Source organism: Mauremys mutica, chromosome 6, assembly GCF_020497125.1.
Source record: "Mauremys mutica isolate MM-2020 ecotype Southern chromosome 6, ASM2049712v1, whole genome shotgun sequence".
In the NCBI taxonomy this organism is placed as follows: domain Eukaryota; kingdom Metazoa; phylum Chordata; order Testudines; family Geoemydidae; genus Mauremys; species Mauremys mutica.
The window spans coordinates 48,514,102-48,723,001 of NC_059077.1; the positions used below are offsets into that span (position 1 = coordinate 48,514,102).

Genomic DNA, 208,900 nt, shown 5'->3' on the forward strand with positions numbered 1-208,900 from the left:
ATTTGTTGCTGGATCTTTTACCTGGGTTTATCACTAATAATAATGGAGATAAATGTAGTACACGCTGTTATGGCAAGTGTCACCAGTCTTCATGTTCCTTTTTCTAGGGTGACAGCAAATATTCACTCTTTGGAGACATGCTGGGTGGCAGTGTTAGTTTTGTTATGCAAGTTTCTGTGCAGAGTGAGTTGTGTGACCAGCAGGAGAATTTGGTATCTGCCTTAGTCTCGAATTAGAGTCAATTCTTGAGACAGAGTTGCTTCATGGGAACTGGCCATTGGTGTTGAACTGAAATTGCTGAATGACAGGAATATCCGCATGCTGTTTGGCCATCTCTGTTCCAGTACTGGTATATATATACGTGTGTAGTATTTACACTTAAAATATACCCAGACTCTGCATCGCTGATTTTCCTCCACTGGGAAGCCGAATTACAAGGCTCTGGACATCTGCTTCCAGTTGGCAAAGGGGCAGCAATACCATGAACAATGGAATATGAATTAAAACAGCATGTTTTGCACAGTGCCTTAAAACAGTTTATCCATGAATTCGTAGGCAATCACAAAAATGTAAATTAAATAACTAGTGCAAAAGAAGGGTGGATCTCCTCAATTGATATTAGTAGCCAGGTACAGTCAAGCAAAAAATCTGTTTATATATACAAAGGGGAAATTATAGAACAAGGTGTCTGAACATTTGAGTTTATCAGGTTATTTTCAAGGGGATACAGCTTATAATACATGTAGTACATAATGTTGCATGGTTCCAAATCCATCCGCATTATAAGGTACCACAAAATATTAGCTGAATGCTATGAATCCGTTACACATGGGCCAAAACCTGATCATCTTGCTCACCTGAGTAGGCCCACTAATGTCAGTGGAATGACTCGTGTAAGTAAAATCAGCAGGCTTTGGTCCAATATTCTACTTCTGAGACAGATATTAAGAATGTTTTTATAATAGACATTTAATTTTTACCAAATAAAGAATTGCATCTGTTAACCAACAGTCTGAGATCATTTGTACTATCTATATTATTTTGACTTTCAGAGGTGAAGAATGATTTTCTGCAACCACACAACATGAGAAATTAACAGAAACCACTCCAAATGTACAACTTGATGTGACAATAACTATATAAAACCATGCATAAAAATGACAGCATGTCCCACTCTCTTCTGTCATTTTAATAACCAATGATTTGATGACGTTTCATTAATCACAACTTTCTCCTCTTCCAGTGCAGCCTATCAATAACCTGAGACCAAAATCCTGTGCTCCCTCAGAAAGAAACTCATAATACAAAGGTTTACTTCATTTTTTGTATTGTCTTTCATTCAGAAGAATCATAAAGCATGTTATATGCTATATATGTGTATCATTTTCCCAATTGCTAGAATGCAGCTATTTCTGGTTTGGAATGCAGCAGCTCTTTCGCAGTGTCATTTACACTATTATAACATTTTAAGAACGAAAATGAAGAAGAATTTATTTACACCGTTGAAATTACAATGTGAATTTAGGCAGGTGGAGTGTAATTATCCTAATTGGAATTTGACCAGGACGCCAAGGCTAATAACTCTGGGTGTTGCAAAAAGTGCCATGGGTCCTTTAATGACCACAAGGGTCAGGGACCCTGTCAGCATAATGGCTTTGTGGCTAATCACAAGAACACACTACTGATCTATCCTCTGGAATGAAAAGTTATTGGCAGCCTCATCCTTAAACCTGAGCAAGCAGACTGAAAAGTCTGTAAACAACTTGAAGGATCCAACTAGGAATAGAAACACCCAGAAGCAAGAACCACATAACTCTACAGGCTAAACAACACTCCACCAGACACATATTAGGGTCCAAAATATTCAGCTGCTCTATTGCCAGTTCTGTCATTTATAAAGCTGGTCTCTTCAGTAGTAGTACACTTGCCCCTCCCCTCTCTCTGTCTCTCCTTTAAAAAAAATTTAAATTGCCAGGGTACAATTAAATCTACTCAAAATGGACTCAGTTGTTCAGTAATGTAAGAGCTGTTGCAGGTGAGATTTATTACTGGCTGATTTATTTTGTGTCCAATAAGAACTGTTCTTGTTCCAGGTTAGCATTTCAGAACTATACATAAAGAGAGAGCGAAGGAGGCAGGAGGACGCATGATAGCTGATGCTGTCTTTAAAAGATGAAAGATGAAGGTACTTCTGGTAAAAGTGTGTTTTGCTTGCATTATGTGCAATGCTCAGGCAAGTCACTTCACTTCTGTTTCCCCCTTCTCACCCTCTGTCTGTCTTGTCTACTTAAATGGTGTGACAGTCTGTGCTCTTATGTTCACTCTTTTTACAAGTCTATGATAAATTTTGTACAAAGCTCTTTGGGACAGAGATTGTATTACTATTTGTTTGTGATGTGCTTAGTGCAATGGGGCCATGATCTCAGTTGGGGCTTCTAGGCGTCACTATAACATGACTATTCAAAATCAAATTTTAAAAGAATCAGAGAAAGTTCAGCCAGTCATTATGTTCACTTAATTGGAAAACTTTCTGACACCACATTTAGGAAATATAGGGGGCTAAACTAGAGATGATGTGTAAAGTGATGTAGATTATGTCAGTGAGTCCAAAAGTATAAATTGGTGGAATTTACTCCCTGAGAGGCCAGCAAAGAGCAGTGTAGCAGGAAAAGCTAACGAAAGTTAAAATAGAGCCACTACTTCCTAATTTAATGTGCACTTTATTCTGGCTCTTCAGCATGTAAGCCACGCAGACCGACCACCTTTGAACTCATTTGCATCTTCTTTTGGATCTGTAACTTACCCTTACACACTTCTGAATGTGGCCCATGGTTTGTCAGCAAAGAACCACTTATTTATAATTGGTAAAAGAGAAGTTTTAAAAAAAATTTATTAGATACAAAAAAGATAAAAATTTGGGTTTTCTTTTATAAGAACGATGATACCACAGAAATAAACAAAGTGGAATTATTCAGAGGAATTATTCATATTTAATATAATAAAATAGAAATTTGGAACAGTATAACCATCACTTATTGTTATACACTGTCAATTTGATGAACAGCATCATATATTCCTTATTGCAACTCCCGTTGATTGCTATATGGACAATAAAGTGTCCAACTTTTCTAGTCTAGGAAAATGTATGTGTACCTATATCACAATCATGTAGTAATTCAAACTATCAACTATTCTCTAGATTTGGTAGTTAAAATAACTGCTGAATGGGTATAATTTTGGCACTATATACCTACAGTCTCTTGGTCTGAGAAACTGTGTTATGAAGTTCACACTCATGCAAAGGGGTTTATTACTGTATAAAATGCATGAACTGGATCTAAAAATTATACCTTATGTTAGGAATGATGGAATGTAATTGTAACATTTGGTCATGAAATGTGATAATGAACTGCATTAGTTTTGGAAAGCACTAGCCATAATCAGATATTTGAAAATGATATCACATTACAACCTACATACTCACCTTACATGATAGCATCTATTAAACCCTAAATTTGACTGTTTTGGCTATTATTTACACCAAGAAAAAATGATATTCTATCAGTCTTCACGCAGTAGTTGAATACTGTGCTGGATAACAAAGATCTGAGATGGTGGGCCTAAATTCAAGGGACACTACCAACTAAGTCCTCAGTCCTGCAGATAGATGCATGTGAGTTATTTCATGCGTAGGCATAGTCCCATTGACCTATGGTCCTTGCACAACCATACCTGATTTCTGTGGAAGTTTTGGGAGATGCTAGAAATGCAGAATTTGAAACCCTTATTATATATCTACAATGCCACAGTTAAAGGGACACTGTTGACTTCAGTGGGATTACTCGCAAGTGTAAAATTACTTGCATTAGTATTTGCAGGATCAAGTCCTTAAAAATTACATTTCTGTGTGAAGAGGTTTCACCAACTGTTTTTATAGATAACACCTAAGATTACTATAACTGAAAAGATTAGAGAAAAATGTTTTCTGGTTTTTGTCCATTGGACAGCACATGAGTGTGTCAGTTTCCCCTTTTTGTCTGTGTGAGTCTTTCAGTCAAAAGGAATGGAGAGAAAAACATTTTTAAAAATTGAAATGTGGCTATAAAACCACAAAAATCGGCAGGAGAGATCAGGTAAGTGTAGTATATGAAACTACTTTAAACTCCTTTTTTAAAAAGCTGGAAAGATTGAAGTCAACAGTATCCCTTAAAATTGTGGTAGATATATAAGATAAGGATTCAAATCTCACAGTTCTAGCACACCCCAAAACTTCCTCTAAAGTCAGGTTGTATAAGGAATACAGATTCAGGTGCAATAAATGGGAATGTTTAAAGCATTTGGTGAATGCTGGAGTCTTTTAGTTGGGTGGAAGTAGTCATATTAATACAGTTTAAATTGCTGTTAGGTATTATGTAATAATGATATATGTCAGGAAAAACTGGTTCCTTTATGTATGCTTATTTTTTAATAGTTACATGCGTCCACTTGCCCTGATCTCTTAAAACCTATGCAGGCAGTTAGTACTATTGAGCTAAATGTAAAATAAATTATGCTTTTTGCAGGATTGCAGGGACCTAGCATCTCATTCCTGCAACTGTCTCCATGTGGTTGGCCCCCTGGGCTTATAGGGGCCTAGGTTTGCATTTATATATGACTCTGCAAATATGCTCAATGAAAATATTCTTAAAACTAAACAATGATAATTTGAACTAAAACTTTTAAGTTGTTCATTTGTATAGTAGACTGGATTCTGATATAAAGCATGCTATACATTCTGAGTCCTTTATATTTGTTTAAAATGGGGATATCTGGAAAAGAGTAATCTGTAATTTCTAAAAGCCACATTTTAAAAAAAATCATTTTTTCTTGCAGTAAATATGTTTGTAATGTTTTAAACTAATTGTTAGCAATATTGTTTTTTTAATTTGTCATTGATTTTTTTAAAACCATACTTAGTCTACCCGTGTAATTTCACTTTTTAATAATGATTTGCTGTTCTGTATCTTGTGCTATTAAAGATTTCTTTTAAAAATGCTAACATAATTTGAAAAATTACAGCAGTTTCTGTACATCGTTATTAAAGTCATAAGCATTATGCTATGGCGAAAAAAACCCTCAAAAGGAATTGTAGTTTTTTGCCCTTTTTTTTTTTAAGCCAAGGGGCTGAGGCATTTAATTCTCTCGTGTTGCTGATACGCCCCTTTTAATCCCATGCAAAGGAAATGAGAGAAAATCTATGAGCAAATGCGACCATCACTAAGTATGAGGCAGTTTGCTTGATGAGTTTAGATACAAATACAGGTACGGGAGGAAAATGACACTGCAGCAACCTGCCCATTATTGCTACGTCCCCCTCCCCCCAGTGCTGTGGAAATCTGTTTGTTTCTCTCCCCATCTCTCTGGCTTTCCTATAATTCTCCCCCTCAGCCAGATCGGCTGGATGGAGATAAACCCTCAGGGGAGGCAGCCAGGGAGGAGGCAGATCCTCGCACACAGAGGGAGGGATAGGACGCTGCGGCGGCGACTTTGCTCTTTAAATTGGGCTCAAAGCCGATTACAGCTGATCTCCCACGTGACGTTTCCCTTTCTGGCTCCCGGCGGAGTTTGTTGGGGGATCCTCGCGGGCTCGGCGCGTCTCTTCCCGCAGCGGGGGCAGCTCGGGCTCCGCGCGCAACTTTTTTGGCCAGGGGGAGGGAGGGAGAGGAGAGACCGGGCGCCGGCCTGGCGGCTCGGGATGCTTCGCCCGGTGCCTGAGGGGTAGCGCTGGGTGGTGGCGCCGGGAGCCCCTCGGGGAGGCAGAGCTGCAGCCCCGGAGGAGCCGCCTAGAGGGAAGCAGCAGCACCAAGCCCCCGAGGACAGCACCAGCCCCGACTTTCCCACCCGCAGGCCAGCAGGGAGCCGCCGCGGCGCGGAGCCGCATCCCGCAGGCGGGAGAGCGTCCGGCCGGAGGGGCCCAGCGCCGGTCCCGCCTCCCCCGAGAGCAGCCCCCAGCCGGGCGGGCGGAGCGCCACGGCCGGCAGCTGCCCGTCGGTGCGGGCACAGCCCATGAGGCACCGTCGCGGCTCGGCGGGGCTGTGAGCGCCCGGCGGCAGTTGCCGTATGCGGGGCAGTGAGGAGGCGGCGGAGGCCGGCCCGCTGCCCAGGCACCATGCAGAAGAGCGTGCGCTACAACGAGGGGCACGCCCTGTACCTGGCCCTGCTGGCCCGCAAGGAGGGCACCAAGCGCGGCTACCTGAGCAAGAAGACGGCGGAGACCAGCCGCTGGCACGAGAAGTGGTTCGCGCTCTACCAGAACGTGCTCTTCTACTTCGAGAGCGAGCAGAGCGCCCGGCCCGCCGGCATGTACATGCTGGAGGGCTGCAGCTGCGAGCGGGCGCCGGCCCCCAAGGGCGCCTCCGCCGGCAGCGCCAAGGACACCGCGCTAGACAAGCAGGTACCGCCGGCCCCTTCCCCACTCATCCCATATGCACGGGGCTTCCCCCCCCCCCGCCTCCCTCATCCAGCAGCGCTCCCCGAGCTATTTCCTTCGGGGCTTCAACATGGACCGGGAACACCCGCTGCCGTTATTCAGCCCTCAGATGGGTGGAGGGGTCACGAAACCAATGTCAGGTACCGGTGCAGCTCAGAGTGAAAACGCGTATGCCTTGTAACCACACTGCCTCAGAGAGGCTGCGCAGGGCTGTAAACACCTAGGAGCATAGGAACTGCCACCTCAGATCCAACCCGTGGGTCCATCCATTCCAGTATCCTTCCTCTGGCAGTGGCTGTTTCAAGAGGAGGAGGCAAGAGATCTTGCCTTGTGCCCTGAAGCATGAGCGTTTATCTCTGCCAAACTTTTTTTTTAATGACCCTAAGGTAACTCTGGATGTTCTCATTGTCCATATAGACTAGGGCAGAGACATGTCGCCGGTCTTTTAGCTGTCCCATCTTCCCAGTAGTTGCACTTCCATGCTTTATACAAGGTGCCTGAGTATTAAAATTTCATGAACGAATGATATGCCACTATTGAGCTCTGGGAGATAACTGCATACTCAGTAGAGCCAGCTTAAACAGATAAAGAATTCTGGGACAAATGTGTCGCAACAATGTGTATGAGTCTTAAAACTAATCAGATTCCATTTTTGGGCAATGGCAAACCCTGCTAGTTATAGTGAAAACCTATTCTAAGAAGCTACTGGAAGGACCAGGAAAAAGTAGACATAGTCAATTTATACTATGATGTATGCACCATGCAATCCCCAGTGGAAGGGGGTTTGTAATGGGGAGTAAATCAGACTAATATTTGTGTAATATTTTTAAGGCTGAACAAAATTGTAATGGAAACGAAATCATGAAACTTTATAGTCCAGTCCTGCATTTCCTTACTCATTCAACAAAACCAGAGACTTCAGTGGAATTACTCATGGGAGTGAAGGGCAGCTCCTCTATGGTAAGAGTTGCAGGATCTGGTCCCTAAAGTGGACACTTCTTAAGCTATCAGGTGTTGGGTTTTGTTTGTTTTTGGCGTGTTGTAGAACATCACATACATCTTTCAAACAATGAATAAGAGGGCACTGCACTTACGCTATATACACCTGTACCCCGATATAATGCAAACTGATATAACACGAATTTAGATATAATGCGGTAAAGCAGCGTTCCGGGGGGGCAGGGCTGCATGCTTCAGCGGATCAAAGCAAGTTTGATATAATGCGGTTTCACCTATAACGCGGTAACATTTTTTGTCTCCCGAGGACAGCGTTATATTGGGGTAGAGGTGTAGTAATGAATCAGATATTCTACTCTAGGCCTCCTCTATTTTAGGATAATGCACCTAATGTGAAACTCTGGTGTCCTTTTATTCACTTCTTTGCTGAAGTGCATTAAACTTGCATGTGGCATGTGCTGATTCATCTGTGCTTGACAGAAGATATCAACAGGTGTCAAACTGGTTTGGAGAAGTTTGGTTACTTCCAAAGAGGAAGGTGTCAGGTAAACTCAGGCATTTGTTATGAGAGAGGAATAAACCTTTCTCAGCTTATGAAAATCTTCTAGTCCATTTACTTTGTTTAGATTGATATATATGTTAGGAAAGCTAAATTCGGAAAGTATCTCTTCTTTTGCTGTCTTGTCTTAACTTTCCATTTATTTATAGTCCTTTTGGCATTGATACTTTCATGCTTATCTAACTCACCCAACATCTATAGGTAAAAATATACCTAGTTATGCAAATTAACATATGCACAGTGGGATGACTAATAGAACTCTTTTGCCTACTTCTTTTGATGTATAATCTTGTCAGGGTGGGTAACTGAAGTGTATGGGAATCCCTGGTTCAAATAAACACTTATTCCTTAATGTCAGTCTTCTAGGACTCCCCAGCCCAATCTTTTCATGGGTTTACTGTCTTTGTTTCTATAACTAGGGTTTTTAAAGTGCATAGAAAACTATGTGAAAACAGCACCTTTTATGTATCTGCTCTTTGGGTATCTTTAAGTCATGCTTATTTTACTGACAGAAACAAAGTGTTTTTTTAAAATGCATTTAGCACTACAAAATGATAGGAGAGCAAGCTGGAGTCTATCCAGCTTTAAACATCAACTAAATTGCTAAGTTTTGTCAGCAAAAATGCTTATTGAAGATTTGAGAGGGAGAAAGAATACAGGTAGAGTTTTCAGATCCTGGTTTGAGTTTGCAAGGCTGGCAGTTAGAAAAATTCTCCTTTATCCTGTAAAATGAAGAAACCTGATCTGGAGGTATTGAAAGTAATAAATATGGAGCCCTATAATCTCACTTTATTCTCAGTACCTCCTTAAAATAATTTAAACTCTCTTCCAAATATGATAAGTATCCATACAGACACAAATGTGTGTATTTTAGGGTTGCCAACTTTGATTTAAGCTATTCCTGGAGATTTTTTCCCCCAACATGACGTAATGTCATTTTCTTAAAATATCCTATTAAAATCAATAGTCACCTGGAAATCAATGCCAATTCCGGGTAACGCCAGGCCAATCCTGGAGAGTTGGCAACCCTAGTGTGTTTTCTAAGAACCAGTTGTATTTTTCAGTGTGAAACAAAACAAAAAAGTATTTGAAAACAAATTCAACTGGTACAATGCTTCTGTTTTCTTTTTCTTTCTTGAGGCACCTACCTTGATGCACCCATCCTATTAGAGGGGAAAAAATAATACGACTGAAAAATCTGAGCCCTCTGTTTTCATAAAATACGAGTGTAAAGTTATTTGAAACAGATGATAATGAAGGTTCAGCATTTAAACTTTCACTTCCACCTGTGCAAGGCTAGCTTCCATGAGCAGATAAAATGTTATTTGGTGATTTTAAAAAGAATTATTTCCCAGGCAGAGCCTTCTTCTCCAGAAGGGGGAGAAGAGAAGATTTAAAAAAACATCACCTCCTTCAAGACAAGGGAGCTTATTTTACACACTTAGTTTACCTGGGAAGCTTAGATACTGCAATGATAAGTGTTATACAGTATCCTAAATTAGACAGTGTGAGGTGTGGAGACAGTTTTTTAATCCATAATTCATTTATGACAGTTTGCACTTATGCTTTGGTTTGTCTATTTAGATTTTATCTTACTAGCCGATTTAGGGTTAAAGCAGATGGGTAACTGCAGTAGACCATGAAAAAGAGAAGTTGGAGTATGGGATGTCATGACAAAAATAGTGAGCTGCATCAAAATGAGTAAAAATTCTGGATAGTTTCAAGAAGGTTGTAGTACAATATATAAAGGGGGGAGGGATAGCTCAGTGGTTTGAGCATTGGCCTGCTAAACCCAGGGTTGTGAGTTCAATCCTTGAGGGGGCCACTTAGGGATCTGGGGCAAAAATTGGTCCTGCTAGAGAAGGCAGGGGGCTAGACTCAATGACCTTTCAAGGTCCCTTCCAGTTCTAGGAGATTGGTATATCTCCAATTATTACCTTTACCTTTTTAAAGATTAACTATTTTGCTGCTGAGGAAAATATTTCTGTTTAGGTTATTTCACTGGATATTCCATTGAAATAGTAGAAAGTATGTTCAATAGCATGGGAAATACGCATTTGCGGTGCATGCAGCACCTCATGGTTTGCAACAACTTGCTGATTAATACATTTATCATTCAGTCAATGAAAGATGAAGTTGCAATGTACATTTAACAAAGGAATTTGTTTTCTATCAGTTCTACCACTGTGGATTATAGAAGATGCATGCAAAAGAAGAAACATATGTTTCATTTTTCTTTTAGTTATTTTGCATATCCTTTTGATTTAGAAATTGAATTAATAGTCTTGCTTGTAATGTCATGTATCAGATAAGATCATTGGAGTTACCGTAAGTTTTTACATTTCAGCAGGGAAAATATCAGTGTTGGTGAATTTCAGCCAGCAAATATGTTTATGTGCAGATGTGTAAACACACACTCCCTGACCCCCATCAAACACAAGCAGCTTAAAGATTCCGCATTTTAACCAATACTAGTGCTGTTAGGCTTTTCCACCAATCTGTCACAGAGGATTATTACACAAGGACAGTAACTACTGTACAATTTCTAGAGTATACTGAAGGCTTTTAGTTTAATGCTCCACTTTTTATTATAATGTATTAGAGACTTGTGGCATTGTTTTAATAATTTTGATATAGTGTATGCAATTTTTATGGCTCTTGCCTAGTGATAGCAGTGGGAGGACTTTTAAAAAATATTTTTCCTCCTGTTTCAAAACAAATTATTCTAAAAGTGTAGTTTCTGATTCAATATTAAATAAATTATCTAATCCATGAATAAATGGACATTCAGTTGTGTTTATAATGACCTTTTATGGAGCTTTTAACTTTCCACAATGTATTTTGAACTCAAAACTTAGAATTTTAGAAGAGCTTTTTGATAAATAACTTCTGCACAAGAGTCATCGCCATCTATTAAATCCTAGCGTAGTTTGTAAGCCACCAATCTGAATGTGAAAATATTATACATTGAAAAGTTTAAAGTCTGATTTAAGTTAAAATATTTCTTTCCCACCCCTAATAGAACCACAAACCATAAACCAAAAACAGGTGCAGCTCCTGGCATGCCAATACTTCACTATGACTGTGGTTTTGAGAGAAAATATCTATTTATGTTTCAGAGGGTCATTAAAGAAAAATGACTTCATATCTGTGGGTGATTAATCTCTTTACAATTAAAATGAAACACAACCATTCTTCAATGCCTCACTAGAGTATAGAATTTCTGGTCCAGTGAACTCATTCAATTTAGAGAAAAAGGGCTTTATGGAAGTATGGATATTGAATACAAGTTATTCTAAATAGTCTATATTAGGCCAATGCCTATATAATTACAGTTTGTTTCATAACTGTATATGGATTAAGCTCAACATTTAAAATGTAGTTTTATATTATTAAAAAAAATTAAAATCTTAGAAAAGCTAACAGCTTAAAATATTCTATATGATTTAAGAACAGTGGGATGACTCTTTTCTTGTACCTTGTCTGAAATAATATTTCTCCCACTTAACAAAATTAAATGCAGTACTAAGTCTGTGTCCCCACAGACTAACAAAATCCAATTATTTGAATTTTTACTGTTGCCTGTAGCTCTATATTTATTTAGTTTTGCCGTGCTTCTATTTACAAAGGGCAGAGAAATTATATGATGTGTGAAACCTCTTTATTTTAAATACAGTTCTTGAAATAATGAAAAAGATATATGCCATCAGCCCATACTTTACCAGGCTCATTTAATTTTTTTAAGTAATACAATATAAATTCATAACAACACCCATAATACAGTCATTCTGTATTCAGAAGAGACTATCATAATCAATTGCCTATTCAGGTATAATATTGTCCATGATTCTTAAGTCTTTTTGCCAGGATAGTTTCCTGGGATGGTCCAAAGCATAGTCCAGGTGGTGTTGCCCACATACTAGAAATGTCCTGCTTTATTTAAAAAGAATAAATTAATATGGCCTCTCAATGTCAATTGTCCATTGAAATGACAGTGATTCATTTGTACCAACAAATGTAGAGTGTTAGTGGTGATGTTATTGGAATTAAAATATTCTTGGGATGGAAAATGAAATTTACAATTTATTTTTTCTTTTAATGTATTGGCTTTGCCAAAGGAGGAGTTCTTATTTTAAAAAAAAAACACCCAAAAAATCTCTCATGGATATTAGTTCTATTGTAGTGACTGATCCTCACAAGCATTCAGGGCCCACTGGGACTCTTTGAGTGAGTAGGGATTCTTATATGAGTAAGGGTTTGCAGGCTGAGGTCCTTGATGTATCCCCAGATGTAATGACAGTGAGTGTCATATAACAGTCTAGACTGTGGGCATTAGTTCACAAAATACTTCAATGTGTATATATATATATATATTGCAAGTAGCAGTCTAAAAATTAGTTGCTGACACTGCTGTCCTTTTAATGCAAGTTACATTACAAGAGATTGCCTGTGGCTCTTCATATAGAATTGAAAAGTGAACTTACAATATGCCACCTGGCCTTCAGGCAACAGGCAGTATAAAAATAGAAAAATGTAACCCATGTGATCTCACTATTGATTGAACCAAGCAGAAAAGTGCAGACTCTTCATTTATTTTTAACTGAGAATATATCTGTTTGTTTAGAATTTTGAATTTTTTTATATGATGGGAGAATGACTAGGAAAAGCCACAGCTATATCCACAAGTGTTTAATATAACAGAAATGTTAAATTTTATCTTTAAATGCTCATTTTTCACACTTTAAAATCAGTGCATCTGCTTTATATCATTACAAATCAGGCTACCTGCTAATATACACCACTAATGGAGATGTGTCCCAGAAATGAGTTTAAATAAATTAATTAGTAGAACTCATTCACTTCTAAATTGTATCCCTTTTCAAAATTAATAGAATTCATATGTGTAACAATAGTAAGTGGGGAATCAGAGGATACTGTTGGAGTGAAAAATATAGTTCTCACTCTCTGGTTGGGTGCAGCAAAGTCAGAATACTGACCCCTGTCATGTGACGGGGATATTAACCTTTTATAACTCTAATCCATGTCAAGTGACTAGGGCCGGGAATGTACGATCAGTCTGTTAGTGGCAACCCTGATCATGTCACACTCAGAGGAAAACTAAAGTGGAGCAAATGACACCACCTCAATGCCTCAGTCTGGAAAGGAACATAGCAGAGTACTGGAGGAGATGCCTGTACCACTTCCATGTTTTGCTTGAGGCAAGTGGTGTTTCAGCAAAATCAGAGAGGGTGAAATTTTTCACGCTGCTGCATGTGGTAGACCCAGGGACTTTGGATATTTACAATATGTCTGATGGGAACATGAAGAGGAAAGCAAATGACTGGACAGTGTCATTGAAAAATACTTCGATCCCACACAAGAATGTCAATTGGCAAATTCGTATTTGCAGAGCTAGTGAAAGCCACTTCTCACACAAAAATGAGAAATACCAGTCAGTGAAAGAATGAAAATGCATCAAATTGAAACTGCAAACCAAGGCATAAGGATAAACTACAGGTGTCAAGAAATGGCAGAGATCAGATTGTTTGCAATAAATGTAGAGGCAGTAACAACACAACACAAAGATATTTACCACACAAAGTGGTGGTTGTGACAGTGTCCTAGAGCTTAAAAAACTGACAAAGGTTTTATAAAATGAACACAAAACACATATTATGAGATTTCACTCCCAAATTACACCTATTCCTCAAACATAAGGTACAGGTGTTCAAAACAAAAAGCTTACAATTCTCTTAGTAAAACACAAGAACACAATAAACAAGTTCCTAGTCTAACTAGTTAGACCATACCAATTTTTTTATCAGCCCTTCAATACTGATGAACTTTTACCAATTTTTTTGCCTTTTCAGCAGCTAGCCAAATATAAAACTTGGACCAAATCAGTCCACATGTGCTAAAATCACTATTGATTGATTTGGAACTTTCTGAACAGTGGTGCAAATCTTTTTAAAACTGACAATTCTGAATTCAAGAGTTCTTTGAGAATATGTTAGTGTGGATCCCACTGTAGATGCACAAGCACCTCCTGTGCATGAGCTTGGAATCTTTTAATAGCTGTGCTTGTCAGGGCCATGCATGCGCCCTGTGCCTCCTTGTGCTCCTATGCAAGGGCGTAAAGGTTGGAACAGCTATGGTCCTCCTTTAATTCCCTGTTACTGCCCATGGCAACAAGATGGAACGTGGACTGTGACCGACCCAATTTAGCTTTTGTCTAAGGCCTGGTCTACACTACAGAGTTAGGTCAAAGGAAGCTGCCTTAAGTTGACCTGTTAATGTATATGTCTACACTACCAGGTCCTTTACACCAACCTAAGTCACCTCTAATGTCGACTTCTGTAATCCACCTCTGTGAGAGGTGCAGTGCTTAATTCGATTTTCATGGGTTGACTGCGAGGCAGTGCAGATGCAGCATTGTGTAATTTGACTTAATTGGCCTCTAGGTGGTGTCCCACAATGCTCATCTGTGACCGCTCTGGAGATCATAGAATCATAGAATATCAGGGTTGGAAGGGACCTCAGGAGGTCATCTAGTCCAACCCCCTGCTCAGAGCAGGACCAATCCCCAACTAAATCATCCCAGCCAGGGCTTCGTCAAGCCTGCCCTTAAAAATTTCTAAGGAAGGAGATTCCACCACTTCCCTAGGTTACCCATTCCAGTGCTTCACCTCCCTCCTAGTGAAACAGTTTTTCCTAATATCCAAACTAAACCTCCCCCACTGCAACTTGAGACCATTACTCCTTGTTGTGTCATCTGGTACCACTGAGAACAGTCTAGATCATTCTCAACTCTGCTGCACTGCAGCCAGGTACACAGGAAACAACCCTTCCCCTGCTAAAGCCCCAGGAATTTTTGACATTCCATTTCCTGTTTGATCAGCATTGGGAGCATGCCAGCCTGAGCACAGCTGATCATGGAGACTACACGCCCCAAACGTGCTCCAGCCTGGTCTGCGCAGGAGGTGGTGCCTCTCCCTGCTGCGTACTTGCACAGTCCTTGATAGCCTGCTGCGCAGCTGCGCAGCTTAGAGGAACTTAGCTGATGACCCATATCAGTGTCAATATGGTTCCATGTGATAAATTTCTTTTTTTTTTCCAGTTTGCTTTGTTAGAAAACCTAGGAAATTGCATACAAAGAAGTACACTAAAGGAACATTATTAAGGTTGCAAAGTCAAGCACTCAGAAATTAGGAAATGCCAGAATTAAGGTTGCCTGTGCAACTTTAGTTCAGCCACTTTATGCATATACATTATGATAAAGTCTTTATTTACATGATCAGGTATTGTTTTTTCTACAGAACCCCTACCTTACTCTGCACACAATGGATTGTGCTCATTGAATGAGCAGCTATTCAAATTTTTGTTTTATCCTCATTGTTCAGTATGTGGTCTCAGGTCTTATTTAGTGCATATGATTCAAACTATCCTCTGAATATAGAATTATTTAATTTCCTTGTTTTTTATTGTGGTGCTCATCACTGTAGTATGAGTGATTTACAAATATTAATTATTTTCACAACATTTTACAGATGTGGCCTGAGGCATAGAGACACTAAGGTCAGAAGTGTCAACTAATTTTGGATGCCCAATTTGAGAAGCATAGGGCCTGATTCTTTAGAGAACTTAGCATTCTATAGGTTAAGGCACTAGTCTTGGACTTTGGAGACCGGATTTCATTTCCCTGCTCCATTATAGACTTCCCATGTGACAGTGGGCAGGTCACTCAGCCTCTCTGTGGCTCAGTTCCCCATCTGTAAAATGGGCATAGTAGAACTTCCCTACCTCACAGGGTGTTGTGAGGATGAGCAGGGGCTCTATGTATTTTGCTGCCCCAAGCACGGCAGTCAGGCAGCCTTCGGGAGGTCCGCTGGTAACGTGGATTTGGCGGCATGCCTGCGGGAAGTCTGCTGGTCCCGCACCCTCGGCGTACCCGCCGCCGAATTGCTGCCGAAGCCGCGGGACCGGCGGACCTCCTCCAGGCAAGCCGCTGAAGGCAGCCTGACTGCCAGCCTCATGGCGACTGGCAGACCGCCCGCCGCCCCCCCTGCGCACGGCTTGCCGCCCCAGGCACGCGCTTGGTGCGCTGGTGCCTGGAGCCGCCTCTGAGGATGAGTACATTAAAGATTGCGAAGTGATTTGAGATCTACTGGTGAAAAGGTGCTATATGAGAGCTAAGTATTTATTTATTTATTTGTAGCATTTTATTTGTTCATATCACAGTTCAGTTACAGTCATGAGTGTTCTGCAAATCAGTATCTCAAAATGGAAACCCAGAAAATGAGAAACACACAATTAGTTCCCCCATGTGAAAAGTGTAAGAGGCTAGCTTAGCTTGCCTACTATTACACAGGGCCTCTGCAGCAGAGGCAGGGATAGAATCCTGTTCTCTAGGTTAGCGTTCAATTGCTTTAATTGTGAGACCTCATTCACTACCCATCTTCCAAATTCTACCAAAAAAAATTAGGCAGAAGTCCTACAAACAGCCGTATTTACTACACAGCCCTGATTCATGCCCAGTGCACTGTATGTGACAGGTGTCCTATGGAAAAAGAGTATAAAGATTAATATAATGCATATGAATAAAGGAGCTGAATTAAGTTTATAGTCTATATACAAGATAACTTTTTTATACATATAATGTCTGAGTTCGTGACTATGCAACGCTAACGTTCTTTTAATATAATGTTTTGTATGTAATTAAAGTTTATATTATGATATAGTATGGTATTATAGTACAATTCAGTTTAAATCTTTTTGTTTACAATTCAAAGTAGAAAACTCTTGAATATAAAAAAGGAAAGAAACATCAGATTTACAACAAATGTTTGTAAAAATGAAGCCCTTAGGTACCATAGGTTACAGGTGCTATAGGACTATATTAGCTAGATAGATGCAATTCATTTTGATGCCTATTTCTCATTGTAACCGGTGTGAGCTTACAGCTCCTAGGCCTAATTGTTTTTATATTTTGTGCTGCCTGCTGCAGATGGAAGTTTCATAAGTGCATTATTTGGTGGCCTGAGGGAAGAACTAGCAAGCTGGTGTCCAGTATTATGGTTCCAGAATGTGAAGCAAGCTGAAAAGGCTCTCTGATAGAGCAATCTCAAAATTGCTACCAATCTATGAAAATATGAATGCATAACATTTACTAATATTAAAGTGCTTTAAAAAGAAATGTTGTTTTCCTAATGCTGTGATGTACTCTGCAGCTTAGTGGCAGATACCTTGGCTGTGTACCAGGAAGCTGAATTTAGTAATGGCATGTGTTCGAAAGAATGTTTTGTTGGTAATTTAAAGGAACAGTTACTGATTTTAAGTGAAATAAATAGAAAAGATAGTTTTCATATAGTGAAAAGAATTTTAAATAGTTTATTAACGTCTATTTGTCTTATTAAAGGGATGCTGTCAGATTCAACTTTTTAAAATTATTTAGGAAATATTGCTATAGATTATTATTTTTGTGTAGTCTGAAGGGGTTCTGGGGGGAGGGATAGCTCAGTGGTTTGAGCATTGGCCTGCTAAACCCAGGGTTGTGCGTTCAATCCTTGAGGAGGCCACTTAGGAATCTGGGGCAAAAATTGGTCCTGCTAGTGAAGGCAGGGGGCTGGACTTAATGACCTTTCAAGGTCCCTTCCAGTTCTAGGAGATTGGCATATCTCCTTCTATTACCTAAGGGGTTTACTTTCATATTTGTGTGCTTGTGTAACTCTCAGTGTATTAACAACATGGGCCATGCATCAGTATTGGAGAAAGGGCGGACAAGTAGTTAAGATCATAGCTTGCACTGGGGAGACCTGGGTTCAGTTCCCTGCTGCACAGTAGACTTCCTGTGGAACTTTGGGCAAGTTCCTTCACCTCTCTGTGCTTCAGTTCCTCAGCTGTAAAACAGGGATAATAGCACTCTCTAACCTCAGAAGCATTGTTGTGAGGATAAATACATTAAAGCTTATGATGTGCTCAGATACTATGGTGATAGGGGAGCCATATAAGTACCTAAATTAGTTAGATTAATACAGTGTGGTGTTGGTGTGTGGTGATTAATACAGCGTGGTGATTAATATGTGTGGTGTTGTATACATAACTAGCACAGGGTTGCCAATTTTGGTTGGATGTATTCCTGGAGATTTCATCACATGACATAACCTTTAATTACAGGTTAATCTTTAATTCCTGGAGACTCCAGGCAAATCCTGGAGGGTTGGCAACCCTAAACTAGCACAGGACACATCCCTAGCCTAAGAAGGGCCTGATCCAAACACAATGAAATACTTTGTTGACGTTAATGACTTCAGTGGGCTTTGGGGCTTATCATACAAATTCTTACTACTGGGTCTACTCACTACTCAGAATAGTTTCATTGTCTTCAGCTGGACTACTCAGGTTGCAAGCAGTATGCCTGGTACTAAGCGTCTGTGGGATTGGGCCCTAAATTATATATGGCAAAGGAAGAGAGAATATTGGTCAAGGGGAGCCAGGGCAAGGGAAAGATGAGATTTATACATAAAATTCTGAGAGCTGTGATGCATACAGCATGTCAGTCCCCCCCACTTTTTAAAAAAATGTAAATGTTTCTCTTGTTAAAGCAACTTGGCACAGAAATTAAGTTCAGCTTTGGAAAGCCAACAGGGTTTTAAAGAGGGATTTGAAAGGAGAGAGGGAGGTTTCTTCACGTCACATAGATCCAGGGAGGTCATCCCAGGACATAGAAGGTGGTTCTTTGAGATATTAGTGGGAGAAAGATACAAGGGACACATACATGAAGGCAAGTGGAGCTGGTTGCGAATATTATGAGACATTATGTTACAGGAGTAGTGGTGACTTCCAGTGAAGAACTCTGACTTTCTTGACAGAGAGCAAGAAATGCGGTATGACACATTGGGCACCTGAGAGAGAGATGTTGTATTCCTTCTCTAAAGAGACATAGTAGATGGTTAAATTAAATTTAATGTCCTAATGTGTTTCTAGTTCTTGCCGCTATTTCTTCCCTGTATTTTTGGAAAATGACTTTACATCATTCATCCCAGGGACCCTACCTCTTTGCAGTTGTACCAACAAGTCATCTTACTGCTGCCTATGCTAACTGATGTTTCTCCTCTTTTCTGAACAATATTTTATAATCACTGAAGGCTACCAGTTTTTAATTTTGGTTTTATAACAGGTTATATTACATTGTTTATATAATTTATTTTATAGACTTACTATAGATTTTTATAAATTATATATTGTTATATAATTTATTTTATAGATTTACTATAGATTTTTATGTTGCTGTGTCATCTGAGTTATATTTCCCAATATATTGGCTCAATATACACTGGATAATCTTTTTGTTATGTATATTGTACAGTGTCTAGCACAATGGGGCTCTTATTCATGACTGGGGCCTTAGGCACTTTTGCAGTTCAAATAATAATTAAGATGGCAATTGAGTTGTCATCAAGAGTAAGTTTTGTTAACTCTGCCCCTCACCCCACGTTTCCACATCCCCACTGTGGCCAACTCCTGTCACTTCTTCATTTACAGGTTGTCTAAAATTTGATCCTCCTTCTCTGTCCTGATAGTTGAATCATCATTCCAAACTCTTGTTGTCTCCAGCCTTGACTGCTGTACTCTCTTTCTCGTCTCAGGCCTTTCTGATATTGACCTTGCCTTCCCTCAGTCTGTCCAAAAACTGATGTCAAAATAATCTTTCTGTCTGTTGCTTCATCTTTGTTACACCCGCACCTTTTCAGTCACTTTACTGGATCTTCTTTGCGGTATTCTCTAAGTTCAAATTCTTGTCCTTCCTCCTACATGTCTGACCTCATTTCATGTGTCTCCTCAGCCCACGTCCACCAGTGGCTCCAACCTTGATACTCATATCAACTAATAATTCTACGGTGCCTCAGCTTCTTCTTTCAGGCTGCCTCTATGTTAGAAACGTCTTGTAACAATCGGCTTGTTAAATCTTCACCCTCACCTCATTCAGATTGCTCTGAAAACACAATTCGATGGCATTGCCTACAAGAAATGTTAAAACAAATGACATATCTTCATTATGTTTGAACCACATAAAGACATGCATGCCCAAAATGAGTTACTGTGTAAACACATTTGAATCACTTGTGTCCTTCCTCACCCCTTCCCCATCCTGTTATACATTATATCCTGCTTGTCTGTCAAATCCATCGTTTGGATTGTACACTTTTTTGAGATCAGGGAATTTCTTCTCTGTGTTCTCTATGAAAAGTCTGCTGCATGGTGAGAGCTAAAATATAGTTAATTGACCCCACTTGATGAGGTTGGTGTAAGCCTAGCAGTACATCAAAATGTTTTAGATACTCTGTACACCGGTACTGCAGCAATAACCTTCAGTGCTAGTATACTAAATATACCAGCCACTTGGCCCTATAATCTGTAGTACCTGGTGGCTTCTCTGTCGTTACTGAAAATGAATTAAGTACTGTTGTGTAGGTCCCACTGCCCAGAGTTCGGTTATATTGTCTATGGTCTCCTGGGGGACACACACTTCTGTTGTCCTCCAGTTTCTCACCCCTAGCAATTTCCTCACACACCTCCTGTTTGCAGGCTCCTTCCCCTGCATCCTACCGCTGGCAACCTCCCACCCACAACCTGCTTCCTGGCTCATCTCCCTGCTTCTTACACAGACTCTTGATCTTGTGTCTTGGTTCCCTGGTCCTGTTGCTTGCTTTTGAGTTCTCCTGTGGAAGCTCTTTGATGTTCCAGGTTACTTCTGGGGGAGAGGAAGAAAGTAGGTACTCGGATACTACGGTGATAGCGCCATGTAAGAACTTGAACAGAGACGCACTGAATCTGCTGCTTGACAGATTAATTACAATAATAATACTCAGGTGCTGAGTCAATTATTTTACTTCTAGGATGATTGCAGATGAAGCAAAATGTCTAAATTGAATGATAACAACTTACTTAACAAAGGTCAGACAGGTTCCCAACAATTTCCAAAACAATTTTGATTATTGTTGTTCTTAATGCAACATTTTCTTCCATTGTCTTCAGTGACATGTGAGGTCTTTATTAAGCAAGAATATCAAAAACAACCAGAGCACCATGGTCTGAATTTCTTTGACAGCTTGATGCCCTACGTCAGCTAATCCCTTCAGACCTCTGCATTTTTGTATTTTGTTGCAACCCCTTCATTTGGTCAGAAAGTTAACTGATGTGTCAGCTAAATTTGGCAGTTCTAGCATCTACGTTATCCTCTGGAACTTTCTAGTTGTATAGGTTGGGATTTTGGAAAGGAGGATTACAAGTCCCATTTGATTTTGAACCCATCCTTAACCTTTTTAAAATAACTTTGAATTTTTATAATGTTCTAATGTAAGCAATAACTGATAGATTTTCGTTGTGGATTTATACTCACGTATAGTGTCCTGGGAACGCCTGTGTACATTGGTTCTTTATTTAGGGTCAGATCTGCATCCCCACTGACTTCTGTGTAACAAAGAGAATATCACCTTTAACTTATATGTGTGATGTTTAGAATAGGAGACTCTGTCTCAAAAACAAAAAGTAGAATTGCTGATACCGTAAATACCCAACCTCTTATAAATTTCTTCTCATATCCTTTTATATTCCATACCTTTGTGACATATCATACATCTTTTGAAACTTGCTCTATGAAATTCACGTTTTTAATCTGAAGAAAATTCTCACTGGAGAATTGCAATGGGAGATTGAAGGGGATTAGTGGAAATGCACTCAGATTCCATAGTGATGAGTTTGGTTTAAGAATTTAGATAGAGAAAGAGTGTGAAATCGTGGCCCCATTAAAGTCAAAGGCAAAACTCAGATTTCACCAAGAAGGTATAATTTTGGGAGAGAGCCTTTGGTCAAAATGATAGCATTACTTGGCTGAAAAAACTGCAGGGTGTTTTGGAAGTTTATTTCACTATTTTGCCTTGAGGCAAATTTAGGATGAATAAAAAATAAGTTATTTTAAGTAGCCTTACATGGCTGATTTCTGCTGCTTTTTTTCCCCCTGAAAGAATTTTGCCATTGGCTCACAGCATTGGCTATAGTGTATATTTCACTAGTAGAGTACAGAGAACCTAAATAAAATTCAAATTAAAAATAATTAAGAATTTTATGATAGTAAGAGGAGGAGGAAAACTCTCCTTTCAGAGATTTCTAGTGTTCTTTATGCAATGCTATCTTTTTCCATAGCAGTTAAGATTTGTGTGATGTGCATTGTTGGGTAGCTTGGAAATGATTTCTACTTTGTGTATGTGTGTGTGTTTGTATGTTTTGTTTTATTTATTTTAAAAGCAGTTGCCAATGTGATTTGAATTTGAAGTAGATGGAGTTAAAGCTGTTGTTGACTTGGTGAATATAATGTATAACAAGAAGACTGCTGAAGAGAGAACTGCTTAGACAATGAAAATTAATGTGCACAGTTAATGTATAGTATATATTTTTATGCTAGTGAGCTATGTCATGCAACTATAATAGACTAAAGCTTATTTCTGCGGCATTTCTTCTCCTTAGCGTACATCCATAATTCAGCAATTTCTTTTTTGCCTAGTGCTGAGCAGTAATGATATAGGTAGAAAACCAGAGTTCCATTCAATCTTGACATCCAGCTCTTTGTAGAGGAAGGAGTGTAAAGTAAATGTTGAATCTAATTCTGGTTGTATATGTTATATATAGAGAGTGTGGGCAAAAGCATGAATATTCCACTTTAGCCTATTCAGTTTATTTCTTCTAAAATCCTAGAGTGATGGCCCACTGGTTTTATTTACTACACATACACACTCTTCCTTGAGTTTCATCCATTCTTTTAGTCTTTAGGCCTTATTTATATGGGAGATTTGACATTGGTACAATCACCAGTGTTCAGCAAGTGGTGTAGCTGTACAGGATACAAAACCAAAGCATAGATAGCCAAAGCCAAGAATTTCAAAATTCCACTATTACATTGTTTTATGACAGTACACTGATTAATATTAAAAATGGAAAGTTCTGTGAAAAGTAATGGAAATAAATGGCAATCTTCCACAATACATACTTTTATTTAGTTAGAGTAGATTTCTTAGGAAGAATGTATTTTGAATCAGTTGGCTTACACGTATGTTTTTTTAATATTTAATATTTGGAATGGGACCAGAGAACTGACCAGCTTTTCTGTCTATGTGCTTTATGCTATGGGATGGTCAGCTAGCAATTTCCATTTAAGTTTCTGCAAGTACTTTTATTTATTTTTTTTATCAGCTCAAGGCTATTTTTAAGTGACCCAGAACAGGAAGGATATGGATAGGGTGGAGTGCTATGGGAAATTTTGCCAGCTGAGGGAAGAAATATTTGAGTGAGTGTGGGAGCTTCCAAAGCAGTCTCAATGAAGTGCAGACAAAGGTATTTAACAACATGTGTTAATTACAATTTTTTTTGAGTTTTCACTATATCTTAACAAAAATTGATGAGTTAACTAAATGCACCCAGGGCAAAATCCTGCAGTCATTATTCAACAACAACCACCAGTGACAATACTGGCCCCTAAAGTTCAAATCCTGCATACAGTCTAAAGCATTTATCACGTGGTACTCATGGTTTAAAAAATGTTGAAGTCTGTTTTAGTTTTCTATTTAATATTTTTTGGAAAAACAGGCATTTGATTACTTCAGTGCTATTAAAATAAAAATAATTTTTATCACCTGGGGAAATAAGAAAAAAGCAGAATTGATAGGAAGCAGCGTAACACTACCAAGCTAATAATATGGAAAATAGCAAATTAAGTTTAAAACTATATAAAAATTGTCAGCATCCTTTCCAATTCCTGCCTTTGGTTTCACAAAATCTCACACTGTGGAGTATTTTAAATGAATATCATGATTTCTCAAAACAGTCAAAATGCTTCAGTTTTTTTAATAAAGGAGGAATTTAGAGGGAAACTCTTTAATTTAGACACACTGAAAAACCATTCTGTCACCATGCATGGGCATATCTGTTCGCATCAGTTTATGTTTAATAAAAACTTTATCTAATGGGACAGGGTCTTATATTCCAAAGTCACAAGTTGAGTGAGGTAATATCTTTATTGGACTAACTTCTGTTGGTGAGAGAAGAGCTCTTCTTCAGGTCACCCGTGTAAGCTCAAAAGCTTGTCTCTCTCACCAACAGAAGTTGGTCCAATAAAAGATATTACCTCAACTACCTTGTCTCTCTAAAGTCACAGTTGGAGTTATTATAGTCATAAGATAGCTTACTCGTTTGTCTTTTTACAGAGGAGTTTAGGACCATACCAACCACTCTCTCCTTCTCTTCTCTTTTTTCTTATTAGTTTTGATCTACATGATATCTGTGGCTAATATCCTGACAGAGGAATTGAGAAAATCCACAGTAAAGCAAATTAGTTAGGGGCAAATCAGTTCTGATATTGGTCTGTTCAGACCCGTCTTCCATATACTGTATTGTCAAAGTAAAAATATCAGAAGACCTCCAAGTCTTGGGTAATCTCCTCTCCCCAGAACTGAAAGAGATCAAGATCATAAATCTCAAGGTCTCTTACACTTATCAGTACAAGTTAGAAGGATGAAGTGAAATGTATCACTGTTCATCAGGATTAGTATACTTAAAATGGTATCAGCTGCAGAGGTAAACTTTAGGCTTTAATTACTTTCAGTGACTATCTTTAATAAATATTTGAAAGAACTAGATTAGAAAATGTAGACATTTTTCTGGGGGAGAACCAAAAACTGGAAAGGCTCTCGTGATTTATATGGAGATAGGAGTCCTCATATGAGGTTTCATAGCTCTTAATTCACCATAAACTAGTTCATGGAAGGCATAGCAAGATTCTGAGGAAACTTCAGATTGAATGAAAGTAGAATAATATTGTACAGTAACTCCTCACTTAACATTGTAGTTATGTTCCTGAAAAATGTGACTTTAAGCGAAATGATGTTAAGCGAATCCAATTTCCCCATAAGAATTAATGTAAATTAGGGGGTTAGGTTCCAGGGAATTTTTTTCACCAGACAAAAGACTATATATATATATATATATTACACACACACACACACACACAGCATAAGTTTTAAACAAACAGTTTAATATTGGTACACAGTGATGATGATTGTGAAGCTTGGTTGAGGTGGAGGAGTCAGAGGGTGGGATATTTCCCAGGGAATGCCTTACTGCTAAATGATGAACTAGCAATTGTCTGAGCCCTCAAGGGTTAACTCTCTCACTCTACAAGGCAGCAGGAATGAAGGAAGGGGAGACAGCATCACAGATAGAGACATACACCGTGTGTGTGTGTGAGAGAGAGATGCGTCTATCCCCTTTAAGTACACTGCCTTATTAATTAGGTCATCTTGCTGAGACCTTAGCTGCTGCCAGCAAGCTCCCTCCGTCCTGAGCCCTGTCGTGGGTCCCCCCTGCTCTATGGAAGATGGGGTAAGCGGGGTGCAGGAGCAGGGGGGAGGGGGACACCCTGACATTAGGCCCCCTTTCCTCCCCTCCCCCCCACAGCAAGCAGGAGTTTCAGGGAGAAGCTCCAAGGCAGAGGGCAGGAGCAGCACATGGCAGTGGGTGGAGGGACAGCTGCAATTGCTAGCCTGCTGGGCAGCAGCTGCACAGGGAACTTAGGGGAGCAGGGAGCTGATGGGGGAACTGATAGGGGGGGTGTCAGTCCACCCTGGTTCCAAGCCCCCACCAGCTAGCTGCAATGGGCTGCTCTTCCTGCAAGCAGTGGACAAAGCAGGTGGCTGCCAAATGACGTTAGAAGGGAGCATTCTTCTTGTTCTTATTCACTCCCTGTGGAGCATAAGGCGCCAACCACTCTCCTCCATTCATTTTGTTCTTGAGCGAGACAGCAGATTTCATCCCACTTCATTCCCATACCCTTCATTTCCTCTTCAATGGTCCTTCGCCACGTCCCCAATGGTCTACCTCTCCTCCTTCCTCCTTGTGGTGTCCATCGTAGGGCAATACGAGGATGTCTGTCAGCATCCATTCTCAACACATGCCCCAGCCACCTCCATCTTCATTGTTTGGCTTCATCCACTATATTGTTGATGCCCGTTAATCGGCTCACTTCAACATTGGTGATACGCTGCGGCCAATGTATGTTAAGAATTCGCCTAAGACACCTTCCTTCAAAGCCCCGAAGCCTACTTTCTATCTTCTTGTGGGTCCTCCATGTTTCCGCCGCATAGAGCAACACAGAGCGGACGTTCGACCTGTAGATCTCTACCTTGGTTTTCATTTGCAAGATGGTTGACCTCCAAATATTCTGAAGTCTATAGAGTGCATTTGCTGCAAGACCAATTCTGGTAGATATCTCCTTCTGAATATTACCATCAGCCGATATGTAACTACCAAGATATTTGAAGTCGTTTACCTCCTCCAATTCTACGTCACATAACACTGTCTTCGTCGAGCTGGCTGTTTTTACTTTCATTATTTTGCTCTTACCGGCATGGATATTAAGTCCTACGCACCTTGCTACTCTACCTACTCTATCAGTCTTCTCTTGGAGGTCCGTCTGAGAGCTTGAAATCAGGGCAATGTCATCCGCAAAGTCACAGTCTTCAGTATGACCAGAGGGTCCCCATACGATCCCTCTTGGCCTATCTTCAGTGGCTTTCCGCATCACCCAATCTATGACCACAAGAAATAGGATGGGCGAAATAACGCACCCTTGTCTAACTCCCGTTCTCACATGGAACCACTCGCTCTGCTGTCCTTCATGGCGAACACAACACTTATTGCCGGCATACATATCTTTGAAGATGTTAATCACTTTAGAAGGGAATCCATATATTTTTAAGATATTCCAGAGAGATGGATGGTGGACGCTATCAAATGCCTTCTCGAAGTCGAGGTAATTAATGAACAGTGGCGAGTTCCATTCAAGAGATTGTTCCATTATCGTACGTAGTACAAATATCTGATCAACGCATCCTCTCCCACTCCTAAATCCTGTTTGTTCTTCCCTAAGGATCTCTTCTACTGCTTGTCTTATTCTCTGTAACAGAACTCTAGTTGATCAGCAATGTAATGACGAAACAACATTAACCTGGACGACTTTAAGTGAGGAGTTACTGTATCACTTTTTAACATAATGGATACAATTAGACAGCAAAAGTCTTTTTGCTCTTGAAAAAGCAAAACACAAAATATGTGATCAAACTCGCATTATGGAAGTGTTTCTCTTTAAGGTGAATGCAAACTTTTTAAAAATTCTGCATGGTGTAGATTTAATTACAAATATTTTTTAAATTTTAAAGAAAGTATTTGAAAATTAATTAATTTGCTTGCCTGCTGTGTTCAGAATTCTGTGCATCCTCTTAAAATGATGATGACATCATCACCTAAAACCAGGGGTGAAAGTAACTTAAGGGACTTACTGACAGGGCTGGAATCCTGAGCAAGGGGAGGCGGGAGCTCAACTGGAAGGGGCAGGGTCTTTAAATTCCTGGGCCCTTTAAATCGCCACTGCTATCCTGGGGCTCCAGCTGCTGCTGGGAGCCCTGGGCCTTTTAAATTGCCACCAGAGCCCCAGGGCTTCCAGCCGCTGCCGTGACCCCAGGGAGCCACTATTTGGTGTCCAGTGGTTTTTTTTTTAAATGTAATTTTCATTCCCTAACAGGTACAAAGTCTTTTAAATGTATAGTTAGTTAGTTTAATAGCATTGTAGTAGGAGTACTTCTAGAAAAGCCATTCAGCTGCCAAAGTCTCTGTTTTGCTACTGAACCTGAAGTCAAAAGGTGCAAATAACAGCGAATTAAGTAATTATTTTAAGATTATAATATCCAAAGTATTGTAAAAAAAATAACCAAAATTGCTTTGAAAATTGGTGTTCTAGTCACACACCTACACTCAGATCTGGAAATTAATGTCTTGCGCTTTGCCTGAGATGACACTCTGACAGTTGTGATACATTATACAATTGACAATTAAGATACTCTTAGATGAGGAACACTTTACAATAAATAATAAACCCTCATTATGTCCTTCTGGTTTTCAGTGAAATAACAATGACAGTTTTTGTACTAATAAGGAAGTCACCTGCTGTAAAATAAATATGAAATTAAAGAATTAAAGTTAGCTTAAGTTTGGTTAAGGAAATATATATATATATTGTAAATAGAGCCCCTGACCAGCAAACAGAAGGAAGGCCTTGAAAATAATGAGTTACAAGGCCAGAAGGAATGAAGTAGGGAGGATGTCTGGTTCAAAGAACAACTAATGAGATAAGGGGATGTTTCTAAAAAGAAGGCCTCTGATCAATAGGGGTGACTGCAGATGGTTTTAAATGAGAGAAGGAGAATCTGTCTTAAAAAGAACCAATATGGCCCTTCTAACCAACACCAGTGTTAAAGGCTATGTGAAACTAGGTGCAATGGAAAACCTGTTGATCAGCAAGAAGGAGGGGAGGAAAGGCCTTGGAAAGAAAAGAGGTTGTACATTTTATCTGGTATACAACTGGAAATAAAGGTCAACTGTCTCAAATTGGGTTTTTGCTGAATTCAATACTTGACAGTGATATCACATGTTTGTTAAAGAGTATTGTGACATTCTATACCCTGGGGGAGCATACTGTAACCCCCATATTCCTCATTTTTATATAATCGTGATCTTACATATAAAGCATGCCTTGTAAGGTATCAGGGGAGAGGTTATGATCTGCTGAGAGTCATTTCTCTATCCATATATGTGTATCATTAATGCATATGAAGTTATGGGAATTGTGTTGTATGGTTGTCACTAAAACATGCTGTAAATTGAGGAATCAGCCAGATATTCCCTCCCCAGAGGCAACAGCAAGGAAAGTAACTAATGCCCGGGCAGAGTGTCAAACAACCCATCAACAGCCATTGTCCAGCAAGGGGGCTACAATGCAATGATTCACCTGCATGAGGCCACACCAGGGGAATTGCTCAACCTTGCTTGGAGAGACTCAGTAATGCCCCCCGGACATGCCTGGACTTGTGCTCCCCAAGCACATGGACTGAGGGTATAAAGCTGACAGAGTGGGCACATATTGTGCCCTTCTCCTGCTCCCACCTATACTACAAGCAATTGAGACAGGGTAGGCAACCTATGGCATGCGTGCCGATTTTCAGTGGCACTCACACTGCCCAGGTCCTGGCCACCGGTCCGGGGGGCTCTACATTTTAATTTAATTTTAAATGAAGCTTTTTAGACATTTAAAAAAGCTTATTTGCTTTACATACAACAATAGTTTAGTTATATATTATAGACTTATAGAAAGAGACCTTCTAAAAACGTTAAAATGTATTACTGGCACGCAAAACCTTAAATTAGAGTGAATAAATGAAGACCCGGCACACCACTTCTGAAAGGTTGCCGACCCCTGCACTGAGAAGAAGACAAGACTCCAACACAGGAGATTGGCCCAGGTTTAAGGAACAAAACGGTATATTAAGGACTGCAACATCCAGTGGGGTGAGAAAAACTGCTTAATCTAGTTGCTGCCCAGGGCTGAGAGTTTAGACTGTGCTTATATTTTCTTTTCTTTTGGTAACCGCTCTGACTTTTTGCCTATCACTTATAATCACTTTAAATCTGTCTTTCATAATTAGTAAATCTGTTTGCTTATTCTACCTGAAGCAGTGCATTTGGTTTAAAGCTTGTCAGAAACCCCCCTGTCAGTGTCCAGTGGGCATAACTGGACACTGCAAGATGGAAGTTCCTAGGGTTGTGTCTGGGACTGGCGATATTGGCTAGTGTCATTTGGTTGCACAATCCAAGGAGCAGCTTACATCCAGAGGCTGTGTGTGAACAGCCCAGGAGTGGGAGGTCTCACAGCAGAGCAGGGTAAGGCTGGCTCCCAGAGTCAAGGATTGGAGTGACCTAACAGATCACCGGTCCAGATAACACCAGAGGGGAACGTCACAGGTATAAAAAGTAAACTCTTAAGGGGTTCATTGCTAATTCCTGCCTGACCACAGTGGCACTGACTAATATGGCTTTAAGCACCCAGGGTTTAGCCTGTTTGTAAGTATTGTAATTTCTAGATTTTGTATTTGCAATATTGTAAGTCTGTAACACCAGCAGTGTAATATAGTTGAAACTTAAATGGAATTTATGAATTTGTTTCCTTTCTTTTGAAACTTGCAATTTTCAACTGTTTCAATATAAATGGATTGGCAAAACATTGCAATAAGTGAATACAGTTATACTATTTCAAGAAAATCTGCTGTCCTAGTATGGCAAGTTCAAGACCCAACAAACCATTAGCGAGGTACCTGGGAGTGTTCATATTTCTGTCATACTGGCATGAAGTTGCTTAAAACTTGGTGATTTGCCTGCATGGAAAGAAAAGGTTTGGATGTTGTCTTGTTCCTCATGGATCAATGCAGTCAAAGCAATTATAAGGGTGTGATAGCACCACTACAGCTAAAGTCGAGACTATCTTACTGTTTAACTGCTGATTTTTCTATGTGCTCTAACATTCACATGCTGATTTGGGTTGTCTTGAAAATTGCTACGATACCCACACGAGGAAATAAGGAAACAAAGCAACAGAGCCAGACGTGTACCCAGAAGCCTCCTGCTGCAAGACAAGCCCAAGAAAGAAACCAACAGAACTCCACTGGCCATCACCTACAGTCCTCAGCTAAAACGTCTCCAACGCATCATCAGTGATCTACAACCCATCCTGGACAACGATCCCCCGCTTTCACACGCATTGGGAGGCAGGCCAGTGCTCGCCCACAGACAACCCGCCAACCTTAGGCATATTCTCACCAGCAACCACACACTGCACCATAGTAACTCTAACTCAGGAACCAATCCATGCAACAAACCTCGATGCCAACTCTGCCCACATATTTACACCAGCAACACCATCACAGGACCTAACCAGATCAGCCACAATATCACTGGTTCATTCACTTGTACATCCACCAATGTAATATAAGCCATCATGTGCCAGTAATGCCCCTCTGCTATGTACATCGGCCAAACTGGACAATCCCTACGTAAAAGGATAAATGGACACAAGTCAGTTATTAGGAATGGCAATATACAAAAACCTGTAGGAGAACACTTCAACCTCACTGGACACACAATAGCAGATTTAAAGGTAGCCATCCTGCAGCCAAAAAACTTCAAGACCAGACTCCAAAGGGAAACAGCTGAACTTCAGTTCATTTGCAAATTTGACACCATCAGCTCAGGATTAAACAAAGACTGTGAATGGCTAGCCAGCTACAAAAGCAGTTTCTCCTCCCTTGGTGTTCACACCTCAACTGCTAGAAGAGGGCCTCATCCTCCCTGATTGAACTCACCTCGTTATCTCTAGACTGATTCTTGCCTGCATATTTATACCTGCCTCTGGAAATTTCCACCACATGTGTCTGACGAAGTGGGTATTCACCCACGAAAGCTTATGCTCCAATGCTTCTGTTAGTCTATAAGGTGCCACAGGACTCTTTGTCACTTTTTACAGATCCAGACTAACATGGCTACCCCTCTGATACTTGAAAATTGCTGTGCCTCATGGTGATCTTGGTAGGGTTAGGCTTGTGGTCATGTGAGCAAGGGGTTTCCAAGATACAGCTCCCTTTATTTAAAAAAATCTGAGACATAAACATCTTGCAGTTCTTATAAAACTACACTTAGAGCTCAAACTTTGGCTCTGATCCTCCTCATATAGATATCACCCACCCAGGATTGATCTACGCTAGTGTCTGTAACCCACCACCTCTTCAGTGAAGCAAAATTTAAAAACTGATTCAGAGTAAAAATTTGAATTCACATTGTAGCTCAAGACAAGTTGACAGCCAGAGAAAGTGATTTGTGTATAAGCAGCAGGACTTGGGCTCTCTTGCAAGCCAGAGTGTTTTCAGATAGCCTGACAGAGTAACTTGCTGGCTCAGTGTGACTTGCTGTGACTGTTGAACCTGAGCAGCAACTATATATTGTGAATTCATCTATGTCTACACGATAAAGTTTTACAGTAGCATTTTTCCCAGCATACATCCGCTAACACTGCAATGTCATTAGAGCATGCACACATTGACTACCTTTGTTGGTGCTGCATGTCATCACTGCAAGAGATTGTATGGGCAAAAAGACATGCTGCCCTGTGGGTAGGCATCCCGGTGTCCCCCCCAGCCACTCTACAATGTACTGACTTGTGGGATATTTTTGCAGTGCATTGCGGGATACCAGCACTTCTCTCAGGGAATTGTGAGAGTTTGGGTTAGGATTGTTGTTTGATCTGTGGGCAGTTGATATGATATTGAAAAATCTGTGGTGGGGCTGTCATCATCCCAGGTGTGCAAGGCCATTAAGGATGCCTTAATGCACAGGATTGTGACTTTGAATTGACTCCCTCTGTTGCTTCCTGCCCAATGTGCTTCTCACATTGTGCTGGGGCGATAGATGGAACACATATGCCGATTCTGCTCCACCTTCCTGCTTCAGAGTACATAAACAGAAAGGATACTTTTTCATAGTTTTGCAAATTCTTTGTGTTATTTTTGTCACTATGTGAACAAACTGTACTCGGCTTGTATATGAATTGTAAATGATTTGTTAACACCTTTTATGACTCTTGAAGGGGCACTGATTTGGATGGTCACGTGCCTGTTTTGTAAGACACAATAAATAAATCTTGATTTTCACAAAACTTAAGTTTGAGCAGTAATAAACAATGAAAGAATTTCTTTAAAACATTTTAAATAACTTGAAAACAAAGTAAAAGGTGCTGATTGCTCCTGCATGAATTAGTGTATGTACACTGTCACAACTGAGAATAACAAATTCAGGACAAACTGCTGAGAAATAGGGCAGAGACAGCCTAAAACTGGTGGTTATTCTTCCATCAGATATACCCAAACCAGCATACAACAGTAAACTTCTGTCTCATTAACTGGCTAACAAGAAGTCAGAAATGTAGCCTCCTTAGGTATTCCAGTCCTGGATTCATTACCCAGACTATTTCCCCATGCTTATCGCCCCCTCCACCCACCCAGTTCCTCACATCGTCTTGTCAATTGCTGGAAATGGGCCATTTTCATTACCACTACAAATAGTTCTTTTTCTCTCCTGCTGATAATAGCTCACCTTAACTGATCACTCTCCGTATAGTGTGTATGATAACACCCATTGTTTCATGTTCTGTGTGTGTGTGTGTGTGTGTGTATATATATCTTCCTACTGTATTTTCCACTGCATGCATCCGATGAAGTGGGCTGTAGCCCATGAAAGGTTATGCTCAAATAGTCTCTAAGGTGCCACAAGTACTCCTGTTCTTATTACCCATACACTACACTTAATGATGAGTGGATATTTAAAACCAATTTAATCAAAGGGTTCTTCTGATCCTGAAGGACCAGCCACATACCCAGGTCAATATATAACTCAGATCTTACCCAATAATCACACTGTTGCCAATCCTTTAGTATCTAAAGGTTTATTTATAAAAGAAAGAAAGACAAAGGTGAGAGGTAAAATTGGTTAGAGGAATTAAATACATACAATAATTGCAAGGTTCTTGGATCAGACTTGTAGCAGTGATGGAATAAACTGCTGGCTTGTTAAGTCTCTGGTTGCTCCTAAATCATTGGAAGGTCCTCAGTCCCTTGGTTAGAATGATCCCATTGGTAGGGTGGCCAGGTTTCCGGTTTTCGACCAGAACACCCAGTTGAAAAGGGACCTGGCTGTTAAAAGTCTGGTTGGAGGTGCAGTGGGGCTAAGGCAGGTTCCCTGCAACTCCCAGAAGCAGTGGCATGTCCCCCTCCGGCTCCTAGGTGTAGGGGCAGATAGGGGCCTCCACGCACTGCCCCCACCCCAAGCGCCAGTTCTGCAGCTCCCATTGGCCAGGAGCCATGGCCAATGGGAGCTGCGGGGGTGGTGCCTGTGGATGGGGCGGTGCGCAGAGTCGCTTGGCCGTGCCTCTGTGTAGGAGACGGAGAGAGGACATGCTGCTGCTTCCGGGAGCTGCTTGAGGTAAGCACCACCCAGAGCCTGCACCCCTCACTCCCTCTCATGCCCCAACCTTGATTCCTTTCCCGCCCTCTGAACTCCTCGGTCCCAGCCCGGAGCACCCTCCTACACCCCAAAACCCTCATCCTCAGCCCCACCCCAGAGTCCGCACCCCCTGCTGGATCCCACACCCCCTCCTGCATCCTAACCTCCTGAGGCAACCTGGTGAAAATGAGCGAGTGAGGGAGGGTAGGGAGAGCAAGCAACAGAGGGAGGGGGGATGAAGTGGGCAGGGATGTGGTTTTGAGAATGGGTGGGGCCTTGGAGGAGGCGCGGGGAAGGAGGTGGAGCAAGGGTATTCGGTTTTGTGCAAGTAGAAAGTTGGCAACCCTACCCATTGGTATAAATCCATAGTCCAGAGATCAGAGCAGGAAAGAGGCAAAATGGAGGATGCTTCCTGGGCCTTTTATAGCTTCTTCCACATGGAGGGAAACCCATTGTTTCAAACAACGCCCTCTGCACAGCTTGTGGAAAAATACAGGCAACAAGATGGATTTTGGAGTCACGTGGGCAAGTCATATGTCCATGCCTGCTTCGCTTAGTCATAGCAGAGGCCATTACCCAAATTAGAATGTTCTATGATGTGCCATTCAACTTGAATAGTCCCTTCACGATGCACAGGCTACATACCTTGTGGGTGTTACCACATGAACAAACACATTTGAAATACAGGTACATAGGGTTCATAACTTCAGATACCAAAATGATACATGCATACAAATAGGATGATCATATTCAGAAAACCATAACTTTTCTATTGACACCTTACTTGACACACTTTATACAAGATTTGTTGCAATTATATAATAGTGGTAGCAACAATGATCTACCTGGTTATGTTTTAATCATATAATATCACATACACTCACAGCAGTTCTCACTGTTTTTCATGGGGATACAGTGAAAGGGATTCTGTAGCAGACTATGCTGGCACCTTGACAGGGAGTATATGTATGGCCAAGAATATAGAACTGACTTTGCAGTGCAACAGCTTCTGAGGTTTGGAGCAATTGTAGCATGTTGTCTCTCTGTGAAGCTGCATAATATCTTGGTGTACTTCTTGTAACCATTTTGGGGTTCATTAAATAACAAACCAGTGAATGAGAAAGGAATAAAGCTTTAATAAACAAACTGGAGAGCTTCTGTAGTGAGCTGTTGCTGCACACAGTCTCCTGGCATTGTTCCCAACGCCCCTCCCGCTCTCACACCGCCTCCAGGGCACACCTCCAAATTCCCCACTCACCACACTGTCCCTTATAAGGAAATGTCTCCAAATCACAATCTTTCATAAACATCTCTCTATACTTCCCTATGCATGTCTCACTCATTTGGCCTTTCCTCCAGTGTGCATTCCATCCAATCTCTAGTTCCTCATGCATCAGCCTCAGAGTTCTTGAGAAGATCAGAAAGCATGCCCTCCTTTGTCAATTTCATTTTTCTCCTGATCAAAGTCAGTCTTTCAACTGGTGTCGGGGGGCACCTATCCAAGTTACCCCACCAAAAGCTACTGATAAATAATAAGACAGACATTGTTAGATTTAAAGGGTTCTCTGAAAGGAAAAGATAAGTGTCAACATTCTAAAAATATGAATAGGTTTGTGTCAAGGCTGCTTGCTTGGGACTGTTTAGTATCTCCCAGCATGGTGAGTATAGGGCAGTGGTCTCCAACCTTTTTATGCCCAAGATCACTTTTTGAATTTAAGGGCAACCCAGGATCTACCCCGTCTCTTCCCTGAGGCCCTGCCCTTTCCCCAAAGCCTTGCCCTACTCACTCCATCCTCCTCCTCTCTGTTGCTCTCCCCCACCCTCACTCACTTTCACTGGACTGGGCAGGGGTTTGGGAGGGGGGTCAGGGCTGGAGCAGGGAGTCAGGGCTTGGGCAGGGGGTTGGGGTACAGGAGGGAATGTGGGGTGCTGGCTCTGGGAGGGGGGTTGGGGTGGGGCAGGGGCTTGGGGTACAGGAGAGGGTGAGGGTGCAAGGTCTGGGAGGGTGTTTGGGTGCAGGAAGGTGCTCCAGGTTGGGGCAGAGTGTTGGGGTGCAGGAGAGGGTTTGGTGCTGGCTTGGAGGGGGCTCAGGGCTGGGGCAAGGGCTGGGGTGCAGGAGGGGGTGAGGGGTGTATGCTCTGGGAGGGTGTTGGGGTGCAGGAGGGAGTGTGGGGTGCTGGCTCTGGGAGGAGGGTCAGGGCTGGGGCAGGGGCTTGGGGTGCAGGCGGAGGTTCAGGGTGCAGGAGGGGGCATGGGGTGCTGGCTCCGGGATGGGGGATGCAGGTTGGGGTGTGGCTGCCAACCAGGCAGCACTTACCTCGGTTGGCGGTGCAGTGAGGCTAAGACAGGCTCCCTGCCTGTCGCAGCCCCACGCTGCTCCCAGAAGGGGCCAACGCGTCCCTGTGGTGCCTGGCAGAAGGGGGGCACATGGCTCTGCGTGCTGCCCCTCTCTGCAGGCACCATCCCTAAAGCTCCCATTGGCCACAGTTCCCCATTCCTGGCCAATGGGAGCTGCAGGGTCGGTACTTGCAGGCAGGAGCACCGTATGGAGACGACTTCCTCACCCCACCCAGGCCGCGCGGGCATGCTGGCTGCTTCTGAGAACAGCATGGGGCCGTGGAAGACAGAGAGCCTGCTTTAGTGGCAGGCAGCCCCACTGTGCCATCGCAGCCGTAAATCCCAATTGACTGGGAGAGTCCCCAGGATCGACCAGTCGATTGCGATTGATGAGTTGGTGACCACTGGGGTAGGGGATACTGTTCAAAGCCTTGTAGCCATAGGGGGTGGAAAGTCAGGTGTTCCGTGAAAAAAGTTTTGGGGTAGAGCAATAAATATTGCTGAACTTATCATAGGCAGTGGTGATTATGGATGCTGTATCTCATTCCTGAGGGTGACAGAGGACCAGAGGCTTGGTTTCAGTATATTTCCCTTAAAGTTTGCAATGCAGTGATTTATGGTGGTAGAAATTCTATCTGGCTGTCCTGCCAACAGCCTGCCTCTAAAAATATTTTTATGCTTACATGTATTCTCTTATTTTGCTGCCAACATGTTTTATTTATTTATTTATTTTTAAATAAACTGACTACCTCAAGAAGCAATTCCTTTGTTCTCTGTATGTGCAGGTTCAGCTGTCACACTGAAAGGGGAAAGGAGAAGTGTAGGAAGGGAATGATTTCAGGACTCATGAACAGAGTAAAAAGAACCCCCTTCTTCCGTGGTTTCTGTCCTTGGGCTTGTCTGGGTCGGGGTTTGACTGATCTCAAAGAGCTTCTGGCTGTCTGTGTGTGCTGCATCCTCCTCCTCAATGAGCTCTTCGTTGCTGTGAACTGTTGGAGTTCCTTACTCCAAGTCTTGCAAAGTCCCCTATTGTCACTAACTGGGTGGTGGTGGGATCCCTGCCAAGTGTGGCAGCCATCTCCACATAGAAGTGGCACATGTGGGGGACAGCCCCTGATTTTCTGTTAGCTTCTTTTGCCTTTTGGTAGGACTGCCACAGTTCCTTCCCATTTGCCTGACACTGCTGCTTGTCCCTGTTGCACCCCAGCTTCTGCATGCCCAAATAAACAACTTTATTCATGTGGGAATTCTGCACTGCTTGCACTGCTCTCCCCCCAAAACAAGATTGAGAAAGAAAATAGCACTAATTAAATAAAAGGAAGATAAAAGGCTGAGAAAATGCAGGACTTCTTTCCTGGACCAGTCAGCAGTATGAGGTTTTGCTGAAGCTTTTCAGAGCCACAGGAGTATGCTTGCAAAGATGGACTAGCAGGAAAAGAAGCATTCCCAAAACATGCTGTGGGGAATGGAGGGGTTGTGTTTCTGGTCACTGTGACCCCTGGTTAGGTGAATTCAAAACTGTGACCAGACTGGTTTTTGTTAGGGGGACAGGGGCACTGTGGGTCTGTTGCTGGAGGCCTCTTTTTATGGGTGTCTTTCAGGGAGATGGCTTAACTTGACTGAAACAGTCAGGATTTTACTGATGTGATGCAAAATTGAGTGTGGATACACACAAGGGTTGTCACAATAAATCAAGTTTTACTAGTAAAACTTTGTAGTGTAGACTAGGCTTGGAAGTCCTGCTCTTGGCAACTTTCTGAGAATATCCACTGTGCACATTAGTTACCTCTTGCATTCTGCAGGTGCTCCTTCTGGAAGTTTTTCACAGAAAACAAAGCTTCTGATTTAAGAGCCAATATTTCAAAGTGTCCTCAAATGCTCATGCATACTCAGATTTTACTTGAGAAACATTGACAAAGAAAATAGCATTAATTAAATAGAAAGACAATGAATGAAAGATTGTAGTAAGCACAGTATTAGGGCAATGCAATCATGCTGCCTGCTTCTTAATCATTTCCTGAACAAATGGACTGAGCTTGATCAAAGAAAAGCAAGTAGCTGCCATTCTTATCGATATAATGATGATGAAATGTGGTTGCTGAGCATTAGGAAATATACCTGTAACAAAGAGACCTATTGTAAGGACTTGCGTAAAGTCTACATTGACTAATGTGCCACCAGGATACTATTGTCAGTTAAAACAGTAACATTTCTCAGGACAGATGAAAAAGTTTCAACTTTCTACAATAATTCACCCAATCAGCACAAACCAAAGGATCACACATATTGATTTCATGGCTCAAAGTACCATAGGTACTGTGAAAAAGGGATTTGCGGAAACGTCCAATAGTACAAAAAATATATTCATATAGCCCTTTTAAAAATTATTACAGAAAACTTCAAATTATATTTCCCCCCTACAAACTGCTATGGAAAAATCTGTCAGAAACTTTTAAAAATTATACAGTAATCCAACAGACAGAATTTTTGTAGACCTTTTCCACCCTTGAGAAAATGGAAATCCTGGTATAACCTTCAGTGGTTTCAAAATACTCTAAAATTGATCTGATAGTAAGATTATCTTGAATATTAATATGCCTCAACAGGGATGGGGTATACATTTTGGTGCAAATTTGGAGTCATTTTGTCAAGAGGTTTTTCAGAGAGAGCCCCTCAAGGTGCTGATTCTAATATTAAAATTGTCCTAAAGACCATGAGATTGGTTTGAAAACTCGTGTTCTCAAAACAGGAGCTGCAGTACATCTTGGGAGAGGGGGAAAAGAGACCATTCATTGGGGATGAGTGGGTCGGTTAACACTTCTTAGAGTTATTGTGTCAGGATGTATTCTTCTGCTTGGTGTGTTGTGATTAATCTGAGAACATCCCATTGAGATGAATGGGAGATTCGGTTATTTTAATTATAGATAGTTGGGCTTGTGATGACTTGGAAAACTGCATGGTGAATTGCCTGCCAGGTGCAAAGGTTGTGGATCTCTCAAGACATCTAGATAGACATATGTGCAGTGCTGCAGAGGAGCCGATGGACGTGGTACATGTAGGTACCAATGACATAGGGAAAGTAGGAGACAGCCTCTGGAGACCAAAGGGAAATCGTGCCTCTTAGGCCTGGTCTACACTAAGGGGGGGGGCGTCGAACTAGGGTACGCAAGTACTCGAAGTACTCTAGTTCGACTGACTTACCCGTCCAGACGCGGCGGGGTCGAACTCCGCAGCTCCAAGGTCGACTCCGCCACCGCCGTTCGTGGTGGTGGAGTTCCGGAGTCGACCGGAGCGCGCAGGGAGTTCGAACTATCGCGTCTTGATTAGACGCGATAGTTCAAACTCCGAGAAGTCGAACTCACTGCGTTGACCCGGACAGTGAGTATAGACCTACCCTTAGAATTCTTTGAGGAGGTCCACAAATATGTGGACAAGGGGGATCCACTGGATATAGTGTTCTTGGATTTTCAGAAAGCCCTTGACAAGGTCCCTCACCAAAGGCTCTTACGCAAAATTAGCAGTCTCGGATTACAAATCAGTAATTGGTTAAAGGACAGGAAACAAAGTGTAGGAATAAATGGTCAGTTCTCAGAATGGAGAGAGGTAAATAGTGGTGTCCCCCCAGGGACCTGTATTGGGACCAGTGCTGTTCAACATATTTATAAATGATCTAGAAAAAGGGGTATACAGTGAGGTGGCAAAGTTTGCAAATGATACCAAATTACTCAAGATAGTTAAGTCCTAAGCAGACTGCGAAGAGTTACAAAGGGATCTTACAAAACTGGGTGATGGAGCAACAAAATGGCAGATGAAATTCAGTGTTGATAAATACAAAAGTAATGCACTTTGGAAAAAATAATCCCAATTATACATACAAAATGATGGGGTCTAAGCTAGTTGTTACTCTTCCAGAAAGATCTTAGAGTTGTTGTGGGATAGTTTTCTGAAAACATCCATTCAATGTGCAGCAGCAGTTGAAAAAGCAAACAGAATATTAGGAACCACTAGAAAAGGGATAGATAAGAAGACAGAAAATATCAGAATGCCACCATATAAAACAATGGTACACCCACATCTTGAATACTGCATGCAGTTCTGCTCACCCTATCTCAAAGAAGATGTATTAGAATTGTAAAAAGTACAGATAAGGTGTGGAGGGAAGGGGAATGGAACAATTTCCACGAGAAAAGAGATGAAAAAGATTGGGACTGTTCATCTTAGAAAATAGACAACCAACGGGGAACATGATAGTGGTCTATAAAATCATAAAAGATGTGGAGAAAGTGAATAAGGAAGTATTGTTTATTCCTTCACATAACACAAGAACAAGGGGTCATTCAATGAAATTAATAGGCGGCAGGTTTAAAACAAACATAAGGAAGTACTTCTTCACACAATGCACAGTCAACCTTGGGAACTTGTTGCCAGGGAACGTTCTGAAGTCCAAAAGTATAACTGGATGAAAAATAAAGTTAGGTAAGTTTATGGAGGATAGGTAAATCGATGGCTATTAGCCAGCATGGTCAGGGATGCACCCCTATGCTCTGGGTGTTCCTAAACCTCTGACTGCCAGAAGATGGGACTGGACAGCAGGGGATGAATCATTCAATAATTGTCCTGTTCAGTTCATTCCCTTTGAAGCATCTGGCACTGACTGCTGTCCATAGACAAGATACTGGGCTAGATGGCCCATTGGTCTGACCCTGTATGGCCATTCTTAAGTTCTTAATTGGACACCTCTAACATTCTTCTAAGCTTCAAAGGGTTGTGGAGAACCTTGTGCTTATTACACTAGCCCCCAAAGTGGAGTATGGAGTCTGGGGTAACCTGAACTCTGCATTAATAAGTTTTGGGACAGCAAATTTCCCTTGTCCCTTTTTTCACAAAGTATTGATAGTGACGTGGATATGACTGGGGAGCACCTGTGAGAGAAATGAGACACTTTCCATGCCCCTTTGCTGTCTCCAGTTGGTAGATGTGCTCCTTACAACAGCCTATCAGTTACTACCTTTTTTCTTCCCCATGACTCTTTTAGCCCTAGTGAAGGCATGGAGGAGCTGAGAGCAGGGAAGAGGTGGTCGCTGACTGGCAATGAATAGTTCCCAGGAAGCCTCTTTGTGCCTTCCCCCATGAGTCCCAATTCTGTGAGACACAATACACCATATAAAATGGCACATTTACTTAGTCATTCCTCCCGTCTGCTTATTATAGGGCAGTCCTGACTGAAATATACTTACAGTATATCCCCCAGTTGGTCTTGCCAGCTCCAGGGGGCAGAATTAAGGTTGCAGGGTGGAGCTGGTGTATGGCTTATCTCCATGTTTCCTCATTCTCAGCAGTTTAAATATAAGTGTACAATATTTTGGAAGGATACAAGACACTGCCACTGAACCACAACTCTACGTTACCAAAGTTTTTGGACAAGGAATAAATAAAATGAGAGAGAATTTTGATTTTTATAAATTCTTTATTAATACTCTTCATATTATAGAGATCTCTGAATTGAAAAGCTTATTCACAATACAGTTTAACTAATTAGGAGCTAGATTATGGGTATTGACTATTCGTTTCTGATTGCTCCCATTATAAAAATTGTTAGATTTGATTAGCAGTGGCAGAATGACAAATACGTTAGAAACAGAACCTTTAAAACCTATTTTTAGGAGGACAAGAGTCTAAGCTTTTTGTAAAATTTGTAAGAAGTTTCTATCCTGTTATCAGAGGATATATCAGTAATTGTTGAGTCATTTAAAATGAAATTTCATCATGTCCTTTAGTATATGCATGATTCTCATGATGGTGAGAAATTATATCTAATTTACAAGATTATTTGAAGTACTCTACAGTGAATAATTCTGAAGTCTTTCAGGAATGAATGTATGACAGCTGACATGATCTGAAAAATCTTAATAAATGGCAGAAAGGAAGACACCTACTACAGTTAAACACTGCAGTCTGGTAAAATGTTGAAAACTTGATGTCAACTAGTCTTTTACTAATGTTAGTTATTTAGTAGTAGCTTGGATAATCACATTGCAATAACTTCATTGGCTTGACAGTATAAAATACTTATTCTGGTGTTTTTATAGTCTAAAAATAATTCCATTTGCTCAAAAACTGGGCAGTTTCTTGGCAATTTTTTAAAGTAATTGTGAGCTTACCAGTTTTATAATGTTTCTCAGTTTTCAATTCTCCTACCTGATATAAAGTATTACAGGATGTGGCATGTTTCCCAATGTGAATCCCTGTTTTTGAATGCAATCCTTTTCTGTTACAATATTTATAGAGATTGACTTCATAAATTTTAATACAAGAAAGCTGCCGTGAATCTTTGTATCAAACCAGATGGTGGCAGTGAATGTTCTGCAGCTGGAATTATACTTTTGGGGGAAATGATAGGTTCAATGAAAGGTTTGCCTTGTGGATTCATACATTTTAGCTGTTGCTCATCAAAGGTGAAGAGTTTTGATTATTATTTTTTGTCAGTCATAAACAAATCGGGGCATTTATAGGTAACAGCTATAAAACAGTGAGGTAAAACAATCTGCAAAGACTTCACAAAAAATACAAATCCTTCTAAATCCCTTCTTTTGTTTTTGTGCAGCTTATAATACAAATATTGAAAAAGTGCAGGATGCACTACAATGTATTATTTATATATATATATATATATATATGTATATGTGTGTGTGTGTGTGTGTATTTTATATGCATATAAAAGTGTGTTGTGTATATGCATATGTATTGTCACAACCTGTCCCAGTTGTCCTCTCTGGATGGTCACCAGTCTGTTGTGATTAGCTCCAACTTCTGAATCCAATGTGCCTATAAGTCCCCTGGGTCTGGGTAGCTACGGGTCTCTCAAGCATACTCCCAGGTGCTGGCCCCATGTCTGACACCCTTCTTGGGCAGTGGGACCCCATAGTCTGGCCACCTAGACCTGGGAACCAGTGCCTCAGCCCAGAAGCACTGGAACGGGGGTGAGGGGGGGGCGGCATGCCTCCCCCCTTTTTACTGGCTATAAGAGCAAGAGATTGGGTCAAGGGGCGGAGTTTTGGGGGGGGAAGAGGTGGTGCAGGAGCGGGGCCTCGGGGGGAGAGGCGGTGGGGGGCAAGAGGGGACGGTTCGGGCGCCAGTGGCCCTCCACTGTTAAGAAGCTTTCACCGCCCCTGCCTCAGCCCTCCCAATCCCCAATTGCTTAGGCATCTTTCTCCCAGCATCCACCTGACTGTGGGAGCTCTGGTTGTCTAGTTAAAGCCTTTGGGAATAACATGCCAGTAAAGCTAAGAACACGGGCTTAGCAAAGGAATTTCTTTCCACACACATTACTCTTAAAGAAACACAAGAATTACAGATCTATGGAAAACAAAAAGACTCGTAAAACAGTCAGTCTCAGTCTGACCTCACTACCCCTGTGAGTCTTGGGTTTGGTCTCAGTCCTTAGCCCAAGCAGCCCTTCCAGCATTCTTGGTTTGATTGTGTTGCTTCTGGCAGTGCAATGGCTTCCCTTGCTGAGAGAACATCCCTTTTTTAAAACAGCGTCTTTCACCTTTCTGCCCATGAACTTCTGCTGGGGAATTTCCAGGCTCCAACCCTCTGTTGGCTTCTGGGGTAGGGTGACCAAGTGTCCGTTTTTTGACTGCAACACCTGGTCAAAAAGGGATCCTGGCAGCTCTGGTCAGCACTGCTGACTGGGCTGTTGCCAGTCTGGTTGGCGGCGCTGCCCAGCAGGGCTTGCAGGCTCCCTGCTAGCCTCCATGCCACGTGGCTCCCGGAAGCAGTGGCATGTCCCCTCTCTGGCTCCTACACATACGGGCAGCTAGGGGTCTCTGCACACTGCCCCCAACCCAAGTGCTGCCCCTGCAGCTCCCATTGGCCAGAAACCACAGCCAATGGGAGCTGTGGAGGCGTTGCCTGTGGATGGGGCAGCGTGTAGAGTCACCTGGCCTCATCTCCGCATAGGAGCCGGAGCCGGAGTGGGGACATGCTGCTGCTTCCAGGAGCTGCTTGAGGTAAGTGCTGCTCCTGCAGCCTGCACCCCAGCCCCCCATCCCCTGGGCCCCAATCCCCTGCCCCAGCCCTGATTCTCCTCCCACCCTCCAAACCCTCAATCCCAGCCCAGAGCACCCTCCTGCACCCCAAATCCCTCATCCCCACCCCCACCCAGAGTCTGCATCACCAGCCAGAGCCCTCACCCCTCCTCTGCACCCCTCCCCCGCCTAACCCCCTGCCCCAGTCTAGAGCCTCCTCCTGCACTCCAAACCCCTCAGCCCCAGCCTGGAGCACCTTCCTGCACCCCAAATCCTTGGCCCCATATCAGAGCCCTCACCCCCACAGACACCCTAACCCCTTACTCCAGCCTGGAGCCCCCTCCTGCACCCCAAACCCCTCATTTCTGGCCCCACCCCGAAACCTACACACTCAGCCCAGAGCCCATACCTCCTCCCACACCCCGACCCCCTGACTCAGCCTGGAGCCTCCAAACCCTGCAGCTCCACCCCTCAGCCCAGAGCCCCCTCCTGCACCCCAAACCTTTCATCCCTGGCCCTACCCCGAGAGGGAGCCCTCACTCCCTCCTGCATCCCAACCCCTTGAGCCAGCCCAGTGCAAATGAGTGAGCGAGTGAGTGAAGATGAGGACAGGGAGTGACAGAGGGAGGGGGATGGAGTGAGTGGGAGGGGCTTGGAGAAGGGGTAGGGCATGGGAAGGGCCTCAATTAAGGGGCGGGACAGGAAGCAGGGCAGGGGTGTTCAGTTTTGTGTGATTAGAAAGTTGGCAACCCTATTCTGGGTAGAGAGTCGTTCAAAATAAATGGTCCTGCACACCCATTGTTTCATTAGGAGAGTGTCATTCAATACTGATGGCCCTTGATTGCTCTCTCACAGCTTCTCAGACATAGTCTCTCCACTAGGAGTCAAGTTCCTGCTACAAAATGAATGCTCAAAACCATGTTCAAGGTTAAATTCAAAATGGAAGTTGAAATGTACATGGCAATCACAAAACCAAAATGGAATTCATACATTGACACGCACATATCCCCCAGTCTGTGACAGAGGTGTGTGTGTGTGTGTGTGTGTATAAATAAATGTACATACACACACCAGTAATGCACTATTTATGCAATTTCTTTTCTACTATATGTATAACAACAAGCCAGCTCTTGATGTCCTTAGGAACTGAGGAACAAAACCCAGTGAAATTCATAAGGGCTTTAGCCAAGTAAGACTGGAGTTTAAAAACTGGACAAGTATATCAATTTGGCTCAATGACCAAAACAAAATCCCAGTGCCAGCTGAAAAAGGGTTATACAACACAGCTATCATTGTCAGTGGACAATAGCATTTCACAGAGATGATATGCTGTTAAATCTCCTCAGTGACATCAGATTTGTGAATTACTGCTGACCTATACTTAAATACATTGATTTTTAAAATTTTTTACATATTGGCAATTGAAATTCAAGGTGACTTTTTAAAAAAGTAGGCACTTAAGTTGCACCTGAAAAATGTAGGTGCACACAATAATTGCACATGCAAATCCTCATTTGTGTATAGTTATGTCTGCATGTGTGCAAAGCCAAAGCTCCCTTGCTGGTTGCAGTTTCCCATCTTAAGGTCTCAGTGTAGTTGTTAAATATTCTAGATATCACTTGAGGCAAGATTGTGATTTGTTTTTATGACAGTACACAGGGAAATAAGGGGGCAAATTAAGCCCCTCATGACTTGCCACATCTCTGCTTTATGCAATGGACAAAAAGCAGGCTATGTAGGCAGCGTTCCTCACTTCCCACTTACTTGGCCAGGTGGGCAGAGAGGAACTGGGACTGGGTGAAGTCTTTACTCCACAACTGTCTGCCATCTACCATCCACCACAGCCAAGCTGGCATGGAAGGAGGAAGTATTCTGCTACTAGTAGGGGATGTTAGTATATTTCTTCTTTCCCTCATCTTCATAGATGCAAGAGGGGGAACCAGGGAAGATCCAGATTAACACAGCTACCCCTGTGATATATGACTGAAAAGTAATTCTTCCACTCTACTCTGTGCTGATAAGGCCTCAACTGGAATACTGTGTCAGTTCTGGGAATTGTATTTCAGGAAAGATGTGGACAAAATGGCAAAAGTCCAGAGGAGAGCAACAAAAATGATTAAAAGTCTAGAAAACATGACCTAGAAGGAAAGATTGAAACAATTGGGTTTGTTTAGTCTGGAGAAGAGAAGACTGAGGGGGGAGTAATAGTTTAAAGTACATAAAAGGTTGTTACAAGGAGGAGGGTGAAAAATTGCTCTCATTAACCTCTGAAGATAAGACAAGAAGCAATGGGCTTAAATTGCAGCAAGGGAGGTTTATGTTGGGCATTAGGAAAAATTTCCTAGCAGTCAGAGTATTTAAGGACTGGAATAAATTGCTTAGGGATGTTGTAGAATCTCCATCATTCAGGGTGACCAGACAGCAAGTGTGAAAAATCGGGATGGGGGTGGGGGGTAATAGGAGCCTATATAAGAAAAAGACCCAAAAAATCAGGACTGTCCCTATAAAATCTGGACATCTGGTCACCCTACCATCACTGGAGCTTTTTAAGAAAAGGTTAGACAGACACCTGTCAGGAATGGTCTAGTTATCACTTAGTCTTGCCTTGAGTGCAGGGGACTGGACTAGATGACCTACTGAGGTCATTTCTAGTTCTACATTTCTGTGATTCTATAATTCCTTCTCTGGGCTGTTCCTGGGGTGGTGCAGCTATAAACCACCCATTATCCAGGAGGAGATGTAAAGTATTAGGGTGAAATCCTGACCCAACGGAAATAAATGGCAAAACCCAAGTCGACGGAGATGGGTGCAGGAATTCACCCTTGCTATAACTGAAGGCAGTTGTCATACATAGTGGGTCTAGTATTTTTAAATTAATTATGAAAAATTGCGGAAGGAATGTTGTTTTGTAGTCACTTAAATATATAAGAAGGTCCTCTGGTTTGTGTGTGCACGTAATTAAGCTCTAGATAGGATTTTATAATGTAAATGTTCAGAACAAGTATATTATAATGTAAAGATAGGAGTGGCTACTTTACTGTATGTTTCATCTTGGCACTATTATATACATAGGAACACAGGAGTTGCTTTACTAGATCAGATCAGACCCAAGGTCCACGTAGTTCAGTATCCTGTCTTTGTCAGTGGCCACCACCAGATGCTTCAGAGGAAGGTATAATAAACTCTACAGTGGGCAGCTTTGGGATAATCTATCCGCCATGAGGGTCTCATCCCAACCACTAACAGTTAGAAACTGGCTTAAGACCTGAAGCGCAAGGTTTTATATCCCTTCTATTAACAAGAATAGCCAGAGCTATAGCAATTATCTATACAGTTATCCAGTCCCTCTTTGAATCTTGCAAAGTTCAGCTGCTTCAGAGGAAGAAACCCTGCAGTACTCACTTATGTGATAACTTGTGCAAGGGAAATGTTCTGTCAAACCACCATTAGAAGTTGGTTTAGGCCCTGGAGCATGAGGGTTTAGATTCCTTCAAAAGCACTTCTTTTCTTTAAAAAACAAAAAAAGAACAAAACCAACCACCTTTCCTATTATAATTTGGATGTTCTTGTTATAATGTCCAATCTTTCTTTGAATCCTGCTAAACTCTGCCCCCATAGGGGATTGTATGTCTCCTCTTGGAAATATTATATGCTGTTTAAATGATCCCTTCTTTCCTCTTTTAAAGCCATGACGACCTCCGGTCCAGAAGTGTAAGTGATACGTCAGACTTGTTTTGCATTCCCTGACAAATAGTAGTCAGCTGAAATGTGGTATGTTTATTTTCTTAATTTTTTTTTATAACTAGAAAAGAATATACAGAAGAAATGTGGCTTGAACTTGGGTCTGGAAGCCAGGAGCCACTGAGTTCTAATTCTTGGCTCTGGTACTGACTTTGTTTCACCTTATCCCAGGAACCATTCTGTTAGAGTAATCTGAGTTGCACCTCCTTGCACCAGTTCTAAATTTAGCTCTGTTCCCATATCCTCTTGTGTAAAATGGACATCATAATCCTTACCCCGTAGAACTGTTTCAAGACTAGTTATTGCTTGTAAAGTGCTTTATAAATGACAAGTGCTGACTATGCAGGTCTTTAAATTATTAGATGCTAGATAGCCAGAAGACTAACCTTAATACTTTAGAATTATATATTTTCTAATGATTGTACAATGCCCAGAGCTCTGACTGGATTCTTTTTATAAATTGATATTACACGTCCTAACCCCCAGGAGGTTCAGTTACAGGAACCTAGTTCCCAATCCTGCCATTGACTGTGTATAGCTGTATCCCTGCTTCTGTCAGTTGTGGGAGTGGGTCCTAGTGAGTAACCCTATTAGGTTGCTTCCCTACTCAAATCAATTTAGACTATAAATAAGGCATATATTTTTAACATTGAGGGTAATTAACCATTGGAACAACTTACCAAAAGATGTGGAGGATTCTTCATTGCTTGAAATCTTTATATCAAGACCAGATGTCCTTTGACAAGGTATACTCTAATTCAACCAGAAGTTATGAGCTTGATGCAGGAATGGCCTCTGTTGTGCAAGTGGTTAGACTAGATGATCATATCGGTCTATGAAATATTAATTTCTCCTTGCAAAAGGACAGGTGCCACAGAGGGCAGAAATCAAAATAAATTGAGGCTAAGGAGCTACAACTTTATCAAATTTAAGACAGACAAAAAAACCCAAAAAACAAAGCAGCACCTAAAGGCAGCATATCCTATTAATGGTTAAATGTGTGATATGGAATGATCATGATCCTTGCCTCAGTGAGAACTAAACACAAAATGCAGGGAAAGGGAAGACTTCTTAGTAAGGAGAGTGGAGGAAGGAGATTTAAGCAGCTGGTTCATTCCTAAGGGATCCTGACACTTTCTCTAAAAATGCTGATCTTACAAACTTATCTGCCCTGCACCCCACTGTCTCCTTCATTCTCCATCTATCCATTCCCCGGTCTGCCCTTTTCTTGATCACCTTCATCCACCCTTCATTGTGATTCTTTGTCCCTCTGTTTACCCTTCACTCAGTTCTTTCATTTTCACACATGGAGAAGGCACCACCAGGATCAACAGTAGGCATAGGAATCTTCATTCCCCCTCTCTGTGGTCTCATGAGAGGTGGGAGCCAGATCATATGCAGGGAAAGTGAAGGCAGAGGCTGCAGTTCTGGAAAAATGTTCCCTCCGCCCACCCAAGCAAGTATCAGAGTAGGGCATTATCAAAAATAGCTGTGTCAATGCTCTTCTTACAATGTTGTTGTTTATATTGCAATAATGCCTAGTGTCTCCAAGTGAGATTAGGCTCTGATTTGTGCTAAACCCCGTACATACAAACAGTAAGAGACAGAACCTGCCCTGAAAGTCTAACAGGTTAAACAGACAAGGCACACAGGATTGTTATCACCATCATTTTTCAGGGGCATAGACACACAGAGTAACTTGGCCAAGGTCAAGACTCTGTGGTAGACCCCAGATATTCTAAATCCCAGCCCAGTGCTTTTAGCAGCATCCATCCTTCCTCTTCAGTACAACATACTGGGGACAGCAGCAGCAGAGGAATGGAAGCAGTGTGTTTCCTAGGTTGCATTTGCACTTTTGGAGGACCCGTACACAAGTGATAATTAATAGCAAATCATCATGTAGTTGCATCTGGTGGGCTTGATTTGAGGTTGTCTTTTTTGTATTTTGTCTTAGTTTCCTTATTCCTTAACATGATGAGATTTGTCTCTGTTGCAGTAGTTTTTTTTTCCTCCTGATAAACTACTGTTAACATTATTTGCCATGCAAAATAATTGAAAACTAAATAGATAGCATACCCCTCAACAACATTATTATTGTAACTATATATAATACGGTATTTTTTGTATTAGTCAATAGGAGAGGAAGAGAATCAGAGCTTCCAGTGACTTCATTATACTTTTCCAGATTTTTACACGTGAATTGTGTATTCCACATGAGATATGTGGAATTATATTAATTAATTCCAGATTTTGGTTTTGACTAGAGAGGGCAGTTACCTGCAAACAGGGAAGCTGCATGCCGTTTTATGTGAGCTGCAGGATTAAACTAGGGGTCTGTGGAATCTTACTTTAAATCTATATACTGCATCTGTGTGATATATTCCAGAAATTTCTAATCAGTTAGGACACAATACTACCATGTAACCAACCTGGGTAACCCCTTGGCCAACTCCTAGGCATCAGCCAGAAGTGATGGAACCTCTCTAAAAAATGGGAGAGGCCACTAGGGGCCACAGTTCAGGCACCTTCTCCCACACCACCCCTTCTCCAAGGCCTCACCCCCACACTGCCTTTCTCCCCCAAGACCCTGCCCCTGCTCGCTCCTTTCCACCCCCTCACCCAGTCACTTGTCCTTATGGCCAGTAAAATGTGGGAGGGCCATGTCCCTCTATTCCCCCCTGTTCCAGTGCCCTGGCATCAGCTCATTTCTGAATCCTCTAACCTTCCCTCATGCATGGGGGATAGAGAGTACCAAAGGGGACCTCAGTAAAGACTTTAGACCTACAAACCTCCTTACAGGGACGTGGTCCACTAGTTAAAATCCCAGGTGTCATTTACCTCTGGCAGATGGGCTTTATAGCCTTTAGTTGCACTGGACACTAGCCACAAGTTGCAACCAACTAAACGATCCTATAATATCTCTTAATTAGACTTCTAAGTGCTAGTCTTCATGATCCCAAATGTGCCTCCACAATGCTGCAAGTAAGGCAAAAAACAAACACACACCTCCCCCCACCCGACTTCCGCTAATTTGACCCAATGGGAAAAATTCTTTCCTGATCCTGGAAAACAGGGCAGACCCTCAGCATCCTGGAAGCAACACTTGCTATCTACACTTTAGGGAGGGAAGGTGGAACAGCTGAAGCAGCAAGAGTTTAAATTAGCTCTCATCCTCCCTCCCCCCCCCCAACCCCAAACAATCATCTACCAATCCCTGCCCTACCCCCTGGCCAGTGGGATGCAGTGAACCTGAGGAGTGGGAGAGGCTCAGCTTTGGTTTATGGTCTACTCCCTCCCTCCCTCATCCTCCTGGGAGCAGCACATCCTCTCTTTTTTTAGATCCAACCAGCAACTTCCCACCCGCCCCATCTCCATACTCATGGAGGTGAGGGGGAGTATTTTGTGGGGGATGCTTTCCCCACTCCACTTCCCTTCCAGGGACAGTGCGATCTCCTTGTGGTCTAACCAAGGGTCTCTGCATAGGGTAGGCATTGCTGGAGTGTAGAATATATGTAACTGCATGCATTTTATATTTGAGAAATGAGGCAAAAATATTGGCAACAGAGTTAGCAGTTGGATATCTCACAATACATCATTGCCTTGAATAGTATGATTCCCTTTTGTCATGGATTTACAGGATCTGTGTTATACTCCAGCTTTTAAACAGTCTCCTGGGAGTAACGTCTTTAGTGTGCCTGTCCGAAAGTTTCCTCCTTTTTTCCCCACCAGGGCAGGCCACATTGCTTTGATGACTCTGAGACTTAGCCTTCATACTCCAGCATCCCTGTTTCTTACTGTGACTCTCTGCAGTGAGTCCAACTGAAATCAAACTCCCGAGAGATACTCTCCTTTTTGCATTGCTCCCTAATAAGAATGTATTTGCAGCAAGGATCCCCTTTCAAAATAAGGTAGCATTTTAGTCAACTGGAATGCAGCATGAGAAAATCATTTGCTTAGCATGGGGGGGAGGGGGAAAAATCAAGCTTACATCAGAGTCCATCTCTACAGAAGGAATTGCCCCAACAAGCCATGCAGTCCTTGAAACCATCTTGACAGGTTTCAGTGGTAGCCATGTTAGTCTGTATCAGCAAAATAAAAATGAGGAGTCCTTGTGGCACCTTAGAGACTAACAAATTTATTTGGGCATAAGCTTTTGTGGGCTAGAACCCACTTCATCAGATGTATGAAGTAAAAAATACAGGAGCAGGTCTAAATACATGAAAGGATGGGGGTGCTTTACCAAGTGTTAGGTCAGTCTTGAAACTATCTTGGCTTTCAGTTTCTCTGGATAGGTCTAGACTGCAATTAGACACCCATGGCTAACCTGTGCTTGGGCTATGTGGCTGTTTAATTGCAGTGTAGATGTTCAGGCTTGGGCTGAAGCCTGAGCTCTGGGACCCTCTCAACTTGTAACTCGTATCTGACACTTGACCATGCCTCATTCCTTTTTACACTTGGGGTATGTCTACACTTCAAGATAGGGATGTGATTCCCAGCTTGATGAGTGTACCCATGGTAACTCTGATCAATCTAGTGTGGTGTCCCATGTCTTGAACCCAGGCTTGGGAGTCCCTAGACAGCTGCCACATCAGGACTTCTACCCAATGGCTACTGAAACTGGATGAGCAGAGAAGCTACCAGGATTATATCTCCAGCCGAAGAACTACCCATGAGAACTCCGATTTGAGGCTTACTTTACTCCACTGATTGGTCCAACCATCCTGTTTAAACCAGGAGGAGGACCAGGAAGTTTGTCTGAGCAACAGGGTGGTTTCCTGTTGTGGTTGCATTGAGCCCTACTTGTGGCTGCCTCCCGCACCAAACCCTGTTCCTGCTTTACCCCTACCTTCACTCCTGTTCCCCCTATGCTCATGTTCCGTGCTTGATCCTTGCCTCTGCTCCCACCCTTATGCCTTGCGTCCAATCCTCAGTGACCAGTTCTGGTTCCAACCTGGGCCCCTCACATCTGACACTAACTCCAGCTTGACCCTTGGCTCTCGCAGTTGACATTTGATCTTGGCTCTGACCCTCAGTTTCGATTACTGGTTCTAACTGTGGCTTGACCCCAGCTATGGTAACTGGCAGTTGACTCTGGTTCTGACTTTTGGCTTCATTCCCCAACCTGGATGCCTGCTCCACCCACTAGACCTGACTACTAGGCCTGACTGCCTAGGTCTCGGCTCCTAACACTTAGTGCACGAAAAAGACTATAGCTGTGGCAGTGAGTGGCAGGAGGGTCTAGCTGCTCCAAATACCACAGACTTGTACTTTGGGTGACTAATCCCTCCTGCTGCTCACATTGCCATGGCTACACTGTATTTTTAGAGTGTTAGATCAGTCAGAGCTAGCATGGGTATGTCTCCTCGAGCTGGGAATAGCACCTCGAGCTCAAAGTGTAGACATACCCTCAGTATACAGCAGTACATGAAAGCAGGGCAAACTTTGGCAATATTTTTATGAGCTATCTGTGTGACTCAAATTCCCAGATCAATACATCTTTCATTAATATCACTAGGTGCACATTTTTCAAGAGCTACTAAACAATCTTGGGATTCCACACAAGTCATGGCCCTGTGCAAAAGTGATAATCAGGTCAACCCTTCTTTTGCCCATTAGTTTACTGCTGTTGGATGTTCAACATGGGTTCCTAGTGTTCTGAAGTGTTAAAACATTAACACAGATAAAAAAAGTGAGGCATGATAATATGTTGAATTTACCTTTTTAATCCTGGGGGAATTCTGTGCCACTGTGTGTGTGCAGAATTCGTGTCCCCCACAGATTTCTTTGAGTCCCCGCAGAAAAAAGACTTTCTGATGGGGAAGCAAAGGGAAGCCGCAAGAGTGGTCATGCATCCCTCCCCAGCAGCACAGGGACATTGTTTCGAGCACCTGGAACAGCCACTGGAGAGATAAATCACTACAGGCTAGGGATGCCCTGACTGGCGGTTCCTACCCTCCGCTGGGCTCATCTGCTAGTCCTGGCTGGGCTGCGGGCAGTTGAAGAAGGGACTTCACCTTCCCCTGCAAGGAGTAGCTGTGTCCGGGTCAGACCCACACCCAGTAACCTCCCCTGGCTGCAGGAAACTCCATACCCCCACCCACCGCTTCCTGCGCCCCCATCCACCCAACCCCCATGCAGCCAGACACCCCCATACCCAAACTCCACCACCAAGCCTCACCCCTTGCACCCAGAATCCCCCCTCCGAACCTCGCCACATCCGAACCCCCACCCTGCCAAACCTCATCCCCTGCATCTGGAGTCTCCCTGCATCCAGCCCCTCCCCCAGTCCCATCCCCCTGCATCTAGATCTCCACCCTGCACCCAGACCACTCCCTGCTGAGCCCTCCCACTCAGACCATCCCCACCGAGCCCCATCCCCCCGCCCAGATCCCTCTGAGACCTTCAAACACCTTCACTGGACCCCCCAGTAGAGCCCCATTGTCCCTGCCTCAAGAGCTCAGGCTTAAATTCTAAACACTAAATTACAATAGAGTAAGAAGACATAACTCTGTACACTATCCAATAAAATAAGATCATGAAAAACCATCTTACATTCTCCTTTTTTGTATGGGTGTAATCAAATAGCTATCTCAGTACTGTCATTTTGAGTCTAATTATTTGCAGGTGCAAAGTTGTGTGTGAAAATCTGGTGGCCAGTTTGAGGCCCTTTCAATATCTATTCTGGTTGAATTTTATGCTGTGCTTGACTAAATTATGGTGTCTTTTAAATTTTTCTTTCAGCACATAATTTTTGTAGAAACATTAACATACCAATGTCATTCAAAATGAATTCTTCTGATTTAGGATTATTTGCTTTTAAGGCAAAATTTTATATGAAATTAAAAATCAAAACCCCTTCATTAAAATATGTATTGTAGCTATGTTGGTCCCAGGATATTAGAGAGATAGGGTGGGTGAGGTAACATCTTTTATTGGGCCAACTTCTGTTGATGAGAGAGACAAGCTCTTCTCTGTGCATTCTAGTGAGGCTATTCCTTCTCCTCTTCCACTGCCTAGGCTTTGGGAGGATATTGAGGGCACAGGAGAGAGTCTCCCTGCTCTTGGTTCCAGTACTTAGCCCCACCCCAACCCAGTGCAGCTGGGAGGAGCAATTACAGGGAAAGTCGTGTTCCGCTTCAAGTATGCTCAATTGCTGTGTGGGGATAATGTATATATAGTCTGGTTGGCACTTAGGAGCTATGGGCGGAATGGAGCATGAGTAGCGCAGATGGAATCTTAGGAGAATTTAGCAGCAAAATGTTAAGAAGTCTCCACTGAGTATATGCAAAATGAAATTTGACAGAGACTTATAGGTTGGCAAAATTTGGGTGAATTTTCAAAAAGCATATTCCCCAGCCAAATTTCAAGTCCCTGGTCCAAAGCATGGAGGCATTATTATTTCTCGTTTGAACAGCTCTAAGAATTTTTTTAACATGGGGAAAACAATTTATATTTCCCTAGTCTCATTCTCAGAAATGCCTGAGCTGTGTTAGCTGAAACTTTCCTAACAAAATTCAGACTCAAACACCTGACATCAAAATTTCAGCCCAAAGTTAAAGTGTGGCAAAGTTATAAGCAGCTGAAAACAGTGTCTTTCTCTGACACTTGCCATTATAAACTTACCCATAAGTGGCACTAGAAGCTCTGCCTATAACAGCAGCACTGATGTGGGGAGCTCTGCGCTCTAGTGTTCATGCCTTCTGTCCAGCATTTAAGAAACGTTAAACATTTTTATTACTCCTTTTTGGAAGGGGCACCTAAAACTTACAAATGAAAAAGATCAGTTCAGTCACTCAGTCCATCTTCCAATATGGAAGTAACTAATGGAGGAAGAACAACATATGCTATAATAAATAGTATGATAAATAACAGGAGTAGGGAGCATTTCCTTCCTAAGCAGCATGGGAGCTGAGAGGTGGAAGGCTTAGGGGGAAGAGAGATCTAGAATAGCAACTGGAGGGATGTTCCCTGTTTGGTAAAAGCTATGTCCTTGCCTGGGTTGGGGAGAGCCGCACTGGCAGCTGTGGGGAGCTGCAGCAGATCGTCCACCTCCCTAAGCAGCCCCCTATCTCTCCACCCTCTGCCCTCCACTTCTGCCCAAGCAGCCCCCCTTCCAGTGTTCCTGCCCCCCCCCAAGGTCCCCACCCAGGGCAGGTGGGGGATCTGTGGCACACCCAGCTCTTACCATCAGAGCCCTGCACAGATACAAAATTTGTATCCACATCTGCACGGCTATCCAGGGGCTTGGGATTCCAGCTGCAGGATGGAGGAGGGGCATGGAGGCGGGGCCTCAGGCCAAAGGGGCAAGGCCAATGGGCTAGCCTCCCCAAAGTGGGGGTTCACTTGCCACCCGTACCACCATCCTTCCAGTCACTCAGACCTGTAACCTGGGCTTCATCAACTCAGGCGTTCTCTAGTTCCCCACGTCCAGGCTATGTCTAAATCTTGCTGATTCTTTTTGCATAAAATCTCTAAAATACAGCCTCTTATCCATACATGCAGCTAAAACTCTTGTCCACGCTCTCATTATGTTGTGTCTGGTTACCCCCAATATCTTTTCTCTGACCTTGACAATGCAATCTTGCCCCATTCGTATCCATTCAGAAAGCTTCTACAAAAATCATTTCCATAGCCCATAATTTTGACCATGTCACTCCGCTCTTTCAGCCCCATCATTGGCACTCCTCCTTTTCTATTGCATCAACCATAATCTGCTTATAGTCACTTTCAAAGCCCTTTGTCGCCAATCCCCACCCTACCTATCATCTGTCATTGTTATTAAGCTGTTGATGCTCATCTCTAATCAGCCCATGATTCCAGCCTCCATTGTTCACTTGTTAAATTTTCAAACAAGCACATTTGTGCTTTTTCCTATGCTACCTCTCACTCTTGGGGGGTGCTCCCTGTAAACATCTGTGAAGCTGTCTCATTATCCTCCTTTAAATCACTTCTCAAATCTCCCCTTTGCTGTTATGCCTACAAAACACTCAACAGTTAGGCTGCTGGTGTACAGAGATCACCCTCTATGATGCTGACCAATATTGTCTGTTTCCTTGCACTCCCCTAGCTGTCTGTATCCATTTAATGTATCTTGTCTTATACTTAGATAGTAAAATATGTAGGGTAGGGTCATCTTTTTGTTCTGTGTTTTGAACAGCACCTAGCACAATGGGGTCCTGGTCCATGGCTCAGTCTCCTAGGCACTACAGTAATAGAAATAGTAATAATTAATAAAAAGGGAGTGCAGCACCTCCTTTTGGTCACATGTGGCTCTGCTAAAGCCTGCCTCAGTTTCCCCTTAAGTCAGGGCCTTTTAAGAGAGTACACAGTCCAGATATTTTTAAAATTGCCCTTCTTGGGTCAAATTTATTAAGTCCTGCACAAACACCTTTCAAAATAGAACTCAGACTTACATAATATTCATTCCAGTTTCACTGGGCTCAACTCCTCCTACTTGAGGGTCTGTCCTGTCTTTAAAATTCACTTCTTTTGGCTCCATTCCCAAGCTGGGTACAGCCCCTCCTCCGTGAGAGTCTGTCTTTCTACTTTCCCAGTACTTTTTACCCAGAATTCTCCACAGGCTTTCCTTGCTGCTGAGTAAGGGCCCTTCAGGAGCCTTCTTATTCCTTGCAGTGTCTGCAGGCACTTGCCAGCAATCACCAGCAGCTGTCTCCCTGTTTATAAAGTGCAGGTGCCTTTCTTTATGCCCAGTTGGGCAGCAGATTATTGGGCCCCTAGGTGCATTGGACCCCACTCCCTCTGAAAGAGGCCAGACATGCTGTGACAGGGACTTTGTATGATGGGGAGCCTGACCTCAGTATATTACAGTTGTCAAGTTTTTGTCATACAGCATACATAAACTTCTCCAGTCTAACACAAGCCTTATTTTTTTAAACAATTATTGCAAATTTTGATGTGTTCTTCTTCCAGTGAGTGGTAACTACTAGCCTAGCAGTTCTTAAAAAGACAAAATTAATGTAATCTTATGGTGTAAACTGCTTTTACAGGAAGCCCAGCAGAATCCTAGATTGATCAGTGACAGCTGATTGTTCATGCAGAGTTATTTTTAATCATCTTCCTAATCCTGTTCCAGTAATTTCGAACCAGGCAGGCCCAGCAGATGTTCTCCACATCCCACAGTTAAGCACAGCTTCTCCAGCTTCCTTTCCAGTTTAAAAAGAAATTGAGACTAGTTGGAGTTAGGCACCAGTGGAAGAGATAATATAATAGTTTTATTTAAAACTTTCTGAACTAGAGGAAGATGATCTTTCTCCAGCTTGATCAGACTGTTCTTTCCATTGACTTATTTTTTAGTAGTGTGTTGCTAATAAGATAAGTTCTATTTTTTTCCTCTCTTTACAGATATACTTAAAAAAAACTTTAAAAAACCTTTTCTACCAAAGTTGTGTATGTTAAAATCAACGCTTATCATCTTTGTAAATCCATCTATTTGAATACTGAAAGAACAGCTTAAAAAGGAATGACTGAATCTTTTGATATATATATAAAGTACAGAATTTTTATTTAATCTTTAGCCTTCTACAAGTCTTCATTACATACTTTCAGGAGAAACAATAATAAAAATAATCTAACTGACCCAGATACCTAATCCTAAAAATATAAATGCCTGTTAGACTAACAGATAAAAATGATGGTAGCTGATATAAATCTGTCCACAAGGTCATAAATATTTACTCTCAGTCACAAATGGGTTTTTGAAAAGTGGGGTTTTTTATTACTACTGTCTAAATCAAAATGATGTGGAAATTGAACTGCTATTTAGGAGACTTGAGCAATAGTACTACTATTATTTATATATGAGCAATAACACACACCCCATGATGTTGAAAATCCAGGAATGTGTCACAGCTACTATCTTCTTTTCTAGCTTGTTTGTAACAAATGCCTTTGATAAATAAGTAACATTTATCAAAATGTTAGAAGTCCAAGGATTACTTCAGGATTCTTTTAAAAAATATATTATGGTACTTTTACATATACATGTTGAGAGGTGAATTCTATTTTTAAATATTAGTTTATGTGTGAAGTATCTACTTACAGTAAGATATATGACTTGCCAATGGTGTTGCAGAGCAATAAATATGCTCACAACTTTTTAAAAAAGCAAGTGAAGCTTTAATAACTTCCTAAAATCTTCAGTTTTCTGTGAGCCAGCCATACCCACCAAGAGCTCAGTCCTGCTCCAGTTGAAGTCAATGGGAATTTAACGTCGACTTCAATAGGAACTGAATCAAACTTCTAGTCTGTCATTTTTTTAGTCTAACAAGGCATTTATATCATGCTCATCACCATAGTAACTGAATGCTTCTAAAATCTATATCATCCAAATCCCAATATAAAATTTCCATTGAAATCACTACAAATTTTGTTTGACTGAAGGCTGGGTTATCTGACTTTACAAGAAAATATAGAGAGGGCTGTGAAATCAACTCTCCTCAGTCCCTCCTACTTCAATTATACCTAGAAAGTAAATTAATACTTGTACAGATCTATATATTTATTCTCATTTTATATTTGATTTTCCATCTTTATGAAACATGGTAGAAACCAAGAACTCATAAAGACACATAGGTCAGATTGATTTTAAAATGCATACACATCACATAGCCTAGTAATTCTGTACAAAATATGAAATAAATAGTTAAATCTCTGTGTTGTTAGTGCAATTGTTTTCTGCCTTTTAAAGATTATTTTAACTGCATTGTGTCATAAAAAGGATCTTATCTAATGCTCTTTTAAGTGGGTCCTTCCACAACACATTAAATGTTTCTTACCCTATGTGGTACTCACATTTAAGTGGTAAGCATTGTTGAAAGCATTGTTGGTTTTATAGGATTGTCCTTTAAATGATGTATTGACCCTTTTCAGAGCTTGGAGTGGTTTATATTTGAAAATTCAATAGCTATGAGCCTTGACTTTCATTGTGAACTCTATTAAATGTGAATCTTTGTACTTTAGCTTGTTCCTATGATTTTTACTTGTCTGTTGCTAATTTCTGTGTCCAAAGTCTTCTATATGAAACATCATTTATATAGGATTTAGGAACTTAAAGTTCAACTAATTATCTAATTCCAAAAGAAATAACTTCCTTTTTATGTATACCTTTCCGTGGTCAGATGGTATGTAGTCTACCTGATGTTAATTAAAATTAAATCAAATATCCCAGTATATGCACTAGCATAAAGGCAGTTGGATGTAGTAAATATATATACACCGCTACCTCGATATAACATGACCCGATATAACGCGGTAAAGCAGTGCTCGGGGGGCGGGGGGAGGCAGGGCTGCGCACTCCGGTGGATCAAAGCAAGTTCAATATAGCGCGGTTTTACCTATAATGCGGTAAGATTTTTTGGCTCCCGAGGACAGCGTTATATCAAGGTAGAGGTGTATATTCTAATTCATAGGGTCTACTTTGTAGTTAACTCATTATTAAAGAAGCAGCACCTACTGACTCATAATAGTTATATAGTAGTACATCTAATTTTGACGATTGTCAATATTTTTCATAAAATGAATCAATTTAACAGGGAAACTATCTCATGGACAATCTTTCCCTCTCAGTTGCAATTAGAAATTAGATATAAATATTGACTTGAGAAAGTCTTTCTACATATGATTGTAGATATTGTCTGTGTATGTATTTCTGATATTCTCTTCTTCTTGATACATTCCTTGATCTTTCTATTTTAAAACAACCATTAACTCTGAAGATGTACTTTATATTTTCTTGATGATTTTAGAAATTGCATTTTCCTCAGAGGATTTCTTGTATTATCACTGCAGCTGAGTTGTGAATTTGACACATAGAGTAAAATGTGTGTTGACATCACTGCTGGATTACTATTTGTAACAATGGCTGGTGGACCCACAGGAAGCTGAGTTAGATGTTTCACTGCTGATTAGAATGACCTTGGAGTTTACCATTAGACTCCAGATACAGATGTAGTTACGTTTAGTGGGGAGAGCATTTTCTCTCCTCATACTTTGCACCTACCCGAGAAGAATCATTTTATACCAACTGACTGCTCAGTGCCCTATCCTGAAGTCCTTCACTCACAACTCCCATCAACTTCACTAAGGCCATGTCTACACTACAAAGTTAAGTCGACTTTACGTAAGTCACTATGGAGCCCCCAATTTAAACAAGTCGATCTTGTGTGTCCACACTATGCTAATTGTGTCATCAGAGTGCATCCTCACTAGCAGGGCTTGCATCGACGCATGGAGCACTGCACTGTGGGTAGCTATCCCACAGTGCACGTAGCCAAGTGGAATTTTGGGTTGGGCTTGCAGTGCCTTATGGGACCAAAATATTGGCGTGGGTGGTTATGGGAACATGGCATTAGCCTCCCATGATGCACGTACCTCCTTCCCTCCCTGAAACCAATGGCAAACAAACCAAGCCTTTTTCATGCCTTTTTTCATAAGCCTGGGTTACCTGTGTGGACCCCATAGCACGATAAGCCTGGGCACCACTCACTTGTACACTGTTGTGAGCATTACTAACAGCTCGCGCCTTATCTTGCAATATTTACACAGCCAATACAGGAGCTGCTGCACGGAACAATGTGATGCCATGCACGCAGCCCTGCTGGAAAACATAGAGTGGAGCAATTCACAGTTGCTGGCAACAGTCACACATTACCTTGACACGGTTGAGTGCTGTTTCTGGGCCCGGGAAACAAGCACTGATTGGTGGGACTGCATTGTTATGCAGCTATGGGATGATGAGCATGGCTGCAGAACTTTCGAGTGAGTAAGGCCACTTTCCAGGAACTGTGTGAAGAGCTTTCCCCATCCCTGAAGCATAAGAATACTAAAATGAGAGCTGCTCTGACAGTGGAGAAGCGAGTGGCGATAGTGCTGTGGAAGTTACAATGCCAGACTGCTACTGGTCAGTGCGGCATCAATTTGGAGTTGGTAAATCTACCATGGGATCTGTTGTGATCCAAGTTTAGAGGGCCATTAACAGACTTCTGCTAAGAAGGGTAGTGACTCTGGGAAACGTACAGGACATAGCGGATGGTTTTGCCGTGATGGGGTTCTCTAACTGTGGTGGGGCTATAAATGGAATGCATATCCCTATCTTGGCAACCGACCATCTTGCCAAAGAGTACATAAACCAAAAGGGATACATCTCAATGGTGTTGCAAGCGCTAGCGGCAGGGCCAGCTCCAGGGTTTTTGCCACCCCGAGCGGCAAAAAAAAAAAAAAAAGTTGCGATCGCGATCAGCTCTACTGCCACTGCTTCAGTCTTCAGCGGGAGTGAGGGACCCGCTGCTAAATTGCCACCCAAGAGCTGGACGTGCTGCCCCTCTCTGTTGGCCGCCCCAAGCACCTGCTTGCTGGGCTGGTGCCTGGAGCCGGCCCTGGCTAGCGGATCACAGAGGCCGTTTCACTGACATCAACGTGGGAAGGTTGGGAAAGGTGCATGATGCACACATCTTTAGGAACACAGGTCTGTTCAGAAATCAGCAAGCAGGAACTGTCTTTCCAGACTGCAAAATAACCATTAGTGATGTTGAAATACCAATCGTGATCCTGGGAGACCCAGCCTACCTCTTGCTCCCATGGCTCATGAAGCTGTACACCGGAAGCCTGGACAGCAGTAAGAACCGGTTCAACCATAGGCTGAGCAAGTGAAGAATGGTGGTGGAATGTGCCATTGGATGTTTAAAAGGTTACTGGCACTGTTTGCTTACTAGGTTAGACCTCAGTGAAAGCATTATCCCCATTGTTATTGCTGCCTGCTATGTGCACCATAATATCTGTGAAACAAAGGGAGAAAAATTTCCGCCAGGGTCGGGGGTTGAGGCAGATTGCCTGGTAGCCAATTCTGAGCAGCCAGACACCAGGGCAATAAGAAGAGCACATCGAGGGGCTCTGCATCTCCATGAGGCTTTGAAAACCAGTTTCAGCAATGAGCCAGAGTAAAATGACACTTATCTGTGTTGTTCCTTACCAAACTGTCCCTCCATTTCATTTTCTCCCCTGTAAACTCCACCCCACCAACTACCGTGTGTGGAATGAATAAATAGCCTTTTCTTCTCAATCCATGAAATTTTATTATGCACACAAACACTTTTCTTTGCTCTCTCTGTGTAAGATAACTTGGGGCAAAAGGGCTGATAACATTGGGGAGGGGAGAGAAATAAGGAAAGCTTGCTTACAGATGCACTGCAGTAGCAATCAAGGGTGTGGGAATGGGTGCCTTCTGGTCCTTGTACCCTCCCCTGGTGTTGAGTGCAAGGAACACTGAACATTCTCACCTCCTGCCCCATATGACATTTTGGGGAGGAGGATGTAGAACTGAGCCATGATGACAGCAGGTTCAGCATAGGCTGCAGAGGGAATCTAGCATCCATCTGCCTTTCTTGAACCTCAGCCAGATACCTCAACATGTCTGATTGCTCCTTCATAATCTGCAACATCTCTTCTTATGTGGCACGCTCTAGTTCTCTGCATGCTCTTCTGTCCTCTCTGTCCATGTCCAGGTTCTTGGACAGTGTAATCCTCCATGTTCTGAGCTCCATCTTGTCACTCTCAGAGGTGCATTAGCTCATTGAATATGTCCTCACGAGTCTTCTTTTTCCGCCTTCTAATCTGGGAAAGTCTTTGTCCTGGTGTGGAGGATGCCCCAATGGACAAGGTTTCAACTGTAAGGAATGCAAATCACAAGGGTAGCATTGACAGTGCATGCATTGATTCTGTTGCAAGGTTAATTTTTTTTTAATAAAAAAATCACCCCTCAGTACACTTCACTGCAAGCCACAACATAATCACAACCACTGGCTATTGCAAGAGTCGGTTTACTGCTCCAGCCATGGTGAGTAAGGCCATGAGGAATGGGTGAGAGGTCTTGTGCTACTGCTTTTGTGAAGCTGCAATGATGTGTGCTGCAATTATGCCAACAGAGTTAATACTGAAGTGGTGTGGGAAAGTGTCCTACCGTGGTGGATGAAATAAGGCAGCCCTTCCCAGAAACCTTCTGCAAAGGATTGCAGACTACATCCATGAAAGCTTCCTAGAGATCTCCATGGAGGATTCATGGGCCATCCCCGTGCACCTAAACAGTCTTTTTTGGAGAGCACCCTCTGCATAGCTGGAGTGACCACCGATACCCACTACACCTAATTTTTTGTTCAGATTAAACATAAAAAATAACAGCATGTAACCCCTACAGTCTGATAGAAAAGGTGTACTCACCAGAAGTGCCTTCCCCGGCATCACGCTCCGCTGACAATTTGTCCTGTGCAGGGATGGGCTCCAGGGTTAAAAACAATTCTTGGCTGTTGGGAAGAATGGATCCGCCGTTTGCCTGCCTTCCATTCTCCTCCTCCTCTTCCGTGTCAGCTTGAGGTTGCCTGGGGTTCCTGGGAGGTATCCATGGAGCGTCTTGGGGTAGTTGTGGGGTCACCGCTGAGAATTGCATGCAGCTCCTCATAAAAGCAGCATGTCTGTGGGGCAGAACCAGAATGACTATTCACCTTCCTTGTCTTCTGGTACGCTTGACAAAGCTCCTTTATTTTCATGTGGGACTGCTGTGTGTGCCTGGTGTAGCCCTTCTCCCCCATGTCCCACACGATCTTGGCATAGATGTCAGCATTTCTTCCGCTGGATGGGAGCTCTGCCTGCACTGACTCTTCTCCCCACACAGCAATAAGATCCACCACCTCCTGTGTACTCCATGTTGGAGCGTGTTTGCGGCCTTGAGTCTCCACGATCAGTTGTGCTGGTGAGCTGTCCACGCTGATCAAACAGGAAATGAAAATTCCAAAGTTCCCAGGGCTTTAACAGGGGAGCGGCTGTTTCCTGTGTATCTGGCTGATGTGCAGTGGAGTTGAAAGTGCTCTCCAGAGGGTCACAGCGGAGCACTATGGGACACCTCCTGGAGGCCAATTCATTTGAATTACACAACGCAGCGTCTACACTATCCTCATGTCGACCTGTGGATGTCGAATCAAGCACTAATCCTCTCAAGGAGGTGGAGTAGAGAAGTCGACTTTGCAGCCCACTTATGTCGGTTGAAGGGACTCGGTAGTGTAGACACATACCTTATTAGATCGACTTAACGTGGCTTACGTCAACCTACATTTGTAGTGTAGACCAGGCTTAAGAGTTTGGGTTGGCAAGGAATGCAGGACTGGATCCTTAGTGTGGCATCTTCATGGTATAGTTTTGAAAATACAGAAATGACTGTTGTTTTTTTCTGGTCCTACTAAAAATGCCATCTCTGCCTGTACCTATTGCTCCACTAGCTATTCTGATGTTAATAAGAACACCCCTAAGATTCTGCTTGCTGTGAAGCACATTCTGGGCCAAGTCCTGCTTGCTTTACTCATAGGAGATGTGCCATCAAAGTTAATGGCTCCTTGTGTATGAATAGGGCTTCATTGTGAAGACAGAAGTCTCCTCGATACAATTTTAAATAATTCAGTTCTAACAGTGAAAACTAGAGTGAGAGAGAGACATGTTTATTGAAAGGGGAAAAAAGATTTAGTTTTTTAATTTTTGTTTTGTTTTGTCAGAATAATGAAGGAATAAACTAGACTTTCTGCTCCTTGTGTATTATACATGTAGAGGAGCTTTGAAGGTTTGTTTGATAGTACTTGGTCTGAAAATTGTTTTCAGCTGTCACTCATACCCACAGGAGAAGTCTTTTCTAAAGTAGCATTTGAAAAAATTAAAAAAGAAATTGACCTAAGGTAAAAAAAAATGCAAAGAATGAACTACAAAGACACCATCCTTAAGTCACCCTATTGTACCCAAGTATTGCAGCTGCTAAAATAATTATGCTATGATGTCTTCTATTTGGAAGCTTTAGAACAATGAATTATCATAAGTATCATGAAAGCTGCTGTACCAATATACAATGGAGAAAATTAAGAATATAGGTTAAACTTCAGCTTTGCATTTTATGGTCTTCATCAATTGAAACTGAATCCTTAGCAGTGTGTAATGTTTTGGGTTGTATCAGAATTCATAATATTTTATTGTATGTTATGCCTGTGTTTTACTTAGCAGCATTTTTAAAACAATGTTTTTGCCCCTTAAAATTTGCAGTACTTCTTTACTGTTGTCTTTGGCCATGAAGGGCAGAAGCCACTGGAGCTCCGTTGTGAGGAAGAAAGTGATGGAGATGAATGGGTAGAAGCTATCCACCAAGCTAGGTATGAAACCAGGCTCTTAATTTATTCTAAACTCCACTTTTTATTCTTAAGAAGATGGTAGAGATTTTTAATCTAAATACACTCTCTCTAAAAAGAACATAATTTATTTTAGGCAAATGTATACTTGCATTCCCCAGGTGAGTTTCACTGGATAGAGTGTTACAGATACAAATTGTTAAAGGCACATGTGTTTTGCATCACAAACAGTCAGTGCTCTAGACAAAATTAGTTTCAGAGAACATGTTTTCTTAGGGCAAAATACTTAGGCATTAATTCATTTTAAATGTAAGAGCTGCTTGGTCAGTAACTTGCAAGTCAGAAATAAGTGTTCTGTAGCCATAGAAATGAGATAGTGAGTGACTCACAAAATGCCTTCAGATATGAGGGTACAAAAATGAGGAGACTAAACTATATTTATATAATAAATACATTTCAATAAATAAAATGCCAGTCACAAAATTTAAATCCAAAACACTTTCCAGTGTGAAAAAAATGAAAGGCTTGTCACTGTCATTTGACTGCATTATGACTTTCTACCATCCAGTGCCCGTTTCCTCAGAAAGGACCTGGGTGAGGAAGATGAGGATTACAGCATAATGTGAACGTCAGCCAACTCAGGTTTTGGGAATTGAGCTGTAGAAATGAAGGTCTTTTGCTGAAATGCCTTTCCTCCAGGTCCCTCCCTCATTTCAGAAATCACAATTAATCTGAACAGCTATGGTAATGCACTGAGAGGGCAGCAGTCTCTGAGTTGTTCAGGATCCAAACCATCTAAATACATAAATAGAAATGGTTTTGCTTTTGCACTAAGAAATGAGCACAAGTTTTAATTTACAATTATTTAATGATGATGTAGAGGGTCCTGGCTCCACTCAAGCCAGGCTTTTTGATGTGTGATATGGGTAAGAGGGGTTATGATCCCAGCCCCTCTTTTCCCTTACCTATCCACTTGTGGAGGGTATGTGCTTCAGGGGTCCTCTTGAACCCTGAGGAGGAACCTAAAGAAATTGAATCAGGGCCTGAGAAGCAGGAATCCAAAGAATGCAAGAGGAACCATTCTTGCAGGAGAAGGAGATGGTGCACCAGGTCCACTGCACACAGGGTAGCACCAAAGAGAAAAGGGAGAGTTGTTCTTAGAAGAGGTGCTTGTTCTGCAGCAACTCAGCACAGTGCTCTGAGTCAGGGGAGCTGATCTGGGTAGAAATGAGGGAACTCCTACACATGAGAGGGAACAGACAATCTAGGCCTGTGTGGGGTTAAAAAAGGCAGGTTTCCCCCACCGGTCTACAATATAAGGGTCAGAAAACCAATATATTGGGTAGGGATTAGGCTGAGACCGCCAAACTCATTTTCTCTTGTTTTTTAAATCAGGATTTGAACTCTGACCTCCAATTGTGGCCTAAAACACAGGTTTTCACTATCAATAGGTTTTACATGGACCCATAAAGACAATGTTGCCCCCATCCCTATCTTGATCTAGCCTGTCCTTCCATCTAAATCACATTTATCAGGTGTCTTATCAAATCTCTTTATTTGCTGGAGAACTTTTCAGGGATTCAGTAATTTTATTCAGTTCTGTCAATCTATATCTTATTATAAAAGCATAAAATTGCTGCTCTTAAAATGTAAAGCTCCTTTTCCAGGAAAGTTACACATTCACTTTTCTTGTATAGGTTTCCAAGCCAGAAGAGTAAAACTAGGTGAAATGCGTGCAGCTTGTTGTATAAATTATTCGCCTCCCTGTAATTTCACAGTTCAGTACTTTGATATCAGCTTCTTTTTAATGCGGATTTTTTGATATATGAGTTGTTAATTAGTAACACACTAGCACAGAATTGTAACTGACTCCTGCCCTCCACCCCTAGGGTGTCACTGTTAGCCCTTTGGTACACCAGTCCTAAGTGCCTGGTAGTGTGCTGGGTATACCATACACTCAGAGGCAAGCCCTGTAGGTGCTCCAAGCTTTAGGCCCCTCAAACTCTAGACCTTGGTGGGTCCCCCATAACACTGAATATGAGAGTAACAAAAGATGCATTACTACGGTTGCCTGGAATAAACATTACACTTTTCCTAGGTATGATGGCTCCAAGCCACATAAAAAGTTGATAAACACAGGTCCCAATTCAGCCCCAAGGATGATTCAGTCCCAGAGCATGAAGGTGGGGCTCCTCTAGTTTAGTGCAGGGATACTCGCTCAAAGACCACCCCTTTCCAGAGACAATCACGCACTGGCCTTGGCCACAGTCCTGTCCTTTTATGTGGCACCTCTAGTCTCATTCAGGCCCATTGCCCCACTGTTTGTAGGTCACTCTTGAATGTCCACTAGCTGCAGCTACCACTGGCCCCTTTGCCAACCACCAGTTGCATTCCAGCCCAGTTCTCAACCCTTCAGTCCCAGCTCCTAAAATGCCTGACCTCCTGCTCCTGCTTCAACACATTGACATCACTTTCTTTTTAATGAGGATTTTTGGATATATAGGTTGTTAATTAATGGCACATCAGCACAGTGTAAGTATCAGATAACTTGCTCCCTTCAGCCTCCTGTTCCTGCTTGCCTCCAGCTCGCTCCTGAGCCAGGTCCTCTCTGACCTCTGATTTTACTTCTCTTCCCAGTGCTGGAAGTATTATGGAGCAATCTGTTGGCTGGGAGTAACGTAGTGCTTAGTAAACAGCCAGCGTAGCTGTAGAAATCACCTTGCTAAATAAACTTTGAAGAGCTGGCAACTTTATTACACATTGGGGATGGGAAGGAAGCAGATAGAAATATCAAAAGACAAACCAAACTTGTGAGATCATCTAAAAAAATTCTTATGATTTTTGGAGGTCTGACTCATGCCTTTTGGGCTGGGCAATACCAAAGCAGTTTGGAACCAAACCCAGCAAGTTCTTTTTGCTAGGGATTCAGATACATTAGATTTACTTGGAGTTTCATGTTTGCACATGGAACTTCAGAATAAATCATGAATCTCCCTCACTCTACCCCTTTTTAGTTTCTCCCTCTCTTCACAGAACCTAGGACTCAGCTTTCATTTAGAAGGCCTTCTTGGAAAGAAGGGGAGGGAGGATCGTTCCAGGGGCCTAAAACTTTTCTTTCCCTGATCACTTTATGAGGGGAAAGGGAGAAAAGCCTGTTCATACTCCACTGAGAGTATGTTTTTGGAGAAACCAGATGGCGAGTTCCCATAGCTTTAATTTTGATGCTGAAGGAAATGTTGCCTGGTTTGGGAATTGGTGCCATCATTTCTTACAACCCTAGCCAGTAAATAGGAGAAGCATAATAAGTACACTTCAAGGAAGCAAACAATTTTCAGTCCTTTTTCACAGGCTATCTAGCAAAGTCCTTGTTCCTTAATGGAGCATCCCTTACAGGAGGGTAGTGGAAGTCTAGACTGACATATAGCTCACTGTGGGATTTCCATAATTATTCATGCAAGATGAAGTTTTTCTAGGCATTCCTCTAAAGGAGGGAGAGTTAGCAGATAAACAAAATAAAAATTAAAAAAATCACATTTTATAATCCAGCTCTGTAATTTCACAGAATATCAGGGTTGGAAGGGACCTCAGGAGGTCATCTAGTCCAACCCCCTGCTCAAAGCAGGACCAATCCCCAGACAGGTTTTTGTCCCAGATCCCTAAATGGCCCCCTCAAGGATTGAACTCACAACCCTTGGTTTAGCAGGCTGATGTTCAAACCACTGCAAATTTATATGGATTGTGACCATAGCAGCTGTGAACAGTATTGCTTTGCTCTGCCATTTAACATAACTTTGAGCTGATGAGAAATTTAATTTTATTTAATTCTTAATTGAGCAAATTCAACAGTAAAACTTTATGAAAGGGAAAAAATAGAAAGTAGGGGCTTTTTACTTATCCCCCTATGTTTGAGTACCCTAAAGCTATTCTTTCCATTGTTCAGGTTAATCCCCTTTTTTTCCTTACATATAACATAAACACGGTTGACATTAAACATGGGAGGAGAAAAAAGGATCAGGGCTTAATTTTCATCTCACTTACATGAGCTTTTTATCAATGTAATTCCTTCTGATTCACATAATTGTAAGGGAGAGAGAATTGGGGTCTTAGTTATTGCTTCTATTTCAGACACTTTTAACTGCCACACATGCCTTTTGACACTTAAGAAGAAGACTGAGTACTCTAGGGTCTGCAAAATAAATTATTGAAAACTGAAAAATAGGTGCACTAATACAGATTATTTTTAATGGCTGTATCTCATTTCAACTATTGTTCATTCCACTAATAATATATAGGATGTTTCCTGATTGATTTCCCCAGGAATACAATACGATGATCCATATATTGTGATATTAATTATTGAAAAAAGCCCAGAGCTGTTTGGATGGGTGGTTATTGTTATTCTATTATGATGATGATGATGATTACAATAATTAAATGATAAAAATAAACACTGTAAAGGGAAGTTTCAACATTTTAAATCCTTTTCATAATCCATTAAGAGAAAAAAATCTTGTTTTATGATGGCTTTGTGAACGCCCTCCAATTAACATGAATGTGAGCTTTTTTCCAGGTCAGCAATTTAATTTAATAGCCATATTCAGTGTTGGTGCCCTCCAGTACATGACTCCACTAATTTTTATTGAATTGACAATTAATAAATATATAAAAAAGAGTAAAGTCAGAGAATATGCATATTTAAAATTTTTCTTTTTATATCAAGTCCCAAAATAAACTAAGAAAAAGTATTCATTATTAAATGATTGTTGCAAAATAAGAGAAGTTTAAACATTAGAAGACATTTAGTCAAAATAACTTGGTACTGCCCTTTCTATCCCATGCCCTTTGCAGACATAACAGTGGAAGGAATTCAGTGCTCAGCATTTTGAGTGAGAGTTCATAGACAGAAATAAATCACAATCAAGTAGAACAACACATACTAAAGATTTAGTGCTCACTCATTCAAGATTTTGTGCAGTCTGGCTATGATCCGGCAAAATACTTAAGCAAGTGCTTTACTTTAAGCACCAGTGCTCTCATTGACTTCAGTGAAAGCCAAGCACATATGTAGGGATTGTTTCTACCATATGGAACCTATGTTGGCACAGCCATGTAGAGACAGCCTACACCAAGAGAAGGAGGTTTCTGTCGGTGCAGGAGTACCATCCTCCCTCTCTGATGGGGCTAACAGAAACCTGCAGTAATGATGATACATACACCTTGTGTAAAAATACAGAATGTTAAAATATAATTACACATTAGAGATTTGGCTGCTTGATGATTAAACTATGAATTATATATTAAGCAAAAGAAACACAATATTGTAAGGTTCTTTTACTCATCACACAAGTTAGGTTTAGTCTATCAGTATTATGTAAGAAGATATGGAAGTCAGCATTTGGCTTGTTTGTAATTAATATTTTTCTCCCTAGTTACTCAGACATTCTGATTGAGAGAGAGGTCTTAATGCAGAAGTACATTCACCTAGTTCAAATTGTAGAGACAGAAAAGATTGCAGCCAATCAGCTTCGACATCAACTTGAAGATCAAGACACGGAAATTGAAAGACTAAAATCTGAGGTATTTGCATGCAATCACATTAAATCACACTAAAGTGTCAATGATTTAGTATATTTTAATTACTTTGTTACCTCTATTGCATAATGTCCCCATTCTTGCAATCTTTGTGGACCTATAATAGGTCAGTAAGGAAAATACTCAATAGTCCCGTTAAAAACACTAGGTCAGAACTTTCCTTTTAAAATAAATTACTTAGTGATTATTTAGTTTATTCAGTTGCCTTATTGGCACAGTATTTTAAAAGACCCATCACTTTGTGATTTGGATTCTGCTATTCATATTATTTACTGCGTCTTAACAGAATGCAGTTGAAAAGCATTTGTTTGGTCCTCAACACATTTTTCTCTGGCTTAATTTTTTTGTGATTCAGTATTGTAATCTATACCAGTGTAGTCTGTTCATATAAAATAATGCTTGATTGGATAAGGGATTTTCATAGATTCTAAGGTCAGAAGGGACAATTGTGATCATCTAGTTTAACCTCTTGTATAACGCAGGTCAGAGAATTTCCCAAAAATAATTCCTAGTGCATATCTTTTAGAAAAACATTCAATCTTCATTAAAAAATTGTTAGTGATGGAGAATCCATTGTGGCCAATGGTTAATTACTCTTACCATTAAAAATTTACACCTTATCTCCTGAGGTGATAGAGTCTGGAAGAAGCACTGAGTCTCTGGAAGAGGAAGCACCTCCTCATGCTATTTATGTTTCCTCTGGCTGGAGCAGGAGCATCACTGTTTGTTTCCAGAGAGAGCTGTGTCCAGGCCTCCTCACCCAGAAGGATGTTTGTAATGTTGTACCTGTGTAAGAAGCCCCCAGAAGATCCTTCAAAGAGAATGAAGTGCTACATATTAGATACCGTAACTGAACATTTCTAAAATCTTGAAGAAAACATTAATGGTATTGTTGTTTTGTCAGATTGTAGCTCTCAATAAAACTAAGGAACGAATGCGACCTTATCAAGGCAACCAGGAAGATGAGGATCCAGATATAAAAAAAATTAAAAAGGTAAACTGTCATGTACCCTGCCTGGAGGGAGAAAATGGAGATAAATGCACCTGTATGTGTTTTACTAAACAATTAGTTTTGCTTTCATTGATTGTTTCCTAGTTTCTATACTCAAGTGTAAAGCTGTTCATTTCACCCTGTCTGTATCTAAACCAGTTAAGTTACAGCAGCTTTTAACATTTCCATTGTATGAAAATGGAATATTTAGTTACATATTACTTAATAGGGTAATCTTTATTTGCTATGTACATGATCATTTTTGTCACAAACTAGTTATATAGATCTAATATTGTCATGACTTCAGAGCGGTTAGGAACATTTGGACTCAAGCAATAGGCTATTTCCTTGCTGGTGAAGAAATATGTGACTACTTTATCCACCGTTTGTGCAGTTCTTACAGAACATGATTCTGAAGAGGGTTGTTTGGTAGCAAAAATAGAGTTCAGCTTATATCTCATTACTGCAAATAATACACCACTTTTGGAAATTCAGAAAACAGTTTGATATTAGTTTTCAGCTTGATCTTTTTGGTTGTAATATCTTCAGGACGCTGTAGACCAACATTCAAAAGGGCCTCAATCCAGTCTTTATTTGGACCTTGTAAACTTAGCATATGCAACAAGTGCATGAGGAGTTTTTAGTATCATTTCCTATGCATGCAGGTAACTGTGCTCTGGAAATGTGCCTTTGGGGGTTGCATATGCAAAATTTTACAGACATACACACAAATTTTGAAATTTTGACTCATGTACTTACCACACCCATTAATGATACATCCTTTGTGTTATGACCATGTTCTTGGGTTTTCACTCAGCCTTTCTGGATGTGGTGGTCCAGGAGTCATTCTGGACTGACTGTGAATTGGTGCCACTGTGTCTGGGTTTCCCTTGCTACATAAACAGACTTTTATAATGAAAGCTAGCCACAACCTTAAGTACAGAGAGACTACTGCTTTTCTACAGTAAGGTCATACCGTTGCTCAGTAAATACACATCTTGATAGTTGTATTAAATTGGGTTTATTTTTAAACTCATTTCTTGAAAGTAACATGTTCCCATATGAGGTTTTAGATTTCCCTTGGAAGAAGGTGTAACTGCATATTGGGATCAGGACAGGAACAGACTCTAAAGTCTAAATATGTCCTTTAAGATGGCCAGAATGAGATCTTCTTTCACTAAATCAAAACCACTTTTATCTTGGCTTTCTGCTGCATTCAGTGGAGATTTTCATGTCTCAGAGATGCTTTTTAAGAGTGACAAAAGCCTGCCTTTTTCTCTGGTAGTAGTGTAGTCAGGGTTGGTCTGTGGTAGTAGGCAATAGGTATTTATATAGCTCCATATAGATGTGTATGTGCTATGCATACAAATAAGAAAACAATGCATAGCACATACACATCTATGGCATTACTTCAGTGTCACCAAGATCAAAAACTGCCCCAGGTTCCCTTCCATGAGAAGTTTACAGTGCAAGTTAGGCAAACAACAAGATGAGAACTGACCAAAGAGAGACTGAAACAACATAAAACCAGGAGAAAGAGAAAAATGTATTGATAGGAATAACATATACAAGGATATGGCACCTGAGCTTTTGTTAAAATCTACCAGTATATATCTGTGATACTTTTCTAATTTCTAATAGCAAATTTTACTGAACAACTATAGTATTTGCTCTAATAAATGGATATCTTTAAAATGGCAATTATAGAACAGTAAATCATTAGAGAATGCGAGGCCTTGGCAATTAACAAGGGAGTCTGCACAGCATATTCATATATTTTGAAATTAAGATATATGTGATACAAACAGCTCTTGCCATGATGGAAAACTGGCTTAATTTCTTTGTTTGTTGTTAACTTTTTGAAAGTGCTTCTCATTACTCTCCTTGTTCTTCTGTATTTGATCAATTTTAGGTTCAGAGCTTTATGCGAGGCTGGTTGTGCAGAAGAAAATGGAAGACAATTGTCCAAGATTATATTTGTTCTCCGCATGCAGAAAGCATGAGAAAGAGAAACCAAATAGTTTTTAACATGGTCGAGGCTGAATCTGAATATGTGCATCATCTTTACGTTCTTGTAAACTGTTTTCTCAGGCCTTTAAGAATGGCTGCAAGTTCAAAGAAACCACCTATTAGTCATGATGATGTTAGTAGCATTTTCCTCAACAGGTATTTGATTTTTGTCTACTTCATCACATTGTGCTTCAATTTTACAGTAGTAAAGTTGGTGAATAACATTTTGTCCTGACTTTTATCTTATTCAACCTCACTGAAGTAAATCATGTTTCCTGGGGTGTAAGTCAGAGCACGATCTCTCCCCCTGTTTTAAATTATACCTTTTGACCTATCTGCAGCTATGCATTCTACTTTTTCCTCTGCTGGAGGAGGAAAGTATCAGGGCCGCCCAGAGGATTCCGGGGGCCCGGGGTCTTCGGCGGCGGGGGGCCCTTCCGTTCCGGGACCCGCCGCCGAAGTGCCCCGAAGACCCATGGCGGGGACCCCCCCGCCGCCGAATTGCCGCCGAAGCGGGACCCGCCGCTGAAGTGCAGCCCGGTCTTCGGCGGTAATTCGGCGGGGGGGAGGGCCCCCGCCGCGGGTCTTCGGGGCACTTCGGTGGCGGGTCCCGGAACGGAAGGGGCCCCCCGCCGCCGAAGACCGGGCTGCGCTTTGGCGGCGGGTCCCGCTTCCCCCCCGTCCCGGCCCCGGCCTCAGCCTCTTACCCCCGGCTCCCTCCTCACCTGGAGTCTCAGCGCCTCGCCGGAACAGCCGCAGCATGTGGCCGGCGGCTCTGAGCGGGGCTCAGGGGCCCCGCCGGAGACTCAGCGCTTGATGCGCTGAGGCTCCAGGAGAGGGGCGGAGGCAGGAGCCTCCGCTGTTCTCTTGGGGGCCCCTGCGGAGCCCGGGGCCCGGGGCAAATTGCCCCCTTTGCCCCCCCCTCCGGGTGGCCCTGGAAAGTATAACTGTCTCTTCACGATGCACTGGGGAAGAAACTTCTCTCTCCTTTCCTTCTTTTTCTCAAGAAAGCAAGACAAAGCTTAGTGCATTCACGTGGTCCTGGTAGACCCTAGGGATGGGCATGCTGAATTTTGTTCTTATTTTCTTTTACCCGCCTAAAGAACTTCTTTCTCACTTGCCTGTCTCTCCTGATCAGCTTTCCCTACAAGGAAGAATGATTCTTTGCACCAGACAGCTTGATACTATAGCACCCAGATACTATGGTGACAAACAAGTGCATGAAAAATGGGCAGATAGTCAAAATGAATGAGGAGTGAGGTTGGGTGTATGCTTCTCATAGATTCAATCTTGGTGTCTTGTAAGGCATTTATTAGAGTGCATTTATTAGATCAGTGAGCAACTCCAAGTTTGAAACAGTTGAGGCAGTACTGCATAGTACTCTAACTATTGGTTAGTTAGTAACCTAGCTTTCTGACTTTGTTAATTCTGAGAACCAAGTGCTGTTCTAGGACCTTTGAAACATGCACAGGCCATACTACTTGATCTTTCTTGCTGATTTCCTTGTTCTGAATGTTTCCTCCCTCATGTCTGCAAGTCAAACAGCTAAATTTAGAGGAGGAAATCTTAATTATGAGCAGTTTTTTTAATGTGCCCTGAAAGGTTTCCTTTCAAGACCAAAATGCATTATCAAATAAATAGCTCTAGTGAGTTATATTGTCATTGACCTCATAAGATGGACAGTTTTAAAGCTCACACTGAAGAAGAAAAAAGCAATACGGTATGCTGGCACCATGTAGATTTGAAAAACTACAATAAAGTTCAATATGGATTTCTATGTCTTGCTGCTGTGTTTAAGTTAACATAATGCATTGTCCAAAATATTTCTTCAGTTGGTACACCTGCTCAATAAAGTATGTGGAATTTGTTATTTAATAAACAATTTTGATAAAATAGCTGAATATTTGGAATACATATCTCTGTAATCTGTTATAGGTGTTTTTATAATGATGTAGAACTGTACCTAAAAAAAGTTGAATTTTTAGTTATTAAATACTAAAAATAGATGCAATATATTGATATAGAAATATTGTTTTCCATAATATTGTGATGGCACCTAGTGCAAAAGTACAAATTGGAAAGGATTTTTTTTTAGTGAACTATTAGTTAGAAAATAAGGTTTGAATTTTTTATTCTTTCAATATTTCTTTTTCAGTGAAACTATAATGTTTCTTCATGAAATATTTCATCAAGGATTAAAAGCAAGAATAGCTAATTGGCCTACTTTAATTTTAGGTAAGTTACTATTATTTGTATACAGACAATGAGATTTTCATGGCACTTTTCACCATTGGGTGACTTTTTAAAAAATTAATTGTCTCTTTTATGTATTATACATTTACAGAACTAACTCTATACATATAATTGTATATGATTATTATGGATTGAGGAAAATTGTGGATGTTAATTTGTTAGTATTTTTTGTGGGGAATAGCAAGGCCCTTCAGAGGTATGAGGGCTCCTTTTGAGGTCAGTCTTTGGGAGGACTTTCTTGGATCAGCCTTTACCCAAAGATTAGTCTCGGCATAGTCCCTGAACTTTCCATTATCATTCTGTGGCTACTAAATGGTCAAAATGGCGATGCTTTGTCAGGAGAGGGGACCAAAGTTTGTATGACTTTATGAATATAATGGAAATAAAGCTGATCATAACAATGCCGCTTCCGTAGAGCTGACAGAATTTTTTGTGTAAGAGATGGATAACCAGAAAAAAGAGTTGTCTTGATTTTTTTTTCTAGCTGACTTATTTGATATTTTGCTGCCAATGCTGAACATTTATCAAGAATTTGTTCGGAATCATCAGTACAGTCTACAAGTACTGGCAAACTGTAAGCAAAACAGAGATTTTGACAAACTCTTGAAGCAATATGAAGCTAACCCAGCATGTGAGGGGCGAATGCTGGAAACATTCCTTACTTACCCTATGTTTCAGGTAGTCTCTACATTTTTGTGATTGTACATTTGTAAAATTCATTTGCATCATTTATTGTTGCAAAAATTAAGATCTGTTGAAGGTAACTAATTGCTTAATAAAAATATTTGCATGAAAATTAATTTAGTCATTTGTTTATCACATTATTATTCTGATATTGTTTGTATGTGGAGTGATAGTTTAAAAAAAACAGCATGAAGAGGTCTGTAGGGAGCCACACACCAGCTGGTGCAAGTTAGAGCAGCTCCAAGGCTGCTGTAATTCAGGCTAGTGCTGGGACCAGGCAGATAATCAAGGAGCAGCAGTTATTAACTCCCTGACAGGACCACCTGCTCTTCAGTGATCAACTTCTGCTAAGTGTGGTGAAGAATCTATCCCAAACAACTTTAAAAAGTGTATTGTACTTCTGCTAACATGTCTTGATCTGATTGGATGAATTATTTTCTTCTGTTTGCAAGGTTCTGTAAACCACCAGTCTGGTTGTTTTACAGCAATTGCATTTGGCATAGTTTATATAGTTTTTCAAAAGAAAGTGTTGCTGATATAAAAATACTGACATTTGTGTAATCATGCTAGTTAATAGCCACATCTGCCCAAAGGATTTACTTCTGTTAGCACCTGTAGCATTCTCATTTGCCTTTGCTGAGCTCTCGTTTTTAAATGTTGTAAATTCATTCTGCTGAATTGACTAAAACAGCTGGTGATCCATAAAGGGGATGTTATCTTAATTATTGATTGCTTTATTAGTATATAATATGCAGATTTGCAACCTCTCTGCTTATGAATTTTAGATGTATGGAATGTGACAGGAAGGCATGCTCTGTTGCCTAAGGCCTAAATTTCCAAAAGTGACTAGGGATTTTGGGAGCCTCAGGTTCTGAAACACTTTAAATTAGTCTGATTTTCAGCTGCCACTCTCCAGCCACCCATCTCTGAAGGCAGCGCTGCCGCCAGCAGCAGTGCAGAAGGTAGGGTGGCATGGTATTGCCACCCTCCCTTCTGGCAGTGGAGGTGGGTCTAACCTAGCCCCAGGAGGGGCCCATGCTGGGGAAAAGGATGTCCTGTCCCTCCACAGCCTGGTTGGGACTAGCAGCTGGAGCCCGGCACACAATAGGAGCCCCCAGCCAGGGCACTCCCAGCCCTGCTCCTCCCTAGTGCTCAGGGGCTAAAGGGGCTTTGGGCTCTGTGTGTGTGTGTGTGTGTGTGTGTGGAGGGGATGACCACAGGTCCCCCCACCCCCAGACCAACCCCGGCATCTTAGACGGTTGCTCACATGTAAGGCTGGCCCTGCCCTCCCCCCAAAAGTGACAACTCCCCCATACCATGCCATCCTCACTTCTGTGCTGGTGCTGGTGGTGATGTGGCCTTCAGTGGTGGGTGCCTCGCCAGCAGCCACTGCTCTCCGGCCGCCCAGCTCAAGGCAGCACAGAAGTAAGGGTGTCAATACTGTGACCCTCCCTACAATAGCTGGATTTCCCAGGGGAGACCAGATTTCACAGTCTGTGATGCGTTTTTCATGGCCGTGAATTTAGTAGGGTCCTAAACATGATAAATAGAACTGGTGACCTCAGAAAACCGTAATTTGTTCAAACTGAAAAAATCATACCCAACATAAGAAATCTATACTAGAATATATATATAAAGGCACTTGTATTATTGGAAATTAATAAAAAAATAGACTGACCAATTTGTGATTTTTTTGAGGATTTTTCCTATACTCAGCATTCCATCTTGAATTGGTAGAGAACTTCAAGATTCTAACTGAGCAGGGACATGGATATTGTCAGTGGGTTGACTAATCTGGTAGAATTATTTATCGTAAAAAATGCTGATACTATATTTAATTTGTTTAAGATTCCTAGATATATTATAACTCTTCATGAACTTCTGGCTCACACACCCCATGAACACGTGGAAAGAAAGAGCCTTGAATTTGCTAAATCTAAACTAGAAGAACTTTCAAGGTAAGATTTTGTTCCATATACATACTAAGCTTGAAAGCTTTTTTTTGCCAAGGCACAGCTATGATTTTTGCTGGATTTTTTTTCCCCATGACAATTGCCCAGCCTTAGGTATGAGTGAGGCATTTGTCTTTAACTTAAAAAAAAAGTATATTTTTCCATATTTCACAAAAATAACAATTTCATAATTAATAATAACAGAAGTGATCAGGGTCTTGCAAACTTCTCAGTTCTAAATGTGTGTAAATTTTTATAAATATTAATGAAAATACCAATTTTGCCATGTGCTTTTATGTGATGGCAGCTAAAAAGGTCCATGTACCCCAAATATTTTAGATACACTGCTTGTATATATTTTCAGAATTACTGCTCCCTTGAGATCTTTGCAAAGTGAATCTCTTCCACTGCAACCTGAGACTTTCATAACTGCCTCTCTGCATAAATCTGGGGGTACATTTTGCCATTTTCTCTAGGGAACACAGCTTTCTGCTATATACATGGTTAAAGTGCACAAAGTCTAAATTACGAATTTTCCTGAATTTCCCCATGTGACAGTGCCACTATTTTCCAGTCAAAGCAGTTTTTTAGCTGTAAGAAGAGTTTGTTTCACATGTGGAAACTGTCAGCTCCTACTCACTGGACATCAGTGTGGACCAATGGGTTTTCTTTTGCTGTTCCCATTACTAGGTAGAAAACCACCCCACTGGCTTCCATGATTTTTTTCTCTCTACCCAGCTGAACTCCATCTACAGCCTGGCTCTTGAGTTTTCTTCAACTTATATTCTGCCTCATTCTCAGGCATATGCCTTCAGTGCCTCATGGAGCACTCAAATAGCCCTGTCTTAAGGCCATTTGAACAGAAGCAGAGTTCCCCTCCCATTTCAGGATAGGCAGAAGAATCTCTTATGGCTAGGTCTGTGGTGGCAGCAGCAGACTCTGCTTCATCCCAGCTACTTAGTAGGCAGCCAACATTAGGAGCTCAAGCTGTTGCTCCTCCTCTACTATCAAGACAGGCAGTGCCTATCACAAGAACAAAATACTTGAGACAGATTTAGTCAGATCACTTAATGCACTACTGGAAGGTTCTCAGATATCACAGTGATGAGAATGGTATAAGAACCTATATAGAATATAATAGAAGAACTTCCAAGCAGCTTTCTACTAACCCTATTGTCCTTAGTGCTTCACCTCCTAGATTAGTAAAAGCTCCAATGGGGAGGACATTTTATGTGGATTGGTGTTTGTCAGCTTTGCAGAGGTTTAGGAGTGTTTGGATGTGTTTACAAGAAGTTTGGATGCTCAGAGGGTGGTGATTTGCCAGACTGGAGTAGGGAGGGCATTCTGACTCTGATTCAGGAATGCATCACTGTTCAGCACAGCACTTAAGCATGTGCTGAAGTGCAATCCTGAATTGGAGCCTCTATGCATAGGGAAAAGGTATAGGGAGCGGAGTGGGAGAAGGAAACAAATAAGGCGTTGCGTCTGGCATTGTTGGAGTAAATAATGGGTGCAAAATGGTCCATGAGAGAAGATCCGAGATACAAATTGGAGCAGAGTTGTGGAAGACCTTGAAGTCATGGACAAGGTGACCTAAATTGAATAGGTAGAGAGGGCCAATGGAGTGCATATAGTAGGAGGGTGGCCTGATCTGATGGGAAAGAAAGATGGTCTTAGCAGCTGCAGAAAGCTCAAGTAGGTAGCATTAATGAGACTTGACCAAGATGCGGTCATTCAAGACTTTGGCGAGAGCAGTTTCAGAAGTGGTGAAAGTAGAGTATCTGGACTGGAATGAATCTATGAATGAAGGGAGGAGGTTGGAGCAAGGGTTGTAAAACTTATTTTTCTTGTTAGCAGCTACTTTTATTACTACTTTATGTTGACCAGCAGCTTGTATCAAATACCAAAGTGTAACAGTTCTTGAGGTGAATTCTTGGGGAAGCTAGCTATTTTTACATTTACTTTGATAGCAATATATATGAATATTGCAAAATACATTTCAGAGAATTAAAAATCATCTTTGTACTGTGCCTGACAGGGTGATGCATGATGAAGTGAGTGACACAGAAAATATCCGGAAAAATTTAGCCATAGAAAGAATGATAGTAGAAGGTTGTGATATATTACTAGATACCAGCCAAACTTTTATACGTCAAGGTAAGGCTTTTTCTTAATATATGTGTGTGTGTGTGTATATATAATAATAATAATAATTAATAATAAATGTATATTAAAAACAGCAGAATTAATGTTGGCATCATTGGGAAGATGACACTGCTGGTGCCCAACATCACAAGGCTGATGTTGCCCACATACGATAAGTGACAGGTTGCCCCTATGACAAATAGTTTTGGGCTACAGTTGAGCCCCACTTCTGTGCTGTTTTTTTCAGGGGCCATGAAAAACAGCAACACAATAATAGTAAAGCACCCATGGGAAAGTAGCGTACATACAGACTGGACTATCATCTTCAATGGACCAGAAATTATCTACAGCTCCACGGAGAACAGGTCTGTCTGGCCAATTGATGTTGCAATCTCAGATGATGCCAACATTCAGACAAAAACACAAGAGAAGCTAGAAGTACTTGAAGCTTTGTCAAATGGTGGAGAGATTGTGAGGAATGAAAACAGCTGTCTACTGTTCCCATTTTTCATTTGTGCTTCAGGAACAGCTCAAAATGCTGTAATTTAATTTCTTGATAACCTTTGCTGCTGGATGGATACTTCACTGACAAATGGCCGAGAACAGATATTAGAGCATGACAACATTATATATGTATTTGAGTTTGTGAGGACAAGCATTTTGTTTCACAGAATACCATTTTGGGCTACAGTAAAAGCTCAGTGTACATGGCAGAAACGTTCCTGCAAAAAGAAACTGCTAAGAATCAGCAAACTGCATAAGAGTGCAGATTCACTTGTACGTAGCAGCTTGCATCATGAGAGAGAGACACTGCATCCTTTGTATTATTATTTTTGGAAAGAGTTTCCTTTGAGGTTCATGTATAGTAATGATGGACCTAGTGGTAAAATTCCACATAATCTTGATGAAAATAAAACTTTAATATGGCATCTTTTATGGAAAATGTTGGCATCAGGTTGGAATTATCAGCATAGTGGATCTTATATTAATGATAAGCCAATGATATTAAAAGAAACTCAAGAAAAAATTGGTAAATGAAACTTATTTTTGTTAAATAACTAAATATTTGTAAGTGATTATCTCTGAATCATTAGCTCCAAGCAAGCAGATCTTTATGCTGACCTAGAGATCTGTAGTGCAGGATTTTTGGCTTTTCATATGCATAAGCTTCTTTGTAGTCCAAAAAAGATGATATTCAGGGAAACCTGAGAATGTGATTTAGGTGCATCCTTTAAAATTAAGACTGGTGGCCTGAGGTGTGGACTCACATTAGATGTTTTAGAACTAAATTTGACAGCTGTGAAAAGCACATAAGCCCTTTGAATATTGCTCTCTCTCTCTCTCTCTCTCTCTCTCTCTCTCTCTCTCTCTCTCTGTGTTTAATAAAATTCTGGAAATCTAATGTATAGTGTCTTTATAATATGTGGCCTTATCAAGTAAATAGGGATAATAACATAAAGATTCTTATTACAACAGTCACTCTGATATCTGTGTAGGTTTTGGAAGGATTTTTCATAATTAAATATGGAAGTCTGGCATAATTCTATGCTGTTGGTCCCAGGATATTAGCGACAAGGTGGATGAGGGAATATCTTTTATTGTACCAACTTCTGTTGATGAGAGAGACAAGCTTCAGGTGTGGCAGAAGAAGAGCTCTGTATAAGCTCGAAAGCTTGTCTCTCTTACCAATAGAAGCTGGTCCAATAAAAGATATTGCCACACCCAGCCTGCTTCTCTAAAATGCTATGTATGTAAATTTAGGGAAATGTCTGCAAGAAAAATATTAAACAAAATATATTGGACAAGAAGTTGTATTTTTCATTATATCTAGTGCCAAAAACAGTTGCAAGACATGAACTTCCTTAACTGACACTAGTCTAAGTATTGTGTGAATTAATTATACTGTATAAACCATGTTATTCTTTAGTGTACTTACAATATTTTGGTGTATATATCTGAATGATTTCATCTGTTTCATTAGTAATTGCTCATCTTGTTTTGTTTGTATGCCTAGAAATTTGTCAATAAAAAGTAAATATAATAAACCTACCATGAGAAGAAGTCTTAGTATATTTACTCAATGGTGTTTTTAATAAGAATTGAATATAACCCATCTTTTTTTTTAAGTAAGCCAATGAAACCCATGATTATTTCTGGAAAAGAATAGTTATTTTGAAAACTGTGCATGATGCAAGAAAATTATCTCACCAAAGACTTGGTTCTGATCTCTGATCTGAAAACTTACATTGTCGCGTATCTTGTAAAATCATTGACTGTGCATGATATTGTATGATAGCAGAGATCAGAAATGAACTGTGGAAACAAAAACAAAAAAAAATCTCCTTATTTCTTTGTGTCATTTGGTTTCCTGCTGTCCATGTCACAAAAATAGCCTGTAACAGTTGATGCTAATTGGATCTTTGTTGACAGTCTCAGCAGACAGACCAAGGACTGAATGGGTCTGGAGAATGAGCTAGCTTCTCAACCCGTAGAAGTGTTTCCTCCAAATCAATGCTGAATACATTGGCAGAGAATCAAGAGGGAAACTTGTATTGATTCTGGTGGCACAAGACTGTTCATGTTCTCTGGGTGTTCTCCACTGCTTCCAGTCTGGCGCCTTTCTCTGCACTCTGTCTCACCATTGTTGTCTCTGTCTCCCATTGTTGCCCTCTGCTTTGGTCTATGTGGGTCTGCATGAGACCCTCGTCATGGCTCACAGAGGTGAAGAAGTTCCCCCATTCTATGGCTTCCATACACAGAACCACCAAGAGACATAAGTGTTGGAGAAACCCTTGTTCAAGTCCTTTGTCCCAGGGTGAATGTCACCTTTGTAGACTATAATACGCAATTTAGTTTACTAAAAGGCATTTAAGGACATTCAGATTGGATTTGTGGATAGGTATGGGAGTCAGGAGAACTGGTTCCCGTTCCTGTGTTTGCCTCTGCCACTTCATTGCTATTGTAACTGTAACTTGCTATAGACTCTAGCAGCTAGTGGGTCCCAATATGCGTTCTGTTAGTGACTTCTGCCTACAGACTGCTCCAATGCCCATTAAGTGCCATGCTCTTTCCAGGGCCCCCAGATTCCTTGCTTGAGGTCCACTCCTCCCAACCACCCAACTTCCTCTCTTGGCAATACTATGGCAATTTATAACACTCCAGAGCAGGAGAAAGCAGAATTGCATTTGTAAATCAGGCAACAGCATGCAGACTTAAAGCCTCATTTTAAAAAGAAAAATATGACACTTAGTCTGTCCTGAATTGCAGATACTGTATGTTGTTACAACAATATTTTGGCAATACCAAACCACTTAGTTCAAGTATTTCTGGTTAAAATACCCAAGATTGATCTGAAAATTCTACTGAAGCATGCCACTGAATTAATTTGGGTTAATGAGTGTTCCAAAATTAGCATCACTTATTACAATAGGGAGCTGTCCCAATATGTGTTTTGGGTTTTTTTCCCCTTAAGAGGAAATCTGTAGTGGGAATGTGTGGCAAACAGATGCCCAGCTCCTATTGTTAATAGGAATTCACCAAACAGAAAACTCCAACAGAAATTGGCCTATTTGATGGATGGGAACCATAGAGTATGTGCTGGGGAACTGACTCAATACATGATTCATATTAAATTGTTTATTTAATCCAGCAAAGTAAGTTCACACATTACTTTATTTCATGTGATATACTACCAGCTCATTATGTTGGTTTCTTAAACAATAACATTTCATATTTCTACAGGAACACAACTTGGCATTAACAAATACTCTATCTTCAGCCCATTTTGGCATTATTAAATACTGTACTATTCAAAGTATTGTACCATATCATCAGCAAAAAATGAGTATTTCTAAACCACTTTGTGAATATGAATACTTCTTTAAGCAAAGTGATAACACAAAAAGTATTGACCCTAATGTAGTTGCTTCTGCTCCAGGCAGAATATGGATAAGATGGATACTACTATTAAATCTTAACTTGAATTTTAGGAGCTAAGAAGAACATGTTATAAGCTCTGGAATGGAACGTTCCTTCAGAATTTTTTAATTTCAAGCCAAGCCTTGCATAGTGTTTTGGAAGGTGATGGTGGGAGGTGTCAGTGAGTGAATGTCACAATTCAACACAAAAAGCTGGTCTTCTTAGTAGCTTTTCAGCTGGACAGATAGGCAGTTTTGTTTGCCAAAAAAAAAACAACCCCCCAAAAACCCCCACATATTTTTTTTGCTCAGAATTCTAGATGAATCTGCAAAATGTTTCATGAAACTAAAAAATGTTCCATGCCTCTGCAAAACTTCAGAAAGTTGAATTTTATTCCAGTTTTTATTGCAATGGTGAGAATTTTATCATACCCCTCTAGTTTAAACATAAAATAGGCATTAGTGAATACAGTTCTAACGGTCTTTTACCAGTGTGTATTTGACTATGCCTGTTTATAGAAGCTTACAATGTAATGTAATGAATTTTAAGCTAATATTTATTAACTAAGTGGATAAACTTTTGAGTCAGGTACTGCTCTCAGATACACATAAGGAGTTGTACATTTGATCCATAAGAAAAAAATTGACTCACAAAAAAAGGTCACAAATGGGTGACACAAATGGTAGTGTAAGTTGGGTGTCTTGTGAAAGTTGGTCAGAAAACAGGTTAAAGATGTTGCAAGTGGCATAGTAATGTAACTTTTACCAGTGTGAAATGTTGTGGTGATCTGATTCAGACACTGGCATAACAGGATACAGTCTCTATTGAATACGATGGTAGGTGTGTCTGCAGACAGTAGGCTTCAGTTTGGCCCAGGAGGGCTGAGAATTGTGCAAAGTAAACTAAAGGAGAAGAAGCCCACCTTATTTACACTCCTCTGTCAGTTGCTTTTTCAACTGTACCCTATCCCTACCCTCTTCCGTCTCCTTGATGTTTAAATTACTCATTTTGCAAAGATACTAAATACCAAATTAGTGCAAATTGTTCTGCATTGCCACCTAATCTCCATTATCTGACCAAGTGACACATGATATGTAACTTAAAGTGCCCATGAATTTTTCCAAGAAACCTCCCTAGCAGGAGCACAAGCATTATTGCTGGTTGGATTTGGCTGAATATGATCCTAATGGGAGTAAAGAAATAGGGTTGCAATTATTGTTGGTATTAAGAGGTACAACTTTCTCCTGAATTTGATCTAGAGAGTGAAAACCAATCTAGAGGGTAAAAAATAAATAAATTACTAGTCTCTGTTCTAAGAGCAAGGTATCTCTGCACTCCCATGGGAGTTAATGAGTTGCATGAATGCTTTTTATATATAGTACAGAATAGACTGCCTGTTACATTAACACTGGGCACATCACTTATTAAATAGTTTTATAATTACAGCATATTCTTCACTTTTGTAATCACCAGGTTCTCTTATTCAAGTCCCTTCAGTTGAGAGGGGGAAACTTAGTAAAGTTCGCCTGGGATCATTGTCTTTGAAAAAAGAAGGAGAAAGACAATGCTTCTTATTTACAAAACACTTTTTAATTTGTACAAGAAGTTCAGGAGGAAAACTGCATCTGCTTAAGGTACAGAATTTACATAACTACCTCATTTACAAGCCAGATGGTTAAAATATAGAAAATTGAGGGCAATAAATATTTTAACTTAGCACTGTCTGTGAAATTTCAGTATCTCATGGTATTATGGTTTTAATGTGAGGATTTTCATATGCTGCAGTAAACAAAACTGAGATAATGCACAGTAATTGACTAAAATATTCTCTCATTGTTATGTAGGTAGAAAATAATAGTGATTCAGTTTGAAGTGTGGTATGTTAGTCTCTCTAAAAGATATTCAATTAAAATTATGAGCTGACCAGTGAAATATAGCAAGGTGACATTTATTGCAGGAAAGGTTTAGACAATTGAATATGCATAGAATATTAATAAACTCAATCCTCTTCACCCTAGAATGAAAAGATGCTAATTATCTGCATGTCCTTCTCTTTGCTGCTGTATTCATGTTACACAGCACAGTATGCATAAGGGTATATATAAAATATAGGAATATAAATTTATATGCTCCCTGCCCTTAGCCTCACCTGTGCAAAACTTTTGAGAACAGAGGCCATGATTATTAGCTTCTAGCTCAAGAGACTCTCTTATCTGAAACTGTGACTTTGAAAACAAGCATTCCAGGCATGTAGCTTAGGTGCATCATGAAAGTGTGCTAAAGCTGCTAATAATCTGGTGCACCTCAGGTTTCCAGGCACATACCTAAACTTTCCACCAACTGATCCCTGCAGAATGCTTCCCAAGGAAATGTAGACCTCCTCCTCCCACACACTGATATTCTTTCCAGGTAGGCTAGTGTGACATGGGAGAAAAATTTCATTCCATCCCAAATAAAATCAGGTCATGAGATTCACCCTGAATGTGTGAGTGAGGGTCACTGACTTCCTAGGGCCTGAAACATTAAAAATTAATAAATAAAAACATAAAGAATGGCCATGCTGGGGCAGACCAATGCTCCTTCTACCCAGCATTCTGTTTTCTGACAGTGGCCAATACCAGAGGTTTCAAGTGGAATGAACAGAACAGGGCAATCATCAAGTAATCCAACTCCTATTGTCCAGTCCCAACATCTGGCAGTCCGAGGGTTAGGGACACTCAGATCACGGGGTTGGATACCTGACCATCTTGGCTGATAGCCACTGATGGACCTATCCTTCATGAACTTATCTAATTCTTTTTTGAACCAGTTATAACTTTTGGCCTTCACAACATCCCCTGGCAACTGTGGGGTTGACTGCGTTTTGTGAAGAAATACTTCCTTTTGTTTGTTTTAAACCTGCTGCCTATTAATTTCATTGGGTGACCCTTGGCTCTTGAGTTATGTGAAGGATAGTCCCTGTTCACTTACTCCACCCCATTCATGATTTTATACACCTCTATCATCTCTCTGCTTAGTCGTCTCTTTTCCTTGCCGAATAGTTTGTCTTTTTAATCTCTCCTCATCTAGAAGCTGTTCGATACCCTTCATAATTTTTGTTGCCCTTCTCTGTAACTTTAAATAGTGGTATTATGATATTTTCTGTCTTATTATCTATCCCTTACCTAGTGCTTTCTAACATTCTGTTCGCTTTTTTGACTGCCATTGCACACTGAGTGGATATTTTCAGAGAACTATCCACAATGATTTCAGTTTGTCTTTCTTGAGTTGTAACAGCTAATTGAGACCCCATCATTTTGTATGTATAGTTAGGATTATGTTTTCCAATATGCGTTACTTTGCATTTATCAACATTGAATTGGAGCTGACATTTTTTTACCCAGTCACCCAGTTTTGTGAGATCCCTTTGTAACTCTTCGCAGTCTGCTTTGGATTTAACTATCTGAGTAATTTGATATCATCTGCAAACTTTGCCACTTCACTGTACACCCCTTTTTCCAGATTATTTGTGAATATGTTGAACAGTACTGGTCCCAGTACAGATCCCTGGGGAACACTCCTATTTACTTCTCTCCATTGTGAAAACTGACCTTTTATTCTTACCCTTTGTTTCCTATCTTTTAACCAGTTACTGATCCATGAGAGGACCTACCGTCTTATCACATGACTATTAGTTTGCTTAAGAGCTTTTGGTGTGGGACCTTGTCAAAGGTTTTCTAAAAGTACACTGTATCCACTGGATCACCCTTGTCCACATGTTTGTTGACCCCCTCAAAGAATTCTAATAGATTGGTGAGGCATGATTTCCTTTAAGAAAGCCATGTTGACTCATCCTCAACTTATCTCTTATTTACCATAGTTTCAACCAGTCTGCCTGTTGCTGTACTTAAGCTTACTGGCCTGTAATTGCCAGGATTACCTCTGGAAGCTTTGTAAAAAATGGGCATTACATTAGCTATCTGCCAGTCATCTGGTACAGAAGCTGATTTAAGTGATAGGTTACATACCACAGTTAGTGGTTCTGCAATTTTATATTTGAGTTCCTTAAAAACTCTTGGTGAATACCATCCGGTACTGGTGATCTATTACTGTTTAATTTATCAGTTTGTTCCAAAACCTCCCCTACTGACACCTTAGTTTGGGACAGTTCCTCAGATTTGTATCCTAAAAGAATGGCTCAGGTGTAGAAATCTCCCTCTCCTCCTCTGCAATGAAGACTGGTGCAAAGAATTCATTTAGTTTCTTTGCAACAGCCTTGTCTTTCTTGAGAGCTCCTTTAGCACCTTGACCATCCAGTGGCCCCACTGATTGTTTGGCAGTTTCCCTGGTTTTGGTGTATGCAAAAAAATTTTGCAGTTACTTTTTGTGTCTTCTGCTAGATTGCTCCTCAAATTCTTTTTTGGCCTGCCTAATTATAATTCTACACTTGACTTGCCAGAGTTTATGCTCCTTTTTATTTTCCTCACTAGGATTTGACTTCCAATTTTTAATGGATGTCTTTTTGTCTCTAACAGCCTCTTTCATTCAATTGTTTAGCCATGGTGGCAATTTTTTTTGGTACTCTTACTGTTTGTTTTTTTTTAATTTGGGGCACACATTTATTTTGAGCCTCTATTATGGTGTTTTTAAAAAGTTTCCATGCTACTTGCAGCCATTTCACTCTTGTGACTGATCCTTTTAATTTCTGTTTAACTAGCTTCCTCATTTTTGAGTAGTTCCCCTTTTGGAAATTAAATGCTGCTGTGGTGGGTTTCTTTGGTATTCTCCCCTACAAGAATGTTAAATTTAATTGTATTATGGTCACTATTACTGAGTGGTTCAGTTATATTCACCTCTTGGACCACATCCTCTGCACCACTTAGGACTAAATCAAGAATTGCCTCTCTCCTTGTGGGTTCCAGAACTAACTGCTCCAAGAAGCAGTCATTAATGCTGTCTAAAATTTTATCGCTGCATCCTGTCTTGAGGTGACATATACCCAATCAGTATGAGGATAGCTGAAACCCCCCATTATTACTGGGTTTTCTGTTTTTGTAGCCTCTCTAATCTCTCTGAGCATTCCACAATCACCATTATCATCCTGGTTCAGTGGTTGGTAGTATCTTACTGCTGTACTCTGATTTTTCAAGCATGGAATTTTTATCCAGAGATTCTATGGTACAGTTTGATTCATTTAAGATTTTTACCATATTTGACTCTATGCTTTCTTTCACACATATGCCATTCCCCCATGGGCATGACCTACTCTGTCATTCCTATATATTTTGCACTCTGATATTACTGTGTTTCTTTGATTATCATAATTCCACCAAGTTTCTAGGATGCCTATTATATCAACATCCTCATTTAATACCAGGCACTCAAGTGCACCCATCTTAGCAATTAGACTTCTAGCATTTGTATGCACACACTTATAAAATTTGTCAATATTTAGTTGTCTGCCTTCATGTGATGTAATAGAATGGGACTCTTTTTTGTTGACTGTTTCTCTTCAGTTCCTACCTGTACTTTATCAACTTCTATCCTGTCCTCTTTACTAGGCTCTAGAATATCCCCTTTAATAAATTCTCCCCTGGTGATGTCTCTGTCCAAACCATGTGTTCCTCTGCACCTGTCTGTTTCGACCAGCCCTTAGTTTAAAAATGCCTATATGACCTAGGGTATGTCTACACTATGCAATTATTCCGATTTTACATAAACTGGTTTTGTAAAACAGATTGTATAAAGTCGAGTGCACGTGGCCACACTAAGCACATTAATTCGGCGGTGTGCGTCCATGTACCGAGGCTAGCGTCGATTTCGGGAGCGTTGCACTGTGGGTAGCTATCCCGTAGCTATCCCATAGTTCCCGCAGTCTCCCCTTCCCATTGGAATTCTGGGTTGAAATCCCAATGCAAAAACAGTGTCGCAGGTGATTCTGGGTAAATGTCGTCACTCAATTCTTCCTCCGGGAAAGCAACGGCAGACAATCATTTTGCGCCCTTTTTCCCTGGATTGCCCTGGCAGACGCCATAGCATGGCAGTCATGGAGCCCGTTTTGCCTTTTGTCACTGTCACTGTATGTGTACTGGATGCTGCTGACAGACGCAGTACTGCACTGCTACACAGCAGCATTCATTTGCCTTTGCAAGATAGCAGAGACGGTTACCAGTCATATTGCACCGTCTGCCATTGTAAATTGGCGATGAGATGATGGTTATCAGTCGTTCTGTACCGTCTGCTGCTATCATGGGTGCTCCTGGCTGGCCTCGCTGAGGTCGGCCGGGGGCGCATAGGCAAAAATGGGAATGACTCCCCGGGTCATTCCCTTCCTATGTTTTGTCTAAAAATAGAGTCAGTCCAGCCTAGAATATGGGGCAAGTCTACTAGAGAACCAGAGAGCACAGCCTTTCCGTGTCAGAGCCCCAGAGATCCCGCAGAAATGATGAGCTGCATGCCATTCTAGGGGGTGCCCCTGCAACAACCGCACCCGTTGCTTCCCTCCTCCCCCAACCCTCCTGGGCTACCGTGGCAGTGTCCCCCCATTTGTGTGATGAAGTAATAAAGAATGCAGGAATAAGAAACACAGACTTTTTAGTGAGATAAAATGAGGGGGAGGAAGCCTCCAGCTGCTATGATATCCAGGCAGGACATTAAAGGGTGGGGGTGGGGGGAGCCCAGCCCCCGCTGCTATGATAGTCCAGGCAGTACAGAATCTTTTCTTTACACATGAAAGGGGGGGGGCTGATGGAGCTCAGCCCCCAGTTGCTATGATGAGGACGGTTACCAGCCGTTCTGTACCATCTGCTGGGAATGACTAGGAGTCATTCCTATTTTTACCCAGGCACCCCCGGCCGACCTCACCAAGGCCAGCCAGGAGCACTCACAGGATGATGACGAGGACGGCTATCAGTCCTTTTGCACTGTACCGTCTGCCACCGGGGAGGGGAGGGAAGAGGATACTGCGGTTTAGTGCTGCAGCACCCCGTCTACCAGCAGCATCCAGTAGACATAGGGTGACATTGAAAAAAGGTGAGAAACGATTTTTTCCCCTTTTCTTTTGGGGGGAGGGGAAGTGTGTAAATTGATGACATATACCCTGAAACACCCGGGAAAATGTTTTTGACCCTTCAGGCATTTGGAGCCCAGTCAAGAATGCAAATGCTTTCCGGAGTCTGCGGGGACTGTGGGATAGCTGGAGTCTTCAGTACCCCCTCCCTCCCTCCATGAGTGTCCATTTGATTCTTTGGCTTTCCGATACGCTTCTCATGCAGCACTGTGCTGTGGCCTCTGTCTATCATAGCCTGGAGATTTTTTCAAATGCTTTGTCATTTCGTCTTCTGTAACGGAGCTCTGATAGAACAGATTTGTCTCCCCGTACAGCGATCAGATCCAGTATCTCCCGTACGGTCCATGCTGGAGCTCTTTTTGGATTTGGGACTGCATCGCCACCTGTGCTGATCAGAGCTCCACGCTCGGCAAACAGGAAATGAAATTCAAAAGTTCGCGGGGCTTTTCCTGTCTACCTGGCCAGTGCATCCGAGTTCAGACTGCTTTCCAGAGCAGTCACAGTGGTGCACTGTGGGATACCGCCCGGAGGCCATTACCGTCGATTTGCGGCCACACTAACCCTAATCCGACATGGCAATACCGATTTCAGTGCTACTCCTCTTGTCGGGGAGGAGTACAGAAACCAGTTTAAAGAGCCCTTTATATTGATATAAAGGGCCTTATTGTGTGGATGGGTGCAGGGTTAAATCGGTTTAACGCTGCTAAATTCGGTTTAAACTCGTAGTGTAGACCAGGCCCTAGTTTACATGCCAGCAACTTGGTTCCATTTTGGTTTAGGTGGAGCCTATTCTTCCTGCATAGGCTCTTCCCAAAACATTCTCCACTTCCTAATAATCCCTTCTCTGAACACCACCATCTCAGCCATGCATAGGCGCTGACTCTTTGGGTGCTTCGAGGCTGGAGCACCCATGGGGAAAAATTGGTGGGTGCTCTTCACACACCGGCAGCTCTCCACCCCAGCTCACCTCCGCCTCCGCTCCGCCTCCTCCCCTGAGCGTGCCACCACATCCTGCTTCTCCCCCCTCCCTCCCAGCGCTTGCACTGTGAAACAGCTGTTTTGTGCAGCAAGGGCTGGGAGGGAGGGGGAGCAGGAGAAGGAACAGGAACGTGGTGCGCTCGGGGAAGAGGCAGGGCCGGGGTGAGGATTTGGGGAGGAGTCCAATAGGGGCAGGGAGGGGGTGGAGTCGGGGCTGGGTTTGAGGTAGGGCCGGGCACCCACCAGCGCCAAAGAAAGTTGGCGCCTGTGCAGCCATTCGTGGAGATCCTGCAGTTCTGCCTGTCTAATTGGCCCTGCACATGGAACTGGAAGCATTTCAGAGAATGCTACCATGGAGGTCCTGGACTTTAATCTGTTACCTAGCAGCCTAAATTTTGGCTCCGGGACCTCCCTCTCTTACCTTTACCTATGTCAATGGTACCTACATATACCACAACCACTGGCTCCTCCCCAGCACTGCACATAAGTCTGTCTAAATGTCTTAAGAGATCTGCAACCTTTGTACCTGGCAAGCAATTTACCATGCGGTTTTCCCAGTCATCACAAACCCAGCTATCTATATTTCTAGTGACTGAATCCCCCATTACTATTACCTGTCTCTTCCTAGTAACTAAGATTCCCTCCCCTGGAGAGGTATACTCAGAGTGAGAGGATACCATGACATCATCTGGAAGGAAAGTCCCAACTATGAGATTGTTTCCCACCAGTCCAGTCTGATGTTCTCCTTCCCCAAGACTTTCATCCTCTTTAACACCACAGAGGCTGCCAGACTGCTCTATTGTGTCTGGAAGTCCCATCCATGTTCTTCTTTGTCTCCCTTAGCTCCTCCATTTAAGCCACTCTAGTCTCAAGAGCCTGTAAATAAATAGCACCTGTCTCTTTTTTAAAGGGTCACTGTGAATTTGATTTTTTTTAACTTGATTTTAAAAAAATCCATTTTCTGCCCTTCAAAAAAAGTGTAGTTGTTTTCCTGGTCCCCTGCTATGTTTCAGTAAGGCCCTTTTATGCAGGCCCAAGAGCAGTAACACCAAACTTACTGGATCTGCACCCTCCTCTCTCACTATGGTATATACATTCCTCTTGATTCTATATGCTTCAGCTTTACTGTGTCTGTTCCTGATGAACAGTGATAGAGCCTGGGGAAGAGTGTGTATGTGGTTTCCCCCCACCCCAGATCAGTGCGTGAAAGGGACCATAAAAAACAAACAACACTGGAACAAATCTTAGTCTGATGCAGAGTATAAGCAAATGGAAAGCAGATAAATATTTTTCCTCTAATCTTTTTCAGTTACTGTCAATTTAGAGCTACCTGCAGCAGCAGCAGCAGGTAAAAAAATTTCAGATGGAAATGTGATTTTCCATATCAACAATGTCTCTTTTAAACAGGGTGAAAAGATCATTCTTCATCCAGTCCCTAGAGAGGGAGCAAGAATGGGCTCTGCTTTTTCCAGCAGACTCTTAAACCTTTATTGGCAAAATAAGAGGAATTTCTTCGTCGGGTGCTTGCTCATGTCGATTCCATTCTAGGTGTGTGCATGCACACGTGCACAGTTGTCGGAGACTTTTGCCTTAGCGGTATCCATAGGGCCAGCTGTGGCGCCCCCTTGAGTGCCACGCTCATGCATCAGTATATCAGGGGCCGCTGGCCCTATGCCCTCTCAGTTCTTTCTTACTGCCTGTGGTGGTAGATTGCAGCACCTCTTTCCCTTTGCAAGTGGTCGGTGTTTCTTCCCCCCCACCCACTCCTTGAACCTTGTGTTCCAGCTGTAAATAGTTTGTTTATAGTAGATTAGTTAGTAAGTATCTGTTAAGTACTGTAGTTAGTTAGGGTCCTGGCAGGGACTTTGCCCCAGGCATGCCCCGGTCTCTGTGTTTTCAGCCCTTCTTTGACTGCAACAGGCCTATGCTGGTTAATAACCCACATGGTTGCTGTCCGAAGTGCTTGGGAGAAACCCACATTAAAGAGAAGTGGCACATCTGTAAGAACTTTCATCCCAGGACATAGAAAGAATGTGATATTCGCTTAAGGGCCCTCCTTATGGAGGCCACTCTTCGCCCAGCCTGGGAGCTGGCCTGGCTGGACGCTACACCCAGCACTTTGGCCTTGGTGCCTAGCACACCCCCGGCATCTGGCTCTTCCTGGCACCAATCCCCTTTGCCGGTGCCCAAGATGAAGACTAAGAAGAGGGACCCAGCACCAAGCAAGTCAGATCAAGGGCATTGGGCAAAGGACCATGCTTGGCCGCCTGCTCATGCCAGAGCCACAAGGGGACACCCCCCCGAGGGGACCTACTATCCCCCTAAGAGGTCTGCCACTGACTCCAGGGAGTGGTAGGGGACCAAGGCTGATGGCGCAGTCAACGCCCTCTCAGCTCCCAGTGCCCAGATAGCAATATACTCTTCTGTGGCAGCCGGTATTGCATGCAGCGATGGACCCGGCGAAGTGTCCCTACAAGGGAAAGCCAGCAGTGAAGGCTTCCCAGAAGGTGAGTGAGTGTCACTGGTCTCCGCAGTCAAGGCAGAACCCTTTGTTGCCATGTCCTTGGTCTCTGCATCACCCCAGGTCACTAGTTCACTGCTACAGGTTGCCGGCACTGCACTCCTGGTCTCTGCCTTTGTGCCTGGCCTCACCCTTCACGCCAGGTCTCACCCAGGGAGAGGTGCCGGTTGGCACCGGTTGTGTTTGCACTGACAGTCACCATCCCCAACACCACAGGGACACTCCCTAACCCAGCACCACTCCCCCTACTCCTGGCACCAGTCTGACCATTCGCGGCACCGGTCAACCACAGCAATGATTAGCTGCCAGACCCAGGTGTTGGTGGCCCTGTCCTGGTCACCGGAGGAGAATTTCTCCGACACGGAAAGGGAGTTCTGCCCCTTGCCGAGACAGCACCGTCACAACTGGGCTCTGGAGGGTGCATCTGCTGTAGTGATGCTGACCTGGCAGCAGGGCCAGTGGCCAATGCAATGGCTGTACTGGAATGCCTGGGGCATGCTGGTAATGCTGATGCCCCTGTCTCACCAGTCCTTGGTTTCCACGTCTGACAAACCCCAATCAGCACCGGCGGCACTGGGCTCAGTGCAGGAAGTGCAGGTGGGCGCTGTGGTGGATGAAAAGATGCCCACCCTGCAGGGGATGATGATCGGGCTGTTCTCTGATCAGATGGACACAAGGCTGCGTGGTCTGAAGGACATTTGGGCCACCCTCCGGTCCCTGGGAATGTATACACTTCCGTCTGCGAGGAAGCCATTCAGGCCGCCCCCACCGCCAAGGCCTGGGCAGCCTTGGCAGGGATCTATGAGGAGAAAGGCCACTGTGTTCAGTTGCCGCCGCCCTTCCTCCTCCTGCTCACCTGTGCAACCTGGTTCGGCGAAACACCATAGGGGCCAGAAGTGAGCATTTTGCGGTGTGCTCGAGAGCGATGCCCCAGTCACCTCCCTGGATCTGCCCCATCATTCCCTCAACCATCTCCATCCCTACCGTTCAGCCTGGTCAAGAGTCACCTCGGACCTTTGTGTGCTAGAAATTGTGTCGCTGGGCTACACCCTTCAGTTTTCACCAAGCCTCGTCCTACTCCCTCTCTACCTCGTCCCTCTTCGGGGACCCTTCTCACGAGCAACTCCTCATTCAGGAGGTAAACGACCTCCTACAACTGGGGGCGGTGGAGGAGGTGCCTCAGGAAATGAGGGGAAAAGGTTTCTACTCCTGCTATTTCCTGATCCTGAAGGTAAAAGGGGACCTACATCCCATTCTGGACCTGCAACAACTCAAAAAGTTTCGCATGGTATACCTGGCCTCCATCATTCCCTCCTTGGATCTGGAAGACTTGTGTGCTGTTCTCGACTTGAAAGACGCTTATTTCCATATCTCTATCTTCCAAGGACACAGATAGTTCCTCCATTTTATGGTGGGCCAGTGCCATTTCCAGTTCATGGCACTCCCCTTTGGCCTCTCCTCGGCCCTGCAGGTCTTTACAAAGTGCATGGCCCCAGCAGCAGCTTATCTGAGGTGTTGGGGGATCCATGTCAATCCTTATCTCGATGATTAGCTCATGAAGGGCAGATCGCAGGATCAGGTACAGAGCAGCCTCAATCTGGTGCGGGCCACATGCTGTGACCTGGGCCTGTTAGTGAACTAAAAGAAATTGACCCTCGTACCAATGCAATGGATAGAGTTTATTGGGGTGGTTCACAATTCCATGTGGGCCAGGGCATTCCTTCTGGAGACCCGTTTCTGAGCCATGTTGGACATAATCTCTTATGTGTGGGGCCACCTGCTCATCACCACCCGCACTTGCTAAGGCTGCTAGGCCACATGGCTGCTTGTACTTACATGGTCCTTCATGCCTGGCTCCACCTCCGGCTGCTGGTTGCCGTTGGTCTACATCCCCACTGGACCAGGTAGTCAAGGTGCTGGACCGCATCCGGGTGTCACTGGAATGGTGGCTGGACCTTTCATCAGTGTTGCAGGGAGTCCCTTTTGTGGCCCTGTTCCCATCGCTGATTCTGGTGTCCGATGCCTCGGACCCTGTCTGGGGAGCCCACCTGTGTGAACTCAGTACACAGGGCTGCTGGTCGGGGGTTGACTGCTCCCTCCACATAAATGTTAGAGAGCTCAGGGCAGTTCGTCTAGCCTGGCCTGCCAGACTTTTTGGTCCCAGTTTCAAGGCAAAGGGTTCAAGTCCTGATGGACACCACCACCATGATGTTTTATATCAACAAGCAGGGCGGAGCCAGGTCATCAGCCCTCTGCCACAAAGCCCTCAGATTATGGGACTTTTGTGTGCAGCATGCCATTCATCTCATGGAAGCACACCTCCCCTGAACTATGAATATATTTGCATATCACCTCAGCAGAACCTTCTTGTCTTGCCACGAGTTGTCTCTTCACCCCAATGTGGTCAACCAGATCTTCTGAAAGTGGGGGGTCTCCCTAGGTGGACTTGTTCGTGACTCGCCAGACCAGGAAGTGCCAACGGTTCTGCTCATTTCGGGGGGTCGATAGGGCTCCCTGTTGGACGCCTTTCTGCTTTCTTGGTCGGGGGCTCCGATGGATTTCAAGCTCCAAGATTTGTCCTTTTCATCAATTAAGGTCCACTTGGCCGCTATATCAGCCTTTCACCCTCTGTTCCAGGGCAGATTGGTCTTTGCTCATAGCATGACGGTCCGGTTCTTAAAAGGTTTGGAGCGGCTCTACCCTCAAGTCTGGGACTTGATAGGATGAAAGGTCGTCCAGTGTCCACCTAGAGAATTTCTTCTTGGATCATAGTCTGCATTCAGTTCTGTTATGATCAGGCAAAGGTGCCTCCACCGATGATTGTAACTGCCCACTCAACTAGAGCACAAGCCTCGTTGGCAGCCTTCCTGGCCCATGTGCCAATTTCTGATATTTGCAGGGCCGCCACCTGGTCATCTGTACATATGTTCATATCTCATTATGCACTTACCCAGCTTCAGTAGAGCGGTGTAACAAGCTGCATGTCTGTGAACTCTGAGCCCACTTCCAGGGATGCTGCTTGTGAGTCACCTAGAATGGAATCGACAAGAGCAAGCACTCAAAGAAGAAAAAACAGTTACCTACCTTTTGTAACTGTTGTTCTTCAAGATGTGTTGCTCATGCCCATTCCATTACCCACCCTCCTACCCCTCTGTTGGAGTTGCTGGCAAAAAAGAACTGAGTAGGGCCGTCGGTGCCTGATATACTGACGCATGAGCGGGGCACTCAAGGGGGCGCCACAGCCGGCCCTACAAATACCACAAAGGCAAAAGTCTCCGACAACTGTGCACATGGGCACGCACACACCTAGAATGGAATGGACATTAGCAACATATCTCGAAGAACAATAGTTATGAAAGGTAGGTAACTGTTTTTATTTAAATCCACATGTTTGTGGACTTGTTGCCACCCTCTTGGGGTCACCAGAAAGCCAACTAATTGGCCAAGATGTCAAACCCCTTAGCCCCTAATAGAGAAACAAAGGAGGGATATGGGAGGATGAAATGTCAGATACCAAGAAGCCCCAGCTAACTTCATGGCATCATTCCCCTGGTCACAGCATGCAGAGTATCATTGCAGACAGGGATTCTCATTTCCTTCTGGTAGGTATAATAGAACTGCTACGGTCTGTATAATGTTCAGTATGTGTTTGGTATTCTTATAAACTGTTTACATATTTGAATCCAAAGGGCTGAATTCTGAAGTCCTTTTTCAGCCAAAACTCTCAGTGAAAAATGGAACTCTCTAGTTTGAATTTGTTGGGGTTAGAGACAGTGTCAAATACTTATGTAAACTGGTGCCGAACTTTCCTCTCCTTTGTTTAGTAGAGGTGTCAACCAATCCACTTCAGTAGAATTCCCAAGGAGTAATTTACAGAACTGGATTAAAACTAATTTAAAGAAAAATCAATTCTGCTTTCCTGCAGCAGCATACTCTACTGTATTGAACGTCTTAAGAAATCTATAATTAAATTGCAAGGGTCACAATCAAGCTTTTATGGAGTGGGTTGGGTTTAGTCAGAGGCAAAGCATCATACTTAAATAAGTATGTTCAAATTGGGGAGGGGGACAGTTTGCACTGATTTACACACAGTGGGGAATCCTTTTGGTGCAGGTACTATGGGGCATAAACAGGAGCAAACTTTAGCTCTGAATGTTTATTCAAACTAATCAGAAAGACATTGGTTAGAATGTTGCAAGAACAAGATTTCTAGTATTTTGTGGTTTCAGATGGGTCAGAAATAATGAAATCCATCTCTTCTGTAGGTACTTTCACTTTCCATCACAGCAGAAACCACTAAGGGAGGAGTCACACGAACAGTACAGTACTGTAGAATGTAAACTAACCTTAGTGGAACCTCATAAAAGGTCCTGATTCAGACTTTTGGGTGAGGGTTAAGGTGTTTTGATTATATCACCCAACTGATCTAACTGTGCTGGGATAAATTAGAGAGGGGGAAAGGCACAGAAATTTCTGTACAAGTGAATATATTATTGATTTATTTTAATGTGGAAAATCCCACTATACATTATATTTTCTTTTCCCCTCCTGTTTCTGATAATGTTCTCTTTTCTTGAAAAAATTGTGCATCCTAAACTCTCAAATTAAAAAATTAAATTCTAAGGAATCTTAAAAATAACTTTAATGAGAAGGGTAACTCCTCCCCCAGATTACTAAAAAAATGTCTTTGTTTCTATAGACAGGGGGTGTTCTCTCTTTAATAGAGTGCACGCTGATTGAGGAGCCAGATGTGAGTGATGATGATTGTAAGTTGCTTTAAACTGTTTATATAATTATAGCTCCAAAGCGGCTTTATAAAAAAAATGTTACCCTTTGTTTATTTGTCAGCACAGCAAATAATATGTTTTACCTTTTCGTTAAGTCTGAGAAGTAGTGTTAAAACTGCATGTAAAAACTCTTGTTAAAAATGTGTATTTTGTTCTTGCGGATGATAAAATTTCAAGTAAATAGCTGAACCAGTGTAACAAATTCTTTTCTGATTTTTGTGTGGAATTTCACACTTGAGGATCTTAACTGAACAAAATCCTGGCTTGAAAGAAGACAGGGATAATTAGGTTTATCAAAAATGGGGAGGTGAAAGAGTTGGCTGAGCTTGTGGAAAATTTTGTTCTGGACCCTGTAAATTGTAACTGCCATCTTGTTCAAATTAAGTAACAAAGTATATTACCTTGCTTTTTTAAACTGACTATTCATTTTGGTTCCAATCCCACAGATTTACGAACAGGGCGAACTTTGAGCATAAGAATAGTTCCATTAAGTTCAGTGATACTTCTCATGTGCTGACAGTATAAAAAGCATGGAGAAATATTTGGAGGATTAGGGCCTTATTTAGTCATTTGGAAAGTATAGTAATTCACAGCAACTCCCATTCATTAGTACTCATGTATTTATGTTTCCCAAACTTTGCTTATCTTGATGTACGTGAAAATGTGGTCACTGCTTTGGAGGGTAGTGGTTGTTGTTTAGCAGAGGGAGGTTTGAAATACTTTTTAGTGTCAATGTAAACAGTACTTTCTTTGACATATAGCTTTTAAATCACAACTGCTTATTTTTTCCCTGGATTGTGAAGCAAAAGGTTCTGGGCAAGTGTTTGGTCACCTTGATTTCAAGATTGTGGTTGAACCTACTGATGCTCCTCCTTATACTGTGGTACTGTTAGCTCCTTCGCGACAGGAAAAAGCTGCATGGACAAGTGATATAAGTCAGGTAACTTACGTTTTTCCATATTTATTTTCTTTTGTTTGTTTCTTACCCGTAATATCAGTTGCTGTGTGTTTCAAACTAATCTCAAGGAGCTTTTCCTTTTTTTCCTGGGTTTACTTGTTAGGATGAATACATAAGAAAACAAGTCTTTGCCTATTTTTACAGAGATTTTACACTTTGCTTTGTAAGGATTCATTAGTGTAAGGCAGAAAGGTGTTTTGCAAGAGATGTGGTTAGGAATGTGAAGTAGGCAGATGAATAACCCATGTAACATAACTGGCATTCATTTTTACCAGCTGTTAATAAGTACCTGAGTGGTCTTCTCTCTTGATTTAAAAAGAAGAGTCAGACCTGTTAATTTGAGGTTCTGCTATCTGCAATCTAAATGAAAAATCATTTATTTGTGACTCTTGAATCAGGAGGAAAATGTCTCCATTCCATTTCCATCTCATGCTATGTATATATATCATATTCCATAGAGTAAGAGAATAAGATTAATTTAGTTCCCCCCCACATTGATAAGAAAATTAGATTAATAGATATAATACACAAGTAAGAAATATGATAGCTTGCAGGTGATTCACTTTGTTGTGAATGAGTGAAAATGAAAAAGCATTAAAATATTTTAATGGTGTGGACATCATTTAAAAAGAGCATTATATTTTTACATCTAGGAAACCTGTTAAAGAATTGCTAGAAGCCTTTTAGGGGAAGAGGTTGAATACACAGCAAAAGAGTTTTCACTTGCTTATACCATATCTGAACGTAGCCATAGCATTTACCTTTGATGATTGCATATAAAAATTTGAGATGGCAATTTGAACTAGTGCCATCGTCCTGACTTAGAGCTCTCTCAGCCCTCTGTTAATCACAAGGAATAACTGATTAGCAATCACTGTAATGGCAAGTTTCAGTCTGGAATTTGATGTTCTCCTATAGTAACATTTCTGGTAAGCGAATCTGCTTAATATGTTTGAAATTGTTTTTCAAAAAAGAAACCCTCTGAATTGTTCTGGTCTGGATAAACAGTTTTGGAATAAAATAAATAAGACAATAAATAAAATTTTGAAAAGACCTATGTGACTTAGGAGCCTAGGTCTCATTGAAAGTCAAGTGACATTTAAACTTCCAAATGTCTAAGTCACTTACATGCTTTTGAAAATTTTATCCAGAGTTCTTACACTGGATGAATAACGATAAAGTAAAAATATATAGCTATAATATTGACCTATTTTTTTCAATTTCAAGAGCCAAATGTTTAAAACTATAAATTCAAAGATCCTTTCAATGGCAACTTCGTGTAGCAGCAAAAAGACCTCATGCAAAAAATCACATGCATTGCAGGGATTGGTATAATTGCTTTAAAGCAGCAATGCAGTCTCAGAAGATCACTTTCATATTTGTTTTTTTGGTTTGGTGTAGTGAAAGAGATAATAAATAAAGGAGTCCAGGGAGAGTGCCATGGAACTCCCACTAAGTTACAAGTTTTAGGATGAAAATTAAATAAGAATTGCCAAATCGGATCAGACTAGAAGGGCTTCTTGACCAGTTTCTTGTCCGTGACGGGGCTCAGGACCAACTGCATAGAAACCCTGTAGTAGACAATTATTGACTAAACTTCCCATAAGTGCTTTTTCCTCTTAACCCACTACTACTACTCTGAAAGAGGGCATAGGGGCCATACTAATGGAAAGGGTAAACAATAAGAATCTTATTATTTCAGATGTGTGCAATTAATTAGGTGTGCAAAAATGTGTGGAGCTTGGTACTCAAATGAGCAATTTTATACTTAGTTGCCCTTAGTGCACATGATTAGTCTAGTTGTGTGCATAATCATGGATATTGCACTTACAAATAAGGTGTGCAAATGCACACACACAACTTTAAATTTAGACCCTGAATTTGACTTTTCTCTTAGTGATTGGATGACCTTCCAGTATCAACAAATAAAGAAAATCAAAATGTATTGAGAATGAAGAGCAAATATGAGGAAATGAGCTGTTGGCAAATGCCATTGCTATGATTGTTATATAGTTATCCACTCTACTGTTGCCATGGACAAGTTACTGAGCAAAAAATTAGCAATTATATGTCTTAGGAATCACAGAATCAGGAAGAAAAATTCACTCCTTCCACATCAACAACTGTTCCAAATTCTTTGCATCATTAAATAACTTTCACATACAGTATTTGTGGTGAAAACTCTTAGCCATCTATTTTCACCTTTTACTTCAGCCAGCACTGATCTGAAGCATTGGTGTCTTTGTGTTTTTTCTCAACGGTGTATTTTAAGGCTTGGTTTTTTTATTTATAGCATTGCCCTCTCCTGTCCTGTTTTAACAGTCTGGGCGGTGAACCCAGGCTACCAAGACTCTGAAAGAGCAACAACTGTAATATTTAAAATCTTGTTGTACCCAGTTTGTGCCTATGTGGAAATAATGAGATCCATTAATTTGTTTTCAGACTTCTTTTTGTGGAGTTAAAGAGCTTATTTAACTGATGGGTCTTTCCCAACTTCTGTATTCTCAGGAAGAGAAAGAGTTTGAATATAGCTTATTCTTCTCTGCTTTGCCTTTGTGCTGAAGTAAACATTCCGAGACTTTTCCCTACATTTTTATGTATCTCAAGAGAATGCCCAAAGACATCTTGCAAATTTTTGCTAGAAGGGCAAAGTCTAAGACTATGACAATTGTAACTATACATAACCATCACTGCCAAGCTTTATATAACAAATGTCCTTCCTAAATAATAATTTATAATAATAACAATAATAAATTAATAGTAGGATGTGGTCCATCACAGATAAAGGGTGAAATGAAATGGAGGTTCCCGATTCTAGGAGTAGAAAAACTTAGAAAGTTCTAGTTCTGATTGGACTTGGGCTTTGATGAAAATGTGTTGGTGATACTAGAACTTGCAGAAAGCAAAGCACCTGTTGCAACAATGAGGAAATGGCGATTTATAATTGACAGTGTGCTTTAGTACTATACTGAGCTTGCCTTGCTTATATGAGTCCCATTGAAGGGAATCAAGTGAGTAAAGCTAGCAGAATTTGACATAAAGGGACGAATTCAGCTATTACCTCAGGATAAATTTGGATTAACTGCACTGACTGGTGAAACTAGGACAGAATTATGTCCCAAATTTGTACTGAGTTTTATTACTGTAATGGGAAAAAAACATCACTTCTGAATTCGTACATATTCATCTTAATCTGACAGTGTCATCATTGACTTTTGACTTTAGAGCCATTACAAGAATACAATTATAGATTCATAGATTCATAGACTCTAGGACTGGAAGGGACCTCGAGAGGTCATCGAGTCCAGTCCCCTGCCCTCATGGCAGGACCAAATACTGTCTAGACCATTGCTGATAGACATTTATCGAACCTACTCTTAAATATCTCCAGAGATGGAGATTCTACAACCTCCCTAGGCAGTTTATTCCAATGTTTAACCACCCTGACAGTTAGGAACTTTTTCCTAATGTCCAACCTAAACCTCCCTTGCTGCAGTTTAAGCCCATTGCTTCTTGTTCTTTACTTAGAGGCTAAGATGAACAAGTTTTCTCCCACCTCCTTATGACACCCTTTTAGATACCTGAAAACTGCTATCATGTCCCCTCTCAGTCTTCTCTTTTCCAAACTAAACAAACCCAATTCTTTCAGCCTTCCTTCATAGCTCATGTTCTCTAGACCTTTAATCATTCTTGTTGCTCTTCTCTGGACCCTCCCCAATTTCTCCACATCTTTCTTGAAATGCGGTGTCCAGAACTGGACACAATACTCTAGCTGAGGCCTGATCAGCAAGAGTAGAGCGGAAGAATGACTTCTTGTGTCTTGCTCACAACACACCTGTTAATGCATCCCAGAATCACGTTTGCTTTTTTTGCAACAGCATCACACTGTTGACTCATATTTAGCTTGTGGTCCACTATAACCCCTAGATCCCTTTCTGCCATACTCCTTCCTAGACAGTCTCTTCCCATTCTGTATGTGTGAAACTGATTGTTCCTTCCTAAGTGGAGCACTTTGCATTTGTCTTTATTAAACTTCATCCTGTTTACCTCAGACCATTTCTCCAATTTGTCCAGATCATTTTGAATTTTGACCCTATCCTCCAAAGCAGTTGCAATCCCTCCCAGTATGGTATCATCTGCAAACTTAATAACCGTACTTTCTATGCCAATATCTAAGTCGTTGATGAAGATATTGAACAGAGCTGGTCCCAAAACAGACCCCTGCGGAACCCCACTTGTTATATCTTTCCAGCAGGATTGGGAACCATTAATAACTACTCTCTGAGTGTGGTTATCCAGCCAGTTATGCACCCACCTTATAGTAGCCCCATCTCAATTGTATTTGCCTAGTTTATCGATAATGCGAGACCGTATCAGATGCCTTACTAAAGTCTAGGTATACCACATCCACCGATTCTCCCTTATCCACAAGACTCGTTATCCTATCAAAGAAAGCTATCAGATTGGTTTGACATGATTTGTTCTTTACAAATCCATGCTGGCTATTCCCTATCACCTTACCACCTTCTAAGTGTTTGCAGATGATTTCCTTAATTACTTGCTCCATTATCTTCCCTGGCACGGAAGTTAAACTAACTGGTCTGTAGTTTCCTGGGTTGTTTTTATTTCCCTTTTTGTGGATGGGCACTATGTGTGCCCTTTTCCAGTCTTCTGGAATCTCTCCTGTCTTCCATGATTTTCCAAAGATAATAGCTAGAGGCTCAGATACCTCCTCTGTTAGCTCCTTGAGTATTCTAGTATTATGAAATCTGTGAATGTAAAATCAGAATTGGAGGCTAGTGATTTGTTCAGGATTTTGGTAAAATACTTAGCATGAAATCTTGATCCCATTAAAGTCAATGGAAAGTCTCCCAATGACTTCAATGTGCCAGGATTTTACCCTTAAAGTTAGTAGCATATCAATTTACTGTATATTTTTTACATGCAAGTGGCATAAGATTATTTGTTTCAGTTTGTTATTCAAGTTCTGCTTGTGTTTTTTCCTTACCTGGTTCCCAGTGATCATAGGTAGTGTAGTAATCACAGAGAAATTAATTTTGTACAACGTTTTATGAAACAAATTCTTCTCATGAAAAATATGCCATGTTAAAACGTGCTATTTCCGCCTGCATCTTTGTTAGTGCTGAGGAATACTGCCCTTTTCCTTGTTTTAACTACTGAACCTCTTGCCTTATGGTCATATATCCAGGACCAGGCTTAGGAAAAATGGTGCCCTGGGCGAATTTGTGTTTTTGTGCCCCTGGTGCCTACTGCCTTCCTGGGCTCCCCCCATTGCTCCTGGCCCCCTGCTGCCTCCCCAGGCTCCCCCCATTGCCCCTGCCTCCCTGCTACCTCCCCATCATCTCCCCATTGCCCTGGCCCCTGCTGCCTCCCCAGGCTTCCCCCCATTGCCCCTGGCCCCCACTGCCTTTCCCCCCACCATTGCCTCAAATGCCCTTCTGTGACCTTGCGCCCCAAGCCTGCCCTGCTCCTTGCCTCTTGACCATGGCACCCTGGGCGGTCGCCCACGTTGCCCACCTGTAAAGCCGGCACTGCCTACATCACAGCTGTCATCTTTTTAGCTAAGGACTGGACGTGTCTACCTGTGGAGACTGTCAATACCACTCCTTAATTGGCTAGAGGGGCCATGGATGAATTGCATGAGGCACTTTCACCCCAGGAGCTAAAAAGGCAGCTGCTGCAACGCTCCCAACTCATGCTAATCTGGACAGGAAAAAAATGGTTACTTCCATTAAATATATTGTATTTTTGTATTTTGAATAACCCATTTGATAAAACTAGTACCAAAACGTTGACTGGATTATACCCTGTAGATGAACTTTTCAAATCACAACAAAAAACTAATATAGAAATAATGCAGTTTATACATATGTGGATTTGGTATTAATAGATTTTAAGGCCAGATAATGCCATTATTATCATCTAGTCTGACCTCCTGCATAACACAGGCCATTTGTTATAAGATGTTTCAAAGCCAGTACTTACATTCATTGTGCTTCCATTCAGTTCAATATATATTACCATGAAGGAGTAATATATATATACTTATGGCACTAGATGAATAAAATTAGAAAGCATCATAAAAACAGGAGGTCCACGTGGACCTTATAGTTAGTAGTCATTGCAAGCCTAATCCAGTGGGAATGTCTCCATTGACTTCCGTGGACATTTCATCAGCCCTGTAATGTCTATGCCCAAACCTTTTAAAGTCTGTGGTGATGGATAGACTTGCAGATGTTATAAGGGACAGGCACTAGCTGCAGACCTTAATGTTTCTTTAAGAAATCTCTACAAAGTTTGTCATTTATCTTTGGCTTAAGGGAACCTCAGAAATTATACTCTGTGAGTGAGATTCTGTGCTGCATCTCTTAGAGAGGAAGCCCAGAGGGAAGTGGGGTATGCTGGCTTTAAGCCACCTTTGAGTCCTCCTGATCCTGGGCTGCATAATTTAGACAGCCCTAGGGTCTAAATTACAGCAGCTTCTCTGGACTACTCTTTGGGTTGCAGCAGTGCCCAGAATTTCTGCAGTGCTATGTGCTGCAACTCCACCCCAGTCATATCCTTCCTGCCCCGAGCCCCAATCCCAGCACACCCTTTGTGCTAGGACTTGCAAGGGAGTCTTTAGAAGACAGCCATAACAGCTGTCTTTCTTAGTGCCTGCACTGGGGAAATTTGCCCGTGGCTGGATCTAGGGCTTATAGAGCCTGTTTACATCATTCTGGGCCTCTTACTGAGCATAAAGGGATCAGAGCAGGGCTGAGGATCTTGCCAAGCATGTCTATAAATCTTTCTAATTTCCTCGCAATACACCTAGGTTTATTGATCTTAAAAATACCACAGGGTACGTTGGAGGTGTTTTAATCTTGTTGAATCAAAGCAACTTCATTTGCAGTTTAAAAACAGTTTTAGCTTATCAAACTGTGTTGACCAGTTCATCAGTTTGTGTACTTTGGCGCAGATCCATTGACTTTAATGCATCAGTGGTGCAAAGTGAACTTGTCAGGGCAGACTGGAGAATCCTGTCAATTGTAGTTTTTTCTTTATTGTTGTTAGCTTTATTTATTTTTAAAAAATCTATTTTAGCTATCTGTTCACACCCTCTGACCACAATGTTTTAGGATTACAGCGACGAAGGAAAATGTGAAACTATATTCTTTTTACATTGTTTTCATTTTAATGATTCTTGACTTTCATTTTCACAGTGTGTTGACAATATAAGATGCAATGGTTTAATGACCATAGTGTTTGAAGAAAACTCTAAAGTCACTGTGCCACATATGATCAAGTAAGTGCAACAAATTTTTTACAGGGGAATAATGTAGGGTGGGTTTTTTTTTTATTATTGAAAGCTTAACATGATGGACAGATTGAAACTTTGAAATGTAACCTTTTGTACAGTTTTGTTGAATGGGATTAATCCTACATCCCAAAATATATACCATTTTAAAAGCTCATGATTTTCGGGGGGACCTGACTCATGATTTTTTCAGACTTGGGATTGACAGTGCAGACTAGTATTCAGAAAAGCTCTAACTTTCAAGTATTTCTGTAGTTGTGTGCATTCTTGTTCCTTCAGATGAATAAATGTAAAATTGTTAGCTTTGAAGTATTATCATACCGGGAATATTTATTCTCTGTGATACTGCTCATGATTTTATTAATTACATTTTAAAATGTATGCAAAATTTAGGCAAGTACAAACAGGTACAGTTTGTCAAAGTACTTCATTATAGCAGCTAAAATTTTTCTTTTCCTTGCTGTGCCCATCTTTGAGATGCCATAAATTTAACTGGTCGCATCAAGGTAACATCATTAATTAGAAATACACTTCCCGCTTGTCCCCCTCCCCCAGCGCTCTCTTTTCATCGTTTATTTTTCCTAGAAATGCCACTTTTATTTGTAGGTAGCAATTTTCAGTACTTGATTTCAAAATCAAGTACTGAACATAGGAGTACCTCTGAGTTCCCTTACTCTTTCACATGTACATTATTTACCTTTATCCACTATAAATGTTAAGAAATAGAACAGAATACCAGTAGTCCTTTGTGACTTTGATTGCCACTGAGTCATTCCTCCTTCTGGGCCTACATTGTACCAACAGGTCTCTCGGTAGCACCTTATATCAACGTTGCTCTCCCTTTCTGCACCTTAATGTATGCAAAGGAGAGCATATGGGTCTCTCTCTTTGGTACATATCAGGAGGATCAATATTAGGTCTGATACTTTTTCTTTATTGTCTAGAAATAATTGACTTTTTTCTTATTTTGATTTTATTTAATGATTCTGCAATACAAACATTACTATTACCTATTTAGTGTTGACAGTGTGCTCAGCACTTTATGAAAAATAAAGAATGACATAGTCCCCATCCCAAAGAACTCACATTCTGAACAAGCCTGATAGGATAATACCAACATACCTGAGGTCAATATCATGTTTCAGAGATTTTGTCTTCTCTCTATTTGACTTTGCAAGTGTACTGATTTTTAAAGTGTGTTATTGTTTCAAATGTCTTCACTTGATGAATCAAACAATTTCTCTGCCATTTCAGTAAAAGCCTAACAAAGAAAAATAGTGTTTTCCATTTAATGCAGGGAGGAAGTTAGGTGGAATATCTTGACTGTGGGTCCTAAGAGAACCAAAAGTGCTGCAGAAAAGATCAGTCAATGTTTTTAAAGGAACACTCAGCTTAGTCTACTCCGCTCTCCTGCAAATGAAATTTAATGAAAGCATTTTTTAGCTTACATATTTTCCTGTAATGTTAGAAACCTTGAAAATACAGTATAGCTGAATTGAATCTATGGTGATGGGTGCATTAGAAATTATATATTTACAGGACAGTAAAGAATCTACTTTTTTGAAACTTGTTCTTATAATTTATTATGTAGATCTGATGCTCGTCTTCATAGAGATGACATTGATATCTGCTTCAGCAAAACATTAAATTCCTGCAAAGTGCCCCAAATTCGTTATGCAAGTGTGGAACGCCTCTTGGAGAGATTAACAGACTTGCGCTTTCTTAGTATTGATTTTCTTAATACTTTCCTGCATACTTACCGCATATTTACTTCTGCAACTGTTGTACTGGAGAAACTCTCAGATATATACAAAAGGCCTTTCACTTCCATTCCAGTCAGGTAAACTCTCTTTCTTCTTCTGTCATGAGATTATTGTTAGAATGGTCCTTTCCCACCATGTAAATAATCAGAGGTAGGGGTGGATTGGGGGAATGGACCTTTTTTTTTTTTTAACAATACATGATGTATAAATATATTTTAGTTTTATGCCCTGGCCTTCAGGAGCAAATAATATAAATATGTTGTTCACACAGAGCACATTTGTGAATGTTTTTCATTAAATCTGTTTGTACTCACTAATATTAGTTTTGCTTCTTTTGTGTCTTACTCATAGGTCTTTGGAATTGTTTTTTGCTACCAGTCAAAACAACAGAGGAGAACACCTGGCTGATGGGAAGTCACCACATCTTTGTCGCAAATTCTCATCTCCTCCCCCATTGTCACTCTCTAGAACTTCCTCACCTGTCAAAACCAGAAAACTCTCATTGACTAATTCACCACTGAACTCAAGAATAGGGGCTTTAGATCTCTCTACTTCCTCTGTTGCCAGCAGTCCTACCTCAACTTACAGCCCAGCCACATCCCCACCACCCACTGCTAGCAAAGTACCACTGGACCTCAGCAAGGGCCCCTCTTCCCCCGAACAAAGTCCTGGATCCATAGAAGAGAATTTAGAGAATCCTCGCATTGATCTGTGTAACAAGCTAAGAAGAAGCATTAGAAGAGGTATTATGTAACTGCAGTATATTGAGTATTATACTGGCAAATATAGTAGTCACCAATATAAACTGAACACTTAGCAGATGACTGCAACCCAGTATCTGGGCTACAGTAAATGTTTCCCACTGCTTAGTAAAGCAGTTCCTTTTTGACCATGGAAAACATTTTTCAGTAATCAAGTGCTCATATCCTTATTTTAGTAGATGTTTTAGTAGATGTTTTGTTCAAATTCCCAATGCTCCACTGTTTTTGCATCTGGTTTCACCCATAGGAATAGCAATGTGGCAGAATGGAACACACCAACAATGGCCCTTCAAAGAACAGGGAGAAGAGTAAATGGGATTGAGGGGAAAGACTTCAACTATCCTGTGTGCCAAAGGGAACAGAAATTAGTTAATGGAACATTCCCTTGTACCTTCTTGAAGTAAATGTTGTAAGATGTGCTCCCTTTCTGATACAACTTGTAAAGTATTCACTTAAAAAAGAAGGGTTCTGAGCAATGTAAAGAACTCATCTACTTTGACAAGTCTGCATGATAAGGTTAGCTCTGCTTTGAGTGTTTGTGCACATATATTTTCCACTGCAGGTATATGTGCACCTAGTGCACTCAAGTCAGAGACGTTTGCCAGAATTACCACTAGGCAGTGCACGTGTTGGCCTCATATGCAGAGCCTAGGGCATAAAAAGGGGCATAGCCACTGCCTTCTTCTCAGTTTCTTCTTATTGCCTGTAGCGGGAGTTGAAGCTTTGCATAGGTCTTGAGCTTCTGTTAGCCAGCTTTAAGAACGAGTTTCTCTTATTGTATATAGTTATAGTTCACTTTAATGTTAGTTCTAGTATAGTTTAAGAGAGATGAGATAAGTAAGGTGATACTCTTTATTGGACCAACTTCTGATAGAGGAAGAGACAAGCTTTCGATCTATACAGTTCTTTAAGTCTGGCAAAAGAAATCAGAGAGTCTTATCTGAGTACAAGTTATGACAGTTAAGGATAAAGGGTAACACATGTTGTAGGAGATCACTTGAGATGGAGTGGGCAATATGAGTTAGATTGTTATGCAAAAGTGGTTTGAAATAGGCCACTGAAGGTTAGCAGGCAGGTATATGTTACAGATGGTTGTAATGAGCCATGAAACCAGTGTTACTCCCTACAGACTCATAGACTTATAGACTTTAAGGTCAGAGGGGACCTTTATGATCTTCTAGTCGGACCTCTTGCACAACGCAGGCCACAGAATCTCACCCACCCACTCCTGTAACAAACCCCTGACCTATGTCTGAGCTATTGAAGTCCTCAACTGGTGGTTTAAAGACTTCAAGGTACAGCGAATCCTCCAGCAAGTGACCCATGCCCCATGCTGCAGAGGAAGGTGAAAACCCTCTGCCAATCTGCCCTGGAGGGAAATTCCTTCCTGACCCCAAATATGACGATCAGCGAAACCCTGAGCATGTGGTCAAGACTCACCAGCCAGACACCCAAGAAAGAATTCTCTATAGTAATTCAGATCCCACCCTATCTAGTGTCCCATCACAGGCCATTTGGCATATTTACCGCTAATAGTTAAAGATCAATTAATTGCCAAAATTAGGCTAGCATACCATCCCCTCCATAAATTTATCAAGCTTAGTCGTTAAGCCAGATATGTCTTTTGCCTCCACTGCTCCCCTTGGAAGGCTATTCCAGAACGTCACTCCCCTGATGTCAAGTATCAGAGGGGTAGCCATGTTAGTCTGGTTCTGTAGAAGCAGCAAAGAATCCTGTGGCACCTTATAGACTAACAGACGTTTTGCAGCATGAGCTTTCGTGGGTGAATACCCACTTCTTCGGATGCAAGTGGCACTGCTTGCATCCGACGAAGTGGGTATTCACCCACGAAAGCTCATGCTGCAAAACGTCTGTTAGTCTATAAGGTGCCACAGGATTCTTTGCTACTCCCATGATGGTTAGAAATCTTCGTCTAATTTCAAGTCTAGACTTCCTGATGGCCAGTTTATATCCATTTGTTCTTGTGTCCACATTGGTAATGAGATTAAATAATTCCTCTCCCTCCCCGGTATTTATCCCTCTGATATATTTATGGAGAGCAATCACATCTCCCCTCAGCCTTCTTTTGGTTAGGCTGAACAAGCCAAGGTCTTTGAGCCTCCTTTCATAAGACAGGTTTTCCATTCCTCGGATATCCTAGTAGCCCTTCTCTGTACCTGTTCCAGTTTGAATTCATCCTTCTTAAACATGGGAGACCAGAACTGCACACAGTATTCCAGATGAGGTCTCACCAGTGCCTTGTATAATGCTACTCCTTATCTGTAATGGAAATACCTCGCCTGATGCATCCCAAGACCTCATTAGCTTTTTTCACGGCCATATCACATTGGCGACTCATAGTCATCCTGGATCAACCAATAGTCCGAGGTCCTTCTCCTTCACTGTTACTTCTAAGTGATGCGTCCCCAGTTTATAACAAAAAAATCTTGTTATTAATCCCTAAATGCATGACCTTGCACTTTTCACTATTACATTTCATCTTAGTACTATTACTCCAGTTTACAAGGTCATCCAGATCTTCCTGTAGGATATCCCAGTCCCAATTTGTATTGGCAGTATCTCCCAGCTTCATGTCATCTGCAAACTTTATTAGCACATTCCCACTTTTTGTGCCAAGGTCAGTAATAAAAAGATTAAATAAGATTGGTCCCAAAACCGATCCTAGAAACCTCCTTTCAGCATGATAGTTCACCTTTCAGTATGACCCGTTGTAGTCTCCCCTTTAACCAGTTCGTTATCCACCTTTCAATTTTCATATTGAGCCCCATCTTTTCCAATTTAGCTAATAATTCCCCATGTGGAACGATCTCAAACGCCTTACTGAAATCGAGGTAAATTAGATCCACTGTTTCCTTTGTCTAAAAAATCTGTTACCTTCTCAAAGGAGGAGATCAGGTTGGTTTGGCACAATCTACCTTTTGTAAAACCATATAGTATTTTGTCCCAATTACCACTGATCTCAATGTCCTTAACTACCTCCTTCAGTTTTTCTTGCAAGACCTTGCATACTACAGATGTCAAACTAACAGGCCTGTAGTTACCCTGATTCCTTTTTTTCCCTCTCTTAAAAATAGGAACTACGTTAGCAATTCTCCAGTCATACGGTACAACCCCTGAGTTTACAGATTCATTAAAAATTCTTGCTAATGGGCTTGCAATTTCATGTGCCAGTTCCTTTCATATTCTTGCATGAAGATTATCTGGGCCTCCTGATTTAGTCCCAATAAACTGTTTGAGTTTGGCTTCTACCTCGGATGTGGTAATATCTACTGCCATATCCTCATTCCTATTTGTCATCCTACCATTATCCTAAGCTCCTCATTAGCCTCATTAAAGACTGAGGCAAAGTATTTGTTTAGATATTGGACCATGCCTAAATTATCCTTAACCTCCACTCCATCCTCAGTGTTTAGCGGTCCCACTTCTTCTTTCTTTGTTTTCTTCTTATTTATATGGCTATAGAACCTTTTACTATTGGTTTTAATTCCCTTTGCAAGGTCCAACTCTACATGGCTTTTGGCCTTTCTCACTTTATCCCTACATGTTCTGACCTCAATAAGGTAGCTTTCCTTGCTGATCCCTCCCATCTTCCACTCCTTGTATGCTTTCTGCTTTTTCTTAATCGCCTCTCTGAGATGCTTGCTCATACAGCTTGGTCTACAACTCCTGCCTATGAGTTTTTTCCCCTTTCTTGGGATGCAGGCTTCTGATAGTTTCTGCAACCTTGACTTGAAGTAAATCCAGGCCTCCTCTGCTTTTAAATCCACAAATTCTTCAATCCAATCCACTTCCCTAACTAATTTCCTTAATTTTTTAAAGTTAGCACTTTTGAAATAAAAAATCCTAGTCACAGATCTATTTTTGTTTATCCTTCCATTTAGTTTGAACTGAATTAGCTCATGATCGCTCGAACCAAGGTTGTCCCCTACAACCATTTCTTCTATGAGGTCATCACTACTCACCAAAACCAAATCTAAAATGGCATCCCCTCTTGTTGGTTCAGCAACTTCTTGGTGAAGGAATCCATCAGCTATTGCATCCAGGAAAATCTGAGCCCTATTATTATTACTAGCACTTGTCCTCCAGTCTATATCTGGGAAGTTAAAGTCTCCCATGATCACACAATTCCTATTAGTATTTACTTCATTAAAAACATTAAAGAGATCTCTAGCCATATCCAAATTGGATCCCAGTGGTCTATAGCACACTCCAAACACTATCCCAGGGGAGGCTTTAATAGCTTTCTTCCCCAATGTGATTTTTGCCCAGACAGACTCTGTCTTATCCATTCCATCACTTCTTACTTCTTTACAGTCTACCTCATCATTGATATACAATGCTACTCCACCACCTTTGCCTTTATTTCCGTCTTTCCTAAACAGCACATACCCTTCAATACCTGTACTCCAGTCATGTCTACTATTCCACCATGTTTCTGTTATCCCTATAATAGCTGGTTTCACTTCCTGCATCAGTAGCTCTAGTTCCTCCATTTTGTTACCTAGGCTCCTTGCATTGGTGTACAAACATCTTAAATTTTGCTCTTTGGCTTCGCTCACATTCTTTACCCAGAACCAACTATGGGTGCTGGAAACAGAAATATCCACTAATGGTTGGGAGCCCCATCTGGGTCAACTTCAGGCTCCGGCACTTTGTAAACATTAGGAGGTTTTGTTCCACATAAACATATTGGAGGTTCAGACAATTCGGAGAGCATGTGAGATGTTCATTATCAACATCAAGAACCAGGTGGTTCAAGTACTCACCAACAACACTACCACTTTGTTTTATCTGAACAAGGGGGAGTAAGAGTAAGAATCAGTTATTCCAAGAAAAGATGCACCTGTAGATCTTCATATGCACCTATGTTCTTCATAAAGAACAATGTCTTGCTAAAGGCATTTCACCTTCCCTGAGGAGGAATGCTATTGCAGATTTACTCAACAGAAACTTTGTAGACCATTATGAGTGGCCAATAAATGAGGACATTCTACACCAGATCTTTCATCAGTGGGATTATTTAGTAATAGATATTTTTGCAACTAACTGAACAATAAATGCAGGAAATTCTGCTGCAGAGCAGATAGCAGCCCTTGTCTTTTGTCAGATGCTTTCCTTTTTCCCAGGTCAAGTCTTCTGCTGAATGCATTTCTTGCCATTCCTCTAAATCTGAGGGTGATCAGGAAGCTAAAAAGAGTCAAGGCAATCTTCATCCTCATAACGCCAGCCTGGCCAACGCATTGACTCAGTTCAACCTTCCATAACTCTACCTGTGATTGAGGTGACTTACTGCACCCAAACCTACAATCACTTCACCTCACGGCATGGATGATCTCTGTTTGAGCATTGAGGAAAAAGTTTGCTTCCAAGATATCCAGGCTATTTTGGTGAGCAGCAGAAAGGACACCAGAGCCACTTATGTAGCACAATGGAGAAGTTCTCCATCTAGGCTGAATCTTATCAGTTGTCACCAAATGGTACAGAAATTAGATTGCCTGCTGCATTTGAAATCATCTGGTCTCTCCATCAGTTCTGTGAGGGTCCATTTAGCCTCCATCTCTGTGATATATCCACCACCAGATGTTTTTCTGTCTTTTCCCATCCTTTGTATCTAGATTTTTAATGGGACTCATCCACATGTACTTTCCATTGTCTGATCCAGTGCCTTCATGGGACTTGACTATAGTGTCCTCTTTTTAATGGGTTTCCCCCTCTGAACCTTTAGCAACAACTTCCTTATCATTGATATTGATGAAAACAGCATTTTTGGTAGCAATTACTTGTATGAAGAGGGTCTCACAGCTAACCCACCTTTCATGATATTTTACAAAGACAAGGGCTTCATTTGCCCACACGCTAAGTTCATGCCTAAGGTTGTATCTGCATTCCACCTTTGAATCGAGACCATTCATGTTCCGATGTTTTTTTCTTAAACCTCGTTCTAGCAAAGCTGAAGAGGTGTTTCATACTTTGGATGAGTGGAAGGCTCTGTCCTTTTACCTGGACTGCACAAAGTAGTTCAGATCATCTCCCAGACTTTTTGTAGCCTCACTGAAAGGATTAAAGGACAGCCAGTGACAGCTCTGCTGTGATTCTTCCCCCTTGGCCAGGGCCCGGGCTTGGGCTAGTGGGGGCCGACCTGCAGTCAGGGTCTCCAGGGCTGGGGTTGAGGGGGCATGCTGCTCGCCTGGCACTCCGGGGCTGCAGGGGAGGGGGGTTGCCACCTGGCACTCTGGGGCTGGAGGCACTCTAGCGGCTTGTGGCTGGATGGGGTGGGCTCTGTGCTCTGGCGGGGGAAGTGGGCAGGAGGGACAGGGCCCTGGGCAGAAGGAGCAGGCTGGGCCAAGGGCTAGCCTCCCCGAGCCCATGGTTCACCTGACACCCATGCCTGCAGTGGAATGTATATGTGCACAACATGTCTTGAAGAACAACAGATACTGTACTGTTAAATAACCTTTCCCCCCCCGAAATAGATTTAACTACTAATTGAACCAAATAATTCAGTTACCCTATTTTATATAAATTCAATATTGGTGTCTTGATACCCCAGTAATTGGGGAATTATATACATAGTCCCTGATTTAAGAAAACATTCCTTTTCAGAAAAAATGCTTAAGCATGTGCTTAACTCCCATTAAAATCAATGGGAGTTAAGAACATGCTTAAGTTCTTTACTGAATTGGGGCCAAAATGAATTATTTCTTTTCTGAATTTTTTGTTGAACTAAATATAAGACGTGATAATACAGTAATATAATTTTGTTTCACAACTTGCTTAAAAGGATGCCGTATAGACCAAATTTTGCCCTGACTTACAGCCCTTGGGTCTCCATTGTCTACACTTTACTTGCAGATGTTATAATTCAAGGCAAAATTTAGCCCTATGTTATTTCCTCACAATATAATAAAGGAAACAGACAAAATCAAAGAAGATGCAATAAAAATTATTATCCAGACCTAAAATAACAAAAATATGACTGTACAGATCATTGCTCTTCTCTCTGCTGAACAGATCACTGAAATAAACACCTTAGTGAGACATGTAATGGAGTTTTAACCAAAGGAGTTGTCATTATAGAAAGTAGAATATTGTTTAACATGAAATCTTTTAAACTGACAAGTTAGCAACTATGGCGAAGGTTATTAAGCAATTATTAATAAACAATAAGCTCTCAATCAATATTGTTGGTAGGTAGTGTAGTACAGCAAGGTTTAGGCCATATCTACTACAAAGTTATGAAGACTTTATGTAAGTCGCCATCGAGCCTCCAATTTAAGCAAGTCGATCTTGCATGTCCACACTCCGCTCATTGTGTCGGCAGAGTGCATCCTCACAAGCAGGGCTTGCATCGACGCACGGAGAACTGCACTGTGGGTAGCTATCCCACAGTGCATGAAGCCAAGTAGAATTTTGGGTTGGGCTTTCAGTGCCTTATGGGACGAAAACATTAGCGTGGGTGGTTATGGGAACATGGCGTTAGCCTCCCATGCTGCACTTACCTCCCTCCTTTCTTTCCTCCCTCCCTGAAATCAATGGCAAACAAACCAAGCCTTTTTTGCACCTTTTAGCACTCAGCTGTACACTGTTGTTGTGAGTATTACAAACCTTATCCTGCAGTATTTACACAGCCAATACAGGAGCTGCGCATGGAACAATGTGATGCCATGCAAGCAGCCCTACTGGAAGACATAGAGTGGAGGAATTCTCAGTTGCTGGCGACAGTCATGCATCACCTTGACATGGTCGAGCGCCATTTCCAGGCCCAGAAAACAAGCACTGACTGGTGGGACCACATTGTTATGCAGCTATGGATGATGCGCATGGCTGCAGAACTTTCGAGTGAGTAAGGCCACTTTCCAGGAACTGTGTGAAGAGCTTTCTCCAGCCCTGAAGTGCAGCAATACTGAAATGAGAACTGCTCTGACAGTGGAGAAGCGAGTGGCGACAGCTCTGTGGAAGCTTACACCGCCGGACTGCTACCTGTCAGTGGGGCATCAATTTGGTGTTGGTAAATCTACCGTGGGATCTGTTGTGATCCAAGTTTAGAGGGCCATTAACAGACTTCTGCTAAGAAGGGTAGTGACTCTGGGCAATGTGCAGGACATAGTGGATGGTTTTGCCATGATGGGTTTCAGCCATTTCATTGACATCAACGTGGGAAGGTCGGGAAAGGTGCATGATGCACTCATCTTTAGGAACTGTGGTCTGTTCAGAAAGTTGCAAGCAGGGACTTTCCTTCCAGACTGTAAAATAACCATTGGTGATTTTGAAATACCAATCATGATCCTGGGAGACCCAGCCTACCCCTTGCTCCCATGACTCATGAAGCCGTACACTGGCAGGCTGGACAGCAGTAAGGACTGTTTCAACCATAGGCTGAGCGAGTGCAGAATGTGGTTGTGGAATGTGCCTTTGGATGTTAAAAAGCAGTGAAAGCAATATCCATAATGTTATTGCTGCCTGCTGTGTGCACCATAATATCTGTGAAACAAAGGGAGAAAAGTTTCCGCCAGGGTGGGGAGTTGAGGCAGATTGCCTGGTAGCCAGTTTTGAGCAGCTAGACACCAGGGCAATAAGAAGAGCACATCAAGGGGCTCTGCATCTCCGTGAGGCTTTGAAAACCAGTTTCAGCAATGAGCCAGAGTAAAATGACACTTATCTGTGTTGTTCCTTACCAAACTGTCCCTCCATTTCATTTTCTCCCCTATAAACTCCACCCCACCAACTACCGTGTGTGGAATGAATAAAAAGCCTTTTCTCCTCAATCCATGAAATTTTATTATGCACAGAGAGAGCAAAGAAAAGTAAGATAACTTGGGGCAAAAGGGCTGATAACATTGGGGAGGGGAGAGAAATAAGGAAAGCTTGCTTACAGATGCACTGCAATAGCAATCAAAGGTGTGGGAATGGGCGCCTTCTGGTCCTTGTACCCTCCCCTGGTGTTGAGTGCAAAGAACACTGAACATTCTCACCCCCCACCCCATATGACATTTTGGGGAGGAGGATGTAGAACTGGGCCATGATGGCAACAGGTTCAGCATAGGCTGCAGAGGGAATCTAGCATCCATCTGCCTTTCTCGAACCTCAACCAGATGCCTCAATGTGTCTGATTGCTTCTTCATAATCCTCAGCATCTCTTCCTGTGTGGCATGCTCTTGTTCCCTGCATGTTCTCCTGTCCTCCCTGTCCATGTCCAGGATCTCAGACAGTGTAATCCTCCATGTTCTGAGCTCCATCTTGTCACTCTCAGAGGTGCGCATTAACTCATTGAACATGTCCTCATGAATCTTCTTTTTCCACCTTCTTGTCTGGGAAAGACACTGTCCCAGTGTGGAGAATGCACCAATGGACAAGGTTTCAGATGCAAGGAATGCAAAGCACAAGGGTAACATTAATAGTGCATACATTGTTTCTGGTGCAAGGTTAATTTTTTTTATAAAAAAAACCAACCCTCAATACACTTCACTGCAAGACACAACGTAATCACAACTGCTGGCTATTGCAAGAGTCGATTTGCTGCTCCAGCTGTGGTGAGTAAGGCCATGAGGCATGGGCGAGAGGTCTTGTGCTGCTGCTTTTGTGAAGACATCCTTGGGATCACAGGTTGGAACTTGAGAAAAGCCCCCTTTACCCTAGCAACCTGGATGGTGCTTGAGGACAGGTACCAGTGTAAAGCCCGTGTTCCCCTCCCCCCCGTATAGTTTATTTTTTACAAAAGCGACACCGGGTTTGGGAGGGGAGGAAGGGAGACAAACAGGAAGCCGCCACCCCGTCCCCCCTTTTTTTTTCAATGCTGCTTGCAATTCACAGTGATCCCTTCCAACCACAACCATGGCATGTTTGGGAAAATTTGGTTGTGTGATCCAGATTTCACCAAATGGGTCATATTACTTGTTGAATTGTTTGCGGTTTAAGGGCCAGCATTGAAAAACTTCTCCCGTTTCCCCTAGGTGACCCTATGCAATATCACTCTCCTGAGGGTAACAGAGGTGGAAGGGAGCAGATGTTGCAAGCATCTGATACAGACCTGTTATGTTGTGTGCTGCAATGATGCCAACAGAGTTAATACTGGAGTGGTGCAGGAAAGTGTCCTAGTGGGGTGGATGAAATAAGGCAGCCCATCCTAGAAACCATCTGCAAAGGATTGCAGAATACCTCCATGAAAGCTTCCTACAGATCTCCATGGAGGATTCCCAGGCTATCCCTGTGCACATAAACAGCCTTTTTTGGAGAGCACCTCTGCACTGATACCCACTACACCTACTTTTTTGTTTTTTGTTCAGATTAAACATAAAAAATCATAGCATGTCCAGTCTGATTGGAAATGTGTACTCACCAGAGGTGCCTTCCCTGGCATCACGCTCCATTGCCAACTGGTCCTGTGAAGGGATGGGCTCCAGGTTTAAATAGTTCTTGGCTGTTGGGGAGCATGGATCTCCACTTGCCTGCCTCCCATTCTCCTCCTCCTCCTCCTCGGGCCGGCTTTAGGAAGTGCAGGGCCCAATTCGAATACCCGGCAATGGTCCGGGTCTTCGGCAGCACGTCCTTCACTCGCTCCGGGTCTTCCGCGGCACTGAAGGACCCACAGCCAAAATGCCGCCCAAGACCCAGAGCGACTGTAGGACCTGCCGCCGAAGTGCTGCCAAAGACCCAGACCGCCGCTGGGTGAGTAAAAATGAAAAAATTAGGCACTCTTCTTTAGGGCACGGAGCCCTCTTAGGTGCGGGGCCCGATTCGGGGGAATTGGGGGAATTGGCCTAAAGCCGGCTCTGCCTCCTGCTCTTCCTCATCAACAATGTCCTCCTCATTATTGCTTGAGGTTGCCTGGGGCTTCTGGGAGGTATCTATGGAGCATTTTGGAGTAGTGGTGGGATCGCTGCCAAGAATTGCATGCAGCTCCTCATAAAAGCGACATGTCTTTGGGGCAGAACCAGAATGACTGTTCACTGCTTTTGTCTTCTGGTACGCTTGCCGCAGCTCCTTTATTTTCATGCGGCACTGCTGCATGTTCCTGGTATAGCCCTTCTCCTCCATGCCCCGTGCGATATTGGCATAGATGTCAGCATTTCTTCTGCTGGATCAGAGCTCTTCCTGCACAGATTCTTCTTCCCACACAGCAAGAAGATCCACCACATCCTATGTACTCCATGCTGGAGCATAGTTTTGGCCTTGAGTCTCCATGAGCAGTTATGCTGGCAAGCTCTCCATGCTGATGAAACAGGAAATGAAAATTCCAAAGTTCCCAGGGCTTTAACAGGAAAGTGGTTGATTCCTGTGTACCTGGCTGATGTGCAGTAGAGTTCAAAGTGCTCTCCAGAGCAGTCACAGTGGAGCACTGTGGGACACCTCCTGGAGGCCAATTCATTCAAATTACACTATTCCCATGTCGACCTGTGGATGTTGAATCAAGCGCTACGCCTCTTGCAGACATGGAGTACAGAAGTCAACTTTACAGGCCACTTAGGTCAGCAGAAAGGACTCAGTAGTGTAGACACATACATTTTTAGATCGACTTAATGTGGCTTATGTTGACCTAAGTTTGTACTGTAGACCAGGCCTTAGATTTAAGGTCTACTCTGCAGCTTTTAAAATAAAAATGGTTCTGGAAAGATTCCCAGCCAAAATGAGGCACAGAATCTCAGACATCAGAAGCCGTAGAGGATAAGGAATCTTTGTTGCTAATTAGCATTCTGTGGAATTCTACAGTGGGTTCTGTCCATGTAGAATGCAGGTTCTTGATATGAGTAGCCTGGGTTCTATATTAAAGTTGAATGGTTGCAGTCTATTCCATTTTGTATATTGTTTAGTGTATACATTTCCTGTATCTCACATCAGAGAGAACTCTCTCAAACAATTAAGTCCCTTAATACCAATTTCACACCTCAGCAGTGTAGTAGTATATGTCAGCCAATGTTTTAGCTCATTCTTTAATTAGATTTTGTTACTAAATCATTGTTAGGAATTATATTAGATCATCATTGTTCAATTCTCAATTGAAATCTTTGTAGAGTTCTATTTACATACTTTATAGGCTGGACATTAACATGGATTACATAATGTGGAAGATTTGTATCATCACAACATACTCTTAGAATACATAAATATAGTATTTATTATATACAGTTGACCACATTCTTCTCTCTTATACCAGGGTAGCCTCATTGGGATTGCAGAATCTGACACAAGTGTAGAATGAACTATACACAAAATAGCTGCTGTCCTAGATGGATAAATATATTATTCCTATTATACTCTACACATTAATAGTAAAGTATGGGTTATTCTTATCTAATGCCAAAAAATGAGACATTGCAGAGTGTAGCAGTGTAGCCTCTGATTGCCTGTTGAGCACCTTTCATGGACAGATGTTGCTGTGCTGCACCCTGCCTGTCAGGCTGACCTGTCTCTTCAGGCGTCCTTCAAAAACACACAATTCACAAAGCACTTCAAACAAATCCCAGACGGGATCCCACTTACTTAGTCCTCAGGTGCCCCAAGCCTCATTCATTTTTTCCCAGTAGTCCAGTACAAAGTCTTTCAAAACAAAACACAGACTCATTCAGCTTTCACCCCAGTTTCAGCTGGGCACATCCCCCTCCTTCTTGAGCGTCTGTCTGTCAGTCTCTTGCCTGCTTCTTATGCAGGATCTCTCCCAGGTAAGATGACCAGATGTCCCAATTTTATAGGGACAGTCCCAATATTTGGGGCTTCATCTTATATAGGTGCCTATTACCCCCCCCACTTCCAATTTTTCACACTTTCTGCCTGGTCACCCTACTCCCAGGCCTCCCTGCCTGGAGAGCTTTCTCCTGCATTGTGCACTTTTCCCCTGCTGACAAAGGGCCCTGCAGGAGTCTTCTTGTTCCCAGCAGTCTATCTGCAGACTTAGCTTCAGTTTCCTCATCTTGCCACCTTCCCTGTTGCTGCACCTTCTTGCTCTTTTTATTCTGGGATCACTTGATTCTACTCAAATGTGTCTTGTCCTGTAATCATGGTTCGTTTAGCCTCAAGCTCTCCAGCCATGGGACAAATCACCCCATTACACAGGAATTCCCCAGACCATAGGTACTGGGAGTGCTATACAGGCAGCATATTAACATTTAGAAATCGAGAAAACATCACATAAATACATCATCATTCCGAGAGCCAGAACCAAGCTGGAGAGGACCCTGAAGGATGCCATCTGCTGTAAATAGTTGAAAACCTGAAGTGGAAGCCAGACCAGGGCAAGGCCTTCGAGGTGATATGCAAGTGGGATGCCAGCAACCACTTCCTCTCCAGGGGCAGCTTCACCCAATTTGACAAATGGAAGTTCATCCACCAAGCCCGGCTCAACTGTGTCCCACTGAATAGAGTCATCCACTGTGGGAATCGGGACAAGTGATCCAGGAAGTGCAGCTGTGCCACCAAAACACTACCCCATGTCTTGTGTAGCTGCAAGCCCCATTCCAGAGCCTGGCAGCTGCGACACAACGCCATCCAAGATCGCCTAGTCAGAGCCATCTCGCCATCTGTGGGGAAGGTAGCTGTGAACTCCACCATCCCCGGAACTGACAGCCAACTGTGACTGGACATCGTCATCACTAACGAGGACTGGAAGAAGATCATCATGGTGGACGTCACAGTGCACTTTGAAAACAGGACCCCGGCTTTCCACAACGCCCGATTTCAAAAGGTGGAGAAATACACCTCTCTGACCGACACCCTGAGAGCTAGGGGCTACGAAGTCCAAACTCACACGCTGATCATCGGAGCCCTGGGCACATGGGACCCCAGTAACAAGCAAGTGCTGAGAAAATGTAGAGTCGGTCAACACTACACTTGGCAGATGCAGCAACTCTTGGTGTCAGATGCTGTCAGGTGGACGAGGGACATTTACATCGAACACATCACTGGATATCGGCAATACCAGGAGGGATGAGCTGGAGTGCTGATGAGAAGTGTAGTTGGAAAAGTAACTCACATACTTTCCTGATGGAATGTTTTTTTTTCTAAATGGACAACCTATCCTAAATTCTCAATTACTCAGGGACAATCTTCACTTGTTGACATATTTTGCTTTCTGCCGCCAACTCTCTGTACAACTTTTTTCATGAGTAATGTACCCGAATGCATCTAATGTACCTAAATATCTAAACTGTATTCTTAAATTCATTCACCTAAATTTTGATTATTGCTGATTATGCACTTACAACTTTCAAAACAAAATTTGTATTTGTGGAAAATCTAAGCACTATACCCAGATGTACAGACACACTTTTCTCAACCTATGTATTATATAATATTTTTAACATTAGCTTTAATAAAAATTTTAAATCTGTTAAATTGCTGTTTTTGCAATGCTTGCAACACCTATGGATTTGGGAGCCAGACAACTGAAGGACTTGTACTGGTAGATTTTGGAGGAAACTGTATCTAGCACTCTTCACCAGAGAGAGAGTCATTTTGTCATAGGTCTGGAAAGTGTAAGGAAATGGAATAAAAAATACCCACCCTTAGGGTGGTGGCAGTGGTAGGAATACAAAGTACTAGCCTGTTATTTCCTTAACAAAAGTTTTCTGCGTAAGAAAGAGACCATTAACAAGTGATAAGTAGTTATCTAGGATCAATTGGCTTCATTACTCATCTGCTAAGATTCCAAGAAGCAGACTTAATATGAATCCAATTTGGCTGTACACATTCAATTTCCAAGTCAATGCTGTTTTTTATTTCTTCTTGAGTATGGTCCATTTATCATCTAAAGAGAAATTTTCTCCACTGTCCAAATGCTTTTTCTGCACATCTGCCTACTGGTGTAGACAATTTCATTTTAAAACATATAGTACACTGCTTGTGTTGTAAGAGTAGCAGTTTTTCCAAGTCTGTTGTAGAATACAATAGAGAAGCGTTATTTGTAGATGTGTAGATATTTTATTTTTTGTGTGGGCACACATCATTCTGCCAGCTTATCATTATGGACATTAATTTACTCAATGGAGTAATGAGCTCTGCAGTGCTGTTCAGTTCTGTATTACTAGGCAGTTTTGTGATTTTATATATAATGACTTACTAAAGATATTTTTCTCACACTATCCATATCAGCTTATGTTCCCCTGGATAGTCTGCTTAAGGACATGCAAAATCATGACAGGGGCTGTTTTTAAAAATGAGACTTTAGCACTTGGTTTTAATTAACTTTTATTTATGGACTGTTACAGTTATGTCATTGGTACCTGTGAAGTTGCCTGGTATTTTCCAAGTTCTTTACCTCTATCCAGAGGAATACTGTTGCTGAGCCTTCCTCAAAGAAGTTGCACTGTCAGCTTACAGAAGGAATACCATAAAGCAAAATATAGAAAAAACTAAATTTTAACTTTCATACTTGTTAAATGGAGCTTAAATAAGTTTAAATTGTAAATATGGTATAATGTACTTCTTATATAATGGACCTGATCTTACTACCATCACTGAAACAAAATGTATAATGACTTCACAGAGGGAAGCATCGGGCTCTACATGCATATTATTAGGATTATGGTATATCTTTGTATGTTTGATCCATTAATAACCTGGCTAGTCTCTGTGCTTTTCATAAACTTGGAGTGTCGAGACACAAGCTTCTTCCATACATTCCAATCATCTCTCAGAAATGAGCCACTTTATGTACAAACTGTGTGCTTAAAAAGAGACTTTTTCACTGAAAAATGGAAGGAAATAGCTTCATATCTTAAAGCTGTTTCACTGTTGTTTAGATCTCTTGATATTTGAAAATAAAGTTTACACATTTAATGGACTGTAAATTATGGAAATAATGGTGACCACTGTACTAACAGAGTGACCTCTGTACTAACATTTGTGGTGTTTTAAAGCAGCAGTTCTAGAATCTGTGTCAGTGGACAGGACAATTCCTGAAAGCACCTCGACTGTTGAGACACCTGAGCTTTCCCCATGTCGATCCCCCTCAACTCCACGACATCTCCGCTACCGTCAGCCAGGAGGTAAGAAACATTGCCTTGGAAGAACACTGTTATGTATTTCCAATTCCTTTTTAATCTGCTACAAAGATTATTTTCTAAATAGTGTGGTTAGTTTGTGTCTCTGCTTATTTCTCAGATGTAAAAAAGCCAGCAAAATGTGAATAAGAGTATTCTAGTTAATTGGCATATTAATAACAAGAGAATGAAAAGCATACTGGGAGTTAGGAAGTGCTGAAATGATCTGTAATATCTGGAACAGGATGTACCTTAGTTCAGGAATAATATTGACTCAATCCTATTCTTACATGAATTCTCAAGACCTTAACAGATTTGCAGGAGCTATTATGGAGGCACATTTTGGGTACCATATGTGATGATTAGATGCACAACTCCCATTACAGTTAATGGGAAACGACTGTGTCTGTTCCTCCATGTGTGGCACTGAACATTTACAGATGGTATCAGATTATTCATTCCAGTACTGAGTAAATCGCTCAACTGAAGAGGAAAAGCAAGAGGTGGATCTTCTAATAGCTCTCACATAGCTCTTTCAAATTACTAACAGAACTACTTGCTGTATCTATAAATATTTAAAATGTTGCCCTTTCTTGAAATCTAGACTGTAAACCAACTATTTCATGTTTGGGAGAAAAAAAATACCACAAATATAATCCTCCCCAGTAATCACTAATAATTTATGAAAATATTTCATAGTAATTTTAAGCCAACACCAAACTTTACTTATTGGCATGGTTTATGGTTGTGTGTCAGAATTTTTGGTTTGAAAACTCTGGAAATGCAAAGCAAAATCATTTGAATGGAAATCAGAGGAGATGTTCACAAAACGTCTTGCAAAGTGATACCAGTATGTTTTGCAAAGCTCTGCTAATTTTAGTTAACAACCAGGGGGAAATCTTAAATCTTGTTCAAAATAATATCAATTTTTACTTTGCTTGGGCTGGCTATTGAAAATGATGCGATTGAGAAGTAAATTAACCATACTTCAATTACTTTAGCACCATTATTTTTAAAGCAGTTGTATCATAACTTTCATTTTTGTTTGGTTAATCTTTTTTCTTCACATTGGCACCATCATCCACTTTGTTAAAAAGTATTATTTATTATTGTGATCTGTTGATAAAAATCAAATGATAAATATATTTTTAATATTTTGCCTCTAATACAGAATCCCTTTTCATTCACTGAGAACATAAAATATGCACATAAGTAGGCATGCTCATGAAAAAAAGTATTGTATATTCACTCTTTACTGTAAAAAAAAACAGGAGTACTTGTGGCACCTTAAAGACTAACAAATTTATTTTAGCATGAGCTTTCGTGAGCTAAAGCTCACTTCTTCGGATGCATAGAATGGAACACACAGACAGGAGATATTTATGTATAAATGTATACATATTTATGATATGTATAAATATCTCCTGTCTGTGTGTTCCATTCTATGCATCCGAAGAAGTGAGCTTTAGCTCACGAAAGCTCATGCTAAAATAAATTTGTTAGTCTTTAAGGTGCCACAAGTACTCCTGTTTTTTTTTGCGGATACAGACTAACACGGCTGCTACTCTGAAACTCTTTACTGTGTGTGCTGGGGGAGTGGAGAATATGAACGTTGATATACTTTTAAAAAAAAAGTAAGAACCAAATACAAGTTGTTGACCTTTCTTTGTCTGTTCCTTACAGTACAGACTGCTGACAACAGCCACTGTTCTGTTTCTCCTGCTTCTGCATTTGCTATTGCTACAGCTGCAGCAGGGCATGGGAGTCCACCAGGTGAGAACAATTTAGTGCAAGAAAAATCTAGATGGGTCTCAAAAGGTAAAACTGTCCTACAAGCATGTTCATCCAAGTTTTTAAATAGTCACTGGTTTGTTCCTTTAATCTCCTGGGTATTTCATTCCCTGGAATAATCAGGCTTCCATTCTGAATAGAGATTCCATTGGGATCTATAGATGATCAGGACATACTAGATACGCTTGACAGTATGGAAGAAGGTGGATGGAACAGATATAGTTTTCCATCCCCGTGTGTAGGATTTATTTGTCTAACTAATTGACTGACTGTATGTAGGTCTGTAGATTCCCCAAGAAGGACTCTTTGGTCTAGTGATTAGATGAGATATTGAAATTCAGGGCTCCTAGAATTCACTGTTGTCTTACTTTGTGCCCTTGGGCATATCACTTACCTTCTCTGAACTAAATTTTACACTTCATAACGTTAGCATAAATCCAGAGTTGCTCCACTGAAATCAATGCAGTTACTCGGGATAAACGCTGGTGTAACCAAGAGCGAGTTTGTCTAAGTTTTGTGGTTTATGCAGCTGTAAAGTAATATCTGCTTCCTTTGCAGAGTGGTGACATATACTGTTTGTAAACCACTTTGAAATCCTGGGCTTAAAAGCAATAATACAAAGCCCATTGAAATCAGTGACATTGTTTCCACCGATTGCAGTAAGCTTTTGATGAGGTACTATCGTGTAAAGTTGTGATGGTTTGTTTGATCGGAGTTATTTGTTCAAAGTCCTCACACCCTGAAGACAGAACACACTTCACACTAAATTAATTTATGTGATGAACATTGATTGGCTTCTCTACATTATCACGGTGTAATCTCCTTTTGTGATTTTGGAAGACCATAATTTGTCTATATTCAGTTTCACGATCATTATGAGCCTGATATAGAGAGATGCTGGACACCAGCAAGTTCTTTGGAAATACAAGAGTTCTCTGCCTCTCAGAACCAGATCCTACATTTGTGCTTGTCAAAGGAATATACTTTAAAAAAAATAATCCCAACATGTAGAAAAATTGTTCTCAAAATACAAACACATCACACTAAAAACAATTATAGCTAAAGCTCCCCATACAGCCAATTGACTTGAAACAAATATAGATTTGTTAGTTTTGGCTCTGTGTTATAAAAGCACATAAAGAAAAGATAAGAAAGTAAAATGTAAAAGCATACAATAAAATGTGGGCATTTCATATTATTCAGATTCTGTATATTGGAAAGAAGAAAATACTTTGCTTGTGTTAATCTAATTAAATACTATTTTGTGGTGTTTACTTCAGTTCCAAAAGAGGACCAGTTGTTTTCTTTTTTAAAGAAAAGGTATTGCAGCAAAACTGACAAGAAAAGAGTGAATCAGGGAATCTGTAGGGAAAGAGTAGGAGACTCGAGGTTTCTGTCACGAGGTGAGCAAGTACATTAGACTTCCAGAGTTTGAAAACTTTGAAAGCAAAGCCTAAACCCTTGAGTCAACTTTATGTGTAACTTGTATGATTGTTGGCAAAAACATACTGGCAGGAATAAAATAATCACAATAGCATGGTGTGATGGGTTCCCTGGGGTACTGCTGGAACTGGAACTGGGGTACTGCTGAGCCCTCTGTCTCACCAACCTGGGCTCCCTCTCACACTGTGATGCTGTGACAAGCTGCAAGCCAGTCCAGGTATTTCATGTACACAGCCATCCACAGGCAGGGACACAACCATATGAGTGACATGAATGCTTCTCCTAGCCATTTATGAACCAACAATAGATAGGCTCCAGCCAGTTCCTTACAGTTCCCCAGGCTAGGACCTCAAAGCTGTACCATCTTGCCCTGGTCAGAAGCCTGACCCAGTCCACCCCTCCCTCAATGTGGAGAAGACATGTGAGTAAATTTTCCTTGCACTTAAAGCTAAACCCACTGTTTTAGGTAAAATATAAAACAGATTTATTAACTACAGAAATATAGATTTTAAGTGACTATAAATAATAAGCGTACCGATCAAAGTTGATTACCTAGGAAATAAAAGTAAAATCGCAATCTCAGTTCTATAAACTAGAATCCCAGCTTGTGTATACCATCAGGATTCTCCTTTCTGGCCTGGGACCACCTCCCCCATTCAAAGTCTTTGTTCTCCAGACATGTTTCCAGGTGTTGAGTTGTGAGGGGAGTGAGGACAAATGATGATGTCATTTCCCCTTCTTTATAGTTTCCTCCAGCTTGCTGGAAAGATGTTTTGCTATGACCTGAGTAAAGCAGTCTTCACTGTGTACATGCTGTCTCTGAGAGGTCTCCATTGTATACAGTTCCTGGGGTAGTCCTTGTGAGTGTGCATTCCACTTAGTGGGCCATCATCAGTGTCTGAAAGGCTAGTTGTGGGTGTTTCCAACTTCACAACATATTTTAGTTACATACACATAGCAAAACTTCATAACTCCACATACAATGATAGTACATACAATTCAACAGGATATTAATGTTCAGTAGATCAAGACTTCTAAAATGATATCTCACAAGGCATACTTTGTACAAAACATATCACAATTATATGATAGTGCTTAATATGCCAGGGTGTTGCTTTGAGGTACAGAGTGCCACACATAGCGCTTGCCAAATTAATGTTAATTTATTATTTTGAAAATATATTAAAATAATATGAAGTTTGAAAAGTCAAACACTCAACCTTTAGATGGGAAGAAAATCTAAGGGAAAAAGGAATTGAGGAGAGCTGGCAGTTCCTCAAGGAGACAACATTAAAGGCACAACTGCAAACCATTCTGATGCAAATATAATATCACTATAACAACCATGTTCAGTGCATCATGAGCCTTCCGAAGACACCCAACATGACAAAATTTGCATTGGATACCACACAATCATTTTATAAAGATGAACATGGGGGTGTAGGGTGTTCCCCCGAGGTATAGAGCATCACACTGGCAAAAAAAAATTCCCTGGAACCTAACCTCCCATTTACATTCATTCTTATGGGGAAATTGGATTCACTTAACATTGTCTCGCTTAAAGTTGCATTTTTCAAGAATATAACTGGGTTGTAAAGTGAGGAGTTACTGTAGTTGTGAATGCTAGTGATGAGATTGCAGTATTCAAAACAAGAGATAACAAAGGCCTGGACAGAGGTTTTGGAAGTGGGGTGAAAGGAAGGGGAGGATTTGGCACATATTTCAGAGGAAGAACAAGTAGGTATTATCAACAGGCTGGATGCGGGGTGAAAAGTAGAGAGGACATTGAATAAGGGCTTGTTTACACTTAGGGCTTGGCTACACTTACAAATTTGCAGCGCTGCAGCAGGGTGTGAAAACACACCCTCTCCAGTGCTGCAAATTGCGGCGCTGCAAAGCGCCAGTGTGGTCAAAGCCCCAGCGCTGGGAGCGCGGCTCCCAGTGCTGTCCGTTATTCCCCACAGGGAGGTGGAGTACGGACAGCGCTGGGAGAGCTCTCTCCCAGCGCTGGCGCTTTGACTACATTAGCGCTTCAAAGCGCTGCCGCGGCAGCGCTACCACGGCAGTGCTTTGAAGTGCTAAGTGTAGCCACAGCCTAAGAATGGTACAGTGACACGTCTGTGCTGCTGCAGCTGCACTGTTGTAACACTTCAGTGTAGACACTTCCTATGCCAATAGGAGGGTGTCTCCTGTTGGCATAGATAATCCACTTCCCTGAGAGGCAGTTAGGCTGATGGAAGAATTCTTTCTTTGACCAAGCGCTGTCTACACAAGGACTTAGGTTGACTTAACAATGCTGCTCAGGGGTGTGAATTTTTCATATCCCTGATCAATGTAGCTAAAGCAACCTAATTTTCCAGTGTAACCAGGTCTAAGACACCAAACTGCAAGGCTGGGTGACTGGAAGGAAGTAAACAGTGATAGACATATAAGTCCTTTTTTTCTACTTCCTTTCTCTTTTTTCATTTTTACAAGGCAATGTGGTTTGGAGGAATGAGCACATGGTTGGGAATCAGAGGGTCCTAAATTCTAGTCCTGGCTCTGCCACCATGGGTAGGTCACTGCACCTTTCTGTCTTTCCCTAGCTATAAAATGAGAATAATAATACAGGTATTTACTCTTTTAGGATTACAATGATTAATTAGTTAACATCTATACAGTGCCCTGAGAAGGCAAAGCACTATACAAATGCTAGGTAGTAGTATTCGTATGTATGAAGTATTATTATCCCAGTGTTAATATGTATTGGGGTTACTGGAATTTCTGAATTTTCCTTGTTTTTCAATTTCTGAAGTCTTTTTTTCAGTGTTATTGTTTGTTTTTTTCTCAGCTTTTTATTTTGTGTCCTATTTCTCTGTATTACACATTGATCTTGAGATGTTTCTTTGATACAGTAAGAATATCACACAATGATTTTTAAAGAAGCAAGATATATTTGGGGGTGTATTAGCAGAAAATGTACACTCTGTTGGACAATATCTTTTTTATGCAGTAAGCATGTAGATTCTCTATAGGAAACTGGAAGATATTCAAAATATAGTTAAAATCTCTAATAATGTTAATTTGGTTAATACAAATGTAGCCAAATAAAGCAATGTTGTTTTTATAAATAGTGAACAAAAAAAATACACTTCATGGGAGCTGGCAAACATAGTGGCTTCTGCTTTGCTGTGATAAGGATTTGTTTTAAACAACATGATGGAGAAAAACTACTAAACTTAATGGTGGAGTCTTTTATCTTTAAACCATTTCAACTGAACATAAGTGTTAAGAGAACTTGTTTTGACAAAACATAAATTTTGGGCCAAAATTTTCCTGTCATTGTCCCATTATATTTTTTGCATTCTTCTAGATATCCTGGTTTCAGCTGGTTTCAACAGAAATATTATGAATATTTTGAGAAATGCACTAATTCCTACTTGAAGGAAACCAGGGGGACTAGAAAGCATACTAATACATTGTTTTGAGATTTTGAGCCTTAAGAAGTTTGGATAAATTAAAATAAACTGAATGTAAAGTGAGCTGAATGTATATGCTTATCTCAGCCAAAATGGTTCACATGTAGTTTCTTCATATCCTTGTTAGCTTCATTTTTCACTGTTCAAAGTCCTCTTCAAAGTCACATAGGTCATTATTTTCAAGAAGCTAAATGCTACAAGGCAGACTTCCCTCCTTCTAGTACTGATATTTACTATAGAAAACATACCATTATTTCACAAGAACAAGGTGACATATTGTGAGGGCCTAGACAGCATGGGCTACCAACCAGAATACAAGCCATCCAGGGTTCCTGGGTATATACTTTGGTTGCTAGCCCACACTGAAGTCCATTCTGCCATGTATACACTACCTTGCTAGCTAGATTAAAATCGCATGGGTATCCTACCTGTGCTACAATCACACATTCACTTGCAGAGAAGATATTTCCAAACAGACACTGAATTCTGTGGCAGAATCATGAGTCTGTTCTTACATCCTGTCACAAGTCTGTCATAACCTGTATTAAGAAAAGTCTCTAGAAAAATCTTCCCTACAAATCTATATTGTAGAAAGAAGCAATACTCAGAACCTTTTCTTTTTACCACTGAGTATTTGTGGTTTGGTAAATGCAATATGAATTTGAATTACCCTTGGTTTTGGTTTTGCAAAACAAAAGACCATCAGCTCACCTCTTCTTCATTGCAGAGTGATAACTGCAATTTCCCACTGATAACAAAGGATGAGGGTAGAATATGGCCCTTACAGAACAGAATATGTTTCTTTGTATAATAACTAAACTTTTAGTTAATAAGTTGTTTTTATATCAGAATCACTCAGTGGGATCAAAATGCAATACTAGACACTTTTAGGACCATCTGTGTTTCTGTCCTTTGTTTATTTGGCCATTTGTACATACAATTTCCTAAACTGTACACATAATAATGGTAATTGCATAATGTTGTCATACCATTGGGCATTATTTGAAAATCTGGCTCTTAAAGTGTCAGTATTAATCTTAAAATTCACTGTCCCATTGAGATGAGTTGGGGAGGTTCACATCTCTGAGAGCTCCTGTTTCAGGAAGTCTGGAAACACATCAAGACAACTTAACATGAGTTTTGGCTTGTTCACACTTATCTCTTTTTGGAACATTTTTTTTTCAGCAATAAAGCCTAGAAATTTACTTTTTTAAAATGAAAGCTTACGTCTGTAGAAATGAAATCTCTCACAGGGTAAATACTTCAGTTGAGTCAGGTCCATCCTCTGAGCTGGGTGTTTGACACTGCTGTTATAATTAGTCATGCTTGATTCACATTACAGTTGTTGGCAAACTTTTATTAGTCTAAATTTCAGTTAGATTTACATATTGTTCCACTGGGTAGCATTTAGGTCTTTCCATTCAGGTAAATCAAGCACAAACTAATTAAGACTGACCATATAATTAAATGTTTATAATTAGCATAATAAAGTTTAACATAAGGTTTCGATAAGTGTTATTCACCCCCTTTCAGGTTGTGACTGGCATTATTATTCTATGATCAATGAAACCATTAGCCATCTCTCTAATGTGATAATATTTTTGTTTTCTTTTGTTTGTTCTGGCACAAGCACTTATTGCAGCAATTGAGTGACACAGTTTGTGCCAAATGGTCCAAAATAGATCCTATGAACAGAATAATGTGTGTATATATGAGTGTGTCTAGAGGGGCACCTTAGCTTTATATATTGCTGCCAGATACATTCAACCTGTTAAAATTCAAGTACATCTAGAGATATACATACAGACTATTGAAGATGCATGTTTTCCAATAGACTGCATTGATTTCTCAGTTGTAGATCCTGTCTTGCATCACATTCCATGTTTCCTTTGATCACTTGTAGTATTTCACAAATTCTGAGCATACTCACTGCAGGCCAGTAGGGTACTATTTTCTTTTTCAACTATATCTGCTGTAGACAGATGAAAAGTACACTTTCCCTACAGGCTAAAGGGGACATTGGGGGAAGTTTCAGGAAATAAAACATCTCCCTGCTGCCAAGTGCAACAGTGGCAGTGTGATATTGCATCATCATGTTGTATCACATACAGGTCCTACATCAGTCATTGGGACAGTTAGTAAAATGGCTGGTGTAAATTGTGGGCATTACTTCTATATTATGAGAGAATAGACAGCAAAGGATTTGCAAACTCTTCTGAATCTTGTGAGGAAATGATTATGCTATCTGGTTGGGTCTCTGTAAGGTCTACAGTGGTCATATGCCTACGTGATACATGGAAGTGTTCTAGTGAATAAATTAGTGTTTCTTATCATGTCCATGTTTACATAAAAATCTTTGTCTACAGAGACAAAGAGAATCTTTGCTCATATAAGCAAGTGGGGTTTTATTTTCTAGTACTTTGCAAAAATATTCATAGCCAAACTGAAACAAGAAAATATAGGCCTTGTTCCAGTTAGTCTTTGGAATTGGGTAAAAAACCATAAATGTTGCCATTATGTCAGAATGATGACAGTAAGTTTGTACTCAAAAACTGCTTCTCTTGAACTCTAATAGGCCTTTCTGCTTAGCAGAAGACCTATTTGAAACCTGTATCTTTTGTAAGTCCTGGCCTCAAAACAAAACAAAACAAAAACAAAGATCCTGTGTTGCCTATATGTATGCTAGTACTTTCATTGAAGCCAGTGGGATTGCTACTCATGAGTTAAGTGTCAGGACTGAGCCCTGTGTCATGGAGACCATTTGTGAGGAGTGGGAAGGCGGTCTTAACCTTAACCTTATTTTGTTCATTGTGTAAGTTCCTAACTAGGGATTGCCAAACCAGTTCAGTCAATTAAGAACTGTTGTCCTCCCCTGAGCCTTCACCCATTTCAAAATCAAGCTCAGACCATATACCTTTGGGGGTTCTGAAATATTTAGAAGTGTTATATATTCTTTGTTGTTGTTTTTATTGCTGGTCCTAGCCAGAAACCAACAATGTGACTGCTAGTAATCTCCTGGAGCATGTTTTCCTGAGTTTTCTAATTCAATTGTGCAGACTCAGCAGGTGTGATTAAGCACACCTAGTGGAGCTGGGTAAAAAATATTTATTGAATAATTTGACAGCTAACATTGTCTTTTTGTTAAAGAAATTATATGCTGCCAGGTGAGCTTGTGGAATGGGGATATTGAGGGTTGCACATTTATAATTTAAAAAGTCAGGGAATGCAAATGTTAAGATTCTAATAGCAATGACCAGTCAACTGCAGTGCATATTCTGTGTGTTTTATGATATTATAGAATCTTGGTAATGATGCCAAGGTTAAAGTTAGAACTTCCCTTCCATTATACACTGGATTTTAACACCCCACCCTCAATCTCTTTTCCCCTGAAATGTGCATGTGTTGTCTTTTGCCAAAGGATAATTTCACTGGAAAATCAGGGGAGAAATGAAAATAGAGATAAACATTAATTTGTTTGAATCTCTCTTCTAATTCAGCATCCATGAACATTATACCTTTCCCCTTGACATTCACCTACTGTGTGATGAATTTGAATAGGTTTCTATTTTTTGTTCCTGAATCAGGAGCTGTTTGAATTTAACAAAACTGTTGCTTAGCAATTGTAGATATCTGAATGGTTAAATGAACCTCCCTGTGCAGCTATTGTAAAGAAGTAACTTTGAATTAAAAATTATAATTATAATTGGAAGAGAAAATTGGAGTTTACCTTTGTAACAAATAACACATGCTGCTGTCATACCAGTAGCCCAACTACATATAAATCCTAGTTTGAAATAAAAAACATCATGGTATTATGCAACACGTCAAAGTCAGTTTCAGAAATTAGGGGCCCAGCTCTTTTATAGCTGAGGAAAATATGCCTGAATGCTGTTTGAAGCATAAAGGAGCATTGCATGGAAGGATCTATAATCTCCATGAGTGGCACCTGTGCTTTTACAGCACTTGCTGTTCCTAGCAAGTTGCCATTGCTGCCCTCATGTAGGCAGTTGGCTTCTCCCAGAAGATGACCTGTGTGTATATATATAAGGAAAAAGGTGAGTGCTTTCTGGGTCTCTTCAGTGGTTTCCTCACACTTGGCTCATGCAGAGGTGAGCCATGATGAGCTCTGTGAGGCAGGGAGAAGAGAGGGTTTTTCTGTTTCCAACTTGAGATAAAATGTTGCCTATATAATTCATGTTTATTTATATTACCATAGAGCAGCTTGTTTTATGGGCTGATAATAAGAGCTATTTAAAACCTGGACTTTTTTATACAGAGATTTTGCTGACTGATGTGCAGCCAGCCAATTTCTTTACTTTGCTTGACAGCCAACCATCCACTCACAGATGGTCTGAAAATGATACATTTGGCTCTTGGTAATTATCCTGTCCTTCTTTTTTAACCTTTACTCCATTGTTAGCGAAAAATGCTGGAGAATTAGGCAAAATACTTCCTTTAGCTAATGTTGGAAGTGCATCCCCCTAAGGGAAAAAATTAGGCTTTTTCCCCAAAAAACATTTCTTGCAGCCTCCCGATTGGTCCCTCTCAGCTACCTGTACTCACAGAATTTGTCTTACCCTTGTTTTGTAGACAGATGTACTTTATTTTAGTCGACTAAACATTTATTTTAAATAGTTACAGAAAAGAAGATTCCCCTAGGAGGAACCTGTTAACATTTATCAGACTGTAAGATTGCTGAGGAATGAGAGGACAGCGTGGCTTAACAGCATGCATTTGATAGTAAAAAATTGGACAATGGCAACTGATTAGTTTAAAAATGAGGAGCTGGAAACCCACTGAAATGCAGGGATACATCAGCAGGAGAAAAATGTTAGATGATCCCCTAGGACTTAGAGAATTAACAGGAGCATATGCAAACACATTTGGCTGGCAGTACAAATTCAAGGAAAGTGTCAACTGTTTGACATGTTATCACCTTTGTGATTATTCACATAGCATAGTTCACACATAATTTAAAATAGTTGCTGTAGTAAATAAAATGTAGACAAGATATGCTGTAATAATCACAGATGTGATTGTTTGAATGTTTCCAGTATTTAAACAGTCTTTATGCTTATTCACCAATTATTTCCTATTATTCTCTTATCTAAAACAAAATGTAAGAGGAAAATTCTGTTCTTATATACATACAGTGGTTTTCCGGACTGATATACTACAATCCCTACACACAGAGATTATCAATTTATGTCAACAAGACTTCTGCATATACAGGGATAGAGGCTCCAGTTCTGTATATCTGCATCTAGGTCCATTTTGCTGGTCTGAGAAAAAAAATTTCCTCAAAAATTTGGAAGTAAAAATCTTTCAAAATGTGAACTTGTTGAAGGGCTCTTTAAGAACATATAGAGAGAATTTAGTTTATCCTCTAATAATTTCCCAAACACATTAAGGGTCAAGTTTCAGAGTGATAGCTGTGTTAGTCTGTATCCACAAAAACAAAGAGGAATTTGTTAGTCTTTAAAGGACTCCTCATTGTTTTTATTAGGGGGTCAGATATCTTTAAAATTATTGTATAGTAAGAAAATAAAGCCTGTGTTACATTTGAAGAATGAAGAAGTAAAATAATATGTGATGTCTGAATTAAGACAATTCAAGCCAAATCCGTCTTGCATGGATCTGGGGGTAATCTCAGTAACCAAACTCCTCTCCATAATACTACAGATAATTTCAGTCTTGTGAAGAAATAAATTGAAGAGCTTTGTGAAAGATTTGAAGGTCATGGAATTCTCAGCAAATTAAATCAGATATGTCCAGGGTTGCTGAATCCTTTTTTTCCCCACATAGCACAAAAATTCCTTCCTACTATTTATTGGACCTGTAAAAGACTTATGTCAGTATACAAGTATCTGAGGGGTAGCCAGGTTAGTCTGGATCTGTAAAAGCAGCAAAGAGTCCTGTGGCACCTTATAGACTAACAGACGTATTGGAGCATGAGCTTTCGTGGGTGAATACCCACTTCGTCGGATGCATGTCATGCATCCGACGAAGTGGGTATTCACCCACGAAAGCTCATGCTCCAATACGTCTGTTAGTCTATAAGGTGCCACAGGACTCTTTGCTGCTATGTCAGTATACGTTTATCTTCAGGACAGTTTCAGGACCTAAAATCAAGGTGTTCAGCACTTTTGAAATTCAGGACGCTTTTATTTTACTGCCTATATATGGATTTAAGAAACTAACTTAAGATCAGGTTTGAAAAATTTGGCGTGAGTCTTTATTGAAAAAAAGTATAATGGAATAAATTCCTGATTCAGTATTCTTTTACCACCGGAAAGGAGATATTTTCTTCATCAATAGCTGCAGATTCCAGCAAATTCCCATGGGCTAAAAGCCACACCAGTTAAATTGTCTGGATCAGGTCCTTAAAATGTTAGCAGCAGTTTAGATATTGGTGGGAGAGGAGGAAAGCCCTGGGTCACATTTTTAATACAAGTGGTTGGTTGCACCTTAATATCATTCAAACTTGGAAACTAGATAATTACATGTAAAAACACAGATTTAAACATTGTATCTCATTTTCTGTAAACAAATTTGGGTTTTGAAGTGAATGTACCCAACAATTAGTATGCAATTTAAGCGATCACATTTGAAAATTTGGCCTTAAGTGCTTTTGCCAACTGCTTACACCAGTGGTAAATTTGCCCCAGGACATGCTGTAGATTAAAACTCAGTTTTTATTCTGCTATGTGTTCCTCTATGTATATTAAAGAAGTGAGCAATATTATTTAGTTTCTCCGAACCAACATTTTATTACCAATATGTTAAAAATAAAAATACAATTTATATTACTGTTGACCGTTAGTACAAAAATGAGTTTTAGTATCTTCATTGTTTTCTTACTCCCTGAGGTGTGTTATATATTTTTAATAAGCTTCAGAAGCAGTTTACAGCTGTTAGCACATTTTCACATTGTTTAGTACTTTTAACAATACACTATTTCCTCAGTACACAGTTCTTTCTGTGATATATGCCTCATGATAAAAAATATGACTCAAATAGAAAAGAAAATCTATTTCACTCTCTCATGTTGTAACAACCCTCTTTTTAAGATTTTAAGGGCCACATTTTCAAATCTGGCCTGCTGTATTATAATGTTACTTTGGATCCTAAAGTAATTTTTTTCAAGAATGGTGGCTCTTGTGTTTTAACCCAGTAATTTCACTGATAACCATAATTCTCAATATAGTTAAGTATTACAATTAGGGCTTATATTATAAACTTCATCTTAAAATAGTCTTTACACATTTTTTTCAGCTGTTTGGCAGCGCTTAGCACTTTACAGGAGGGGGAGGAGCAGGTATGCAGCATGCTCAGGAGGAGGCGGAGAAGACGCAGGGCAGGGGTGGGGACTTGCGGGGAGGGGATGGAACGGGGGCGGGGTGAGGGCAGTGCAGGGGCAGGAAGAAGCGGGGGGTGGGTGAGCACCCGGCAGACGGGAAGTCAGCACCATAGGGGTAAGTGTCGGGTGCGGGGTTAAGAGGCAAGCGGTGGGCAGGTGAGTGAGCGGGCAGGGAGGCGAGCGGTGGGTGGGGAACTGAGGAGGGACACAGCAAGCCAGCGGCAGGCCGGGGAATGAGGAAGGGTGCGGTGGGGGGGGCTGAGTGGGGAGGGGGCGGGACCTGGGGCAGAGTGGGGGCGGAGTGTGGGAGGAGCAGGGATGGACTGTGGCACCCCAATGTGTCCCGATATTTTTGTTTGGTGATCTGGTCACCCTAGGAGCCACTGACATGCACTGTTCAACTTTTGCCTCACTCTGTAGGCATCTGAATGGCCATAATTGCCCAAGTTTCTGATGGTGGGTATGTGCAAAGCCACCTAAATCTTGATGGTGCCAGTGGTGAGCTGGAGCCGGTTTGCACTGGTTCACAAGAACCAGTTGTTAAATTTAGAAACCAGTGTAGATCCGGTTGCTAAAGAGGCGGGCAGGTGGAAAAACTCCAGTCTGTGGGCCACATCCGGCCTCCGGGACCGTCCTGTTCCACCCACCTGAGGCTCCCCCGCTTCCCCCCCCTCGCACAGCCGCAGCGTGCCGAGCTGCCAGCACCAGCGCAGCTCTGCAGTGTCCGCTGCTTTGAGCAGCATGGTAAGGGGGCCGGGCCGGGGCTGGGAGGAGGGGTTGGCAGGGCCGCCCGGGGGGACGACAAGTGGGGCAATTTGCCCCTTGCCCCAGGCCCCACAGGGGCCCCCACGAGAATCTCTGTTGCTGCCACCGAAGTGCCGCCAAGGACCAGGTAAAGAACCAGTTCTTAGGATTTTGGGAGCTCATCACTGGATGGTGCCCAGCATGAATGAGCTGCTCAGAGCCATCATTTATGCCTAAATTTCAGTTGGATTCTCAGCAGGCCCTGAACCAATAGAGGTGCTCTGAGAACATTTAATTGTCACAAAAGACAGTTGTGGCAAGCAGATTTGGCATTTCAGGGGCTGGCTGGCTGGTGTGTATGTGTCCTAGGACACCTAATAGGCAGGGGGTAGAGTACTCATTTGGGAAACCTGTGTTCAAGTCCCTGCTCTGCCTGGCTTGGAAGTGGACTTGTGCATGGGTTTTCCATATGAGTGCCCTGACCTCCAGTCTGTTGTGTATTCTGGGATGGGTGTCTTTCAATCTCTCCTGTTGAAGCTCTTCCACATTGCATAAATACTTAAATATTCATGGAGGAGGAGGAGGAGGAAATGTGGGAAATTGACTCTGCAATGTGGTGGTTCTGGCACTCACCTGGGATGTGGTCTGGGATGTGGGAGTGGTAAAGTTCAAATCCCTGCTCCAATAAATATTTATGTATACAAAGTGGAACAGCTTCAACAGGAGAGATTGAGAGAGCCCTAGCAGTGGTTAGGGAACCCACCTGCAATGTGGGTGACCTGTCTTCAAGTCCCTGCTACAAATCAGGCAGACCAGGGGTTTTAGAACATGGAAGTGCCCTAACCACTGGGCTATTGGCTATAGCAGGATAGGAGTCTCTGTTTTTTCATGAGAAAGGGCTGATCTGGCTTAGATGCCCAACTCCAGGACAGAATCCTAAATGGAGATATGCCCCTCCCTCCAGCCTGTCAGTCAGGTGCCTAAGGCCATGATCAATAGGAGTTAGGTGGCCAAGTTCCTTAGTGGATATGGGCCTTACATCCTGCCTCTTTCTTTTGCATTTCATGCCTAGCTAGCTTCAGTGGCTCCCTGCACAGCATACTGGCTTCTGTGAATCTCTTTATTGGGTGCCAAACTCTCCCCATACAATGCATGGGGAGCCTGGGTACCTAACTCAGGGCTGTGAATTCCAGTAGGCAGCAAAGTGCCTAGGTGTTAGGAAGGGGCGGCTTTGCATGGGTTCAATTGTGCCCACAGAAGTCACTCCACAGCAGCGACTCTTGTCCCACGGGGCTGGGCCTGGCTCCCCACTCCTGGCATTGCAACCTGGAGCGTGGGGTCATAGCACCCCCTCAGGTTTGGCCCAGCTGCCGCTCCATTGGCAGTTAACTAAAATACACCCATTGAATTGGGAAGCTACATTTGTCCCTGGAGTTAGGTGTTGCAATGCCTAAGCCTCCTTTGTGGTTTTAGCTCTTAGTTTACAGCCAGATTGGTTTCAGAATGACCCAGACTGCTTAGCCTTTGCATTATATTCCTTACAGAGTAAGTTTCTAACTACAGAGATTTAAAACAAGAGTTTTTCAGAATCGTCATTTAAAGTCCATTGCTTTATAATTTTGAAATATTTTGCAAAAAGTAAATAGAGCTATAGTGACAACATATGAATTAATACTACTGTTCATCAGCTGGTTTGTGTGAATCCCTCACACAAGTAGTTTGTATTTGCCATGGAGGCTTTTGGCAAAAGAGTCAAATGCATACTTGAAATTATTTCTGACATGAGAGGTTAAACATGAAAGTTTCAACAATATGGTTCTCATACCAAAAGGATTCCACATATCCTGAGGACCTATGATAGTAAAATTAAAAGACAGAAAGACTCTTGTTAAATTTGTTAGTCTCTAAGGTGCCACAAGTACTCCTGTTCTTTTTGCAGAAAGACTCTTGATTTTTCCTGTTTTTTGACAGCCATTCATCAGAACAAATCTATTGCTGAACCTGTCAGCAATTATGTGCTAAACATATAAACAGAAAGTCTGGATTAATGGATATTTAAATGTGTCTCATTCTTAAACTGGTGTAGCCCTAAACTCTGGGCTAAGAATTAATAATCCCTACTTCCAAGCCTCACAGAGCTTGAATGAACTGTCAAATTATGATCCAGAATACACATATTTGACAATTACTGAAGAGGAATGATTCTATTATAGATTAGACACGGTAGTCCATGTTCCTTAAATTAAGTTCTTCATCTTTATACTCTCTTTCTCTCTTAGCTAATATGAATGGTTCTCTTTTCCAGCTCTGAAATACTTCAGCCGACAGTTTAGAGTACCCTGATATTATAGTCAAAGAAATGAAAGAGAAGGAGAAATTCTTAGCAACTCAGATTTGTTACAAGTGGCAATTAGTGGTTGCTCTCTAACAGTCTCCTATGGAAACGTGCTAAAGCCAATTATTGCTGTAAGATTATATAACAGATAAAAATGTAAATCTTTAACTTGTCAAATAAACGTTCTTTTAAATTTGTGCTGAGGCAAACTATTCATAATTATACTTTTAGTGAAGAATATAAGTAAAAACTTCTATCTAGATTCACACATTCCAAAGCCAGAAGGAACAACTGTGATCCTCTAGTCTGACCTCATGCATAGCTGAGGCCATAAAACTTCCCCCAAAATAATTCCTGTTTGAACTAGATCATATCTTTGAGAAAAACGTCTAGTCTTGATTTAAAAATTGCACTGATGGAGCACACACCAAGAGCCTAAGTAAATTTTTCCAATGGTTAATTACCTTCACTGTTAAAATTTTATGCTTTATTTTCTGTCTGAATTTGTCTAGCTTCATTGGGCCTTATTATACCTTTGTCTGCTAAATTGTAGAGCCCACTGTCACAGTTTCAGGGTAACTGCACCTGTATTCCCCCTCCATGATCCACAAAGGGTAACCACTTTGGGCTGCCGGCTCCCAGCCATCACCTCTCTTGGGTAAAGACTCACAACTCACTCCCTCCTGACTAGGTTTTAAGACTGCACGTTTCCCTGCCTTACACTGCAATATCCGCAGCAAGCCAGATGTCTAAACATGCCAGTCACATCACTTTGCACTCTCTCTGAAGGTTATGGCCAGCGTATTGCCTGTGGTTCTAAGTTATCACACTGTTCCTTTTAAGCAAGCACATCTATTCTTAAGGATCCTGTAATCCAGGAGCAGGATCCATCATTGGCACAGCGAACCAACTCCTTGTCCTCACCAGGTGACTCTATTGTGGCAGGCTCGTCCTCCCCTTGATGCCTGAGGACTTTAAGGCATACCAGGATACCTTGAGGCATATGTCTGCTACCTTGAAAATCCAGGCAGAATTCCTGCAGGAAAATACACATATGCTGCTGAATATTCTCCAAGCATCTGCTCCAGGGAGAGTAGTTCTCCCAACTAATGAGGTCCTTTTGGAGCTGGGAAAGGCCCCCTGGAGTACTCTGGCTTCATTGCCTCCCATGGTGAAGCATTTAGAGAAGCAATACTTCATATCCCTGCAGGAGTTTGAGGGCTTCTATTCCCACCTGACTCAGCCTCTTTTGTGGTCACTGTGGCAAATGACGGGGTATGGCAGGGAAGATATTAGTCCAACTGTAAGGACAAAAAGTCCAAGAACATGGACTTGATGGAGAGGAAGATTTATACCTCTTCTTCCCTGCAGACGTGCATAGCAAACCAACAGGCATTGCTCTCTAAGTACAATTTTGTTAACTGGGCGGCCATATCTAAGTTTGCCAGCAAGTTGCGAGAAGTCTCCAGGAAGGATTTCAAGACATTTGTTGCAGAAGGCTGTTTGGTTGTGAAGTCTTTGCTGCAGCAGCTCTGCCGTTTGCTGCAGCAGATTCCTCGGCCAGAAGTATGGCTTGCGCTGTAACCATGAGGAGGGCCTTATGGCTGCAGAACTCTGGCATTGCACCCAATGTACAGTAGACTATTGAGGACCTACATTTCGATAATTGGCAAAACTGACCAAACTCTGCACTCCTTTAAGGATTCCAAGGCCACTTCATATTCTTGGGAGTTTCTGTCTGGTGTTACAGAGACACCACTATAATGGTCAACAACAGCAACAGTAATACTGCTTGCAGTGCTTTTTTCAGCCAGTCCTCCCATCCTGTGAGGCAGCGGGATTACCCAAGAAAGGGTCATAGATCTGAGAGGCAGAGATCCTCTGGCTCCAGGTTCAGCCAGCCAGCCCACCCTCCCTCGTCATCTAGCCAGCACTAGACTTCTGTGTCCAGAGCAGCGATCCAGTGGTGACCTCTCCATCCCTATCCCCTCTTGTTTGGGATAGGCTGGCTCATTTTTACAGTATCTGGGACTCGCTTACCATGGACAGCTGAGTCCTAAGCACCATCAGATCGGGTTATGCCTTACAGTTCCTCTCCATCCCTCCTTCCCACCCCTCTCTATACCAACCATCTTCAGGGACCCCTCTCACGAGACACTGCATCTTGAGGAGGTTGAGTCCCTACTAGCTTTGAGAGCTGTAGAGGAAGTTCCCCTGCTGCATTGTGACAGGGATTCTACTCCCAGTTTTTTCTGGTTCCAAAATGCCAGGGAGTGGTGACACTTATTGTCAACCTCTGCCATCTCAACAGATACATCAGAGATGTACATACATGAGATTCCGGATGGTCAGTCTAGCAGCTATTCTCCTTGCCTTAAATCCCAATGAGTGGTTTGCTGCCCTGGACCTTCAGAGTTCTTATTTTCATGTAGCAATTCTCCTGAGCCACAGGAAGTTTCTCTGGTTTGTCGTGGCAGATGGGCACTATCAGTACACCATGCTCCCCTTTGGTTTGTATTCAGCTCCTAGGTTTTTTACCAAATGTATGATTGTGATAACTGCGTACCTGAGAAAGAAGGGAATTCTTATCTTCCTGTATCTGGCTGATGTTTACTGAGGGGCAAGGCCAAACAAGTTCTCTCTCATGTTCAGTTCACGCTATGCTTATGCCATTGTCTGGGCCGCAGAGTGGGAAGTGAACATTGGTCCCAGTTCAAAGTATTGTGTTCATTGAGGTCCTGATAGATTCTACAAGTTCAACAGCATTTCTGCTGACTGGCCGGTTCCAGGTGATTAGCAACCTTTGTCTGGAACTGCAGTCTCAACCCTCAGCCACAGTCTGAGTACACCTGAGATTGCTAGGTCATATGGCTACCTGCAGTTAGGTAGTCCAATTTATCAGGCTTAACCTACGTCCTCTTCAGATGTGACTGGGCTCAATCTATCATCCGAATTGCCATCCTTTGGACAGTCTGGTCTGACTTCCCCCACCGATCCTGGACTTCTTACAATGGTGTACAATGCAGGACAATGTGTGTCAGAAAGTTTCCTTTGCTTGGTCTCCACCAACCAGGATTATGGTTACCAATACCTCCTTAATGGATTGAGGAGCACACCTGGGGTTGCTTAAAGTTCAAGGCCTCTGCTCAGAACAGGAAGCTTTTCTGCATATCAGTATTCTGGAGCTTTGTGCCATTCACAGTGGATCATTTTAGCAGAATGTTCTCCCTGAACCACAAGTGGTCTTTGCAGCCCAAGGTCCTGCAGTCTCTTTCTGTACTTTGGGCATTCCAATGATTGACTTATTAGCCACTAGAAACAACAAGAAATGCCATCTGTTTTGCTCCTGTGAGGGTCTCAGTCCGGGCTCCCTGATCAATGCTTTCCACATAAATGGGGAATTGGCATTTCTGTATGCATTTCCTCCTAGCTCAGTCATCCTGCAGGTCATTCTCAAGCTGAAATTGAACCATGCTAGGCTCATTTTCATTGCCCTAGCTTGGCTGAGACAGTGTTGGTTCTCAGACCTCCTCACATTATCGATCTGATCTTCTATATCCCTTCCTCTTCATCCCGAACTCCTGACTCAGCATCATAGTCAGGTTTTGCATCCAGTACTTACCTCCCTCCATCTCACAGTGTGGATGCTGTATTGTTAGATGAAGAGGAGGAACGATGTTTGGAGCGAGTCTGACAAGTTTTGTTCGGTAGTAAGAAACCCTCCACCAGAACGACCTATTTGGCCAAGTAGAAGTGGTTCTTGATATGGTCATTGGTCTGGGGAGTTCAACGTAGGCTGACTTGTTTCCAGGACATATTGGAGCACCTGTTACGTCTTTAGTGTTCTGGTCTTACACTAAGTTTACTGAGAGTGCACCTGGTGGCAATTTTGGTGTTTCATCCAGCCATCCAGGGGAAGTCAGTATTCTCAAATGCCAGGGTATTAAGATTCTTGAAAGGAGTCACTCATTTCTACTCCCAGTAAAAGAACTGTTTCCTTTGTAGGACCTTAACTTTGTCCTAGTGGCTCTTTGGGGGCCTCTGTTCGAGCCTCTGGCAACTTCCCCTTTCTCCCTTTTGTGTGAGAAAACTGTCTTCCTAATCGCAATGACATCTGCAAGGAAAGAATGTGATTGTAGGCCTTGATGGCAGAGCCTCCTTACACACAGTTTGCCAAAGACAATGTGACCCTATGGCTGCACCCTAAATTTTTGCCTAAAGTGCTTTCTCGGTTTCACTTGAACCTAGTCATATATCTATCGCTGTTTATTCTTAAACTACATTCAACCCTAGAGGAGCAGCATCTTCACATGTTGGATGTCAGGCGATGTCTAGCTTTCTACATGGATAGGACTAAATTCTTTTTTTCTTCACCTCATCTGTTTGTGTCATATGCTGACTGAATGAAAGGTCAAGCAGTTTTTTCCCAGACGGTCTCCAGGTGGATAACTTCCTGCACTGTGACAGCATACAAAGTAGCTCATTATATCCCCTCCACCCCCTGGTACAAGTTCGTTCTACAAGAGCCCAGGAAACATGGATTGTGATGTTCCCATTTTGGACATTTGCAAGCCTGCCATTTGATCCTTTGTACATGTGTGGACAAACCACTAAACCATTACTACTGTATCCCACTCAGATGCAGACTTTGGGAAGGCAATCCTGCAGTCCTTGTTTAAACAGATTCCGAGCTCCACCTCCTGTGAGTACTGCTTGTGTGTCACCTGTATGGAATAATGGCTGCATCTAGTCAAAGAAGAAATCATGGTTACTTACTATAACTGTTGTTCTTCGAGATGTAATGCAGATGTGCATTTCCAACCCTTCGTTCCCTCTGCACTGGAGTCTCTGCTTCTGATGTTTGGTGTGAAGGAACTAATTGGTGTTGGGGTGGTGCCACCCTTATACAGTCAGGGATGGACTAGGGCCATGAGATGCAAGTGCCACTCCTATGGGTACTGCTAGGCAAAGTTCTCTGGCACACCTACATGGAATACACATCTGCATCACATCTCAAAGAACAACAGTAAGTAACTGTTTTTTGCTTGTAATGCATGTAAGAAAACTGTCTGAAAGTTAAACTGGATTTTATGTTATATAACATGAAGGCAAGTACATGGCCAAAGTATACCCAGCGATTAAATCATATTGAAAGAATTAATGCAGTGGAGCTGGCAGTGTTTGTGTTCATTGGCAAGTTATCAATACATTTGAGAAGTTGTGATACGATTCCTGCAGCAGTCACCATTATATTAAGAGGCCTTATTTGTAGTAACAGTATATGTTCATGTCAACAGACACTGGGAAAAATTGTTCCGTAGAAGTAAGTCACACTGAAGAGCTGCATACAAGGAGCACTGATGGTTAGAAATACTACTTCTGGAGCTCCTCTGTAAGGTGTTGTATGGTGACGTTGCACCCTGGTCTTAGTGGGGATCAGGGGAGTTCACTGTGAGCACCAGGAAAAGGTCAGATAAGGAAACAAGTGGATAGTGTAGAGGAATATTTTGCTTGGCATGAAGGAAAAGCAAAAGAATGGAAACATGGACCAAATATGATTTAAAATCGTGAACAGAATAGGAAGGAAAGCTGTGCTGTATTCTCCACGCACCACTTCCCCAAGTGGGTGATAGCCCTCACCTGGCTGGAACGCCATGGGAAGTGGTGTGTCCAGCTGCAGAAGAACAGAGACAGGAAGCAGCTGTTCCCCTTGAAAATCAGAGCAGAAAATATTGCAGAAATTAATGCTGCCAAGAGCAGTGTAAGATAGCTTTGAATCTTCTTACTTCATCAGAAGGACCAAGTCACAGTATGGGAGAATTGACGGAAACGTGGCTACTGAAGCAGTTGGCTGCCAGGGGAGGAAATTATGAAGAGAAGCAGGGGCTCTCTGTGGATTATCTGAGTTCCATCAGGCAGTGGCTGTAGTTACCCATGGATTCTGCGGGGTCCCTCAAAGCAAAGGGAGAACAGATCTGGTAGATGAAGCTCATAAACCTTGATTCCCCTCCCCTGGCATTTGTGTGGAGCAGAAAGGGAGATGCAATTTGCACCCCTTGCACCTGCTTACCATGTGCCAGCCAGCTCCAGGCCTCCAATCCCAGATGGTGTAGGGCTTAAAGGAAGCCTATGCTTCTGACTTCCTACTTCTGGAAGACTTTCTGCTGCACAGGCCCACAGCCTCGACTCTGCTGCTGCACAGGGAGTAAATACAGTAGTCACTTTGTGGAAATAAAAGCATGTGCTCATGTGATTAAAAGCTGTATCACAATGTGTGCACATAAGGGAGCAGAGTCAAAGTTTCACAGGCCACTTAATCTTTGGCATTTCCTGAATCTCGACTGCTTCATTTTTCACCCTTAAAGCTTTTAAAATCTGTTTCATTTAACACATAAAGTGCTAACAGCTAAAAGATCTCTGGGTTACTTTGCCCCATAAACATCTTTGTATTTGTCGCTCTGTTGTTTGGCAAATTATATCACATTGTTACTTTTATCACATTTACCAGCTGTAGAAATTTTTGAATATGGCAGCAACCCAAAAACTAATTAATCATCTATTAAGCAGCAAAGTCTGTATATTTAGCATTTATAAGTAGTGTGTAATTCTTACAGATGAAGATTTGACAGGTTGATTTTCTCTTAAAGTAGTTATTCCAGTTTGCTTATTAGAACTAATTTTTCATGGTGTTTTGTAACCTTCTCCTTTTCTGATGAGGTTGTGAAGGCTAGGACTATAACAGGGTTTAAAAGAGAACTAGATAAATTAATGGAGGTTAAGTCCATTAATGGCTACTAGCCAGGATGGGTAAGGAATGGTGTCCCTAGCCTCTGTTTGTCAGAGGGTGGAGATGGATGTCAGGAGAGAGATCACTTGATCATTACCTGTTAGGTTCATTCCCTCTGGGACATCTGGCATTGGCCACTGTCGGTAGACAGGATACTGGGCTGGATGGACCTTTGGTCTGACCTGGTATGGCCATTCTTACGTTCTTATGTTTACTACTGGTGATGGTGCAGGATATGACTCTTTGGAGTACTGAGTGCCTCCTGTGAGGTGCTCTACACCTGCATCTCCCACTGAAGCCATTGGGAACTGAGAGCCTTCTGCACTCACAGGAGATGTTCAGTACATGGTTTACTTGAGCCCGTAGCCTAAAGCCATGGGGATAGATCACTTCCTCCCATAGATAAACACACATGAGGTGACCAGAAAGAAGAAATTAATTTTGTATAGCCCAGGTAGTATGTATCTAGATACTATCATACAGTGATGTATGCTTTAAAAATGCTGATGAATAAATGGATGGATCTCAGGAAAATAATGGCTATTGTTTTTTTAGAGGTGAGATGGTATATATAAAAATATTTAAAAGATATTCAGTGTATTGAGAGCAGTAACAATTGTTAAGGGAGTTCAGATGTTGAGTCAAATCTATTCATCTATGTCCTTGTAATGTTCAGTCTGCATTTTAGTGTTTATAATAATCATAATGTTTTGATATATATGGATGGTAGCCAATCTACAAAATGCAAAAACACTAAGTAAGCAAAACATTCCTTTGAGATAGATAAGTATTGTTGATTTGTTTTACAGTTGGGGGAAATGAGATTAAATTACTTGGCCAGTCACCAGGGACAGTGGAAAACGCAGAGTGAGCTCCTGAGTACTCTAGTGCAGTCTACTAGCCAAAAAACCACACACCTTAAACTCTGCTGATGCCAGCTGGGGGCTCAGTAGCAAGGGCAAGCACCACTCTGATCTGCAAATCCAGGAGAGGAGAGACCTGCCCACCTGTAGGAAAGATGTCTGCCAGTGAAGGCAAAGATAGATGCCTCCCAATTAAGGTATATCTCTCCCAATTAAAGCTATGGTCACCTCCTTCCAAACAGCAGTGGCTGCTATTGAATGCTCCTTGCAGTTGCTATCAGGCCCAAATATTTTACCTCTATCGGGCTTACAGCCCAAGCCCCTCACTGATTCCAGTACATAAGAATAACAAGCCCTTATTGGTGGGAATTGGAAGAGAATGAATGAAACTGGTCACCGTATTTGCGCTCTTAAGATTTTCATGTTACCCTACAGAGAAAAACAGAGTATCCTCCGCAGTGGCCACCAGGAGGGGATTTTGGCTAATCATTTCCATTTTCAACTCAGACACCATACAAAAGCCTCTATATGGGGTAATTCTAATTTACAGTTTGGCTTCCCTTGGAGAGAATGGATAGAGAGGCATATTATGTGTTTGGTTGGTGATGGAGGTATAGTTCCATTCCAGGTGCTACAACATCTGTATTAACTTCTGGTCACAGGGACACAGCAATATGTACAACGGAATCATTTATTGACCCATCACTTTAGCTCAGATGCCCTGGGATTGCCTGGCTCCCTTGAAGTAGATGGTGTAATAGAGAAGCTCCACAGACTCACCAGACACACGTCATCCATTTATGCCTTTTTGACAAAAAATGACTCTGAGTCTTGAAGACATTACTAAAACCTGGGATAAAGAGAGGGAGTCCTTTAAAGGCTCCACAGTGGTAAATTATTACACAATACAAAATATGCTTCCATAGGTTTACATTTAATTCAACAAAAATAAAGAAAAAACAGCATTTTTCTTCTGCATAGTAAAGTTTCAAAGCTGTATTAAGTCAATGTTCAGTTTTAAACTTTTGAAAGAACATCTATAACATTTTGTTCAGAGTTACGAACATTTCAGAGTTACCATCCTCCATTCCTGAGGTGGATTGGAGGGAATTTTACTCCCAGTCTGTGCAATAAACTAAATACTTTAAAATTTGATGAAAACATTGTTGTGAGGGAGTAGAGTAATGGAGTATGCACAAGAGGAGAGATCTTTGAAGGTTTTACTTTTTTTTCTTTCTGTTTTTTCCCTATTCTTTTGCAGAAAAGTGGAAGTAATCTCTGTAGGTTTCCTCTTGTTTTCCCTTCCAGCTCCCCTGAAATGGGATTACTGTTCCTCTTAGCATTACTTTTGAAATAGTCTCTAGAGGTTTACTATATAATTTTCATTGTGACTTTCAGTGCTGCAATCAAGTGGCTAACTGAACAATTTATAATATGTATGCCTAATTGCTTCTTCAAGAGGTTAACTGTAAAAGGAATAGATATTTGGCAGAGAAATGTTACCTAGGTTACCCTTTATTGGCTAAAGCCACTGAGATTTTGTTTGCTGTGCTGTTTATGGGCAATTAAACCCTTGAAAATGTTTTAATATGAAATTTCCTTTGATGTTGCATCTTAAATGTCAGCCACAGTATAATATGCCCAAGTACAAAGGCCCTCCCTGAAATGCATATTCCCAGTAAGACAAATTTGGGTTTGAAGTCTAATCTTTAGTATAAAATACAGGACCTAGTTGAATTTCTGTGTCTTTTTCTGTGCACCTTTCTAGAAGTATAACAGAAGTTTAGATTGGTTTTGGTTTGCTTTTAAAAGAAGCATTCTCCCAACATACATTCAGTACTTCTCACAGAGTACACAGAAGTTTTAATCTGTCATTTCATTTGTAACAGCATAAGAGGCTTTAGCGGCTGTTTTTATTTTTAAAAAATAATAAATCTATTCAAAGTGCTAGTTATACAGGAGAAGGCATCAAGCACCAGGACTCAGTTGTGAGGGACATCAAAAGCAGTACAGTCAAAGACTGAACCTAACAAGCAACCTACAGTTACAATTAGGATGGATAATGTGAATTTCCTAAATATACCTTCAAATCATTGAATACTTTCTAATTCAAGTACTTGAAGCATAAAAATGTTATATTCATTAGCATACATAGTATATTATAATCAGGGCTACTAGAGAACTGCAGAAAGAAATCGTGGAGGAAATTGTGGAAGTCATTTTCTAGTATGCTTCTAAAAATATATATTCTTAAGCAAATATAGTAGAGTAGGAAACAGACATGTCTTCACAAAATCTGCCGGGACATGATACAGTTGACAAACTAACTTGGAAATCAAGGAAATCAAACTTAATGTGCAAACATATCTCCTCTTACTTCCCTTCCCACTTCCTAATCACACCAATTTTTTAAAGAATGCCATGGAGGGCTTTCTTTATTGGCTGATATAACCTGAACAGTACTGTCATGTTTTTATGAAGGGACCTTTCTTCTGCAAACATTTTTGTCATTTGGTTCCTCAACTTCCATTTTCTAAACCATATTCATCATTCTTCCACAATCTTCCTGTCTGATTTTCTCTGTCCCATGCCTCTCTCTCTCTCTCTCTCCGCCCTCTCCTCCCCGCTCCCGTTTCTTATCTTTTTATGTGATTAAGGCAGACAACCATCTCTCAGCTTATTACTCAAAGCTAAGCACAGTAGGAAACTATTTAGCTACAGTAGGGAGGAATTAGCTCATGTGAATCCTGCAATGTTTCTATAGCCCAAATGATATTTGACGTATTCTGCATCTGCTCCTTTTCTTTCATTACATAGAAATGTCTGGTGTGGTTTCACTTTACCAGCACTATTAACAATGTATTTTAAGGGTTTGTTTTAGCTACTTGTTCACTTGGTGTAATTATGATAACTTTTTCCTACAGGATTTAACAACTCTGAACGAATGTGTGACAAAGAGTTCATAATACGCAGAGCAGCCACTAATCGTGTCCTGAATGTCCTGCGTCACTGGGTCTCCAAACATTCTCAGGTATTTTTCAGTTCCATTTTACAGCTGAATTTCACCATGTACTCTCTTTCTGTGACTTGCAAATGGAAAGGGTCACAATCTTTTCTTCAGCCCAGTCATAGAATTCTTATCACTTCAACTCTGGCTATAAAATGTTCCTGAGCAGTGCTGCTGTATATAATATAGAAGTGGTCAAATTGAAGTCAAACTGCATGAGAAGATCCTGCCATCAAGATACTATAGAAGTTTAATGTATCAGAATAAATTATTGCATAAATGAAGACTCCTTCATGCTATTTTGGAAAGCTGTTCTGACAACTTACCAGTTCAGGTACAAAATTACTCGCCTTGTGCAATTTTGCAAGGCTGCTTTACTATAGTAAAACCTGTTGAAACAGACAAGGGAAAAGCACTAGAAGAAATCTATATAACAGCTATTTTTACTATAAATAATTAAGACTACCAATTATTTTAGAAACAGGCCTTACCATATCCATTGTTCCATTTAGTCTGATATCTTGCCTGACAGTGTCTAGTGCTTTACAGCACCTAAAGCTTCAGAGGAAGACCAATAATACTGTAATCTAGTCGTGCAATGTTGTATAAAGTGTGTATTGTTTATTGTTTCCTGATCCCTACATCCTAAAGTGTCTTGTCTGTTTTATTTATTTCAGACAATGTCTTAATAATGAACAAAGCTGTTTTTTATCTTTTAGATAGTCAGTGCTTATATAGTAAACAGTTTTGGTTCAAATACACTTACTGAAGGTACTGAAATTATTTGTGCATGAACATAGTCATGTGTTTGTGTATCGAATAAATACAGAGGTGGACCCCAATCCTGCAATGTGCACAGACAGATTCCTGCACAATGCAAACTGTGCTGAATGAAAAAACAACCTGATTAACTAACAGAAATTTCATACATAGCACTGTCCCTTTACGTATTCCATGGGCACATGAAACAAATGTCGGAGGGCTTTACAAGATGTGCAGCAAAATCCCAGCCATCATTCAATTTTAAAAAATGTTTAAACAAGAGGGAGAGGGAGATCTCTGTGGAAATGCATGAAGCATTTTTGAAAGCCCCAAATAAATGGTACAGTATAACCAGTGATTATTATGGAGTATTTTGTCTGTATTGATTAAGAACACTTAATCTGCAGTTTATTTATTGCACAACTTACTGCAATAGTCTCCTGTGCCAAAGTCCATTTCTTTTTTCCCAGGCCAAAGGTTTAACCGAAAGTGTAAGGTTGATAGAGAACATATCATTTAAAAGCAATGCATAGATGGAAAAGTTGGTGTTGGGGTTAGAAAGAAGGGAGCTGATTGAAGGATTCAGACAGCCTTGAAGGCTAGGGACTCTGTGGAGCTCCTAGATTCTGCAAGGCACTGGGATCAGAGTGAAACAGGCCACCCTAAGCTCAGCAGAGTCCCATGCCACCTTTGCTCTGCGTTCTCTTTCACTGCCCTGAAGAACGTTGGGATTTTGAACAAAATACACTGTTATTGATAGTCCTCACTAGTCTCCATCCTTCCTCCCCTCACTAAACTGAACAACCCATACTGTGAAACTCCCTTGTAGTAATCACAAGCAATTTGAAATGAAAATCTTTTTCTTGACAAACATATGAGAAGTGAGGGGGTTAAAAGAAGGCTTATAACTGGTTGCAATCCCAGGTCTGGCTGTCTCCATAATCTTTAATTCACACATAACTGGCATCATCGGCTCACATGGGATTTTGCATACCTGAAAATAATACTCTATAATCCCTGCTGCCGACCAAGAGAGTAAATACGATTCTAAACATTCCCTATTAAAATTCTGCTTTGTATACACACTACCAGCTTTTATTTGTTCAACTAAATATTTATTTCAACTGTTTTAAAGAAAAAAGAAGTTTTTCAAAATAGCTGAATACCTAACTTGTTTAGAGCACCACTGCTAACAGTGCCAAGGATGGAGCTGAGTCAATTCAAGCTGTTTTCTGTGCACTTCTTGCATATGCCCCCAGCAACATCAGGGTGTCACGTTTACAGCTTCAGGGACCTGATGAGAGTATGGAACTCCAAGTTGGGACTGTGTTGCTGTTTGGTAAGGTTAGGAGATAGGTTGGTGGTGATAGAGGGGTTGGAAAGTATGGTGACTGAACAGAGGATTAGGTGATGGACAAACCAAGCACCAAAGTGTCATAAAAACTGGGAATTGTGTATACTAATTGAGCACTGAACTTCATGATCTCTTGCACCAGCAAGGATCCATTGCTGAACCAGGACAGCATCCAGAACTCTCCTGACCAGATACAGTGGGCACTCCAAGAAGAGGGGGAGGGATTATGTAGAAAAAGGGGGCTCGTTGTCTGAGCGAGTTGAGGGGGAACGTTAGGTGTTTTAGAAAGAACTAGTCCTAAATAGAAGGGGTAAAACAAACAAACAAAATAAAGATTTTTTTTAAAAAAAAAGAAGTCCAGAGACACACTTTTCTGGAGGAGCTGTGGACAAACGTTAAAGGTGTACGAAGTGTTGTGGATATTTTGTAATGATTGAAACAAGGTAAAATGATTCAGAATCATCAAGTTGTGCACATTATTAGTTTATGTAAACATTAATTTATTATTGTTACCTTCGTCCTCCCTTCCCATTGCCTCCTATTGCTTATTACATTCACATCTTGCAATTTGTCTTTAGATTGTAAACTCTTCAGGGATAGGGACCATCTCTGCCTATGTGTTTGCACAGCACTTAGCACAAAAGGCCCATTGGGTGCTACTATAATATAAATAAATGGTAACAATCATAATACTTAATGACAAATGTGTCAAATATCAGCATGGAAAATTTCAGCCCAAACAGTTAAAGTTTGGTAAAGTTATAAGCAACTGAAAATGATCTTAGAATGGGAAATTTTGGGCAACTGCACTTATTTTGGGCAACTGCTATCAGCCCCACCTATAATTCTCTACCACTTTGTGTTTTTATTTGTATATATGTTTTATGGCATTTTAAAAATTTTATTTGTAAGTAAATATATTTAAATTCTAATCCTTCAACAGCTCCTTCTCCTTATTCTTCCTCTGTCCAGCCCTTTTAAAAAAAAGATAAAATAAAATCTTTCTGTGTATCACAAGCATGGTCAGACTGTTAGAATTTTTGGAAACAAACTTGACAGTTTGGCCATGCTAGTGGATGCACCAAGTTCTCATCGGTTACTTGTTAGACTATTTGAGGTCTAAATAGCTGAGATGGTAGGGAATTTTAAGTCTATTATTATTACTGTGTATCGTGGTAGTGCTGAGGGGCCCCAGTCCCATTGTGTTAGGCAATGAATAATGATATAACAAAAAGAGTTCCCATGTCCCAGAGAACCTTAAACTGGTGCTACTAACTGTTCAGCTAGTAGCACCAATGGCATCCCTACTGTAGACAAGGTTCCAGGAATTTCACCATTATGTTAATTAAAAGCATGACAGTAAAAGTGATGAAAGGTGTCAGAACCTACGCTAGCATTCCTACCAGTGTAGTGGAATCAGTGGTTGCATCAGTGAGATCTTTATCCTACAATTGAAGAGCATTGACAGCCTTATGTCTACACAGGGATAAAAAACCCAGGGATGGTCCAGGTCAGCTGACCCGGGCTCATGGGCCTCAGTCTCCAGGGCTGAACAATTGCTGTGTAGATGTTCAGGCTCGGGATGGAGGCCGAGCTCTAGGATCCTTCAATTTTTAGCTTTGCAGCCCAAGCCCTGCGAGTCCAAGTCAGCTGGCCTGTGCCAGCTGTGGCCATGCCATGGGTCTTTTATCCCTGTATCTACCCTATGAGCAAAGACTGTCAACCCTCTGAACACTTTCTTTGCTCTTTGACCTAAGCTACATTTGTTTTTTAAAAATAAAATAAACGTCTATAGTAAGTGTTTAGGCTGACTTTCAGCCTTGAGCCAATATTACACCACAAACTTCATCAACTTAGTAATAAGCCCTTAATAATAAGGGTTTGTCTTGTTTTGTTTAACAGCTCCTTAACAGAAATATATATAATCAGGGATTGCTAAAAAGAGACTGCTATTTACCTCACATGCACATTGTTCAAAATCTCTGCCCTTCATTAAAATAGCAAAGAGATTAATTTTTTTAGTTAATCGTGTGAGTTAACTGTGATTAATAGACAGCCCTAAAAAAAAAGCAGTCGCAATTAATCACACTGTTAAACAATAGAATACCAATTGAAATGTATTAAATATTTTTGATGTTTTTCTACATTTTTAAATATATTGATTTCAATTAAAACACAGTATACAAAGTCTACAGTGCTCACTTTATATTATTACTTTTTATTACAAATACTTGCACTGTAAAAATGACAAACAAAAGAAATAGTATTTTTCACTTCACCTCATAGAAGTACTGTAGTGCAATGTCTTTATTGTGATAATGCAACTTACAAATGTAGCTTGTTTTCTTTTTGAGTGCAGTTATATAACAAAAAAAATGTAAAACTTTAGAGCCCACAAGTCCACTCAGTCCTACTTCTTGTTCAGCCAATCGCTAAGACAAACAAGTTTGTTTACATTTACAGGAGATAATGCTGCTAATAGCATTTAAAGCATTTAAAGCAGTGAGTTCTACTGGAATAAGCCAAGGACCAAGAGCCATTTTTGGTTCTAATTATGACTCTGCCACTGCTTCTATGCACAGCCTTGGGAAAGTCACTTAACCTTTATAAATTCTACAAACAGACCCAGAATAACACATGAGTTGAGAGCTTTACTGTAAGGAAACAATTAAGGAAAAAAATCTTCAAAATCTTGCTCTCCTGTTAAATATTTCTGACATCCCAAATTTTGCCTCTGTGATCTTAAAGAAATAGGAATAGAATATATTGACACACTTAAACCAACTCTTTCAGATCCCAGACTTGGAGTCATTCAAGAAAATACAAAACCTTTTTTTATAACTATCCCTATTTACAACACAGCCAGTCAAACTGATAGCAATCAACATGTAACTTGGAGGATGTAATAATAATCTGCAAACAGATGGATAGAAGAGACTCATTGTATAACTTTATGTAGCAATAAATTATGCTGAAATCGGTAAGTTATTACATTTAAAACTAAAATGAACGTTATTATTTGTATCGAGGCAGCATCTAGACATGCCAGCTAATATCAGAGCACCATTGTGCTAGGTCCTGTACATATACATAGAAAGAAAGAGTCTCAGTACTGAAGAGCTTACAGTGTAGACAAGTCAGAAAAAGTGTGATTGAAAGGAAGTATTATTACCTTCGTTTTACATATGGGGAATTGAGACACAGAGAGGTGAAGTGTTTGCACAGTGCCTTGCAAAATGGGTTCCTGGTTTGCGTCCTTGAGCTCTGTTGCAGTAGAAATAAATGTTAATAGACTTGCTCAGGGACACACAGGTAGTCTGTAACAAAGCCAGGAATTGAATCCAGATCTTCTGAGTTCCTGCCCAGTACTTTAACCACCAGACCATCCCTCATTTCAAAGCTATAATAAAGAATAGCACCTACGCAGACAGGATTAAAAATGTCCACATCAGCTACTTTCCATTGAAATTCTGTCCACAATGTTATCATGCATTTCTTTTATACTCCAGTAATGACCAATGAAACTAACTTAAACAGCCCCAATCTCTGGCAGAGAGGATATGGACAAATGACCACAGAACCAAATGTTTTCATCATTTAAGTTTAATGAAAAAAAATCCATATACATTGATAACAATCTTATATTTTGGGTGTTATTCTCTCAAACCTTTGGAACACCAAAGAATTTTTCTTGTTCAGAATATTAACACCAGTCAAAGAAATATAGCACCATATTATGATGCATGAAAGAAACCCCTACACTTGAGATTTAACTGAAAATCACCCATGATATACATGATATGGAACAAATCACAGCTCTAATCAGACATTCCCAAGATCAGTTCAAAGAGGGCTGTATATTAGCTGATACTATATTTACTTTCCAACATATAAGAAGTAGAGGCAAACTATGGCCTGTGTTAAAATCACAGTGCACTGCACTGAAAATAATATGATCTTTTCATCTATAGTGATATCCATACAAAATGACTATCCCAATTGTCCACCTACCTACTTACACCAAGCATAATTTCTGCAACATCTGATGGTGTGGTTACCCGTACATAAAAATGCTACTGCAAACACTTATGAAAATACTGGCAGATAAATATTTAATCAAAAATATGCTTTCTTGCATGAATAAAACAATATTGCGCTGTAATACGCATTTCAAACTATATCAAATCTATGCAAAAATATATTACTCTGAGTACCTATGTATCTCTAAATGCCTTTGAAAACACAAATAAATACTATATTAAAAATAAGAGAGGAATGAGGTAAGAGAGGGAGTCACGAGAAAGAGGAAATTATTTTCAAACCCAGTACAGTGTATTTTCAAAGTGGAAACTATAGCTTGGTGTCCCAATCCTTCATTGCCTTTTTCCTCAGAGTAAAGTTTGATTCTCCAACTCTTCTAATCCAGTGTTTCAGTGCAGTAGAGTCTTTAAAGTGTGAGGTCTTTAGCACAGGATGGATATTGCACATTGCAGCAACTCAGCTTTGTGTGTTGTTTCCACAAGTGACTAGGGACAGACGAAAGATACAGACAAAGCAGAAATGACTGATTGATTTGTGCCAAAAAGGAATATGGGATAAGAACTGCTATGGGAAGGCAAGCAAAGAGTTATTGTCTAGCTAAGGCAGCATTATATGTTGGCAGAAATGTTCCGCAGCCCTGGGACAGCCATAGCTCAGAGCCTTAATTTGTAATAACCGCTCAGACCATAAGCCAAAGACTGTTTGGGCACCATTGCTTTAGATATAAGCCTTTACTGAATCTAAGATTGCCAAAATGACAAAACCACTTAAGCATTAAGACACTGTCAAATCTACAGCTCCTCCAAGAACAACTAAATATAACGTTAAGGGTGCTTACCTCATACGCTATGACCCCACAGTACACTTGAAACATTATTTTCATTGGTAGTAAAGGATGGATTTTATTCGCTTAAAAGAGGGCCATAAACATAATATTCTGCAATTTACCAACATAAAGACTATAATTTTGTGTGTTTTGGTGACTAACTGTAAGGACTTTGCCTTACTAGTGCCTTGTGCACGCCTCACAAAATACATAATTGCTCCCCTGACAGAGGCTCCTCTCTGAGCATGCTCCTCCCATTGTTGCCCCTTTGAAACACCCACTGCCATATATACTGCCCTTCATGAGACACCCACAACACTCCAACACCCAACATTCCTGTAAGTGCTGCTCCCCTGTGAGACACTAAGGGGGGGGGCAGGGCTCTTTGCCCAATTTTTCCATCACATTGTTCTTCTTTACTAAAGGAAACAAAAAAAGAGAAAGAAAAGGGCTCAGGTGGCTCATCTAATCAATTAACGTACTTATCCAGCCCCCATCAGGATAAAATGAGAAAGCCTCCCCTGTATTGATCTGGACACCATGGCAAATGAGGACAAACACAGCAATGGTTAAGCAGCAGGCTGCAACTTAATAAATTTAACACAGTGGAGGTGCTACCCACACTGTCATCCATACTCTTACATACCAGGCATTATAAATGGTTCCAGTACTCCTACCATATAACCTATAACTCAGAATTGACTATCTAAGCCTTAGCTCACTCATCCAAGTCCTGTTTCTCACCCTCCCCAATGAGGGGTCTCATATCACTCATCCTTTTATCCTTTTAACTGCACTGAAAACCAGCTACAAGTTGTGATGAACTACCCTCCTTATTCAGTACTACCACTAATTACTAAATTGATTCCCATTTAACTTAACTATGCCTCCAGGATGCCATGAGAAAGGCAAATAACTCCCCAGGCTTATGCCAACTTGGACCCATGAGAAGAAAATAATCCTTCCTGGCCTCAAAACAGCCCTGAAGCTACCAATACCGGGTAGGGGGTGGGACTGCTGAAACAGAATGAGAGGAGTCTCCACATAACCCAGACTAGGATTTAATTCAATGCAAGAGGAGGGCAAGGAACCAATCAGTTTCCTCCCCACCAATGAGAGACTCTGGAAGGGAAATGGCCATTCCTGTATCCCTACAGCATATGCTTTCCTCCCCTATTCAATGGGGGTTGCCCCACTTTCCACCAGCCCCATCAAGTGGCCCATCTGTTAAGATGGGTGGTGTCACTTCAAGGTAGAAATAACAACAACAAGTTCTCTGTTTCTCTCCCTGTCTTGCCTCCTTCCCACTGTGTAGGCAAACTAGCTTGTTTAGATTATGGATATGTGCATTTATGTGCACATGTATGAACTTATCTCCCCACCACACGCGCGCACACACACGGAGAAAGGAAAGGAATTGGGGTGAGTCTTCACTAACCTAATCCTACCCTCCTTCCCCTGCTAAATACAAGCAGCAAACGGGTGGTCTTTAACAGATGATTTTCACTGGCATCAGAGCAGCTGTGTGGGAACCACCCCATATAGCCTGAGCATTCTCCCCGGAAAGAGATATTAAAGGCCCCTGTCTTTCAGCCATTGCAGGGGAGACACTCCCTCCGCCCCAACCCCCACATAACATTCTCACAAAACTAAGTGATTGGGCAACAAAATGACAAATGAAATTTAATGTGGATAAATGTAAAGTAATGCACATTGGAAAAAATAACCCCAACTATACATACAATATGATGGGGGCTAATTTAGCTACAACTAATCAGGAAAGAGATCTTGGAGTCATCATGGATAGTTCTCTGAAGACATCCACACAGTGAGCAGGGAAGTCAAAAAAGCAAAGAGGATGTTAGGAATAATTAAAAAAGGGATAGAGAGTAAGATGGAGAATATCTTATTGCCCTATATAATCGATACATATTCGCCCATAATCTCGAATACTGCATACAGTATACATATACTGGCATTAGAAAAGGTTCAGAGAAGGGCAATTAAAATGATTAGGGGTTTGGAATGGATCCCATATGAGGAGAGATTAAAGAGGCTAGGATTTTTCAGCTTGGAAAAGAGGAGACTAAGGGGGGATGTGATAGAGGTATATAAAATCATGAGTGGTGTGGAGAAAGTGAATAAGGAAAAGTTATTTACTTATTCCCATAATATAAGAACTAGGGGCCACCAAATGAAATTAATGGGCAGTAGGTTTAAAACAAATAAAAGGAAGTTCTTCTCCACACAGCGCACAGTCAAACTGTGGAACTCCTTGCCTGAGGAGGTTGTGAAGGCTAGGACTATAACAGCATTTAAAAGAAAACAAGATAAATTCATGGAGGTTAAGTCCATTAATGGCTATTAGCCAGGATGGGTAAGGAATGGTGTCCCTAGCCTCTGTTTGTCAGAGGGTGGTGATGGATGGCAGGAGAGAGATCACTTGATCATTACCTGTTAGGTTCACTCCCTCTGGGACATCTGGCATTGGCCACTGTCGGTAGACAGGATACTAGGCTGGATGGACCTTTGGTCTGACCCAGTATGGCCATTCTTATGTTCTTATGAACCTCTTTTGCTAGAAGTCTGTGAGCCCCATTTTGAATTAAACCTAACTAACCTGAAAAATATATTATTTCACGTGAATAAGAACACACAAGAAAATACTTGTATTAGACGTTTTCTTTTTTTTAGTAGATGGAAGAACACTATTCCAGAAGGAGTGCTCAGTGTTGCAATGTATAAATAGCTCTAACTGAGTGCATAACAATAGCTCTGTCTCTGTGCTGTGAGTGAGGTGCCAGTGAAGTGCTTACTTCTTTATACATGAACAGATCCCTAAAATTATAATAATGATAATGATTTCTAATGCTTTAATGGCCAAAATATATTAGGGGCTGTACAAACAGAAGAGTATGCAGTTCCTTCCCAGAAGTGTTTATAATTTAAATAAACAATACAGACAGACAACCACAGACAAATGTACATGTAAAATGTCTGAGGTGATGTTAGATACACATCGAGGGGTTGTTAACTCTTATCTCCCTAGCCTTGACCATCCTGTCCCTCCCTCTTCTCCTTTGCCCAAGTCCTCCTCTGTCCAAGAGCTTGTTCCCATTGTGGCCACCTTCCACCCCACGGTATAGATTCAGTGTTAGCATAGGAGCCTGGGAAGAGAAAAGGTGGCCATGTTAATGACGGTGTCAGCAGCTGGGGGCTGCTCTCATGGCCTCCCCTGCCATCGCTTGCAGCTCCTGGAAGGGGATTGGATGGTCTTTCCTCTGCTGGGTTATGATCTGAGTTAGCTTTATAAAGTACCTTGTAAATGACTAAACTGTATCAAAACTAATGTAATGGGTGTTTTTAAAAAAGCTTTTTTTAAACTCTGTTATCTAAACACAGACAATATCATTAAATCTAAAATGAAAGTGGAGTCATTGTAAAATAAGCAGTTAGGGTTGTTCAGTGAGAATGTGAATTAATAAAGCATTTATTATTTTGAAACTGAAGGAAAGAATTCTTAATTATTTTTAAAAACTTTGGTGATACATCGTCAGAACTGCACATTCATTCTCAGTGAATGTATATTGGTAACACTGTAACTGCTGTCCTTTTTAGAAGGGGGGAAAGCTAACTACTGTCTCCTGTTGATCACAAGATGTGGATACAAGTTTGGAAAAAACATTCAAACAAATAATGTGACATCTTATTTTTGACAAACTGAGCAAGAGAATCAAATCTATGTTGGCATTAATTTTTGGGTGAAAGGTAAATTATTTAGGTTTTTAGCTCTTTTTAAAAAAATTGCATTGTATCCTTCTTTTCATTCCCTCTCCCCACTTCCTCCTCATTTTCCTTCTTCTTTCCCTTCTATTTGTCCTGAACCACCTCCTGTAAGTGAACAAAGCTCTTCTGCTAGAATAACCGCAGAATGTTTATGTCTACACTTTGCTCCCAAACTGAACGGAGAGAAACAGCGTAGGAGTCTACCATTGTAAACAAGTAAAACACAAATACTGTGAAAGTTACTGTGAGGGCAAGACTTAAGAGCCTTGCTGGCTTGTGGGGAAAGGAGAGGGCTTGTGAAAATAAAACTCCCACTGAGGGAGGGAAAATGAAGCAAAGCGAATGAAGTCTATAGATGCTTTTAATACCCTAATAAACAGTTCTACAGCCTCATTTTCTTTGCTTTATGGTACTATTTTCTTCTTTCATCTAAACATTATAAGTTGTAAACTGGAGTTTTTTCTGCCTCTGCTGAAGGGAGTAAGAAGCTGAAACAGTGTCCTTATTGCTGGCAATGTTTGAAAAACTCTGAGCCAGTGAGAAGTGAAGTATTGTATTAGCCTATCAGAGCAAGATTTGCCTATACTGAAAAATAGTCATGGAGGCTGAGCTTCCCAAAGGAGCCAAATACAGTTATGTTCTCTCCTTATATTGAATTCCATTAGGAGTTGTGTGCCTATACCCTTAATCTTCTTTGAGGATCACAACTAGAATGATATTGCAAATCCTTGCCCTCTGATTAGCTGAAGATGGATGCCTGCTAATCACATTCAGTTGTGGAATTGCAGTTACAGTGTTACCAATATACATTCACTGAGAATGAATGTGGAATTGCCACAAGCCCTGGGCAGCTGAGCAGGAATTGAATTGGTCTCTGGTTAGTGGTTCCTCCCCTGTTCCAGACTTTTACTTGGTGCAAGTTACTTCCCCCTTTGTGCTAGCTCAGCTCAAGTGAGTATTCAGTATAGAAATTTGTATACTATCGTCATTGATACCACTTAGTGATGATTATGAAAATCAGACACTTGTGACCAAAGTACAAGGAATTGAATAATTGGGGAAATGGTCATAGTTATGTATCAATAATTATAGTGCATACTTACGCTTTGATTCTCTGAGACAATTCCATTTCAGCACAATACATAATAATATTAATATGTATCTTCAACCTGCTGTTAATATTTAAAGGTATAAAGTATAGTATGTCTGACAGAATCATAGAGACACAAGCTGGGTGAGGTAATATCTTTTATTGAACCAACTTCTGATGGTGAGAGAGAGAAGCTTTTGAGCTACATGGAGATCTTCTTCAGGACTTTTTGCCCACAACAATGTGAAACTTTGTGGGGTTACCTGGTTCTCTCTCTCTTATAAATAAACATTCCGATGAATTATTGGTCATGAAGTGGGAGAATTCTAATTTGCAGTTTATAGCACGGAAAAGGAGGTATAAATCTTATGTATTAGGCACATTGTTAAACAGTGTAAAAGGAAACCAGGAGAAAAATACAGGGCTTTGAATAAGCCATTTTAAGTACAATACAAACATTATGGCATTAAGCAGGTGTGGTATCCAACCAGCTATGTTAAGGGCATCTTTGGATCAATGTAGCTTTTACATCTAGAGGAAATATCTTCTTTACCTAGTCCACAAAAAAGGCAGCAGAGAGGACAGACATCTTTAAGGCCACTGATACTGAAGATACCAGATTGTTTCATTGCTTAACTGTGGACCAAAGAGAGGGTTGAGCTGGGCCAAGCTCTAATTTGCATAATTACATACTGTATATAGCATAATTACATACTGTATGTAGCATACATATTTGTATAAAATATTAATGTACTTGATTGTTGTTTTACTCAAGCAAAAGGTTGCAGAAGTGTAAGGGTTTGATCTTCCATGACCCTTCAGGGAATGTGAGTTACCCTCAGAATGCTAGCCAAGCATACAATCAGTCAAACTGATTAGAGGTATACTTCACTCACTTCTGCTGGAGTCTGACAGGTCCCTCTTCAGTGAGTTCTTTTTGTGGTTCAGTTAAACATTCTAACTCATAGAACGTAGAGGCAGAAATGTCACATTTCTCATCAGTTCTGAAAACTTTAATCTGACAATACCTAGTGGCTAGATTCTTCTTTCAAGGTTTCAGAATACTATGAGGTTATAGAATGCCTAGAAATTAAAAAGTTTATACGATGTGCCATGAAAATTATTTAGTCATTTTATTAACATAGCTTGTACTTTTAAATGAATTATAGTCAATTATGGACGACAGACAAAACTGATGTTATAAAAGCAGGACTGGCATTCTCCCCAAAAGATGGTACCTGCTTTGCACTTGAAACTAGAGGAAAGGCAAAGTGATCCTCCTTTGCTTTTTTTGAAATAAGTCTAGGAGAGGTCAGAGCTAAATTTCCCTCTATAGCTAATTATTATTTCTGTTACCACTCCTTCTCCATCCATAATTGGTTCAGTTCAAGTTAACTTATCAGGATTTGTCCCATCACAGGAATTATGATCAAAATATGCTTTTCAAAATTTGCTTTTACATTGGAAAATTAAATTTTATTTTAGTATACCACAAGTGCACCTCCACTCAGTTCTGTTCCATCAGTTAATTGGGCCAAATTCTGTTTTATGACACCGGTGTAAATTAAGAGTAACTCTACTGATTTCATATAAATTACTTTGGATTTATGTTGGTATTAATGAGAGCAGAATTTGGCCCAACTATATTCATAAACTCAAAGGGCCAAATCTGTCCATTCGAAAATTTGCCTACTTCACTTGAAAATATGAGTGGATCTCTGCAGACTGCATGATTCTGCTCTTTGATATTTCATGCAACTGACTGTGCCTGGGATTTTCTGATTTGTACTTCTCTCAAGCATGACTAGCCATGGCCTCAGCCTCACCCTGGTAGCACTAGCCTTTCTAGTGCCTGTGCTATTCTGCTGTTTTGAGTTGGCTCCTGCACAGGGCCTGAGGGAGGGAAGTCTCTGTGTGCTCTCTCCACTTCTCTGTGTGCACCCACACAGAGCCAACCACAGACTGACTGTAGTTTTACCTGCAAGTTCCTCTCACTCTGTTCTAATCTGGTATTTTTAATCCTTCACTTTGCTTTTCTTCTCCCTACTCTGTTAAAACTCTTTCTCCATCTCCCTCCCAAATGCTCTCCCCGTTTCTCTGAAATTGTCTTTCCTTTTACCTTCCTGTATATCAATCCCTAGCCCTCCTCTCTTTCCACCATTATTTCAACATTTCCACCACTCTATCGATCTTTCCCTCACCTTCAGGGGCAGATTTACCATGAAACACACAGTGCCCTAGCTTGGGATCCCCTAACAACAGGGGGCTCCAGGGCTAGGTACTTGGGCAGCTCAACACCGGCGCACCCCCTGCAGGAGGGCTGCTCCACAGGAGGGGCTCTGCAGTGGTAGAACCTGTATGGGAGCAGGAGAGCAGGGAGGGAGGCTCACCCACAGCCTCAGGGGAGCAGGCAGGAGGTGCGGACAGCGGGAGCACTGCAAATGCGGGCCGGAGGACTCAGGAGGAGCACAGAGCAGCTGGCCGGAGAGAAGCAGCACTTTGAAGGGGAAACCGCCGTTTCTCTCCGGCTGCATGGCTGCTCCTGCTCCTCCTGAGTCCAGCCCATGCTCACAGGGCCAGATTCAGAAAGGGGGCTGGAGGACTCAGGAGGACTCTGGGGCCCACTTAGCACCCCCTAAAGCCCTTACGTTCCCTGAGCCCCCTCCCACACCCTAACTCCTGTCCAGACCCCGCATCCCCAGCCTGTTCCTGCACCCAGGGCCGGCTTTAGGCCAATTCCACCAATTCCCCTGAATCGGGCCCTGCGCCTAAGAGGGCCCCGCGCCCAGTGAGAACCTCTTCCCTGGCTAGAGGCGCCTTTTAAATTTTTACTCACGTGGCGGCGCTCCGGGTATTCCGCGGCACTTCGGCGGTGGGACCTTCGCTTGCTCTGGGTCTTCGGCAGCACTTCGGCGGCGGGTCCTTCAGTGCCGCTGAAGACCTGGAGCGAGTAAAGGACCCGCCACCGAAGTGCCGCCGAAGACTCGGAGCACCGCCCAGTGAGTAGAAGCCCCATGTGTTTTTGTTTTTTTTGTCATCCCTGCCGGGGCCCCGTCGAAACTGTTCGAATTGGGCCCCGCACTTCCTAAAGCCGGCCCAGCCTGCACCCTAACTCCCACCCAGACCCTGCACCCCCACCCCACTCCCACACCCAAATTTCCTCCCAGACCCTGCACCCCAACCCTGAGCCTCCTCCTGCACCCATAACTCCCCCAAGATCCCCCATCCCCAGCCTGTTCCTGCACCCTAACCCCCTCCCAGACCCTGCATCCCCAACCCTGAGCCCCAGGAGGAGAATGCAGAAAAAAAGAAAAATGGAGGGAGGGGGAGAGAGAATGCTCCCCCCCTCTGGGGATGGGCAGGGAAAAAATGAAGCTGAGCACAGGGCCCCACTAACTCTAAATCTGCCACTGTTCACCTTTATTCCCACCCAATATCTCTCTCCTTTTTTCTCCCCTCCCATTTCAGGTCTCTTTCCACTTTTTCTTTCCATACTCTCTCTCTCTCTCTCCTTCTCCTTCATCCCCTCACAGATTTCTGTCCTGTTCCCCTCTCCTGTGGTTTCTGTAGATAGGATCCTCACTGTAGAGCCTCTTATCTGCCCACAAGGTGAGGTGAAATGAAAGATTTAACACAGTGTGTCTTCATGCTTATAGCCAGGGGCAGCTCCAGGCCCCAGCACGCCAAGCACGTGCTTGGGGTGGCACGCCACGGGGGGCGCTCTACCGGTCACCGGGAGGGCAGCAGGCGGCTCTGGTGGACCTCCCGCAGGCGTGCCTGCGGAGGGTCCGCTGGTCCCGCGGCTTCGGTGGACCATCCGCAGGCACGCCTGCGAGAGGTCCACCAGAGCCGGAGACCATCCAACCATCCGCAGGCACGTCTGCGGGAGGTCTACCGGAGCCGCGGGACCGGCAGAGCGCCCCCCGCAGCATGCCGCCGTGCTTGGGATGGTGAAATGGCTAGAGTCGCCCCTGCTTATAGCTAGTGTTGGTATTGGCTGAACCAGGAAACATCTGTAGGGCCAGTGCAGGGGTGTTATGTGGCAACACTGCTTTGGAGACAGCTGAAAGGGAGATCATTTGGCCTCCTTTCTTCCCTCACTCAAAAATGGGATCCTAACTGCAGGGCTTTTCAGGGCAGTTGACTAGAATTGCCCTTAGGTGTGAACTGAGAATAGACCCCCCCAAAATACCAGGCCCTATCTCCGATGTGTAGCACATCCTTAGGGGCCAGCCTTGCTTGCCAAAACTTTCTGGAGATACTTTCCATTCCTCTGCCTCTTCAAAGCATAATATTATATAACACAAAATTAGAATAAAAGAAGAGTCTAATGAAATTATTTCAAATGTATTCAGTAAAGGCTGTCATGGGGGAGTTGTGTTACATTTATCCTAACAACCCATACCACTCCTCCTCATCTTCACATGGCAACCTACCAACTGGCTTCTTTGCAGTTGCCTGAGAATTCTTTAGAACACTGGCTCCATTTATGAGCGCTAAAGTGATGTGAGGGTTATTTGTATATAAAGCATTTAGGGTTATGCTGAAGTCAGATAATCTGACTCTGCAAATGGATTCCCTGTAGAGATTCTTCAGGAGTTCTCCATGTATGGTATCTACGTACTTACCTACCTCCTGCCCACCCTCCTCATCACTGTAGTATCCACTGTAGTCAATTAGATTTCCATGCTGAGGTCACTAGAGGATTTTGTGGAGTCTTTTGCTCCTCTCTGTTCCCTGTTTATAGGATGCTCTCCTTGGGGTATTTAAAAGAAGACTATTTCCACATGTGTATGGAGGTTACATAAAAGAGAAATTACTCTATGGGTCCTCCTACATCCTTGCATCCTTGTCAGAATTGTGTAGATCATTTTCTTTATCTTTGCTATATGATCAGATCTATATATTTCTCATGCACACATCACCATAGTATCTAAGCAGTATTTTCCTTGCTTCACACCTTCTACTCATTCAGTCTCCATCCTTCTAGCCAATGGTTATAAACCCATCAACTACTCTGCTCCTTAGGCACAGATGGATTACTTGAGTGACATGAGACATTTCCTCTCCTATTGAGACTAAGTATACTGCCTACACAGTGCTCCCAACTCTGGTAGGGGTAACAATCATAAAATCATAGAACTGGAAGGGACCTCGAGAGGTCATCTAGTCCAGTCCCCTGCACTCAAGGCAGGACTAAGTATTATCTAGACCATCCCTGACAGGTGTTTGTCCAACCTGCTCCTAAAAATTCCCAATGATGGAGATTCCACAACCTCCCTACGCAATTTATTCCAGTGCTTAACCATCCTGACAGTTGGGAAGTTTTTCCTAGTCCAACCTAAAACCTCCCTTGCCACAATTTAAGGCCATTGCTTCTTGTCCTATCCTCAGAGGTTAAGAACAACAATTTTTCTCCCTCCTCCTTGTAACAACCTTTTATGTACTTGAAAACTCTTATCATGTGCCCTCTCAGTCTTCTCTTCTCCAAACTAAACAAACCCAATTTTTTTCAATCTTCCCTCATAGGTCATGTTTTCTAGACCTTTAATAATTTTTGTTGCTCTTCACAGGACTTTCTCCAATTTGATCACATCTTTTCTTAAATGTGGCGCCCAGAACTGGACACAGTACTCCAATTGAGGCCTAATCAGTGCAGATTAGAGCGGAATAATTCCTTCTTGTGTCTTGCTTACAATACTCCTAATACATCCCAGAATGTTGTTTGCTTTTTTTGCAACAGCGTTACACTGTTGACTCATATTTAGCTTGTGATCCACTATGATCCCTAGATCCCTTAACGCAGTACTCCTTCCTAGGCAGTCATTTCGCATTTTGTATGTGTGCGACTGATTGTTCCTTCCAGGGCTGGCTCCAGCGTTTTTGCTGCCCCAAGCAGTGGGGAAAAAAAAGCCACGATCGGCGGCACTTCAGCAGCAGCAATTCAGAGGCAGGGACCCACCGCTGAAGAGCCGGACATGCCACCCCTTTCCATCAGCCACCCCAAGCACCTGCTTGCTGCGCTGGAGCCGGGAGCCGGGCCCTGGTTCCTTCCTAACTGGAGTACTTTGCATTTGTCCTTATTGAATTTCATCCTATTTACTTCAGACCATTTCTCCAGATCATTTTGAATTTTAATCCTATCCTCCAAAGCACTTGCAACCCCTCCCAGCTTGGTATCGTCCGCAAACTTTATAAGTTTATAACTTTATGCCATTATCTAAATCATTGATGAAGATATTGAACAGAAGTGGACCCAGAACTGATCCCTGTAGGACCCCACTCATTATGCCCTTCCAGTATAACTGTGAACCACTGATAACTACTCTCTGGGAACGATTTTCCAACCAGTTATGCACCCACCTTATAGTAGCTCCATCCAGGTTGTATTTCCCTAGTTTGTTTATGAGAAGGTCATGCGAGAAAGTATCAAAAGTCTTACTAAAGTCAAGATATACCACATCTACCGCTTTCTCCCCTATCCACAAGGCTTGTTACCCTGTCAAAGAAAGCTATCAGGTTGGTTTGACATGATTTGTTCTTGACAAATCCATGCTGACTGTTACTTATCACCTCTTTATCTTCTAGGTGTTTGCAAATTGATTTTGTAATTATTTACTCCATTATCTTTCCAGGTACAGAAGTTAAGCTGACTGGTCTGTAATTCCTTTTTTATAGATGGGCACTATATTTGCCCTTTTCCAGTCTTCTGGAATGTTTTCCTTCTTCCATGACTTTTCAAAGATAATTGCAAATGGCTCCGATATCTCCTCAGTCAGCTCCTTGAGTATTCTAGGATGCATTTCATCAGGCCCTGGTGATTTGAAGACATCCAACTTGTCTAAGTAATTTTTTACTTATGTCCCTATTTTAGACTCTGATCCCACCTCATTTTCACTGGCATTCACTATGTTAGACTTCCAATTGCCACCAACCTTCTTGGTGAAAACCAAAACAAAGAAGTCATTAAGCACCTCTGCCATTTCCACATTTTCTGTTATTGTCTTTCCCCCCTCATTGAGTAACAAGCTTGGCCTTCCTCTTGCTTCTAATGTATTTGTAGAATGTTTTCTTGTTACTCTCTATGTCCTTAGCTAGTTTTGATCTTGTTTTGTGCCTTGGCCTTTCTAATATTGTGTAGGGACAAAATTAGAATTGAACTTGGAACTTTGAACTCTGATTCTATATATGACAAAGCACCACTAATAGGCTGTCTCTGCCTCTGTTTTTTTTTAATCATACTAGTTTTATTGCTGTGCTCATTCCAGTAAGCATTTTACCAATGCAACCTGTGCACGTAACGTGGGATCCTCACTGCACTCTGAAAATACCTAGTCTGTCTCTTGTACATTTGGAAATATTGCACACATCCTGTTATATGTTACCCTGTCTCCTACACTCCGCATCTCTCTCATTTGATTTTCTCATCCAGGTGCATAGCTTTTAGATTGTCAGGACAGGAACTCTCTGTATGTCTGTACAGTGTCCAAAAAAATGAGGCCCCAACTTTCTTGGCGCTGCTACAATATAAATTTTAAATAAATAAATAACAAGATTTTTTTTCTATAACAACTCTCAAATTTGGATCACAAGAAATTTTTTTTTGAAGTTTTGATAGTGACTTTGATAGTTAATTTCTGTGCTTACACTACATGAAAATTTGTATTAAATGCACAAAGATAGATACCTTGGAAAGGTTTGCGTTTCAGAATGTACTAGAGCTGTGTGCCCTGTCATGAAAGATTAAATCGCTGGAAAATTTTAAAATTTCCTTTGGAAAATTCAGAACTTCAATGAGCAAGTAAGTTTTAATTAAACAACTTCCTTTTGTGATAATAAAGTAAGTGGCAGTGAAAAGCTTGATTTGGTCTTATATGACAATATATTCTGATTTCTGACATGTGCAGCCATTTAAGTGAAGTCCATATATCAGCAAATCATCCAAATGCAAATGAAGCTCCTATCATCAGAAAATAGAAAATACTAGATAAAATCCATGTTGTGATATACCACATGTACATTCATTCTGTTAAAAGGTAATATAGCAAGTAAAAATTGAGAGGATTTGTTGGGAAAAAGCCTTCTAAAATTATAAAATTAGCAGTTAGTGATTAATGTCTTCACACTGAATATTATTGGCACTTTTACTATTCATCTCTTCTCAATACATTTTAAATGTATCAAATTATCTCTCTAGACCTTATAGTGTGCTCACCATGGCACCTGAGTACCTAAATTAGATATTTTTTTTTGGTTAACGCAAAACTAGCAAAATAGAAATAGACAAACCCTCTGTTTTTGTTTTGAATTTTACCTTTGTTTTACTGCTTCACAATTATAAAGTGTGATCAGTGTGCTGTCACAGGACAAATAACTGAAAAACAGAAACATGGGGAAATGGGTAAGGAGGAGAAAGAGGAAAGGTAAACACTCATGAAATCAATATATATGGAAAAGAAGACTACTGAACATAAATTACATCAAATATCTTTAGTACAAAAAAATGCTTCTTCTGAATAACAACAATCTCCCTGCTTCTTAGATTTAAACAATTTCCTTAATTAGACACTAGATAGCTGCATGTGAGACACCTACATAAATGGCTTGATTTAGCTTGGTTGGTGCAGGCAGAGGCAAATAAAATCCTTGAGCCAGAGAGGGGGAAGGTGGGAGCCAGTGCATCACAGAGCAGGTATATAATTGTTTGTATTTAGTATTTTAGGACAGAGCTTGAGTCCAGAGCTATAAAAGTTATACAGCTGCAGACCTGATCCAGAGACCATGGAACTCAATGAAACTCTTTCCATTGATTACAATGGGTCTGGTTATAAAGAAAGTTCATAAAGAATGTTGTAAAGAGTTTATAGTTTAAAAGATAGGCTTAGACAATTATCTCTGGTAAGGCAAGCAGTATTTGCACTGCCACCTTCCTTTAGCCATTATGCTGGGGATGGCAACTTTAAATTGTGACACAGGAGTTCTGGCAGAAGTTTCTGCTCCAAGGATGACAATGTCATCTCCTGGCCACCCTGGCTTCTCCCCAGTCAGTGTCACCCACTTTAGAGGCTGTGCTGGCTGGCTGCAGGCCACCCTAATGAAGGGGGATGGATTTGTAGTTGCCTTGCAATGCCAGAAACCCCTTTCAGGTGAACTTGCTGCTGCTGAGGTCCCTGCAGAAGCCAGCAGAATCCAGGGTTAAAGCTAGTCCTGAGAGCATGTATATTCATTCTGTACTTCAACATAAATAGATTTTTCCAGCTATCTGAGGAGTGCCATCTTGTGGAAATTTCTATTGATCCATATAAGAGTAGTTTGTTTCTAGCCTATACTGTAATTGGGTATTTAAAGAATAGTTAAACCAGTAATGCCTATTCCATACTGCACCTGACATACACACATAATGATTTTCCATCCTGATTAACAAATTAAAATAAGATACTAAATCTGTATTCTTTTTTTTTAAAGATAATGCTTCTAGATGTAATAAAACAAATTCTATGACAGTAGGAATAATTATTTTATAATGAAGCTAATTGATTCATTGTGATTTTAAAAATATATATTTTGGACAGAAAATATTTGACCAACTCTGTCTAGTTAATATTACATAGCAGGTGAAAATCCTATCCTTATTGAAGTAAATGGAAAAACTCCCCCATTGACTTCCATAGGTCAGAATTTCACCCAGCATGTTAAAGGAAGGTTGTCAGATCTTGGTCATCCTTTCTGTGTAATGCTGATTCCTTAGGATGACTACCAAAAGTGCTTTGCATTCCCAGCTTCTGTCATAGAATAGCCATCATCAGGTACAGAACAGACAGAACAAACTTGATATGTTGTTAATCATTATTATTACTGGAAGCCTAAACCTTGGCAAAACCTTTTAAGGCCCTTCCTTTGATTAATCTTCCATAGTCTTAAAATAATGTAAATCCCATAAAGTTGTTCCTTAGAGCCCTTTAGAACAAAAATATCAACATTTAATAGCTATATTCCACGTACTTTCATCTTAGCACCTTCTCCCATGCCACTCCTTGCACATGAAATTCTCCCCATTTGCCTCTGTCTCCCTACTCAAAACATTCTTAAAAGACATTTCTGAAGACCAAGCCACCAAGAATAGAAAATGTACTTTAAAAAAACAAACAAAATGCACCACCTGGAGTTTGTGGTCCTTCCCCTGTGTATCATCTGAGTTTTGACTATATGCTCTTTTAGGGCCCAATCCTGCATCCCTCATTCATTCTAGTAGTTCATACTATCTGGGCAGATACTGCAGAAAAAGCATGTGGAAACACTAGTTGGTATTGGGCAAAATAAAAATATGAGACAACTGTCATAGAAGGGAGATGCCTGATGTGGTGCAGGTGGGTGACAGGAAGGTGAACATAAGAGCAAAAGGGCTCTCTGAAAAAATGCTGTCTATGCCTCTTAACCAGCAGCATCAAATTAAATGTGCAAGGGTTTCAGTAACTTTGCTGCTGTTGGCTGGGCTTCTATTTCTGTTCCCATGGAAACAGGTGGTGAATTGCCACAAACATAAGAGGATTGCGAGTAATATATTACATGTATTTATATATATATATATATGAAGCTTTTGGGTTTAGTTCCCACTTCCAAATGTTTGCATTTAGCTCAAATGCAAATGTCTGGAAGAGCTCCTCTTCTCCTATGGGCCAAATCCCCTCTTAAAATTCATTTATTTCATGAATCTTTCCATTACTGAATATCCACAGAGAGTGTTTCTACTTATTCTTGCGCTTAAATTGTAACATCCCTGCCCGAGTTAGACTATAAACAATCAAGGCAGGGATCCAGTCGTTTCTATTATTTATTATTTGTATTACTATTACACCTAGTAGCTCTAATCAGGGATCAGGACCCCTTGTGCTAGGGGTTGTAGAAACAGAACAAAAAGATGGTCCCTGCCCCAGAGAACTTGCAATTTAAGTATAATACGTGAGACAACAAATGGACATAGACAGACAGACAGGGGGTACAAGGAAACAATGAAACAATCTTGATCAGCATAATATGCTGTGATCTCAGCTTACCAGCAGCCTAACCATTGTCAAGTTTTTTGTAGGTATCACAGTAAAGGAGAGTTTTAAGGAGAAATGTGAAGGAAGATAAAGAGGTAGCTTTGTGGATGTTTATGGGGAACTCCTCCCAAGTGTGAGGGGGGCAGCATGGGAGAAAGCATGAAGGTGCCTGTTTGAAAAGGTAACAGCAGGACAGTGGACACTGATGTGGGCTGATTAGAGGTAGGAGCTGACCTTTCAATAGTGAATGAGAGATGATTTTTTCAAACCCTAGTACTTTTATTGACTTTTAGACAAGGGGGAGGGGGAAAGGAAGAATAACATGCCAGTGTGGGACAAAGGCAACACATACAGAAATTGAGTATAAATCACACATGGCACAAACACGAGTGATTAACTGGTTTAACAAAGAAACTTGTCTCCAGTAATAATGTCAGATCCATATGAAATGTTATTCTACAATGACCCACTAGTGATCTTCTAAAGACATTCAGGGTGTGCTACAATCTTATAGTAATTTTATTTAAATGGGGGAGGGAAAGACATTCCGTTGCAGAATAGGCCACAGTCTCTCCACAAATTAGTTGGGGGCAGGGGTGGGATGGATCGGAAGCCCAGCAAGTAGAGTGGTACTGAGATGTAATACAGTTCCTGAATGAGGTATATATTAAAATATGAGATTTTGGTTCTCCTCTCCAGAGGATTCAGGGGAACAGAAATGGTTGGCTTTAAGGATCTTAATGTTAATTTTCAATAAGCCTTGAAGCACCAGGAAAGATCCAGAAGACTGGAAGAAAACCAATAGTGTGCCAATTTTTAAAAAAAGGGTACATGAGATGACCCAGGTGATTATAGCTCTGTCAGACTGACAATGATCCTGGGTACGATAATGGAGTGGCTGTTACAGGACTTGATTAATAACAAATTAAAGGAGGTAATGCAAATCAACATGAGTTTATGGAAGATAAATGATTGCAGAATAAATGAAAGCAGTGACATTGGATAAAGATAAAGAAAGCTTTGAAGATAAAACATTCGTGGAACAGTGAATACATTCCAAATCTGCTTTTTATTTATTCATGACATTTTCAAACTAGCAACATTAATTAAATGCATGAGATCAAGTTCATATGACAATAGCAATACCAAGCATTTACCATTAAAGATCTCAAAGCACTTCACAAAGGTAAATGTTCTTATTCACATTTTACAGATGGGGGAACTATGGAATAGAAATGTTAAATGATTTGCCCAATGTCACACAGCAAATAAATGGCAGAGCAGGGGATAGATGATAGATATTCAGTCCCCCAGTCCTGTGCCCTATCCACTACAATAACTCTGTTCTGTAAACATACATCTTAAATGTAAGCAAAAAGCAAAGCAACGCAAAAATAACAGATAATATAATTTGAGTTATTCATTCTAAATCTTTAAAACAAAAATAATATAATCATTTTATTTCATAGGATTTTGAACTAAACAACGAGATGAAAATGAATGTTCTAAATTTGCTGGAAGAAGTTTTGAGAGATCCAGACCTTCTACCACAAGAAAGAAAAGCCACAGCAAACATACTGAGGTAAAGATGTTTAAATGAATTTAATTTAATTGTAAGCCATGTTATGAAAAACAAAGAAATCAGTAGCTTGCTATAACACAGTGTCTTTATTTTTGAAAGATGACAAAGTGCTTACCAATTGAAATACAAACCATATACAGGGGTAACTTTACATCTACCAATGAAATGCAGCCACCTCTGGGATAAAATGTGGCAATTGTTTAGCAGCGTATAGCAACGTTGCACAGGAATCAAAGAATATTTTAACAAATAGAAACTGCAAGGAGAATTTAGGTGTGCATAACGTAATTATCCAATTTGGTGAAAACTATTGTGTGATTTTTGTTAATGACAACAAGCAGTCTGGACATGAGATTTATAATTCATCCAGAAACATACACCTTCAGCAGCACATAACAAATACCATGAAGGGCATCAGTTCTGTATTCATTTAGAGAGGAGGATGCTACCTACTGTAAATAATCAACACCATTTCTTAAAGTATCTAGATGTTCCTTGAAGGTCTTCCATCCAAATGATGAGCAGCTCAACCTGCTTAGCTTGTAAGAACTGGCAGCCTAATGTGATATGAAAGATTACATAAAAGAGATGTTACTTATACTTTATGATATGCTGATAGCCATGACTAAAGTTACTTGGGTGGATTATAGGAGCAAATGCCTGGTTAACTAATTGCCATAAAATAAAAGGCATAAGAGTTTCTGCAGAGGGATAAAATTGAGTGAAATTACAAAGCTAGACTGTATTGTAATGTCAAAGGAAAGACAACTGGCTTTGCATATACATATTAATGTGTGTAATTTCAATCAATCAGTATGGTGGGAATGACCAGGGCCGGCTCTAGGTTTTTTGCCGCCCCAAGCAAAAATTTTTTTGGCTGCCCCCCCCAGACATGAGTCCCCCCCGCCCACCAGTACCCCCCACTCACACCCCCTGTTGCCCCAGCACTGGCCTCCCCCCCAAATGTGGGATCCGCTACCCAGGGCCGCCCAGAGGGGGGGACAAAGGGGGCAATTTGCCCTGGGCCCCGGGCTCCGCAGGGGCCCCCAAGAGAAGAGCGGAGGCTCCCGCCTCCGCCCCTCTCCTGGAGCCTCAGCGTCTCCGGCGGGGCCCCTGAGCCCCGCCCCTCTCAGAGCCGCGTGGTGAGGGGGCGGGGCTGGGAGCTCCAACGGGGCCTGAGCCCCGCCCCGCTCAGAGCGGCGTGGGGAGGGGGCGGGGCAGCTGCCTCCGCTCGGCGTGGAGCTCACAGCCCCGCCCCCTCACCACGCGGCTCTGAGAGGGACGGAGCTCAGGCCCCGCTGGAGACACGCTCGGTAAGAGGCTGGGGCTGGGGCCGGGGCCGGGGCCGGGGCCGGGACCGGGACTGGGGGGGAGGAGCGGGACCCGCCAGGGGCGGGGCCGGGGCGGGGGGAAGCGGGACCTGCCACCGCCGAAGCGCAGCCCGGTCTTCGGCGGCGGGGGGCCCCTTCTGTTCCGGGACCCGCCGCCTAAGGACCCGGAAGGCCCGCGGCGGGGACCCCCCCCGCCACCGAATTACCGCCGAAGACCGGGCTGCGCTTCGGCGGCGGTCCCGCTTCGGCGGCAATTCGGCGGCGGGGGGCTCCCGCCGCGGGTTTTCGGGGCACTTTGGTGGCGGGTCCCGGAACGGAAGGGCCCCCCCGCCGCCGAAGACCCCGGGCCCCCGGAATCCTCTGGGCGGCCCTGCCGCTACCAGCACACTGCAGCCGAGCCCTGGCCCAGCTGTGACTCTGTCCCCATGTGGGTGGAGCTGCTGGGCGGCGCGGAGCGGGAGTACTTCCAGGTGGCGGCACGGCTATGGGGTGGCGCAAAGAACACGGCCCCCTCCCTGGGCTTCGCAGCACTGCTGGTGGCCAAGGTGGATCAGTTCGCGCTCACCGCCCTCACCCTCGACATGCTGGCGGCCAAAGACCTGGAGAGCTCCCTGGACCTGCTGCTCTTCAGCCTCACGGTGCCCTGGCCCAGCCCTGGCAGGAGGGAAGGCGAGGATCTCCGGCTGCGGGGCTACCTGCTCAGCACCGACGAACCCAGTCGGCCGCTCACCTCCTCACACACTCCAGGAGCCCCTCGCCACCATCGCAGCCCGGGCTCGGCTCCAGGGGACCCCGTTTCCCTCCCTCCCCGGCTCCTCACACACACTGGGTAGGGCCGCCCAGAGGATTTAGGGCAAAGCAATTTTGGGGGCCCCTTCCATAAAAAAAAGTTGCAATACTATAGTAACATGTATTTGGAAATGTAAAAAATAACTAGTGAAAATTAATTTGTAATAATTTGAAAATACACCAAATACATTATTTAAAAACATTAAATGCTTTACTGCTCTGTATACATTTGCAATTACAAAATGGGCTGTTGCTGGGTGATGGTGATGGTTGGTGCCAATGGGCTGTCACTGCCTGGAGGTGGTGCTGCTGTTGCCCAGGGCTGGGTGGGGAGCTGGGCTCTGGGGGGTGCCCGGCTCACAGGGGTTGGGCTCAGGACTGTGAGGAGATGGGGTCGGAGGTTGTCTGGCTCAGAGGGGGTCTGGGGTGGGGGGATGGGGTCAGAGGGTGCCCACCTCAGAGCAGCTGGGCTCAGAGCTGGGGGTCAGGGCAGTGGGGGATGGGGTCGGGGGTGTCCGGATCAGAGGGGCTGGGCTCGGAGCTGGGGATCAGGGCTGTGGGGGGAATGGGGTCAGGGGGGGTGTCCGGATCAGAGGGGCTGGGCTCGGAGCTGGGGTCAGGGCTGTGGGGGGAATGGGGTCTGGGGGGTGCCCAGCTCAGAGGGGCTGGGCTCAGAGCTGGGGGTCAGGGCAGTGGGGGGAATGGGGTCAGGGAGGAGTCCGGATCAGAAGGGCTGGGCTCGGAGCTCGGGGTCAGGGCTGTGGGGGGAATGGGGTCAGGGGGGTGCCCAGCTCAGAGGGGCTGGGCTCAGAGCTGGGAGTCAGGGCTGTGGGGGGAATGGGGTCAGGGGGGTGTCCGGATCAGAGGGGCTGGGCTCGGAGCTGGGAGTCAGGGCTGTGGGGGGAATGGGGTGAGGGGGGTGTCTGGATCAGAGGGGCTGGGCTCAGAGCTGGGGGTCAGGGCTGTGGGGGGAATGGGGTCAGGGGGGTGTCCGGATCAGAGGGGCTGGGCTCAGAGCTGGGAGTCAGGGGTGTGAGGGGAATGGGGTGAGGGGGGTGTCTGGATCAGAGGGGCTGGGCTCAGAGCTGGGGGTCAGGGCTGTGGGGGGAATGGGGTGAGGGGGGTGTCTGGATCAGAGGGGCTGGGCTCAGAGCTGGGGGTCAGGGCTGTGGGGGGAATGGGGTCAGGGGGGTGTCCGGATCAGAGGGGCTGGGCTCGGAGCTGGGAGTCAGGGGTGTGGGGGGAATGGGGTGAGGGGGGTGTCTGGATCAGAGGGGCTGGGCTCAGAGCTGGGGGTCAGGGCTGTGAGGGGGATGGGGCTGTGGGGGTGCCCAGGTCCTAGGGGCTGGGCTTGGAGCTGGGGGTCAGGGCTGTGAGGGGGATGGGGCCGGAGGGGTGCCCAGGTCCTAGGGGCTGGGCTTGGAGCTGGGGGTCAGGGCTGGGCCTGGGGGGTAATGGGGTCGGGGGGTGCCTGACAAACACCTCCCTGAGACCCCCCCAATCCAACCCCCCCTTCCCTGGCCCCTGACCGCCCCCCCCAGAACCTGTGCCACCTCCCTGCTCCTTAGCCACCCCCCCCGCCCCGGCTGCTTACCCCTGGCTCACCGCGCGGAAGCCGCATGGCTCCGGAGGGGGCTGAGCTCTTCCCCGCTCAGAGCCGCGTGGGGAGGGGGCGGGGCCGCAAGCTCCAAGCTGACCTCAGCTGTCTCCGCTCGGCCCGGAGCTTGTAGCCCCGCCCCCTGACCACGCAGCTCTGAGCGGGGCGGAGCTCAGCCCCGCCCCCCCCAGCCAAGCTGCTGCTGGGCTGTTTAGGACCCGGGGAACAAGCGGAGGAGGAGCGGCCCATCTTCTGCAGCCAGGCGGGGCCGCGCTACCGGTAAGGGGCCCTCCCTCTCCCCCAAGCGGAGCCGGTAGCGCGGCCCTGCCTGGCTGCAGGGGACGGGCCGCTCCTCGGCTCGCAGGGGCAGGATGAGCTGGGGCCCCAGCCCCAGCCTTTTGCCGCCCCCTATATTTTGCCGCCCTAGGCAGCAGCTTGTTTTGCTGGTGCCTAGAGCCGCCCCTGGGAATTACATACATTTTATAAGAAAGTAGCTGATATCTATGTACATTTTGTTAAATTAGTAAGGAAGAATTAAGAGTAGAAAATCAGAGAAGTAAGATATGAAAATCAGAACAATCAAGGACATGCCTCAGCAGTTTCTTAGAGTTTTTGAAAATATACTGCCAGAAAGTCAATAGATGTACAATAAATATGTGCTTGAATTCTCTGAGAACATAGGACAAATTTCCACATCAGATATTTATGTGAAAAGGAACAGGTCAGAAAATGAGTGAGAAGTTGACTTGGTGGATAAAAACTGATTGAAGGGCAAGAATAGTATCTTAAGAAATAGGCCTTTTAAGATGAGAATTTGTTACTGCATGTAAGTAAGGCCTCAGTTCATTTTTTCACATAAATAAAAAAACATAAACCCTAGTATAATATATTGTATAAGTAACACGTAGTATTACTGAAAATAAGAATTGCACAGGTGTTAATTATTCTTGCTTAGATGAAGATTAAGCAAGAAGGATGTAACCGTTTGTGGTACAATAGGTTTAAATAATTCATCTATGAGCAAAGAATACAAAGGAGACCAAGATTCTGGGAAAGAGATCTGAAGTTACTTTGAAATCCTTAAAGATCTCAGCCAAATATAGGCCTGAGGGAAAATAGAATGAAGTGCTATTGACAGAGAGATGGCATAAACTTGTACATTGAAGACATATACATCTATCAAGTTGATACATAAAACATTGGTTGTTCCTTCCAAAAAGTACAATAGCAAAGGCGATGTTGAAACTGTTTGTGAATGAATTCGCCGCTTTCCAATGCTGTTCTATTGCTCCTTTAGATTGCATTTATTTACTTGTCTATGTGCCTTTCTATGACACTTACTTACGCAGTTTCTGTCTGAGCACCTCACATCAATTAATGAATAGAGCTGGTAAAAAAAACTTCATTAAACATTTTTTTATGAAAAATGTTTTTGTCCATAATGAATGTTTATGAAAAGGTTATGTTTTGGTAGACATGTTCCAGCTTTTCAACAACAAAAAATGAAAACCAAAACATTTTAGTTTTCAAAAACTGAAATATTTTTGGCATTTTTAATAGGAAAAAAGGGGTCAGGAAAGAGAAAAAAGGGAGAGAAAGGAATAGCAGGACCAAAAACCAAAACATTTTATGGAATAAACATTTTATTGAAAAATTCCACAAAGAATTTGAACAAAACAAAAATTCTTCATTTTTTTTGTAGAAAATATGTAGCATTTATTGAGCGTCTCTATTAATTAATTTATCCTCACAGCAGCCTCCTGAGCTAGGGGAGTATTATCACCCACATTTTACATGTGGGGAACCAAAACATAGATTAAGTAATTTACATAGGGAGCCTGTCACAGAGCCAGGAAGAGATTCAGATTTCCTGAGTCCCAGTCCACTGCCATAACTGCAGAGCCAGCATCCCTCTCCTTTCTATACCTGTAGTCCACCTTTACCTGGTCCTATCAGATCTTTCAAACAGTCAGCCTGGGTCACACCTTTGCTGGAAGAGTTTCACGTAGTGTTGATGGTTCAGTATATATCATTATTCCCTCTGGGAGAATAATGTACTAATGACCCAGTGTGGTTTCAAAGGATACTGTGTGCAGTGCAGTCTTTCAAATGAGGTATGAAGTCAAGGTCCTGAGTAATTGTGGTTATTAAAAATCCTGTGTTACTTTTCACAAGGATAGTAGGGGTACTAATTCTACTTGTGCTGGCCAATTCCTACACTTGGTGTTTACATGTGCCTAATTACATTCTTCCAGTAGTTTGAATAGAATAAGATGCTCTTAGTAAAAAACAGTTGTATAGTGTCACCGTTCTGTGTTGTTGAATAGTTGCTGAACAGTTAATTCTATAGGTGACTTTATTTCATCAGCGGCTGAAATTATTCCTGTCTACAGCCTAAATATGTGTGTATTATATAAGCATAGTACTTTAGGAACTTTCAGGATGAAAATTGCTGCATAAATGTAAGATTATCATGTTCATAATTTAAATTGGTGTTCCACTACAATCAGTAGAATGTCAGGATGCAAGTAAAAGGTGATGTCACCTAAAATGTAGCAGTCCCATAAGATCTTGTACTGCACAAGCAGCTACAAAGGAGATGTGTATTTGCTAGACTTACATAGTGGATTTTAGTAACAATCAACTGGTTAAGAGAAAGTCATTCCTCAAGAGTTTATATTTCTGAATAGCCTCAGCAATCCCATGAAACAGAGAGTATTAGAGCAGTTCTGATTTTGCTAAAAAATCATTCAGCCAGGATAAAACATGTGTCATACATCTTAACTCAGACAGATGAAGTCTGACTCCTAATTCACCTGAAGAAAATGGGTTTCTAGCTCTTAGGAGCAGTTTCTAAGACTCAAAAAAAAGTACGGCAGTTACATCCAGAGTAGCATTCTCTAAAATGCTATCTGGTAACTGAGAAGAGAAAATAAAAGCTGACTAACTAATCGGAGATATTTCCTTTTCTGAAGACTTATGTTTGCCTGGCTGTTGTCATCTGCTAATGAAACAAGGATGATCATTCTATCACTTATCTACAAGCCTAGATTTGTAGGTTTCCAGGCCTAAAGTGTACACGTGCAAAAGTTCAAGTGCTCTGCTCCTGATGGTAAGATTGTGGGCATGCACTTTTTTTTGACCTACTTCTATTCTGCACTGGCAATAACCCATGAGTTTGAGTACTGTCAGTATAGCACCTGACTCTTGAGAAATAACCTATGCAATGAACCAAAGCTCAGAACCCTCTGAAAAGCTCTGACCAGGGGGAGTTGCAATGACTTTTCTTTGAGCTATTGAATGTTCCATGTGAGGTCATCTATGGAGCTGTGTCCCCACCTTCAGCTGCTGCAACAGCATGATGGGGCTCCCTCTGGTTCTTCAATTTGTCATCTTGTTGGTTGAATCAGAGTTGGAACTGGTTCCAGGCCTTTCTTCGTAAGCTCGACCTTGGGATGCCTGGAAATCAATAATCAAGAAATCAATAGTGTCATGTAATGAGGATTTGGATGGTCTGATAGAGTGAAGAGGGCCTCTGACTGAATACTACCACAATTTTCATTGGGATCAAGAACCAACAGAAGAAAAAGAGGAGATGGCACCATCATTCCCTGGATTCCCATTCTTCCTCTAAGAAATACAAAAGTAAGGGCCAAGTAGGCACCAGTGTTCTCTAGTGCCAAAGTGAAAAATTCAAATTGTCTTAGTGCTGACAGATAGATTCAAATGTTCCTTGTGCTAACAATTAAATTATTGCTTGTGCTGTGAAGGAAGGACTAGTGCTGTGAACGGGTTTCTCTTCCCTTGAGATCACTGTTCCGCACTGGTGCCATTCCTGATTCCATGCCTCCTTCTGGCAGCAGTTCAAGGAGAAGATTCTTTGCACTCCTCTCCCCATCTGAAGGAGTGTTCTTTCTGTTCTTAGTCTCTGAACACTGCAATTCTTGTGACAATGACAACTGAGGTTAAGGTTCTTGTAACCAAGAAAATAGATGAGTTTCAGGCTTTAATGGCAGACCTTCCTTAGTTGCAGCAGGATAAGGTGGTATTGTGTCCTTATTCTAAACTCATCCCTGTAGTGATCACTGATTTTCATCTGAATCAAACTAATAATTTATCTGTTTTCTACCATTCACTACCAGAGGAGGTTAGGTTACATGTTTTGGATTCTTAAGAGGGTACTTAGCTACTACTGTCATAAAACAAAACTATTCCTTTAGTCCCCTGAACTGTTCATAACTTAAAGTGGCAGGATTAGGAGAGAGACAATATTTGCTGAAGTTGATTAAATCTTGTACAGAAAAATACTCTGAGTACTAAAGGTGCCAGAACATGATCAGCTAAGTGTAAAACAGCTGCTAGGGCCTGTTCCATTGTAGAAATATGTAGAGCTCCTACCTGGTAGTCCATCCCTTGGTGTAGCATTACTCTCTTGACCTGGCCTCAGTTTGGGAGAGCAGGCCTGCAGTCATTGTCCAGTTCATCACCTTCCTATACTCACTTTGAGCCTATGCACAGGCATGTCCCAGAAGTGTGGATCTGTACTTACCATCTACCTGAAGGATGTCAGTTACAGTGAGTGATTTCTTCTCAAAATTGACCCAGTATTAGTATGTGCATCTGTGTGCCAGCTGACCCTTTTGCACACATGTATGCCTCTCTTTGAAAATCTGGCCCTAACGGTTAATCTTATTCCTCTAATTTGTAAATGGTTAAGGGGGAATTTGTGTTTCATAAGCAAATTTTATTGTTAAACCCAGAAATATTATGATCACCGCCAGAAAAGACAGAATAAAGAAACTAGGTGGTAAAGAAGGTCTTTATGCTCGCTTCTAAACTGCTCCATTCAAACTCAAGTGATCAAGCAGAATGGCTGGTATTTTTTGCATGATGAATTCTTGGTTGAGCAGACTGACAGGATATCTCCGCAGGGCAGAGAAGCTTTTTAAAAAAGCTATTATTCCTGAAAGCCAAAGAGGCCCTGCTGAAATATGTTCTGCTGGAATAGGGCTTGAGGTTTGATCTGCCTTAGTTAGTAAACTTGGAATCTGGACAGAACTTCATTGACACTGAGGCATGAACAGATTGCTGATACTGAACCAGGGAGTTGTAAACTATGGGCTGGATCTGTACTGCAGTGAACAGTATTAGCTGATAAACAGCCCCATCTGGAAAAAAAATCATGGTTTAAAATAAACATTTCCTTCCTCTCATAAATAACAAAAATGTATTGAGACCCAGGGATACAGAGAGTTAAAGCTCTGGCTGGACAACCAGGGCTCTTTCACCATGTGATCTCATCAGACAATAAACCTCAAGGCATCTACCTAATTCTACCCTTTTTTAAGTTATGTTTTATTTTATTTTATTTACAGCTAAGAGAATGAAAAGTTAGACAACTTGTGACAACACGTGCTTTAAAAAAAAAAGTTACTTCCAGATGGTTATGACCTGTATTTGAAGTGTTGGGACAAGAAGTTAAGAATTGTTTAAATGTGAGAGACATGTGAGAGCTACTAAACTTACTAGCTGAATCTGGGAAGGAGAAAACTCATTCTTTTTCATCCAACACCTTCCTTTCCTATAGAGAAATGCCCCAGCTAGGTTTAATTTAGTGCTCATTGAGAATTGAGATGTCTGTCAGGCATATCTTGGATGCAGGATCTTTCTCTCTCTGTCTCTCATATCTCTGCTCACCTGAATCTGGGCTTCCTCCTTAGCTGCTAGGAACTATCCAGGGTGCAGAAATGTATTTCATCCAACTAGAGGAAACAGGTCCATAATCATCATTCAGCTTTTTAGGCGGGCTCTGGATCTGAGGGCAAAAATTTGTCTTCCATTTAAATTTCCCAGGTGGAAGAAGACTTCTGCTGTGACAAGCAAGGCACAGCCCCTTAGCATATTCCATCTCGTTATTCAAAGTGCACTAATTCGAGGACTGGTTTGTTGGAAGTGCTGGTGTGAATGTAATGGAAGCTGCTGTTGTGCCATCAGGACATGTAGTCTTAATTAAGCCAGTACAGGAAAGGGCACTGTACTGCCTAAGAGCTAGGACTGGAGCACAAATTAATAAAAGATGGAGTCTTTTTTCCTAAGAACACAAGATTGGAGAAAATGCGCCAGAATCTCTTAAAAATGAGGGGTTAGAGGAATGTGAAAAATCCTAATTCTGCAATGTGAGAGCACATCAGGAGAGGAAGTGGTGGTGTAAGGTCAAATATTTAGAGCCATTTGACAGCATGATCTCCCCGAGCATGTTTTGTTGGATCAAACAAATTCTGAGCAGTCTCTTCTGTATCCAAGACTCAAAATAATCCCCCTTCTAAAGAAGAGCCCTCACACAGAAGAGAAAATATTCCAGGCAATGCAGAGCTATGGAAGTGATCAAATGCACATCTTCTGTATCAACAAGCTGAGTATTTTATTCAGGTCTGTGCTGCAAATAAAGGCCTGATCCTTCCAAGTTTAGTGAATACCTTCTGAGAAGTGATGGGAGTTAAGGATGGCCAGCACTACTCAGCACCATATAGGATCAAGCACAAAGTCAACTGCTTAGCAATTAACAGACCTGTCCATCTACAAGACACCCACACTGGTGTTCTCTGAGGAAGGTATTGAGAATTCTCCTGAAGAATAAAATAAGATTTTAAGACTTTGGATGACATAACCATTAGACATGAGAGTGTTTCCACTTGCTCTGAAGAAGAGGGCATTTTGTGAGGATTAGATGGGCCCAAAGTGCAGGTTATGACTCAGGCAAGGAGCATTCTTGAGTAGTATAACATGTTTTATTTTCTTCATATATCCACATTCAGTTTTAGCCTAGTCCACCTCCAATTTGGCAAGCTAAAAGGAAACAGCCTACCACAGAAGAACCTAGTGTACTAAGCACTAACACTTCCTCCCCACCCACGTAGTACACATTCCAGCTCTTACAATCCTATCTAAAATCCCCAAACATTATCATTCTTTTCTTTTAACCCTTTCCCCATCTGGTAAATGAAAAAGCTGTTATGGCCACATGCTGATACATTTATTACATTAAGAACCAGTTAAATTCCAAGCTATTTACATTTTAATGGCACATTACATTGGCACTGTAAATTGAGGAGGGGTTATTATTAATTATTTGTATTACAGTAACATGTAGAGCCCACAACCAAGATTGAGATCCCATTGACCTAGATGCTGTTCATAGTAAGCGGGAGCTCTGGCTCAAAAAGCCAGCAGTCAAAATAGAAATGACAAAGCGTGAGAAGATCATATATTAGAATTATGCACCCAGATACTACGGTGATGGGAGTCTTACTCTCAATAATAGCAGTAATAATAAAAATGGAGAGGAGGCCGGTGGGATTCAGATTATTTTCAGTGGGATGTAGTTTTTCACCTTTGTGCAATTCTAATTCAGCTAGTGGAGTTAGAGTGAGCAAACGTTTTTACCCTAAAATCAGTGGTAGATTAACACATGGGTCCATGGGGCCCGTGCCCAGGGCCCCCAGCCACTTTGGGCCCCCAACCCCACAGGAGTGCCAGAATCTGGATAGAAGTGTCTACGTGAGGGGTCACTGGTGCCAGAACTGTGGCTCCATCCTCTGTTTCTCCTTTTTCCCCCTCTGGCCCTGCCCAGGCCAGAAGTCGGAGCTGAGCCATGGTAAGAGCTGCCCAAGGACTCTGGGTTGCTGTGAGAAGACCCAGACCCTCCACCTGCCTTGGACAGGGGCCTGGGGGCCCAGAGAGCAGCCCCCAGCCCATGTCCCCACCCCCTGGGGCATGCCACCCAGGGCAGCTGGAGGGTCCAGGGTTCCCCACAGCAGCCTGAGCTCCCTGGGTGGCTCCAGGGCTAGCTTTAGGGGTGGGCCACCCAGGTGACCACCCAGGGGGCCGTGGTCAGGGAAACGCCATACAGCAGTGCAGAGGTGTGTGCTACCAGCTGGCAGGAGAGCACTGCAAACTCACAGAGATCATGGATGTGGGGCACTCAGATTTCTCCTTGCTTCCTCCCAGTGGAGGAACAGGGGATGGGGCAAGTGGTGATGCACAGATAATGCTCTCTCCCCCTCAGTGTTCCTCCTGTGAGTGGGTGAGCGAGGAGCAACACCAAGCACTCCGTGCATCCAGGTCACTTTCCCCACCTGGGCTGTGCTGTGAGGTGAGCATCAGGAGCTGCTGCTCTCCTTCCCCCCCTCCCCCTTACGCCACCCAGGTGCAGAAAGTGCCTGGATGCAGGGAGCCCTGTTGTTACTCCCCGCTCCCCCAACACCCCTACAGGGGCATTGAGGAACACCCTTTGTGGGGGGAGCAAGCAGCAGTGCCAGCCACTCCGTGCATCTAGGTCAGTTTCCCCACGTGGCGCAGAAGGAGAGTAGAGGGGCTAGGGGGCACAGTGCAGCACAAAGTAAGGGTGGCAATACACCACATGCTATGCCACCCTTACCTCTCCACTTCTGCTGGTGGCGACACTGCCTTCAGAGTTAAGCACCCAGCCAGCAGCCATCACCCATTCAGTGCTTAATTTGTGCCAGGGGTTGCTGAAGCTCAGCCCTGACACTTCTTTCAATACAAATTAGGGGGAGGCAGTGGGCTCTGTTGGTGGGGGAGTGCTGGGAGCCCAGAGGTGATGGGGGATGGGGAGCCCATGGCGTCCAGGGGCAATGGTGGGGTGCCCACAAAAGTTCTTTCTGCCCAAGGCCCCAATAAATCTTAATCTTCCTCTGCATAAAATGGCAGGTTGGTGTTTTGTGTACAACTTTTTTTGTGAGCCTAGTGCAGTTCCGAGTGAAGAGCGTTTGCAATTGGCCTCCTCTTTGGCATTCCTCAGTCAGCACAGAATTTGGGGACAAAAAGGACGTGGAAACTGCACAACATTATCACTATTGCAGCTGCAGGTGGTCCCTCAAGTAAGAGTTTAGTCATGTTAGTGGGACAACATGGTGGTGATTGTGTTGCTGCCATCCATGTGGTAACTGTCTTTGGGAGAGAGAGGATAGGATTAAATTCTCCAGGGATAGCAATTTAGCATTTTCACATGCACTGCTGGCCTGTACATTATTCCACAGCTGTTTTCTGCAACCAAAAATAAAACTGTTCGGTACAGGATTTTTTTTAAATGGGGCTTTCAATTGCAGCTGTTGCATTTATTTTACATTAATGTGGTCAATGAACTATGCTAAAATATTCTCATAACCATAGATAATTTTCTTTATATAGGATGTTCTGCCACTTAATTTTTCAGGGCTCTTTCTCAGGATGATCAAGATGATACCCACTTAAAAATAGAGGATATAATTCAAATGGTGAGTTCATCCAAAGATTTATGCATCAGATAATTTAGAGGATTACGAAATCTCTGTAAATCACTAAAATGTACTCAACTGCAACTTTACTGCCATATTTCTACCAAATTACTGTTTCTTTATATCTGCACTTGAGATCTGCTACATAAATCTGAATGTTTAAAACTGAAGAGAAAATAAGTGTTTAAAACACATAACCAAGGAGCTTGTCAGAGCTTCTAGACTTACTTATGAATTTGTGATTGCTAACATTCATGGAGTCAGATTCTGTACTGGCCCAAAATAGGGGAGGCATGCATTTATATGAGGCAATGAAACACCTGAGCAAGAGGCAGCCCTTACACCTTCTCATCTCAGGCTGTATCAGGTGTGTATCACTAGGATATCTGCTTCAGGTGTGTATCGTCTCTCCACAATAAAATGGCTGCTCAGAACCCACTTCTAGCCTTCAGTAAGAAGGCCCATCCTCAACTAGAATCATTATCTGCCCACAGCATGTTTTCATTTACCCTGTATGTGCACTGGTGCAAACCTGAGGCACATAGGAAATGCAGTAGGTGCAGACTCCATAGATTGGACTTCATGTTGTTAGTGTTTTAGAAATTGTGTAGTAATTTGTGGTTTAAAATGCGTATAAAGCTAGTTAATATCTTGTGTTTTGGAAACAAATTGGTTGTAAACAGAAATCATTGACTATTCTTGTACTTTTTATTTTTGCAGTCAGAATGTCCAAAACCAGAGTGCTTTGAAACTTTGTCAGCCATGGAGCTTGCAGAGCAAATAACTCTCTTAGATCACATAGTTTTCAGAAGCATACCCTATGAGTAAGTGTTCTCTCAAGGATGATCAAAGTGAATATTCTAAGAGTCTTTCTGACTAGTAGTTTTAGGCACTCTACTGATTCATGCTATTGATATCCCTGTAAAAAAGTTTGCATATATAATTGATTAGTATCCTTAGGCTTGTTTGTTGTTGCTTAGGATCTCTGATAGGTCATTTATGTTATGAAAGACTGAGTTCAAGAACACTGAGAACAGTAACATCTCTGTCGCTGTGATTTGTGTGCTGTATGAGAACCATGCAATACATTTCCTATAGAATTACATATTCCTACTCAGTCTTTCTTTGAGCCTTTAATCTTACATTAATACGTCACTGTTTGCTGCATTTGAGAGCCCCTGGAGAATTAAGAACAAACCTACAATCTCGGGTTTTGGGCTAGTGAAGGCTGAGCATAGTGGGGAAGTGCACAGTCTCTGGGGAAGTGAATGTCAACTCAGCCCCCTCCATACATCAATCTCATCTTGTCAGCTCCTGGTGCTGTATTTAAGTAATAGTTTCAGATAGGGTCATGCTGCTGAAAATTGAGAGTACAGGGAACAGAAAAAACAGAAAGCAAACTAAATGTCCTTAACAATGTTTACAGCCATACAGTGTTCTAGCAATGCACAGTGAAATGCTGAAATTACAGTGGAAAATTATATTAAGTATCCAGTAAAACTAGGTGTAGTTGAAATCCATTTGGGCTAACCAGGGTTTTGTACTGCATTTATAAATGACGTTTTTTCATTTTTGTTCTTCTTTTTTTATTTCCACCTTGATTTCCAGAGAATTTCTTGGGCAAGGCTGGATGAAATTGGATAAAAATGAAAGAACTCCATACATTATGAAAACCAGCCAACATTTTAATGATGTAAGTAACCATAAACATGGAGAATGCCCTTTAGGAACACTGTTGACATGGTATATGAACTCTGAAATATAAATGTCTGTCTCCACATTGTGATATAATTTCTGATCTAGTAGTGGCTGAATGTTACAGCTTCTTTGTGATTAACCTTATAAACCAAGAAAGCGTGTAAAGAATTGCTAGTCAGCAGTTCAATAGAAATTTAATGGATTAGAACCTTTTGAACTATGCTGAAATCTCCTACCGCTTACAGAAGAAATTAAGTTCTCTCTTTAGAGAATGAAACTATAAAAACACCAGTTAATTATGATCTTCTGGTTTATTGCTTGAGTCTCCACCTATACTCTTACCCTTGACTTTTTTTCTTTACATGTTGCTAAGAGCCATCACCAGCAGCAACATTACTGCTGGCTTTGAGACATTATTCACTGGTTGTTTTGCTGCATTTGTTACCTTCCCCTTAGTTCACTGTTCTTCTCCCTATCCTCTGGCAGTGTTTTCAACATAAGTTTTTCTCAGCCTTATTACTTACGAGCTACAATCCCTGCCACCTCATTTAATTTTCCCCCTATTTGTTAAATAATGTTGTTTACAAGTGCTTATATTGAAATATTTTAGGATTTTTGGCTTTTTATTTGGTTAGATGAGTAACCTTGTTGCCTCGCAAATTATGAACTATGCTGATGTCGGTTCCCGTGCTAACTCAATTGAGAAGTGGGTAGCAGTGGCGGATATTTGTCGCTGTATGCACAACTACAATGGTGTGTTAGAAATTACATCAGCCTTCAACAGAAGTGCAATCTACAGACTGAAGAAAACCTGGGCTAAAGTTTCTAAACAGGTGAGCAAGACATTTCTACAAATATGGTTGTAGCATTTCATTTGTTGATGCATTACCTAGATAATAAAGAGGCCCAAATAACTACATTCTAACCAGATTTATTTAAGTTTAAGAATAATCTGATCATTAAGGGTTTCAGTGGATATTATTATTTCATTTCAAACATTTTGTATATTTCACTCATTTTTCAATTTCTGTATCATTAATTAAATATCTTAAGCAATAATTGACTTCATTGGAAGTTGCATGTGCATATATCTGAAGGCAAAATTTGACCCTAAAATATTGAATTGACATATTTAACAAAACTAAATGCTGTATTTATTAGATTGGCTTCATTCAGATGTGAACATTTAGCTATATATTATTTTTAAATAAGAATAGCATTGTGGTGGGATAAAAAAATGCTGTCCAGTAACATAAAATGATTTTCGTTTTTCTTTTGAGCTTCTCAAATATAGTCCCAATTTCAGGTGCTGTTATCCTTGGAAAATAGTTTTCTTTGGTTTATTTTTTTTTTAAATGATTGTAAGGCCCATATCCTCAGGTATATAGGCGCCTAACTCCAATTGGGAGTTAGACATCTAAATACCTTTTTGAGGATCTAGGCCTAATTAATTTTGAAGATACTTTAAGAATTCATGAAAGGTGCTCCTGAAGACTGAAAGTGAGGGGCTAAATCTCTCTGTGGTCATGTCTACCGTGTGATAAAAGATCCATGGCACAGCCATAGCAGGCCTGTGTCAGCTGACTCAAGTTTGTGGTGCTCAGGCTGCAGGAATATAAAATTGCAGTATAGATGTTTGGGCTTGGGCTGGAGTCCATGCCTTGGGACACCTCTCCCACCCCTGCCTCATGGGGTCCCAGAGAGCCCAGGACCAAATGTCTTCACTGCAATTTTATAGCCCCTTAGCTTGAGCCCTGCAAACCTGAGTCAGCTGACCCAGGCCAGCCGCAGGTCTTTTATTGCAGTGTAGACATATCTTCTTTGCACATTCAGCCTTTGGCCTCTTGGCTGAGACTTCCAACAAGGGTATGTCTACACTCCAGTATAATCCCAGGGCTCCAACTCAGGCTCAAGCCTAAACTTCCTTGCATTTACACACAAATTATGCTAACCCAGGGCTCAGACCCAGAGTCCCAGGACCCCATGAGGTGGAGGGTCCGAGTCTCAATCAAGCTGGGACCCATTGTTCAAGTCTTACTACTTTGCCCTGTAGTTGCAGCCCACTAGACTCATGCTCTGGGACTCTGCCAAAAGTATCCCACAATTCCATGACCGACTTTCTTTGTCCTCTGGACAGTCATGTTTTCCCACAATGCATCATGAATAAAGGGCTACAGCAGCCCCATTTTGGGAGAGCGCTAGGAAGTCTGGGATATAGGTGACTGGACTCGGGTCTGCAAAACGCAGTGTAGCTGCTAGGTCCCATGTTTGGCTTCAACAGTTCCTAACCTGAGATTACAAATGAGTGTAGATGAGTTAGCAGACCCTGGGTTTGTTAACCTAAGTTCTACTAACCCTGAGCTTACATTGCAGTGTAGACATACCCCAAGAAAACCAATGACATAGAAGCTGGCCTGGACAAATAGAGAGAATTTCAGAATAGACCATGTTATATGTTCTATACTGAATGAAGTCTAAAATAGCATTTTATTTTATTTTTTTACAGCAGAATATTGTTTCTGCATTTTAAAATACTCTGCAAGAAACCAGTTCAACTGTCCTCAATGTGCAATAAAACCTTCTAGGGTAGTGGTGGTGGTCGTCTTCTTCTTTCTTTTAAACTAGTTACAATTTTTGTGCACAAGAGCAACTGACCTACTGAAGTCAGAAATATGGAACCTTACCATGTTAAAGCAACACTCCTGGGACAAACTTCACTCCTGGTAACTCAAGAGGGTGCAAAATGTCCCTGCCTGTACCATCTGGTCTGATTCAGCTGTGGGAGGGCAGGGACATACAACTGCATGTCCTCTTCTAGGTTTTACCATGAAGGGAAGGCAGCTTTAATCTCTGCAAAGGGCCCTAGAGCAGCCCCACACTGGAGGCTGTTTAGAGAATATGCTTCCACTAGTCGCCCTAATTTCGGCCATTCCCCTGGTGGGACCATCTTCTTTTCTTTAAAAAGCAAACAAAAAACCCACCCAACCCACTACTTTAATAAAAGATTAACACTAACAAAATGTTTCCATGTTTTTTTTTAAACTCTAATGTTAATTTTTTTAAAATGAATAAACATTCCCTTGTACCTCTGAAGTGCTGTCAACCTGAACATTGTATGAATGTCATGTTCATGCAGGAGAACAACCTTTTTTGGAAAGCATAATTTGGTGATCACTAATCAATTTATAGTCCAGTTCTGCAAAGATTTATGCACATGCTTAATGTTAAGCTTGTGAGTAGTCCCAAACTTAGTTTGCTCCTTTGTTGTGCTTCATTCTGGTTTTTCCTCTTTTCTGACTTCAGCTTTCTTATTCACCCACATACTAGCTACTGGCTTGTCCTTCATAGTTCTGAGTGCTTCCTGAGAGGTGCTCAACATCCTCAGTTCACACTTCAATGGAAGTTAAGGACATGTAGCGTCTCATAGGGTTGGGCCCCAAATATCCTCTTGTGCAGTGCAACTGAGGTTGTATTGCTGAATATTAGTTTCATGGTCCTATTCTTTTTGAACTTACTCAAATGATTTTTGCCCAGCACGTGGTACATTCCTCAAGCAACTATGGGTAAATGTTTCAAGCCCCCCTAATTCTTCATTTAGTCACTCAGGAGCCTAAATGTATTGAAGTCAATGGGAGTTGGCTTCTAATTTGTTAAGATCTGTTTTCAGATGTGCTATTTTCATAAGTGCTTTTGAAAATTTTACCCCAATACCAAAGTCAGTTTTCACACAGGGTGAAACTTGTAATTTGTTCTTTTTCTAGACAAAAGCTCTCATGGACAAACTTCAGAAGACTGTGTCATCCGAGGGAAGATTTAAAAACCTTAGAGAAACACTCAAAAAGTATGTTTTCTTAAATTAGCAATATAATAGTATTTGGTTAAGAATATTGGATAGCACTTATTAAAGATAAGAGTTGGCTTTGACTTTAGCTTTTATAATGAAAATTATATTGGACAATATTTTTACTGAATAACATCTATAAAGCTGGCTTTATTCTATTTGGACACCATTGTTTTGCTGAATATACTGTAATTTGGTGCCTCTTATAGATTAATATGTTACCTCTGGGGAATTACCGGAGCAAATTAAACTACTATTTTGTAAGAAATGCTCACTGTTGGGGGCTTTTCTTATACTGATAAACTTTTTCAATAAGTGTAAGACCAGCTTTGTAAATAAAGGTTCTTTAATCAAAAACATTTTACTCAGTTCTGATAGTGCCTATTTGACATTAATAGTCCCAAAGTTCAACATGACTGGCTCCAAAAAGCTCTCATTCCAGATTTGTTATCTCTAGTGCGAGCACACACAACAACAACTCATTCCAAGAGCTGTATCTGGAAAAGGGATCTCCCAGGCTGATTGACAGTAACTGTGTTGAATGATCTTGAGAGAGCATTAAGGAATTAAACTACTGTTCATATAGTATATAGTTAAAAAAACAGACAAGGTTCAGTGAATAATGCCCATGCTTGGCCTGCAGAAGACTATTGTCAGGGAATCAGACACATTTGTTTTAAAAGAGAAAAAGTTGTTTTGACTTATAACATCTGGGTAACTGACCCATATACACTTCTCAATTAATCTAGCTAATAACTTTATTTGTAATTATTTTTTCTTTTATAACCAGGCAGAGTATAATATGACCTTTGTCCTCTTGAAGTCAGCAGGAAGTTGGACTAAGGTGAAAACATAACTAGGAAAGTTGCCCAGCAGCATTGTCCTCTCAGAGTGGAAAATGTTAACAAGTCATCTGTTCCCTAGCAGAATTTCCAAAGTTAGGAAATATGAGTGTTTTCAACTGCATAACATCTTAAATATTTACAAAACCAGCGTTGTAAAGATACTAACATATTACTCAACATGAGCCATACAGTATACACAATGTATTGCTGATAGTAAAATACTTACAGTACCTCAGAAGGTTAGAGAAGCCTTGGAGACATGCCCAAAGTATTTTCAGATGTGCATTGGATTTATTTCTGAAATTTTCTGTCAGCTGGGATTGAAACATGTTGGAGAGCATACTCCAATGCTTTCCCCCTTTCTGCATGGTGTTATCATTGTGGCTTTTACTAAATGTCATCATTGTTTCTCTCATAGCTTTTGACACAACCTGCCAAATTTGTCTCTGGTAGATGTGGGTACAACTCAGGTGAAGCCAGAGCATCTGCTCCACTTACACTTACCTGTGAATTTGGCCCCACTTGTGAAAGTATTTTAAGTAATAAAAAAAAGTAGACGTTTGTATAATGTATAAAAAGAACAGTCTGTAAATTAAATCCTAGTAAAATATAGTCAATTTCTCATCCTGCAGTTGTAATCCCCCTTCAGTTCCCTATCTTGGAATGTACTTGACAGATCTAGCATTTATTGAAGAAGGAACACCAAACTTCACTGAGGAAGGCCTTGTCAATTTTTCCAAAATGAGAATGGTAATTTTTATTTTCTTACATGTTTCCACTACAGGTTTTTAAGTGAACAAGTTTAACATTGATTTACTTAGGACTTCTTTGAATTCAAATTGCAAGATTACACAATATATTTACATAATACAAAATAGAAGCTTGAAAGCAATCTTTTGCATTTGAATCCAGGGATGGTCTTCTCTCACCACCTGCTGGCAAGCCAAGGAGTATTGCAATTTAGCTTTCAGTTTGGTCAGCTGAAAATTTCAGGAAGAAAAGCAGCTGGTCTAGGCTTGCAGGGATTAATAAATGGTTAAAAAAATGTAGCCAACCTGGTACCATAATTCGTCAGGCAGCAACACTTAGAAGGAGTCTAGTTTAGAGTGTGTTTAGGACTCCTGCTCCCCAAGGAAGTGAAAAAGCATTTAAAGGTTGATTCTCTCTGCCTTCCAAACTATGTTGTTGTTCAGAGCTCCTTAGAGGCCAGCCTTGGAGAAATATTGACACCAGCTGTTCTGCTGACTGTAGTTTAATGCCATGTTTGTGACTGCACATTGCAGAAGTTACCTGAGGGAAGAAGGGAGAGGCTATCAGAGTAAAGAAAGCCAGGACAAGGTGATCCTCTAAGACAGTTTAATAGTCTAAATGGCTGATTTGGGAAGGTAAATGCCCCCCCTCAAAGCCACAAGTACAAAGCCCTTACCCCCAGGTTAAGCTGCATCATTTTGGATCAAATTCATTCCCGGCATAGCTTCACTGAAGCCAATATGTTCAAGTTAAAGCACAGACCATAAGTAGAACATTTTCTTATATAAATGTATTTCTTTGATAGATATCTCATATTATCAGGGAGATACGCCAGTTCCAGCAGACCTCCTATCGTATAGAACATCAACAAAAGGTACAGTAGTGTGTGATGCTGATCGCAGGCACTATGATGAAGGCTATTCCTGCTGTCGAAAAAAAGATACACAGATGGGGCCCAAAGCTAACACTAATATATTTTGTTTCCATACAGTAACAGTGGGAGGCAAACAATGGAATTTGTCCTGGTACTTTGGGTTGTGATAAGCTGATAGAGTAACATTCTCTTCTCAGACTTTGCACATGAAGGCAAATCTTGCCTCCACCTCTGCAACAAGTGTGGCTCCTCCTGGCAGAGGAGTCAGTGCAGTTCTGCTGTATCAGAGGGGCAGGATTTAATGTGCCACTGAGTTCCATACCCCAGCACAGTATGGACTTTGCTCCACAGGATAGAAAGTAGGTGATGGGGTATAGCTTGACCATATGATGATGCTGCATAGATCTCTGTGGTCTTAGGGGAAGATTCCTCCCCCTCTCTCCCACATTTCACTAGTTCCCAGAGTAGCTACATGGGTTGGACACTAGACTGAGGATTTGTCCCTTACTGAGAGAGAGGTATTTTTTAAACAGCTTGAATACTTTGTACCACATATATTTAACTATTCCACTTCACCAAGAAAACAGAACATGAGAGATGATTCCAACATTTGTCTGAAATGGACTGAAGCTGCTAACTGGCTGTTATGGGGAAGGGGAGAATAGAGAACTTCAATTAAAAATATACAATCTGTTCAGTTTCAAAATTATACGTTGCAATTGTTTTCTGTATTGCAGGTCACTCATTACTTACTCGACAAGACCCTCATCATAGATGAGGATACTCTGTATGAGTTATCCCTAAAGATTGAACCCAGACTCCCTGCCTGAAGAATGAGCTTCGTCCCAGAGTTGACAGAGTTTTAGTGTAATGAACAGAATTGTGCATGCCATGCCCTACAGACCCCAAGGGGACAGATTGAGAAGATTGCAAACTCTCTTTTCCAATAAGGGAGACAGATCCTCACAGAAATTCCCTCTCAGACAAGGAAAATCAGCTCCTGGAGGTGAAAGACAAAATGCTTCAGACTTGAGGGTTGAATGATTGTTACTTTGCAAAGATAATGTTTTGCCAAAAGGACTATGCATCTAATAGAAAACAGAAGCCTTTCATGAGAATAGCTACTCATTGCAGCCATCCTAAGGGGCAGAGAAGGGGACAAATTTAAATGTAGGTACAGTATTCTGTTAGATTAGGATAAATGGACAAATGCAGATGGCATTGATCTGGCACAGGTTGCTTATCAAATGTGTATCTATTGAGGCATTCATCGGATTAATCCACTCTCATTATACTGTATTCATTGCAAACAATAGGAGCTTAAGAGTCATTTACTAACCTGCAGTGATAGCAAGATAATATCTAAGAACTTTAGCTACAGCATATGCTGTTCAAAGTATTTGTTATAAATTAGATGTTTTCATTTATAGCATATTAAGGTCTTAAAATGTTATCAACCTTTTCTAAGGTGGGAGGTTTTACATGCTACAAATTAACTAACTTAACTTTGTAAATATTGTTTTCACCAATACATGATGAGGAGTTTTACAGCATGGAAAATAATGAACTGTGTTAATAGTTGCAGGCCATGGGAGCATCTGCTGGAATATCTGAGTTTAGGAGCTATATTTGGATTTGGTTGGCCCAGATTCATACTCATATCATGAGTGAGATACTTGGTCATTTATGGTTATTTAGCACATCGTCTCCTGAGAAAGGCACTCTGATTTTTTGAACTTACAGCAGTGACTATAAAGCACCTGCTGCACACACTGGGGGAGGAATGCTTGCCTGGTTTGGCAATGGATAATGCTCAGCAATGAAGAGAGCAGGATTAACTATTTTATTTTACATTAAATGAATTGTTTAAAAAGCATTATTTTTTTTGCTCAGCTGATCAATTCTAAAATCCTTTTTCTACAGTGAAGTTTGACTGCCAGCAAATAGGAAATATAATTTTATTTGGGGAAGCAGGGGTGGCTCTAGGTATTTTGCCACCCCAAGCATGGCAGACAGGCTGCCTTCGGCGGCTTGCCTGCGGGAGGTCCCCAGTCCCGCAGATTTGGGGGCACGCCTGCAGGAGGTCCGCCGAAGCTGCGGGACCAGCGGACCCTCCGCAGGCATGCTGCCAAAGGCAACCTGCCTGCCGCCCTCGCGGCGACCGGCAGAGCGCCCCCAGTGGCTTGCTGCCCCAGGCACGTGCTTGGCATGCTGGTGCCTGGAGCCGCCCCTGTGGGGAAGTTATCATTTGCATATGAGTGTCTTTTAGAGAAAATATGCTATTTGTAACTGTTTTTAAAACCCATGCTACTGTGTGATTCTGAGTAGAATCCATTTCTGCAAATATATGGTTCTTCATACAGTTTCCTGATAGTGACCTATTGTAGCTGCATGGAAGATGAGCTCAAAATGCATGCTATACAATATATCATAAAACCAAATGCAGGTATTAGCACTGTTGAATAACTAGGCTGGAGAAGTGTTCTTACTTTTCCAGTGATTATCAGCCAGTTGAAGAAATAGGGCTATATCATTTGTTTACCTCCCGTAAATCTTCTCAGGGAGATAGATGTTTAAAAAAGATTGTGACCTGAGCCTATTTGATCTGACAGTTCTTACCACACTCGTGAAGTTTCTGAATGTTAACAATGAAAATGGATCTGCCTGGCTTATGGTTTTTGTCGTTATTTGCACTTTAATTACATTGTTTGCCCAGCCAAGAGCTTCACAATAAATTCCATTTGTTGTAAGTGTAAACACTAGCATTTATAAATGTACCTTAGTAGGCCATCTTTGTAAATAACTGCATGAGTAAATATCAAAGAAATACTGGTAAATCCCTCATTAAAGAAAAGAAACAGGGAAACTTCCAGAAGTATTTTTAAATAGTTCTGATTAATGAATGCTGGAGAAGTGAAGATGGAAAGTGTTAATTATAGGTGCTTTTTATTTTTTTAAAAAGTTGCTTGTTCTTTTCAGTAGTGACTGATAAGAAGCTGATTGTATCCTGATGCATGATAAATAAGAAGCATGGGTTATTTGGACCATAAAGCCAACTTACTATGTGCTTTCTGTGTATTCATAATACAAAAAGAATTGCCATAAGTCAATTGCATAAAATGCCTAAAGGTCACACAGTAGAAAATGGAAGCAGTAAAACTGATCTTAAAAGCAAGTCCCTAGCTGACCTTTATTTTATCTCTATTCACACAAAACATGTAAACAACTGTAAGTGTCCTAACAGACCTTAGTGGCACAACCTGTTGGCCACTACTTCATCTTCCTGTATACCATTTTGCCATATCTGCTTTGTAGGTCTGGGGAGCTCTCATCAGTCATGCTCTTGAGGTGCAGGCAAAGGTTCTTCTAGGTGTCCACCTCGTTATCCTAAATTTATCACATTTTTTTTACACCCACTATGTACATCTAGACTAAGTTTGTTGCTATGTTGCTACAAATATTGTCATAAATTATATACCACCAATATATAGCACTTTACAGTTTCAGAATATTCAACAACTAATTAATTCTCACAAAATCAGTTGGAGGACAGGAGATAAGTGGTGTCTCCCCATTTTACAGATGGAGAAACTAAGATACAGTGGTTAAGGATGCTGAGCACCCACAACTCCTCTGGAACTCAATAGATGGTGTGGTTGCTCAGTACCTCTGAAACATCAGATCCGAAGTGATTTGTCCACAGTTAGTAGTACAGCTGGGATTAGAATCTCTGAAGTACTTGGATCCTAGTCCTGTCTTCCCACCACCAGAAAATGATGCTGACATATATAAAGCACTGGAATAAATTGCCTAGGGAGGTTCTGGAATCTCCATCATTGGAGATTTTTAAGAGCAGGTTAGACAAACACCTGTCAGGGATGGTCTAGATAATACTCAGTCCTGCCATGAGTGCAGGGGACTGGACTAGATGACCTCTTGAAGTCCCTTCCAGTCCTACAATTCTATGAAATCTAGATGGATTGCTAATGAAATATATTCAATAAAATACCAGGGTTGACTAAACAAAGAGGTGAACACACATCTTGTTAACCATAATTAGAGACTACATTCTTGTCCCCAGGCGATGCCCGAGTACCTGGGTTTTATACAGTGGTCCTGCACAGGGGCTGTGGGATGGTATCCTTCCCATAACATGAACCAAATGCATCTAGCAGCTGTGAGCCACTCTACTGTTGCTGCAGTCTCTGTAATACAGTGATTGCCAGAAGCCTCCAACATGCTCCCTAAATGGGGGTTTTGGTGAGTGTATTTACATAATTTACCCAACTTTTCTGTGAATCTTCCCACCTCAGTGCCCCACAGTGCACAAGGAATGTAGAGTTCCGCTGTTTGGCTTCTCTGTGCCCTCACCCCACATGCTGAATGAAGTGGTGGTTCGTCTGCAGTTTTGGCCTTGCACCACAGGGGAGAAGTAGGGGACATGCTTTGCTCCTGTATGTATTTGCAAGCCTCATGGATCAGTCCTGCTCACCTCATTCACATATAGTCCTCCTGACTTCAGTGGTGCTACCTGCACAGAGGACAGATTTAGCCCCTCTTCTGCAACTATGGAAAATTTACCCTCCAACCCCCGAATAGTTATTCTGGTGAATCAAACATAAAAATCGTATCCTGCTTCAACATGAAATGGACCATGGACATGTAACCCATTTCTTTGGGAACAGGGATATAAATAGTAACCATAAAATACCAAATATTTGCTATTGGTATATTATGGACTCTCCAAATAGTGTAGATGCATTCATCTGGCACTAGGCCAGAGTATGCCCACTTGCTCCAGGGGTACACAAGCGGGAGGAGAGAATCCAAGAGCCTTCCCTCCTGCCCTGTACAATGGTTGGATACCATCACAGCCCCTACACTCCTGCAGGTGCATGGACTGCTCCTTCCTATCATCCCCTGCATACAGAATACCCCATAGGGAATGGGCAGAAGGCAGAGCTGGCTGGATACACAAGAAATGGTATAATTCACCCTCTGAAGGGGCACACTCCCCAGGAGTTCTGCCTCAACTCTCCCTGGCCTGGTGCTCTCTATGTGGGCCAGTGCCTGTAAGTATGACTGAGCTCATGATTGAGCACAAAGGAGAAGTAAATAGACCTGTTTAGTTTACAGTCAAATTGCATATTAATTATATAATTTTTCTTCAGGAATTCCCATAACACATTAAGTGTGTAAGCTTGTAATGACTGATACTCCTGGGACTGATGAAAATATTACCATTATTGAAAAACAAAACAACCCCCCCCCATCCTCTACTTTTTATTTCTATAGTCCTTAAAATCTATAGTTATTTTATGGTTTTCATGCTCACTTTTGGTTGTTTCATTGGACCTTTCCTTTTGCAATAGTCTGAAGTTTTGTTCTTTAGGTGAAAGATCTGTGTATTTATTTGACAGATGTATTAATATCTATCTCATCATGTTAATGCACACCCAGCTGTTTTTGCATGTACTGTAACTGCTCTTTTGACACCCAGTTATTGCTTTGAATGGTGGAGTAAGGCATATCAGGCAGGGCATTGTGCACATATGCAAATTAAAGATTCTTTTTCTGAATTCCAAACATTCTTGTTTGCTGCTTTTTATTTTTATCTCAACATTGTGGGAAAATGGAATATAACTCACTTCCTCCTCCAGCTATGGCGTCATTTTTACAAACACTGGGGAGGTAGGAATAGGACATAAAAATGCAGGACATTTAAACAAAGACTCTGCTTCAAACCTGGCCATCATGGGCATTCTAGGCATAAGTATATGTCAGCGTTTCCAACTCATGATTTTTATCACAAGCATCACTCTATTGGGTGTTTTCCTTAGAGCTCGAGCTCCTGGAGTTCAGGTAATTATGTGAGAGAATCTCCACTGGGTTTTTGTTTGTTCGTTTATTTTGTTTTGTTTTTTAAAATAAGTTTCTAGCCTTCAGAGTGGTGGAAGAAAACATGAAACTATGACCCATAAAGGCTCAAAGCCCAGACAGCAAATAATACAATCCCCAAATTCATTATTCTTTCCAATCTCGTGATTTTTTTGGCGTCCCACTTATGATTTTTAAATGTTTGGGTTTGGCAATCTTGATGTCATAAAGGAGAGTAAAATGCTTCCAATTCTGAACATACTGGATGGAAGGTATGAGGAACTTTTAGGGCCCAGGGATCTGCTCCTGCAGAAAAACCAGGAGGGGGAAAAATACATCACACAAAACTCTGCCCTATCACTTTCAGCCTTGCAGAGTGGGGAGTGCAGTGGCTTTGTAAGCCCCCTACAACTCCCTGCTGCTTCTCCTGGTCATGAGCATAGAAGCCACAGAAGAGCATTAAGGCCACTTGAAGCAGCATTTCCACTAACAAAGATTGCTTAGTGGAAACTCAATGGCTCACAGGGGAACATGCTGAGGAGAGGGGCTGCTCGCCAGCGCCTTTCATTCTTGCTCCTCTATGCCCCTCCTCCGAGCCAGACGTAAAACACTAGTTCCAAAGATGTTTGGTGGCCTCCTATGACAATGGTAAAGAGTCACAGAAAGAGTCTTCTTTACCACTGAACAATTAATTTTATTAAAGTAAGGAAAATAGTATTATAAACCTCTCTCTCTCACACACACACTCTCATATTCCTTCTCTGAGAGGCTTCTGTCTGGTCTCTTCCCAACCTCCTCCAGCCTGGTTTTAAAGACTTAAAGGAAAAATACATATACAATCCTCGTCCCTGCGCTGCCTTTCCAGTATAATCATTATTAAGAATTAACAATTAATAACAAATTATAGCTCCATGACCACACCGTCATCTTTATTCCTCCAGGTCTAGATATTCTCTGTCTTTGAGGAGGGTTTTGTGACACAGAGTTTCTTGAATTATCATCTCCAAAAGACTGTGTAGAGGCCTCCTCAAAAGGATTCTCACTCATCACTGAAGTTGTGATGTGAGTGCTATGGGGGAGGGATAGCTCAGTGGTTTGAGCATTGGCTTGCTAAACTAAGGGCTGTGAGTTCAATCTTTGAGAGGGCCACTTAGGGATCTGGGGCAAATATCAGTACTTGGTCCTGCTGGTGAAGGCAGGGGGCTGGACTTAAATGACCTTTCAAGGTCCCTTCCAGTTCTAGGAGATAGGATATCTCCATTAATTTATGGCTATTAGGGTCACATTTTTTACACAGTGCTGGCTGTGTGAGGATCTGGTGGTTGGCAAGTATTGTATCATCTCAGTTTTACAGATGGGAAAACTGAGGCACAGAGAAGAAAAGTGACTTGACTACACAGTAAATCAGGGGCTGATACAGGATTTGAACCCAGAGCTCCTGACTCAGTTATGTGAGCTAACCACAAATCCATCCAGCCTCCCTTCCCTATAGTAGATTAATTTCTTTAGCAGGTTATAAAGGTTTCTACTATCTGCATTTGAAGAGTCAGCATGTTCACAGATTGATAGATTCCAAATCCAGAAGGGACCAATGTGATTATCTGGTTTGACCTCCTGTACAACACATGCTATAGCAGGGGCGCTCAAACATCATTGCAGCATGAGCCCCTTTTGACAATAAAAATTATTTCACAACCTCAGGAGGGGGATGAAAGCCTGAGCCCACTCAAGCCCCACGTGGCCAAAGCCCGAGTCCCACTGCTCGGGGGGGGGGGGGCAAAGCTGAACTCAAGACCTGCAACCTGAGCCCTGCC

The 208,900-nt window shown here is 41.7% G+C and overlaps 1 protein-coding gene and 1 long non-coding RNA gene across 3 annotated transcripts; one reads left to right on the forward strand and one right to left on the reverse strand.

Moving 5' to 3' along the window:
• Window positions 1-5,985: 5,985 nt before the first annotated feature.
• On the forward strand, window positions 5,986-203,299 carry RASGRF2 (Ras protein specific guanine nucleotide releasing factor 2). 2 transcript variants are annotated; one of them, XM_045022488.1, is made up of 29 exons: window positions 5,986-6,433; window positions 66,164-66,270; window positions 71,676-71,823; window positions 72,743-72,832; window positions 74,742-74,995; window positions 76,995-77,074; window positions 77,577-77,770; window positions 79,625-79,734; window positions 81,767-81,885; window positions 87,265-87,425; window positions 101,038-101,104; window positions 101,929-102,065; window positions 109,307-109,389; window positions 110,993-111,241; window positions 111,516-111,907; window positions 127,795-127,923; window positions 129,601-129,690; window positions 129,909-129,911; window positions 133,627-133,704; window positions 155,623-155,729; window positions 180,076-180,188; window positions 193,141-193,201; window positions 193,922-194,025; window positions 194,810-194,894; window positions 195,535-195,732; window positions 198,661-198,740; window positions 200,218-200,335; window positions 201,141-201,209; window positions 201,947-203,299. In XM_045022488.1, exons 1-29 carry the CDS (start codon window positions 6,149-6,151, stop codon window positions 202,037-202,039), a joined length of 3,804 nt encoding a protein of 1,267 aa, XP_044878423.1. In that variant the 5' UTR covers window positions 5,986-6,148; the 3' UTR covers window positions 202,040-203,299. The 2 variants fall into 2 exon arrangements, with proteins under 2 accessions (XP_044878423.1, XP_044878424.1); XM_045022489.1 differs by lacking the exons at window positions 129,909-129,911; window positions 133,627-133,704 and having other exon boundaries at window positions 5,987-6,433; window positions 127,798-127,923.
• On the reverse strand, window positions 51,378-57,645 carry LOC123373432. The gene is made up of 3 exons (XR_006580722.1): window positions 57,490-57,645; window positions 55,700-55,839; window positions 51,378-52,155 (listed from the first exon to the last, which is right to left on the reverse strand). It is a non-coding gene; the product is annotated as an uncharacterized LOC123373432 (long non-coding RNA).
• Window positions 203,300-208,900: the final 5,601 nt, after the last annotated feature.

Excerpts from the sequence above, each read along its gene's own strand:
- RASGRF2 (XM_045022488.1), top strand. The coding sequence starts at position 6,149 with ATGCAGAAGAGCGTGCGCTACAACGAGGGGCACGCCCTGTACCTGGCC. Across the intron at positions 87,426-101,037 it reads GAAAACTGCATCTGCTTAAG|ACAGGGGGTGTTCTCTCTTT; the intron begins GTACAGAATTTA and ends TTGTTTCTATAG. Across the intron at positions 127,924-129,600 it reads CCGCTACCGTCAGCCAGGAG|TACAGACTGCTGACAACAGC; the intron begins GTAAGAAACATT and ends TGTTCCTTACAG.